This window comes from Saccoglossus kowalevskii, chromosome 1, assembly GCF_978046115.1.
Source record: "Saccoglossus kowalevskii chromosome 1, keSacKowa6.1, whole genome shotgun sequence".
Lineage (NCBI taxonomy): Eukaryota > Metazoa > Hemichordata > Enteropneusta > Harrimaniidae > Saccoglossus > Saccoglossus kowalevskii.
In genome coordinates, this window is record NC_140641.1 from 47,522,889 (window position 1) to 47,773,482 (window position 250,594).

Here is a 250,594-nt window from a genome sequence, read left to right on the forward strand (position 1 = left end):
ACCAACCAACCAATGGGACTCGTGCTTTTCGCAGAGTGACACTGCGATCCTGTCGCAGAGTGCAATAATCGACATTCGGCGAGTCGCACAATCGCGTCGCAGAGTTAGTTTTTTGACCCCCATACATACCTCCCTGTCAAACAGGTAAATAAAACTTGAGTGCCTAGCGCCCTCACTTGTTGGTAACTCTAATTTTCGACACAAGCACAAAATCCGCCATTATTCATTTTAGAAAAGTAGTCCGAAGGTTGAAATGAATCAATCAGTTGAGTGACATTCGATAAAATATATCAATATTTTAAAAACGTGTTTGTCTACCTATCACGTCTTGTTTAATGTTTTGCTCCCGAGACCATGACGTCATCAGTTCAGGGGCAGGACAACATGGCGGCTGAAATTCGACAGAAACCTGGTCCTCGGCGGCCAGTTTTAATTAATAAGCTGGAAGGTTGTAACGACGTAGTCAACGTGGCTGTCATTCTGCCAAAGGATGACGGAGTTATCAGTGTCTGTGATGATAGGTAAGTAAATCAACCTCGATCCAAGAAAATACAATGCACTTCCTGTTGGCTCTGGGATAGCAATACAGCTGTGGTCGATTTATTATTGGGGAGGGTGGACAATTTCGTTTGCTTTGGTCAAGCAATATACTGTGTGTGTGATCACGATAGATTGCAATGCTTTTCATTTGCTGCCACTTGTCTAACGAACCATTCATTAAATTATATTATATAATAACACGTCAAGGAATTATTGTATACAGTCCTTGGTACGTCCTATGGTGGAGTCTATGTTGCTTTGCTGTATTAAAGCGCTGCTCCGCAATCACAGGGATTGCACTAGTGCGTCATGGGAAATGTAATTTGCATGGTCCACCCAGTTGTTTACTTGGTACACAGCTGTTATCATTTCAACCGAAGGTGTAATATTTCCGTGAACTAACATTATGTATTACGCTATTTGAAATGATTTATTGAATAGCTTTGTTCAATGCTTAGGGTTCTCCTGATCTTTGAAAGCAGTTTTCTTACTTGCATCATGGAGCTCCGTATTTAGTTCTGTGCTTGCACGAAACAGCGCATCATCATAAATAATTGTGATTTATTTGAATGACCTACACATTGTAGTTATCGCACAGTACAACATTTATAATGTGTCTTGTCGGCTAGACAATAATGATTGGATGAAAAAAACACCAACAAATAAAAAAAAAAAAAAAGGCCCAATATACATGAATATATGTGCGACTCATAGGTTTCAAAAAGGTCTTGAACACTGACACGTGTACATTCTTTAACACAATGTTGTCAGTCACCAATCATTTCACTGTGGGGATATATTTCAGGGAACATAAAATTTTTTGCAGAATCTTTCAATTTATTTATTTCAAGTCACATTTGTAATTTTTAAATTGTCAAGAACATCATATATTAAATTTGAGTAGCATACTCTACATATTGTCATGGATGTATTTGTTGACGAGCCCAGCTATTATCATATTATCATGACCAACCAAGCCCGTCACTCACAGCTTGGTTCGTCTTTTCAATAAGGTGAAAACTATTTTTTTTCCTTCTTTTGAGCGACTGTTTGTTAAGTTAAGGTAGCGAGAAGGGAAATTTTCACTTTTTTCTTGATTTTTCAAAAATTTATAAAACGGTTTCTTGATACATCATCCCAGGTTTACAAAAGATCAAAATTGCGAAATAACGTTGCTTAAATTAGTGTTTTAACACACTAGTAGAAAAAACTACAACTGCCGTTTCGTGTATATTTGCATAGTGTTTATCTTTGGAAGGAATTAAATGATAACATCTTATCTGTATACTCTGTTGTTGACGATTCTGATATAACGGGTGATAAGTTTCCCGTCGCAAACAGTGCATGTTTATCTAACGTCCATTGTCAGCATTATGAGTCGAGACTTCGTCGGAGAAACATGATCATACAGTACTCATTTCACCCAACCTTCCCCTTTTTCATCGACCGCTTATTGCTTAATTTCCGACCATGCGGTCTTGTCCGACCGGAAACCGACCGCATTTTAATAGCATTTTTTTTTCGCTCGCTCGCTCATTGAAACACCGACTGCTCGCCCAAACACTGATCACTGGCACATGCCAGTGAGTGGTCAAAATGGTGGTTTTGATAGTAAAGTGTGAACACTTCAAATCTACTAGTTGTATGACACTTGTATCGTGAAAGCAACTGAACTGGAACCTCTTGTTACGTGTTTTGGGTGCTTATTCTAGATGTAATATTTTTTATTATTTTAAGGAGACAGTTACGTGAAAAAAGCATAGGTAACTCATTTTGACAGAGCAGAGAAACAAGGAAATGTTAATGATTAATTCCAAAAATAACGATACCAAATCCACGTCGGCCAGTCTGGTAAAATTTGACATTCAATTTTCAAAAATAAGTCACGATCATTGAATGAGTTCAGTCTATACCATAAAGTTTTCCCACAAAAAATGGTTTCGACTAGAAACGGCCACATGCCCTGAAAAAATCGAACAGAGCTTGACATGTATGAATAATTTATTGGACTTTAAAAAAACGTGTGAAATTTAGTTATAGCCATAAATATTTGGTGGCCAGTCGATGAACAATTCGAAACTCAGGATTCACACGGAAGTCCTTCAGGGCTGAAAATCATCGACCCTACTCTGGTTTACTTTATTTCCCAACTTGCAGAGAAAACTGATTCGCCGTGGACTCTAATGTATCTCAGCCTAGTATTTTCTTTTTGAACTGAGGTCAAATTCCACCCGTTTGTCAAAATATACCGATGTTTTTCATCAAATAATTTTGAAGCCTGTCACAGCACAAAAACACTATGTGAATCGACGCCGGAAATTGGATGGTACGACGACCCTTCAATTAGCGTCAAATATGCTTTGTTACAACATCATTGATTGGCTGAAAGTCACATGATCGGAGCACGACCTGGGTCACAGAACCATATTTGTCCGTATTATCAACAGGACCTCGCAAAAGAACCACACCCACATTTTCAATCTTTTTTAGCACGGAAGTTGCCAACAAATGTCAAAAAACTCGTGAATTTCATGGATTCAAATAAAATAAAGCAAGCGATTGATAAGAATGATTATAAATATTTTGCCCGATGCTCTTCGTCGAATTTTTTTTTTTTTTTATTTCAATGTAAGAAATGGCTAGTTGAAGTTGCATCGTCTTCAATGCGGCTATTTCACCGCGAACAACTCTAGCTCTGTTGTAGTTTTGCGATGTAAAATAAAATATATATTATAATAATAATAATAATAATAATAACTTTATTACACTACTAAAAAAACCTTCAGAGGGTTTTTGTATGGTAAGGAACATAAATACATACAATACATAAGAGATAAAAATAAAATGTTAGTAAAATAAAATAAAAAAATAAATTAATTACTTTCTGTGGTTTTAAAAATTGTGCTCTTTAAGTATTTTGCTAAAGCTATATTATTCTCCATAATCTTTTTAAATATGGAATTCACATCCATTGTGTAAATATTTATTGAACACTCATCAAACAGTTTTTTTCTTTGTTCTATATAGCCAGTACAAAATAGCAGGAAATGTTTTTCATCTCCTAATGCTTTAGTGTTACATTTATTACAGTGTCTATTTTCTAATTCTATTTTGGGCTTTGTTCTTCTACCTAATTCTATTTCTAAGTTGTGGTCACTCAGACGGAATTTTGAAAGCATTTTCCTGAGGCTGAAATTTGAAATGTTTTGCAAATAATTTTCCATATTATAGCTTACTTTGAATAGTTTGTATGTTCTCAGTTTTGTTCCCCTATTTTCATTGGTTTCACTGAAATTTAGTTTTTCTCTCCATCTTTGAATATAAAACTCAGATAGTCTGAGTTTTACTTTTTTTAGTATTTGATTCCAATTTTCCATATTGTGATCATTTTTTATTTTAATTAGATCATGTCCCAGTGTAGCATTAATAGTCCTTACCCAGTTTGAATTAATTTTTATCATTTCATCCAGGGCTAATTTTAAAATGTGATTATCTGGCAGACTATATAGTCTATGGCAGTATTTAATTTGAGCCAAATTAATTTTTAATTTTACTGGTAACCTACCAAGTTCTGCTTTCAAACCACTAATTGGCGTCATTTTACTCACTCCTAGGATAAACCTGTAAAAATGACTGCAAACTTGCTCTAAACTGTTACTGTCAGTTGTGATTTCATTGGCCCAGATTTCTGCACCATACATGAGTATAGGTGAAATTAATTGGTCGAAAATTTTCAAACTAAGTGCTGGTGAAATTATTTTGTGGTTTAAGACTGTTTGTCTGATGCTGAAAAGCGCCTTCATTGATTTATTTTTTAACATAGATAAGTTTGTTTTAAATTTCCCATTTGGAGTAAATATTGCCCCTAAATAGCAAAACTCGCTAACAGCTGTTATGTCTTGGTTGTTGATTTTAAAATTCATGTTTTTAATCAGTCTGTTGCTGCAATTAAATACCATGACTTTAGTTTTCTTTACGTTTACTTCTAAATTCCAATTTATACAATAGTCATTTAATTTGTTCAGACAGCTTTGTAGGCCGTCTTCCGTTTCTGAAATAAGTGCAAGGTCATCTGCATATTGGATGCAATTTATAGGTTTCTCGCCAATTAGAACTGGTTTATCAATTTGATCCCCAAATAATTCTGGCAGATCGTTCAGAAAAATGTTAAATAAAGTTGGTGATAAATTGCAGCCTTGCTTAACTCCACAGGTAGACTGAAATCCATCAGTTATACCCTCTGACAATTTAATTTTATATTTAATATCCTTATACATAGATTTTATTATTTCATAAAAGTTCCCCGTGATACCACTGTTTTGTAACTTGAGAAAGAGTGCATCCCTCCAGATGCTGTCGAAAGCCTTTCTAAAGTCAACAAAACATGTGTATAACCGTCTTCCAGAACTGCTGCTTTTATTTTTATTATAAATTGTTTTTTCAACTGCTGTTTTTAACAGGAAAATTGCGTCTGTCGTTCTCCTGTCTTTCCTAAAGCCAAACTGCATGTCGGTAAATAAATTATTTTCTTCCAAGTATGTGGTCAATCTTTGATTCATTATGCCAGTAAATAGTTTTGAGAGACAACTTGTTAATGCAATAGCTCTATAATTACCAAGATTTAATTTGTCGCCTGATTTGTGTAGTGGAACAAGAATCGTAGATTTCCAGGTTGCAGGAAATTTTCCACTATCTAGAATACAGTTGAAAAGTTTCTGTAAACATCTTATCATTAACTTATTTTTTGTTTTCAACATTTCATTGGCAATGCTGTCATCAGCAGCTGATTTATTGTTTTTTAGTTTGCTAACAGCGCTAAGAATTTCTTTGTATGTGATATTTGAGTTTAGATATTGGTTGGGAATTTGTCGCATTTCTTTTTCTATAAGATTATTTTGTAACTCATGATTTTTAATGTTTGTTTTATTATAGAGTTTTGAAAAATGATCAATCCAATTTTTTCCGGATATTGTTGTGTCTTGATTTTTGGTCTTTTGATTACGTAGGCTTTTCAGCACAGACCAGTACTCATTTTGGTTGGCACTGTCCATATGTTCAAGTTTGGACACCAACATGTTTTTATATTCTCTTTTTTTATATTTTATAAGTTTTGTATAATGCTTTTTAAGAGTATAATATTGGTGTTTGATATACGGGTTGGTTGGTTGTTTTGTTAGCAACTTAGAGGTACTAATTAATTCCCTTTTTAGTGTAGAACACGACTTATCAAACCATTGTTGTTGTTTTGGATGTTTATAGTTTTTATTATTTATTGTTCTTTTATTGGTTACTTTTTTAAGGCAATTATCTGCTGCATTAATTAATATTTTGTTGAATTGATCTGTTGGTTCATTGACATCACTGTCTTTGAAATCATTGGCAAGGTAGTTTTTGAACATTGTTTCAAAATTTGAATTTTGTAACATGATTTTGTACTTTTGCTTTGCCTCAACGTCCCAAATGAATTTTTTACAGTGCGGTTTCAATTTATTCAAATAATACTACTTGTTTAATTGTTTGGGGTTTCAGCTCACAAATTACTGACATGGTCCCCATGAATGATTAGGGTCAATGTTTGTCCTGTCTCGGCTGATTGTGTTGATCGACGCCCTTGCTAAATTCAGTATAGAGAAACCAACTGGGATCAACATTCCTAACAAATTATTGGAACACTCAGTGTGGCACTCTGAAACAGCGATTTTTTTTTTCAAACATCGGCCATTTTGTTTTACCATGAAAACCGTTTTATTAGATCTCCTATCATAGACACTTGAAGGATTAGCTTGTTTGTAAACTGTCAGCGTGTACAGTGGGACAGTAATGTTTGTCAGAGGATTATCCCTCGTTGTTCGTTTGCATAACAATGGAAACCCGAACGTTCCTGGAGTACGGACTCAAATGCCAGCAGTTTTCTTTATTTTTCACGCTCGAGCTTGAAATTATTCATTACCTGACACTCTTTATGAGTTCTATGATATCAGTGGTTAATATGTTTGGCCATTTTTAGTGTATATTTATAATAATGCAGCAAATCTACAGTGTTTTATTAACCAAAACTGTTTTTCACGTTTTTCTCGAGTTTAAGTTTTGACTGAGTACGACTCATTGGGACCGCCACCAAATCAAGTGCGTTTGGACTAGGACATTCAAACTCGCAGTTATCGATCAAAAGATAATGATGGTGCGAAATATGTCTGGGTTTTTGAAGAAAATGCTTTGTCACAGAATAATAGTCTGTTAAAGGTGCCAAGTATGAAATAATTTGGGGACAAAAAACAACCCTGCATAGAAATCGGAATAATAGGTATTTTGATTATCGGAGACGCATTTCAAAGGACTTGTTTACGGACAATGCATGACGTTAATTTCACCAGGAAATTCCGCAGTGTGCTCTCGCAATCGCGGACTTTTTTACAAGGTCGCCATTTTTGATGTCACGTGATAATTATGTAAACAATGACTGTCCAGTTTGTGCGAACTTGTACCTCTATACTTAGTCTTTTGAAATATATGACCTAAATTACTGTTCTGAACGAGACAACAGACATAGAATGTTTATTTCGAAAACGTTACAAAACCCTTCTTGCTACCTTAAGTGAGCATTCTATGGCTTACACAGACAGGTCACAGTTGAAGACTGTGACCACATGTAATCCCTGGTCAATCAAAATTTTCTGGTTGCCAGAGGATCTGCTCCCCAGGGTAAGGGGGCGCATGGCCATGGCATGAGGACGCTGCACCCTTGTTCTCTTGTTTAAAAAAATCTGTGCGTGTAAATCACAACAACGCTCCAAACTTGTAAATTAACAACAAAATTGTATTGCGGATATATTCATGTTTGTGTACAACATGACAATAACGCACCATAGCCATTAAGATTATCGAAAAGAGTGATTTTGAGGAGTACCCCGAAGTGATGTTTCACGCTTGAGTGTCATTTTCATACTGAAAACTGGCGACCATCTTTACTTTTATATACCCGGAACCATGGTTTAATGTAGTTTGCTACCATTGAAAAAAGAAATTCTTGAAATCCAGTGGGTTGGGTTACTGTTAAAAATTCTGAAATAAAAATATATGGTCACACAAAACAAAAAATGCGTTTTAACTTAGCGAACTAACCTAAAGTTACATTCTGAGGTCTTCACTAAAAGTGTTATCTGGGCCATAGGTCAAGTATTACTGCTGCCATCAGTAATTTGGAAAAGAGTCAAATCTGATGATTGTGCAAATAATTTTTATTATTATAGTTATTCTTTTAACAGTGCACCTTATTAGTGCACCTAGAAGTCATTGGATAACACTCATTGCCTATAAGTCTTTGCCATGTATCCACTAAGACGCTGTTATTGGTAAAGTTGTTTTTAACCGTTATTCACACATTTATCAATATTTTGTTTATGTGACTACATTGCAATAAAATTTATTAGTTAATAAAAAAAAAATGAAATGCATTTACATGTATATTTAAAGTTATTCACATTGATTCTAAAACTGAAATTTTGTGAGCAATGCATATTGGACATTTATGTAGCATTATATGCTAAAATATGATGAACATGCATATGATTTATTTGGTAGGACCATTCGTGTTTGGTTGAAGAGAGATAGTGGCCAGTATTGGCCAAGTATATGTCATACAATGCCTGGTAAGTGTATCTCTCTGTAATATAGCTGTCTGCTTATCATGTCCAATATTGTAAACAGTGTCCACACTAATTTTGTGATAAATGAGCCTAATATAATATATTGAAGATAATATTTGGTAATCGTAGTCCTAAATAACTATTAAAAATAGCTAGACGTTTCGAGCAATGGCTCTTTATCGATAGCATAGAAGCAAGTGTGATAACGTATAGGTAGAACATACCTTAGTAGAAATATCGAGAAATGGTAGTGTTATTTCTGATATCTCATGTGTGTATTGTATGGCGGGATTAGTTGTTAACAAAGTCAATGAACTGTAATAACTCATCCCGACTGCTAGACATGGCACCAAAGCCATCATCAATGTACCTGACGTAAAATTCAGGTTTAGTGCCTTGAAAGGACGAAAAAATTAACTCCTCTTGATATGACATGAATAAACATGCATAGCTCGGACCAAAACAACTGCCCATAGCCACACCTCGTTTCTGTATATAATGTTTACCATTAAAAGAAAAGCAATTCCCGTTCAAAACTAATTCCGCTAAGCGCACCAACACAAACGTAGGAGGATCCTTAACTGTCCTTTTATTCAGAAAATGCTTTAAAGCCAACAGTCCATCAGTGTGCGGGATAGATGTATAAAGGGATTTTACATCCATAGAAAACAAAAATCTGGGTTTATCCGGTGTGAAACGAAATAACTCTAGTTTCCTAAGTGCATCATTAGTATCCTGAACATACGTTGGCTGTGACGCAACAATTGGTCTCAACATTGAATCCAAGTATCGAGCTATGTGCTCAGTCGGACAATTACATGCTGAGACAATGGGTCTACCAGGGTTGTTTACCTTGTGAATCTTAGGTAATAGATAAAAGACTGATGTCCGTGGTCTGCGCACTATAAGATTTTTGGCCTCTTTCGGCAAATCACCTTTAGCAATATAGCCATTAACCACATCACCTATTTCCCGTTGTATTTCATTCGTGAGATCCACATCAAGTGCCCGGTAGGAGTCTGTATCCGATAACTGTCTCTTTGCCTCAACCAGATACAAATCTCTACGCCAAACCACCACTGCTCCACCCTTGTCAGCTGGCTTAATAACAATCTCATCACGTCGTGACTTAAGAGAATTAAGAGCGTCACGTTCCTGACGAGTTATATTGCTATTTTGCCATTTCTGATTATTAAACTTAATAGTATGTATTTCTCGTCTACACACACTTATATAATGATCCAGAGTATCATTATGCCCAGGTGGTGGTGTCCAATAAGACAGAGATGGTGGTGCTCCAAATAAACGAGCGTTGTGAATAGTATCCATGTCCTGGCTAGCTTCATCGCGATCGCGATCAGCGTCCTGCGCATGGTACTCCTTCAGTCTAAGTCGGCGAAAAAAACTGCCAGCGTCGCGTTTCACCTGAAATTCATTTACTCTAGATTTAACCGGAATGAAATTCAGTCCCCGACTCAATACGCTACGTTCGGATACACTAAGAGGGAGGTCCTCAGGGATAGTGACCACCCGGCGAACATTTTCGCGCTCAGCAACAGGCAACCTGTACTCACCCTTTTCTTCATACTTACCTGCACAGAGTCTGTTCAATTTCATTAATTTGCGTCTCCGCAAAGCATGGTATAAACGCATATTCAGAGAATGAACAGCCGTAAAAATTGCACTTATCTGGGTTGGTCGGCACAGGTTATATAATGAATCTAATGAATCAAGACGCTGTTTATGGTGAAGCTTACATTTAAAAACATTGTCCCGAATAGTAAAATTCATCAGGCTGCGCGAACACCTATTAATAAGGTAATACAGTGCTGACCTTGGGCAAGCGGAGTGTCACAGTGTTGACCTTGGGCAAGCGGAGTGACACGGTGCTGACCTTGGGCAAGCAGGATGTCGCCGTGCTGACCTTGGGAAAGCAGAGTGTCACAGTGCTGACCTTGGGCAAGCAGAGTGTCACAGTACTGACCTTGGGCAAGCAGGATGTCACCGTGCTGACCTTGCGTTAGCAGTGTCACCATGCTGACCTTAGGCAAGCAGAGTGTCTCATTTGTTGAGCTCACTACCTAAGGCGCGTTTTTTGTTCTATTGTGGAATTTTTTGTGATTCTAACTTATAGTTCATGTGCGTTCTTACGTTCCTATGTTTTACCTATACGTTATCACACTTGCTTCTATGCTATCGATAAAGAGCCATTGCTCGAAACGTCTAGCTATTTTTAATAGTTATTTAGAACTACGATTACCAAATATTATCTTCAATATATCATACTTATCAGTCCGAGCAGCGTTTATTTATTTATAACTACTATTTTAATATAATATAAATCTGTTTAATTAATATTCATTTGAAGAAAAGTGTTGTTTTCTCAAGAACGAATCGAAGAATTATCTTCTCATGTAATTAATGCATATTCTTTCAGAAGTATTTCTTAAAAGAAGTATTATACTTTTAGCACATATCATTATAGAATAATATAATTGTCAATTACACCAGACAATTTTCAGAAATTAATCTGGATGTTTTTCCACCTACAAAATGTATGTAAATGTGACAGGTGATAGAGCATTTCTAGAATACATTCTATCGCCCCTGACCCTACATAATATTGTGACAATAACTGATCAAATTACACCCTCACTTAGAATCAACTTTTATAAGTGACATGCCAATATAAAGCGGCTTTTCTTTAAGCAAATTTACAGTAAAGCTCCTAGTGGAACTTGCTGAAACTTAACTACCTTGTCTTAGAACGGTTATTTTAACAGCACGATCTGTGTGGCTACAATTAGATTGCTATTTATTTTGTGCCAAAGACAGCATTATTTATTTTACTATTGATATTAGTAAACCAAGCTACTACTGAACAGGAATGGCTTGATAACAGCTAACTTAAATCAATCATTTTATCTGAATGACAAAGCAATCAGCTGATCTTAATCAAGCAGAGTGCCACCATGCTGACCTTAGGCAAGCAGAGTGCCACCATGCTGACCCTGGGCAAGCAGAGTGTCACTGTGCTGACCCTGGGCAAGCAGAGTGTCACTGTTCTGACCTTGAGCAACCAGGATGTCATCGTGCTGATCCCTGGGCAAGCAGCATGTCACAATGCTGACCTTGAGCAAGCAGGATGTCATCGTGGGGATCCCTGGGTAAGCAGAGTGTCACAGTGCTGACCTTGGGCAAGCAGAGTGTCACAGTGCTGACCCTGGGTAAGCGGAGTGTCACAGTGCTGACCTTGGGCAAACAGGATGTCGCCGTGCTGACCTTGGGAAAGCAGAGTGCCACAGTGCTGACCTTGGGCAAGCAGAGTGTCACAGTGCTGACCTTGGGCAAGCAGGATGTCACCGTGCTGACCTTGCGTTAGCAGTGTCACCGTGCTGACCTTAGGCAAGCAGAGTGTCACTGTGCTAACATTGGGCAAGCAGAGTGTCACTGTTCTGACCTTGGGCAAGCATGATGTCACCGTACTGACCTTGGGCAGGCAAAGTGTCACTGTGCTGACCTTGGGCAAGCAGAGTGCCACCATGCTGACCCTGGGCAAGCAGAGTGTCACTGTGCTGACCCTGGGCAAGCAGAGTGTCACTGTTCTGACCTTGAGCAACCAGGATGTCATCGTGCTGATCCCTGGGCAAGCAGCATGTCACAATGCTGACCTTGAGCAAGCAGGATGTCATCGTGGGGATCCCTGGGTAAGCAGAGTGTCACAGTGCTGACCTTGGGCAAGCAGAGTGTCACAGTGCTGACCCTGGGTAAGCGGAGTGTCACAGTGCTGACCTTGGGCAAACAGGATGTCGCCGTGCTGACCTTGGGAAAGCAGAGTGCCACAGTGCTGACCTTGGGCAAGCAGAGTGTCACAGTGCTGACCTTGGGCAAGCAGGATGTCACCGTGCTGACCTTGCGTTAGCAGTGTCACCGTGCTGACCTTAGGCAAGCAGAGTGTCACTGTGCTAACATTGGGCAAGCAGAGTGTCACTGTTCTGACCTTGGGCAAGCATGATGTCACCGTACTGACCTTGGGCAGGCAAAGTGTCACTGTGCTGACCTTGGGCAAGCAGAATGTCGCAATGCTGACCTTGGGCAAGCAGAGTGTCGCGGTGCTTGCCTTGGGCAAGCAGAGGTTCACAGTGCTGACCTTGGGCAGGTGAAGTGTCACCGTGCTGACCTTGGGCAAGCAGAGTGTCGCCGTGCTGACCTTGAGCAAGCAGAGTGTCACTGTGCTGACCTTGGGCAAGCAGGGTGCCGCCGTGCTAACCTTGGGCAAGTAGGGTGTCACAGTGCTAACATTAGGCAAGCAGAGTGCCACCGTGCTGACCTTGGGCAAGCAGAGTGTCACAGTGCTGACCTTGGGCAAGCAGAGTGTCACTGTTCTGACCTTGCTAAGCAGAGTGCCACTGTTCTGACCTTGCGTATGCAGAGTGTCACCGTTCTGACCTTGAGTATGCAGGGTGTCACCGTTCTGACCTTGGGTAAGCAGAGTGCCACAGCGCTGGCCTTGGGCAGGCAAAGTACCACCGTTCTGACCTTGGAAAGCAGAGTGTTACCTTTCTGACCTTGGGCGAGCAGAGTGTCACCGGGCTGACCTTGCATAAGCAGAGTGTCACCGTACTGACCTTGCATAAGCAGAGTACTGTTCTGACCTTGGGCAAGCAGAGTGTCATCACGCTGGCCTTGGGCAAGCAGAGTGTCACCATGCTGGCCTTGGGCAAGCAGAGTGTCACCGTTCTGACCTTGGGCAAGCAGAGTGTCACCGTTCTGACCTTGGGCAAGCAGAGTTTCACAGTTCTGACCTTGGGCAAGCAGAGTTTCACCGTTCTTACCTTGGGCAAGCAGAGTTTCACCATTCTGACCTTGTGTGAGCAGAATGTAACCGTTCTGACCTTGGGCAAGGAGAGTGTCACCGTGCTAACCTTTGAGCAAGCAGAGCATGCCCATGTTGACCTTGAAGAAACAAAGTGTTACAGTGCTGTCCCCAGGGCAAGTAGACTGTCCCGCACTGACCTTGGGCAAGCAGAGTGCCCCCATACTGCGGTGTGGCTCACTTCTGACCTTGGGTGTTGGCTGTGTCTTGCAGTTCTGACCTTGGGTGTTGGCTGTGTCTCACAGTTCTGACCGTGGGTGTTGCTGTGTCTCACAGTTCTGACTGTGGGTGTTGGCTGTGTCTCACAGTTCTGACTGTGGGTGTTGGCTGTGTCTCACAGTTCTGACCTTTGGTGTTGGCTGTGTCTCACAGTTCTGACCTTTGGTGTTGGCTGTGTCTCACAGTTCTGACCATGGGTGTTGGCTGTGTCTCACAGTTATGACCTTGGGTGTTGGCTGTGTCTCACAGTTCTGACCTTGGGTATTGGCTGTGTCTCACAGTTCTGACCTTGGTTGTTGGCTGTGTCTCACAGTTCTGACTTGGGTATTGGCTGTGTCTCACAGCTCTGATTTTGGATGTTGGCTGTGTCTCACAGTTCTGACCTTGGGTGATGGCTGTTTCTCACAGTTCTGACTTGGGTATTGGCTGTGTCTCACAGTTCTGATTTTGGATGTCGGCTGTGTCTCACAGTTCTGACCTTGAGTGTTGGTCGTGTCTCACAGTTTTGACCTTGGGTATTGGCTGTGTCTCACAGTTCTGATTTTGGATGTTGGCTGTGTCTCACAGTTCTGACCTTGGGTGCTGGCTGTTTCTCACAGTTCTGACTTGGGTATTGGCTGTGTCTCACAGTTCTGATTTTGGATGTCGGCTGTGTCTCACAGTTCTGACCATGGGTGTTGGCTGTGTCTCACAGTTCTGACCTTGGGTGTTGGCTGTGTGTCACAGCTCTGACCTTGGGTGTTGGCTGTGTCTCACAGTTCTGACCTTGGGTGTTGGTTGTGTCTCACAGTTCTGACCTTGGGTGTTGGTTGTGTGTCACGGCTCTGACCTTGGGTGCTGGCTGTTTCTCACAGTTCTGACTTGGGTATTGGCTGTGTCTCACAGTTCTGATTTTGGGTGTCGGCTGTGTCTCACAGTTCTGACCTTGGGTGTTGGCTGTGTCTCACAGTTCTGACTTTGGGTATTTGCTGTGTCTCACAGTTCTGACCTTGGGTGTTGGTTGTGTCTCACAGTTCTGACCTTGGGTGTTGGTTGTGTGTCATGGCTCTGACCTTGGGTGCTGGCTGTTTCTCACAGTTCTGACTTGGGTATTGGCTGTGTCTCACAGTTCTGACCTTGGGTGTTGGTTGTGTGTCATGGCTCTGACCTTGGGTGCTGGCTGTTTCTCACAGTTCTGACTTGGGTATTGGCTGTGTCTCACAGTTCTGATTTTGGATGTCGGCTGTGTCTCACAGTTCTGACCTTGGGTATTGGCTGTGTCTCACAGATCTGATTTTGGATGTTGGCTGTGTCTCACAGTTCTGACCTTGGGTGCTGGCTGTTTCTCACAGTTCTGACTTGGGTATTGGCTGTGTCTCACAGTTCTGATTTTGGATGTCGGCTGTGTCTCACAGTTCTGACCTTGGGTATTGGCTGTGTCTCACAGATCTGATTTTGGATGTTGGCTGTGTCTCACAGTTATGACCTTGGGTGTTGGCTGTGTCTCACAGTTCTGACCTTGGGTATTGGCTGTGTCTCACAGTTCTGATTTTGGATGTTGGCTGTGTCTCACAGTTCTGAGCATGGGTGTTGGCTGTGTCTCACAGTTCTGACCATGGGTGTTGGCTGTGTCTGGCAGTTCTGATTTGGTGTTGGCTGTGTCTCACAGTTCTGATCTTGGGTGTTGGCTGTGTCTGGCAGTTCTGACCTTGGGTGTTGGCTGTGTCTCACAGTTCTGATTTTGGGTGTCGGCTATGGCCACACTTCTGATCTCGGGTGTTGGCTGTGTCTCGCAGCTCTGACCTTGGTGTTGGCTGTGTGTCACAGTTCTGACCTTGGGTGCAGGCCGTGTCTCACAGTTCTGACCTTGGGTGCAGGCCGTGTCTCACAGTTCTGACCTTGGGTGTTGGCTGTGTCTCACAGTTCTGACTTTGGGTATTTGCTGTGTCTCACAGTTCTGACCTTGGGTGTTGGTTGTGTCTCACAGTTCTGACCTTGGGTGTTGGTTGTGTGTCATGGCTCTGACCTTGGGTGCTGGCTGTTTCTCACAGTTCTGACTTGGGTATTGGCTGTGTCTCACAGTTCTGACCTTGGGTGTTGGTTGTGTGTCATGGCTCTGACCTTGGGTGCTGGCTGTTTCTCACAGTTCTGACTTGGGTATTGGCTGTGTCTCACAGTTCTGATTTTGGATGTCGGCTGTGTCTCACAGTTCTGACCTTGGGTATTGGCTGTGTCTCACAGATCTGATTTTGGATGTTGGCTGTGTCTCACAGTTCTGACCTTGGGTGCTGGCTGTTTCTCACAGTTCTGACTTGGGTATTGGCTGTGTCTCACAGTTCTGATTTTGGATGTCGGCTGTGTCTCACAGTTCTGACCTTGGGTATTGGCTGTGTCTCACAGATCTGATTTTGGATGTTGGCTGTGTCTCACAGTTATGACCTTGGGTGTTGGCTGTGTCTCACAGTTCTGACCTTGGGTATTGGCTGTGTCTCACAGTTCTGATTTTGGATGTTGGCTGTGTCTCACAGTTCTGAGCATGGGTGTTGGCTGTGTCTCACAGTTCTGACCATGGGTGTTGGCTGTGTCTGGCAGTTCTGATTTGGTGTTGGCTGTGTCTCACAGTTCTGATCTTGGGTGTTGGCTGTGTCTGGCAGTTCTGACCTTGGGTGTTGGCTGTGTCTCACAGTTCTGATTTTGGGTGTCGGCTATGGCCACACTTCTGATCTCGGGTGTTGGCTGTGTCTCGCAGCTCTGACCTTGGTGTTGGCTGTGTGTCACAGTTCTGACCTTGGGTGCAGGCCGTGTCTCACAGTTCTGACCTTGGGTGCAGGCCGTGTCTCACAGTTCTGACCTTGGGTGTTGGCTGTGCCGCGCAGTTCTGACCTTGAGTATTGGTTGTGTGTCACGGCTCTGACCTTAGGTGTTGGCTGTGTCTCACAGTTCTGACTTTTGGTGTTGGCTGTGTCTCACAGTTCTGACTTTGGGTGTTGGCTGAGTCTCACAATTCTGACCTTAGGTAGTCTGTTTAGTAATATTCATAACATTTCTTCATTTATGATAGGCGGGTGTTCTACGATGGATTATAATTCAGAAACCAGGCGATTATTTGTTGGTCTTGACAATGGAACAATTTCAGAATTTCTTTTATCAGATGATTTTAACAGGATGCAGACGAGAAGAGATTATCTTGGTAAGTATTTGAAAGACATGCATTTAAAGTTTAGAACAGCTCCCTCTAAAGTCAAACAGAGAAAGTGATCCATTAAGGCTATGCACAGTGTTTACTTTTATTATTAGTTCCCATTCGAACGCAGTTCGAAAACGGGAACTTATGTTTAGACCCTTGTGCGTGCGTGCGTGCGTCCGGACCTGTATCTTGGAAATGCCTGGACCAATCATAATCAAACTTCACACATACATCATACATGATATTATATCTGATTCAAGATGGCCGAATGGTGGCCATTTTTGTGCTAAAAAATCATCAAATATCAAGCATTTCTGGATGGATTTCATTCAAATTTGGTACATACATTAGACATTACAGGTTCCTGATGCACATCATTTTATTTTTCAGATCAAAAAGGCTGACTGGCGGCCATTTTGTTTTAATGAATGGGTTTCTTTGCTTGTAATGTGTCTGAAAATGTTATTACTCTAATATGCATATGTTGTTTGTATATATATATATACATTTTGAAGGATTTAGTGACCCTGGTTTGGTTTGGTTTAGTCATGGGCGACCATGGTTTGATTGAAAAATGTAGTTATAAGTGCACTTGATGTACCTTTGCTTGGCCATTTTTCGTCCACTATCGTCATTGGGAGAAGTCTACACACGGGTGTATGGTTGATTTACATTCTCATTCCAGTGTAGAATCACTAAATTAGTATGCATTATATACATACAAGGTTGGGGACGATACAGCAGTGCTGTAAACATTTGCTGCTCAGTATCATCAAGCAATGTATTTACGTAACTTCCAGAAATACTAGTATGTGACACGGTATGCTGAGCATCAAATGCATTTGGGTCGTATGGTTGATTATTAGCAACCAAAAATCGCAAACTTCTTTTAAGACTTTGCAGTTAGTAAACGTTTTCTCGACTCCCACAAGACGTAAATGTCGGCCTTTAAGTGTTTAATATTCTTAATTTGAATCTTATGCTGTGATCTGCCCCACCAATGTAATGATATCCCTATCTTATGCTATGATTTGCCTGCCCTTACTTATATAGGGCAAGCCATGTATAGTTTTACAATGTTTAAACTTGATAACTAAAGGGGGATATGTAATGCCATTCATTGTTGTATGTGTAATGAATTACTTCTGTATCACATTTTGTTAAGTAATAAATAAAATGTTTTGTTTTGTTTTTGGTAGCACATCAGAATCGAGTAACTGGTATATTTTTCACCCTTTTATCTGAGTGGGTTTTGAGTGTTGGGCGTGATAAATATTTCCAGTGGCATTGTAGTGAAACAGGACGGCGATTAGGAGGTTATCAATCATCATCTTGGTGTACATGCTTACAGTATCCTTTTATCCAAACACAATGACTGTTTTTTATGCTTCATTAAGATATATTTTATTTGTGTCAGCATCCTTTACTTTTTTTGTCATATTACCTCAAACCCTGCAAACAGAAACCCAGGTGGTGTCATTGAATCATGCCTATAAATTAGACAGACTGTTGGGGTCCATCCTTTCAACTTGTGTGTTGCTGCTACGATATTGTAAGACAAGTGATACAGGCTTCAACCATCATTATGTTAGACTTGTATGAACTGCTCTGTGATCTCCTGCTTCTGGCAGTGCCCTCTAGAATAACAGCGTTCCTCTGCAAGCGAGACTCCTGTATTTCTTTGTGTTGTGTTACAGAAGCCATTGACTGTCGTCCATTTCTACATCCTGAAACTGTGAGTTATCACCAATGCACACTTCCCTAAGCAATCCCCTATTTTAGTAACTTTATTCATTGTATTTTTCTGTGCTTTATTTCTTGTAATAATGTTGAGAAGTATTAAAACCAGGAGCTTTTACTCTATAATTCACTACGTTCAATTACTCACCATCGACTCCGGTCAGTCAAAATGACTATTTAGAACTGTAGGCATTAATCAGCGATTCTGCCGGTGACGGAGAGATAGAATTTAGGTCAGGGGAAGCCCATGACCCCAAGATTCTTTTACCCCTTATGTCATGAACCCACGTGACCGAGGCCACATGGCAGCACCAAAGGCGGCCGTACAATCACTCTTCTTTCATCTCCGCCTCGTCAGGAATGATTCTGAGCAGCTCTGCCTGGCTCTGTTGCTTTTTCCTGTCTGGGTTTCTAGCGTGGGTCATTGCCGCAGCCGCAGCATCCGGCGTTCTAGCTGGTAGGATAAGTTTTTCTTGTCTTTTTACCCTCGTGTCATTTTCCCCTTTGTGTGTTATGTTTTTCCACAACAAAGAAATTAAAACCTGGCGCCACCACGTAGCCACTTGTTGGTTTCATGGCGGCACCTTTGACAACTGTATTTCGTTTCCCTCATGCATGTCGCCTTTTATTAGTCCGAAAACGTGGACTTATTTTTTGACCTCCGTGTGTCCGTGCATGCGCCTGTGCATGTGTCCGGACCTGTATCTTAGAAATGCCGCATTCTAGACACGTCTCTTCAGGGGAACTCCCCGTTCCCAGCCGTGACCCCTCCGCTAACCACGTCTCTTCCTGGGAACCCCCCGTTCCCAGCCGTGACCCCTTCGCTAACTTGGGGGAGGCCGAGGCTCAGGCTAGTCACATCGGGTCTCCTCGGGGACCTCAGACACAGAACACCAACAGGGATGCTGGTAGCCAAGACTCTGTTCTCGGGGCAGGGCTGTCGGAGCAGGGCATACATTACACACACACACACACACACACACACACACACACACACACACACACACACACGATGTATATTCCCCCCATCCTCGATCCTAAAGCAACCACTCACAGCTGCTTCTACGCTGATGGGATCGCAAGCACCGGGATCCAGATCGACCCCACCTGCACGTCTCCCCTGGTCCAGTCGAGCGCTGAGCGTGGCGGACGGCGTGCAGACGGTGTTGAGGGGCGGTCGTTGGTCAGCTGCAGAGGAGGTAAGGCCAAAAGCCCCGGGATGGGGTAATCTTTTGCATAACCCCTTTCGCTGGACCAAACGCTACCCTATCAGGGCAATTTCGGATTCGGATCCCAATTCATGGGACGAAACCAGAAGTCCCCAACCGGACCCCAAGACTCCTTCCCCAGACTCCAGTACCACAAATTTTTGTTTTGCTAATCGGGTAAAGGGGGATGGCCGCGTTCCATGGTCATTTTCATCGACCCAGTCTGAGACTATCTAACACGCCCTGAGGGCAGAGTTGCCACCCATCAAAGAGCTTATGTTCGGCAAGGGATCAGGCTACGACTTAGTAACCCCAGTGATCCCCGGGGAAGCTCACCTCACGGAAGAAGGGAGACCCCCCTTATTGCAACCGTCGAACCCATGGCCACAGATCCCTGTCGCACGCAGATTGCACCATGCATTCTGGCTTTGAGGCAGCGGGTAACAGACCCTTAGACGCTCCAGGTGGTGACCCTTAATACAAATACCACTGACATCTCAACCGCTCCTGTCAGTACACCCCCCCCCCCCCGTTGGGGGCACTGCCAAGGGAGCCATGGCAAGGCGGAAACAATCAGACAGGAAGTAGACAGTTTGCTAAGGAAGGGTGGCATACACAGAATAGTTCAGTCGGCGGTAAGTTCGGGCTTCTACTCAAATGTATTCGTAGTACCCAAAGTTACAGGCGGCTGGCGTTCGGTTCTGGACCTAAGCAGACTAAATCAGTATGTGCTTCTCGATCGGTTCCGCATGGAGACACCATCCAGTGTCCTACTCTCCATCCACCGGTTCAACTGGCTAGCCTCTTCAGACTTATGCGATGCATACCTGCACATACCGATGCACCCAGCGAGTTGCCCGCTCCTTCTATTCGCCCACCTGGCCCAAGTATTCAAATTTTGGGTGCTCGCCTTCGGGTTAAGCACAGCGTCCTACGTGTTCACCAGAGTGATGAAACAGGTAGTACTGCTGCTCCACCAAATATTGTTACACAACCCAGACAACCCTCAAAAAGTCACATCCCGACCCGACTCAACGGTTGGTGTTTCTGGGCATGGAGTTTGACACAGAGGTAGGCCTGGTTCGCCCGTCTCAAGCGCGTTGCCTAGCACTAAGCAACCTAGCAGAACGCTTAGTCACTGTTCCCTCAGTGTCCCTCCGATAACTAATGCGGCTCATCGGAATGATGACCTCTGTTCGAAGGGTAGTTCCCCAGGCCATGCTACGCAGTCGCCCCGTCCAACGCTTGTTATTGGAACACCGGGCTCACCTATGGGAACTAGATAGGCGAGCATTGATCCCGGACCAGGCAATGGAAACCCTGTTCTGGTGGTCGTCAGTGACCAACCTCGGGCAGGGGGTCCCCTTGGACCCACTCGTCACAGCGTAACAGACGCCTCCCTCCAAGGGTGGAGAGTGCATCTATTGGACAAACATGCCCAAAGAATATGGCCCCCGCATTGGGTTTGGGACCACCATATCAACTGGCTCAAGCTGAAAGCAGTGCACCTAGCACTATTACGCTTTCTACCTGAAGTTCGGGACCACAGAGTCCTGCTCTGCACAGACAACACAGCGGTGGTCTCCTATATCAACAAGGTGGGGGGAACGCGTTCTCCATCGTTGTCGGTCCTAGCAGAGCAAATTCTTCTTTGGTGCCTGAAATACAATGGGCCATTCCAGTTTATATCTGCACCCCTCCTGTTGATGTGGTCGGATTTCCAGCACTGTATGATGGGGAAAATACCCCGGAATTCCAACTGTATATGGAGAAACAGAATCTGGAAATCCAGACGAGTATGGAAAAAAAAATTCCTGGAAATCCAGGCAGTTATGGCTACTAAATAAAATATGGCCTAGTTTATCTCGCCACATACCGGTTGATGAGGTTGGATTTCTATTAGTATGACTAAAAAAACTGACTCTATATGGTAACAAAATTGGGCCAGTATGAAATAGTTATTACTGAAATTAGATAAGGATGGTGGCACGAATGAGCTCATCAACACCGTGAATCAGGACTAGTTTGGATTTCCATTATCAAATATAAAATTTTGAACTTGATAAATTAGCATATGATGAGTTATATTTGGAAATCCTACTCTGTATCAACACCATAAGTAGGAACTTTAGTTTTGGATCTCCATTACTGTATGGTGAATGGTGATTTGGAAATAAAACTTTGTATGACTTATACACCCATGGAAATTATACCCTGTATGAAGTAAACACTCAAGCTCATCAACAGGGGGGGGGGGTGCAGATATAAACTGGAATGGCCCAATGTGGATCTAACCGAACACCACCTTCTAGGGGTGAGGAACGGTCTGGCAGACGCCCTTTCGAGGCGGCTCCGTCTCCAGAACATGGAGTGGCAGATACCCCAGTGGGTAGCCTCCAGGGTGTTTCGGCTGTTGGACGGTCCAAAGATAGACCTGTTTGCCGTACCCCGGAACACCAAGCTAACGACGTACATAACACTCCTGTCGACAGCAGGAGCCTAGGCCACGAACGCCTTATCGATCCCGTGGTCCCACATGGATGTGTACGCCTTTCCTCCCTTCCCGTTAATTCACCGGGTACTGGAGAAACTTCGACAGGAGCCCACCTGCATATTAACTCTGGTGGCGCCCAATTGGCCAACCAAGGCCTGGTTTCCACGCCTGCTGGAAATAATAGTTGAAACACCAGTAGTGCTTCCAGACTTATCGGACTTGCTGTCCCAACCGGACGCCACACTGCCAACAAGCCCAGCAATGTACCACTTACACGCATGGAGGCTCTCAGTAGACTCGCACAGACGAAAGGTCTATCTAAGCGGGCTGCCAACGTCCTGGCCAGGGTGAACAGGGATTCCACCAACGCTGCCTACGACTCGAAATGGCGAGCATACTCTAATTGGTGTAGTGGAAGAGAGATTGATCTATACCATCCTTCTATCGGCCAGGTAGCAGACTTCTTTGTCCACTTGTTTGACGTAGGAGGTTTGTCCTACGCAGCAATCTTTGGCTACAGGTCAGCCTTGTCCCCCCGCCATAAAGAACTCTTTGGGGTCAAGTCTAGCCGATTGTTCTATTATTAGGAGACTGTTTACTGCTTTTCATAATCAGAGACCAAGGACTCGTACAAGGAACCCGCCCAATTGGGATCTATCGGCTGTTTTAGCAGCCCTAGGCAAACCACCTTTTGAACCTCTCTTCAGCACCACTCAAGTTTTTGACGTGGAAAACAGTCTTCCTACTGGCCCTTGCCTCAGGTAGGCGCTGGTCAGAGCTAGGTGCACTGTCCTTCGCGGACGGTTGCGCTGCCTTTATGGACGATCAAGTTGTACTAAAGCTTTGAATCTGGTTTCTCGCCAAGAACCAAATCCCAGGACATGATTCTCAACCGACTTCCATCTCTAGGTAGATTACTGCGACTGTACTGGAGGTCTATAATACATTATCCTCCTCAACACAGACTTTGCAGAGGCACCAAGTACGAGCACATGAGGTCTGTGCGATTGCTAACACCCAATCTATTGAGCAGGGTCTCTTCAGGTTAGGCCCCGTCGTAGCGGGTCAGGCTACGGTTACCGACCCAGCCCGAATAGGCGGGTTTGGAGAACCCTTGCCTAATTTTGGTGTATGTGTATTTCATTTCCAGTACTATTGTCTTGTCTACCCCATACTAGCAGTGAAAGAACCCTCTGTCCAGTGTGAGTTCTGTGGGTGGCCTTCTCAATTGCAATAAGCAGGCCTTACACTGTGACAATTTGCATTATGTCAAGCATTACCTTTTTGAACAATCCTCTTAACACCACATCTTATTGTACTTTGACAAGGATCTACTAAACGTTGTATTGTACTTTGAGAAGTATCCTCATCTTATTAGTCCCCATTCGGACGCAGTCATGCTTGAACCAATCGCAATCAAACTTCACACATACGTTATACATAATGTTATACATATGCACATCAATTTGTTTCAAGGTCTGATTCAAAATGGTCGAATGGTGGCCATTTTTGTGCTAAAAAATCATCAAAATCAAGCATGGATTTTGTTCAAACTTGGTACATATGTTGGACATTATGGAACCTTGATGCTCATTAGTTTATTTTTTAGATCCAATTAAATATATCTCTGTCATGCTTTGACTGATTATGATCAAATTTGTATCTCCGCTGTTGACTTTGTCGAGTGGAGCTTATCATACGAGTGATTGTCTGTCGTTGTCCATGTCAACTTTTTACTTTTTCGACTTCTTCTTGAAAAACTACAAGCCTGAATGCTTTGATACTTGGTGTACATGTGCCTTTGGTAGACCTCTTTTAGATTTGTTCATTTCATGATGATATCTTCAATTTTCTAAATTTGGTGAATATTTTTGTCATTTTTGGTAAAAAGTGATATTTTCGACTTCTTGTTAAAAACCATAATTGTTAACATTATGTAAATTACTTCTTTGTTCTATGAAGTGGTGCTGATGCCACATTGTCGCCATAATGAGGCCACAATGAAGCGAAGCGATAACCGCATCAATTTGCATTGATGCAACACTGAAACCAAAGTAATGCCATAATGATGTGATGCTTAAGCCAAACTGATGCTGAAGTGAGGCCAAATGTTATGTGATAACTGTACTGTACTTTGAGGAGGATCCTCTCAACACCACCTCATGTTATATTTTGAGAACCGATCCTCTCAATACAACGTCTTGTTATAATTTCGGAAATGATCCTGTCTACACCACGTCTTGTTATACTTTGGGAAATGATCGTCTCAATACCACATCTTGTTATACTTTGGGAAAAGATCCTCTCAACACCACGTCTTGTTATACTTTTGGAAAAGATCCTCTCAACACCACGTCTTGTTATACTTTTGGAAAAGATCCTCTCAACACCACGTCTTGTTATACTTTGGGAAAAGATCCTCTCAACATCATGTCTTGTTATACTTTGGGAAAAGATCCTCTCAACACCATGTCTTGTTTTACAGATCTTCTCAACACCACATCTTGTTATACTTTGGGAAAAGATTCTCTCAACAGCACGTCTCGTTATACTTTGGGAAAAGATCCTCTCAACATCACGTCTTGTTATACTTTGGGAAAAGATCCTCTCAACACCATGTCTTGTTTTACAGATCTTCTCAACACCACATCTTGTTATACTTTGGGAAAAGATTCTCTCAACAGCACGTCTCGTTATACTTTGGGAAAAGATCCTCTCAACATCACATCTTGTTATACTTTGGGAAAAGATCCTCTCAACATCACGTCTTGTTTTATTTTGGGAAATGATCCTCTCAACATCACGTCTTGATATACTTTGGGAAATGATCCTCTCAACACTACGTCTCATTATACTTTGGGAAAAGTTCCTCTCAACACCACATCTTGTTATACTTTGGGAAAAGCTCCTCTCAACACCATTTCTTGTTATACTTTGGGAAAAGATCCTCTCAACACCACGTCTTGTTATACTTTGGGAAAAGCTCCTCTCAACACCATGTCTTGTTATACTTTGGGAAAAGATTCTCTCAACATCATGTCTTGTTATACTTTGGGAAAAGCTCCTCTCAACACCATGTCTTGTTATACTTTGGGAAAAGATCCTCTCAACACCACGTCTTGATATACTTTGGGAAAAGATCCTCTCAACATCACGTCTTGTTTTACTTTGGGAAATGATCCTCTCAACACTACGTCTCATACTTTGGGAAAAGTTCCTCTCAACACCACATCTTGTTATACTTTGGGAAAAGCTCCTCTCAACACCATGTGTTGTTTTACTTTGGGAAAAGATTCTCTCAACATCATGTCTTGTTATACTTTGGGAAAAGCTCCTCTCAACATCACATCTCATTATACTTTGGGAAAAGTTCCTCTCAACACCACATCTTGTTATACTTTGGGAAAAGATTCTCTCAACACCACGTCTTGTTATACTTTGGGAAATGATCCTCTCAACACCAAGTCTTGTTATACTTTGGGAAAAGATCCTTCAACATTACATATCGTTGTACTTTGGAAAAAGATCCTCCCAACACCATGTCTTGTTATACTTTGGGAAATGATCCTGTCCACACCACATCTTGTTATACTTTGAGGAGGATCCGCTCACAATGTCTTATTGTACTTTGTGAAGGATCCTCTCAATATCACACCTTGTTAAAGTATTAAATAATCTCAGTATACAAATCTCTCTTTGACTAAAATTCTTCAGATATGATGGTGAATCTAAACATGCTTTTGTAGGTGATTATTCCGGTAGTATCAGTGTTCTCAAAGTTGAAGATAACAATTGTACTCTTATTACATCATTAAAAGGTCATTCAGGTGAGTTCATAACGTCTTAAAAGGTGGATTTACAGGTTGAAAATGATGGATGGTAGGTCATTCAGGTAAGTTCATAACGTCTTAAAAGGTGGATTTACAGGTTGAAAATGATGGATGGTAGGTCATTCAGGTAAGTTCATAACGTCTTAAAAGGTGGATTTACAGGATGTGAATGATGGATGGTAGGTCATTCAGGTAAGTTCATAACGTCTTAAAAGGTGGATTTACAGGTTGGGAATGATGGATGGTAGGCCATTCAGGTAAGTTCATAACGTCTTAAGAGGTGGATTTACAGGATGTGAATGATCGATGGTAGGCCATTCAGGTAAGTTCATAACGTCTTAAAAGGTGGATTTACAGGTTGGGAATGATCGATGGTAGGCCATTCAAGTAAGTTCATAACGTCTTAAGAGGTGGATTTACAGGATGTGAATGATCGATGGTAGGCCAGTCAGGTAAGTTCATAACGTCTTAAAAGGTGGATTTACAGGTTGGGAATGATGGATGGTAGGCCATTCAGGTAAGTTCATAACGTCTTAAGAGGTGGATTTACAGGATATGAATGATCGATGGTAGGCCAGTCAGGTAAGTTCATAATGTCTTAAAAGGTGGATTTACAGGTTGGGAATGATGGATGGTAGGCCATTCAGGTAAGTTCATAACGTCTTAAGAGGTGGATTTACAGGATGTGAATGATCGATGGTAGGCCATTCAGGTAAGTTCATAACGTCTTAAAAAGTGGATTTACAGGTTGGGAATGATGGATGGTAGGCCATTCAGGTAAGTTCATAACGTCTTAAGAGGTGGATTTACAGGATGTGAATGATCGATGGTAGGCCATTCAGGTAAGTTCATAACGTCTTAAAAGGTGGATTTACAGGTTGGGAATGATGGATGGTAGGCCATTCAGGTAAGTTCATAACGTCTTAAGAGGTGGATTTACAGGATGTGAATGATCGATGGTAGGCCATTCAGGTAAGTTCATAACGTCTTAAAAAGTGGATTTACAGGTTGGGAATGATGGATGGTAGGCCATTTAGGTAAATTCATAACTTCTTAAAAGGTGGATTTACAGGTTGGGAATGATGGAAGGTAGGTCATTTAGGTAAGTTCATAACGTCTTAAAAGGTGGATTTACAGGATGGGAATGATGGATGGTAGGCCATTCAGGTAAGTTCATAACGTCTTAAGATGTGGATTTACAGGATGGGAATGATGGATGGTAGGCCATTCAGGTAAGTTCATAACGTCTTAAGAGGTGGATTTACAGGATGGGAATGATGGATGGTAGGCCATTTAGGTAAGTTCATAACATCTTAAAAAGTGGATTTACAGGATGGGAATGATGGATGGTAGGCCATTTAGGTAAATTCATAACGTCTTAAGAGCTGGATTTACAGGTTGGGAATGATGGAAGGTAGGCCATTTAGGTAAATTCATAACGTCTTAAGAGCTGGATTTACAGGTTGGGAATGATGGAAGGTAGGCCATTTAGGTAAATTCATAACGTCTTAAAAGGTGGATTTACAGGATGTGAATGATGGATGGTAGGTCATTCAGGTAAGTTCATAACGTCTTAAAAGGTGGATTTACAGGTTGGAAATGATGGATGGTAGGCCATTCAGGTAAGTTCATAACGTCTTAAGAGGTGGATTTACAGGATGTGAATGATCGATGGTAGGCCATTCAGGTAAGTTCATAACGTCTTAAAAGGTGGATTTACAGGTTGGGAATGATCGATGGTAGGCCATTCAAGTAAGTTCATAACGTCTTAAGAGGTGGATTTACAGGATGTGAATGATCGATGGTAGGCCAGTCAGGTAAGTTCATAACGTCTTAAAAGGTGGATTTACAGGTTGGGAATGATGGATGGTAGGCCATTCAGGTAAGTTCATAACGTCTTAAGAGGTGGATTTACAGGATATGAATGATCGATGGTAGGCCAGTCAGGTAAGTTCATAACGTCTTAAAAAGTGGATTTACAGGTTGGGAATGATGGATGGTAGGCCATTCAGGTAAGTTCATAACGTCTTAAGAGGTGGATTTACAGGATGTGAATGATCGATGGTAGGCCATTCAGGTAAGTTCATAACGTCTTAAAAGGTGGATTTACAGGTTGGGAATGATGGATGGTAGGCCATTCAGGTAAGTTCATAACGTCTTAAGAGGTGGATTTACAGGATGTGAATGATCGATGGTAGGCCATTCAGGTAAGTTCATAACGTCTTAAAAAGTGGATTTACAGGTTGGGAATGATGGATGGTAGGCCATTCAGGTAAGTTCATAACGTCTTAAAAAGTGGATTTACAGGATGTGAATGATCGATGGTAGGCCATTTAGGTAAATTCATAACTTCTTAAAAGGTGGATTTACAGGTTGGGAATGATGGATGGTAGGCCATTTAGGTAAGTTCATAACGTCTTAAAAGGTGGATTTACAGGATGGGAATGATGGATGGTAGGCCATTCAGGTAAGTTCATAACGTCTTAAGATGTGGATTTACAGGATGGGAATGATGGATGGTAGGCCATTCAGGTAAGTTCATAACGTCTTAAGAGGTGGATTTACAGGATGGGAATGATGGATGGTAGGCCATTTAGGTAAGTTCATAACGTCTTAAAAAGTGGATTTACAGGATGGGAATGATGGATGGTAGGCCATTTAGGTAAATTCATAACGTCTTAAGAGCTGGATTTACAGGTTGGGAATGATGGAAGGTAGGCCATTTAGGTAAATTCATAACGTCTTAAGAGCTGGATTTACAGGTTGGGAATGATGGAAGGTAGGCCATTTAGGTAAATTCATAACGTCTTAAGAGCTGGATTTACAGGTTGGGAATGATGGATGGTAGGCCATTTAGGTAAACTCATAACCTCTTAAGAGCTGGATTTACAGGTTGGGAATGATGGAAGGTAGGCCATTTAGGTAAACTCATAACCTCTTAAGAGCTGGATTTACAGGTTGGGAATGATGGAAGGTAGGCCATTCAGATGAGTTTATAATGTCTTAAAAGATGGATTTACAGGTTGGGAATGATGGAAGGTAGGCCATTCAGATGAGTTTATAATGTCTTAAAAGATGGATTTACAGGTTGGGAATGATGGAAGGTAGGCCATTCAGATGAGTTTATAATGTCTTAAAAGATGGATTTACAGGTTGGGAATGATGGATGGTAGGCCATTCAGATGAGTTTATAATGTCTTAAAAGGTGGATTTACAGGTTGGGAATGATGGAAGGTAGGCCATTCAGGTAAGTTTATAATGTCTTAAGAGGTGGATTTACAGGTTGGGAATGATGCGCCCTGTGTAATCATTATGCTATTCAGCTGTTGTAAATTTGTTGGGGTTGAAGTACGTCACAAAAATGATCTTGTAGCTTTTAAGATTGTTTCAAATATATTGTAATAATGGGGGTCAGTAAATTGACTTGTACCCTCTCTGTGTGAAGTTCTAGGAAATACAATACTTTATCAAACTACAATCTAATATAGTAGACAATTCAATAGTTGAAACTGATTTTATTGTTTTACTCAACAGGTAGTATACGTAGTCTTGCATGGGATGTTGAAAAAAGACTGTTGTTTTCTGCTAGTTTTGATCAATCCATTATTGTATGGGACATTGGTGGACAGCAAGGAACAGCATATGAGTTGCAAGGTCACACGTAAGTCTTTCGCATAGTTTGTTTACATGTATATTGTATATAACCTAATTTTTTACTGTTAGTCGTGGTGGCCACTACTAAGCAGCTACTTAATTGTTTAACCGTTTGACAAACACAGACTATAACATTTTTCAGGTTCATGTAGCAAATTAAAATCTGCTACTATAATGTAACATAGATATACCTAATGTTGTACCCCAACTAAAAAGTGGGAAATTTTTGCATGAACTAATAAAATTGTTTAAATTGATAACATTGAATCAAAAATGCTTAATAAACTTTTGTGTTGCAATATGATTTATGAAGGAGGTTGGTTTGTAGGTGAAGATAGAGTAGGCTTATAAAAGATGACATACTGGTAGCGCATTTCATAGCTTTGGAGCTGCAGCTTCAAATGCCTGCATTCCATATTGCTCCAGTTTATAACAAGGTTCAACTAAATCAATTGTAGACAAAAACAAGTTTCTCTAACAGTTAGTACATGTATGTGAATATTAAGGAGGTAAGAAAAATAGACTGGCACTTTGTCATACAAGATCTTATATTTGAACATTAAAACAATGCAGATTTTAAAAAGCTTATGATACGTGTTCATGCTTACAAGTTAGTGCTGCATAAATTTGTATCAGATATTTTGGAAGATTATACAAGACTATTCTGATCAACCCAATCTTGATGATGCTTTTCAAATGTTCTGAATTTGATCAGAGGGTTAGTGGAAGCCCCAGCATTGGCGACTGGCAAAGAGTTAGTGGGAGCCCATGCGTTGGCGACTGACAAAGAGTTAGTGAAAGCCCCACCATTTGCGACTGACAAAGAGTTAGTGAAAGCCCATGCGTTGGCGACTGGCAAAGAGTTAGTGAAAGCCCCAGCATTGGCGACTAGCAAAGAGTTAGTGGAAGCCCCAGCATTGGCGACTGACAAAGCGTTAGTGAAAGCCCCAGCATTGGCGACTGGCAAAGAGTTAGTGGAAGCCCCAGCATTGGCGACTGGCAAAGAGTTAGTGAAAGCCCCAGCATTGGCGACTGGCAAAGAGTTAGTGAAAGCCCCAGCATTGGCGACTAGCAAAGAGTTAGTGGAAGCCCCAGCATTGGTGACTGACAAAAAGTTACTGAAAGCCCCAGCATTGGCGACTGGCAAAGAATTAGTGGAAGCCCCAGCATTGGCGACTGGCAAAGAGTTAGTGGAAGCCCATGCATTGGCGACTGACAAAGAGTTACTGAAAGCCCCAGCATTGGCGACGAGAAAAGAGCTAGTGAAAGCCCCAGCATTGGCAACTGGCAAAGTGTTAGTGAAAGCCCCAGCATTGGCAACTGGCAAAGAGTTAGTGGAAGCCCATGCATTGGCGACTGACAAAGAGTTAGTGAAAGCCCCAGCATTGGCGACTAACAAAGAGTTAGTGAAAGCCCCAGCATTGGTGACTGACAAAAAGTTACTGAAAGCGCCAGCATTGGCGACTGACAAAGAGTTACTGAAAGCCCCAGCATTGGCGACTAGCAAAGAGTTAGTGAAAGCCCATGCATTGGCGACTAGCAAAGAGTTAGTGAAAGCCCTAGCATTTTCGACTAGCAAAGAGTTAGTGAAAGCCCCAGCATTGGCGACTGACAAAGAGTTACTGAAAGCCCCAGCATTGGCGACTAGCAAAGAGTTAGTGAAAGCCCTAGCATTTTCGACTAGCAAAGAGTTAGTGAAAGCCCCAGCATTGGCGACTGACAAAGAGTTAGTGAAAGCCCCAGCATTGGCGACTGGCAAAGAATTAGTGGAAGCCCCAGCATTGGCAACTGGCAAAGGGTTAGTGGATGTCCCACCATTTGCGACTGACAAAGAGTTAGTGGAAGCCCCACCATTATGGACTGACAAAGAGTTAGTGGAAGCCCATGCATTGGCGACTGCCAAAGAGTTACTGAAAGCCCCAGCATTGGGGACGAGAAAAGAGCTAGTGAAAGCCCCAGCATTGGCAACTGGCAAAGTGTTAGTGAAAGCCCCAGCATTGGCAACTGGCAAAGAGTTAGTGAAAGCCCCAGCATTGGTGACTGACAAAAAGTTACTGAAAGCGCCAGCATTGGCGACTAGCAAAGAGCTAGTGAAAGCCCCAGCATTGGCAACTGGCAAAGTGTTAGTGAAAGCCCCAGCATTGGCAACTGGCAAAGAGTTACTGAAAGCCCCAGCATTGGCGACTAGCAAAGAGTTAGTGAAAACCCCAGCATTGGTGACTGTCAAAGAGTTAGTGGAAGCCCATGCATTGGCGACTGGCAAAGAGTTACTGAAAGCCCCAGCATTGGCGACTAGCAAAGAGTTAGTGAAAACCCCAGCATTGGTGACTGACAAAAAGTTACTGAAAGCGCCAGCATTGGCGACTAGCAAAGAGTTAGTGAAAGCCCCAGCATTGGCGACTGGCAAAGAGTTAGTGGAAGCCCATGCATTGGTGACTGACAAAAAGTTACTGAAAGCGCCAGCATTGGCGACTGGCAAAGAGTTAGTGGAAGCCCATGCATTGGTGACTGACAAAAAGTTACTGAAAGCGCCAGCATTGGCGACTGGCAAAGAGTTACTGAAAACCCCAGCATTGGTGACTGACAAAAAGTTACTGAAAGCGCCAGCATTGGCGACTGGCAAAGAGTTAGTGAAAACCCCAGCATTGGTGACTGACAAAAAGTTACTGAAAGCGCCAGCATTGGTGACTGACAAAAAGTTACTGAAAGCGCCAGCATTGGTGACTGACAAAAAGTTACTGAAAGCGCCAGCATTGGCGACTGACAAAAAGTTACTGAAAGCGCCAGCATTGGTGACTGACAAAGAGTTACTGAAAGCGCCAGCATTGGCGACTGGCAAAGAGTTACTGAAAGCGCCAGCATTGGTGACTGACAAAGAGTTAGTGAAAGCCCCAGCATTGGCGACTGACAAAGAGTTACTGAAAGCGCCAGCATTGGCGACTGACAAAGAGTTACTGAAAGCCCCATGCGTTGGCGACTATCAGAGCTTTAGTGGAAGCCCAACGATTGGTGATTTGGGAAAGATTATAAAATGTTAACCATATAATAGAATTGTATTTTTTCAGGGAAAAGGTTCAAGCATTAGCATATTCTTCACAATCTCACCAGTTATTATCGGGAGGAGCTGATAACAGGATTGTAGTATGGAACATGCATATCAAAAGAAATGAGGTAAATTCTTAGTTATATCATTACATGACCATGCTATGATTGTGGTACAGCATTGAACCTGTGTTTGAATTGTATGGAGGGGAAAACTGTACAGTTTTGATTCTTGTCCATATCACATAATTCAAAGTGTTTTCATATCACCTAACTTGGAATGAGTCTAAACTCAGGGGTATCTATATCACATAACTAGGAGTGTATCAGTATCACATAACTAGGAGTGTATCAGTATCACATAACTAGGAGTGTATCAGTATCACACAACTAGGAGTGTATCAGTATCACATAACTAGGAGTGTATTCATATCACATAACTAGGAGTGTATCAGTATCACATAACTAGGAGTGTATCCGTATCACATAACTGGGAGTGTATTCATATCACATAACTAGGAGTGTATCTATATCACATAACTAGGAGTGTATTCATATCACATAACTAGGAGTGTATCAGTATCACATAACTAGGAGTGTATCCATATCACATAACTAGGAGTGTATTCATATCACATAACTAAGAGTGTATCAGTATCACATAACTAGGAGTGTATTCATATCACATAACTAAGAGTGTATCAGTATCACATAACTAAGAGTGTATTCATATCACATAACTGGGAGTGTATTCATATCACATAACTAGGAGTGTATCAATATCACATAACTAGGAGTGTATTCATATCACATAACTAGGAGTGTATCAGTATCACATAACTAGGAGTGTATCTATATCACATAATTAGGAGTGTATTCATATCACATAACTAGGAGTGTATCCGTATCACATAACTAGGAGTGTATTCATATCACATAACTAGGAGTGTATCAGTATCACATAACTAGGAGTGTATTCATATCACATAACTAGAAGTGTATTCATATCACATAACTAAGAGTGTATCAGTATCACATAACTAAGAGTGTATTCATATCACATAACTAGGAGTGTGTCCGTATCACATAACTAGGAGTGTATTCATATCACATAACTAGGAGTGTATCAGTATCACATAACTAGGAGTGTATTCATATCACATAACTGAGAGTGTATCAGTATCACATAACTAGGAGTGTATTCATATCACATAACTGGGAGTGTATTCATATCACATAACTAGGAGTGTATTCATATCACATAACTAGGAGTGTATCAGTATCACATAACTAGGAGTGTATTCATATCACATAACTAGGAGTGTATCTATATCACATAACTAGGAGTGTATTCATATCACATAACTAGGAGTGTATTCGTATCACATAACTAAGAGTGTATCTATATCACATAACTAAGAGTGTATCAGTATCACATAACTAGGAGTGTATTCATATCACATAACTAGGAGTGTATCTATATCACATAACTAAGAGTGTATCAGTATCACATAACTAGGAGTGTATTCATATCACATAACTGGGAGTGTATTCATATCACATAACTAGGAGTGTATCTATATCACATAACTAGGAGTGTATTCATGTCACATAACTAGGAGTGTATCAGTATCACATAACTAGGAGTGTATCTATATCACATAACTAGGAGTGTATTCATATCACATAACTAGGAGTGTATCCGTATCACATAACTAGGAGTGTATTCATATCACATAACTAGGAGTGTATCAGTATCACATAACTAGGAGTGCATTCATATCACATAACTAGGAGTGTATTCATATCACATAACTAAGAGTGTATCAGTATCACATAACTAAGAGTGTATTCATATCACATAACTAGGAGTGTGTCCGTATCACATAACTAGGAGTGTATTCATATCACATAACTAGGAGTGTATCAGTATCACATAACTAGGAGTGTATTCATATCACATAACTGAGAGTGTATCAGTATCACATAACTAGGAGTGTATCAGTATCACATAACTAGGAGTGTATCTATATCACATAACTAGAAGTGTATTCATATCACATAACTAGGAGTGTATCTGTATCACATAACTAAGAGTGTATCCGTATCACATAACTAGGAGTGTATCCGTATCACATAACTAGGAGTGTATCTATATCACATAACTAGGAGTGTATTCATATCACATAACTAGGAGTGTATCCGTATCACATAACTAAGAGTGTATCCGTATCACATAACTAGGAGTGTATCCGTATCACATAACTAGGAGTGTATCAGTATCACATAACTAGGAGTGTATTCATATCACATAACTAGGAGTGTATTCATATCACATAACTAAGAGTGTATCCGTATCACATAACTAGGAGTGTATCCGTATCACATAACTAGGAGTGTATCAGTATCACATAACTAGGAGTGTATTCATATCACATAACTAGGAGTGTATTCATGTCACATAACTAAGAGTGTATCCATATCACATAACTAGGAATGTATCCGTATCACATAACTAGGAGTGTATCCGTATCACATAACTAGGAGTGTATTCATGTCACATAACTAAGAGTGTATCCGTATCACATAACTAAGAGTGTATCCGTATCACATAACTAGGAGTGTATCCGTATCACATAACTAGGAGTGTATGCATATCACATAACTAAGAGTGTATCCGTATCACATAACTAAAAGTGTATCTATATCACATAATTAGGAGTGTATTCATATCACATAACTAAGAGTGTATCCATATCACATAACTAGGAGTGTATCCGTATCACATAACTAGGAGTGTATCCGTATCACATAACTAGGAGTGTATTCATATCACATAACTAGGAGTGTATTCATGTCACATAACTAAGAGTGTATCAGTATCACACAACTAGGAGTGTATCAGTATCACATAACTAGGAGTGTATTCATATCACATAACTAGGAGTGTATTCATATCACATAACTAGGAGTGTATCCGTATCACATAACTAAGAGTGTATTCATATCACATAACTAAGAGTGTATCCGTATCACATAACTAAGAGTGTATCCGTATCACATAACTAGGAGTGTATCTATATCACATAACTAGGAGTGTATTCATATCACATAACTAGGAGTGTATCAGTATCACATAACTAGGAGTGTATCTATATCACATAATTAGGAGTGTATTCATATCACATAACTAGGAGTGTATCCGTATCACATAACTAGGAGTGTATTCATATCACATAACTAGGAGTGTATCAGTATCACATAACTAGGAGTGTATTCATATCACATAACTAGAAGTGTATTCATATCACATAACTAAGAGTGTATCAGTATCACATAACTAAGAGTGTATTCATATCACATAACTAGGAGTGTATGAGTATCACATAACTAGGAGTGTATTCATATCACATAACTGGGAGTGTATTCATATCACATAACTAGGAGTGTATTCATATCACATAACTAGGAGTGTATCAGTATCACATAACTAGGAGTGTATTCATATCACATAACTAGGAGTTTATCTATATCACATAACTAGGAGTGTATTCATATCACATAACTAGGAGTGTATTCGTATCACATAACTAAGAGTGTATCTATATCACATAACTAAGAGTGTATCAGTATCACATAACTAGGAGTGTATTCATATCACATAACTGGGAGTGTATTCATATCACATAACTAGGAGTGTATCTATATCACATAACTAGGAGTGTATTCATGTCACATAACTAGGAGTGTATCAGTATCACATAACTAGGAGTGTATCTATATCACATAACTAGGAGTGTATTCATATCACATAACTAGGAGTGTATCCGTATCACATAACTAGGAGTGTATTCATATCACATAACTAGGAGTGTATCAGTATCACATAACTAGGAGTGTATTCATATCACATAACTGAGAGTGTATCAGTATCACATAACTAGGAGTGTATTCATATCATAACTGGGAGTGTATTCATATCACATAACTAAAAGTGTATTCATATCACATAACTAGGAGTGTATCAGTATCACATAACTAGGAGTGTATCTATATCACATAACTAGGAGTGTATTCATATCACATAACTAGGAGTGTATCCGTATCACATAACTAAGAGTGTATCCGTATCACATAACTAGGAGTGTATCCGTATCACATAACTAGGAGTGTATTCATATCACATAACTAAGAGTGTATCCGTATCACATAACTAAGAGTGTATCTATATCACATAACTAGGAGTGTATTCATATCACATAACTAGGAGTGTATCAGTATCACATAACTAGGAGTGTATCAGTATCACATAACTAGGAGTGTATTCATATCACATAACTAGGAGTGTATTCATATCACATAACTAGGAGTGTATCTATATCACATAACTAGGAGTGTATTCATGTCACATAACTAGGAGTGTATCAGTATCACATAACTAGGAGTGTATCTATATCACATAACTAGGAGTGTATTCATATCACATAACTAGGAGTGTATCCGTATCACATAACTAGGAGTGTATTCATATCACATAACTAGGAGTGTATCAGTATCACATAACTAGGAGTGCATTCATATCACATAACTAGGAGTGTATTCATATCACATAACTAAGAGTGTATCAGTATCACATAACTTAGAGTGTATTCATATCACATAACTAGGAGTGTGTCCGTATCACATAACTAGGAGTGTATTCATATCACATAACTAGGAGTGTATCAGTATCACATAACTAGGAGTGTATTCATATCACATAACTAAGAGTGTATCCGTATCACATAACTAGGAGTGTATTCATATCACATAACTAGGAGTGTATTCATATCACATAACTAGGAGTGTATCTATATCACATAACTAGGAGTGTATTCATGTCACATAACTAGGAGTGTATCAGTATCACATAACTAGGAGTGTATCTATATCACATAACTAGGAGTGTATTCATATCACATAACTAAGAGTGTATCCGTATCACATAACTAGGAGTGTATCCGTATCACATAACTAGGAGTGTATCAGTATCACATAACTAGGAGTGTATTCATATCACATAACTAGGAGTGTATTCATGTCACATAACTAAGAGTGTATCCATATCACATAACTAGGAGTGTATCCGTATCACATAACTAGGAGTGTATCCGTATCACATAACTAGGAGTGTATTCATGTCACATAACTAAGAGTGTATCCGTATCACATAACTAAGAGTGTATCCGTATCACATAACTAGGAGTGTATCCGTATCACATAACTAGGAGTGTATTCATATCACATAACTAAGAGTGTATCCGTATCACATAACTAAGAGTGTATCTATATCACATAACTAGGAGTGTATTCATATCACATAACTAGGAGTGTATTCATGTCACATAACTAAGAGTGTATCCATATCACATAACTAGGAGTGTATCCGTATCACATAACTAGGAGTGTATCCGTATCACATAACTAGGAGTGTATTCATATCACATAACTAGGAGTGTATTCATGTCACATAACTAGGAGTGTACCAGTATCACATAACTAAGAGTGTATCAGTATCACACAACTAGGAGTGTATCAGTATCACATAACTAGGAGTGTATTCATATCACATAACTAGGAGTGTACCAGTATCACATAACTAAGAGTGTATCAGTATCACACAACTAGGAGTGTATCAGTATCACATAACTAGGAGTGTATTCATATCACATAACTAGGAGTGTATTCATATCACATAACTAGGAGTGTATCCGTATCACATAACTAAGAGTGTATTCATATCACATAACTAAGAGTGTATCCGTATCACATAACTAAGAGTGTATCCGTATCACATAACTAGGAGTGTATCTATATCACATAACTAGGAGTGTATTCATATCACATAACTAGAAGTGTATCAGTATCCCATAACTAGGAGTGTATCAATATCACATAACTAGGAGTGTATCAGTATCACATAACTAGGAGTGTATTCATATCATAACTGGGAGTGTATTCATATCACATAACTGGGAGTGTATTCATATCACATAACTAGGAGTGTATCAGTATCACATAACTAGGAGTGTATCTATATCACATAACTAGGAGTGTATTCATATCACATAACTAGGATTGTATCCGTATCACATAACTAAGAGTGTATCCGTATCACATAACTAGGAGTGTATCCGTATCACATAACTAGGAGTGTATTCATATCACATAACTAAGAGTGTATCCGTATCACATAACTAAGAGTGTATCTATATCACATAACTAGGAGTGTATTCATATCACATAACTAGGAGTGTATCAGTATCACATAACTAGGAGTGTATCAGTATCACATAACTAGGAGTGTATTCATATCACATAACTAGGAGTGTATTCATATCACATAACTAGGAGTGTATCTATATCACATAACTAGGAGTGTATTCATGTCACATAACTAGGAGTGTATCAGTATCACATAACTAGGAGTGTATCTATATCACATAACTAGGAGTGTATTCATATCACATAACTAAGAGTGTATCAGTATCACATAACTTAGAGTGTATTCATATCACATAACTAGGAGTGTGTCCGTATCACATAACTAGGAGTGTATTCATATCACATAACTAGGAGTGTATCAGTATCACATAACTAGGAGTGTATTCATATCACATAACTGAGAGTGTATCAGTATCACATAACTAGGAGTGTATTCATATCATAACTGGGAGTGTATTCATATCACATAACTAGGAGTGTATTCATATCACATAACTAGGAGTGTATCAGTATCACATAACTAGGAGTGTATCTATATCACATAACTAGGAGTGTATTCATATCACATAACTAGGAGTGTATCCGTATCACATAACTAAGAGTGTATCCGTATCACATCACTAGGAGTGTATTCGTATCACATAACTAGGAGTGTATTCATATCACATAACTAAGAGTGTATCAGTATCACATAACTAGGAGTGTATCTATATCACATAACTAGGAGTGTATCAGTATCACATAACTAGGAGTTTATCTATATCACATAACTAGGAGTGTATTCATATCACATAACTAGGAGTGTATTCGTATCACATAACTAAGAGTGTATCTATATCACATAACTAAGAGTGTATCAGTATCACATAACTAGGAGTGTATTCATATCACATAACTGGGAGTGTATTCATATCACATAACTAGGAGTGTATCTATATCACATAACTAGGAGTGTATTCATGTCACATAACTAGGAGTGTATCAGTATCACATAACTAGGAGTGTATCTATATCACATAACTAGGAGTGTATTCATATCACATAACTAGGAGTGTATCCGTATCACATAACTAGGAGTGTATTCATATCACATAACTAGGAGTGTATCAGTATCACATAACTAGGAGTGTATTCATATCACATAACTGAGAGTGTATCAGTATCACATAACTAGGAGTGTATTCATATCATAACTGGGAGTGTATTCATATCACATAACTAAAAGTGTATTCATATCACATAACTAGGAGTGTATCAGTATCACATAACTAGGAGTGTATCTATATCACATAACTAGGAGTGTATTCATATCACATAACTAGGAGTGTATCCGTATCACATAACTAAGAGTGTATCCGTATCACATAACTAGGAGTGTATCCGTATCACATAACTAGGAGTGTATTCATATCACATAACTAAGAGTGTATCCGTATCACATAACTAAGAGTGTATCTATATCACATAACTAGGAGTGTATTCATATCACATAACTAGGAGTGTATCAGTATCACATAACTAGGAGTGTATCAGTATCACATAACTAGGAGTGTATTCATATCACATAACTAGGAGTGTATTCATATCACATAACTAGGAGTGTATCTATATCACATAACTAGGAGTGTATTCATGTCACATAACTAGGAGTGTATCAGTATCACATAACTAGGAGTGTATCTATATCACATAACTAGGAGTGTATTCATATCACATAACTAGGAGTGTATCCGTATCACATAACTAGGAGTGTATTCATATCACATAACTAGGAGTGTATCAGTATCACATAACTAGGAGTGCATTCATATCACATAACTAGGAGTGTATTCATATCACATAACTAAGAGTGTATCAGTATCACATAACTTAGAGTGTATTCATATCACATAACTAGGAGTGTGTCCGTATCACATAACTAGGAGTGTATTCATATCACATAACTAGGAGTGTATCAGTATCACATAACTAGGAGTGTATTCATATCACATAACTAAGAGTGTATCCGTATCACATAACTAGGAGTGTATTCATATCACATAACTAGGAGTGTATTCATATCACATAACTAGGAGTGTATCTATATCACATAACTAGGAGTGTATTCATGTCACATAACTAGGAGTGTATCAGTATCACATAACTAGGAGTGTATCTATATCACATAACTAGGAGTGTATTCATATCACATAACTAAGAGTGTATCCGTATCACATAACTAGGAGTGTATCCGTATCACATAACTAGGAGTGTATCAGTATCACATAACTAGGAGTGTATTCATATCACATAACTAGGAGTGTATTCATGTCACATAACTAAGAGTGTATCCATATCACATAACTAGGAGTGTATCCGTATCACATAACTAGGAGTGTATCCGTATCACATAACTAGGAGTGTATTCATGTCACATAACTAAGAGTGTATCCGTATCACATAACTAAGAGTGTATCCGTATCACATAACTAGGAGTGTATCCGTATCACATAACTAGGAGTGTATTCATATCACATAACTAAGAGTGTATCCGTATCACATAACTAAGAGTGTATCTATATCACATAACTAGGAGTGTATTCATATCACATAACTAGGAGTGTATTCATGTCACATAACTAAGAGTGTATCCATATCACATAACTAGGAGTGTATCCGTATCACATAACTAGGAGTGTATCCGTATCACATAACTAGGAGTGTATTCATATCACATAACTAGGAGTGTATTCATGTCACATAACTAGGAGTGTACCAGTATCACATAACTAAGAGTGTATCAGTATCACACAACTAGGAGTGTATCAGTATCACATAACTAGGAGTGTATTCATATCACATAACTAGGAGTGTACCAGTATCACATAACTAAGAGTGTATCAGTATCACACAACTAGGAGTGTATCAGTATCACATAACTAGGAGTGTATTCATATCACATAACTAGGAGTGTATTCATATCACATAACTAGGAGTGTATCCGTATCACATAACTAAGAGTGTATTCATATCACATAACTAAGAGTGTATCCGTATCACATAACTAAGAGTGTATCCGTATCACATAACTAGGAGTGTATCTATATCACATAACTAGGAGTGTATTCATATCACATAACTAGAAGTGTATCAGTATCCCATAACTAGGAGTGTATCAATATCACATAACTAGGAGTGTATCAGTATCACATAACTAGGAGTGTATTCATATCATAACTGGGAGTGTATTCATATCACATAACTGGGAGTGTATTCATATCACATAACTAGGAGTGTATCAGTATCACATAACTAGGAGTGTATCTATATCACATAACTAGGAGTGTATTCATATCACATAACTAGGATTGTATCCGTATCACATAACTAAGAGTGTATCCGTATCACATAACTAGGAGTGTATCCGTATCACATAACTAGGAGTGTATTCATATCACATAACTAAGAGTGTATCCGTATCACATAACTAAGAGTGTATCTATATCACATAACTAGGAGTGTATTCATATCACATAACTAGGAGTGTATCAGTATCACATAACTAGGAGTGTATCAGTATCACATAACTAGGAGTGTATTCATATCACATAACTAGGAGTGTATTCATATCACATAACTAGGAGTGTATCTATATCACATAACTAGGAGTGTATTCATGTCACATAACTAGGAGTGTATCAGTATCACATAACTAGGAGTGTATCTATATCACATAACTAGGAGTGTATTCATATCACATAACTAAGAGTGTATCAGTATCACATAACTTAGAGTGTATTCATATCACATAACTAGGAGTGTGTCCGTATCACATAACTAGGAGTGTATTCATATCACATAACTAGGAGTGTATCAGTATCACATAACTAGGAGTGTATTCATATCACATAACTGAGAGTGTATCAGTATCACATAACTAGGAGTGTATTCATATCATAACTGGGAGTGTATTCATATCACATAACTAGGAGTGTATTCATATCACATAACTAGGAGTGTATCAGTATCACATAACTAGGAGTGTATCTATATCACATAACTAGGAGTGTATTCATATCACATAACTAGGAGTGTATCCGTATCACATAACTAAGAGTGTATCCGTATCACATCACTAGGAGTGTATTCGTATCACATAACTAGGAGTGTATTCATATCACATAACTAAGAGTGTATCAGTATCACATAACTAGGAGTGTATCTATATCACATAACTAGGAGTGTATTCATATCACATAACTAGGAGTGTATTCATATCACATAACTATGAGTGTATCAGTATCACATAACTAAGAGTGTATTCATATCACATAACTAGGAGTGTATCAGTATCACATAACTAAGAGTGTATTCATATCACATAACTATGAGTGTATCAGTATCACATAACTAAGAGTGTATTCATATCACATAACTAGGAGTGTATCCGTATCACATAACTATGAGTGTATCCGTATTACATAACTAGGAGTGTATCCGTATCACATAACTAGGAGTGTATTCGTATCACATAACTAGGAGTGTATTCATATCACATAACTAGGAGTGTATTCATATCACATAACTATGAGTGTATCAGTATCACATAACTAAGAGTGTATTCATATCACATAACTAGGAGTGTATCCGTGTCACATAACTAAGAGTGTATCCGTGTCACATAACTAGGAGTCTATCCGTGTCACATAACTAGGAGTGTATCCGTATCACATAACTAGGAGTGTATTCATATCTCATAACTAAGAGTGTATCCATATCACATAACTAGGAGTGTATCCGTGTCACATAACTAGGAGTGTATCCGTGTCACATAACTAGGAGTGTATCCGTATCACATAACTAGGAGTGTATTCATATCACATAACTAGGAGTGTATTCATGTCACATAACTAGGAGTGTATCCGTATCACATAACTAAGAGTGTATTCGTATCACATAACTAAGAGTGTATCCGTATCACATAACTAGGAGTGTATCCGTATCACATAACTAGGAGTGTATTCATATCACATAACTAAGAGTGTATCCGTATCACATAACTAAGAGTGTATCTATATCACATAACTAGGAGTGTATTCATATCACATAACTAGGAGTGTATCAGTATCACATAACTAGGAGTGTATCAGTATCACATAACTAGGAGTGTATTCATATCACATAACTAGGAGTGTATTCATATCACATAACTAGGAGTGTATCTATATCACATAACTAGGAGTGTATTCATGTCACATAACTAGGAGTGTATCAGTATCACATAACTAGGAGTGTATCTATATCACATAACTAGGAGTGTATTCATATCACATAACTAAGAGTGTATCAGTATCACATAACTTAGAGTGTATTCATATCACATAACTAGGAGTGTGTCCGTATCACATAACTAGGAGTGTATTCATATCACATAACTAGGAGTGTATCAGTATCACATAACTAGGAGTGTATTCATATCACATAACTGAGAGTGTATCAGTATCACATAACTAGGAGTGTATTCATATCATAACTGGGAGTGTATTCATATCACATAACTAGGAGTGTATTCATATCACATAACTAGGAGTGTATCAGTATCACATAACTAGGAGTGTATCTATATCACATAACTAGGAGTGTATTCATATCACATAACTAGGAGTGTATCCGTATCACATAACTAAGAGTGTATCCGTATCACATCACTAGGAGTGTATTCGTATCACATAACTAGGAGTGTATTCATATCACATAACTAAGAGTGTATCAGTATCACATAACTAGGAGTGTATCTATATCACATAACTAGGAGTGTATTCATATCACATAACTAGGAGTGTATTCATATCACATAACTATGAGTGTATCAGTATCACATAACTAAGAGTGTATTCATATCACATAACTATGAGTGTATCAGTATCACATAACTAAGAGTGTATTCATATCACATAACTATGAGTGTATCAGTATCACATAACTAAGAGTGTATTCATATCACATAACTAGTAGTGTATCCGTATCACATAACTATGAGTGTATCCGTATTACATAACTAGGAGTGTATCCGTATCACATAACTAGGAGTGTATTCGTATCACATAACTAGGAGTGTATTCATATCACATAACTAGGAGTGTATTCATATCACATAACTATGAGTGTATCAGTATCACATAACTAAGAGTGTATTCATATCACATAACTAGGAGTGTATCCGTGTCACATAACTAAGAGTGTATCCGTGTCACATAACTAGGAGTCTATCCGTGTCACATAACTAGGAGTGTATCCGTATCACATAACTAGGAGTGTATTCATATCTCATAACTAAGAGTGTATCCATATCACATAACTAGGAGTGTATCCGTGTCACATAACTAGGAGTGTATCCGTGTCACATAACTAGGAGTGTATCCGTATCACATAACTAGGAGTGTATTCATATCACATAACTAGGAGTGTATTCATGTCACATAACTAGGAGTGTATCCGTATCACATAACTAAGAGTGTATTCGTATCACATAACTCGGAGTGTATCCATATTACATAACTAAGAGTGTATCCATATCACATAACTAGGAGTGTATTCATATCACATAACTAGGAGTGTATCCGTATTACATAACTAGGAGTGTATCAGTATCACATAACTAAGAGTGTATCCATATCACATAACTAGGAGTTTATTCATATCACATAACTAGGAGTGTATCCGTATCACATAACTACGAGTGTATTCATATCACATAACTAGGAGTGTATCTGTATCACATAACTACGAGTGTATCCGTATCACATAACTAGGAGTGTATTCATATCACATAACTAGGAGTGTATCCGTATCACATAACTAAGAGTGTATTCATATCACATAACTAAGAGTGTATCCGTATCACATAACTAAGAGTGTATCCGTATCACATAACTAGGAGTGTATTCATATCACATAACTAAGAGTGTATTCATATCACATAACTAAGAGTGTATCCGTATCACATATCTAGGAGTGTATTCATATCACATAACTAGGAGTGTATTCATATCACATAACTAGGAGTGTATCCGTATCACATAACTAGGAATGTATTCATATCACATAACTAAGAGTGTATTCATATCACATAACTAGGAGTGTATCCGTATCACATAACTAGGAGTGTATTCGTATCACATAACTAGGAGTGTATCTATATCACGTACAGTTTTGTAACTAGGAGTGTATCTATATCACATAACTCAGAATGTGTTCGTATCATCCCTTATGACATGGACCTAACAGAATTGTTTCAACACAATACCAATAATGACTCGGGTACCAAAACATGCCATATTTCAGTACTAAATCTAAGCAAGTATGCATGGTGGAAAATTAACAAATACAGACCATATCATTAACGCAATTACCTTTCACAATTATAGACTCCTGAATGGGCTGAAAGTGATACATGCCAGAAATGTAATGCTCCATTCTTTTGGAACTTGAAGAAGATGTGGACTGAGAAAACATTGGGGATTAGACAGGTATGTCTTGATGTGAATTGAGAAAACATTGGGGATAAGACAGGTATGTCTTGATGTGAACTGAGAAAACATTGGGGATTAGACAGGTATGTCTTGATGTGAACTGAGAAAACAATGGGGATAAGACAGGTATGTCTTGATGTGAACTGAGAAAACATTGGGGATTAGACAGGTGTGTCTTGATGTGAACTGAGAAAACATTGGGGATTAGACAGGTATGTCTTGATGTGAACTGAGAAAACATTGGGGATTAGACAGGTATGTCTTGATGTGAACTGAGAAAACATTGGGGATTAGACAGGTGTGTCTTGATGTGAACTGAGAAAACATTGGGGATAAGACAGGTATGTCTTGATGTGAATTGAGAAAACATTGGGGATTAGACAGGTATGTCTTGATGTGAACTGAGAAAACATTGGGGATAAGACAGGTATGTCTTGATGTGAACTGAGAAAACATTGGGGATTAGACAGGTGTGTCTTGATGTGTACTGAGAAAACATTGGGGATAAGACAGGTATGTCTTGATGTGAATTGAGAAAACATTGGGGATTAGACAGGTATGTCTTGATGTGTACTGAGAAAACATTGGGGATTAGACAGGTATGTCTTGATGTGAACTGAGAAAACATTGGGGATTAGACAGGTATGTCTTGATGTGTACTGAGAAAACATTGGGGATAAGACAGGTATGTCTTGATGTGAACTGAGAAAACATTGGGGATTAGACAGGTATGTCTTGATGTGAACTGAGAAAACATTGGGGATTAGACAGGTATGTCTTGATGTGAACTGAGAAAACATTGGGGATTAGACAGGTATGTCTTGATGTGTACTGAGAAAACATTGGGGATTAGACAGGTATGTTTTGATGTGAACTGAGAAAACATTGGGGATTAGACAGGTATGTCTTGATGTGTACTGAGAAAACATTGGGGATAAGACAGGTGTGTCTTGATGTGAACTGAGAAAACATTGGGGATAAGACAGGTATGTCTTGATGTGTACTGAGAAAACATTGGGGATTAGACAGGTATGTCTTGATGTGAACTGAGAAAACATTGGGGATTAGACAGGTGTGTCTTGATGTGTACTGAGAAAACATTGGGGATTAGACAGGTATGTTTTGATGTGAACTGAGAAAACATTGGGGATTAGACAGGTGTGTCTTGATGTGTACTGAGAAAACATTGGGGATAAGACAGGTATGTCTTGATGTGAATTGAGAAAACATTGGGGATTAGACAGGTATGTCTTGATGTGAACTGAGAAAACATTGGGGATTAGACAGGTATGTCTTGATGTGAACTGAGAAAACATTGGGGATTAGACAGGTATGTCTTGATGTGAACTGAGAAAACATTGGGGATTAGACAGGTATGTCTTGATGTGTACTGAGAAAACATTGGGGATTAGACAGGTGTGTCTTGATGTGTACTGAGAAAACATTGGGGATAAGACAGGTATGTCTTGATGTGAATTGAGAAAACATTGGGGATTAGACAGGTATGTCTTGATGTGTACTGAGAAAACATTGGGGATTAGACAGGTATGTCTTGATGTGAACTGAGAAAACATTGGGGATTAGACAGGTATGTCTTGATGTGAACTGAGAAAACATTGGGGATTAGACAGGTGTGTCTTGATGTGAACTGAGAAAACATTGGGGATTAGACAGGTATGTCTTGATGTGAACTGAGAAAACATTGGGGATTAGACAGGTATGTCTTGATGTGAACTGAGAAAACATTGGGGATTAGACAGGTATGTCTTGATGTGAACTGAGAAAACATTGGGGATTAGACAGGTATGTCTTGATGTGAACTGAGAAAACATTGGGGATTAGACAGGTATGTCTTGATGTGAACTGAGAAAACATTGGGGATTAGACAGGTATGTCTTGATGTGAACTGAGAAAACATTGGGGATTAGACAGGTATGTCTTGATGTGAACTGAGAAAACATTGGGGATTAGACAGGTATGTCTTGACAGGAGCTGAGAAAACATTGGGGATTAGACATGTATGTCTTGGTGTGAACTGAGAAAACATTGGGGATAAGACAGGTATATCTTGATGTGAACTGAGAAAACATTGGGGATAAGACAGGTGTGTCTTGACAGGAGCTGAGAAAACATTGGGGATTAGACAGGTATGTCTTGATGTGAACTGAGAAAACATTGGGGATAAGACAGGTATGTCTTGATGTGAACTGAGAAAACATTGGGGATAAGACAGGTATGTCTTGATGTGTACTGAGAAAACATTGGGGATTAGACAGGTGTGTCTTGATGTGTACTGAGAAAACATTGGGGATAAGACAGGTATGTCTTGATGTGAATTGAGAAAACATTGGGGATTAGACAGGTATGTCTTGATGTGTACTGAGAAAACATTGGGGATTAGACAGGTATGTCTTGATGTGAACTGAGAAAACATTGGGGATTAGACAGGTATGTCTTGATGTGAACTGAGAAAACATTGGGGATTAGACAGGTATGTCTTGATGTGAACTGAGAAAACATTGGGGATTAGACAGGTATGTCTTGATGTGAACTGAGAAAACATTGGGGATTAGACAGGTATGTCTTGATGTGAACTGAGAAAACATTGGGGATTAGACATGTATGTCTTGACAGGAGCTGAGAAAACATTGGGGATTAGACAGGTATGTCTTGATGTGAACTGAGAAAACATTGGGGATTAGACAGGTATGTCTTGACAGGAGCTGAGAAAACATTGGGGATTAGACAGGTATGTCTTGATGTGAACTGAGAAAACATTGGGGATTAGACAGGTATGTCTTGACAGGAGCTGAGAAAACATTGGGGATTAGACAGGTATGTCTTGATGTGAACTGAGAAAACAATGGGGATAAGACAGGTATATCTTGATGTGAACTGAGAAAACATTGGGGATTAGACAGGTATGTCTTGATGTGAACTGAGAAAACATTGGGGATTAGACAGGTATGTCTTGATGTGAACTGAGAAAACATTGGGGATTAGACAGGTATGTCTTGATGTGAACTGAGAAAACAATGGGGATAAGACAGGTATATCTTGATGTGAACTGAGAAAACATTGGGGATTAGACAGGTATGTCTTGATGTGAACTGAGAAAACATTGGGGATTAGACATGTATGTCTTGGTGTGAACTGAGAAAACAATGGGGATAAGACAGGTATATCTTGATGTGAACTGAGAAAACATTGGGGATTAGACAGGTATGTCTTGACAGGAGCTGAGAAAACATTGGGGATTAGACATGTATGTCTTGGTGTGAACTGAGAAAACATTGGGGATTAGACAGGTATGTCTTGACAGGAGCTGAGAAAACATTGGGGATTAGACAGGTATGTCTTGATGTGAACTGAGAAAACATTGGGGATTAGACAGGTATGTCTTGACAGGAGCTGAGAAAACATTGGGGATTAGACATGTATGTCTTGATGTGTACTGAGAAAACATTGGGGATTAGACAGGTATGTCTTGATGTGAATTGAGAAAACATTGGGGATTAGACAGGTATGTCTTGATGTGAACTGAGAAAACATTGGGGATAAGACAGGTGTGTCTTCTTGTGAATTGAGAAAACATTGAGGATTAGACAGGTATGTCTTGACAGGAGCTGAGAAAACATTGGGGATTAGACAGGTATGTCTTGACAGGAGCTGAGAAAACATTGGGGATTAGACAGGTATGTCTTGATGTGAACTGAGAAAACATTGGGGATTAGACAGGTATGTCTTGATGTGAACTGAGAAAACATTGGGGATTAGACAGGTATGTCTTGATGTGAACTGAGAAAACATTGGGGATAAGACAGGTATGTCTTGATGTGAATTGAGAAAACATTGGGGATTAGACAGGTATGTCTTGATGTGAACTGAGAAAACATTGGGGATAAGACAGGTGTGTCTTCTTGTGAATTGAGAAAACATTGAGGATTAGACAGGTATGTCTTGATGTGAATTGAGAAAACATTGGGGATTAGACAGGTATGTCTTGATGTGAATTGAGAAAACATTGGGGATTAGACATGTATGTCTTGGTGTGAACTGAGAAAACATTGGGGATAAGACAGGTGTGTCTTCTTGTGAATTGAGAAAACATTGAGGATTAGACAGGTATGTCTTGATGTGTACTGAGAAAACATTGGGGATTAGACAGGTATGTCTTGACAGGAGCTGAGAAAACATTGGGGATTAGACAGGTATGTCTTGATGTGAACTGAGAAAACATTGGGGATAAGACAGGTATGTCTTGATGTGAACTGAGAAAACATTGGGGATAAGACAGGTATGTCTTGATGTGTACTGAGAAAACATTGGGGATTAGACAGGTATGTCTTGATGTGAATTGAGAAAACATTGGGGATTAGACAGGTATGTCTTGATGTGAACTGAGAAAACATTGGGGATTAGACAGGTATGTCTTGATGTGTACTGAGAAAACATTGGGGATTAGACAGGTATGTCTTGATGTGAACTGAGAAAACATTGGGGATTAGACATGTATGTCTTGGTGTGAACTGAGAAAACATTGGGGATAAGACAGGTATGTCTTGATGTGAACTGAGAAAACATTGGGGATTAGACAGGTATGTCTTGATGTGTACTGAGAAAACATTGGGGATAAGACAGGTATGTCTTCTTGTGAATTGAGAAAACATTGGGGATTAGACATGTATGTATTGATGTGAACTGAGAAAACATTGAGGATTAGACAGGTATGTCTTGACAGGAGCTGAGAAAACATTGGGGATTAGACAGGTATGTCTTGATGTGAACTGAGAAAACATTGGGGATTAGACAGGTATGTCTTGATGTGAACTGAGAAAACATTGGGGATAAGACAGGTATGTCTTGATGTGAACTGAGAAAACATTGGGGATAAGACATGTATGTATTGATGTGTACTGAGAAGACAATGTGGATTAGACAGGTATGTCTTGATGTGAACTGAGAAAACATTGGGGATTAGACAGGTGTGTCTTGATGTGAATTGAGAAAACATTGGGGATTAGACAGGTATGTCTTGATGTGTACTGAGAAAACATTGGGGATTAGACATGTATGTCTTGATGTGGACTGAGAAAACATTGGGGATAAGACAGGTATGTCTTGATGTGAACTGAGAAAACATTGGGGATTAGACAGGTGTGTCTTGATGTGAACTGAGAAAACATTGGGGATTAGACAGGTATGTCTTGATGTGAACTGAGAAAACATTGGGGATAAGACAGGTATGTCTTGATGTGAACTGAGAAAACATTGGGGATAAGACAGGTATGTCTTGATGTGAACTGAGAAAACATTGGGGATAAGACAGGTATGTCTTGATGTGAACTGAGAAAACATTGGGGATAAGACAGGTATGTCTTGATGTGAACTGAGAAAACATTGGGGATAAGACAGGTATGTCTTGATGTGAACTGAGAAAACATTGGGGATAAGACAGGTATGTCTTGATGTGTACTGAGAAAACATTGGGGATTAGACAGGTATGTCTTGATGTGAACTGAGAAAACATTGGGGATTAGACAGGTGTGTCTTGATGTGAACTGAGAAAACATTGGGGATTAGACAGGTATGTATTGATGTGTACTGAGAAAACATTGGGGATTAGACAGGTATGTCTTGATGTGAACTGAGAAAACATTGGGGATTAGACAGGTATGTCTTGATGTGAACTGAGAAAACATTGGGGATTAGACAGGTATGTCTTGATGTGTACTGAGAAAACATTGGGGATTAGACAGGTGTGTCTTGATGTGAACTGAGAAAACATTGGGGATTAGACAGGTATGTCTTGATGTGAACTGAGAAAACATTGGGGATTAGACAGGTATGTCTTGACAGGAGCTGAGAAAACATTGGGGATTAGACAGGTATGTCTTGATGTGAACTGAGAAAACATTGGGGATTAGACAGGTATGTCTTGACAGGAGCTGAGAAAACATTGGGGATTAGACAGGTATGTCTTGATGTGAACTGAGAAAACATTGGGGATTAGACAGGTATGTCTTGATGTGAACTGAGAAAACATTGGGGATTAGACAGGTATGTCTTGATGTGAACTGAGAAAACATTGGGGATTAGACAGGTATGTCTTGATGTGAACTGAGAAAACATTGGGGATTAGACAGGTGTGTCTTGATGTGTACTGAGAAAACATTGGGGATTAGACAGGTATGTCTTGATGTGAATTGAGAAAACATTGGGGATTAGACAGGTATGTCTTGATGTGAACTGAGAAAACATTGGGGATTAGACAGGTGTGTCTTGATGTGAATTGAGAAAACATTGGGGATTAGACAGGTATGTCTTGATGTGAACTGAGAAAACATTGGGGATTAGACAGGTATGTCTTGATGTGAACTGAGAAAACATTGGGGATTAGACAGGTATGTCTTGATGTGTACTGAGAAAACATTGGGGATTAGACAGGTATGTCTTGATGTGTACTGAGAAAACATTGGGGATTAGACAGGTATGTCTTGATGTGTACTGAGAAAACATTGGGGATAAGACAGGTATGTCTTGATGTGAACTGAGAAAACATTGGGGATAAGACAGGTATGTCTTGATGTGTACTGAGAAGACAATGTGGATTAGACAGGTATGTCTTGATGTGTACTGAGAAGACAATGTGGATTAGACAGGTATGTCTTGATGTGAACTGAGAAAACATTGGGGATAAGACAGGTATGTCTTGATGTGAACTGAGAAAACATTGGGGATTAGACAGGTGTGTCTTGATGTGAATTGAGAAAACATTGGGGATTAGACAGGTATGTCTTGATGTGTACTGAGAAAACATTGGGGATAAGACAGGTATGTCTTGATGTGAATTGAGAAAACATTGAGGATAAGACAGGTATATCTTGATGTGAATTGAGAAAACATTGAGGATAAGACAGGTATGTCTTGATGTGAACTGAGAAAACATTGGGGATAAGACAGGTATGTCTTGATGTGAATTGAGAAAACATTGGGGATAAGACAGGTATGTCTTGATGTGAACTGAGAAAACATTGAGGATTAGACATGTATGTATTGATGTGTACTGAGAAGACAATGGGGATTAGACAGGTATGTCTTGATGTGTACTGAGTAAACATTAGGATTAGACAGATATGTCTTGATGTGAACTGAGAAAACATTGGGGATAAGACAGGTATGTCTTGATGTGAACTGAGAAAACATTGGGGATAAGACAGGTATGTCTTGATGTGTACTGAGAAAACATTGGGATTAGACATGTATGTCTTGATGTGTACTGAGAAGACAATGGGGATTAGACAGGTATGTCTTGATGTGAATTGAGAAAACATTGGGGATTAGACAGGTATGTCTTGATGTGAACTGAGAAAACATTGGGGATTAGACAGGTATGTCTTGATGTGAATTGAGAAAACATTGGGGATTAGACAGGTATGTCTTGATGTGAACTGAGAAAACATTGGGGATTAGACAGGTATGTCTTGATGTGAACTGAGAAAACATTGGGGATTAGACAGGTATGTCTTGATGTGAACTGAGAAAACATTGGGGATTAGACAGGTATGTCTTGATGTGAATTGAGAAAACATTGGGGATTAGACAGGTATGTCTTGATGTGTACTGAGAAAACATTGGGGATTAGACAGGTATGTCTTGATGTGAACTGAGAAAACATTGGGGATAAGACATGTATGTCTTGATGTGTACTGAGAAAACATTGGGGATTAGACAGGTATGTCTTGATGTGAACTGAGAAAACATTGAGGATTAGACAGGTATGTCTTGATGTGTACTGAGAAAACATTGGGGATAAGACAGGTATGTCTTGATGTGTACTGAGAAAACATTGGGGATAAGACAGGTATGTCTTGATGTGAATTGAGAAAACATTGAGGATTAGACAGGTATGTCTTGATGTGAACTGAGAAAACATTGAGGATTAGACAGGTATGTCTTGATGTGAATTGAGAAAACATTGAGGATTAGACAGGTATGTCTTGGTGTGTACTGAGAAGACAATGGGGATTAGACAGGTATGTCTTGATGTGAATTGAGAAAACATTGAGGATTAGACAGGTATGTCTTGGTGTGTACTGAGAAGACAATGGGGATTAGACAGGTATGTCTTGATGTGAATTGAGAAACCATTGAGGATTAGACAGGTGTGTCTTGATGTGAACTGAGAAAACATTGGGGATTAGACAGGTATGTATTGATGTGTACTGAGAAGACAATGGGGATTAGACAGGTATGTCTTGATGTGTACTGAGAAAACATTGGGGATAAGACAGGTATGTCTTGATGTGTACTGAGAAAACATTGGGGATAAGACAGGTGTGTCTTGATGTGAACTGAGAAAACATTGGGGATTAGACATGTATGTCTTGATGTGTACTGAGAAAACATTGGGGATAAGACAGGTATGTCTTGATGTGAACTGAGAAAACATTGAGGATTAGACAGGTATGTCTTGATGTGAACTGAGAAAACATTGGGGATTAGACAGGTATGTCTTGATGTGAACTGAGAAAACATTGGGGATTAGACAGGTATGTCTTGATGTGAACTGAGAAAACATTAGGATTAGACAGGTATGTCTTGATGTGAACTGAGAAAACATTGGGGATAATACAGGTATGTCTTGATGTGTACTGAGAAAACTTTGAGGATTAGACATGTATGTATTGATGTGTACTGAGAAGACAATGTGGATTAGACAGGTATGTCTTGATGTGTACTGAGTAAACATTAGGATTAGACAGGTATGTCTTGATGTGAACTGAGAAAACATTGGGGATAATACAGGTATGTCTTGATGTGTACTGAGAAAACTTTGAGGATTAGACATGTATGTATTGATGTGTACTGAGAAGACAATGGGGATTAGACAGGTATGTCTTGATGTGTACTGAGTAAACATTAGGATTAGACAGGTATATCTTGATGTGAACTGAGAAAACATTGGGGATAAGACAGGTATGTCTTGATGTGAACTGAGAAAACATTGGGGATAAGACAGGTATGTATTGATGTGAACTGAGAAAACATTGGGGATAAGACAGGTATGTCTTGATGTGAACTGAGAAAACAATGGGGATAAGACAGGTATATCTTGATGTGAACTGAGAAAACATTGGGGATAAGACAGGTATGTCTTGATGTGAACTGAGAAAACATTGGGGATAAGACAGGTATGTATTGATGTGAACTGAGAAAACATTGGGGATAAGACAGGTATGTCTTGATGTGAACTGAGAAAACAATGGGGATAAGACAGGTATGTCTTGATGTGAATTGAGAAAACATTGGGGATAAGACAGGTATGTCTTGATGTGAACTGAGAAAACAATGGGGATAAGACAGGTATGTCTTGATGTGAACTGAGAAAACATTGGGGATAAGACAGGTATGTATTGATGTGAACTGAGAAAACATTGGGGATAAGACAGGTATGTCTTGATGTGAACTGAGAAAACATTGGGGATTAGACAGGTGTGTGGTTGATGTGTACTGAGTAAACATTAGGATTAGACAGGTATGTCTTGATGTGAACTGAGAAAACATTTGGGATAAGACAGGTATGTCTTGATGTGAACTGAGAAAACATTGGGGATAAGACAGGTATGTATTGATGTGTACTGAGAAAACAATGGTGATTAGACAGGTATGTCTTGATGTGAACTGAGAAAACATTGGGGATTAGACAGGTATGTCTTGATGTGAACTGAGAAAACATTGGGGATTAGACAGGTATGTCTTGATGTGAACTGAGAAAACATTGGGGATTAGACAGGTATGTCTTGATGTGAACTGAGAAAACATTGGGGATTAGACAGGTATGTCTTGATGTGTACTGAGAAAACATTGGGGATTAGACAGGTATGTCTTGATGTGAACTGAGAAAACATTGGGGATTAGACAGGTATGTCTTGATGTGAACTGAGAAAACATTGGGGATTAGACAGGTATGTCTTGATGTGAACTGAGAAAACATTGGGGATTAGACAGGTGTGTCTTGATGTGAACTGAGAAAACATTGGGGATTAGACAGGTATGTCTTGATGTGAACTGAGAAAACATTGGGGATTAGACAGGTATGTCTTGATGTGAATTGAGAAAACATTGGGGATTAGACAGGTATGTCTTGATGTGAACTGAGAAAACATTGGGGATTAGACAGGTATGTCTTGATGTGAACTGAGAAAACATTGGGGATTAGACAGGTATGTCTTGATGTGAACTGAGAAAACATTGGGGATTAGACAGGTATGTCTTGATGTGAACTGAGAAAACATTGGGGATTAGACAGGTATGTCTTGATGTGAACTGAGAAAACATTGGGGATTAGACAGGTATGTCTTGATGTGTACTGAGAAAACATTGTGGATTAGACAGGTATGTCTTGATGTGTACTGAGAAAACATTGGGGATTAGACAGGTATGTCTTGGTGTGAACTGAGAAAACATTGGGGATAAGACAGGTATGTCTTGATGTGAACTGAGAAAACATTGGGGATTAGACAGGTATGTCTTGATGTGAACTGAGAAAACATTGGGGATTAGACAGGTATGTCTTGATGTGAACTGAGAAAACATTGGGGATTAGACAGGTATGTCTTGATGTGTACTGAGAAAACATTGGGGATAAGACAGGTATGTCTTGATGTGAACTGAGAAAACATTGGGGATAAGACAGGTATGTCTTGATGTGAACTGAGAAAACATTGGGGATTAGACAGGTATGTCTTGATGTGAACTGAGAAAACATTGGGGATAAGACAGGTATGTCTTGATGTGAACTGAGAAAACATTGGGGATTAGACAGGTATGTCTTGATGTGAACTGAGAAAACATTGGGGATAAGACAGGTATGTCTTGATGTGAACTGAGAAAACATTGGGGATTAGACAGGTATATCTTGATGTGAACTGAGAAAACATTGGGGATTAGACAGGTATGTCTTGATGTGAACTGAGAAAACATTGGGGATAAGACAGGTATGTCTTGATGTGAACTGAGAAAACATTGGGGATTAGACAGGTATGTCTTGATGTGAACTGAGAAAACATTGGGGATAAGACAGGTATGTCTTGATGTGAACTGAGAAAACATTGGGGATTAGACAGGTATGTCTTGATGTGTACTGAGAAAACATTGGGGATTAGACAGGTATGTCTTGATGTGAATTGAGAAAACATTGGGGATTAGACAGGTATGTCTTGATGTGAACTGAGAAAACATTGGGGATAAGACAGGTATGTCTTGATGTGAACTGAGAAAACATTGGGGATAAGACAGGTATGTCTTGATGTGAACTGAGAAAACATTGGGGATAAGACAGGTGTGTCTTCTTGTGAATTGAGAAAACATTGGGGATTAGACAGGTGTGTCTTGATGTGTACTGAGAAAACATTGGGGATAAGACAGGTATGTCTTGATGTGAACTGAGAAAACATTGGGGATAAGACAGGTATGTCTTGATGTGAACTGAGAAAACATTGGGGATAAGACAGGTGTGTCTTCTTGTGAATTGAGAAAACAATGGGGATTAGACAGGTATGTCTTGATGTGTACTGAGAAAACATTGGGGATAAGACAGGTATGTCTTGATGTGTACTGAGAAAACATTGGGGATAAGACAGGTATGTCTTGATGTGAACTGAGAAAACATTGGGGATAAGACAGGTATGTCTTGATGTGAACTGAGAAAACATTGGGGATAAGACAGGTATGTCTTGATGTGAACTGAGAAAACATTGGGGATTAGACAGGTATGTCTTGATGTGTACTGAGAAAACATTGGGGATAAGACAGGTATGTCTTGATGTGAATTGAGAAAACATTGGGGATAAGACAGGTATGTCTTGATGTGAACTGAGAAAACATTGGGGATTAGACAGGTATGTCTTGATGTGAACTGAGAAAACATTGGGGATTAGACAGGTATGTCTTGATGTGAACTGAGAAAACATTGGGGATTAGACAGGTATGTCTTGATGTGAACTGAGAAAACATTGGGGATTAGACAGGTATGTCTTGATGTGAACTGAGAAAACATTGGGGATTAGACAGGTATGTCTTGATGTGAATTGAGAAAACATTGGGGATTAGACAGGTGTGTCTTGATGTGTACTGAGAAAACATTGGGGATTAGACAGGTGTGTCTTGATGTGTACTGAGAAAACATTGGGGATTAGACAGGTATGTCTTGATGTGAACTGAGAAAACATTGGGGATTAGACAGGTATGTCTTGATGTGAACTGAGAAAACATTGGGGATTAGACAGGTGTGTCTTGATGTGTACTGAGAAAACATTGGGGATTAGACAGGTATGTCTTGATGTGAACTGAGAAAACATTGGGGATTAGACAGGTATGTCTTGATGTGTACTGAGAAAACATTGGGGATTAGACAGGTGTGTCTTGATGTGAACTGAGAAAACATTGGGGATTAGACAGGTGTGTCTTGATGTGTACTGAGAAAACATTGGGGATTAGACAGGTATGTCTTGATGTGAACTGAGAAAACATTGGGGATTAGACAGGTATGTCTTGATGTGTACTGAGAAAACATTGGGGATTAGACAGGTATGTCTTGATGTGAATTGAGAAAACATTGGGGATTAGACAGGTGTGTCTTGATGTGAACTGAGAAAACATTGGGGATAAGACAGGTATGTCTTGATGTGAACTGAGAAAACATTGGGGATAAGACAGGTATGTCTTGATGTGAATTGAGAAAACATTGGGGATTAGACAGGTATGTCTTGATGTGAACTGAGAAAACATTGGGGATTAGACAGGTATGTCTTGATGTGAACTGAGAAAACATTGGGGATTAGACAGGTATGTCTTGATGTGTACTGAGAAAACATTGGGGATTAGACAGGTATGTCTTGATGTGAACTGAGAAAACATTGGGGATTAGACAGGTGTGTCTTGATGTGTACTGAGAAAACATTGGGGATTAGACAGGTATGTCTTGATGTGAACTGAGAAAACATTGGGGATTAGACAGGTATGTCTTGATGTGAACTGAGAAAACATTGGGGATTAGACAGGTATGTCTTGATGTGAACTGAGAAAACATTGAGGATTAGACAGGTATGTCTTGATGTGAACTGAGAAAACATTGGGGATTAGACAGGTATGTCTTGATGTGAACTGAGAAAACATTGGGGATTAGACAGGTATGTCTTGATGTGTACTGAGAAAACATTGGGGATTAGACAGGTATGTCTTGATGTGAACTGAGAAAACAATGGGGATAAGACAGGTATGTCTTGATGTGAATTGAGAAAACATTGGGGATAAGACAGGTATGTCTTGATGTGAACTGAGAAAACATTGGGGATTAGACAGGTATGTCTTGATGTGAACTGAGAAAACATTGGGGATTAGACAGGTATGTCTTGATGTGTACTGAGAAAACATTGGGGATTAGACAGGTATGTCTTGATGTGAACTGAGAAAACAATGGGGATAAGACAGGTATGTCTTGATGTGAATTGAGAAAACATTGGGGATAAGACAGGTATGTCTTGATGTGAACTGAGAAAACATTGGGGTTAAGACAGGTGACAGTTTATGTTGTATTTTTTCTTGCATTTAGCATCATTGTAGGAAATGTGGTAAAGCTGTTTGTAATGAATGCAGTGCTAAAAAGTCTACTATTCCAGCCATGGGATTTGAGTTTGATGTCCGTGTTTGTGATGAATGCCATGAAGAAATAACTGATGAAGAGTAAGTCAATGGCTCTAGTATCAAAGCAAGCATGTATCTCTGAGAATAAAACAGACAATAAATACATATAAATAAATGATAAATGTGTTGGTGTATCTAATTTCCTATTATGTGTACTTTTCTTTTCATTAGTCGTGCCCCCATGGCAACATTTCATGACAGCAAACATGGTATTGTACACATGTTTTTAGATGAGGTCAAGGGTCAACTTTTAACATGTGGTTCAGACAGAATAATGAAAGTAAGTATCTATTATTGCAAGGAATGGAAGTTGAACAAATACGTCTTTGTCTTTATTATCTCCATTGTCATCGTAAAGATGACTGAGTAAATTGGTTCATATATCAATTGTTATCGTCCATCTGTAATCCAACCCACAACAATTACATTTTTGACATCATGGAAAATATCACCCCAATTGCTTAAATTGGTACTTGATTTGTAGATTCTTTTGGTGAATGTTGGTAGTTTCAATTTAATGTGTTTTTAGTTCAATAATGATAGTTTTGATTTTTTGATAACTACTGACTTGATTGTTTTGATACCTATTGTAGACCTATATCAGATTTCACCAGAAGGATTATATTTTTAGTCCCCGTTCGGACATAGTCCGAAAACGGGGACTTATGGTTTGCCCTGTGTGCGTTCGTGCGTCAGTGATCACCTGTATCTCGAACATGCATGGACCGATTAAGTTCAAACTTAACTCATACATCACACATTATATGGGACATATGCACATGCATTTTCTTCATGATCCAATTAACGATAGCCGAATAGCGGCCATTTTAAGGCCGAAAATGCATTGAAATCGCACATTTTCACCATTCTGGACCCGGATCTCAGTTATGCATGGACGGATTTTGTTCAAATTTGGTACATACATTGAACATAATAGGACCTTCATGCACACCAATTTTTCTTCGGATCAAGTTCAAAATGGCCGACTGGCGTCAATTTTGTTTTAAAGAATTTAGTTTTCAATCAATATCTTGGACATGCCTGGACAGATCAAGTTCAAACTTCATGTTGGTTTTTGTCACCATTGCATACACAGTGTGGCCATCTATGTGTTCTCATTAACACATTGGTGTTTGTCACCATTGCATACACAGTGTGGCTATCTATGTGTTCTCATTAACACATTGGTATTTGTCACCATTGCATACACAGTGTGGTCGGCCATCTATGTATCATTAACACATTGGTGTTTGTCACCATTGCATACACAGTGTGGCCATCTATGTGTTCTCATTAACACATTGGTGTTTGTAACCATTGCATACACAGTGTGGCCATTTATGTATCCTCATTAACACATTGGTGTTGTCACCATTGCATACACAGTGTGGCCATTTATGTGTTCTCATTAACACATTGGTGTTTGTCACAATTGCATACACAGTGTGACCATCTATGTGTTCTCATTAACATATTGGTGTTTGTCACAATTGCATACACAGTGTGGCCATCTATGTGTTCTCATTAACACATTGGTGTTTGTAACCATTGCATACACAGTGTGGCCATTTATGTATCCTCATTAACACATTGGTGTTTGTCACCATTGCATACACAGTGTGGCCATTTATGTGTTCTCATTAACACATTGGTGTTTGTCACCATTGCATACACAGTGTGGCTATCTATGTGTTCTCATTAACACATTGGTGTTTGTCACCATTGCATACACAGTGTGGCCATCTGTGTGTTCTCATTAACACATTGGTGTTTGTCACAATTGCATATACAGTGTGGCCATCTATGTGTTCTCATTAACACATTGGTGTTTGTCACCATTGCATACACAGTGTGACCATCTATGTGTTCTCATTAACATATTGGTGTTTGTCACCATTGCATACACAGTGTGGCCATCTATGTGTCCTCATTAACACATTGGTGTTTGTCACCATTGAATACACAGTGTGGCTATCTATGTGTTCTCATTAACACATTGGTATTTGTCACCATTGCATACACAGTGTGGTCGGCCATCTATGTATCATTAACACATTGGTGTTGGTCACCATTGCATACACAGTGTGGCGATTTATGTGTTCTAATTAACACATTTGGTAGATACATTGAACATAATAGGACCTTCATGCACGCCAATTTTTCTTCGGATCAAGTTCAAAATGGCCGACTGGCGGCAATTTTGTTTTAAAGAATTTAGTTTTCGATCAATATCTTGAACATGCCTGGACAGATCAAGTTCAAACTTCATGTTGGTTTTTGTCACCATTGCATACACAGTGTGGCCATCTATGTGTCCTCATTAACACATTGGTGTTTGTCACAATTGCATACACAGTGTGGCCATCTATGTGTTCTCATTAACACATTGGTGTTTGTCACAATTGCATACACAGTGTGGCCATCTATGTGTTCTCATTAACACATTGGTGTTTGTAACCATTGCATACACAGTGTGGCCATATATGTGTTCTCATTAACACATTGGTGTTTGTCACAATTGCATACACAGTGTGGCCATCTATGTGTTCTCATTAACACATTGGTGTTTGTAACCATTGCATACACAGTGTGGCCATCTATGTGTTTTCATTAACACATTGGTGTTTGTCACAATTGCATACACAGTGTGGCCATCTATGTATCCTCATTAACACATTGGTGTTTGTCACCATTGCATACACAGTGTGACCATCTATGTGTTCTCATTAACACATTGGTGTTTGTAACCATTGCATACACAGTGTGGCCATCTGTGTGTTCTCATTAACACATTGGTGTTTGTCACAATTGCATACACAGTGTGGCCATCTATGTATCCTCATTAACACATTGGTGTTTGTCACAATTGCATACACAGTGTGACCATCTATGTGTTTTCATTAACACATTGGTGTTTGTCACAATTGCATACACAGTGTGGCCATCTATGTATCCTCATTAACACATTGGTGTTTGTCACAATTGCATACACAGTGTGGCCATCTATGTGTTTTCATTAACACATTGGTGTTTGTCACAATTGCATACACAGTGTGGCCATCTATGTATCCTCATTAACACATTGGTGTTTGTCACAATTGCATACACAGTGTGACCATCTATGTGTTCTCATTAACACATTGGTGTTTGTCACAATTGCATACACAGTGTGGCCATTTATGTATCCTCATTAACACATTGGTGTTTGTCACCATTGCATACACAGTGTGGCCATTTATGTGTTCTCATTAACACATTGGTGTTTGTAACCATTGCATACACAGTGTGGCCATTTATGTATCCTCATTAACACATTGGTGTTTGTCACCATTGCATACACAGTGTGGCCATTTATGTGTTCTCATTAACACATTGGTGTTTGTCACCATTGCATACACAGTGTGGCCATTTATGTGTTCTCATTAACACATTGGTGTTTGTCACAATTGCATACACAGTGTGACCATCTATGTGTTCTCATTAACACATTGGTGTTTGTCACAATTGCATACACAGTGTGGCCATTTATGTGTTCTCATTAACACATTGGTGTTTGTAACCATTGCATACACAGTGTGGCCATTTATGTATCCTCATTAACACATTGGTGTTTGTCACAATTGCATACACAGTGTGGCCATTTATGTATCCTCATTAACACATTGGTGTTTGTCACCATTGCATACACAGTGTGGCCATTTATGTGTTCTCATTAACACATTGGTGTTTGTAACCATTGCATACACAGTGTGGCCATTTATGTATCCTCATTAACATATTGGTGTTTGTCACCATTGCATACACAGTGTGGCCATCTATGTGTTCTCATTAACACATTGGTGTTTGTAACCATTGCATACACAGTGTGGCCATTTATGTATCCTCATTAACACATTGGTGTTTGTCACCATTGCATACACAGTGTGGCCATTTATGTGTTCTCATTAACACATTGGTGTTTGTCACAATTGCATACACAGTGTGACCATCTATGTGTTCTCATTAACATATTGGTGTTTGTCACCATTGCATACACAGTGTGGCCATTTATGTGTTCTCATTAACACATTGGTGTTTGTCACCATTGCATACACAGTGTGGCCATTTATGTATCCTCATTAACACATTGGTGTTTGTCACCATTGCATACACAGTGTGGCCATCTGTGTGTTTTCATTAACACATTGGTGTTTGTCACAATTGCATACATAGTGTGACCATCTATGTGTTCTCATTAACATATTGGTGTTTGTCACCATTGCATACACAGTGTGGCCATCTATGTGTCCTCATTAACACATTGGTGTTTGTCACAATTGCATACACAGTGTGACCATCTATGTGTTCTCATTAACATATTGGTGTTTGTCACCATTGCATACACAGTGTGGCCATCTATGTGTCCTCATTAACACATTGGTGTTTGTCACAATTGCATACACAGTGTGACCATCTATGTGTTCTCATTAACACATTGGTGTTTGTCACCATTGCATACACAGTGTGGCCATTTATGTATCCTCATTAACACATTGGTGTTTGTCACAATTGCATACACAGTGTGACCATCTATGTGTTCTCATTAACATATTGGTGTTTGTCACCATTGCATACACAGTGTGGCCATCTATGTGTCCTCATTAACACATTGGTGTTTGTCACAATTGCATACACAGTGTGACCATCTATGTGTTCTCATTAACATATTGGTGTTTGTCACCATTGCATACACAGTGTGGCCATCTATGTATTCTCATTAACACATTGGTGTTTGTCACCATTGCATACACAGTGTGACCATCTGTGTGTTCTCATTAACACATTGGTGTTTGTAACCATTGCATACACAGTGTGGCCATCTATGTATTCTCATTAACACATTGGTGTTTGTCACCATTGCATACACAGTGTGGCCATCTATGTATTCTCATTAACACATTGGTGTTTGTCACCATTGCATACACAGTGTGGCCATCTATGTATTCTCATTAACACATTGGTGTTTGTAACCATTGCATACACAGTGTGGCCATCTATGTGTTCTCATTAACACATTGGTGTTTGTAACCATTGCATACACAGTGTGGCTATCTATGTGTTCTCATTAACACATTGGTGTTTGTCACCATTGCATACACAGTGTGGCTATCTATGTGTTCTCATTAACACATTGGTGTTTGTCACAATTGCGTACACAGTGTGACCATCTATGTGTTCTCATTAACATATTGGTGTTTGTAACCATTGCATACACAGTGTGGCCATCTATATGTTCTCATTAACACATTGGTGTTTGTCACCATTGCATACACAGTGTGACCATCTATGTGTTCTCATTAACAGATTGGTGTTTGTAACCATTGCATACACAGTGTGGCCATCTATGTGTTCTCATTAACACATTGGTGTTTGTCACAATTGCATACACAGTGTGGCCATCTATATGTTCTCATTAACACATTGGTGTTTGTCACCATTGCATATACAGTGTGGCCATTTATGTGTTCTCATTAACACATTGGTGTTTGTCACCATTGCATACACAGTGTGACCATCTATGTGTTCTCATTAACAGATTGGTGTTTGTAACCATTGCATACACAGTGTGGCCATCTATGTGTTCTCATTAACACATTGGTGTTTGTCACCATTGCATACACAGTGTGGCCATCTATGTGTTCTCATTAACACATTGATGTTTGTCACCATTACATTTACAGTGTGGCCATCTATGTGTTCTCATTAACACATTGGTGTTTGTAACCATTGCATACACAGTGTGGCCATCTGTGTGTTCTCATTAACACATTGGTGTTTGTCACAATTGCGTACACAGTGTGACCATCTATGTGTTCTCATTAACATATTGGTGTTTGTCACCATTGCATACACAGTGTGGCTATCTATGTGTTCTCATTAACACATTGGTATTTGTCACCATTGCATACACAGTGTGGCTATCTATGTGTTCTCATTAACACATTGGTGTTTGTCACCATTGCATACACAGTGTGGCCATCTATGTGTTCTCATTAACACATTGGTGTTTGTCACCATTACATTTACAGTGTGGCCATCTATGTGTTCTCATTAACACATTGGTGTTTGTCACCATTGCATACACAGTGTGGCCATCTATGTGTTCTCATTAACACATTGGTGTTTGTCACCATTGCATACACAGTGTGGCTATCTATGTGTTCTCATTAACACATTGGTATTTGTCACCATTGCATACACAGTGTGGCCATCTGTGTGTTCTCATTAACACATTGGTGTTTGTCACAATTGCATATACAGTGTGGCCATCTATGTGTTCTCATTAACACATTGGTGTTTGTCACCATTGCATACACAGTGTGACCATCTATGTGTTCTCATTAACATATTGGTGTTTGTCACCATTGCATACACAGTGTGGCCATCTATGTGTCCTCATTAACACATTGGTGTTTGTCACCATTGAATACACAGTGTGGCTATCTATGTGTTCTCATTAACACATTGGTATTTGTCACCATTGCATACACAGTGTGGTCGGCCATCTATGTATCATTAACACATTGGTGTTGGTCACCATTGCATACACAGTGTGGCGATTTATGTGTTCTAATTAACACATTTGGTAGATACATTGAACATAATAGGACCTTCATGCACGCCAATTTTTCTTCGGATCAAGTTCAAAATGGCCGACTGGCGGCAATTTTGTTTTAAAGAATTTAGTTTTCGATCAATATCTTGAACATGCCTGGACAGATCAAGTTCAAACTTCATGTTGGTTTTTGTCACCATTGCATACACAGTGTGGCCATCTATGTGTCCTCATTAACACATTGGTGTTTGTCACAATTGCATACACAGTGTGGCCATCTATGTGTTCTCATTAACACATTGGTGTTTGTCACAATTGCATACACAGTGTGGCCATCTATGTGTTCTCATTAACACATTGGTGTTTGTAACCATTGCATACACAGTGTGGCCATATATGTGTTCTCATTAACACATTGGTGTTTGTCACAATTGCATACACAGTGTGGCCATCTATGTGTTCTCATTAACACATTGGTGTTTGTAACCATTGCATACACAGTGTGGCCATCTATGTGTTTTCATTAACACATTGGTGTTTGTCACAATTGCATACACAGTGTGGCCATCTATGTATCCTCATTAACACATTGGTGTTTGTCACCATTGCATACACAGTGTGACCATCTATGTGTTCTCATTAACACATTGGTGTTTGTAACCATTGCATACACAGTGTGGCCATCTGTGTGTTCTCATTAACACATTGGTGTTTGTCACAATTGCATACACAGTGTGGCCATCTATGTATCCTCATTAACATATTGGTGTTTGTCACCATTGCATACACAGTGTGGCCATCTATGTGTCCTCATTAACACATTGGTGTTTGTCACAATTGCATACACAGTGTGACCATCTATGTGTTCTCATTAACATATTGGTGTTTGTCACCATTGCATACACAGTGTGGCCATCTATGTATTCTCATTAACACATTGGTGTTTGTCACAATTGCATACACAGTGTGGCCATCTATGTATCCTCATTAACACATTGGTGTTTGTCACAATTGCATACACAGTGTGACCATCTATGTGTTCTCATTAACACATTGGTGTTTGTCACAATTGCATACACAGTGTGGCCATTTATGTATCCTCATTAACACATTGGTGTTTGTCACCATTGCATACACAGTGTGGCCATTTATGTGTTCTCATTAACACATTGGTGTTTGTAACCATTGCATACACAGTGTGGCCATTTATGTATCCTCATTAACACATTGGTGTTTGTCACCATTGCATACACAGTGTGGCCATTTATGTGTTCTCATTAACACATTGGTGTTTGTCACCATTGCATACACAGTGTGGCCATTTATGTGTTCTCATTAACACATTGGTGTTTGTCACAATTGCATACACAGTGTGACCATCTATGTGCTCTCATTAACACATTGGTGTTTGTCACAATTGCATACACAGTGTGGCCATTTATGTGTTCTCATTAACACATTGGTGTTTGTAACCATTGCATACACAGTGTGGCCATTTATGTATCCTCATTAACACATTGGTGTTTGTCACAATTGCATACACAGTGTGGCCATTTATGTATCCTCATTAACACATTGGTGTTTGTCACCATTGCATACACAGTGTGGCCATTTATGTGTTCTCATTAACACATTGGTGTTTGTAACCATTGCATACACAGTGTGGCCATTTATGTATCCTCATTAACATATTGGTGTTTGTCACCATTGCATACACAGTGTGGCCATCTATGTGTTCTCATTAACACATTGGTGTTTGTAACCATTGCATACACAGTGTGGCCATTTATGTATCCTCATTAACACATTGGTGTTTGTCACCATTGCATACACAGTGTGGCCATTTATGTGTTCTCATTAACACATTGGTGTTTGTCACAATTGCATACACAGTGTGACCATCTATGTGTTCTCATTAACATATTGGTGTTTGTCACCATTGCATACACAGTGTGGCCATTTATGTGTTCTCATTAACACATTGGTGTTTGTCACCATTGCATACACAGTGTGGCCATTTATGTATCCTCATTAACACATTGGTGTTTGTCACCATTGCATACACAGTGTGGCCATCTGTGTGTTTTCATTAACACATTGGTGTTTGTCACAATTGCATACATAGTGTGACCATCTATGTGTTCTCATTAACATATTGGTGTTTGTCACCATTGCATACACAGTGTGGCCATCTATGTGTCCTCATTAACACATTGGTGTTTGTCACAATTGCATACACAGTGTGACCATCTATGTGTTCTCATTAACATATTGGTGTTTGTCACCATTGCATACACAGTGTGGCCATCTATGTGTCCTCATTAACACATTGGTGTTTGTCACAATTGCATACACAGTGTGACCATCTATGTGTTCTCATTAACACATTGGTGTTTGTCACCATTGCATACACAGTGTGGCCATTTATGTATCCTCATTAACACATTGGTGTTTGTCACAATTGCATACACAGTGTGACCATCTATGTGTTCTCATTAACATATTGGTGTTTGTCACCATTGCATACACAGTGTGGCCATCTATGTGTCCTCATTAACACATTGGTGTTTGTCACAATTGCATACACAGTGTGACCATCTATGTGTTCTCATTAACATATTGGTGTTTGTCACCATTGCATACACAGTGTGGCCATCTATGTATTCTCATTAACACATTGGTGTTTGTCACCATTGCATACACAGTGTGACCATCTGTGTGTTCTCATTAACACATTGGTGTTTGTAACCATTGCATACACAGTGTGGCCATCTATGTATTCTCATTAACACATTGGTGTTTGTCACCATTGCATACACAGTGTGGCCATCTATGTATTCTCATTAACACATTGGTGTTTGTCACCATTGCATACACAGTGTGGCCATCTATGTATTCTCATTAACACATTGGTGTTTGTAACCATTGCATACACAGTGTGGCCATCTATGTGTTCTCATTAACACATTGGTGTTTGTAACCATTGCATACACAGTGTGGCTATCTATGTGTTCTCATTAACACATTGGTGTTTGTCACCATTGCATACACAGTGTGGCCATCTATGTATTCTCATTAACACATTGGTGTTTGTAACCATTGCATACACAGTGTGGCCATCTATGTGTTCTCATTAACACATTGGTGTTTGTAACCATTGCATACACAGTGTGGCTATCTATGTGTTCTCATTAACACATTGGTGTTTGTCACCATTGCATACACAGTGTGGCTATCTATGTGTTCTCATTAACACATTGGTGTTTGTCACAATTGCGTACACAGTGTGACCATCTATGTGTTCTCATTAACATATTGGTGTTTGTAACCATTGCATACACAGTGTGGCCATCTATATGTTCTCATTAACACATTGGTGTTTGTCACCATTGCATACACAGTGTGACCATCTATGTGTTCTCATTAACAGATTGGTGTTTGTAACCATTGCATACACAGTGTGGCCATCTATGTGTTCTCATTAACACATTGGTGTTTGTCACAATTGCATACACAGTGTGGCCATCTATATGTTCTCATTAACACATTGGTGTTTGTCACCATTGCATATACAGTGTGGCCATTTATGTGTTCTCATTAACACATTGGTGTTTGTCACCATTGCATACACAGTGTGACCATCTATGTGTTCTCATTAACAGATTGGTGTTTGTAACCATTGCATACACAGTGTGGCCATCTATGTGTTCTCATTAACACATTGGTGTTTGTCACCATTGCATACACAGTGTGGCCATCTATGTGTTCTCATTAACACATTGATGTTTGTCACCATTACATTTACAGTGTGGCCATCTATGTGTTCTCATTAACACATTGGTGTTTGTAACCATTGCATACACAGTGTGGCCATCTGTGTGTTCTCATTAACACATTGGTGTTTGTCACAATTTCGTACACAGTGTGACCATCTATGTGTTCTCATTAACATATTGGTGTTTGTCACCATTGCATACACAGTGTGGCTATCTATGTGTTCTCATTAACACATTGGTATTTGTCACCATTGCATACACAGTGTGGCTATCTATGTGTTCTCATTAACACATTGGTGTTTGTCACCATTGCATACACAGTGTGGCCATCTATGTGTTCTCATTAACACATTGGTGTTTGTCACCATTACATTTACAGTGTGGCCATCTATGTGTTCTCATTAACACATTGGTGTTTGTCACCATTGCATACACAGTGTGGCCATCTATGTGTTCTCATTAACACATTGGTGTTTGTCACCATTGCATACACAGTGTGGCTATCTATGTGTTCTCATTAACACATTGGTATTTGTCACCATTGCATACACAGTGTGGCTATCTATGTGTTCTCATTAACACATTGGTGTTTGTCACCATTGCATACACAGTGTGGCCATCTATGTGTTCTCATTAACACATTGGTGTTTGTCACCATTACATTTACAGTGTGGCCATCTATGTGTTCTCATTAACACATTGGTGTTTGTCACCATTGCATACACAGTGTGGCCATTTATGTGTTCTCATTAACATATTGGTGTTTGTCACCATTGCATACACAGTGTGGCCATCTATATGTTCTTATTAACACATTGGTGTTTGTCACCATTGCATACACAGTGTGGTCGGCCATCTATGTATCATTAACACATTGGTGTTTGTCACCATTGCATACACAGTGTGGCCATCTATGTGTTCTCATTAACACATTGATGTTTGTCACGATTACATTTACAGTGTGGCCATTTATGTGTTCTCATTAACACATTGGTGTTTGTCACCATTGCATTTACAGTGTGGCTATCTATGTGTTCTCATTAACACATTGGTGTTTGTAACCATTGCATACACAGTGTGGCCATCTATGTGTTCTCATTAACACATTGGTGTTTGTCACAATTGCATACACAGTGTGGCCATCTATATGTTCTCATTAACACATTGGTGTTTGTCACCATTGCATATACAGTGTGGCCATTTATGTGTTCTCATTAACACATTGGTGTTTGTCACCATTGCATACACAGTGTGACCATCTATGTGTTCTCATTAACAGATTGGTGTTTGTAACCATTGCATACACAGTGTGGCCATCTATGTGTTCTCATTAACACATTGGTGTTTGTCACCATTGCATACACAGTGTGGCCATCTATGTGTTCTCATTAACACATTGATGTTTGTCACCATTACATTTACAGTGTGGCCATCTATGTGTTCTCATTAACACATTGGTGTTTGTAACCATTGCATACACAGTGTGGCCATCTGTGTGTTCTCATTAACACATTGGTGTTTGTCACAATTGCGTACACAGTGTGACCATCTATGTGTTCTCATTAACATATTGGTGTTTGTCACCATTGCATACACAGTGTGGCTATCTATGTGTTCTCATTAACACATTGGTATTTGTCACCATTGCATACACAGTGTGGCTATCTATGTGTTCTCATTAACACATTGGTGTTTGTCACCATTGCATACACAGTGTGGCCATCTATGTGTTCTCATTAACACATTGGTGTTTGTCACCATTACATTTACAGTGTGGCCATCTATGTGTTCTCATTAACACATTGGTGTTTGTCACCATTGCATACACAGTGTGGCCATCTATGTGTTCTCATTAACACATTGGTGTTTGTCACCATTGCATACACAGTGTGGCTATCTATGTGTTCTCATTAACACATTGGTATTTGTCACCATTGCATACACAGTGTGGCCATCTGTGTGTTCTCATTAACACATTGGTGTTTGTCACAATTGCATATACAGTGTGGCCATCTATGTGTTCTCATTAACACATTGGTGTTTGTCACCATTGCATACACAGTGTGACCATCTATGTGTTCTCATTAACATATTGGTGTTTGTCACCATTGCATACACAGTGTGGCCATCTATGTGTCCTCATTAACACATTGGTGTTTGTCACCATTGAATACACAGTGTGGCTATCTATGTGTTCTCATTAACACATTGGTATTTGTCACCATTGCATACACAGTGTGGTCGGCCATCTATGTATCATTAACACATTGGTGTTGGTCACCATTGCATACACAGTGTGGCGATTTATGTGTTCTAATTAACACATTTGGTAGATACATTGAACATAATAGGACCTTCATGCACGCCAATTTTTCTTCGGATCAAGTTCAAAATGGCCGACTGGCGGCAATTTTGTTTTAAAGAATTTAGTTTTCGATCAATATCTTGAACATGCCTGGACAGATCAAGTTCAAACTTCATGTTGGTGTTTGTCACCATTGCATACACAGTGTGGCCATCTATGTGTCCTCATTAACACATTGGTGTTTGTCACAATTGCATACACAGTGTGGCCATCTATGTGTTCTCATTAACACATTGGTGTTTGTCACAATTGCATACACAGTGTGGCCATCTATGTGTTCTCATTAACACATTGGTGTTTGTAACCATTGCATACACAGTGTGGCCATATATGTGTTCTCATTAACACATTGGTGTTTGTCACAATTGCATACACAGTGTGGCCATCTATGTGTTCTCATTAACACATTGGTGTTTGTAACCATTGCATACACAGTGTGGCCATCTATGTGTTTTCATTAACACATTGGTGTTTGTCACAATTGCATACACAGTGTGGCCATCTATGTATCCTCATTAACACATTGGTGTTTGTCACCATTGCATACACAGTGTGACCATCTATGTGTTCTCATTAACACATTGGTGTTTGTAACCATTGCATACACAGTGTGGCCATCTGTGTGTTCTCATTAACACATTGGTGTTTGTCACAATTGCATACACAGTGTGGCCATCTATGTATCCTCATTAACACATTGGTGTTTGTCACAATTGCATACACAGTGTGACCATCTATGTGTTTTCATTAACACATTGGTGTTTGTCACAATTGCATACACAGTGTGGCCATCTATGTATCCTCATTAACACATTGGTGTTTGTCACAATTGCATACACAGTGTGGCCATCTATGTGTTTTCATTAACACATTGGTGTTTGTCACAATTGCATACACAGTGTGGCCATCTATGTATCCTCATTAACACATTGGTGTTTGTCACAATTGCATACACAGTGTGACCATCTATGTGTTCTCATTAACACATTGGTGTTTGTCACAATTGCATACACAGTGTGGCCATTTATGTATCCTCATTAACACATTGGTGTTTGTCACCATTGCATACACAGTGTGGCCATTTATGTGTTCTCATTAACACATTGGTGTTTGTAACCATTGCATACACAGTGTGGCCATTTATGTATCCTCATTAACACATTGGTGTTTGTCACCATTGCATACACAGTGTGGCCATTTATGTGTTCTCATTAACACATTGGTGTTTGTCACCATTGCATACACAGTGTGGCCATTTATGTGTTCTCATTAACACATTGGTGTTTGTCACAATTGCATACACAGTGTGACCATCTATGTGTTCTCATTAACACATTGGTGTTTGTCACAATTGCATACACAGTGTGGCCATTTATGTGTTCTCATTAACACATTGGTGTTTGTAACCATTGCATACACAGTGTGGCCATTTATGTATCCTCATTAACACATTGGTGTTTGTCACAATTGCATACACAGTGTGGCCATTTATGTATCCTCATTAACACATTGGTGTTTGTCACCATTGCATACACAGTGTGGCCATTTATGTGTTCTCATTAACACATTGGTGTTTGTAACCATTGCATACACAGTGTGGCCATTTATGTATCCTCATTAACATATTGGTGTTTGTCACCATTGCATACACAGTGTGGCCATCTATGTGTTCTCATTAACACATTGGTGTTTGTAACCATTGCATACACAGTGTGGCCATTTATGTATCCTCATTAACACATTGGTGTTTGTCACCATTGCATACACAGTGTGGCCATTTATGTGTTCTCATTAACACATTGGTGTTTGTCACAATTGCATACACAGTGTGACCATCTATGTGTTCTCATTAACATATTGGTGTTTGTCACCATTGCATACACAGTGTGGCCATTTATGTGTTCTCATTAACACATTGGTGTTTGTCACCATTGCATACACAGTGTGGCCATTTATGTATCCTCATTAACACATTGGTGTTTGTCACCATTGCATACACAGTGTGGCCATCTGTGTGTTTTCATTAACACATTGGTGTTTGTCACAATTGCATACATAGTGTGACCATCTATGTGTTCTCATTAACATATTGGTGTTTGTCACCATTGCATACACAGTGTGGCCATCTATGTGTCCTCATTAACACATTGGTGTTTGTCACAATTGCATACACAGTGTGACCATCTATGTGTTCTCATTAACATATTGGTGTTTGTCACCATTGCATACACAGTGTGGCCATCTATGTGTCCTCATTAACACATTGGTGTTTGTCACAATTGCATACACAGTGTGACCATCTATGTGTTCTCATTAACACATTGGTGTTTGTCACCATTGCATACACAGTGTGGCCATTTATGTATCCTCATTAACACATTGGTGTTTGTCACAATTGCATACACAGTGTGACCATCTATGTGTTCTCATTAACATATTGGTGTTTGTCACCATTGCATACACAGTGTGGCCATCTATGTGTCCTCATTAACACATTGGTGTTTGTCACAATTGCATACACAGTGTGACCATCTATGTGTTCTCATTAACATATTGGTGTTTGTCACCATTGCATACACAGTGTGGCCATCTATGTATTCTCATTAACACATTGGTGTTTGTCACCATTGCATACACAGTGTGACCATCTGTGTGTTCTCATTAACACATTGGTGTTTGTAACCATTGCATACACAGTGTGGCCATCTATGTATTCTCATTAACACATTGGTGTTTGTCACCATTGCATACACAGTGTGGCCATCTATGTATTCTCATTAACACATTGGTGTTTGTCACCATTGCATACACAGTGTGGCCATCTATGTATTCTCATTAACACATTGGTGTTTGTAACCATTGCATACACAGTGTGGCCATCTATGTGTTCTCATTAACACATTGGTGTTTGTAACCATTGCATACACAGTGTGGCTATCTATGTGTTCTCATTAACACATTGGTGTTTGTCACCATTGCATACACAGTGTGGCTATCTATGTGTTCTCATTAACACATTGGTGTTTGTCACAATTGCGTACACAGTGTGACCATCTATGTGTTCTCATAACATATTGGTGTTTGTAACCATTGCATACACAGTGTGGCCATCTATATGTTCTCATTAACACATTGGTGTTTGTCACCATTGCATACACAGTGTGACCATCTATGTGTTCTCATTAACAGATTGGTGTTTGTAACCATTGCATACACAGTGTGGCCATCTATGTGTTCTCATTAACACATTGGTGTTTGTCACAATTGCATACACAGTGTGGCCATCTATATGTTCTCATTAACACATTGGTGTTTGTCACCATTGCATATACAGTGTGGCCATTTATGTGTTCTCATTAACACATTGGTGTTTGTCACCATTGCATACACAGTGTGACCATCTATGTGTTCTCATTAACAGATTGGTGTTTGTAACCATTGCATACACAGTGTGGCCATCTATGTGTTCTCATTAACACATTGGTGTTTGTCACCATTGCATACACAGTGTGGCCATCTATGTGTTCTCATTAACACATTGATGTTTGTCACCATTACATTTACAGTGTGGCCATCTATGTGTTCTCATTAACACATTGGTGTTTGTAACCATTGCATACACAGTGTGGCCATCTGTGTGTTCTCATTAACACATTGGTGTTTGTCACAATTGCGTACACACTGTGACCATCTATGTGTTCTCATTAACATATTGGTGTTTGTCACCATTGCATACACAGTGTGGCTATCTATGTGTTCTCATTAACACATTGGTATTTGTCACCATTGCATACACAGTGTGGCTATCTATGTGTTCTCATTAACACATTGGTGTTTGTCACCATTGCATACACAGTGTGGCCATCTATGTGTTCTCATTAACACATTGGTGTTTGTCACCATTACATTTACAGTGTGGCCATCTATGTGTTCTCATTAACACATTGGTGTTTGTCACCATTGCATACACAGTGTGGCCATCTATGTGTTCTCATTAACACATTGGTGTTTGTCACCATTGCATACACAGTGTGGCTATCTATGTGTTCTCATTAACACATTGGTATTTGTCACCATTGCATACACAGTGTGGCTATCTATGTGTTCTCATTAACACATTGGTGTTTGTCACCATTGCATACACAGTGTGGCCATCTATGTGTTCTCATTAACACATTGGTGTTTGTCACCATTACATTTACAGTGTGGCCATCTATGTGTTCTCATTAACACATTGGTGTTTGTCACCATTGCATACACAGTGTGGCCATTTATGTGTTCTCATTAACATATTGGTGTTTGTCACCATTGCATACACAGTGTGGCCATCTATATGTTCTTATTAACACATTGGTGTTTGTCACCATTGCATACACAGTGTGGTCGGCCATCTATGTATCATTAACACATTGGTGTTTGTCACCATTGCATACACAGTGTGGCCATCTATGTGTTCTCATTAACACATTGATGTTTGTCACGATTACATTTACAGTGTGGCCATTTATGTGTTCTCATTAACACATTGGTGTTTGTCACCATTGCATTTACAGTGTGGCTATCTATGTGTTCTCATTAACACATTGGTGTTTGTCACCATTGCATACACAGTGTGGCCATCTATGTGTTCTCATTAACACATTGGTGTTTGTCACCATTGCATTTACAGTGTGGCTATCTATGTGTTCTCATTAACACATTGGTATTTGTCACCATTGCATATACAGTGTGGCCATCTATGTGTTCTCATTAATACATTGGTGTTTGTCACCATTGTATACACAGTGTGGCCATCTATGTGTTCTCATTAACACATTGGTATTTGTCACCATTGCGTATACAGTGTGGCTATCTATGTGTTCACATTAACACATTGGTGTTTGTCACCATTGCATATACAGTGTGACCATCTATATGTTCTTATTAACACATTGGTGTTTGTCACCATTGCATACACAGTGTGGTCGGCCATCTATGTATCATTAACACATTGGTGTTTGTCACCATTGCATACACAGTGTGGCGATATTTGTGTTCTAATTAACACATTCTTGTTTGTCACCATTGCATACACAGTGTGGCCATCTATGTATCCTCATTAACACATTGGTGTTTGTCACAATTGCATACACAGTGTGGCCATCTATGTGTTCTCATTAACACATTGGTGTTTGTCACCATTGCATACACAGTGTGGCCATTTATGTATCCTCATTAACATATTGGTGTTTGTCACCATTGCATACACAGTGTGGCCATCTGTGTGTTTTCATTAACACATTGGTGTTTGTCACAATTGCATACACAGTGTGACCATCTATGTGTTCTCATTAACACATTGGTGTTTGTCACCATTGCATACAGTGTGGCCATCTATGTATTCACATTAACACATTGATGTTTGTTACCATTGCATACACAGTGTGACCATCTATGTGTTCTCATTAACACATTGGTGTTTGTCACCATTGCATACACAGTGTGGCCATCTGTGTGTTCTCATTAACACATTGGTGTTTGTAACCATTGCATACACAGTGTGGCCATCTGTGTGTTCTCATTAACACATTGGTGTTTGTCACAATTGCATACACAGTGTGACCATCTATGTGTTCTCATTAACACATTGGTGTTTGTCACCATTGCATACATAGTGTGGCCATCTGTGTGTTCTCATTAACATATTGGTGTTTGTCACCATTGCATACACAGTGTGGACATTTATGTGTTCTCATTAACACATTGGTGTTTGTCACAATTGCATACATAGTGTGGCCATCTGTGTGTTCTCATTAACACATTGATGTTTGTTACCATTGCATACACAGTGTGACCATCTATGTGTTCTCATTAACACATTGGTGTTTGTCACCATTGCATACATAGTGTGGCTATCTATGTGTTCTCATTAACACATTGGTGTTTGTCACAATTGCATACATAGTGTGGCCATCTGTGTGTTCTCATTAACACATTGATGTTTGTTACCATTGCATACACAGTGTGACCATCTATGTGTTCTCATTAACACATTGGTGTTTGTCACCATTGCATACATAGTGTGGTTATCTATGTGTTCTCATTAACACATTGGTGTTTGTCACCATTGCATACAGTGTGGCTATCTATGTGTTCTCATTAACACATTGGTGTTTGTCACCATTGCATACACAGTGTGACCATCTGTGTGTTCTCATTAACAGATTGGTGTTTGTAACCATTGCATACACAGTGTGGCCATCTATGTGTTCTCATTAACACATTGGTGTTTGTCACCATTGCATACACAGTGTGGCCATCTATGTGTTCTCATTAACACATTGGTGTTTGTCACCATTGCATACACAGTGTGGCCATTTATGTGTTCTCATTAACATATTGGTGTTTGTCACCATTGCATACACAGTGTGGCCAAATATGTGTTCTCATTAACACATTGGTGTTTGTCACAATTGCATACATAGTGTGGCCATCTGTGTGTTCTCATTAACACATTGATGTTTGTTACCATTGCATACACAGTGTGACCATCTATGTGTTCTCATTAACACATTGGTATTTGTCACCATTGCATACACAGTGTGGCTATCTATGTGTTCTCATTAACACATTGGTGTTTGTCACCATTGCATACACAGTGTGGCCATTTATGTGTTCTCATTAACATATTGGTGTTTGTCACCATTGCATACACAGTGTGGCCAAATATGTGTTCTCATTAACACATTGATGTTTGTCACCATTACATTTACAGTGTGGCCATTTATGTGTTCTCATTAACACATTGGTGTTTGTCACCATTGCATTTACAGTGTGGCTATCTATGTGTTCTCATTAACACATTGGTATTTGTCACCATTGCGTATACAGTGTGGCTATCTATGTGTTCACATTAACACATTGGTGTTTGTCACCATTGCATATACAGTGTGACCATCTATATGTTCTTATTAACTCATTGGTGTTTGTCACCATTGCATACACAGTGTGGTCGGCCATCTATGTATCATTAACACATTGGTGTTTGTCACCATTGCATACACAGTGTGGCGATATTTGTGTTCTAATTAACACATTCTTGTTTGTCACCATTGCATACACAGTGTGGCCATCTATGTATCCTCATTAACACATTGGTGTTTGTCACCATTGCATACACAGTGTGGCTATCTATGTGTTCTCATTAACACATTGGTGTTTGTCACCATTGCATACACAGTGTAGACATCTATGTGTTCTCATTAACACATTGGTGTTTGTAACCATTGCATACACAGTGTGGACATCTATGTGTTCTCATTAACACATTGGTGTTTGTAACCATTGCATACACAGTGTGGCCATCTATGTGTTCTCATTAACACATTGATGTTTGTCACCATTACATTTACAGTGTGGCCATCTATGTGTTCTCATTAACACATTGGTGTTTGTAACCATTGCATACACAGTGTGGACATCTATGTGTTCTCATTAACACATTGGTGTTTGTAACCATTGCATACACAGTGTGGCCATCTATGTGTTCTCATTAACACATTGATGTTTGTAACCATTGCATACACAGTGTGGCCATCTATGTGTTCTCATTAACACATTGATGTTTGTCACCATTACATTTACAGTGTGGCCATCTATGTGTTCTCATTAACACATTGGTGTTTGTAACCATTGCATACACAGTGTGGCCATCTGTGTGTTCTCATTAACACATTGGTGTTTGTCACAATTGCGTACACAGTGTGGCTATCTATGTGTTCTCATTAACACATTGGTATTTGTCACCATTGCATACACAGTGTGGCTATCTATGTGTTCTCATTAACACATTGGTGTTTGTCACCATTGCATACACAGTGTGGCCATCTATGTGTTCTCATTAACACATTGGTGTTTGTCACCATTGCATACACAGTGTGGCTATCTATGTGTTCTCATTAACACATTGGTGTTTGTCACCATTGCATACACAGTGTGGCTATCTATGTGTTCTCATTAACACATTGGTGTTTGTCACAATTGCATACACAGTGTGGCCATTTATGTGTTCTCATTAACATATTGGTGTTTGTCACCATTGCATACACAGTGTGGCCAAATATGTGTTCTCATTAACACATTGATGTTTGTCACCATTACATTTACAGTGTGGCCATTTATGTGTTCTCATTAACACATTGGTGTTTGTCACCATTGCATTTACAGTGTGGCTATCTATGTGTTCTCATTAACACATTGGTATTTGTCACCATTGCGTATACAGTGTGGCTATCTATGTGTTCACATTAACACATTGGTGTTTGTCACCATTGCATACACAGTGTGACCATCTATATGTTCTTATTAACACATTGGTGTTTGTCACCATTGCATACACAGTGTGGTCGGCCATCTATGTATCATTAACACATTGGTGTTTGTCACCATTGCATACACAGTGTGGCGATATTTGTGTTCTAATTAACACATTCTTGTTTGTCACCATTGCATACACAGTGTGGCCATCTATGTATCCTCATTAACACATTGGTGTTTGTCACCATTGCATACACAGTGTAGACATCTATGTGTTCTCATTAACACATTGGTGTTTGTAACCATTGCATACACAGTGTGGACATCTATGTGTTCTCATTAACACATTGGTGTTTGTAACCATTGCATACACAGTGTGGCCATCTATGTGTTCTCATTAACACATTGGTGTTTGTAACCATTGCATACACAGTGTGGCCATCTATGTGTTCTCATTAACACATTGATGTTTGTAACCATTGCATACACAGTGTGGCCATCTATGTGTTCTCATTAACACATTGATGTTTGTCACCATTACATTTACAGTGTGGCCATCTATGTGTTCTCATTAACACATTGGTGTTTGTAACCATTGCATACACAGTGTGGCCATCTGTGTGTTCTCATTAACACATTGGTGTTTGTCACAATTGCGTACACAGTGTGGCTATCTATGTGTTCTCATTAACACATTGGTATTTGTCACCATTGCATACACAGTGTGGCTATCTATGTGTTCTCATTAACACATTGGTGTTTGTCACCATTGCATACACAGTGTGGCCATCTATGTGTTCTCATTAACACATTGGTGTTTGTCACCATTGCATACACAGTGTGGCTATCTATGTGTTCTCATTAACACATTGGTGTTTGTCACCATTGCATACACAGTGTGGCTATCTATGTGTTCTCATTAACACATTGGTGTTTGTCACAATTGCATACACAGTGTGGCCATTTATGTGTTCTCATTAACATATTGGTGTTTGTCACCATTGCATACACAGTGTGGCCAAATATGTGTTCTCATTAACACATTGATGTTTGTCACCATTACATTTACAGTGTGGCCATTTATGTGTTCTCATTAACACATTGGTGTTTGTCACCATTGCGTATACAGTGTGGCTATCTATGTGTTCACATTAACACATTGGTGTTTGTCACCATTGCATACACAGTGTGGCCATCTATGTGTTCTCATTAACACATTGGTGTTTGTCACCATTGCATACACAGTGTGGCCATCTATGTGTTCACATTAACACATTGGTGTTTGTCACCATTGCATACACAGTGTGGCCATCTATATGTTCTTATTAACACATTGGTGTTTGTCACCATTGCATACACAGTGTGGTCGGCCATCTATGTATCATTAACACATTGGTGTTTGTCACCATTGCATACACAGTGTGGCGATATTTGTGTTCTAATTAACACATTCTTGTTTGTCACCATTGCATACACAGTGTGGCCATCTATGTATCCTCATTAACACATTGGTGTTTGTCACCATTGCATACACAGTGTGGCGATATTTGTGTTCTAATTAACACATTCTTGTTTGTCACCATTGCATACACAGTGTGGCCATCTATGTATTCTCATTAACACATTGGTGTTTGTAACCATTGCATACACAGTGTGGCCATCTATGTATCCTCATTAACACATTGGTGTTTGTCACAATTGCATACACAGTGTGGCCATCTATGTGTTCTCATTAACACATTGGTGTTTGTAACCATTGCATACACAGTGTGGCCATTTATGTATCCTCATTAACACATTGGTGTTTGTCACAATTGCATACACAGTGTGGCCATCTATGTGTTCTCATTAATACATTGGTGTTTGTCACCATTGCATACACAGTGTGGCCATCTATGTATTCTCATTAACACATTGGTGTTTGTCACCATTGCATACACAGTGTGACCATCTATGTGTTCTCATTAACATATTGGTGTTTGTCACCATTGCATACACAGTGTGGCCATCTATGTATTCTCATTAACACATTGGTGTTTGTCACCATTGCATACACAGTGTGACCATCTATGTGTTCTCATTAACATATTGGTGTTTGTCACCATTGCATACACAGTGTGGCCATCTATGTATTCTCATTAACACATTGGTGTTTGTCACAATTGCATACATAGTGTGACCATCTATGTGTTCTCATTAACATATTGGTGTTTGTCACCATTGCATACACAGTGTGACCATCTATGTGTTCTCATTAACATATTGGTGTTTGTCACCATTGCATACACAGTGTGGCCATCTATGTATTCTCATTAACACATTGGTGTTTGTCACCATTGCATACACAGTGTGACCATCTATGTGTTCTCATTAACATATTGGTGTTTGTCACCATTGCATACACAGTGTGGCCATCTATGTATTCTCATTAACACATTGGTGTTTGTCACCATTGCATACACAGTGTGACCATCTATGTGTTCTCATTAACATATTGGTGTTTGTCACCATTGCATACACAGTGTGGCCATCTATGTATTCTCATTAACACATTGGTGTTTGTCACAATTGCATACATAGTGTGGCCATCTGTGTGTTCTCATTAACACATTGATGTTTGTTACCATTGCATACACAGTGTGGCCATTTATGTATCCTCATTAACACATTGGTGTTTGTCACCATTGCATACACAGTGTGGCTATCTATGTGTTCTCATTAACACATTGGTGTTTGTCACCATTGCATACACAGTGTGGCTATCTATGTGTTCTCATTAACACATTGGTGTTTGTAACCATTGCATACACAGTGTGACCATCTATGTGTTCTCATTAATACATTGGTGTTTGTCACCATTGCATACACAGTGTGGCCATCTGTGTGTTTTCATTAACACATTGGTGTTTGTCACAATTGCATACACAGTGTGACCATCTATGTGTTCTCATTAACATATTGGTGTTTGTCACCATTGCATACACAGTGTGGCCATCTATGTATTCTCATTAACACATTGGTGTTTGTCACCATTGCATACACAGTGTGACCATCTATGTGTTCTCATTAACACATTGGTGTTTGTCACCATTGCATATACAGTGTGACCATCTATGTGTTCTCATTAACATATTGGTGTTTGTCACCATTGCATACACAGTGTGGCCATCTATGTGTTCTCATTAACAGATTGGTGTTTGTCACCATTGCGTATACAGTGTGGCTATCTATGTGTTCTCATTAACATATTGGTGTTTGTCACCATTGCATACAGTGTGGCTATCTATGTGTTCTCATTAACACATTGGTGTTTGTCACCATTGCATACACAGTGTAACCATCTGTGTGTTCTCATTAACAGATTGGTGTTTGTAACCATTGCATACACAGTGTGGCCATCTATGTGTTCTCATTAACACATTGGTGTTTGTCACCATTGCATACACAGTGTGGCCATCTATGTGTTCTCATTAACACATTGATGTTTGTCACCATTACATTTACAGTGTGGCCATCTATGTGTTCTCATTAACACATTGGTGTTTGTAACCATTGCATACACAGTGTGGCCATCTGTGTGTTCTCATTAACACATTGGTGTTTGTCACAATTGCGTACACAGTGTGACCATCTATGTGTTCTCATTAACATATTGGTGTTTGTCACCATTGCATACACAGTGTGGCTATCTATGTGTTCTCATTAACACATTGGTATTTGTCACCATTGCATACACAGTGTGGCTATCTATGTGTTCTCATTAACACATTGGTGTTTGTCACCATTGCATACACAGTGTGGCCATCTATGTGTTCTCATTAACACATTGGTGTTTGTCACCATTACATTTACAGTGTGGCCATCTATGTGTTCTCATTAACACATTGGTGTTTGTCACCATTGCATACACAGTGTGGCCATTTATGTGTTCTCATTAACATATTGGTGTTTGTCACCATTGCATACACAGTGTGGCCATCTATATGTTCTTATTAACACATTGGTGTTTGTCACCATTGCATACACAGTGTGGTCGGCCATCTATGTATCATTAACACATTGGTGTTTGTCACCATTGCATACACAGTGTGGCCATCTATGTGTTCTCATTAACACATTGATGTTTGTCACGATTACATTTACAGTGTGGCCATTTATGTGTTCTCATTAACACATTGGTGTTTGTCACCATTGCATTTACAGTGTGGCTATCTATGTGTTCTCATTAACACATTGGTATTTGTCACCATTGCGTATACAGTGTGGCTATCTATGTGTTCACATTAACACATTGGTGTTTGTCACCATTGCATATACAGTGTGACCATCTATATGTTCTTATTAACACATTGGTGTTTGTCACCATTGCATACATAGTGTGGTCGGCTATCTATGTATCATTAACACATTGGTGTTTGTCACCATTGCATACACAGTGTGGCGATATTTGTGTTCTAATTAACACATTCTTGTTTGTCACCATTGCATACACAGTGTGGCCATCTATGTATCCTCATTAACACATTGGTGTTTGTCACAATTGCATACACAGTGTGGCCATCTATGTGTTCTCATTAACACATTGGTGTTTGTCACCATTGCATACACAGTGTGGCCATTTATGTATCCTCATTAACATATTGGTGTTTGTCACCATTGCATACACAGTGTGGCCATCTATATGTTCTCATTAACACATTGGTGTTTGTCACAATTGCATACACAGTGTGACCATCTATGTGTTCTCATTAACACATTGGTGTTTATCACCATTGCATACAGTGTGGCCATCTATGTATTCTCATTAACACATTGATGTTTGTTACCATTGCATACACAGTGTGACCATCTATGTGTTCTCATTAACACATTGGTGTTTGTCACCATTGCATACACAGTGTGGCCATCTGTGTGTTCTCATTAACACATTGGTGTTTGTAACCATTGCATACACAGTGTGACCATTTATGTGTTCTCATTAACACATTGGTGTTTGTCACCATTGCATACACAGTGTGGCCATCTGTGTGTTCTCATTAACACATTGGTGTTTGTCACAATTGCATACACAGTGTGACCATCTATGTGTTCTCATTAACACATTGGTGTTTGTCACCATTGCATACATAGTGTGGCCATCTGTGTGTTCTCATTAACATATTGGTGTTTGTCACCATTGCATACACAGTGTGGCCATCTATGTATTCTCATTAACGCATTGGTGTTTGTCACAATTGCATACATAGTGTGGCCATCTGTGTGTTCTCATTAACACATTGATGTTTGTTACCATTGCATACACAGTGTGACCATCTATGTGTTCTCATTAACACATTGGTGTTTGTCACCATTGCATACATAGTGTGGCTATCTATGTGTTCTCATTAACACATTGGTGTTTGTCACCATTGCATACACAGTGTGGCCATTTATGTGTTCTCATTAACATATTGGTGTTTGTCACCATTGCATACACAGTGTGGCCAAATATGTGTTCTCATTAACACATTGGTGTTTGTCACCATTGCATACATAGTGTGGCCATCTGTGTGTTCTCATTAACACATTGATGTTTGTTACCATTGCATACACAGTGTGACCATCTATGTGTTCTCATTAACACATTGGTATTTGTCACCATTGCATACACAGTGTGGCTATCTATGTGTTCTCATTAACACATTGGTGTTTGTCACCATTGCATACACAGTGTGGCCATTTATGTGTTCTCATTATCATATTGGTGTTTGTCACCATTGCATACACAGTGTGGCCATTTATGTGTTCTCATTATCATATTGGTGTTTGTCACCATTGCATACACAGTGTGGCCAAATATGTGTTCTCATTAACACATTGACGTTTGTCACCATTACATTTACAGTGTGGCCATTTATGTGTTCTCATTAACACATTGGTGTTTGTCACCATTGCATTTACAGTGTGGCTATCTATGTGTTCTCATTAACACATTGGTATTTGTCACCATTGCGTATACAGTGTGGCTATCTATGTGTTCACATTAACACATTGGTGTTTGTCACCATTGCATATACAGTGTGACCATCTATATGTTCTTATTAACTCATTGGTGTTTGTCACCATTGCATACACAGTGTGGTCGGCCATCTATGTATCATTAACACATTGGTGTTTGTCACCATTGCATACACAGTGTGGCGATATTTGTGTTCTAATTAACACATTCTTGTTTGTCACCATTGCATACACAGTGTGGCCATCTATGTATCCTCATTAACACATTGGTGTTTGTCACCATTGCATACACAGTGTGGCTATCTATGTGTTCTCATTAACACATTGGTGTTTGTCACCATTGCATACACAGTGTGGCTATCTATGTGTTCTCATTAACACATTGGTGTTTGTCACCATTGCATACACAGTGTGGCCATCTATGTGTTCTCATTAACACATTGGTGTTTGTCACCATTGCATACACAGTGTAGACATCTATGTGTTCTCATGAACACATTGGTGTTTGTAACCATTGCATACACAGTGTGGACATCTATGTGTTCTCATTAACACATTGGTGTTTGTAACCATTGCATACACAGTGTGGCCATCTATGTGTTCTCATTAACACATTGATGTTTGTCACCATTACATTTACAGTGTGGCCATCTATGTGTTCTCATTAACACATTGGTGTTTGTAACCATTGCATACACAGTGTGGACATCTATGTGTTCTCATTAACACATTGGTGTTTGTAACCATTGCATACACAGTGTGGCCATCTATGTGTTCTCATTAACACATTGATGTTTGTAACCATTGCATACACAGTGTGGCCATCTATGTGTTCTCATTAACACATTGATGTTTGTCACCATTACATTTACAGTGTGGCCATCTATGTGTTCTCATTAACACATTGGTGTTTGTAACCATTGCATACACAGTGTGGCCATCTGTGTGTTCTCATTAACACATTGGTGTTTGTCACAATTGCGTACACAGTGTGGCTATCTATGTGTTCTCATTAACACATTGGTATTTGTCACCATTGCATACACAGTGTGGCTATCTATGTGTTCTCATTAACACATTGGTGTTTGTCACCATTGCATACACAGTGTGGCCATCTATGTGTTCTCATTAACACATTGGTGTTTGTCACCATTGCATACACAGTGTGGCTATCTATGTGTTCTCATTAACACATTGGTGTTTGTCACCATTGCATACACAGTGTGGCTATCTATGTGTTCTCATTAACACATTGGTGTTTGTCACAATTGCATACACAGTGTGGCCATTTATGTGTTCTCATTAACATATTGGTGTTTGTCACCATTGCATACACAGTGTGGCCAAATATGTGTTCTCATTAACACATTGATGTTTGTCACCATTACATTTACAGTGTGGCCATTTATGTGTTCTCATTAACACATTGGTGTTTGTCACCATTGCATTTACAGTGTGGCTATCTATGTGTTCTCATTAACACATTGGTATTTGTCACCATTGCGTATACAGTGTGGCTATCTATGTGTTCACATTAACACATTGGTGTTTGTCACCATTGCATACACAGTGTGACCATCTATATGTTCTTATTAACACATTGGTGTTTGTCACCATTGCATACACAGTGTGGTCGGCCATCTATGTATCATTAACACATTGGTGTTTGTCACCATTGCATACACAGTGTGGCGATATTTGTGTTCTAATTAACACATTCTTGTTTGTCACCATTGCATACACAGTGTGGCCATCTATGTATCCTCATTAACACATTGGTGTTTGTCACCATTGCATACACAGTGTGGCTATCTATGTATTCTCATTAACACATTGGTGTTTGTCACCATTGCATACACAGTGTGACCATCTATGTGTTCTCATTAACACATTGGTGTTTGTCACCATTGCATACACAGTGTAGACATCTATGTGTTCTCATTAACACATTGGTGTTTGTAACCATTGCATACACAGTGTGGACATCTATGTGTTCTCATTAACACATTGGTGTTTGTAACCATTGCATACACAGTGTGGCCATCTATGTGTTCTCATTAACACATTGATGTTTGTCACCATTACATTTACAGTGTGGCCATCTATGTGTTCTCATTAACACATTGGTGTTTGTAACCATTGCATACACAGTGTGGACATCTATGTGTTCTCATTAACACATTGGTGTTTGTAACCATTGCATACACAGTGTGGCCATCTATGTGTTCTCATTAACACATTGATGTTTGTAACCATTGCATACACAGTGTGGCCATCTATGTGTTCTCATTAACACATTGATGTTTGTCACCATTACATTTACAGTGTGGCCATCTATGTGTTCTCATTAACACATTGGTGTTTGTAACCATTGCATACACAGTGTGGCCATCTGTGTGTTCTCATTAACACATTGGTGTTTGTCACAATTGCGTACACAGTGTGGCTATCTATGTGTTCTCATTAACACATTGGTATTTGTCACCATTGCATACACAGTGTGGCTATCTATGTGTTCTCATTAACACATTGGTGTTTGTCACCATTGCATACACAGTGTGGCCATCTATGTGTTCTCATTAACACATTGGTGTTTGTCACCATTGCATACACAGTGTGGCTATCTATGTGTTCTCATTAACACATTGGTGTTTGTCACCATTGCATACACAGTGTGGCTATCTATGTGTTCTCATTAACACATTGGTGTTTGTCACAATTGCATACACAGTGTGGCCATTTATGTGTTCTCATTAACATATTGGTGTTTGTCACCATTGCATACACAGTGTGGCCAAATATGTGTTCTCATTAACACATTGATGTTTGTCACCATTACATTTACAGTGTGGCCATTTATGTGTTCTCATTAACACATTGGTGTTTGTCACCATTGCGTATACAGTGTGGCTATCTATGTGTTCACATTAACACATTGGTGTTTGTCACCATTGCATACACAGTGTGGCCATTTATGTGTTCTTATTAACACATTGGTGTTTTTCACCATTGCGTATACAGTGTGACCATCTATATGTTCTCATTAACATATTGGTGTTTGTCACCATTGCATACACAGTGTGGCCATCTATGTGTTCACATTAACACATTGGTGTTTGTCACCATTGCATACACAGTGTGGCCATCTATATGTTCTTATTAACACATTGGTGTTTGTCACCATTGCATACACAGTGTGGTCGGCCATCTATGTATCATTAACACATTGGTGTTTGTCACCATTGCATACACAGTGTGGCGATATTTGTGTTCTAATTAACACATTCTTGTTTGTCACCATTGCATACACAGTGTGGCCATCTATGTATCCTCATTAACACATTGGTGTTTGTCACCATTGCATACACAGTGTGGCGATATTTGTGTTCTAATTAACACATTCTTGTTTGTCACCATTGCATACACAGTGTGGCCATCTATGTATCCTCATTAACACATTGGTGTTTGTCACAATTGCATACACAGTGTGGCCATCTATGTGTTCTCATTAACACATTGGTGTTTGTAACCATTGCATACACAGTGTGGCCATTTATGTATCCTCATTAACACATTGATGTTTGTCACCATTGCATACACAGTGTGGCCATCTATGTGTTCTCATTAATACATTGGTGTTTGTCACCATTGCATACACAGTGTGGCCATCTGTGTGTTTTCATTAACACATTGGTGTTTGTCACAATTGCATACACAGTGTGACCATCTATGTGTTCTCATTAACATATTGGTGTTTGTCACCATTGCATACACAGTGTGGCCATCTATGTATTCTCATTAACACATTGGTGTTTGTCACCATTGCATACACAGTGTGACCATCTATGTGTTCTCATTAACATATTGGTGTTTGTCACCATTGCATACACAGTGTGGCCATCTATGTGTTCTCATTAACAGATTGGTGTTTGTCACAATTGCATACACAGTGTGGCCATCTATGTGTTCTCATTAACACATTGGTGTTTGTCACCATTGCATACACAGTGTGGCCATCTATGTATTCTCATTAACACATTGGTGTTTGTCACCATTACATACACAGTGTGGCTATCTATGTGTTCTCATTAACACATTGGTGTTTGTCACCATTGCATACACAGTGTGGCCATTTATGTGTTCTCATTAACACATTGGTGTTTGTCACCATTACATACACAGTGTGGCTATCTATGTGTTCTCATTAACACATTGGTGTTTGTCACCATTGCATATACAGTGTGACCATCTATGTATTCTCATTAACACATTGGTGTTTGTCACAATTGCATACATAGTGTGGCCATCTGTGTGTTCTCATTAACACATTGATGTTTGTTACCATTGCATACACAGTGTGGCCATTTATGTATCCTCATTAACACATTGGTGTTTGTCACCATTGCATACACAGTGTGGCTATCTATGTGTTCTCATTAACACATTGGTGTTTGTCACCATTGCATACACAGTGTGGCTATCTATGTGTTCTCATTAACACATTGGTGTTTGTAACCATTGCATACACAGTGTGACCATCTATGTGTTCTCATTAATACATTGGTGTTTGTCACCATTGCATACACAGTGTGGCCATCTGTGTGTTTTCATTAACACATTGGTGTTTGTCACAATTGCATACACAGTGTGACCATCTATGTGTTCTCATTAACATATTGGTGTTTGTCACCATTGCATACACAGTGTGGCCATCTATGTATTCTCATTAACACATTGGTGTTTGTCACCATTGCATACACAGTGTGACCATCTATGTGTTCTCATTAACACATTGGTGTTTGTCACCATTGCATATACAGTGTGACCATCTATGTGTTCTCATTAACATATTGGTGTTTGTCACCATTGCATACACAGTGTGGCCATCTATGTATTCTCATTAACACATTGGTGTTTGTCACAATTGCATACATAGTGTGGCCATCTGTGTGTTCTCATTAACACATTGGTGTTTGTCACAATTGCATATACAGTGTGGCCATCTATGTATTCTCATTAACACATTGGTGTTTGTCACAATTGCATACATAGTGTGGCCATCTGTGTGTTCTCATTAACACATTGGTGTTTGTCACCATTGCATACATAGTGTGGCCATCTGTGTGTTCTCATTAACACATTGGTGTTTGTCACAATTGCATATACAGTGTGGCCATCTGTGTGTTCTCATTAACACATTGGTGTTTGTCACAATTGCATACATAGTGTGGCCATCTGTGTGTTCTCATTAACACATTGGTGTTTGTCACAATTGCATACATAGTGTGGCCAGCTATGTATTCTCATTAACACATTGGTGTTTGTCACCATTGCATACACAGTGTGACCATCTATGTGTTCTCATTAACACATTGGTGTTTGTCACCATTGCATATACAGTGTGACCATCTATGTGTTCTCATTAACATATTGGTGTTTGTCACCATTGCATATACAGTGTGACCATCTGTGTGTTCTCATTAACATATTGGTGTTTGTCACCATTGCATACACAGTGTGGCCATCTATGTATTCTCATTAACACATTGGTGTTTGTCACAATTGCATACATAGTGTGGCCATCTGTGTGTTCTCATTAACACATTGGTGTTTGTCACAATTGCATACATAGTGTGGCCATCTGTGTGTTCTCATTAACACATTGATGTTTGTTACCATTGCATACACAGTGTGGCCATTTATGTATCCTCATTAACACATTGGTGTTTGTCACCATTGCATACACAGTGTGGCTATCTATGTGTTCTCATTAACACATTGGTGTTTGTCACCATTGCATACACAGTGTGACCATCTGTGTGTTCTCATTAACACATTGGTGTTTGTCACCATTGCATACACAGTGTGGCTATCTATGTGTTCTCATTAACACATTGGTGTTTGTCACCATTGCATACATAGTGTGGCCATCTGTGTGTTCTCATTAACACATTGGTGTTTGTCACAATTGCGTACACAGTGTGACCATCTATGTGTTCTCATTAACATATTGATGTTTGTTACCATTGCATACACAGTGTGACCATCTATGTGTTCTCATTAACACATTGGTGTTTGTCACCATTGCATACACAGTGTGGCCATTTATGTGTTCTCATTAACATATTGGTGTTTGTCACCATTGCATACACAGTGTGGCCAAATATGTGTTCTCATTAACACATTGATGTTTGTCACCATTACATTTACAGTGTGGCCATTTATGTGTTCTCATTAACACATTGGTGTTTGTCACCATTGCATTTACAGTGTGGCTATCTATGTGTTCTCATTAACACATTGGTATTTGTCACCATTGCGTATACAGTGTGGCTATCTATGTGTTCACATTAACACATTGGTGTTTGTCACCATTGCATATACAGTGTGACCATCTATATGTTCTTATTAACTCATTGGTGTTTGTCACCATTGCATACACAGTGTGGCTATCTATGTGTTCTAATTAACACATTCTTGTTTGTCACCATTGCATACACAGTGTGGCCATCTATGTATCCTCATTAACACATTGGTGTTTGTCACCATTGCATACACAGTGTGGCTATCTATGTGTTCTCATTAACACATTGGTGTTTGTCACCATTGCATACACAGTGTGGCTATCTATGTGTTCTCATTAACACATTGGTGTTTGTCACCATTGCATACACAGTGTGGCCATTTATGTGTTCTCATTAACATATTGGTGTTTGTCACCATTGCATACACAGTGTGGCCATCTATGTGTTCTCATTAACACATTGGTATTTGTCACCATTGCATACACAGTGTGGCCATCTGTGTGTTCTCATTAACACATTGGTGTTTGTCACAATTGCATACACAGTGTGACCATCTATGTGTTCTCATTAACACATTGGTGTTTGTCACAATTGCATACACAGTGTGGCCATCTGTGTGTTCTAATTAACACATTGGTGTTTGTCACAATTGCATACACAGTGTGACCATCTATGTGTTCTCATTAACACATTGGTGTTTGTCACAATTGCATACACAGTGTGGCCATCTATGTGTTCTCATTAACACATTGGTGTTTGTCACAATTGCATACACAGTGTGACCATCTATGTGTTCTCATTAACACATTGGTGTTTGTCACCATTGCACACACACAGTGTGGCCATCTATGTGTTCTCATTAACACATTGGTATTTGTCACCATTGCGTATACAGTGTGGCCATCTATGTGTTCTAATTAACACATTGGTGTTTGTCACCATTGCATATACAGTGTGACCATCTATATGTTCTTATTAACACATTGGTGTTTGTCACCATTGCATACACAGTGTGGCTATCTATGTGTTCTAATTAACACATTGGTGTTTGTCACCATTGCATACACAGTGTGGCCATCTATGTGTTCTCATTAACACATTGGTGTTTGTCACCATTGCATACACAGTGTGGCTATCTATGTGTTCTCATTAACACATTGGTGTTTGTCACCATTGCATACACAGTGTGGCTATCTATGTGTTCTCATTAACACATTGGTGTTTGTCACCATTGCATACACAGTGTGGCTATCTATGTGTTCTCATTAACACATTGGTGTTTGTCACCATTGCATACACAGTGTGGCCATCTATGTGTTCTCATTAACACATTGGTGTTTGTCACCATTGCATACACAGTGTGGCCATCTATGTGTTCTCATTAACACATTGGTGTTTGTCACCATTGCATACACAGTGTGGACATCTATGTGTTCTCATTAACACATTGGTGTTTGTCACCATTGCATACAGTGCAGACAATTATGTATCCTCATTAACACATTGGTGTTTGTCACCATTGCATACACAGTGTGACCATCTATGTGTTCTCATTAACATATTGGTGTTTGTCACCATTGCATACACAGTGTGGCTATCTATGTGTTCTCATTAACACATTGGTGTTTGTCACCATTGCATACAGTGCGGACATTTATGTATCCTCATTAACACATTGGTGTTTGTCACCATTGCATACACAGTGTGGCTATCTATGTGTTCTCATTAACACATTGGTGTTTGTCACCATTGCATACAGTGTGGCCATCTATGTAACCTCATTAACACATTGGTGTTTGTCACCATTGCATACACAGTGTGGCTATCTATGTGTTCTCATTAACACATTGGTGTTTGTCACCATTGCATACACAGTGTAGACATATATGTGTTCTCATTAATACATTGGTGTTTGTCACCATTGCATACACAGTGTGGCCATCTATGTGTTCTCATTAACACATTGGTGTTTGTCACCATTGCATACACAGTGTGGCCATTTATGTGTTCTCATTAACACATTGGTATTTGTCACCATTACATACACAGTGTGGACATCAATGTGTTCTCATTAATACATTGGTGTTTGTCACCATTGTATACACAGTGTGGCCATTTATGTGTTCTCATTAACACATTGGTATTTGTCACAATTGCATACACAGTGTGGCCATCTATGTGTTCTCATTAACATATTGGTGTTTGTCACCATTGCATACACAGTGTGACCATCTATGTATTCTCATTAACACATTGGTGTTTGTCACAATTGCATACATAGTGTGGCCATCTGTGTGTTCTCATTAACACATTGGTGTTTGTCACCATTGCATACACAGTGTGGCCATTTATGTGTTCTCATTAACATATTGGTGTTTGTCACCATTGCATACACAGTGTGGCTATCTATGTGTTCTCATTAACACATTGGTGTTTGTCACCATTGCATACACAGTGTGGCCATTTATGTGTTCTCATTAACATATTGGTGTTTGTCACCATTGCATACACAGTGTGGCCATCTATGTGTTCTCATTAACACATTGGTATTTGTCACCATTGCATACACAGTGTGGCCATCTGTGTGTTCTCATTAACACATTGGTGTTTGTCACAATTGCATACACAGTGTGACCATCTATGTGTTCTCATTAACACATTGGTGTTTGTCACAATTGCATACACAGTGTGGCCATCTGTGTGTTCTAATTAACACATTGGTGTTTGTCACAATTGCATACACAGTGTGACCATCTATGTGTTCTCATTAACACATTGGTGTTTGTCACAATTGCATACACAGTGTGGCCATCTATGTGTTCTCATTAACACATTGGTGTTTGTCACAATTGCATACACAGTGTGACCATCTATGTGTTCTCATTAACACATTGGTGTTTGTCACCATTGCACACACACAGTGTGGCCATCTATGTGTTCTCATTAACACATTGGTATTTGTCACCATTGCGTATACAGTGTGGCCATCTATGTGTTCTAATTAACACATTGGTGTTTGTCACCATTGCATATACAGTGTGACCATCTATATGTTCTTATTAACACATTGGTGTTTGTCACCATTGCATTTACAGTGTGGCCATCTATTTGTTCTTATTAACACATTGGTGTTTGTCACCATTGCATTTACAGTGTGACCATCTATATGTTCTTATTAACACATTGGTGTTTGTCACCATTGCGTATACAGTGTGGCCATCTATGTGTTCTCATTAACACATTGGTGTTTGTCACCATTGCATATACAGTGTGACCATCTATAAGTTCTTATTAACACACTGGTGTTTGTCACCATTGCATACACAGTGTGGCCATCTATGTGTTCTCATTAACACATTGGTGTTTGTCACCATTGCATATACAGTGTGACCATCTATATGTTCTTATTAACACATTGGTGTTTGTCACCATTGCATACACAGTGTGGCGATATTTGTGTTCTAATTAACACATTCTTGTTTGTCACCATTGCATACACAGTGTGGCCATCTATGTATCCTCATTAACACATTGATGTTTGTCACCATTGCATACACAGTGTGGCTATCTATGTGTTCTCATTAACACATTGGTGTTTTTCACAATAGCATACACAGTGTGACCATCTATGTGTTCTCATTAACATATTGGTATTTGTCACCATTGCATACACAGTGTGGCTATCTATGTGTTCTCATTAACACATTGGTATTTGTCACCATTGCATACACAGTGTGGACATCTATGTGTTCTCATTAACACATTGGTATTTGTCACCATTGCATACACAGTGTGGCTATCTATGTGTTCTCATTAACACATTGGTATTTGTCACCATTGCTTACAGTGCTGACATTGATGTGTTCTAATTAACACATTGGTGTTTGTCACCATTGCATACACAGTGTGGCTATCTATGTGTTCTCATTAACACATTGGTATTTGTCACCATTGCATACACAGTGTGGCTATCTATGTGTTCTCATTAACACATTGGTATTTGTCACCATTGCTTACAGTGCTGACATTGATGTGTTCTCATTAACACATTGGTGTTTGTCACCATTGCATATACAGTGTAGACATATATGTGTTCTCATTAATACATTGGTGTTTGTCACCATTGCATACACAGTGTGGCTATCTATGTATTCTCATTAACACATTAGTGTTTGTCACCATTGCATACACAGTGTAGACATATATGTGTTCTCATTAATACATTGGTGTTTGTCACCATTGCATACACAGTGTGGCCAAATATGTGTTCTCATTAACACATTGATGTTTGTCGCCATTACATTTACAGTGTGGCCATTTATGTTTTCTCATTAACACATTGGTGTTTGTCACCATTGCATTTACAGTGTGGCTATCTATGTGTTCTCATTAACACATTGGTATTTGTCACCATTGCGTATACAGTGTGGCCATCTATGTGTTCTAATTAACACATTGGTGTTTGTCACCATTGCATATACAGTGTGGCCATCTATGTGTCCTCATTAACACATTGGTGTTTGTCACCATTGCATATACAGTGTGACCATCTATAAGTTCTTATTAACACACTGGTGTTTGTCACCATTGCATTTACAGTGTGGCCATCTATGTGTTCTCATTAACACATTGGTGTTTGTCACCATTGCATATACAGTGTGACCATCTATATGTTCTTATTAACACATTGGTGTTTGTCACCATTGCATACACAATGTGGTCGGCCATCTATGTGTTCTCATTAACACATTGGTGTTTGTCACCATTGCATATACAGTGTGACCATCTATAAGTTCTTATTAACACACTGGTGTTTGTCACCATTGCATTTACAGTGTGACCATCTATATGTTCTTATTAACACACTGGTGTTTGTCACCATTGCATTTACAGTGTGGACATCTATATGTTCTTATTAACACATTGGTGTTTGTCACCATTGCATTTACAGTGTGACCATCTATATGTTCTTATTAACACATTGGTGTTTGTCACCATTGCGTATACAGTGTGGCCATCTATGTGTTCTCATTAACACATTGGTGTTTGTCACCATTGCATATACAGTGTGACCATCTATATGTTCTTATTAACACATTGGTGTTTGTCACCATTGCATACACAATGTGGTCGGCCATCTATGTGTTCTCATTAACACATTGGTGTTTGTCACCATTGCATATACAGTGTGACCATCTATATGTTCTTATCAACACATTGGTGTTTGTCACCATTGCATACACAATGTGGCCGGCCATCTATGTATCATTAACACATTGGTGTTTTTCACAATAGCATACACAGTGTGACCATTTATGTGTTCTCATTAACACATTGGTATTTGTCACCATTGCATACACAGTGTGGACATCTATGTGTTCTCATTAACACATTGGTGTTTGTCACCATTGCATACACAGTGTGGCCATTTATGTGTTCTCATTAACATATTGGTGTTTGTCACCATTGCATACACAGTGTGGCCATCTATATGTTCTCATTAACACATTGGTGTTTGTCACCATTGCATACACAGTGTGGCCATCTATGTGTTCTCATTAACACATTGGTGTTTGTCACCATTGCATATACAGTGTGACCATCTATATGTTCTTATTAACACATTCTTGTTTGTCACCATTGCATACACAGTGTGGCCATCTATGTGTTCTCATTAACACATTGGTGTTTGTCACCATTGCATACACAGTGTGACCATTTATGTGTTCTCATTAACACATTGGTATTTGTCACCATTGCATACACAGTGTGGACATCTATGTGTTCTCATTAACACATTGGTGTTTGTCACCATTGCATACACAGTGTGGCTATCTATGTGTTCTCATTAACACATTGGTATTTGTCACCATTGCATACACAGTGTGGACATCTATGTGTTCTCATTAACATATTGGTATTTGTCACCATTGCATACACAGTGTGGCTATCTATGTGTTCTCATTAACACATTGGTATTTGTCACCATTGCATACACAGTGTGGCTATCTATGTGTTCTCATTAACACATTGGTATTTGTCACCATTGCTTACAGTGTGGACATTTATGTGTTCTCATTAACACATTGGTATTTGTCACCATTGCATACAGTGTTGCCGTTTATGTGTTCTCATTAACACATTGGTGTTTGTCACCATTGCATATACAGTGTGGCCATCTATGTGTTCTCATTAACACATTGGTGTTTGTCACCATTGCATACACAATGTGGTCGGCCATCTATGTATCATTAACACATTGGTGTTTGTCACCATTGCATACACAGTGTGGCCATCTATGTATCCTCATTAACACATTGGTGTTTGTCACCATTGCATACAGTGTTGCCATTTATGTGTTCTCATTAACACATTGGTATTTGTCACCATTACATGCACAGTGTGGATATCTATGTGTTCTCATTAATACATTGGTGTTTGTCACCATTGCATACAGTGTTGCCATTTATGTGTTCTCATTAACACATTGGTATTTGTCACCATTACATACACAGTGTGGACATCTATGTGTTCTCATTAATACATTGGTGTTTGTCACCATTGCATACACAGTGTGGCCATCTATGTGTTCTCATTAACACATTGGTGTTTGTCACCATTGCATATACAGTGTGGCCATCTATGTGTTCTCATTAACACATTGGTGTTTGTCACCATTGCATACACAGTGTGGCCATTTATGTGTTCTCATTAACACATTGGTGTTTGTCACCATTACATACACAGTGTGGCCATCTATGTGTTCTCATTAACACATTGGTGTTTGTCACCATTGCATATACAGTGTGGCCATCTATGTGTTCTCATTAACACATTGGCGTTTGTCACCATTGCATACAGTGTGGACATTTATGTGTTCTCATTAACACATTGGTGTTTGTCACCATTGCATATACAGTGTGCCCATCTATATGTTCTTATTAACACATTCTTGTTTGTCACCATTGCATACACAGTGTGGCCATCTATGTGTTCTCATTAACACATTGGTGTTTGTCACCATTGCATACACAGTGTGACCATTTATGTGTTCTCATTAACACATTGGTATTTGTCACCATTGCATACACAGTGTGGACATCTATGTGTTCTCATTAACACATTGGTGTTTGTCACCATTGCATACACAGTGTGGCTATCTATGTGTTCTCATTAACACATTGGTATTTGTCACCATTGCATACACAGTGTGGACATCTATGTGTTCTCATTAACATATTGGTATTTGTCACCATTGCATACACAGTGTGGCTATCTATGTGTTCTCATTAACACATTGGTATTTGTCACCATTGCATACACAGTGTGGCTATCTATGTGTTCTCATTAACACATTGGTATTTGTCACCATTGCTTACAGTGTGGACATTTATGTGTTCTCATTAACACATTGGTATTTGTCACCATTGCATACAGTGTTGCTGTTTATGTGTTCTCATTAACACATTGGTGTTTGTCACCATTGCATATACAGTGTGGCCATCTATGTGTTCTCATTAACACATTGGTGTTTGTCACCATTGCATACACAATGTGGTCGGCCATCTATGTATCATTAACACATTGGTGTTTGTCACCATTGCATACACAGTGTGGCCATCTATGTATCCTCATTAACACATTGGTGTTTGTCACCATTGCATACAGTGTTGCCATTTATGTGTTCTCATTAACACATTGGTATTTGTCACCATTACATGCACAGTGTGGATATCTATGTGTTCTCATTAATACATTGGTGTTTGTCACCATTGCATACAGTGTTGCCATTTATGTGTTCTCATTAACACATTGGTATTTGTCACCATTACATACACAGTGTGGACATCTATGTGTTCTCATTAATACATTGGTGTTTGTCACCATTGCATACACAGTGTGGCCATCTATGTGTTCTCATTAACACATTGGTGTTTGTCACCATTGCATATACAGTGTGGCCATCTATGTGTTCTCATTAACACATTGGTGTTTGTCACCATTGCATACACAGTGTGGCCATTTATGTGTTCTCATTAACACATTGGTGTTTGTCACCATTACATACACAGTGTGGCCATCTATGTGTTCTCATTAACACATTGGTGTTTGTCACCATTGCATATACAGTGTGGCCATCTATGTGTTCTCATTAACACATTGGCGTTTGTCACCATTGCATACAGTGTGGACATTTATGTGTTCTCATTAACACATTGGTGTTTGTCACCATTTCATACACAGTGTGGCCATCTATGTGTTCTCATTAACACATTGGTGTTTGTCACCATTGCATATACAGTGTGGCCATCTATGTGTTCTCATTAACACATTGGTGTTTGTCACCATTACATACACAGTGTGGCCATCTATGTGTTCTCATTAACACATTGGTGTTTGTCACCATTGCATATACAGTGTGGCCATCTATGTGTTCTCATTAACACATTGGCGTTTGTCACCATTGCATACAGTGTGGACATTTATGTGTTCTCATTAACACATTGGTGTTTGTCACCATTTCATACACAGTGTGGCCATCTATGTGTTCTCATTAACACATTGGTGTTTGTCACCATTGCATATACAGTGTGGCCATCTATGTGTTCTCATTAACACATTGGCGTTTGTCACCATTGCATACAGTGTGGACATTTATGTGTTCTCATTAACACATTGGTGTTTGTCACCATTGCATATACAGTGTGGCCATCTATGTGTTCTCATTAACACATTGGTGTTTGTCACCATTGCATTTACAGTGTGGCTATCTATGTGTTCTCATTAACACATTGGTGTTTGTCACAATTGCATATACAGTGTGGCCATCTATGTGTTCTCATTAACACATTGGTGTTTGTCACCATTGCATATACAGTGTGGCCATCTATGTGTTCTCATTAACACATTGGTGTTTGTCACCATTTCATACACAGTGTGGCCATCTATGTGTTCTCATTAACACATTGGTGTTTGTCACCATTGCATATACAGTGTGGCCATCTATGTGTTCTCATTAACACATTGGTGTTTGTCACCATTTCATACACAGTGTGGCCATTTATGTGTTCTCATTAACACATTGGTGTTTGTCACCATTGCATACACAGTGTGGCCATCTATGTGTTCTCATTAACACATTGGTGTTTGTCACCATTGCATACACAGTGTGGCTATCTATGTGTTCTCATTAACACATTGGTGTTTGTCACCATTGCATACACAGTGTGGCTATCTATGTGTTCTCATTAACACATTGGTGTTTGTCACCATTGCATACAGTGCAGACAATTATGTATCCTCATTAACACATTGGTGTTTGTCACCATTGCATACACAGTGTGACCATCTATGTGTTCTCATTAACATATTGGTGTTTGTCACCATTGCATACACAGTGTGGCTATCTATGTGTTCTCATTAACACATTGGTGTTTGTCACCATTGCATACAGTGCGGACATTTATGTATCCTCATTAACACATTGGTGTTTGTCACCATTGCATACACAGTGTGGCTATCTATGTGTTCTCATTAACACATTGGTGTTTGTCACCATTGCATACAGTGTGGCCATCTATGTATCCTCATTAACACATTGGTGTTTGTCACCATTGCATACACAGTGTGGCTATCTATGTGTTCTCATTAACACATTGGTGTTTGTCACCATTGCATACACAGTGTAGACATATATGTGTTCTCATTAATACATTGGTGTTTGTCACCATTGCATACACAGTGTGGCCATCTATGTGTTCTCATTAACACATTGGTGTTTGTCACCATTGCATACACAGTGTGGCCATTTATGTGTTCTCATTAACACATTGGTATTTGTCACCATTACATACACAGTGTGGACATCAATGTGTTCTCATTAATACATTGGTGTTTGTCACCATTGTATACACAGTGTGGCCATTTATGTGTTCTCATTAACACATTGGTATTTGTCACAATTGCATACACAGTGTGGCCATCTATGTGTTCTCATTAACACATTGGTGTTTGTCACCATTGTATACACAGTGTGGCCATTTATGTGTTCTCATTAACACATTGGTGTTTGTCACCATTGCATATACAGTGTGGCCATCTATGTGTTCTCATTAACATATTGGTGTTTGTCACCATTGCATACACAGTGTGGCCATCTATGTATTCTCATTAACACATTGGTGTTTGTCACAATTGCATACATAGTGTGGCCATCTGTGTGTTCTCATTAACACATTGGTGTTTGTCACCATTGCATACAGTGTGGACATTTATGTGTTCTCATTAACACATTGGTATTTGTCACCATTGCATGCACAGTGTGGACATCTATGTGTTCTCATTAACACATTGGTGTTTCTCACCATTTCATACACATTGTGGCCATTTATGTGTTCTCATTAACACATTGGTGTTTGTCACAATTGCATACACAGTGTGACCATCTATGTGTTCTCATTAACATATTGGTGTTTGTCACCATTGCATACACAGTGTGGCCATCTATGTATTCTCATTAACACATTGGTGTTTGTCACCATTGCATACACAGTGTGGCCATTTATGTGTTCTCATTAACATATTGGTGTTTGTCACCATTGCATACACAGTGTGGCTATCTATGTGTTCTCATTAACACATTGGTGTTTGTCACCATTGCATACACAGTGTGGCCATTTATGTGTTCTCATTAACATATTGGTGTTTGTCACCATTGCATACACAGTGTGGCTATCTATGTGTTCTCATTAACACATTGGTGTTTGTCACCATTGCATACACAGTGTGGCCATCTATGTGTTCTCATTAACACATTGGTGTTTGTCACCATTGCATACACAGTGTGGCCATTTATGTGTTCTCATTAACATATTGGTGTTTGTCACCATTGCATACACAGTGTGGCCATCTATGTGTTCTCATTAACACATTGGTATTTGTCACCATTGCATACACAGTGTGGCCATCTGTGTGTTCTCATTAACACATTGGTGTTTGTCACAATTGCATACACAGTGTGACCATCTATGTGTTCTCATTAACACATTGGTGTTTGTCACAATTGCATACACAGTGTGGCCATCTGTGTGTTCTAATTAACACATTGGTATTTGTCACCATTGCATACACAGTGTGGCCATCTGTGTGTTCTCATTAACACATTGGTGTTTGTCACAATTGCATACACAGTGTGGCTATCTATGTGTTCTCATTAACACATTGGTGTTTGTCACAATTGCATACACAGTGTGACCATCTATGTGTTCTCATTAACACATTGGTGTTTGTCACAATTGCATACACAGTGTGGCCATCTATGTGTTCTCATTAACACATTGGTGTTTGTCACAATTGCATACACAGTGTGACCATCTATGTGTTCTCATTAACACATTGGTGTTTGTCACCATTGCACACACACAGTGTGGCCATTTATGTGTTCTCATTAACATATTGGTGTTTGTCACCATTGCATACACAGTGTGGACATCTATGTGTTCTAATTAACACATTGGTGTTTGTCACCATTGCATACACAGTGTGGCCAAATATGTGTTCTCATTAACACATTGATGTTTGTCACCATTACATTTACAGTGTGGCCATTTATGTGTTCTTATTAACACATTGGTGTTTGTCACCATTGCATTTACAGTGTGGCTATCTATGTGTTCTCATTAACACATTGGTATTTGTCACCATTGCGTATACAGTGTGGCCATCTATGTGTTCTAATTAACACATTGGTGTTTGTCACCATTGCATATACAGTGTGACTATCTATATGTTCTTATTAACACATTGGTGTTTGTCACCATTGCATTTACAGTGTGGCCATCTATTTGTTCTTATTAACACATTGGTGTTTGTCACCATTGCATTTACAGTGTGACCATCTATATGTTCTTATTAACACATTGGTGTTTGTCACCATTGCGTATACAGTGTGGCCATCTATGTGTTCTCATTAACACATTGGTGTTTGTCACCAATGCATATACAGTGTGACCATCTATAAGTTCTTATTAACACACTGGTGTTTGTCACCATTGCATACACAGTGTGGCCATCTATGTGTTCTCATTAACACATTGGTGTTTGTCACCATTGCATATACAGTGTGACCATCTATATGTTCTTATTAACACATTGGTGTTTGTCACCATTGCATACACAGTGTGGCGATATTTGTGTTCTAATTAACACATTCTTGTTTGTCACCATTGCATACACAGTGTGGCCATCTATGTATCCTCATTAACACATTGGTGTTTTTCACAATATCATACACAGTGTGACCATTCATGTGTTCTCATTAACACATTGGTATTTGTCACCATTGCATACACAGTGTGGACATCTATGTGTTCTCATTAACACATTGGTATTTGTCACCATTGCATACACAGTGTGGCTATCTATGTGTTCTCATTAACACATTGGTATTTGTCACCATTGCATACACAGTGTGGCTATCTATGTGTTCTCATTAACACATTGGTATTTGTCACCATTGCTTACAGTGCTGACATTGATGTGTTCTAATTAACACATTGGTGTTTGTCACCATTGCATATACAGTGTGGCTATCTATGTGTTCTCATTAACACATTGGTATTTGTCACCATTGCATACACAGTGTGGCTATCTATGTGTTCTCATTAACACATTGGTATTTGTCACCATTGCATACACAGTGTGGCCATCTGTGTGTTCTCATTAACACATTGGTGTTTGTCACCATTGCATATACAGTGTAGACATATATGTGTTCTCATTAATACATTGGTGTTTGTCACCATTGCATACACAGTGTGGCTATCTATGTGTTCTCATTAACACATTGGTGTTTGTCACCATTGCATATACAGTGTAGACATATATGTGTTCTCATTAATACATTGGTGTTTGTCACCATTGCATACACAGTGTGGCTATCTATGTATTCTCATTAACACATTGGTGTTTGTCACCATTGCATACACAGTGTAGACATATATGTGTTCTCATTAATACATTGGTGTTTGTCACCATTGCATACACAGTGTGGCCAAATATGTGTTCTCATTAACACATTGATGTTTGTCGCCATTACATTTACAGTGTGGCCATTTATGTTTTCTCATTAACACATTGGTGTTTGTCACCATTGCATTTACAGTGTGGCTATCTATGTGTTCTCATTAACACATTGGTATTTGTCACCATTGCGTATACAGTGTGGCCATCTATGTGTTCTAATTAACACATTGGTGTTTGTCACCATTGCATATACAGTGTGGCCATCTATGTGTCCTCATTAACACATTGGTGTTTGTCACCATTGCATATACAGTGTGACCATCTATAAGTTCTTATTAACACACTGGTGTTTGTCACCATTGCATTTACAGTGTGGCCATCTATGTGTTCTCATTAACACATTGGTGTTTGTCACCATTGCATACACAGTGTGACCATCTATATGTTCTTATTAACACATTGGTGTTTGTCACCATTGCATACACAATGTGGTCGGCCATCTATGTGTTCTCATTAACACATTGGTGTTTGTCACCATTGCATATACAGTGTGACCATCTATAAGTTCTTATTAACACACTGGTGTTTGTCACCATTGCATTTACAGTGTGACCATCTATATGTTCTTATTAACACACTGGTGTTTGTCACCATTGCATTTACAGTGTGGACATCTATATGTTCTTATTAACACATTGGTGTTTGTCACCATTGCATTTACAGTGTGACCATCTATATGTTCTTATTAACACACTGGTGTTTGTCACCATTGCATTTACAGTGTGACCATCTATATGTTCTTATTAACACACTGGTGTTTGTCACCATTGCATTTACAGTGTGACCATCTATGTGTTCTCATTAACACATTGGTGTTTGTCACCATTGCATATACAGTGTGACCATCTATAAGTTCTTATTAACACACTGGTGTTTGTCACCATTGCATACACAGTGTGGCCATCTATGTGTTCTCATTAACACATTGGTGTTTGTCACCATTGCATATACAGTGTGACCATCTATATGTTCTTATTAACACATTGGTGTTTGTCACCATTGCATACACAATGTGGTCGGCCATCTATGTGTTCTCATTAACACATTGGTGTTTGTCACCATTGCATATACAGTGTGACCATCTATAAGTTCTTATTAACACACTGGTGTTTGTCACCATTGCATACACAGTGTGGCCATCTATGTGTTCTCATTAACACATTGGTGTTTGTCACCATTGCATATACAGTGTGACCATCTATATGTTCTTATTAACACATTGGTGTTTGTCACCATTGCATACACAATGTGGCCGGCCATCTATGTATCATTAACACATTGGTGTTTTTCACAATAGCATACACAGTGTGACCATTTATGTGTTCTCATTAACACATTGGTATTTGTCACCATTGCATACACAGTGTGGACATCTATGTGTTCTCATTAACACATTGGTGTTTGTCACCATTGCATACACAGTGTGGCCATCTATATGTTCTCATTAACACATTGGTGTTTGTCACCATTGCATACACAGTGTGGCCATCTATGTGTTCTCATTAACACATTGGTGTTTGTCACCATTGCATATACAGTGTGACCATCTATATGTTCTTATTAACACATTCTTGTTTGTCACCATTGCATACACAGTGTGGCCATCTATGTGTTCTCATTAACACATTGGTGTTTGTCACCATTGCATACACAGTGTGACCATTTATGTGTTCTCATTAACACATTGGTATTTGTCACCATTGCATACACAGTGTGGACATCTATGTGTTCTCATTAACACATTGGTGTTTGTCACCATTGCATACACAGTGTGGCTATCTATGTGTTCTCATTAACACATTGGTATTTGTCACCATTGCATACACAGTGTGGACATCTATGTGTTCTCATTAACATATTGGTATTTGTCACCATTGCATACACAGTGTGGCTATCTATGTGTTCTCATTAACACATTGGTATTTGTCACCATTGCATACACAGTGTGGCTATCTATGTGTTCTCATTAACACATTGGTATTTGTCACCATTGCTTACAGTGTGGACATTTATGTGTTCTCATTAACACATTGGTATTTGTCACCATTGCATACAGTGTTGCCATCTATGTGTTCTCATTAACACATTGGTGTTTGTCACCATTGCATATACAGTGTGGCCATCTATGTGTTCTCATTAACACATTGGTGTTTGTCACCATTGCATACACAATGTGGTCGGCCATCTATGTATCATTAACACATTGGTGTTTGTCACCATTGCATACACAGTGTGGCCATCTATGTATCCTCATTAACACATTGGTGTTTGTCACCATTGCATACAGTGTTGCCATTTATGTGTTCTCATTAACACATTGGTATTTGTCACCATTACATGCACAGTGTGGATATCTATGTGTTCTCATTAATACATTGGTGTTTGTCACCATTGCATACAGTGTTGCCATTTATGTGTTCTCATTAACACATTGGTATTTGTCACCATTACATACACAGTGTGGACATCTATGTGTTCTCATTAATACATTGGTGTTTGTCACCATTGCATACACAGTGTGGCCATCTATGTGTTCTCATTAACACATTGGTGTTTGTCACCATTGCATATACAGTGTGGCCATCTATGTGTTCTCATTAACACATTGGTGTTTGTCACCATTGCATACACAGTGTGGCCATTTATGTGTTCTCATTAACACATTGGTGTTTGTCACCATTACATACACAGTGTGGCCATCTATGTGTTCTCATTAACACATTGGTGTTTGTCACCATTGCATATACAGTGTGGCCATCTATGTGTTCTCATTAACACATTGGCGTTTGTCACCATTGCATACAGTGTGGACATTTATGTGTTCTCATTAACACATTGGTGTTTGTCACCATTTCATACACAGTGTGGCCATTTATGTGTTCTCATTAACACATTGGTATTTGTCACCATTACATGCACAGTGTGGACATTGTGTTAATGAGGTACAACATGTTCAATGACCTGGTTCAGGTACATCATGTTCAATGACCTATTTCAGGTACAACATGTGCAATGACCTATTTCAGGTACAACATGTTCAATGATCTGGTTCAGGTACATCATGTTCAATGACCTGGTTCAGGTGCAACATGTTCAATGACCTGGTTCTGGTGCAACATGTTCAATGACCTGGTTCAGGTACAACATGTTCAATGACCTGGTTCAGGTACAACATGTTCAATGACCTAGTTCAGGTACAACATGTCAAATGACCTAGTTCAGGTACAACATGTTCAATAACCTGGTTCAGGTACATCATGTTCAATGACCTAGTTCAGGTACAACATGTTCAATGACCTAGTTTAGGTACAACATGTCAAATGACCTAGTTCAGGTACAACATGTTCAATAACCTGGTTCAGGTACATCATGTTCAATGACCTAGTTCAGGTACAACATGTTCAATGACCTGGTTCAGGTGCAACATGTTCAATGACCTGGTTCGGGTGCAACATGTTCAATGACCTGGTTCAGGTACAACATGTTCAATGACCTGGTTCAAGTACAACATGTTCAATGACCTAGTTCAGGTACAACGTGTCCAATGACATAGTTCAGGTACAACATGTTCAATGACCTAGTTCAGGTACAACATGTTCAATGACCTGGTTCAGGTACAACATGTTCAATAACCTGGTTCAGGTACATCATGTTCAATGACCTAGTTCAGGTACAACATGTTCAATGACCTGGTTCAGGTAAATCATGTTCAATGACCTAGTTCAGGTACAACATGTTCAATGACCTGGTTCAGGTGCAACGTGTTCAATGACCTAGTTCAGGTACAACATGTCCAATGACCTAGTTCACGTGCAACATGTTCAATGACCTGGTTCAGGTACAACATGTTCAATAACCTGGTTCAGGTGCAACATGTTCAATGACCTGGTTCAGGTACAACATGTTCAATGACCTGGTTCAGCTACAACATGTTCAATGACCTGGTTCAGGTACAACATGTCAAATGACCTAGTTCAGGTACAACATGTTCAATAACCTGGTTCAGGTACATCATGTTCAATGACCTAGTTCAGGTACAACATGTTCAATGACCTGGTTCAGGTGCAACATGTTCAATGACCTGGTTCGGGTGCAACATGTTCAATGACCTGGTTCAGGTACAACATGTTCAATGACCTGGTTCAAGTACAACATGTTCAATGACCTAGTTCAGGTACAACGTGTCCAATGACATAGTTCAGGTACAACATGTTCAATGACCTAGTTCAGGTACAACATGTTCAATGACCTGGTTCAGGTACAACATGTTCAATAACCTGGTTCAGGTACATCATGTTCAATGACCTAGTTCAGGTACAACATGTTCAATGACCTGGTTCAGGTAAATCATGTTCAATGACCTAGTTCAGGTACAACATGTTCAATGACCTGGTTCAGGTGCAACGTGTTCAATGACCTAGTTCAGGTACAACATGTCCAATGACCTAGTTCAGGTACAACATGTTCAATGACCTAGTTAAGGTACAACATGTTCAATGACCTAGTTCAGGTACAACATGTTCAATGACCTGGTTCAGGTACAACATGTTCAATGACCTAGTTCAGGTACAACATGTTCAATGACCTAGTTCAGGTACAACATGTTCAATGACCTAGTTCAGGTACAACATGCTCAATGACCTGGTTCAGGTATAACATGTTCAATGACTTTGTGCAGGTACAACATGTTCAATGACTTTGCGCAGGTACAACATGTTCAATGACCTAGTTCAGGTACAACATGTTCAATGACCTGGTTCAGGTACAACATGTTCAATGACCTAGTTCAGGTACAACATGTTCAATGACCTGGTTCAGGTACAACATGTTCAATAACCTGGTTCACGTACATCATGTTCAATGACCTAGTTCAGGTACAACATGTTCAATGACCTGGTTCAGGTGCAACATGTTCAATGACCTGGTTCGGGTGCAACATGTTCAATGACCTGGTTCAGGTACATCATGTTCAATGACCTGGTTCAGGTACATCATGTTCAATGACCTAGTTTAGGTACAACATGTCCAATGACCTAGTTCAGGTACAACATGTTCAATGACCTAGTTCAGGTACAACATGTTCAATGACCTAGTTCAGGTACAACATGTTCAGTGACCTAGTTCAGGTACAACATGTTCAATGACCTAGTTCAGGTACAAGATGTTCAGTGACCTAGTTCAGGTACAAGATGTTCAATGACCTAGTTTCAGGTACAACATGTTCAATGACCTGGTTCAGGTACAACATGTTCAATAACCTGGCTCAGGTACATCATGTTCAATGACCTGGTTCAGGTACATCATGTTCAATGACCTGGTTCAGGTACAACATGTTCAATGACCTGGTTCAGGTACAACATGTTCAATGACCTGGTTCAGGTACATCATGTTCAATGACCTAGTTCAGGTACAACATGTTCAATGACCTAGTTCAGATACAACATGTTCAATGACCTGGTTCAGGTACAACATGTTCAATGACCTGGTTCAGGTACAACATGTTAAATGACCTAGTTCAGGTACAACATGTTCAATAACCTGATTCAGGTACATAATGTTCAATGACCTAGTTCAGGTACAACATGTTCAATGACCTGGTTCAGGTACAACATGTTCAATGACCTGGTTCAGGTACATCATGTTCAATGACCTAGTTCAGGTACAACATGTTCAATGACTTTGTGCAGGTACAACATGTTCAATGACCTAGTTCAGGTACAACATGTTCAATGACCTGGTTCAGGTACAACATGTTCAATGACCTGGTTCAGGTACAACATGTTCAATGACCTGGTTTAGGTACAACCTGTTCAATGACCTAGTTCAGGTACAACATGTTCAATGACCTAGTTCAGGTACAACATGTTCAATGACCTAGTTCAGGTACATGTGCAATGGCCTAGTTCAGGTACAACATGTTCAATGACCTAGTTCAGGTACAACATGTTCAGTGACCTAGTTCAAGTACAACATGTTCAGTGACCTAGTTCAAGTACAACATGTTCAATGACCTTGTTCAGGTACAACATGTTCAATGACCTGGTCCAGGTACAACATGTTCAATGACCTAGTTCAGGTACAACATGTTCAATGACCTAGTTCAGGTACAACATTCTCAATGACCTGGTTCAGATACAACATGTTCAATGACCTTGTTCAGGCACAACATGTTCAATGACCTAGTTCAGGTACAACATGTTCAATGACCTGGTTCAGGTACAACATGTTCAATGACCTGGTTCAGGTACAACATGTCAAATGACCTAGTTCAGGTACAACATGTTCAATAACCTGGTTCAGGTACATCATGTTCAATGACCTAGTTCAGGTACAACATGTTCAATGACCTGGTTCAGGTGCAACATGTTCAATGACCTGGTTCGGGTGCAACATGTTCAATGACCTGGTTCAGGTACAACATGTTCAATGACCTGGTTCAAGTACAACATGTTCAATGACCTAGTTCAGGTACAACGTGTCCAATGACATAGTTCAGGTACAACATGTTCAATGACCTAGTTCAGGTACAACATGTTCAATGACCTGGTTCAGGTACAACATGTTCAATAACCTGGTTCAGGTACATCATGTTCAATGACCTAGTTCAGGTACAACATGTTCAATGACCTGGTTCAGGTAAATCATGTTCAATGACCTAGTTCAGGTACAACATGTTCAATGACCTGGTTCAGGTGCAACGTGTTCAATGACCTAGTTCAGGTACAACATGTCCAATGACCTAGTTCAGGTACAACATGTTCAATGACCTAGTTAAGGTACAACATGTTCAATGACCTAGTTCAGGTACAACATGTTCAATGACCTGGTTCAGGTACAACATGTTCAATGACCTAGTTCAGGTACAACATGTTCAATGACCTAGTTCAGGTACAACATGTTCAATGACCTAGTTCAGGTACAACATGCTCAATGACCTGGTTCAGGTATAACATGTTCAATGACTTTGTGCAGGTACAACATGTTCAATGACTTTGCGCAGGTACAACATGTTCAATGACCTAGTTCAGGTACAACATGTTCAATGACCTGGTTCAGGTACAACATGTTCAATGACCTAGTTCAGGTACAACATGTTCAATGACCTGGTTCAGGTACAACATGTTCAATAACCTGGTTCACGTACATCATGTTCAATGACCTAGTTCAGGTACAACATGTTCAATGACCTGGTTCAGGTGCAACATGTTCAATGACCTGGTTCGGGTGCAACATGTTCAATGACCTGGTTCAGGTACATCATGTTCAATGACCTGGTTCAGGTACATCATGTTCAATGACCTAGTTTAGGTACAACATGTCCAATGACCTAGTTCAGGTACAACATGTTCAATGACCTAGTTCAGGTACAACATGTTCAATGACCTAGTTCAGGTACAACATGTTCAGTGACCTAGTTCAGGTACAACATGTTCAATGACCTAGTTCAGGTACAAGATGTTCAGTGACCTAGTTCAGGTACAAGATGTTCAATGACCTAGTTCAGGTACAACATGTTCAATGACCTGGTTCAGGTACAACATGTTCAATAACCTGGCTCAGGTACATCATGTTCAATGACCTGGTTCAGGTACATCATGTTCAATGACCTGGTTCAGGTACAACATGTTCAATGACCTGGTTCAGGTACAACATGTTCAATGACCTGGTTCAGGTACATCATGTTCAATGACCTAGTTCAGGTACAACATGTTCAATGACCTAGTTCAGATACAACATGTTCAATGACCTGGTTCAGGTACAACATGTTCAATGACCTGGTTCAGGTACAACATGTTAAATGACCTAGTTCAGGTACAACATGTTCAATAACCTGGTTCAGGTACATAATGTTCAATGACCTAGTTCAGGTACAACATGTTCAATGACCTGGTTCAGGTACAACATGTTCAATGACCTGGTTCAGGTACATCATGTTCAATGACCTAGTTCAGGTACAACATGTTCAATGACTTTGTGCAGGTACAACATGTTCAATGACCTAGTTCAGGTACAACATGTTCAATGACCTGGTTCAGGTACAACATGTTCAATGACCTGGTTCAGGTACAACATGTTCAATGACCTGGTTTAGGTACAACCTGTTCAATGACCTAGTTCAGGTACAACATGTTCAATGACCTAGTTCAGGTACAACATGTTCAATGACCTAGTTCAGGTACATGTGCAATGGCCTAGTTCAGGTACAACATGTTCAATGACCTAGTTCAGGTACAACATGTTCAGTGACCTAGTTCAAGTACAACATGTTCAGTGACCTAGTTCAAGTACAACATGTTCAATGACCTTGTTCAGGTACAACATGTTCAATGACCTGGTCCAGGTACAACATGTTCAATGACCTAGTTCAGGTACAACATGTTCAATGACCTAGTTCAGGTACAACATTCTCAATGACCTGGTTCAGATACAACATGTTCAATGACCTTGTTCAGGCACAACATGTTCAATGACCTAGTTCAGGTACAACATGTTCAATGACCTGGTTCAGGTACAACATGTTCAATGACCTAGGTCAGGTACAACATGTTCAATGACCTGGTTCAGGTACATGTTCATTGACCTAGTTCACCAGCACTATGATGGTGATATACCAAACTTGGATCATTTAAATCCTGTGGATGACTTTGTATTCATAGAAAATAAAGTTTAAGTAAATGATGTGATGGCACTATTTCACAATGAAGTGCATATTGATTAGTTTATGAAACTTCCTTGTTAACTTTCTTGAATTATTCTTAATTTTTATTCTCAACCCATTCTCAACACCAGCGCAATGAGAGTGTTCGTGATTGAGATAAACTGATGATGTGTTAATCAATGATTCTTAGCAAATTGTTATAGATTAGGTGGGCACGTCTTTATAAAAAAAAACTACCAAACAAATTTCCTGTGTGTGTGCTGTGTCTTGCATTTTATTAGTTAATTGTTGAGTCAGTAGTCCATTGCACATTACTTTTCATCATCATTGTTGTAGTTTTCTTGGTCTCAATAGCTCACTGTGTTACTTCTGTTGATATTACATGCTGTGCTGTCTGCTTACCTCTTCAATGTATGCTGCCTTCTACACCTTCTATGTATGCTGCCTACTACTCCTTCAATTTATGCTGCCTACTACTCCTTCAATGTATGCTGCCCACTGCCTATTCAATGTGTACTGCCTACTACTCCTTTAGTGTATGCTGCCTACCACTCCTCCTTCAATGTATGCTGCCTACTACTCCTTCAATGTATACTGCCTACTACTTCTTCAATGTATGCTGCCTACTACTCCTTCAATGTTTACTGTCTCCTTAGTCCTTCAAAATATGCTGTCTCCTTACTCCTTCAATATATGCTGCCTACTACTCATTCAATGTATGCTGTCTACTACTCCTTCAATGTATGCTACCTACTACTCCTTCAATGTATGCTGCCTACTACTCCTTCAATGTATGCTACCTACTACTGCTTCTATGTATACTGCCTACTACTCCTTCAATGTATGCTACCCACTACTCCTTCAATGTATACTGCCTAGTACTCCTTCAATGTAAGCTACCAGCTACTGCTTCAATGTATACTGCCTAGTACTCTTTCAATGTATGCTACCTGCTACTGCTTCAATGTATGCTGCCTACTACCCCTTCAATGTATGCTGCCTACTACCCCTTCAATGTATACTGCCTACTACTCATTCAATGTATACTGCCTACTACTGCTTCAATGTATACTGCCTACTACCCCTTCAATGTATGCTGCCTACTACTACTGCTACAATGTGTACTGTCTACTTACTCCTTCAATGTATGCTGCCTACTAATCCTTCAATATATGCTGTCTACTACTCCTTCAATGTATGCTGCCTACTACTCCTTAAATGTATACTGCCCACTACTCCCTCAATGTATGCTGCCTACTACTCCTTCAATTTATGCTGCCCACTACTCCTTCAATGTATGCTGCCTACTACTCCTTCAATATATGCTGCATACTACTCCTTCAATGTGACTGTCTACTACTCCTTCAATGTATACTGCCTACTTCTCCTTCAATGTATGCTACCTACTACTCCTTCAATGTATGCTGCCTACTACTCCTTCAATATATGCTGCCTACTACTCCTTCTATGTATGCTGCCTACTACTCCTTCAATGTATACTACCCACTACTCTTTCAATTTATGCTGTCTAATACTCCTTCAATGTATGCTGCCTACTACTCATTCAATGTATACTGCCTACTACTGCTTCAATGTATACTACCTACTACTGCTTCAATGTATACTGCCTACTACTCCTTCAATGTATTCTACCTACTACTGCTTCAATATATGCTGCATACTACTCCTTCAATGTGACTGTCTACTACTCCTTCAATGTATACTGCCTACTACTCCTTCAATGTATGCTACCTACTACTCCTTCAATGTGTGCTGCCTACTACTCATTCAATGTATGCTGCCTACTACTCCTTCAATGTATGCTGCCTACTACCCCTTCAATGTATACTGCCTACTACTACTTCAATATATGCTGCCTGCTACCCCTTCAATGTATACTACCTACTACTCATTCAATGTATACTACCTACTACTCATTCAATGTATACTGCCTACTACTCATTCAATGTATACTGCCTACTACTCCTTCAATATATGCTGCCTACTACTGCTTTAATGTATACTGCCTACTACCCTTCAATGTATACTGCCTACTACCCCTTCAATGTATGCTGCCTACTACTCATTCAATGTATACTGCCTACTACTCCTTCAATGTATACTGCCTACTACTCCTTCAATGTATGCTGCCTACTACTACTTCAATGTATGCTGCCTACTACCCCTTCAATGTATGCTGCCTACTACCCCTTCAATGTATACTGCCTACTACTCATTCAATGTATACTGCCTACTACTGCTTCAATGTATACTGCCTACTACTACTTCAATGTATACTGCCTATCAATGTATGCTGCCTATCAATGTATGCTAACACAGACTTTTTTTTCATTACAGTTATGGGATGTATCGTCAATAGTAATGTAGCCATGGCAACAGAATAGTATTTATTCTTGTTTCAAGCATGAAATAATGGATATGCACGTTTTATAGAAAATCATGTGACTATGTAAAATACTATCATGTGACTATGTAAAATACTATCATGTGACTATGTAAAATACTATCATGTGACTATGTAAAATACTATCATGTGACTATGTAAAATACTATCATGTGACTATGTAAAATACTATCACTGGTGTTGTGTCTTGTTCTACTCTGAATGAGCAAAATAACTGTTAAAGTAAATTATGAAATTCCTTGTATGTTTTTGTTATCATTTGATTTCATTTTTGACTCCTTCAATTTAAGCATTTGTTAAGCAATGCAGAGCTCCTGCCACAGGTGTACACATATATACTGGCAAAGTACTTAATTCAAGTTTCCTAGAGGTTTTGTCCTTTAAAATAGCGTAGTTTAGTTTTCAGTTCATGGGGTCTTGGCAGTCAATACCAAAAATCATAACAAATTGTTTTCAAAGTGGCTGGAATCAGACATTAGGCTTGGAATCGGTTTATGTTTTGATACGCATAATGCCAAAAATGTTGGCCAGAGATGCATATTCGTGGTAGTTTATACAATCAAACAGTGGCTCTTACACTCATTATAATTTAAATGACTGAAATAGTGGAACATAGTTAGTGTATGTAGTGTCACTTTAAACTTACTTAAGGTGACGACAAACGTACCATGTTACGACCCTCACAATTTTCATAATTTATATTATTTAATGTTTACATAGATTAGGGTTAGTAAAGGTTTGGTACAATTTTATTAATATAAATCGTGCCATACCTTCCCACTTTACTTAACCTAAGTTCGCAAACATTTCTTTAAGTCACAGGATATTTAACATTCATTTAATAAAACGTGAATTAAAATGCAATTCCATGTTCAGTTTAATTATACTCCAATTAAAACACAACCCTATATAGAGTTGCTTTTTAATCTAAACATAATGCAACTATATTAAAAGTTAATTCAACTATATTAAAAGTTAATTAACTATATTAAAAGTTAATCCAATGTGTGTTGTTACAATAAGACATTAAGATGTGTATGTGCTCACTTGTGTGTGAATGTGCATATTTTTTCTGTTTTGACAAGAAATGTAAAACCATTTAGAGCACCTATACATTTCTAAGAATATTACAAATCAATTATGATGTTACAGTAGTAATATTTAGATAAATGTTATCATTCAAAGAACCGTTGAATTAGCTGTAAATTTATTTTAACTAGTTTGATCATGACTTCTAGGGTCTATGGTTTGAAGGTTTTTTATACTGTTTATTTCTCGCAGTGGGTTCACTAATATTTTCAAATAGAGGTGTATATCAGGACACTAATAGTAGTGTACATGTGTTTCTGGATTAATTTTATGATTAGCCTTGTTTAAAATTGATGTTGTGCTTATTACCATAAATGTTTTCCCAGTATTATGATTTATTAATATCTCTTATTGTTGTGTTGTTGGTTAATTATTATAACTCGGTGTACAACTTGAACTGGCATTTTGATGTAAATAATTTTCAGAAAAGGAAAAGAAACATTACATTATAATTTAATTTAATTTACTTATTCTTTGATTCTCAAAAAGAGACAAGACACATTTTGGTTCAGTACTGTTTTTTTTTTTTTTTGCAGTTATGTGATATATATCAGAGATGACATGTATTTTTTTAGTAATACTTTTTGTGATGCATTATGTATGCTGTCACTATGGCAACTACCTTTGTGCAAATATTGATCTGATTGTGTAAAATATGGAATATCTATTGAGGGGTTGTTTAGCAAATTGTGATGAAAATTATTTACACAAAGTAAATAAACAATAGCTTGTAAGTTATTATATTTCAATGTTTGTGATCATAACTTTTAAAGAGTACTTTTCTGCCTCTTAGTTTTATCCAAAATACAGCATTAAGAAAAAATATTTAAATTTTATGACATCTTTTCATTGTGAAACAAATTTGCTGAATTTTGTATTTATCTGTCGTCTTTGATCCACCCTTGATTTTTAACAGATAAGATAAAAAATTATAATACATGATACGATACAATTCAATCTATCAAACCTGTATGGATGTTTTTGAATATGTTATGGACATTCAAATGTATTATGGACTGTTTAGTATGTTTAATGGACGTGTTTGAATATGTTTTGAATGTGTTTTATGTGTTATGGACATGTTCAAATGCGTTAAGGATGTTTTTGAATGTTATAGATGTATTTGACTGTATTATTGGAAGTAGTCGATTGTGTTTGAACATATTCAAATATTTTATGGGTGTGTTAGAATGTGTTTTGGAAGTGTTTGAATGTGTTATAGACATGATTGAATAAGTCATGTATGTGTTATGGATGTATTTGAATGCATTTTGGACTTCTTCAAATGTGTTATGAACATAATATAAACATGTTTTAATGTATCATGGATCTGTTCGAATGTCTTATGAACATGTTATAGACATATATAAATGTATTATGGATGTATTTGTATGTGTTATGGATGTATTTGAATGTATTATGGATGTATTTGTATGTGTTATAGATGTATTTGAATGTATTATGGATGTCTTTGAATGTGTTATGGATGTATTTGAATGTATTATGGATGTATTTGTATGTGTTATGGACGTATTTGAATGTATTATGGATGTATTTGAATGTGTTATGGATGTATTTGTATGTGTTATGGACGTATTTGTATGTGTTATGGACGTATTTGAATGTGTTATGGATATCTTTGAATGGGTTATGGGTGTATTTGAATGTGTTATGGATGTATTTGAATGTATTATGGATGTATTTGAATGTGTTCTTGACGTATTTGTATATATTATTGATGTATTTGAGGGTGTTATGAATTGGTTTTGAATGTGTTAATTGAAGTTTGTGTTATCGATGCATTTGATATGTGTTTGATATGTTCAAATGTGTTTTGGAAATTTTGAATGTGTTATGGAGGTTTTTGAATGTGGTATTGGTGTGTTTTGAACGTTATGGACATGTTAGAATGTTGTATTGGTGTGTTTTGAATGCGTTATGGAGGTTTTTGAATGTGGTATTGGTGTGTTTTGAATGTTTTATGGACATGTTAGAATGTGGTATTGGCATGTTTTGAATGTGTTATGGACATATTAGAATGTTATAGATGTGTTTTTATTTGTTAATAAATCATTTTTATCATACATGGCTTTACTGATTTGGTTATAATACCATAGTAACAAGTAAATTGCATATTTCGTGATTAATAAACCCTTTTTATCATACATGGCTACACTGATTTGGTTATAATACCATGGTAACAAGTAAATCGCATATTTTGTGATTATCAAACCCATTTTATCATACATGGCTTCACTGATTTGGCTATAATGCCATGGTAACAAGTAAATCACATTTTTTTGATTATCAAACCATTTTTATCACACATGGCTTTACCGATTTGGTTATAATACCATGGTAACAAGTAAATTGCATATTTCGTGATTAATAAACCCTTTTTATCATACATGGCTACACTGATTTGGTTATAATACCATGGTAACAAGTAAATCGCATATTTCGTGATTAATAAACATTTTTTATCACATACATGGCTTCACTGATTTGGTTAAGATACATGGTAACAAGTAAATCGCATATTTTGTGAATAATAAACCCTTTTTATCATACATGGCTTTACTAATTTGGTTAAGATACCATGGTAACAAGTAAATCGCATATTTCGTGATTAATAAACCTTTTGATCATACATGGCTTCACTGATTTGGTTATGATACCACAGTAAAAAGTAATTGAAACATTTCAACACATAATTGATTGTTTAAGAGAACAAGTTTGGCTCAACAAATTCAGGATATGTTACTAATTCTTTTAAATGCTGTTCTATTTGTGATTGGGTAAAATATTCTGTTTAAACTTGAAGACACATTATTTAGTTATAAGTTTCAATATAAAACTATCATAATATCAAACTTACAGGCCCATAATTTTCAAAATCATTGATATTGGAATAAAATGGAGCATGATATTGGTGAAATCAGTGACTGGACTAATGGTGTTTTGACACTGAGGCATGATTTGGGTGAAATCAGTGACTGGACTAATGGTGTGTTGACACAGGCATGATTTGGGTGAAATCAGTGACTGGACTAATGGTGTGTTGACACTGAGGCATGATTTGGATGAAATCAGTGACTGGACTAAAGGTGTGTTGACACTGAGGCATGATTTGGGTGAAATCAGTACTGGACTAATGGTGTGTTGACACTGAGGCATGATTTGGATGAAATCAGTGACTGGACTAATGGTGTGTTGACACTGAGGCATGATTTGGGTGAAATCAGTGACTGGACTAATGGTGTGTTGACACTGAGGCATGATTTGGATGAAATCAGTGACTGGACTAAAGGTGTGTTGACACTGAGGCATGATTTGGGTGAAATCAGTGACTGGACTAATGGTGTGTTGACACTGAGGCATGATTTGGATGAAATCAGTGACTGGACTAATGGTGTGTTGACACTGAGGCATGATTTGGATGAAATCAGTGACTGGACTAATGGTGTGTTGACACTGAGGCATGATTTTGGTGAAATCAGTGACTGGAATAACGGTGTGTTGACACTGATTCAAGATTTTGATGAAATCAGTGACTGGACTAATGATGTGTCGACACTGAGGCATGATTTTGGTGAAATCAGTGACTGGACTAATGGTGTGTCGACACTGAGGCATGATTTGAATGAAATCAGTGACTGAACTAATGGTGTGTTGACACTGAGACATGATTTGGATGAAATTAGTGACTGGAATAACTGTGTGTTGACACTGAGGCATGATTTTGATGAAATCAGTGACTGGACTAATGGTGTGTTGACACTGAGGCATGATTTGGGTGAAATCAGTGACTGGACTAATGGTGTGTTGACACTGAGGCATGATTTGGGTGAAATACGTGACTGGACTAATGGTGTGTTTACACTGAGAAATGATTTTGGTGAAATCAGTGACTGCACTAATGGTGTTTTGACACTGAGGCATGATTTTGGTGAAATCAGTGACTGGACTAATGGTGTGTTGACACTGAGGCATGATTTTTGTGAAATCCGTGACTGGAATAATGGTGTGTCGACACTGAGGCATGATTTTGGTGAAATCAGTGACTAGAATAATGGTGTGTCGACACTGAGGCACGATTTTGGTGAAATCGGTGACTGGACTAATGGTGTGTTGACACTGAGGCATGATTTGGGTGAAATCAGTGACTGGACTAATGGTGTGTTGACACTGAGGCATGATTTGGGTGAAATCAGTGACTGGACTAATGGTGTGTTGACACTGAGGCATGATTTTGTGAAATTAGTGACTTGAATAATGGTGTGTCGACACTGAGGCATGATTTGGGTGAAATCAGTGACTGGACTAATGGTGTGTTGACACTGAGGCATGATTTGGGTGAAATCAGTGACTGGACTAATGGTGTGTTGACACTGAGGCATGATTTTGGTGAAATTAGTGACTGGACTAATGGTGTGTTGACACTAAGGCATGATTTTGGTTAAATCAGTGACTGGACTATTAGTGTGTTGACACTGAGGCATGATTTTGGTGAAATCAGTGACTGGACTAATGATGTTTTGACACTGAGGCATGATTTGGGTGAAATCAGTGACTGGACTAATGGTGTGTTGACACTGAAGCACGATTTTTGTGAAATCCGTGACTGGAATAATGGTGTGTCGACATTGAGGCATGATTTTGGTGAAATCAGTTACTGGACTAATGGTGTGTTGACACTGAGACATGATTTTGGTGAAATCAGTGACTGAACTATAATTATGTACTAACACTGAGGTATGTTTTGGATGAAATCAGTGCCTAGACTAATGGTGTGTTGGCACTAAGGCATAATTTTGGTGAAATCAGTGACTGGACTAATGGTGTGTTGACACTGAGGCATGATTTTGGTGGAATCAGTGACTGGACTAATGGTCTGTTTACACTGAAACATAATTTTTGTGAAATCGGTTACCAAACTAATGGTGTGTTGATACTGAGGCATGTTTTTGGTGAAATCAGTTACTGGACTAATGGTGTGATGACACTGAGACATGATTTTGGTGAAATCGGTGACTTGTCTATAATGATGTACTAACACTGAGGCATGTTTTGGATGAAATCAGTGCCTAGACTAATGGTGTGTTGGCACTAAGGCATGATTTTGGTGAAATCAGTGACTGGACTAATGGTGTGTTTACACTGAGACATGATTTTGGTGAAATCAGTGACTGGACTAATGGTGTTTTGACACTGAGGCATGATTTGGGTGAAATCAGTGACTGGACTAATGGTGTGTTGACACTGAGGCATGATTTTGGTGAAATCAGTGACTAGAATAATGGTGTGTCGAAACTGAGGCATGATTTTGGTGAAATCAGTGACTGGACTAATGGTGTGTTTACACTGAAACATAATTTTGGTGAAATCAGTTACTGAACTAATGGTGTGTTTATATTGAGACATGATTTTGGTGAAATCAGTGACTGGACTAATGGCGTGTTGGCACTAAGGCATGATTTTGTTGAAATCAGTGACTGGACTAATGGTGTGTTGACACTGAGGCATGATTTGGGTGAAATCAGTGACTGGACTAATGGTGTGTTGACACTGAGGCATGATTTGGTGAAATCAGTGACTGGACTAATGGTGTGTTGACACTGAGGCATGATTTTGTGAAATCAGTGACTGGACTAATGGTGTGTTTACACTGAGACATGATTTTGGTGAAATTAGTGACTGGACTAATGGTGTGTTGACACTAAGGCATGATTTTGGTGAAATCAGTGACTGTACTAATGGTGTGTTTACACTGAGGCACGATTTGGACGAAATCAATGACTGGACTATAATAATGTGCTAACACTGAGGCACGATTTGGTCGAAATCAGTGACTGGACTATAATGATGTACTAACACTGAGGCATGTTTTGGATGAAATCAGAGACTAGATTAATGGGGTGTGACACTGAGACATGATTTTGGTTAAATCAGTGACTGGACTATTAGTGTGTTGATACTGAGGCATGATTTTGGTGAAATCAGTGACTGGACTATAATGACGTACTAACACTGAGGCATGATTTGGGTGAAATCAGTGACTGGACTAATGGTGTGTTGACACTGAGGCATGATTTGGGTGAAATTAGTGACTGGACTAATGGTGTGTTGACACTAAGGCATGATTTTGGTTAAATCAGTGACTGGACTATTAGTGTGTTGACACTGAGGCATGATTTTGGTGAAATCAGTGACTGGACTAATGGTGTTTTGACACTGAGGCATGATTTGGGTGAAATCAGTGACTGGACTAATGGTGTGTTGACACTGAAGCACGATTTTTGTGAAATCCGTGACTGGAATAATGGTGTGTCGACATTGAGGCATGATTTTGGTGAAATCAGTTACTGGACTAATGGTGTGTTGACACTGAGACATGATTTTGGTGAAATCAGTGACTGAACTATAATTATGTACTAACACTGAGGCATGTTTTGGATGAAATCAGTGCCTAGACTAATGGTGTGTTGGCACTAAGGCATGATTTTGGTGAAATCAGTGACTGGACTAATGGTGTGTTTACACTGAGACATGATTTTGGTGAAATCAGTGACTGGACTAATGGTGTTTTGACACTGAGGCATGATTTGGGTGAAATCAGTGACTGGACTAATGGCGTGTTGACACTGAGGCATGATTTTTGTGAAATCCGTGACTGGAATAATGGTGTGTCGACACTGAGGCATGATTTTGGTGAAATCAGTGACTAGAATAATGGTGTGTCGACACTGAGGCATGATTTTGGTGAAATAAGTGACTGGACTAATGGTGTGTTTACACTGAAACATAATTTTGGTGAAATCAGTTACTGAACTAATTGTGTGTTTACACTGAGACATGATTTTGGTGAAATCAGTGATTGGACTAAAGGCGTGTTGGCACTAAGGCATGATTTTGTTGAAATCAGTGACTGGACTAATGGTGTGTTGACACTGAGGCATAATTTGGGTGAAATCAGTGACTGGACTAATGGTGTATTGACACTGAGGCGTGATTTGGTGAAATCAGTGACTGGACTAATGGTGTGTTGACACTGAGGCATGATTTTGTGAAATCAGTGACTGGACTGATGGTGTGTTGGCAGTAAGGCATGATTTTTGGTGAAATCAGTGACTGGACTAATGGTGTTTTGACACTAAGGCATGATTTTGGTGAAATCAGTGACTGGCCTAATGGTGTGTTTTCACTGAGGCACGATTTGGACGAAATCAATGACTGGACTATAATAATGTGCTAACACTGAGGCACGATTTGGTCGAAATCAGTGACTGGACTATAATGATGTACTAACACTGAGACATGTTTTGTATGAAATCAGAGACTAGATTAATGGAGTGTTGACACTGAGACATGATTTTGGTGAAATCAATGACTGGACTAATGGTGTGTTTACACTGAGGCACGATTTGGACGAAATCAATGACTGGACTATAATAATGTGCTAACACTGAGACACGATTTGGTCGAAATCAGTGTCTGGACTGTAATGATGTACTAACACTGAGGCATGTTTTGGATGAAATCAGTGACTAGATTAATGGTGTGTTGACACTGAGACATGATTTTGGTGAAATCAGTGACTGGACTAATGGCGTGTTGGCACTAAGGCATGATTTTGTTGAAATCAGTGACTGGACTAATGGTGAGTTGACACTGAGGCATGATTTGGGTGAAATCAGTGACTGACTAATAGTGTGTTGACACTGGGGCATGATTTGGGTGAAATCAGTGACTGGACTTATGCTGTGTTGACACTGAGGCATGAGTTTGTGAAATCAGTGACTGGAATAATGGTGTGTCGACACTGAGGCATGATTTGGGTGAAATCAGTGACTAGACTAATGGTGTGTTGACACTGAGGCATGATTTTGCTTAAATCAGTGACTGGACTATTAGTGTGTTGACACTGAGGCATGATTTTGGTGAAATCAGTGACTGGACTAATGGTGTGTTGACACTGAGGCATGATTTGGGTGAAATCAGTGACTGGACTAATGGTGTGTTGACACTGAGGCATGATTTTTGTGAAATCCGTGACTGGAATAATGGTGTGTCGACACTGAGGCATGATTTTGGTGAAATCAGTGATTAGAATAATGGTGTGTCGACACTGAGGCATGATTTTGGTGAAATCCGTCACTGGAATAATGGTGTGTCGACACTGAGGCATGATTTTGGTGAAATCAGTGACTAGAATAATGGTGTGTCGACACTGAGGCATAATTTTGGTGAAATCAGTGACTGGACTAATGGTGTGTTTACACTGAAACATAATTTTGGTGAAATCAGTTACTGAACTAATGGTGTGTTGACACTGAGGCATGATTTTGGTGAAATCAGTCACTGGACTAATGGTGTGTTGACACTGAGACATGATTTTGGTGAAATCAGTGACTGGACTATAATGATGTACTAACACTGAGGCATGTTTTGGATGAAATCAGTGACTGGACTAATGGTGTGTTGACACTGAGACATGATTTTGGTGAAATCACTGACTGGACTAATGGTATGTTTACACTCAGAGATGATTTTGGTGAAATCAGTGACTGGACTAATGGCGTGTTGGCACTATGGCATGATTTTGTTGAAATAAGTGACTGGACTAATGGTGTGTTGACACTGAGGCATGATTTGGGTGAAATCAGTGACTGGACTAATGGTGTGTTGACACTGAGGCATGATTTTGTGAAACCAGTGACTGGAATAATGGAGTGTCGACTCTGAGGCATGATTTGGGTGAAATAAGTGACTGGACTAATGGTGTGTTGACACTGAGGCATGATTTGGGTGAAATCAGTGACTGAACTAATGGTGTGTCGACACTGAGGCATGATTTTGGTGAAATCAGTGACTAGAATAATGGTGTGTCGACACTGAGGCATGATTTTGGTGAAATCAGTGACTGGACTAATGGTCTGTTTACACTGAAACATACTTTTGGTGAAATCAGTTACTGAACTAATGGTGTGTTGACATTGAGGCATGATTTTGGTGAAATCAGTTACTGGACTAATGGTGTGTTGACACTGAGACATGATTTTGGTGAAATCAGTGACTGAACTATAATTATGTACTAACACTGAGGCATGTTTTGGATGAAATCAGTGCCTAGACTAATGGTGTGTTGGCACTCAGGCATAATTTTGGTGAAATCAGTGACTGAACTAATGGTGTGTTGACACTGAGGCATGATTTTGGTGAAATCAGTGACTGGACTAATGGTGTGTTTACACTGAGACATGATTTTGGTGAAATCAGTGACTGGACTAATGGTGTGTTGACACTAAGGCATGATTTTGGTAAAAACAGTGACTGGACTAATGGTGTGTTTACACTGAGACATGATTTGGGTGAAATCAGTGACTGGACTATAATGATGTGCTAACACTGAGGCACGATTTGGATTAAATCACTGACTGGACTATAATGATGTGTTGACACTGAGACTTGATTTTGGTGAAATCAGTGACTAGACTAATGGTGTGTTCACACTCAGACATGATTTTGGTGAAATCAGTGACTGGATTAATTGTGTGTTGACATTAACTCATGATTTTGGTGAAATCAGTGACTGGACTAAAGGTGTTCTGACACTAAGTCATGATTTTGGTGAAATCAGTGACTGGACGAATGGTGTGTTGACACTAAGAGATGATTTTGGTAAAATCAGTGACTGGACTAATGGTGTGTTGACACTAAATCATAATTTGGGTGAAATCAGTGACTGGACTAATTGTGTTTTGACACTAAGGCATGATTTTGTTGAAATCAGTGACTAGTATAATAGTGTGTCGACAAGGAGACATGATTTTGGTGAAATTAGTGACTGGACTAATGGTGTGTTTACACTGAAACATGATTTTGGTGAAATTTGTGACTGGACTAATTGTGTGTCTACACTGAGAGATGATTTTGGTGAAATCTGTGACTGGACTAATGGTGTGTTGGCACTAAGGCATGATTTTGGTGAAATCAGTGACTGGACTAATGGTGTGTTTACACTGAGACATGATTTTGGTGAAATAAGTGACTGGACTAATGGTGTGTTGACACTAAGGCATGATTTTGGTGAAATCAGTGACTGGACTAATGGTGTTTTGACACTAAGGCATGATTTTGGTGAAATCAGTGAGTGGACTAATGGTGTGTTGACACTGAGGCATGATTTTGGTGAAATCAGTGACTAGAATAATGGTGTGTCGACACTGAGGCATGATTTTGGTGAAATCAGTGACTGGACTAATGGTGTGTTTACACTGAAACATAATTTTGGTGAAATCAGTTACTGAACTAATGGTGTGTTTATATTGAGACATGATTTTGGTGAAATCAGTGACTGGACTAATGGTGTGTTGACACTGAGGCATGATTTGGTGAAATCAGTGACTGGACTAATGGTGTGTTTACACTGAGACATGATTTTGGTGAAATTAGTGACTGGACTAATGGTGTGTTGACACTAAGGCATGATTTTGGTGAAATCAGTGACTGTACTAATGGTGTGTTTACACTGAGGCACGATTTGGACGAAATCAATGACTGGACTATAATAATGTGCTAACACTGAGGCACGATTTGGTCGAAATCAGTGACTGGACTATAATGATGTACTAACACTGAGGCATGTTTTGGATGAAATCAGAGACTAGATTAATGGAGTGTTGACACTGAGACATGATTTTGGTTAAATCAGTGACTGGACTATTAGTGTGTTGACACTGGGGCATGATTTTGGTGAAATCAGTGACTGGACTATAATGACGTACTAACACTGAGGCATGATTTGGGTGAAATCAGTGACTGGACTAATGGTGTGTTGACACTGAGGTATGATTTGGGTGAAATTAGTGACTGGACTAATGGTGTGTTGACACTAAGGCATGATTTTGGTTAAATCAGTGACTGGACTATTAGTGTGTTGACACTGAGGCATGATTTTGGTGAAATCAGTGACTGGACTAATGGTGTTTTGACACTGAGGCATGATTTGGGTGAAATCAGTGACTGGACTAATGGTGTGTTGACACTGAAGCACGATTTTTGTGAAATCCGTGACTGGAATAATGGTGTGTCGACATTGAGGCATGATTTTGGTGAAATCAGTTACTGGACTAATGGTGTGTTGACACTGAGACATGATTTTGGTGAAATCAGTGACTGAACTATAATTATGTACTAACACTGAGGCATGTTTTGGATGAAATCAGTGCCTAGACTAATGGTGTGTTGGCACTAAGGCATGATTTTGGTGAAATCAGTAACTGGACTAATGGTGTGTTTACACTGAGACATGATTTTGGTGAAATCAGTGACTGGACTAATGGTGTTTTGACACTGAGGCATGATTTGGGTGAAATCAGTGACTGGACTAATGGTGTGTTGACACTGAGGCATGATTTTTGTGAAATCCGTGACTGGAATAATGGTGTGTCGACACTGAGGCATGATTTTGGTGAAATCAGTGACTAGAATAATGGTGTGTCGACACTGAGGCATGATTTTGGTGAAATAAGTGACTGGACTAATGGTGTGTTTACACTGAAACATAATTTTGGTGAAATCAGTTAGTGAACTAATGGTGTGTTTACACTGAGACATGATTTTGGTGAAATCACTGACTGGACTAATGGTATGTTTACACTCAGAGATGATTTTGGTGAAATCAGTGACTGGACTTATGCTGTGTTGACACTGAGGCATGAGTTTGTGAAATCAGTGACTGGAATAATGGTGTGTCGACACTGAGGCATGATTTGGGTGAAATCAGTGACTAGACTAATGGTGTGTTGACACTGAGGCATGATTTTGCTTAAATCAGTGACTGGACTATTAGTGTGTTGACACTGAGGCATGATTTTGGTGAAATCAGTGACTGGACTAATGGTGTGTTGACACTGAGGCATGATTTGGGTGAAATCAGTGACTGGACTAATGGTGTGTTGACACTGAGGCATGATTTTTGTGAAATCCGTGACTGGAATAATGGTGTGTCGACACTGAGGCATGATTTTGGTGAAATCAGTGATTAGAATAATGGTGTGTCGACACTGAGGCATGATTTTGGTGAAATCCGTCACTGGAATAATGGTGTGTCGACACTGAGGCATGATTTTGGTGAAATCAGTGACTAGAATAATGGTGTGTCGACACTGAGGCATAATTTTGGTGAAATCAGTGACTGGACTAATGGTGTGTTTACACTGAAACATAATTTTGGTGAAATCAGTTACTGAACTAATGGTGTGTTGACACTGAGGCATGATTTTGGTGAAATCAGTCACTGGACTAATGGTGTGTTGACACTGAGACATGATTTTGGTGAAATCAGTGACTGGACTATAATGATGTACTAACACTGAGGCATGTTTTGGATGAAATCAGTGACTGGACTAATGGTGTGTTGACACTGAGACATGATTTTGGTGAAATCACTGACTGGACTAATGGTATGTTTACACTCAGAGATGATTTTGGTGAAATCAGTGACTGGACTAATGGCGTGTTGGCACTATGGCATGATTTTGTTGAAATAAGTGACTGGACTAATGGTGTGTTGACACTGAGGCATGATTTGGGTGAAATCAGTGACTGGACTAATGGTGTGTTGACACTGAGGCATGATTTTGTGAAACCAGTGACTGGAATAATGGAGTGTCGACTCTGAGGCATGATTTGGGTGAAATAAGTGACTGGACTAATGGTGTGTTGACACTGAGGCATGATTTGGGTGAAATCAGTGACTGAACTAATGGTGTGTCGACACTGAGGCATGATTTTGGTGAAATCAGTGACTAGAATAATGGTGTGTCGACACTGAGGCATGATTTTGGTGAAATCAGTGACTGGACTAATGGTCTGTTTACACTGAAACATACTTTTGGTGAAATCAGTTACTGAACTAATGGTGTGTTGACATTGAGGCATGATTTTGGTGAAATCAGTTACTGGACTAATGGTGTGTTGACACTGAGACATGATTTTGGTGAAATCAGTGACTGAACTATAATTATGTACTAACACTGAGGCATGTTTTGGATGAAATCAGTGCCTAGACTAATGGTGTGTTGGCACTCAGGCATAATTTTGGTGAAATCAGTGACTGAACTAATGGTGTGTTGACACTGAGGCATGATTTTGGTGAAATCAGTGACTGGACTAATGGTGTGTTTACACTGAGACATGATTTTGGTGAAATCAGTGACTGGACTAATGGTGTGTTGACACTAAGGCGTGATTTTGGTAAAAACAGTGACTGGACTAATGGTGTGTTTACACTGAGACATGATTTGGGTGAAATCAGTGACTGGACTATAATGATGTGCTAACACTGAGGCACGATTTGGATTAAATCACTGACTGGACTATAATGATGTGTTGACACTGAGACATGATTTTGGTGAAATCAGTGACTAGACTAATGGTGTGTTCACACTCAGACATGATTTTGGTGAAATCAGTGACTGGATTAATTGTGTGTTGACATTAACTCATGATTTTGGTGAAATCAGTGACTGGACGAATGGTGTGTTGACACTAAGAGATGATTTTGGTAAAATCAGTGACTGGACTAATGGTGTGTTGACACTAAATCATAATTTGGGTGAAATCAGTGACTGGACTAATTGTGTTTTGACACTAAGGCATGATTTTGTTGAAATCAGTGACTAGTATAATAGTGTGTCGACAAGGAGACATGATTTTGGTGAAATTAGTGACTGGACTAATGGTGTGTTTACACTGAAACATGATTTTGGTGAAATTTGTGACTGGACTAATTGTGTGTCTACACTGAGAGATGATTTTGGTGAAATCTGTGACTGGACTAATGGTGTGTTGGCACTAAGGCATGATTTTGGTGAAATCAGTGACTGGACTAATGGTGTGTTTACACTGAGACATGATTTTGGTGAAATAAGTGACTGGACTAATGGTGTGTTGACACTAAGGCATGATTTTGGTGAAATCAGTGACTGGACTAATGGTGTTTTGACACTAAGGCATGATTTTGGTGAAATCAGTGAGTGGACTAATGGTGTGTTGACACTGAGGCATGATTTTGGTGAAATCAGTGACTAGAATAATGGTGTGTCGACACTGAGGCATGATTTTGGTGAAATCAGTGACTGGACTAATGGTGTGTTTACACTGAAACATAATTTTGGTGAAATCAGTTACTGAACTAATGGTGTGTTTATATTGAGACATGATTTTGGTGAAATCAGTGACTGGACTAATGGTGTGTTGACACTGAGGCATGATTTGGTGAAATCAGTGACTGGACTAATGGTGTGTTGACACTGAGGCATGATTTTGTGAAATCAGTGACTGGACTAATGGTGTGTTGACACTGAGACATGATTTTGGTGAAATTAGTGACTGGACTAATGGTGTGTTGACACTAAGGCATGATTTTGGTGAAATCAGTGACTGTACTAATGGTGTGTTTACACTGAGGCACGATTTGGACGAAATCAATGACTGGACTATAATAATGTGCTAACACTGAGGCACGATTTGGTCGAAATCAGTGACTGGACTATAATGATGTACTAACACTGAGGCATGTGTTGGATGAAATCAGAGACTAGATTAATGGAGTGTTGACACTGAGACATGATTTTGGTTAAATCAGTGACTGGACTATTAGTGTGTTGACACTGGGGCATGATTTTGGTGAAATCAGTGACTGGACTATAATGACGTACTAACACTGAGGCATGATTTGGGTGAAATCAGTGACTGGACTAATGGTGTGTTGACACTGAGGTATGATTTGGGTGAAATTAGTGACTGGACTAATGGTGTGTTGACACTAAGGCATGATTTTGGTTAAATCAGTGACTGGACTATTAGTGTGTTGACACTGAGGCATGATTTTGGTGAAATCAGTGACTGGACTAATGGTGTTTTGACACTGAGGCATGATTTGGGTGAAATCAGTGACTGGACTAATGGTGTGTTGACACTGAAGCACGATTTTTGTGAAATCCGTGACTGGAATAATGGCTTGTCGACATTGAGGCATGATTTTGGTGAAATCAGTTACTGGACTAATGGTGTGTTGACACTGAGACATGATTTTGGTGAAATCAGTGACTGAACTATAATTATGTACTAACACTGAGGCATGTTTTGGATGAAATCAGTGCCTAGACTAATGGTGTGTTGGCACTAAGGCATGATTTTGGTGAAATCAGTAACTGGACTAATGGTGTGTTTACACTGAGACATGATTTTGGTGAAATCAGTGACTGGACTAATGGTGTTTTGACACTGAGGCATGATTTGGGTGAAATCAGTGACTGGACTAATGGTGTGTTGACACTGAGGCATGATTTTTGTGAAATCCGTGACTGGAATAATGGTGTGTCGACACTGAGGCATGATTTTGGTGAAATCAGTGACTAGAATAATGGTGTGTCGACACTGAGGCATGATTTTGGTGAAATAAGTGACTGGACTAATGGTGTGTTTACACTGAAACATAATTTTGGTGAAATCAGTTAGTGAACTAATGGTGTGTTTACACTGAGACATGATTTTGGTGAAATCACTGACTGGACTAATGGTATGTTTACACTCAGAGATGATTTTGGTGAAATCAGTGACTGGACTAATGGCGTGTTGGCACTAAGGCATGATTTTGTTGAAATAAGTGACTGGACTAATGGTGTGTTGACACTGAGGCATGATTTGGGTGAAATCAGTGACTGGACTAATGGTGTGTTGACACTGAGGCATGATTTTGTGAAACCAGTGACTGGAATAATGGAGTGTCGACACTGAGGCATGATTTGGGTGAAATAAGTGACTGGACTAATGGTGTGTTGACACTGAGGCATGATTTGGGTGAAATCAGTGACTGAACTAATGGTGTGTCGACACTGAGGCATGATTTTGGTGAAATCAGTGACTAGAATAATGGTGTGTCGACACTGAGGCATGATTTTGGTGAAATCAGTGACTGGACTAATGGTCTGTTTACACTGAAACATACTTTTGGTGAAATCAGTTACTGAACTAATGGTGTGTTGACATTGAGGCATGATTTTGGTGAAATCAGTTACTGGACTAATGGTGTGTTGACACTGAGACATGATTTTGGTGAAATCAGTGACTGAACTATAATTATGTACTAACACTGAGGCATGTTTTGGATGAAATCAGTGCCTAGACTAATGGTGTGTTGGCACTCAGGCATAATTTTGGTGAAATCAGTGACTGAACTAATGGTGTGTTGACACTGAGGCATGATTTTGGTGAAATCAGTGACTGGACTAATGGTGTGTTTACACTGAGACATGATTTTGGTGAAATCAGTGACTGGACTAATGGTGTGTTGACACTAAGGCATGATTTTGGTAAAAACAGTGACTGGACTAATGGTGTGTTTACACTGAGACATGATTTGGATGAAATCAGTGACTGGACTATAATGATGTGCTAACACTGAGGCACGATTTGGATTAAATCACTGACTGGACTATAATGATGTGTTGACACTGAGACATGATTTTGGTGAAATCAGTGACTGGACTAATGGTGTGTTCACACTCAGACATGATTTTGGTGAAATCAGTGACTGGATTAATGGTGTGTTGACATTAACTCATGATTTTGGTGAAATCAGTGACTGGACTAAAGGTGTTCTGACACTAAGTCATGATTTTGGTGAAATCAGTGACTGGACGAATGGTGTGTTGACACTAAGAGATGATTTTGGTAAAATCAGTGACTGGACTAATGGTGTGTTGACACTAAATCATGATTTGGGTGAAATCAGTGACTGGACTAATTGTGTTTTGACACTAAGGCATGATTTTGTTGAAATCAGTGACTAGTATAATAGTGTGTCGACAATGAGACATGATTTTGGTGAAATTAGTGACTGGACTAATGGTGTGTTTACACTGAAACATGATTTTGGTGAAATTTGTGACTGGACTAATTGTGTGTCTACACTGAGAGATGATTTTGGTGAAATCTGTGACTGGACTAATGGTGTGTTGGCACTAAGGCATGATTTTGGTGAAATCAGTGACTGGACTAATGGTGTGTTTACACTGAGACATGATTTTAGTGAAATAAGTGACTGGACTAATGGTGTGTTGACACTAAGGCATGATTGTGGTGAAATCAGTGACTGGACTAATGGTGTTTTGACACTAAGGCATGATTTTGGTGAAATCAGTGAGTGGACTAATGGTGTGTTGACACTGAGGCATGATTTTGGTGAAATCAGTGACTAGAATAATGGTGTGTCGACACTGAGGCATGATTTTGGTGAAATCAGTGACTGGACTAATGGTGTGTTTACACTGAAACATAATTTTGGTGAAATCAGTTACTGAACTAATGGTGTGTTTATATTGAGACATGATTTTGGTGAAATCAGTGACTGGACTAATGGTGTGTTGACACTGAGGCATGATTTGGTGAAATCAGTGACTGGACTAATGGTGTGTTGACACTGAGGCATGATTTTGTGAAATCAGTGACTGGACTAATGGTGTGTTTACACTGAGACATGATTTTGGTGAAATTAGTGACTGGACTAATGGTGTGTTGACACTAAGGCATGATTTTGGTGAAATCAGTGACTGTACTAATGGTGTGTTTACACTGAGGCACGATTTGGACGAAATCAATGACTGGACTATAATAATGTGCTAACACTGAGGCACGATTTGGTCGAAATCAGTGACTGGACTATAATGATGTACTAACACTGAGGCATGTTTTGGATGAAATCAGAGACTAGATTAATGGAGTGTTGACACTGAGACATGATTTTGGTTAAATCAGTGACTGGACTATTAGTGTGTTGACACTGAGGCATGATTTTGGTGAAATCAGTGACTGGACTATAATGACGTACTAACACTGAGGCATGATTTGGGTGAAATCAGTGACTGGACTAATGGTGTGTTGACACTGAGGCATGATTTGGGTGAAATTAGTGACTGGACTAATGGTGTGTTGACACTAAGGCATGATTTTGGTTAAATCAGTGACTGGACTATTAGTGTGTTGACACTGAGGCATGATTTTGGTGAAATCAGTGACTGGACTAATGGTGTTTTGACACTGAGGCATGATTTTTGTGAAATCCGTGACTGGAATAATGGTGTGTCGACATTGAGGCATGATTTGGGTGAAATCAGTTACTGGACTAATGGTGTGTTGACACTGAGACATGATTTTGGTGAAATCAGTGACTGAACTATAATTATGTACTAACACTGAGGCATGTTTTGGATGAAATCAGTGCCTAGACTAATGGTGTGTTGGCACTAAGGCATGATTTTGGTGAAATCAGTAACTGGATTAATGGTGTGTTTACACTGAGACATGATTTTGGTGAAATCAGTGACTGGACTAATGGTGTTTTGACACTGAGGCATGATTTGGGTGAAATCAGTGACTGGACTAATGGTGTGTTGACACTGAGGCATGATTTTTGTGAAATCCGTGACTGGAATAATGGTGTGTCGACACTGAGGCATGATTTTGGTGAAATCAGTGACTAGAATAATGGTGTGTCGACACTGAGGCATGATTTTGGTGAAATAAGTGACTGGACTAATGGTGTGTTTACACTGAAACATAATTTTGGTGAAATCAGTTACTGAACTAATGGTGTGTTTACACTGAGACATGATTTTGGTGAAATCAGTGACTGGACTAATGGCGTGTTGGCACTAAGGCATGATTTTGTTGAAATCAGTGACTGGACTAATGGTGTGTTGACACTGAGGCATAATTTGTGTGAAATCAGTGACTGGACTAATGGTGTGTTGACACTGAGGCGTGATTTGGTGAAATCAGTGACTGGACTAATGGTGTGTTGACACTGAGGCATGATTTTGTGAAATCAGTGACTGGACTGATTGTGTGTTGGCAGTAAGGCATGATTTTTGGTGAAATCAGTGACTGGACTAATGGTGTTTTGACACTAAGGCATGATTTTGGTGAAATCAGTGACTGGCCTAATGGTGTGTTTTCACTGAGGCACGATTTGGACGAAATCAATGACTGGACTATAATAATGTGCCAACACTGAGGCACGATTTGGTCGAAATCAGTGACTGGACTATAATGATGTACTAACACTGAGGCATGTTTTGTATGAAATCAGAGACTAGATTAATGGAGTGTTGACACTGAGACATGATTTTGGTGAAATCAATGACTGGACTAATGGTGTGTTTACACTGAGGCACGATTTGGACGAAATCAATGACTGGACTATAATAATGTGCTAACACTGAGACACGATTTGGTCGAAATCAGTGACTGGACTGTAATGATGTACTAACACTGAGGCATGTTTTAGATGAAATCAGTGACTAGATTAATGGTGTGTTGACACTGAGACATGATTTTGGTGAAATCAGTGACTGGACTAATGGCGTGTTGGCACTAAGGCATGATTTTGTTGAAATCAGTGACTGGACTAATGGTGAGTTGACACTGAGGCATGATTTGGGTGAAATCAGTGACTGGACTAATAGTGTGTTGACACTGGGGCATGATTTGGGTGAAATCAGTGACTGGACTTATGCTGTGTTGACACTGAGGCATGATTTGGGTGAAATCAGTGACTGGACTAATGGTGTGTTGACACTGAGGCATGATTTTTGTGAAATCTGTGACTGGAATAATGGTGTGTCGACACTGAGGCATGATTTTGGTGAAATCAGTGATTAGAATAATGGTGTGTCGACACTGAGGCATGATTTTGGTGAAATCCGTCACTGGAATAATGGTGTGTCGACACTGAGGCATGATTTTGGATGAAATCAGTGACTAGAATAATGGTGTGTCGACACTGAGGCATAATTTTGGTGAAATCAGTGACTGCACTAATGGTGTGTTTACACTGAAACATAATTTTGGTGAAATCAGTTACTGAACTAATGGTGTGTTGACACTGAGGCATGATTTTGGTGAAATCAGTTACTGGACTAATGGTGTGTTGACACTGAGACATGATTTTGGTGAAATCAGTGACTGGACTATAATGATGTACTAACACTGAGGCATGTTTTGGATGAAATCAGTGACTGGACTAATGGTGTGTTGACACTAAGACATGATTTTGGTGAAATCACTGACTGGACTAATGGTATGTTTACACTCAGAGATGATTTTGGTGAAATCAGTGACTGGACTAATGGCGTGTTGGCACTAAGGCAAGGTTTTGTTGAAATAAGTGACTGGACTAATGGTGTGTTGACACTGAGGCATGATTTGGGTGAAATCAGTGACTGGACTAATGGTGTGTTGACACTGAGTCATGATTTTGTGAAATCAGTGACTGGACTAATGGTGTGTTGACACTGAGGCATGATTTGGGTGAAATCAGTGACTGAACTAATGGTGTGTCGACACTGAGGCATGATTCTGGTGAAATCAGTGACTAGAATAATGGTGTGTCGACACTGAGGCATGATTTTGGTGAAATCAGTGACTGGACTAATGGTCTGTTTACACTGAAACATACTTTTGGTGAAATCAGTTACTGAACTAATGGTGTGTTGACATTGAGGCATGATTTTGGTGAAATCAGTTACTGGACTAATGGTGTGTTGACACTGAGACATGATTTTGGTGACATCAGTGACTGAACTATAATTATGTACTAACACTGAGGCATGTTTTGGATGAAATCAGAGCCTAGACTAATGGTGTGTTGGCACTAAGGCATGATTTTGGTGAAATCAGTGACTGAACTAATGGTGTGTTGACACTGAGGCATGATTTTGGTGAAATCAGTGACTGGACTAATGGTGTGTATACACTGAGACAAGATTTTGGTGAAATCAGTGACTGGACTAATGGTGTGTTGACACTAAGGCATGATTTTGGTAAAAACTGTGACTGGACTAATGGTGTGTTTACACTGAGACATGATTTGGGTGAAATCAGTGACTGGACTATAATGATGTGCTAACACTGAGGCACGATTTGGATTAAATCACTGACTGGACTATAATGATGTGTTGACACTGAAACATGATTTTGGTGAAATCAGTGACTGGACTAATGGTGTGTTCACACTCAGACATGATTTTGGTGAAATCAGTGGCTGGACTAATGGTGTGTTGACATTAACTCATGATTTTGGTGAAATCAGTGACTGGACTAAAGGTGTTTTGACACTAAGTCATGATTTTGGTGAAATCAGTGACTGGACGAATGGTGTGTTGACACTAAGACATGATTTTGGTAAAATCAGTGACTGGACTAATGGTGTGTTGACACTAAATCATGATTTTGGTGAAATCAGTGACTGGACTAATGGTGTTTTGACACTAAGGCATGATTTTGTTGAAATCAGTGACTAGTATAATAGTGTGTCGACAATGAGACATGATTTTGGTGAAATTAGTGACTGGACTAATGGTGTGTTGACACTAAGGCTTGATTTTGGTGAAATCAGTGACTGGACTAATGGTGTGTTTGCACTGAGACATGATTTTGGTGAAATAAGTGACTGGACTAATGGTGTGTCGACACTGAGGCATGATTTTGGTGAAATCAGTGACTAGAATAATGGTGTGTCGACACTGAGGCATGATTTTGGTGAAATCAGTGACTGGACTAATGGTGTGTTTACACTGAAACATGATTTTGGTGAAATTTGTGACTGGACTAATTGTGTGTCTACACTGAGAGATGATTTTGGTGAAATCTGTGACTGGACTAATGGTGTGTTGGCACTAAGGCATGATTTTGGTGAAATCAGTTACTGGACTAATGGTGTGTTTACACTGAGACATGATTTTGGTGAAATAAGTGACTGGACTAATGGTGTGTTGACACTAAGGCATGATTTTGGTGAAATCAGTGACTGGACTAATGGTGTTTTGACACTAAGGCATGATTTTGGTGAAATCAGTGAGTGGACTAATGGTGTGTTGACACTGAGGCATGATTTTGGTGAAATCAGTGATTGGACTAATGGTGTGTTTACACTGAGACATGATTTTGGTGAAATCAGTGACTAGACTATAATGATGTTCTAACACTGAGGCATGTTTTGGATGAAATCAGTGGCTCGACTAATGGTGTGTTGACACTGAGACATGATTTGGTGAAATCAGTGACTGGACTAATGGTGTGTTCACACTGAGACATGATTTTGGTGAAATCAGTGACTGGACTAATGGTGTGTTGGCACTAAGGCATGATTTTGGTGAAATCAGTGACTGGACTAATGGTGTGTTTACACTGAAACATGATTTTGGTGAAATCAGTGACTAGACTAATGGTGTGTTGACACTCAGGCATGATTTTTGTGAAATCCGTGACTGGAATAATGGTGTGTCGACACTGAGACATGATTTTGGTGAAATCAGTGACTAGAATAATGGTGTGTCGACACTGAGGCATGATTTTGGATGAAATCAGTGACTAGACTAATGGTGTGTTGACACTGAGACATGATTTTGGTGAAATCAGTGACTGGACTATAATGATGTACTAACACTGAGGCATGTTTTGGATGAAATCAGTGCCTAGACTAATGGTGTGTTGGCACTAAGGCATGATTTTGCTGAAATCAGTGACTGGACTAATGGTGTGTTTACACTGAGACATGATTTTGGTGAAATCACTGACTGGACTAATGGTGTGTTTACACTCAGAGATGATTTTGGTGAAATCAGTGACTGGACTAATGGCGTGTTGGCACTAAGGCGTGATTTTGTTGAAATCAGTGACTGGACTAATGGTGTGTTTACACTGAGACATGATTTTGGTGAAATCAGTGACTGGACAAATGGTGTGTTGACACTAAGGCATGATTTTGGTAAAATCAGTGACTGGACTAATGGTGTGTTAACACTGAGACATGATTTTGGTGAAATCAGTGACTGGACTATAATTATGTGCTAACACTGAGGCACGATTTGGATTAAATCACTGACTGGACTATAATGATTTGTTGACACTGAGACATGATTTTGGTGAAATCAGTGACTGGACAAATGGTGTGTTGACACTAAGGCATGATTTTGGTAAAATCAGTGACTGGACTAATGGTGTGTTTACACTGAGGCACGATTTGGACGAAATCAATGACTGGACTATAACAATGTGCTAACACTGAGGCACTATTTGGATGAAATCAATGCCTAGACTAATGGTGTGTTGACACTAAGACATGATTTTGGTGAAATCAGTGACTGGACTAATGGTGTGTTGACACTAAGGCATGATTTTGGTGAAATCAGTGACTAGAATAATGGTGTGTCGACACTGAGGCATGATTTTGGATGAAATTAGTGACTAGACTTATGGTGTGTTGACACTGAGACATGATTTTGGTGAAATCAGTGACTGGACTAATGGTGTGTTGACACAAAGGCATGATTTTAGTGAAATCAGTGACTAGACTAATGGTGTGTTGACACTGAGACATGATTTTGGTGAAATCAGTGACTGGACTAATGGTGCGTTGACACTGAGGCATGATTTTGGTGAAATCAGTGACTGGACTAATGGTGTGTTTACACTGAGACATGATTTTGGTGAAATCAATGACTAGACTATAATTATGTTCTAACACTGAGGCATGTTTTGGATGAAATCAGTGACTAGACTAATGGTGTGTTGACACTCAGGCATGATTTTTGTGAATTCCGTGACTGGAATAATGGTGTGTCGACACTGAGGCATGACTTTGGTGAAATCAGTGACTAGAATAATGGTGTGTCGACACTGAGGCATGATTTTGGTGAAATCAGTGACTGGACTAATGGTCTGTTTACACTGAAACATAATTTTGGTGAAATCAGCTACTGGACTAATGGTATGTTGACACTAAGGCATGATTTTTGTGAAATCAGTGACTGGACTAATGGTGTGTTTACACTGAAACATGATTTTGGTTAAATTTGTGACAGGACTAATTGTGTGTCTACACTGAGAGATGATTTTGGTGAAATCTGTGACTGGACTATAATGATGTACTAACACTGAGGCATGTTTTGGATGAAATCAGTGCCTAGACTAATGGTGTGTTGGCACTAAGGCATGATTTTGCTGAAATCAGTGACTGGACTAATGGTGTGTTTACACTGAGACATGATTTTGGTGAAATCACTGACTGGACTAATGGTGTGTTTACACTCAGAGATGATTTTGGTGAAATCAGTGACTGGACTAATGGCGTGTTGGCACTAAGGCGTGATTTTGTTGAAATCAGTGACTGGACTAATGGTGTGTTTACACTGAGACATGATTTTGGTGAAATCAGTGACTGGACAAATGGTGTGTTGACACTAAGGCATGATTTTGGTAAAATCAGTGACTGGACTAATGGTGTGTTAACACTGAGACATGATTTTGGTGAAATCAGTGACTGGACTATAATTATGTGCTAACACTGAGGCACGATTTGGATTAAATCACTGACTGGACTATAATGATGTGTTGACACTGAGACATGATTTTGGTGAAATCAGTGACTGGTCTAATGGTGTGTTCACACTCAGACATGATTTTGGTGAAATCAGTGACTGGACTAATGGTGTGTTGACATTAAGGCATGATTTTGGTGAAATCAGTGACTGGACTAATGGTGTGTTTACACTGAGACATGATTTTGGTGAAATCAGTGACTGGACTAATGGTGTGTTTACACTGAGGCACGATTTGGACGAAATCAATGACTGGACTATAACAATGTGCTAACACTGAGGCACTATTTGGATGAAATCAATGCCTAGACTAATGGTGTGTTGACACTAAGACATGATTTTGGTGAAATCAGTGACTGGACTAATGGTGTGTTGACACTAAGGCATGATTTTCGTGAAATCAGTGACTAGAATAATGGTGTGTCGACACTGAGGCATGATTTTGGATGAAATTAGTGACTAGACTTATGGTGTGTTGACACTGAGAGATGATTTTGATGAAATCAGTGACTGGACTAATGGTGTGTTGACACAAAGGCATGATTTTAGTGAAATCAGTGACTAGACTAATGGTGTGTTGACACTGAGACATGATTTTGGTGAAATCAGTGACTGGACTAATGGTGCGTTGACACTGAGGCATGATTTTGGTGAAATCAGTGACTGGACTAATGGTGTGTTTACACTGAGACATGATTTTGGTGAAATCAATGACTAGACTATAATTATGTTCTAACACTGAGGCATGTTTTGGATGAAATCAGTGACTAGACTAATGGTGTGTTGACACTCAGGCATGATTTTTGTGAATTCCGTGACTGGAATAATGGTGTGTCGACACTGAGGCATGACTTTGGTGAAATCAGTGACTAGAATAATGGTGTGTCGACACTGAGGCATGATTTTGGTGAAATCAGTGACTGGACTAATGGTCTGTTTACACTGAAACATAATTTTGGTGAAATCAGCTACTGGACTAATGGTATGTTGACACTAAGGCATGATTTTTGTGAAATCAGTGACTGGACTAATGGTGTGTTTACACTGAAACATGATTTTGGTTAAATTTGTGACAGGACTAATTGTGTGTCTACACTGAGAGATGATTTTGGTGAAATCTGTGACTGGACTAATGGTGTGTTGGCACTAAGGCATGATTTTGGTGAAATCAGTGACTGGACTAATGGTGTGTTTACACTGAGATATGATTTTGGTGAAATCAGTGACTGGACTAATGGTGTGTTGACACTAAGGCATGATTTTGGTGAAATCAGTGACTGGACTAATGGTGTTTTGACACTAAGGCATGATTTTGGTGAAATCAGTGAGTGGACTAATGGTGTGTTGACACTGAGGCATGATTTTGGTGAAATCAGTAACTGGACTAATGGTGTGTTTACACTGAGACATGATTTTGGTGAAATCAGTGACTAGACTATAATGATGTTCTAACACTGAGGCATGTTTTGGATGAAATCAGTGGCTAGACTAATGGTGTGTTGACACTGAGACATGATTTTGGTGAAATCAGTGACTGGACTAATGGTGTGTTCACACTGAGACATGATTTTGGTGAAATCAGTGACTGGACTAATGATGTGTTGACACTAAGGCATGATTTTGGTGAAATCAGTGACTGGACTAATGGTGTGTTGACAATAAGGCATGATTTTGGTGAAATCAGTGACTAGACTAATGGTGTGTTTACACTGAGACATGATTTTGGTGAAATCAGTGACTGGACTAATGGTGCGTTGACACTGAGGCATGATTTTGGTGAAATCAGTGACTGGACTAATGGTGTGTTTACACTGAGACATGATTTTGGTGAAATCAGTGACTAGACTATAATTATGTTCTAACACTGAGGCATGTTTTGGATGAAATCAGTGACTAGACTAATGGTGTGTTGACACTCAGGCATGATTTTTGTGAAATCCGTGACTGGAATAATGGTGTGTCGACACTGAGGCATGATTTTGTTGAAATCAGTGACTGGACTAATGGTGTGTTTACACTGAAACATGATTTTGGTGAAATTTGTGACTGGACTGATTGTGTGTCTACACTGAGAGATGATTTTGGTGAAATCTGTGACTGGACTAATGGTGTGTTGACACAAAGGCATGATTTTGGTGAAATCAGTGACTAGACTAATGGTGTGTTGACACTGAGACATGATTTTGGTGAAATCAGTGACTGGACTAATGGTGCGTTGACACTGAGGCATGATTTTGGTTTAGTCAGTGACTGGACTAATGGTGTGTTTACACTGAGACATGATTTTGGTGAAATCAATGACTAGACTATAATTATGTTCTAACACTGAGGCATGTTTTGGATGAAATCAGTGACTAGACTAATGGTGTGTTGACACTCAGGCATGATTTTTGTGAATTCCGTGACTGGAATAATGGTGTGTCGACACTGAGGCATGATTTTGGTGAAATCAGTGACTAGAATAATGGTGTGTCGACACTGAGGCATGATTTTGGTGAAATCAGTGACTGGACTAATGGTCTGTTTACACTGAAACATAATTTTGGTGAAATCAGCTACTGGACTAATGGTATGTTGACACTAAGGCATGATTTTTGTGAAATCAGTGACTGGACTAATGGTGTGTTTACACTGAAACATGATTTTGGTGAAATTTGTGACAGGACTAATTGTGTGTCTACACTGAGAGATGATTTTGGTGAAATCTGTGACTGGACTAATGGTGTGTTGGCACTAAGGCATGATTTTGGTGAAATCAGTGACTGGACTAATGGTGTGTTTACACTGAGATATGATTTTGGTGAAATCAGTGACTGGACTAATGGTGTGTTGACACTAAGGCATGATTTTGGTGAAATCAGTGACTGGACTAATGGTGTTTTGACACTAAGGCATGATTTTGGTGAAATCAGTGAGTGGACTAATGGTGTGTTGACACTGAGGCATGATTTTGGTGAAATCAGTGACTGGACTAATGGTGTGTTTACACTGAGACATGATTTTGGTGAAATCAGTGACTAGACTATAATGATGTTCTAACACTGAGGCATGTTTTGGATGAAATCAGTGGCTAGTCTAATGGTGTGTTGACACTGAGACATGATTTTGGTGAAATCAGTGACTGGACTAATGGTGTGTTCACACTGAGACATGATTTTGGTGAAATCAGTGACTGGACTAATGATGTGTTGACACTAAGGCATGATTTTGGTGAAATCAGTGACTGGACTAATGGTGTGTTGACACTAAGGCATGATTTTGGTGAAATCAGTGACTAGACTAATGGTGTGTTGACACTGAGACATGATTTTGGTGAAATCATTGACTGGACTAATGGTGCGTTGACACTGAGGCATGATTTTGGTGAAATCAGTGACTGGACTAATGGTGTGTTTACACTGAGACATGATTTTGGTGAAATCAGTGACTAGACAATAATTATGTTCTAACACTGAGGCATGTTTTGGATGAAATCAGTGACTAGACTAATGGTGTGTTGACACTCAGGCATGATTTTTGTGAAATCCGTGACTGGAATAATGGTGTGTCGACACTGAGGCATGATTTTGGTGAAATCAGTGACTAGAATAATGGTGTGTCGACACTGAGGCATGATTTTGGTGAAATCAGTGACTGGACTAATGGTCTGTTTACACTGAAACATAATTTTGGTGAAATCAGCTACTGGACTAATGGTATGTTGACACTAAGGCATGATTTTGGTGAAATCAGTGACTAGAATAATGGTGTGTCGACACTGAGGCATGATTTTGGATGAAATCAGTGACTAGACTAATGGTGTGTTGACACTGAGACATGATTTTGGTGAAATCAGTGACTAGACTAATGGTGTGTTGACACTGAGGCATGATTTTGGTGAAATCAGTGACTGGACTATAATTATGTTCTAACACTGAGGCATGTTTTGGATGAAATCAGTGACTAGACTAATGGTGTGTTGACACTCAGGCATGATTTTTGTGAAATCCGTGACTGGAATAATGGTGTGTCTACACTGAGGCATGATTTTGGTGAAATCAGTGACTAGAATAATGGTGTGTCGACACTGAGGCATGATTTTGGTGAAATCAGTGACTGGACTAATGGTCTGTTTACAATGAAACATAATTTTGGTGAAATCAGCTACTGGACTAATGGTGTGTTGACACTAAGGCATGATTTTGGTGAAATCAGTGACTGGACTAATGGTGTTTTGACACTAAGGCATGATTTTGGTGAAATCAGTGAGTGGACTAATGGTGTGTTGACACTGAGGCATGATTTTGGTGAAATCAGTGACTGGACTAATGGTGTGTTTACACTGAGACATGATTTTGGTGAAATCAGTGACTGGACTATAATGATGTTCTAACACTGAGGCATGTTTTGGATGAAATCAGTGGCTAGACTAATGGTGTGTTGACACTGAGACATGATTTTGGTGAAATCAGTGACTGGACTAATGGTGTGTTGACACTAAGGCATGATTTTGGTGAAATCAGTGACTAGAATAATGGTGTGTCGACACTGAGGCATGATTTTGGATGAAATCAGTGACTAGACTAATGGTGTGTTGACACTGAGACATGATTTTGGTGAAATCAGTGACTAGACTAATGGTGTGTTGACACTGAGGCATGATTTTGGTGAAATCAGTGACTAGACTAATGGTGTGTTGACACTGAGACATGATTTTGGTGAAATCAGTGACTGGACTATAATGATGTACTAACACTGAGGCATGTTTTGGATGAAATCAGTGCCTAGACTAATGGTGTGTTGGCACTAAGGCATGATTTTGCTGAAATCAGTGACTGGACTAATGGTGTGTTTACACTGAGACATGATTTTGGTGAAATCAGTGACTGGACTATAATGATGTACTAACACTGAGGCATGTTTTGGATGAAATCAGTGCCTAGACTAATGGTGTGTTGGCACTAAGGCATGATTTTGCTGAAATCAGTGACTGGACTAATGGCGTGTTTACACTGAGACATGATTTTGGTGAAATCACTGACTGGACTAATGGTGTGTTTACACTCAGAGATGATTTTGGTGAAATCAGTGACTGGACTAATGGCGTGTTGGCACTAAGGCGTGATTTTGTTGAAATCAGTGACTGGACTAATGGTGTGTTGACACTGAGACATGATTTTGGTGAAATCAGTGACTGGACTAATGGTGTGTTCACACTCAGACATGATTTTGGTGAAATCAGTGACTGGACTAATGGTGTGTTGACATTAAGGCATGATTTTGGTGAAAACAGTGACTGGACTAAAGGTGTTTTGACACTAAGTCATGATTTTGGTGAAATCAGTGACTGGACTAATGGTGTGTTTACACTGAGACATGATTTTGGTGAAATCAGTGACTGGACTAATGGTGTGTTTACACTGAGGCACGATTTGGACGAAATCAATGACTGGACTATAACAATGTGCTAACACTGAGGCACGATTTGGATGAAATCAGTGCCTAGACTAATGGTGTGTTGACACTGAGACATGATTTTGGTGAATTCAGTGACTGGACTAATGGTGTGTTGACACTAAGGCATGATTTTGGTGAAATCAGTGACTAGAATAATGGTGTGTCGACACTGAGGCATGATTTTGGATGAAATCAGTGACTAGACTAATGGTGTGTTGACACTGAGACATGATTTTGGTGAAATCAGTGACTAGACTAATGGTGTGTTGACACTGAGGCATGATATTGGTGAAATCAGTGACTGGACTAATGGTGTGTTTACACTGAGACATGATTTTGGTGAAATCAGTGACTAGACTATAATTATGTTCTAACACTGAGGCATGTTTTGGATAAAATCAGTGACTAGACTAATGGTGTGTTGACACTCAGGCATGATTTTTGTGAAATCCGTGACTGGAATAATGGTGTGTCTACACTGAGGCATGATTTTGGTGAAATCAGTGACTAGAATAATGGTGTGTCGACACTGAGGCATGATTTTGGTGAAATCAGTGACTGGACTAATGGTCTGTTTACACTGAAACATAATTTTGGTGAAATCAGCTACTGGACTAATGGTGTGTTGACACTAAGGCATGATTTTGGTGAAATCAGTGACTGGACTAATGGTGTGTTTACACTGAAACATGATTTTGGTGAAATTTGTGACTGGACTAATTGTGTGTCTACACTGAGAGATGATTTTGGTGAAATCTGTGACTGGACTAATGGTGTGTTGACACTAAGGCATGATTTTGGTGAAATCAGTGACTAGACTAATGGTGTGTTGACACTGAGACATGATTTTGGTGAAATCAGTGACTGGACTAATGGTGCGTTGACACTGAGGCATGATTTTGGTGAAATCAGTGACTGGACTAATGGTGTGTTTACACTGAGACATGATTTTGGTGAAATCAGTGACTAGACAATAATTATGTTCTAACACTGAGGCATGTTTTGGATGAAATCAGTGACTAGACTAATGGTGTGTTGACACTCAGGCATGATTTTTGTGAAATCCGTGACTGGAATGATGGTGTGTCGACACTGAGGCATGATTTTGGTGAAATCAGTGACTAGAATAATGGTGTGTCGACACTGAGGCATGATTTTGGTGAAATCAGTGACTGGACTAATGGTCTGTTTACACTGAAACATAATTTTGGTGAAATCAGCTACTGGACTAATGGTATGTTGACACTAAGGCATGATTTTGGTGAAATCAGTGACTAGAATAATGGTGTGTCGACACTGAGGCATGATTTTGGATGAAATCAGTGACTAGACTAATGGTGTGTTGACACTGAGACATGATTTTGGTGAAATCAGTGACTAGACTAATGGTGTGTTGACACTGAGGCATGATTTTGGTGAAATCAGTGACTGGACTATAATTATGTTCTAACACTGAGGCATGTTTTGGATGAAATCAGTGACTAGACTAATGGTGTGTTGACACTCAGGCATGATTTTTGTGAAATCCGTGACTGGAATAATGGTGTGTCTACACTGAGGCATGATTTTGGTGAAATCAGTGACTAGAATAATGGTGTGTCGACACTGAGGCATGATTTTGGTGAAATCAGTGACTGGACTAATGGTCTGTTTACAATGAAACATAATTTTGGTGAAATCAGCTACTGGACTAATGGTGTGTTGACACTAAGGCATGATTTTGGTGAAATCAGTGACTGGACTAATGGTGTTTTGACACTAAGGCATGATTTTGGTGAAATCAGTGAGTGGACTAATGGTGTGTTGACACTGAGGCATGATTTTGGTGAAATCAGTGACTGGACAAATGGTGTGTTTACACTGAGACATGATTTTGGTGAAATCAGTGACTGGACTATAATGATGTTCTAACACTGAGGCATGTTTTGGATGAAATCAGTGGCTAGACTAATGGTGTGTTGACACTGAGACATGATTTTGGTGAAATCAGTGACTGGACTAATGGTGTGTTGACACTAAGGCATGATTTTGGTGAAATCAGTGACTAGAATAATGGTGTGTCGACACTGAGGCATGATTTTGGATGAAATCAGTGACTAGACTAATGGTGTGTTGACACTGAGACATGATTTTGGTGAAATCAGTGACTAGACTAATGGTGTGTTGACACTGAGGCATGATTTTGGTGAAATCAGTGACTAGACTAATGGTGTGTTGACACTGAGACATGATTTTGGTGAAATCAGTGACTGGACTATAATGATGTACTAACACTGAGGCATGTTTTGGATGAAATCAGTGCCTAGACTAATGGTGTGTTGGCACTAAGGCATGATTTTGCTGAAATCAGTGACTGGACTAATGGTGTGTTTACACTGAGACATGATTTTGGTGAAATCACTGACTGGACTATAATGATGTACTAACACTGAGGCATGTTTTGGATGAAATCAGTGCCTAGACTAATGGTGTGTTGGCACTAAGGCATGATTTTGCTGAAATCAGTGACTGGACTAATGGCGTGTTTACACTGAGACATGATTTTGGTGAAATCACTGACTGGACTAATGGTGTGTTTACACTCAGAGATGATTTTGGTGAAATCAGTGACTGGACTAATGGCGTGTTGGCACTAAGGCGTGATTTTGTTGAAATCAGTGACTGGACTAATGGTGTGTTGACACTGAGACATGATTTTGGTGAAATCAGTGACTGGACTAATGGTGTGTTCACACTCAGACATGATTTTGGTGAAATCAGTGACTGGACTAATGGTGTGTTGACATTAAGGCATGATTTTGGTGAAAACAGTGACTGGACTAAAGGTGTTTTGACACTAAGTCATGATTTTGGTGAAATCAGTGACTGGACTAATGGTGTGTTTACACTGAGACATGATTTTGGTGAAATCAGTGACTGGACTAATGGTGTGTTTACACTGAGGCACGATTTGGACGAAATCAATGACTGGACTATAACAATGTGCTAACACTGAGGCACGATTTGGATGAAATCAGTGCCTAGACTAATGGTGTGTTGACACTGAGTCATGATTTTGGTGAAATCAGTGACTGGACTAATGGTGTGTTGACACTAAGGCATGATTTTGGTGAAATCAGTGACTAGAATAATGGTGTGTCGACACTGAGGCATGATTTTGGATGAAATCAGTGACTAGACTAATGGTGAGTTGACACTGAGACATGATTTTGGTGAAATCAGTGACTAGACTAATGGTGTGTTGACACTGAGGCATGATATTGGTGAAATCAGTGACTGGACTAATGGTGTGTTTACACTGAGACATGATTTTGGTGAAATCAGTGACTAGACTATAATTATGTTCTAACACTGAGGCATGTTTTGGATAAAATCAGTGACTAGACTAATGGTGTGTTGACACTCAGGCATGATTTTTGTGAAATCCGTGACTGGAATAATGGTGTGTCTACACTGAGGCATGATTTTGGTGAAATCAGTGACTAGAATAATGGTGTGTCGACACTGAGGCATGATTTTGGTGAAATCAGTGACTGGACTAATGGTCTGTTTACACTGAAACATAATTTTGGTGAAATCAGCTACTGGACTAATGGTGTGTTGACACTAAGGCATGATTTTGGTGAAATCAGTGACTGGACTAATGGTGTGTTTACACTGAAACATGATTTTGGTGAAATTTGTGACTGGACTAATTGTGTGTCTACACTGAGAGATGATTTTGGTGAAATCTGTGACTGGACTAATGGTGTGTTGGCACTAAGGCATGATTTTGGTGAAATCAGTGACTGGACTAATGGTGTGTTTACACTGAGACATGATTTTGGTGAAATCAGTGACTGGACTAATGGTGCGTTGACACTGAGGCATGATTTTGGTGAAATCAGTGACTGGACTAATGGTGTGTTTACACTGAGACATGATTTTGGTGAAATCAGTGACTAGACTATAATTATGTTCTAACACTGAGGCATGTTTTGGATGAAATCAGTGACTAGACTAATGGTGTGTTGACACTCAGGCATGATTTTTGTGAAATCCGTGACTGGAATAATGGTGTGTCGACACTGAGGCATGATTTTGGTGAAATCAGTGACTAGAATAATGGTGTGTCGACACTGAGGCATGATTTTGGTGAAATCAGTGACTGGCCTAATGGTCTTTTTACACTGAAACATAATTTTGGTGAAATCAGCTACTGGACTAATGGTATGTTGACACTAAGGCATGATTTTGGTGAAATCAGTGACTGGACTAATGGTGTGTTTACACTGAAACATGATTTTGGTGAAATTTGTGACTGGACTAATTGTGTGTCTACACAGAGAGATGATTTTGGTGAAATCTGTGACTGGACTAATGGTGTGTTGGCACTAAGGCATGATTTTGGTGAAATCAGTGACTGGACTAATGGTGTGTTTACACTGAGACATGATTTTGGTGAAATCAGTGACTGGACTAATGGTGTGTTGACACTAAGGCATGATTTTGGTGAAATCAGTGACTGGACTAATGGTGTTTTGACACTAAGGCATGATTTTGGTGAAATCAGTGAGTGGACTAATGGTGTGTTGACACTGAGGCATGATTTTGGTGAAATCAGTGACTGGACTAATGGTGTGTTTACATTGAGACATGATTTTGGTGAAATCAGTGACTGGACTATAATGATGTTCTAACACTGAGGCATGTTTTGGATGAAATCAGTGGCTAGACTAATGGTGTGTTGACACTGAGACATGATTTTGGTGAAATCAGTGACTGGACTAATGGTGTGTTGACACTAAGGCATGATTTTGGTGAAATCAGTGACTAGAATAATGGTGTGTCGACACTGAGGCATGATTTTGGATGAAATCAGTGACTAGACTAATGGTGTGTTGACACTGAGACATGATTTTGGTGAAATCAGTGACTAGACTAATGGTGTGTTGACACTGAGGCATGATTTTGGTGAAATCAGTGACTGGACTATAATTATGTTCTAACACTGAGGCATGTTTTGGATGAAATCAGTGACTAGACTAATGGTGTGTTGACACTCAGGCATGATTTTTGTGAAATCCGTGACTGGAATAATGGTGTGTCTACACTGAGGCATGATTTTGGTGAAATCAGTGACTAGAATAATGGTGTGTCGACACTGAGGCATGATTTTGGTGAAATCAGTGACTGGACTAATGGTCTGTTTACAATGAAACATAATTTTGGTGAAATCAGCTACTGGACTAATGGTGTGTTGACACTAAGGCATGATTTTGGTGAAATCAGTGACTGGACTAATGGTGTGTTGACACTCAGGCATGATTTTGGTGAAATCAGTGAGTGGACTAATGGTGTGTTGACACTGAGGCATGATTTTGGTGAAATCAGTGACTGGACTAATGGTGTGTTTACACTGAGACATGATTTTGGTGAAATCAGTGACTGGACTATAATGATGTTCTAACACTGAGGCATGTTTTGGATGAAATCAGTGGCTAGACTAATGGTGTGTTGACACTGAGACATGATTTTGGTGAAATCAGTGACTGGACTAATGGTGTGTTGACACTAAGGCATGATTTTGGTGAAATCAGTGACTAGAATAATGGTGTGTCGACACTGAGGCATGATTTTGGATGAAATCAGTGACTAGACTAATGGTGTGTTGACACTGAGACATGATTTTGGTGAAATCAGTGACTAGACTAATGGTGTGTTGACACTGAGGCATGATTTTGGTGAAATCAGTGACTAGACTAATGGTGTGTTGACACTGAGACATGATTTTGGTGAAATCAGTGACTGGACTATAATGATGTACTAACACTGAGGCATGTTTTGGATGAAATCAGTGCCTAGACTAATGGTGTGTTGGCACTAAGGCATGATTTTGCTGAAATCAGTGACTGGACTAATGGTGTGTTTACACTGAGACATGATTTTGGTGAAATCACTGACTGGACTATAATGATGTACTAACACTGAGGCATGTTTTGGATGAAATCAGTGCCTAGACTAATGGTGTGTTGGCACTAAGGCATGATTTTGCTGAAATCAGTGACTGGACTAATGGCGTGTTTACACTGAGACATGATTTTGGTGAAATCACTGACTGGACTAATGGTGTGTTTACACTCAGAGATGATTTTGGTGAAATCAGTGACTGGACTAATGGCGTGTTGGCACTAAGGCGTGATTTTGTTGAAATCAGTGACTGGACTAATGGTGTGTTGACACTGAGACATGATTTTGGTGAAATCTGTGACTGGACTAATGGTGTGTTGGCACTAAGGCATGATTTTGGTGAAATCAGTGACTGGACTAATGGTGTGTTTACACTGAGACATGATTTTGGTGAAATCAGTGACTGGACTAATGGTGCGTTGACACTGAGGCATGATTTTGGTGAAATCAGTGACTGGACTAATGGTGTGTTTACACTGAGACATGATTTTGGTGAAATCAGTGACTAGACTATAATTATGTTCTAACACTGAGGCATGTTTTGGATGAAATCAGTGACTAGACTAATGGTGTGTTGACACTCAGGCATGATTTTTGTGAAATCCGTGACTGGAATAATGGTGTGTCGACACTGAGGCATGATTTTGGTGAAATCAGTGACTAGAATAATGGTGTGTCGACACTGAGGCATGATTTTGGTGAAATCAGTGACTGGCCTAATGGTCTGTTTACACTGAAACATAATTTTGGTGAAATCAGCTACTGGACTAATGGTATGTTGACACTAAGGCATGATTTTGGTGAAATCAGTGACTGGACTAATGGTGTGTTTACACTGAAACATGATTTTGGTGAAATTTGTGACTGGACTAATTGTGTGTCTACACAGAGAGATGATTTTGGTGAAATCTGTGACTGGACTAATGGTGTGTTGGCACTAAGGCATGATTTTGGTGAAATCAGTGACTGGACTAATGGTGTGTTTACACTGAGACATGATTTTGGTGAAATCAGTGACTGGACTAATGGTGTGTTGACACTAAGGCATGATTTTGGTGAAATCAGTGACTGGACTAATGGTGTTTTGACACTAAGGCATGATTTTGGTGAAATCAGTGAGTGGACTAATGGTGTGTTGACACTGAGGCATGATTTTGGTGAAATCAGTGACTGGACTAATGGTGTGTTTACATTGAGACATGATTTTGGTGAAATCAGTGACTGGACTATAATGATGTTCTAACACTGAGGCATGTTTTGGATGAAATCAGTGGCTAGACTAATGGTGTGTTGACACTGAGACATGATTTTGGTGAAATCAGTGACTGGACTAATGGTGTGTTGACACTAAGGCATGATTTTGGTGAAATCAGTGACTAGAATAATGGTGTGTCGACACTGAGGCATGATTTTGGATGAAATCAGTGACTAGACTAATGGTGTGTTGACACTGAGACATGATTTTGGTGAAATCAGTGACTAGACTAATGGTGTGTTGACACTGAGGCATGATTTTGGTGAAATCAGTGACTGGACTATAATTATGTTCTAACACTGAGGCATGTTTTGGATGAAATCAGTGACTAGACTAATGGTGTGTTGACACTCAGGCATGATTTTTGTGAAATCCGTGACTGGAATAATGGTGTGTCTACACTGAGGCATGATTTTGGTGAAATCAGTGACTAGAATAATGGTGTGTCGACACTGAGGCATGATTTTGGTGAAATCAGTGACTGGACTAATGGTCTGTTTACAATGAAACATAATTTTGGTGAAATCAGCTACTGGACTAATGGTGTGTTGACACTAAGGCATGATTTTGGTGAAATCAGTGACTGGACTAATGGTGTTTTGACACTAAGGCATGATTTTGGTGAAATCAGTGAGTGGACTAATGGTGTGTTGACACTGAGGCATGATTTTGGTGAAATCAGTGACTGGACTAATGGTGTGTTTACACTGAGACATGATTTTGGTGAAATCAGTGACTGGACTATAATGATGTTCTAACACTGAGGCATGTTTTGGATGAAATCAGTGGCTAGACTAATGGTGTGTTGACACTGAGACATGATTTTGGTGAAATCAGTGACTGGACTAATGGTGTGTTGACACTAAGGCATGATTTTGGTGAAATCAGTGACTAGAATAATGGTGTGTCGACACTGAGGCATGATTTTGGATGAAATCAGTGACTAGACTAATGGTGTGTTGACACTGAGACATGATTTTGGTGAAATCAGTGACTAGACTAATGGTGTGTTGACACTGAGGCATGATTTTGGTGAAATCAGTGACTAGACTAATGGTGTGTTGACACTGAGACATGATTTTGGTGAAATCAGTGACTGGACTATAATGATGTACTAACACTGAGGCATGTTTTGGATGAAATCAGTGCCTAGACTAATGGTGTGTTGGCACTAAGGCATGATTTTGCTGAAATCAGTGACTGGACTAATGGTGTGTTTACACTGAGACATGATTTTGGTGAAATCACTGACTGGACTATAATGATGTACTAACACTGAGGCATGTTTTGGATGAAATCAGTGCCTAGACTAATGGTGTGTTGGCACTAAGGCATGATTTTGCTGAAATCAGTGACTGGACTAATGGCGTGTTTACACTGAGACATGATTTTGGTGAAATCACTGACTGGACTAATGGTGTGTTTACACTCAGAGATGATTTTGGTGAAATCAGTGACTGGACTAATGGCGTGTTGGCACTAAGGCGTGATTTTGTTGAAATCAGTGACTGGACTAATGGTGTGTTGACACTGAGACATGATTTTGGTGAAATCAGTGACTGGACTAATGGTGTGTTCACACTCAGACATGATTTTGGTGAAATCAGTGACTGGACTAATGGTGTGTTGACATTAAGGCATGATTTTGGTGAAAACAGTGACTGGACTAAAGGTGTTTTGACACTAAGTCATGATTTTGGTGAAATCAGTGACTGGACTAATGGTGTGTTTACACTGAGACATGATTTTGGTGAAATCAGTGACTGGACTAATGGTGTGTTTACACTGAGGCACGATTTGGACGAAATCAATGACTGGACTATAACAATGTGCTAACACTGAGGCACGATTTGGATGAAATCAGTGCCTAGACTAATGGTGTGTTGACACTGAGTCATGATTTTGGTGAAATCAGTGACTGGACTAATGGTGTGTTGACACTAAGGCATGATTTTGGTGAAATCAGTGACTAGAATAATGGTGTGTCGACACTGAGGCATGATTTTGGATGAAATCAGTGACTAGACTAATGGTGTGTTGACACTGAGACATGATTTTGGTGAAATCAGTGACTAGACTAATGGTGTGTTGACACTGAGGCATGATATTGGTGAAATCAGTGACTGGACTAATGGTGTGTTTACACTGAGACATGATTTTGGTGAAATCAGTGACTGGACTAATGGTGTGTTGACACTAAGGCATGATTTTGGTGAAATCAGTGACTAGAATAATGGTGTGTCGACACTGAGGCATGATTTTGGATGAAATCAGTGACTAGACTAATGGTGTGTTGACACTGAGACATGATTTTGGTGAAATCAGTGACTAGACTAATGGTGTGTTGACACTGAGGCATGATATTGGTGAAATCAGTGACTGGACTAATGGTGTGTTTACACTGAGACATGATTTTGGTGAAATCAGTGACTAGACTATAATTATGTTCTAACACTGAGGCATGTTTTGGATAAAATCAGTGACTAGACTAATGGTGTGTTGACACTCAGGCATGATTTTTGTGAAATCCGTGACTGGAATAATGGTGTGTCTACACTGAGGCATGATTTTGGTGAAATCAGTGACTAGAATAATGGTGTGTCGACACTGAGGCATGATTTTGGTGAAATCAGTGACTGGACTAATGGTCTGTTTACACTGAAACATAATTTTGGTGAAATCAGCTACTGGACTAATGGTGTGTTGACACTAAGGCATGATTTTGGTGAAATCAGTGACTGGACTAATGGTGTGTTTACACTGAAACATGATTTTGGTGAAATTTGTGACTGGACTAATTGTGTGTCTACACTGAGAGATGATTTTGGTGAAATCTGTGACTGGACTAATGGTGTGTTGGCACTAAGGCATGATTTTGGTGAAATCAGTGACTGGACTAATGGTGTGTTTACACTGAGACATGATTTTGGTGAAATCAGTGACTGGACTAATGGTGCGTTGACACTGAGGCATGATTTTGGTGAAATCAGTGACTGGACTAATGGTGTGTTTACACTGAGACATGATTTTGGTGAAATCAGTGACTAGACTATAATTATGTTCTAACACTGAGGCATGTTTTGGATGAAATCAGTGACTAGACTAATGGTGTGTTGACACTCAGGCATGATTTTTGTGAAATCCGTGACTGGAATAATGGTGTGTCGACACTGAGGCATGATTTTGGTGAAATCAGTGACTAGAATAATGGTGTGTCGACACTGAGGCATGATTTTGGTGAAATCAGTGACTGGCCTAATGGTCTGTTTACACTGAAACATAATTTTGGTGAAATCAGCTACTGGACTAATGGTATGTTGACACTAAGGCATGATTTTGGTGAAATCAGTGACTGGACTAATGGTGTGTTTACACTGAAACATGATTTTGGTGAAATTTGTGACTGGACTAATTGTGTGTCTACACAGAGAGATGATTTTGGTGAAATCTGTGACTGGACTAATGGTGTGTTGGCACTAAGGCATGATTTTGGTGAAATCAGTGACTGGACTAATGGTGTGTTTACACTGAGACATGATTTTGGTGAAATCAGTGACTGGACTAATGGTGTGTTGACACTAAGGCATGATTTTGGTGAAATCAGGGACTGGACTAATGGTGTTTTGACACTAAGGCATGATTTTGGTGAAATCAGTGAGTGGACTAATGGTGTGTTGACACTGAGGCATGATTTTGGTGAAATCAGTGACTGGACTAATGGTGTGTTTACATTGAGACATGATTTTGGTGAAATCAGTGACTGGACTATAATGATGTTCTAACACTGAGGCATGTTTTGGATGAAATCAGTGGCTAGACTAATGGTGTGTTGACACTGAGACATGATTTTGGTGAAATCAGTGACTGGACTAATGGTGTGTTGACACTAAGGCATGATTTTGGTGAAATCAGTGACTAGAATAATGGTGTGTCGACACTGAGGCATGATTTTGGATGAAATCAGTGACTAGACTAATGGTGTGTTGACACTGAGACATGATTTTGGTGAAATCAGTGACTAGACTAATGGTGTGTTGACACTGAGGCATGATTTTGGTGAAATCAGTGACTGGACTATAATTATGTTCTAACACTGAGGCATGTTTTGGATGAAATCAGTGACTAGACTAATGGTGTGTTGACACTCAGGCATGATTTTTGTGAAATCCGTGACTGGAATAATGGTGTGTCTACACTGAGGCATGATTTTGGTGAAATCAGTGACTAGAATAATGGTGTGTCGACACTGAGGCATGATTTTGGTGAAATCAGTGACTGGACTAATGGTCTGTTTACAATGAAACATAATTTTGGTGAAATCAGCTACTGGACTAATGGTGTGTTGACACTAAGGCATGATTTTGGTGAAATCAGTGACTGGACTAATGGTGTTTTGACACTAAGGCATGATTTTGGTGAAATCAGTGAGTGGACTAATGGTGTGTTGACACTGAGGCATGATTTTGGTGAAATCAGTGACTGGACTAATGGTGTGTTTACACTGAGACATGATTTTGGTGAAATCAGTGACTGGACTATAATGATGTTCTAACACTGAGGCATGTTTTGGATGAAATCAGTGGCTAGACTAATGGTGTGTTGACACTGAGACATGATTTTGGTGAAATCAGTGACTGGACTAATGGTGTGTTGACACTAAGGCATGATTTTGGTGAAATCAGTGACTAGAATAATGGTGTGTCGACACTGAGGCATGATTTTGGATGAAATCAGTGACTAGACTAATGGTGTGTTGACACTGAGACATGATTTTGGTGAAATCAGTGACTAGACTAATGGTGTGTTGACACTGAGGCATGATTTTGGTGAAATCAGTGACTGGACTATAATTATGTTCTAACACTGAGGCATGTTTTGGATGAAATCAGTGACTAGACTAATGGTGTGTTGACACTGAGACATGATTTTGGTGAAATCAGTGACTAGACTAATGGTGTGTTGACACTGAGGCATGATATTGGTGAAATCAGTGACTGGACTAATGGTGTGTTTACACTGAGACATGATTTTGGTGAAATCAGTGACTAGACTATAATTATGTTCTAACACTGAGGCATGTTTTGGATAAAATCAGTGACTAGACTAATGGTGTGTTGACACTCAGGCATGATTTTTGTGAAATCCGTGACTGGAATAATGGTGTGTCTACACTGAGGCATGATTTTGGTGAAATCAGTGACTAGAATAATGGTGTGTCGACACTGAGGCATGATTTTGGTGAAATCAGTGACTGGACTAATGGTCTGTTTACACTGAAACATAATTTTGGTGAAATCAGCTACTGGACTAATGGTGTGTTGACACTAAGGCATGATTTTGGTGAAATCAGTGACTGGACTAATGGTGTGTTTACACTGAAACATGATTTTGGTGAAATTTGTGACTGGACTAATTGTGTGTCTACACTGAGAGATGATTTTGGTGAAATCTGTGACTGGACTAATGGTGTGTTGGCACTAAGGCATGATTTTGGTGAAATCAGTGACTGGACTAATGGTGTGTTTACACTGAGACATGATTTTGGTGAAATCAGTGACTGGACTAATGGTGCGTTGACACTGAGGCATGATTTTGGTGAAATCAGTGACTGGACTAATGGTGTGTTTACACTGAGACATGATTTTGGTGAAATCAGTGACTAGACTATAATTATGTTCTAACACTGAGGCATGTTTTGGATGAAATCAGTGAATAGACTAATGGTGTGTTGACACTCAGGCATGATTTTTGTGAAATCCGTGACTGGAATAATGGTGTGTCGACACTGAGGCATGATTTTGGTGAAATCAGTGACTAGAATAATGGTGTGTCGACACTGAGGCATGATTTTGGTGAAATCAGTGACTGGACTAATGGTCTGTTTACACTGAAACATAATTTTGGTGAAATCAGCTACTGGACTAATGGTATGTTGTCACTAAGGCATGATTTTGGTGAAATCAGTGACTGGACTAATGGTGTGTTTACACTGAAACATGATTTTGGTGAAATCAGTGACTGGACTAATGGTGTGTTCACACTCAGACATGATTTTGGTGAAATCAGTGACTGGACTAATGGTGTGTTGACATTAAGGCATGATTTTGGTGAAAACAGTGACTGGACTAAAGGTGTTTTGACACTAAGTCATGATTTTGGTGAAATCAGTGACTGGACTAATGGTGTGTTTACACTGAGACATGATTTTGGTGAAATCAGTGACTGGACTAATGGTGTGTTTACACTGAGGCACGATTTGGACGAAATCAATGACTGGACTATAACAATGTGCTAACACTGAGGCACGATTTGGATGAAATCAGTGCCTAGACTAATGGTGTGTTGACACTGAGACATGATTTTGGTGAAATCAGTGACTGGACTAATGGTGTGTTGACACTAAGGCATGATTTTGGTGAAATCAGTGACTAGAATAATGGTGTGTCGACACTGAGGCATGATTTTGGATGAAATCAGTGACTAGACTAATGGTGTGTTGACACTGAGACATGATTTTGGTGAAATCAGTGACTAGACTAATGGTGTGTTGACACTGAGGCATGATTTTGGTGAAATCAGTGACTGGACTAATGGTGTGTTTACACTGAGACATGATTTTGGTGAAATCAGTGACTAGACTATAATTATGTTCTAACACTGAGGCATGTTTTGGATGAAATCAGTGACTAGACTAATGGTGTGTTGACACTCAGGCATGATTTTTGTGAAATCCGTGACTGGAATAATGGTGTGTCTACACTGAGGCATGATTTTGGTGAAATCAGTGACTAGAATAATGGTGTGTCGACACTGAGGCATGATTTTGGTGAAATCAGTGACTGGACTAATGGTCTGTTTACAATGAAACATAATTTTGGTGAAATCAGCTACTGGACTAATGGTGTGTTGACACTAAGGCATGATTTTGGTGAAATCAGTGACTGGACTAATGGTGTGTTTACACTGAAACATGATTTTGGTGAAATTTGTGACTGGACTAATTGTGTGTCTACACTGAGAGATGATTTTGGTGAAATCTGTGACTGGACTAATGGTGTGTTGGCACTAAGGCATGATTTTGGTGAAATCAGTGACTGGACTAATGGTGTGTTTACACTGAGACATGATTTTGGTGAAATCAGTGACTGGACTAATGGTGCGTTGACACTGAGGCATGATTTTGGTGAAATCAGTGACTGGACTAATGGTGTGTTTACACTGAGACATGATTTTGGTGAAATCAGTGACTAGACTATAATTATGTTCTAACACTGAGGCATGTTTTGGATGAAATCAGTGACTAGACTAATGGTGTGTTGACACTCAGGCATGATTTTTGTGAAATCCGTGACTGGAATAATGGTGTGTCGACACTGAGGCATGATTTTGGTGAAATCAGTGACTAGAATAATGGTGTGTCGACACTGAGGCATGATTTTGGTGAAATCAGTGACTGGCCTAATGGTCTGTTTACACTGAAACATAATTTTGGTGAAATCAGCTACTGGACTAATGGTATGTTGACACTAAGGCATGATTTTGGTGAAATCAGTGACTGGACTAATGGTGTGTTTACACTGAAACATGATTTTGGTGAAATTTGTGACTGGACTAATTGTGTGTCTACACAGAGAGATGATTTTGGTGAAATCTGTGACTGGACTAATGGTGTGTTGGCACTAAGGCATGATTTTGGTGAAATCAGTGACTGGACTAATGGTGTGTTTACACTGAGACATGATTTTGGTGAAATCAGTGACTGGACTAATGGTGTGTTGACACTAAGGCATGATTTTGGTGAAATCAGTGACTGGACTAATGGTGTTTTGACACTAAGGCATGATTTTGGTGAAATCAGTGAGTGGACTAATGGTGTGTTGACACTGAGGCATGATTTTGGTGAAATCAGTGACTGGACTAATGGTGTGTTTACACTGAGACATGATTTTGGTGAAATCAGTGACTGGACTATAATGATGTTCTAACACTGAGGCATGTTTTGGATGAAATCAGTGGCTAGACTAATGGTGTGTTGACACTGAGACATGATTTTGGTGAAATCAGTGACTGGACTAATGGTGTGTTGACACTAAGGCATGATTTTGGTGAAATCAGTGACTAGAATAATGGTGTGTCGACACTGAGGCATGATTTTGGATGAAATCAGTGACTAGACTAATGGTGTGTTGACACTGAGACATGATTTTGGTGAAATCAGTGACTAGACTAATGGTGTGTTGACACTGAGGCATGATTTTGGTGAAATCAGTGACTGGACTATAATTATGTTCTAACACTGAGGCATGTTTTGGATGAAATCAGTGACTAGACTAATGGTGTGTTGACACTCAGGCATGATTTTTGTGAAATCCGTGACTGGAATAATGGTGTGTCTACACTGAGGCATGATTTTGGTGAAATCAGTGACTAGAATAATGGTGTGTCGACACTGAGGCATGATTTTGGTGAAATCAGTGACTGGACTAATGGTCTGTTTACAATGAAACATAATTTTGGTGAAATCAGCTACTGGACTAATGGTGTGTTGACACTAAGGCATGATTTTGGTGAAATCAGTGACTGGACTAATGGTGTGTTTACACTGAGACATGATTTTGGTGAAATCAGTGACTGGACTATAATGATGTTCTAACACTGAGGCATGTTTTGGATGAAATCAGTGGCTAGACTAATGGTGTGTTGACACTGAGACATGATTTTGGTGAAATCAGTGACTGGACTAATGGTGTGTTGACACTAAGGCATGATTTTGGTGAAATCAGTGACTAGAATAATGGTGTGTCGACACTGAGGCATGATTTTGGATGAAATCAGTGACTAGACTAATGGTGTGTTGACACTGAGACATGATTTTGGTGAAATCAGTGACTAGACTAATGGTGTGTTGACACTGAGGCATGATTTTGGTGAAATCAGTGACTGGACTATAATTATGTTCTAACACTGAGGCATGTTTTGGATGAAATCAGTGACTAGACTAATGGTGTGTTGACACTCAGGCATGATTTTTGTGAAATCCGTGACTGGAATAATGGTGTGTCTACACTGAGGCATGATTTTGGTGAAATCAGTGACTAGAATAATGGTGTGTCGACACTGAGGCATGATTTTGGTGAAATCAGTGACTGGACTAATGGTCTGTTTACAATGAAACATAATTTTGGTGAAATCAGCTACTGGACTAATGGTGTGTTGACACTAAGGCATGATTTTGGTGAAATCAGTGACTGGACTAATGGTGTGTTTACACTGAAACATGATTTTGGTGAAATTTGTGACTGGACTAATTGTGTGTCTACACTGAGAGATGATTTTGGTGAAATCTGTGACTGGACTAATGGTGTGTTGGCACTAAGGCATGATTTTGGTGAAATCAGTGACTGGACTAATGGTGTGTTTACACTGAGACATGATTTTGGTGAAATCAGTGACTAGACTATAATTATGTTCTAACACTGAGGCATGTTTTGGATGAAATCAGTGACTAGACTAATGGTGTGTTGACACTCAGGCATGATTTTTGTGAAATCCGTGACTGGAATAATGGTGTGTCGACACTGAGGCATGATTTTGGTGAAATCAGTGACTAGAATAATGGTGTGTCGACACTGAGGCATGATTTTGGTGAAATCAGTGACTGGACTAATGGTCTGTTTACACTGAAACATAATTTTGGTGAAATCAGCTACTGGACTAATGGTATGTTGACACGAAGGCATGATTTTGGTGAAATCAGTGACTGGACTAATGGTGTGTTTACACTGAAACATGATTTTGGTGAAATTTGTGACTGGACTAATTGTGTGTCTACACTGAGAGATGATTTTGGTGAAATCTGTGACTGGACTAATGGTGTGTTGGCACTAAGGCATGATTTTGGTGAAATCAGTGACTGGACTAATGGTGTGTTTACACTGAGACATGATTTTGGTGAAATCAGTGACTGGACTAATGGTGTGTTGACACTAAGGCATGATTTTGGTGAAATCAGTGACTGGACTAATGGTGTTTTGACTCTAAGGCATGATTTTGGTGAAATCAGTGAGTGGACTAATGGTGTGTTGACACTGAGGCATGATTTTGGTGAAATCAGTGACTGGACAAATGGTGTGTTTACACTGAGACATGATTTTGGTGAAATCAGTGACTAGACTATAATGATGTTCTAACACTGAGGCATGTTTTGGATGAAATCAGTGGCTAGACTAATGGTGTGTTGACACTGAGACATGATTTTGGTGAAATCAGTGACTGGACTAATGGTGTGTTCACACTGAGACATGATTTTGGTGAAATCAGTGACTGGACTAATGATGTGTTGACACTAAGGCATGATTTTGGTGAAATCAGTGACTGGACTAATGGTGTGTTTACACTGAAACATGATTTTGGTGAAATCAGTGACTAGACTAATGGTGTGTTGACACTCAGGCATGATTTTTGTGAAATCCCTGACTGGAATAATAGTGTGTCGACACTGAGGCATGATTTTGGTGAAATCAGTGACTAGAATAATGGTGTGTCGACACTGAGGCATGATTTTGGATGAAATCAGTGACTAGACTAATGGTGTGTTGACACTGAGACATGATTTTGGTGAAATCAGTGACTGGACTATAATGATGTACTAACACTGAGGCATGTTTTGGATGAAATCAGTGCCTAGACTAATGGTGTGTTGGCACTAAGGCATGATTTTGCTGAAATCAGTGACTGGACTAATGGTGTGTTTACACTGAGACATGATTTTGGTGAAATCACTGACTGGACTATAATGATGTACTAACACTGAGGCATGTTTTGGATGAAATCAGTGCCTAGACTAATGGTGTGTTGGCACTAAGGCATGATTTTGCTGAAATCAGTGACTGGACTAATGGCGTGTTTACACTGAGACATGATTTTGGTGAAATCACTGACTGGACTAATGGTGTGTTTACACTCAGAGATGATTTTGGTGAAATCAGTGACTGGACTAATGGCGTGTTGGCACTAAGGCGTGATTTTGTTGAAATCAGTGACTGGACTAATGGTGTGTTGACACTGAGACATGATTTTGGTGAAATCAGTGACTGGACTATAATGATGTACTAACACTGAGGCATGTTTTGGATGAAATCAGTGCCTAGACTAATGGTGTGTTGGCACTAAGGCATGATTTTGCTGAAATCAGTGACTGGACTAATGGTGTGTTTACACTGAGACATGATTTTGGTGAAATCACTGACTGGACTATAATGATGTACTAACACTGAGGCATGTTTTGGATGAAATCAGTGCCTAGACTAATGGTGTGTTGGCACTAAGGCATGATTTTGCTGAAATCAGTGACTGGACTAATGGCGTGTTTACACTGAGACATGATTTTGGTGAAATCACTGACTGGACTAATGGTGTGTTTACACTCAGAGATGATTTTGGTGAAATCAGTGACTGGACTAATGGCGTGTTGGCACTAAGGCGTGATTTTGTTGAAATCAGTGACTGGACTAATGGTGTGTTGACACTGAGACATGATTTTGGTGAAATCAGTGACTGGACTAATGGTGTGTTCACACTCAGACATGATTTTGGTGAAATCAGTGACTGGACTAATGGTGTGTTGACATTAAGGCATGATTTTGGTGAAAACAGTGACTGGACTAAAGGTGTTTTGACACTAAGTCATGATATTGGTGAAATCAGTGACTGGACTAATGGTGTGTTTACACTGAGACATGATTTTGGTGAAATCAGTGACTGGACTAATGGTGTGTTGACACTAAGGCATGATTTTGGTGAAATCAGTGACTAGAATAATGGTGTGTCGACACTGAGGCATGATTTTGGATGAAATCAGTGACTAGACTAATGGTGTGTTGACACTGAGGCATGATTTTGGTGAAATCAGTGACTAGAATAATGGTGTGTCGACACTGAGGCATGATTTTGGTGAAATCAGTGACTGGACTAATGGTCTGTTTACACTGAAACATAATTTTGGTGAAATCAGCTACTGGACTAATGGTATGTTGACACTAAGGCATGATTTTGGTGAAATCAGTGACTGGACTAATGGTGTGTTTACACTGAAACATGATTTTGGTGAAATTTGTGACTGGACTAATTGTGTGTCTACACTGAGAGATGATTTTGGTGAAATCTGTGACTGGACTAATGGTGTGTTGGCACTAAGGCATGATTTTGGTGAAATCAGTGACTGGACTAATGGTGTGTTTACACTGAGACATGATTTTGGTGAAATCAGTGACTGGACTAATGGTGTGTTGACACTAAGGCATGATTTTGGTGAAATCAGTGACTGGACTAATGGTGTTTTGACTCTAAGGCATGATTTTGGTGAAATCAGTGAGTGGACTAATGGTGTGTTGACACTGAGGCATGATTTTGGTGAAATCAGTGACTGGACTAATGGTGTGTTTACACTGAGACATGATTTTGGTGAAATCAGTGACTAGACTATAATGATGTTCTAACTCTGAGGCATGTTTTGGATGAAATCAGTGGCTAGACTAATGGTGTGTTGACACTGAGACATGATTTTGGTGAAATCAGTGACTGGACTAATGGTGTGTTCACACTGAGACATGATTTTGGTGAAATCAGTGACTGGACTAATGATGTGTTGACACTAAGGCATGATTTTGGTGAAATCAGTGACTGGACTAATGGTGTGTTTACACTGAAACATGATTTTGGTGAAATCAGTGACTAGACTAATGGTGTGTTGACATTCAGGCATGATTTTTGTGAAATCCCTGACTGGAATAATGGTGTGTCGACACTGAGGCATGATTTTGGTGAAATCAGTGACTAGAATAATGGTGTGTCGACACTGAGGCATGATTTTGGATGAAATCAGTGACTAGACTAATGGTGTGTTGACACTGAGACATGATTTTGGTGAAATCAGTGACTGGACTATAATGATGTACTAACACTGAGGCATGTTTTGGATGAAATCAGTGCCTAGACTAATGGTGTGTTGGCACTAAGGCATGATTTTGCTGAAATCAGTGACTGGACTAATGGTGTGTTTACACTGAGACATGATTTTGGTGAAATCACTGACTGGACTATAATGATGTACTAACACTGAGGCATGTTTTGGATGAAATCAGTGCCTAGACTAATGGTGTGTTGGCACTAAGGCATGATTTTGCTGAAATCACTGACTGGACTAATGGTGTGTTTACACTCAGAGATGATTTTGGTGAAATCAGTGACTGGACTAATGGCGTGTTGGCACTAAGGCGTGATTTTGTTGAAATCAGTGACTGGACTAATGGTGTGTTGACACTGAGACATGATTTTGGTGAAATCAGTGACTGGACTATAATGATGTACTAACACTGAGGCATGTTTTGGATGAAATCAGTGCCTAGACTAATGGTGTGTTGGCACTAAGGCATGATTTTGCTGAAATCAGTGACTGGACTAATGGTGTGTTTACACTGAGACATGATTTTGGTGAAATCACTGACTGGACTATAATGATGTACTAACACTGAGGCATGTTTTGGATGAAATCAGTGCCTAGACTAATGGTGTGTTGGCACTAAGGCATGATTTTGCTGAAATCAGTGACTGGACTAATGGCGTGTTTACACTGAGACATGATTTTGGTGAAATCACTGACTGGACTAATGGTGTGTTTACACTCAGAGATGATTTTGGTGAAATCAGTGACTGGACTAATGGCGTGTTGGCACTAAGGCGTGATTTTGTTGAAATCAGTGATTGGACTAATGGTGTGTTGACACTGAGACATGATTTTGGTGAAATCAGTGACTGGACTAATGGTGTGTTCACACTCAGACATGATTTTGGTGAAATCAGTGACTGGACTAATGATGTGTTGACATTAAGGCATGATTTTGGTGAAAACAGTGACTGGACTAAAGGTGTTTTGACACTAAGTCATGATTTTGGTGAAATCAGTGACTGGACTAATGGTGTGTTTACACTGAGACATGATTTTGGTGAAATCAGTGACTGGACTAATGGTGTGTTGACACTAAGGCATGATTTTGGTGAAATCAGTGACTAGAATAATGGTGTGTCGACACTGAGGCATGATCTTGGATGAAATCAGTGACTAGACTAATGGTGTGTTGACACTGAGACATGATTTTGGTGAAATCAGTGACTAGACTAATGGTGTGTTGACACTGAGACATGATTTTGGTGAAATCAGTGACTGGACTAATGGTGCGTTGACACTGAGGCATGATTTTGGTGAAATCAGTGACTGGACTAATGGTGTGTTTACACTGAGACATGATTTTGGTGAAATCAGTGACTAGACTATAATTATGTTCTAACACTGAGGCATGTTTTGGATGAAATCAGTGACTAGACTAATGGTGTGTTGACACTCAGGCATGATTTTTGTGAAATCCGTGACTGGAATAATGGTGTGTCGACACTGAGGCATGATTTTGGTGAAATCAGTGACTAGAATAATGGTGTGTCGACACTGAGGCATGATTTTGGTGAAATCAGTGACTGGACTAATGGTCTGTTTACACTGAAACATAATTTTGGTGAAATCAGCTACTGGACTAATGGTGTGTTGACACTGAAACATGATTTTGGTGAAATTTGTGACTGGACTAATTGTGTGTCTACACTGAGAGATGATTTTGGTGAAATCTGTGACTGGACTAATGGTGTGTTGGCACTAAGGCATGATTTTGGTGAAATCAGTGACTGGCCTAATGGTGTGTTTACACTGAGACATGATTTTGGTGAAATCAGTGACTGGACTAATGGTGCGTTGACACTGAGGCATGATTTTGGTGAAATCAGTGACTGGACTAATGGTGTGTTTACACTGAGACATGATTTTGGTGAAATCAGTGACTAGACTATAATTAGGTTCTAACACTGAGGCATGTTTTGGATGAAATCAGTGACTAGACTAATGGTGTGTTGACACTCAGGCATGATTTTTGTGAAATCCGTGACTGGAATAATGGTGTGTCGACACTGAGGCATGATTTTGGTGAAATCAGTGACTAGAATAATGGTGTGTCGACACTGAGGCATGATTTTGGTGAAATCAGTGACTGGACTAATGGTGTGTTTACACTGAGACATGATTTTGGTGAAATCACTGACTGGACTATAATGATGTACTAACACTGAGGCATGTTTTGGATGAAATCAGTGCCTAGACTAATGGTGTGTTGGCACTAAGGCATGATTTTGCTGAAATCAGTGACTGGACTAATGGCGTGTTTACACTGAGACATGATTTTGGTGAAATCACTGACTGGACTAATGGTGTGTTTACACTCAGAGATGATTTTGGTGAAATCAGTGACTGGACTAATGGCGTGTTGGCACTAAGGCGTGATTTTGTTGAAATCAGTGACTGGACTAACGGTGTGTTGACACTGAGACATGATTTTGGTGAAATCAGTGACTGGACTAATGGTGTGTTCACACTCAGACATGATTTTGGTGAAATCAGTGACTGGACTAATGGTGTGTTGACATTAAGGCATAATTTTGGTGAAAACAGTGACTAGACTAAAGGTGTTTTGACACTAAGTCATGATTTTGGTGAAATCAGTGACTGGACTATAATGATGTACTAACACTGAGGCATGTTTTGGATGAAATCAGTGCCTAGACTAATGGTGTGTTGGCACTAAGGCATGATTTTGCTGAAATCAGTGACTGGACTAATGGCGTGTTTACACTGAGACATGATTTTGGTGAAATCACTGACTGGACTAATGGTGTGTTGACACTCAGGCATGATTTTTGTGAAATCCGTGACTGGAATAATGGTGTGTCGACACTGAGGCATGATTTTGGTGAAATCAGTGACTAGAATAATGGTGTGTCGACACTGAGGCATGATTTTGGTGAAATCAGTGACTGGACTAATGGTCTGTTTACACTGAAACATAATTTTGGTGAAATCAGCTACTGGACTAATGGTATGTTGACACGAAGGCATGATTTTGGTGAAATCAGTGACTGGACTAATGGTGTGTTTACACTGAAACATGATTTTGGTGAAATTTGTGACTGGACTAATTGTGTGTCTACACTGAGAGATGATTTTGGTGAAATCTGTGACTGGACTAATGGTGTGTTGGCACTAAGGCATGATTTTGGTGAAATCAGTGACTGGACTAATGGTGTGTTTACACTGAGACATGATTTTGGTGAAATCAGTGACTGGACTAATGGTGTGTTGACACTAAGGCATGATTTTGGTGAAATCAGTGACTGGACTAATGGTGTTTTGACTCTAAGGCATGATTTTGGTGAAATCAGTGAGTGGACTAATGGTGTGTTGACACTGAGGCATGATTTTGGTGAAATCAGTGACTGGACTAATGGTGTGTTTACACTGAGACATGATTTTGGTGAAATCAGTGACTAGACTATAATGATGTTCTAACACTGAGGCATGTTTTGGATGAAATCAGTGGCTAGACTAATGGTGTGTTGACACTGAGACATGATTTTGGTGAAATCAGTGACTGGACTAATGGTGTGTTCACACTGAGACATGATTTTGGTGAAATCAGTGACTGGACTAATGATGTGTTGACACTAAGGCATGATTTTGGTGAAATCAGTGACTGGACTAATGGTGTGTTTACACTGAAACATGATTTTGGTGAAATCAGTGACTAGACTAATGGTGTGTTGACACTCAGGCATGATTTTTGTGAAATCCCTGACTGGAATAATAGTGTGTCGACACTGAGGCATGATTTTGGTGAAATCAGTGACTAGAATAATGGTGTGTCGACACTGAGGCATGATTTTGGATGAAATCAGTGACTAGACTAATGGTGTGTTGACACTGAGACATGATTTTGGTGAAATCAGTGACTGGACTATAATGATGTACTAACACTGAGGCATGTTTTGGATGAAATCAGTGCCTAGACTAATGGTGTGTTGGCACTAAGGCATGATTTTGCTGAAATCAGTGACTGGACTAATGGTGTGTTTACACTGAGACATGATTTTGGTGAAATCACTGACTGGACTATAATGATGTACTAACACTGAGGCATGTTTTGGATGAAATCAGTGCCTAGACTAATGGTGTGTTGGCACTAAGGCATGATTTTGCTGAAATCAGTGACTGGACTAATGGCGTGTTTACACTGAGACATGATTTTGGTGAAATCACTGACTGGACTAATGGTGTGTTTACACTCAAAGATGATTTTGGTGAAATCAGTGACTGGACTAATGGCGTGTTGGCACTAAGGCGTGATTTTGTTGAAATCAGTGACTGGACTAATGGTGTGTTGACACTGAGACATGATTTTGGTGAAATCAGTGACTGGACTATAATGATGTACTAACACTGAGGCATGTTTTGGATGAAATCAGTGCCTAGACTAATGGTGTGTTGGCACTAAGGCATGATTTTGCTGAAATCAGTGACTGGACTAATGGTGTGTTTACACTGAGACATGATTTTGGTGAAATCACTGACTGGACTATAATGATGTACTAACACTGAGGCATGTTTTGGATGAAATCAGTGCCTAGACTAATGGTGTGTTGGCACTAAGGCATGATTTTGCTGAAATCAGTGACTGGACTAATGGCGTGTTTACACTGAGACATGATTTTGGTGAAATCACTGACTGGACTAATGGTGTGTTTACACTCAGAGATGATTTGGTGAAATCAGTGACTGGACTAATGGCGTGTTGGCACTAAGGCGTGATTTTGTTGAAATCAGTGACTGGACTAATGGTGTGTTGACACTGAGACATGATTTTGGTGAAATCAGTGACTGGACTAATGGTGTGTTCACACTCAGACATGATTTTGGTGAAATCAGTGACTGGACTAATGGTGTGTTGACATTAAGGCATGATTTTGGTTGAAAACAGTGACTGGACTAAAGGTGTTTTGACACTAAGTCATGATATTGGTGAAATCAGTGACTGGACTAATGGTGTGTTTACACTGAGACATGATTTTGGTGAAATCAGTGACTGGACTAATGGTTGTGTTGACACTAAGGCATGATTTTGGTGAAATCAGTGACTAGAATAATGGTGTGTCGACACTGAGGCATGATTTTGGATGAAATCAGTGACTAGACTAATGGTGTGTTGACACTGAGGCATGATTTTGGTGAAATCAGTGACTAGAATAATGGTGTGTCGACACTGAGGCATGATTTTGGTGAAATCAGTGACTGGACTAATGGTCTGTTTACACTGAAACATAATTTTGGTGAAATCAGCTACTGGACTAATGGTATGTTGACACTAAGGCATGATTTTGGTGAAATCAGTGACTGGACTAATGGTGTGTTTACACTGAAACATGATTTTGGTGAAATTTGTGACTGGACTAATTGTGTGTCTACACTGAGAGATGATTTTGGTGAAATCTGTGACTGGACTAATGGTGTGTTGGCACTAAGGCATGATTTTGGTGAAATCAGTGACTGGACTAATGGTGTGTTTACACTGAGACATGATTTTGGTGAAATCAGTGACTGGACTAATGGTGTGTTGACACTAAGGCATGATTTTGGTGAAATCAGTGACTGGACTAATGGTGTTTTGACTCTAAGGCATGATTTTGGTGAAATCAGTGAGTGGACTAATGGTGTGTTGACACTGAGGCATGATTTTGGTGAAATCAGTGACTGGACTAATGGTGTGTTTACACTGAGACATGATTTTGGTGAAATCAGTGACTAGACTATAATGATGTTCTAACTCTGAGGCATGTTTTGGATGAAATCAGTGGCTAGACTAATGGTGTGTTGACACTGAGACATGATTTTGGTGAAATCAGTGACTGGACTAATGGTGTGTTCACACTGAGACATGATTTTGGTGAAATCAGTGACTGGACTAATGATGTGTTGACACTAAGGCATGATTTTGGTGAAATCAGTGACTGGACTAATGGTGTGTTTACACTGAAACATGATTTTGGTGAAATCAGTGACTAGACTAATGGTGTGTTGACATTCAGGCATGATTTTTGTGAAATCCCTGACTGGAATAATGGTGTGTCGACACTGAGGCATGATTTTGGTGAAATCAGTGACTAGAATAATGGTGTGTCGACACTGAGGCATGATTTTGGATGAAATCAGTGACTAGACTAATGGTGTGTTGACACTGAGACATGATTTTGGTGAAATCAGTGACTGGACTATAATGATGTACTAACACTGAGGCATGTTTTGGATGAAATCAGTGCCTAGACTAATGGTGTGTTGGCACTAAGGCATGATTTTGCTGAAATCAGTGACTGGACTAATGGTGTGTTTACACTGAGACATGATTTTGGTGAAATCACTGACTGGACTATAATGATGTACTAACACTGAGGCATGTTTTGGATGAAATCAGTGCCTAGACTAATGGTGTGTTGGCACTAAGGCATGATTTTGCTGAAATCACTGACTGGACTAATGGTGTGTTTACACTCAGAGATGATTTTGGTGAAATCAGTGACTGGACTAATGGCGTGTTGGCACTAAGGCGTGATTTTGTTGAAATCAGTGACTGGACTAATGGTGTGTTGACACTGAGACATGATTTTGGTGAAATCAGTGACTGGACTATAATGATGTACTAACACTGAGGCATGTTTTGGATGAAATCAGTGCCTAGACTAATGGTGTGTTGGCACTAAGGCATGATTTTGCTGAAATCAGTGACTGGACTAATGGTGTGTTTACACTGAGACATGATTTTGGTGAAATCACTGACTGGACTAATGGTGTGTTTACACTCAGAGATGATTTTGGTGAAATCAGTGACTGGACTAATGGCGTGTTGGCACTAAGGCGTGATTTTGTTGAAATCAGTGATTGGACTAATGGTGTGTTGACACTGAGACATGATTTTGGTGAAATCAGTGACTGGACTAATGGTGTGTTCACACTCAGACATGATTTTGGTGAAATCAGTGACTGGACTAATGATGTGTTGACATTAAGGCATGATTTTGGTGAAAACAGTGACTGGACTAAAGGTGTTTTGACACTAAGTCATGATTTTGGTGAAATCAGTGACTGGACTAATGGTGTGTTTACACTGAGACATGATTTTGGTGAAATCAGTGACTGGACTAATGGTGTGTTGACACTAAGGCATGATTTTGGTGAAATCAGTGACTAGAATAATGGTGTGTCGACACTGAGGCATGATCTTGGATGAAATCAGTGACTAGACTAATGGTGTGTTGACACTGAGACATGATTTTGGTGAAATCAGTGACTAGACTAATGGTGTGTTGACACTGAGACATGATTTTGGTGAAATCAGTGACTGGACTAATGGTGCGTTGACACTGAGGCATGATTTTGGTGAAATCAGTGACTGGACTAATGGTGTGTTTACACTGAGACATGATTTTGGTGAAATCAGTGACTAGACTATAATTATGTTCTAACACTGAGGCATGTTTTGGATGAAATCAGTGACTAGACTAATGGTGTGTTGACACTCAGGCATGATTTTTGTGAAATCCGTGACTGGAATAATGGTGTGTCGACACTGAGGCATGATTTTGGTGAAATCAGTGACTAGAATAATGGTGTGTCGACACTGAGGCATGATTTTGGTGAAATCAGTGACTGGACTAATGGTCTGTTTACACTGAAACATAATTTTGGTGAAATCAGCTACTGGACTAATGGTGTGTTGACACTGAAACATGATTTTGGTGAAATTTGTGACTGGACTAATTGTGTGTCTACACTGAGAGATGATTTTGGTGAAATCTGTGACTGGACTAATGGTGTGTTGGCACTAAGGCATGATTTTGGTGAAATCAGTGACTGGCCTAATGGTGTGTTTACACTGAGACATGATTTTGGTGAAATCAGTGACTGGACTAATGGTGCGTTGACACTGAGGCATGATTTTGGTGAAATCAGTGACTGGACTAATGGTGTGTTTACACTGAGACATGATTTTGGTGAAATCAGTGACTAGACTATAATTAGGTTCTAACACTGAGGCATGTTTTGGATGAAATCAGTGACTAGACTAATGGTGTGTTGACACTCAGGCATGATTTTTGTGAAATCCGTGACTGGAATAATGGTGTGTCGACACTGAGGCATGATTTTGGTGAAATCAGTGACTAGAATAATGGTGTGTCGACACTGAGGCATGATTTTGGTGAAATCAGTGACTGGACTAATGGTGTGTTTACACTGAGACATGATTTTGGTGAAATCACTGACTGGACTATAATGATGTACTAACACTGAGGCATGTTTTGGATGAAATCAGTGCCTAGACTAATGGTGTGTTGGCACTAAGGCATGATTTTGCTGAAATCAGTGACTGGACTAATGGCGTGTTTACACTGAGACATGATTTTGGTGAAATCACTGACTGGACTAATGGTGTGTTTACACTCAGAGATGATTTTGGTGAAATCAGTGACTGGACTAATGGCGTGTTGGCACTAAGGCGTGATTTTGTTGAAATCAGTGACTGGACTAACGGTGTGTTGACACTGAGACATGATTTTGGTGAAATCAGTGACTGGACTAATGGTGTGTTCACACTCAGACATGATTTTGGTGAAATCAGTGACTGGACTAATGGTGTGTTGACATTAAGGCATAATTTTGGTGAAAACAGTGACTAGACTAAAGGTGTTTTGACACTAAGTCATGATTTTGGTGAAATCAGTGACTGGACTAATGGTGTGTTTACACTGAGACATGATTTTGGTGAAATCAGTGACTGGACTAATGGTGTGTTGACACTAAGGCATGATTTTGGTGAAATCAGTGACTAGAATAATGGTGTGTCGACACTGAGGCATGATTTTGGATGAAATCAGTGACTAGACTAATGGTGTGTTGACACTGAGACATGATTTTGGTGAAATCAGTGACTAGACTAATGGTGTGTTGACACTGAGACATGATTTTGGTGAAATCAGTGACTGGACTAATGGTGCGTTGACACTGAGGCATGATTTTGGTGAAATCAGTGACTGGACTAATGGTGTGTTTACACTGAGACATGATTTTGGTGAAATCAGTGACTAGACTATAATTACGTTCTAACACTGAGGCATGTTTTGGATGAAATCAGTGACTAGACTAATGGTGTGTTGACACTCAGGCATGATTTTTGTGAAATCCGTGACTGGAATAATGGTGTGTCGACACTGAGGCATGATTTTGGTGAAATCAGTGACTGGACTAATGGTCTGTTTACACTGAAACATAATTTTGTTGAAATCAGCTACTGGACTAATGGTTTGTTGACACTAAGGCATGATTTTGGTGAAATCAGTGACTGGACTAATGGTGTGTTTACACTGAAAAATGATTTTGGTGAAATTTGTGACTGGACTAATTGTGTGTCTACACTGAGAGATGATTTTGGTGAAATCTGTGACTGGACTAATGGTGTGTTGGCACTAAGGCATGATTTTGGTGAAATCAGTGACTGGCCTAATGGTGTGTTTACACTGAGACATGATTTTGGTGAAATCAGTGACTGGACTAATGGTGCGTTGACACTGAGGCATGATTTTGGTGAAATCAGTGACTGGACTAATGGTGTGTTGACACTGAGACATGATTTTGGTGAAATCAGTGACTAGACTATAATTAGGTTCTAACACTGAGGCATGTTTTGGATGAAATCAGTGACTAGACTAATGGTGTGTTGACACTCAGGCATGATTTTTGTGAAATCCGTGACTGGAATAATGGTGTGTCGACACTGAGGCATGATTTTGGTGAAATCAGTGACTAGAATAATGGTGTGTCGACACTGAGGCATGATTTTGGTGAAATCAGTGACTGGACTAATGGTCTGTTTACACTGAAACATAAGTTTGGTGAAATCAGCTACTGGACTAATGGTATGTTGACACTAAGGCATGATTTTGGTGAAATCAGTGACTGGACTAATGGTGTGTTTACACTGAAACATGATTTTGGTGAAATTTGTGACTGGACTAATTGTGTGTCTACACTGAGAGATGATTTTGGTGAAATCTGTGACTGGACTAATGGTGTGTTGGCACTAAGGCATGATTTTGGTGAAATCAGTGACTGGCCTAATGGTGTGTTTACACTGAGACATGATTTTGGTGAAATCAGTGACTGGACTAATGGTGCGTTGACACTGAGGCATGATTTTGGTGAAATCAGTGACTGGACTAATGGTGTGTTTACACTGAGACATGATTTTGGTGAAATCAGTGACTATACTATAATTAGGTTCTAACACTGAGGCATGTTTTGGATGAAATCAGTGACTAGACTAATGGTGTGTTGACACTCAGGCATGATTTTTGTGAAATCCGTGACTGGAATAATGGTGTGTCGACACTGAGGCATGATTTTGGTGAAATCAGTGACTAGAATAATGGTGTGTCGACACTGAGGCATGATTTTGGTGAAATCAGTGACTGGACTAATGGTCTGTTTACACTGAAACATAATTTTGGTGAAATCAGCTACTGGACTAATGGTATGTTGACACTAAGGCATGATTTTGGTGAAATCAGTGACTGGACTAATGGTGTGTTTACACTGAAACATGATTTTGGTGAAATTTGTGACTGGACTAATTGTGTGTCTACACTGAGAGATGATTTTGGTGAAATCTGTGACTGGACTAATGGTGTGTTGGCACTAAGGCATGATTTTGGTGAAATCAGTGACTGGACTAATGGTGTGTTTACACTGAGACATGATTTTGGTGAAATCAGTGACTGGACTAATGGTGTGTTGACACTAAGGCATGATTTTGGTGAAATCAGTGACTGGACTAATGGTGTTTTGACACTAAGGCATGATTTTGGTGAAATCAGTGAGTGGACTAATGGTGTGTTGACACTGAGGCAGGATTTTGGTGAAATCAGTGACTGGACTAATGGTGTGTTTACACTGAGACATGATTTTGGTGAAATCAGTGACTAGACTATAATGATGTTCTAACACTGAGGCATGTTTTGGATGAAATCAGTGGCTAGACTAATGGTGTGTTGACACTGAGACATGATTTTGGTGAAATCAGTGACTGGACTAATGGTGTGTTCACACTGAGACATGATTTTGGTGAAATCAGTGACTGGACTAATGATGTGTTGACACTAAGGCATGATTTGGGTGAAATCAGTGACTGGACTAATGGTGTGTTTACACTGAAACATGATTTTGGTGAAATCAGTGACTAGACTAATGGTGTGTTGACACTCAGGCATGATTTTTGTGAAATCCGTGACTGGAATAATGGTGTGTCGACACTGAGGCATGATTTTGGTGAAATCAGTGACTAGAATAATGGTGTGTCGACACTGAGGCATGATTTTGGATGAAATCAGTGACTAGACTAATGGTGTGTTGACACTGAGACATGATTTTGGTGAAATCAGTGACTGGACTATAATGATGTACTAACACTGAGGCATGTTTTGGATGAAATCAGTGCCTAGACTAATGGTGTGTTGGCACTAAGGCATGATTTTGCTGAAATCAGTGACTAGACTAATGGTGTGTTGACACTCAGGCATGATTTTTGTGAAATCCGTGACTGGAATAATGGTGTGTCGACACTGAGGCATGACTTTGGTGAAATCAGTGACTAGAATAATGGTGTGTCGACACTGAGGCATGATTTTGGTGAAATCAGTGACTGGACTAATGGTCTGTTTACACTGAAACATAAGTTTGGTGAAATCAGCTACTGGACTAATGGTATGTTGACACTAAGGCATGATTTTGGTGAAATCAGTGACTGGACTAATGGTGTGTTTACACTGAAACATGATTTTGGTGAAATTTGTGACTGGACTAATTGTGTGTCTACACTGAGAGATGATTTTGGTGAAATCTGTGACTGGACTAATGGTGTGTTGGCACTAAGGCATGATTTTGGTGAAATCAGTGACTGGACTAATGGTGTGTTTACACTGAGACATGATTTTGGTGAAATCAGTGACTGGACTAATGGTGTGTTGACACTAAGGCATGATTTTGGTGAAATCAGTGACTGGACTAATGGTGTTTTGACACTAAGGCATGATTTTGGTGAAATCAGTGAGTGGACTAATGGTGTGTTGACACTGAGGCAGGATTTTGGTGAAATCAGTGACTGGACTAATGGTGTGTTTACACTGAGACATGATTTTGGTGAAATCAGTGACTAGACTATAATGATGTTCTAACACTGAGGCATGTTTTGGATGAAATCAGTGGCTAGACTAATGGTGTGTTGACACTGAGACATGATTTTGGTGAAATCAGTGACTGGACTAATGGTGTGTTCACACTGAGACATGATTTTGGTGAAATCAGTGACTGGACTAATGATGTGTTGACACTAAGGCATGATTTTGGTGAAATCAGTGACTGGACTAATGGTGTGTTTACACTGAAACATGATTTTGGTGAAATCAGTGACTAGACTAATGGTGTGTTGACACTCAGGCATGATTTTTGTGAAATCCGTGACTGGAATAATGGTGTGTCGACACTGAGGCATGATTTTGGTGAAATCAGTGACTAGAATAATGGTGTGTCGACACTGAGGCATGATTTTGGATGAAATCAGTGACTAGACTAATGGTGTGTTGACACTGAGACATGATTTTGTTGAAATCAGTGACTGGACTATAATGATGTACTAACACTGAGGCATGTTTTGGATGAAATCAGTGCCTAGACTAATGGTGTGTTGGCACTAAGGCATGATTTTGCTGAAATCAGTGACTGGAATAATGGTGTGTTTACACTGAGACATGATTTTGGTGAAATCACTGACTGGACTATAATGATGTACTAACACTGAGGCATGTTTTGGATGAAATCAGTGCCTAGACTAATGGTGTGTTGGCACTAAGGCATGATTTTGCTGAAATCAGTGACTGGACTAATGGCGTGTTTACACTGAGACATGATTTTGGTGAAATCACTGACTGGACTAATGGTGTGTTTACACTCAGAGATGATTTTGGTGAAATCAGTGACTGGACTAATGGCGTGTTGGCACTAAGGCGTGATTTTGTTGAAATCAGTGACTGGACTAATGGTGTGTTGACACTGAGACATGATTTTGGTGAAATCAGTGACTGGACTAATGGTGTGTTCACACTCAGACATGATTTTGGTGAAATCAGTGACTGGACTAATGGTGTGTTGACATTAAGGCATGATTTTGGTGAAAACAGTGACTGGACTAAAGGTGTTTTGACACTAAGTCATGATTTTGGTGAAATCAGTGACTGGACTAATGGTGTGTTTACACTGAGACATGATTTTGGTGAAATCAGTGACTGGACTAATGGTGTGTTTACACTGAGGCAGGATTTGGACGAAATCAATGACTGGACTATAACAATGTGCTAACACTGAGGCACGACTTGGATGAAATCAGTGCCTAGACTAATGGTGTGTTGACACTGAGACATGATTTTGGTGAAATCAGTGACTGGACTAATGGTGTGTTGACACTAAGGCATGATTTTGGTGAAATCAGTGACTAGAATAATGGTGTGTCGACACTGAGGCATGATTTTGGATGAAATCAGTGACTAGACTAATGGTGTATTGACACTGAGACATGATTTTGGTGAAATCAGTGACTAGACTAATGGTGTGTTGACACTGAGACATGATTTTGGTGAAATCAGTGACTGGACTAATGGTGCGTTGACACTGAGGCATGATTTTGGTGAAATCAGTGACTGGACTAATGGTGTGTTTACACTCAGGCATGATTTTTGTGAAATCCGTGACTGGAATAATGGTGTGTCGACACTGAGGCATGATTTCGGTGAAATCAGTTACTAGAATAATGGTGTGTCGACACTGAGGCATGATTTTGGTGAAATCAGTGACTGGACTAATGGTCTGTTTACACTGAAACATAATTTTGGTGAAATCAGCTACTGGACTAATGGTATGTTGACACTGAAACATGATTTTGGTGAAATCAGTGACTGGACTAATGGTGTGTTCACACTCAGACATGATTTTGGTGAAATCAGTGACTGGACTAATGGTGTGTTGACATTAAGGCATGATTTTGGTGAAATCAGTGACTGGACTAATGGTGTGTTTACACTGAAACATGATTTTGGTGAAATTTGTGACTGGACTAATTGTGTGTCTACACTGAGAGATGATTTTGGTGAAATCTGTGACTGGACTAATGGTGTGTTGGCACTAAGGCATGATTTTGGTGAAATCAGTGACTGGACTAATGGTGTTTTGACACTAAGGCATGATTTTGGTGAAATCAGTGAGTGGACTAATGGTGTGTTGACACTGAGGCAGGATTTTGGTGAAATCAGTGACTGGACTAATGGTGTGTTTACACTGAGACATGATTTTGGTGAAATCAGTGACTAGACTATAATGATGTTCTAACACTGAGGCATGTTTTGGATGAAATCAGTGGCTAGACTAATGGTGTGTTGACACTGAGACATGATTTTGGTGAAATCAGTGACTGGACTAATGGTGTGTTCACACTGAGACATGATTTTGGTGAAATCAGTGACTGGACTAATGATGTGTTGACACTAAGGCATGATTTTGGTGAAATCAGTGACTGGACTAATGGTGTGTTTACACTGAAACATGATTTTGGTGAAATCAGTGACTAGACTAATGGTGTGTTGACACTCAGGCATGATTTTTGTGAAATCCGTGACTGGAATAATGGTGTGTCGACACTGAGGCATGATTTTGGTGAAATCAGTGACTAGAATAATGGTGTGTCGACACTGAGGCATGATTTTGGATGAAATCAGTGACTAGACTAATGGTGTGTTGACACTGAGACATGATTTTGGTGAAATCAGTGACTGGACTATAATGATGTACTAACACTGAGGCATGTTTTGGATGAAATCAGTGCCTAGACTAATGGTGTGTTGGCACTAAGGCATGATTTTGCTGAAATCAGTGACTGGACTAATGGTGTGTTTACACTGAGACATGATTTTGGTGAAATCACTGACTGGACTATAATGATGTACTAACACTGAGGCATGTTTTGGATGAAATCAGTGCCTAGACTAATGGTGTGTTGGCACTAAGGCATGATTTTGCTGAAATCAGTGACTGGACTAATGGCGTGTTTACACTGAGACATGATTTTGGTGAAATCAGTGACTGGACTAATGGTGTGTTGACACTAAGGCATGATTTTGGTGAAATCAGTGACTAGAATAATGGTGTGTCGACACTGAGGCATGATTTTGGATGAAATCAGTGACTAGACTAATGGTGTATTGACACTGAGACATGATTTTGGTGAAATCAGTGACTAGACTAATGGTGTGTTGACACTGAGACATGATTTTGGTGAAATCAGTGACTGGACTAATGGTGCGTTGACACTGAGGCATGATTTTGGTGAAATCAGTGACTGGACTAATGGTGTTTTGACACTGAGGCATGATTTTGGTGAAATCAGTGGGTGGACTAATGGTGTGTTGACACTGAGGCATGATTTTGGTGAAATCAGTGACTGGACTAATGGTGTGTTTACACTGAGACATGATTTTGGTGAAATCACTGACTGGACTATAATGATGTACTAACACTGAGGCATGTTTTGGATGAAATCAGTGCCTAGACTAATGGTGTGTTGGCACTAAGGCATGATTTTGCTGAAATCAGTGACTGGACTAATGGCGTGTTTACACTGAGACATGATTTTGGTGAAATCAGTGACTGGACTAATGGTGTGTTGACACTAAGGCATGATTTTGGTGAAATCAGTGACTAGAATAATGGTGTGTCGACACTGAGGCATGATTTTGGATGAAATCAGTGACTAGACTAATGGTGTATTGACACTGAGACATGATTTTGGTGAAATCAGTGACTAGACTAATGGTGTGTTGACACTGAGACATGATTTTGGTGAAATCAGTGACTGGACTAATGGTGCGTTGACACTGAGGCATGATTTTGGTGAAATCAGTGACTGGACTAATGGTGTGTTTACACTCAGGCATGATTTTTGTGAAATCCGTGACTGGAATAATGGTGTGTCGACACTGAGGCATGATTTCGGTGAAATCAGTTACTAGAATAATGGTGTGTCGACACTGAGGCATGATTTTGGTGAAATCAGTGACTGGACTAATGGTCTGTTTACACTGAAACATAATTTTGGTGAAATCAGCTACTGGACTAATGGTATGTTGACACTAAGGCATGATTTTGGTGAAATCAGTGACTGGACTAATGGTGTGTTTACACTGAAACATGATTTTGGTGAAATCAGTGACTGGACTAATGGTGTGTTCACACTCTGACATGATTTTGGTGAAATCAGTGACTGGACTAATGGTGTGTTGACATTAAGGCATGATTTTGGTGAAATCAGTGACTGGATTAATGGTGTGTTTACACTGAAACATGATTTTGGTGAAATTTGTGACTGGACTAATTGTGTGTCTACACTGAGAGATGATTTTGGTGAAATCTGTGACTGGACTAATGGTGTGTTGGCACTAAGGCATGATTTTGGTGAAATCAGTGACTGGACTAATGGTGTGTTTACACTGAGACATGATTTTGGTGAAATCAGTGACTGGACTAATGGTGTGTTGACACTAAGGCATGATTTTGGTGAAATCAGTGACTGGACTAATGGTGTTTTGACACTAAGGCATGATTTTGGTGAAATCAGTGAGTGGACTAATGGTGTGTTGACACTGAGGCAGGATTTTGGTGAAATCAGTGACTGGACTAATGGTGTGTTTACACTGAGACATGATTTTGGTGAAATCAGTGACTAGACTATAATGATGTTCTAACACTGAGGCATGTTTTGGATGAAATCAGTGGCTAGACTAATGGTGTGTTGACACTGAGACATGATTTTGGTGAAATCAGTGACTGGACTAATGGTGTGTTCACACTGAGACATGATTTTGGTGAAATCAGTGACTGGACTAATGATGTGTTGACACTAAGGCATGATTTTGGTGAAATCAGTGACTGGACTAATGGTGTGTTTACACTGAAACATGATTTTGGTGAAATCAGTGACTAGACTAATGGTGTGTTGACACTCAGGCATGATTTTTGTGAAATCCGTGACTGGAATAATGGTGTGTCGACACTGAGGCATGATTTTGGTGAAATCAGTGACTAGAATAATGGTGTGTCGACACTGAGGCATGATTTTGGATGAAATCAGTGACTAGACTAATGGTGTGTTGACACTGAGACATGATTTTGGTGAAATCAGTGACTGGACTATAATGATGTACTAACACTGAGGCATGTTTTGGATGAAATCAGTGCCTAGACTAATGGTGTGTTGGCACTAAGGCATGATTTTGCTGAAATCAGTGACTGGACTAATGGTGTGTTTACACTGAGACATGATTTTGGTGAAATCACTGACTGGACTATAATGATGTACTAACACTGAGGCATGTTTTGGATGAAATCAGTGCCTAGACTAATGGTGTGTTGGCACTAAGGCATGATTTTGCTGAAATCAGTGACTGGACTAATGGCGTGTTTACACTGAGACATGATTTTGGTGAAATCACTGACTGGACTAATGGTGTGTTTACACTCAGAGATGATTTTGGTGAAATCAGTGACTGGACTAATGGCGTGTTGGCACTAAGGCGTGATTTTGTTGAAATCAGTGACTGGACTAATGGTGTGTTGACACTGAGACATGATTTTGGTGAAATCAGTGACTGGACTAATGGTGTGTTCACACTCAGACATGATTTTGGTGAAATCAGTAACTGGACTAATGGTGTGTTGACATTAAGGCATGATTTTGGTGAAAACAGTGACTGGGCTAAAGGTGTTTTGACACTAAGTCATGATTTTGGTGAAATCAGTGACTGGACTAATGGTGTGTTTACACTGAGACATGATTTTGGTGAAATCAGTGACTGGACTAATGGTGTGTTTACACTGAGGCACGATTTGGACGAAATCAATGACTGGACTATAACAATGTGCTAACACTGAGGCACGACTTGGATGAAATCAGTGCCTAGACTAATGGTGTGTTGACACTGAGACATGATTTTGGTGAAATCAGTGACTGGACTAATGGTGTGTTGACACTAAGGCATGATTTTGGTGAAATCAGTGATTAGAATAATGGTGTGTCGACACTGAGGCATGATTTTGGATGAAATCAGTGACTAGACTAATGGTGTGTTGACACTGAGACATGATTTTGGTGAAATCAGTGACTAGACTAATGGTGTGTTGACACTGAGACATGATTTTGGTGAAATCAGTGACTGGACTAATGGTGCGTTGACACTGAGGCATGATTTTGGTGAAATCAGTGACTGGACTAATGGTGTGTTTACACTGAGACATGATTTTGGTGAAATCAGTGACTAGACTATAATTATGTTCTAACACTGAGGCATGTTTTGGATGAAATCAGTGACTAGACTAATGGTGTGTTGACACTCAGGCATGATTTTTGTGAAATCCGTGACTGGAATAATGGTGTGTCGACACTGAGGCATGATTTCGGTGAAATCAGTTACTAGAATAATGGTGTGTCGACACTGAGGCATGATTTTGGTGAAATCAGTGACTGGACTAATGGTCTGTTTACACTGAAACATAATTTTGGTGAAATCAGCTACTGGACTAATGGTATGTTGACACTAAGGCATGATTTTGGTGAAATCAGTGACTGGACTAATGGTGTGTTTACACTGAAACATGATTTTGGTGAAATCAGTGACTGGACTAATGGTGTGTTCACACTCAGACATGATTTTGGTGAAATCAGTGACTGGACTAATGGTGTGTTGACATTAAGGCATGATTTTGGTGAAAACAGTGACTGGACTAAAGGTGTTTTGACACTAAGTCATGATTTTGGTGAAATCAGTGACTAGAATAATGGTGTGTCGACACTGAGGCATGATTTTGGTGAAATCAGTGACTGGACTAATGGTCTGTTTACACTGAAACATAATTTTGGTGAAATTTGTGACTGGACTAATTGTGTGTCTACACTGAGAGATGATTTTGGTGAAATCTGTGACTGGACTAATGGTGTGTTGGCACTAAGGCATGATTTTGGTGAAATCAGTGACTGGACTAATGGTGTGTTTACACTGAGACATGATTTTGGTGAAATCAGTTACTGGACTAATGGTGTGTTGACACTAAAGCATGATTTAGGTGAAATCAGTGACTGGACTAATGGTGTTTTGACACTAAGGCATGATTTTGGTGAAATCAGTGGGTGGACTAATGGTGTGTTGACACTGATGCATGATTTTGGTGAAATCAGTGATTAGAATAATGGTGTGTCGACACTGAGGCATGATTTTGGATGAAATCAGTGACTAGACTAATGGTGTGTTGACACTGAGACATGATTTTGGTGAAATCAGTGACTAGACTAATGGTGTGTTGACACTGAGACATGATTTTGGTGAAATCAGTGACTGGACTAATGGTGCGTTGACACTGAGGCATGATTTTGGTGAAATCAGTGACTGGACTAATGGTGTGTTTACACTGAGACATGATTTTGGTGAAATCAGTGACTGGACTAACGGTGTGTTCACACTGAGACATGATTTTGGTGAAATCCGTGACTGGAATAATGGTGTGTCGACACTGAGGCATGATTTTGGTGAAATCAGTGACTAGAATAATGGTGTGTCGACACTGAGGCATGATTTTGGATGAAATCAGTGACTAGACTAATGGTGTGTTGACACTGAGACATGATTTTGGTGAAATCAGTGACTGGACTAATGGTCTGTTTTCACTGAAACATAATTTTGGTGAAATCAGCTACTGGACTAATGGTGTGTTGACACTAAGGCATGATTTTGGTGAAATCAGTGACTGGACTAATGGTGTGTTTACACTGAAACATGATTTTGGTGAAATTTGTGACTGGACTAATTGTGTGTCTACACTGAGAGATGATTTTGGTGAAATCTGTGACTGGACTAATGGTGTGTTGGCACTAAGGCATGATTTTGGTGAAATCAGTGACTGGACTAATGGTGTGTTGACACTAAAGCATGATTTTGGTGAAATCAGTGACTGGACTAATGGTGTTTTGACACTAAGGCATGATTTTGGTGAAATCAGTGGGTGGACTAATGGTGTGTTGACACTGAGGCATGATTTTGGTGAAATCAGTGACTGGACTAATGGTGTGTTTACACTGAGACATGATTTTGGTGAAATCAGTGACTAGACTATAATTATGTTCTAACACTGAGGCATGTTTTGGATGAAATCAGTGACTAGACTAATGGTGTGTTGACACTCAGGTATGATTTTTGTGAAATCCGTGACTGGAATAATGGTGTGTCGACACTGAGGCATGATTTTGATGAAATCAGTGACTAGAATAATGGTGTGTCGACACTGAGGCATGATTTTGGTGAAATCAGTGACTGGACTAATGGTCTGTTTACACTGAAACATAATTTTGGTGAAATCAGCTACTGGACTAATGGTGTGTTGACACTAAGGCATGATTTTGGTGAAATCAGTGACTGGACTAATGGTGTGTTTACACTGAAACATGATTTTGGTGAAATTTGTGACTGGACTAATTGTGTGTCTACACTGAGAGATGATTTTGGTGAAATCTGTGACTGGACTAATGGTGTGTTGGCACTAAGGCATGATTTTGGTGAAATCAGTGACTGGACTAATGGTGGGTTGACACTAAAGCATGATTTTGGTGAAATCAGTGACTGGACTAATGGTGTTTTGACACTAAGGCATGATTTTGGTGAAATCAGTGGGTGGACTAATGGTGTGTTGACACTGAGGCATGAATTTGGTGAAATCAGTGACTGGACTAATGGTGTGTTTACACTGAGACATGATTTTGGTGAAATCAGTGACTAGACTATAATGATGTTCTAACACTGAGGCATGTTTTGGATGAAATCAGTGGCTAGACTAATGGTGTGTTGACACTGAGACATGATTTTGGTGAAATCAGTGACTGGACTAACGGTGTGTTCACACTGAGACATGATTTTGGTGAAATCAGTGACTGGTCTAATGGTGTGTTGACACTAAGGCATGATTTTGGTGAAATCAGTGACTGGACTAATGGTGTGTTTACACTGAAACATGATTTTGGTGAAATCAGTGACTAGACTAATGGTGTGTTGACACTCAGGCATGATTTTTGTGAAATCCGTGACTGGAATAATGGTGTGTCGACACTGAGGCATGATTTTGGTGAAATCAGTGACTAGAATAATGGTGTGTCGACACTGAGGCATGATTTTGGATGAAATCAGTGACTAGACTAATGGTGTGTTGACACTGAGACATGATTTTGGTGAAATCAGTGACTGGACTATAATGATGTACTAACACTGAGGCATGTTTTGGATGAAATCAGTGCCTAGACTAATGGTGTGTTGGCACTAAGGCATGATTTTGCTGCAATCAGTGACTGGACTAATGGTGTGTTTACACTGAGATATGATTTTGGTGAAATCAGTGACTGGACTAATGGTGTGTTTACACTCAGAGATGATTTTGGTGAAATCAGTGACTGGACTAATAGCGTGTTGGCACTAAGGCGTGATTTTGTTAAAATCAGTGACTGGACTAATGGTGTGTTGACACTGAGGCATGATTTTGGTGAAATCAGTGACTGGACTAATGGTGTGTTTACACTGAGACACGATTTTGGTGAAATCAGTGACTGGACTAATGGTGTGTTGAAACTAAGGCATGATTTTGGTAAAATCAGTGACTGGACTAATGGTGTGTTTACACTGAGACATGATTTGGGTGAAATCAGTGACTGGACTATAATGATGTTCTAACACTGAGGCACGATTTGGATTAAATCACTGACTGGACTATAATGATGTGTTGACACTGAGACATGATTTTGGTGAAATCAGTGACTCGACTAATGGTGTGTTTACACTGAGGCACGATTTGGACGAAATCAATGACTGGACTATAACAATGTGCTAACACTGAGGCACGATTTGGATGAAATCAGTGCCTAGACTAATGGTGTCTTGACACTGAGACATGATTTTGGTGAAATCAGTGACTGGACTAATGGTGTGTTGACACTAAGGCATGATTTTGGTGAAATCAGTGACTAGAATAATGGTGTGGCGACACTGAGGCATGATTTTGGATGAAATCAGTGACTAGACTAATGGTGTGTTGACACTGAGACATGATTTTGGTGAAATCAGTGACTGGACTAATGGTGCGTTGACACTAAGGCATGATTTTGGTGAAATCAGTGACTAGACTAATGGTGTGTTGACACTGAGACATGATTTTGGTGAAATCAGTGACTGGACTAATGGTGCGTTGACACTGAGGCATGATTTTGGTGAAATCAGTGACTGGACTAATGGTGTGTTTACACTGAGACATGATTTTGGTGAAATCAGTGACTAGACTATAATGATGTTCTAACACTGAGGCATGTTTTGGATGAAATCAGTGGCTAGACTAATGGTGTGTTGACACTGAGACATGATTTTGGTGAAATCAGTGACTGGACTAATGGTGTGTTCACACTGAGACATGATTTTGGTGAAATCAGTGACTGGACTAATGGTGCGTTGACACTGAGGCATGATTTTGGTCAAATCAGTGACTGGACTAATGGTGTGTTTACACTGAGACATGATTTTGGTGAAATCAGTGACTAGACTATAATAATGTTCTAACACTGAGGCATGTTTTGGATGAAATCAGTGACTAGACTAATGGTGTGTTGACACTCAGGCATGATTTTTGTGAAATCCGTGACTGGAATAATGGTGTGTCGACACTGAGGCATGTTTTTGGTGAAATCAGTGACTAGAATAATGGTGTGTCGACACTGAGGCATAATTTTGGTGAAATCAGTGACTGGACTAATGGTCTGTTTACACTGAAACATAATTTTGGTGAAATCAGCTACTGGACTAATGGTGTGTTGACACTAAGGCATGATTTTGGTGAAATCAGTGACTGGACTAATGGTGTGTTTACACTGAAACATGATTTTGGTGAAATCAGTGACTGGACTAATGTTGTGTTGACACTAAGGCATGATTTTGTTGAAATCAGTGACTGGACTAATGGTGTTTTTACACTAAGGCATGATTTTGGTGAAATCAGTGAGTGGACTAATGGTGTGTTGACACTGAGGCATGATTTTGGTGAAATCAGTGACTGGACTAATGGTGTGTTTACACTGAGACATGATTTTGGTGAAATCAGTGACTAGACTATAATGATGTTCTAACACTGAGGCATGTTTTGGATGAAATCAGTGGCTAGACCAATGGTGTGTTGACACTGAGACATGATTTTGGTGAAATCAGTGACTGGACTAATGGTGTGTTCACACTGAGACATGATTTTGGTGAAATCAGTGACTGGACTAATGGTGTGTTGACACTAAGGCATGATTTTGGTGAAATCAGTGACTGGACTAATGGTGTGTTTACACTGAAACATGATTTTGGTGAAATCAGTGACTAGACTAATGGTGTGTTGACACTCAGGCATGATTTTTGTGAAATCCGTGACTGGAATAATGGTGTGTCGACACTGAGGCATGATTTTGGTGAAATCAGTGACTAGAATAATGGTGTGTCGACACTGAGGAATGATTTTGGATGAAATCAGTGACTAGACTAATGGTGTGTTGACACTGAGACATGATTTTGGTGAAATCAGTGACTGGACTATAATGATGTACTAACACTGAGGCATGTTTTGGATGAAATCAGTGCCTAGACTAATGGTGTGTTGGCACTAAGGCATGATTTTGCTGAAATCAGTGACTGGACTAATGGTGTGTTTACACTGAGACATGATTTTGGTGAAATCACTGACTGGACTAATGGTGTGTTTACACTCAGAGATGATTTTGGTGAAATCAGTGTCTGGACTAATGGCGTGTTGGCACTAAGGCGTGATTTTGTTAAAATCAGTGACTGAACTAATGGTGTGTTGACACTGAGGCATGATTTTGGTGAAATCAGTGACTGGACTAATGGTGTGTTTACACTGAGACACGATTTTGGTGAAATCAGTGACTGGACTAATGGTGTGTTGACACTAAGGCATGATTTTGGTAAAATCAGTGACTGGACTAATGGTGTGTTTACACTGAGACATGATTTGGGTGAAATCAGTGACTGGACTATAATGATGTGCTAACACTGAGGCACGATTTGGATTAAATCACTGACTGGACTATAATGATGTGTTGACACTGAGACATGATTTTGGTGAAATCAGTGACTGGACTAATGGTGTGTTTACACTGAGGCACGATTTGGACGAAATCAATGACTGGACTATAACAATGTGCTAACACTGAGGCACGATTTGGATGAAATCAGTGCCTAGACTAATGGTGTGTTGACACTGAGACATGATTTTGGTGAAATCAGTGACTGGACTAATGGTGTGTTGACACTAATGCATGATTTTGGTGAAATCAGTGACTAGAATAATGGTGTGTCGACACTGAGGCATGATTTTGGATGAAATCAGTGACTAGACTAATGGTGTGTAGACACTGACACATGATTTTGGTGAAATCAGTGACTGGACTAATGGTGTGTTGACACTAAGGCATGATTTTGGTGAAATCAGTGAGTGGACTAATGGTGTGTTGACACTGAGGCATGATTTTGGTGAAATCAATGACTGGACTAATGGTGTGTTTACACTGAGACATGATTTTGGTGAAATCAGTGACTAGACTATAATGATGTTCTAACACTGAGGCATGTTTTGGATGAAATCAGTGGCTAGACTAATGGTGTGTTGACACTGAGACATGATTTTGGTGAAATCAGTGACTGGACTAATGGTGTGTTCACACTGAGACATGATTTTGGTGAAATCAGTGACTGGACTAATGGTGCGTTGACACTGAGGCATGATTTTGGTCAAATCAGTGACTGGACTAATGGTGTGTTTACACTGAGACATGATTTTGGTCAAATCAGTGACTGGACTAATGGTCTGTTTACACTGAAACATAATTTTGGTGAAATCAGCTACTGGACTAATGGTGTGTTGACACTAAGGCATGATTTTGGTGAAATCAGTGACTGGACTAATGGTGTGTTTACACTGAAACATGATTTTGGTGAAATCAGTGACTGGACTAATGTTGTGTTGACACTAAGGCATGATTTTGTTGAAATCAGTGACTGGACTAATGGTGTTTTTACACTAAGGCATGATTTTGGTGAAATCAGTGAGTGGACTAATGGTGTGTTGACACTGAGGCATGATTTTGGTGAAATCAGTGACTGGACTAATGGTGTGTTTACACTGAGACATGATTTTGGTGAAATCAGTGACTAGACTATAATGATGTTCTAACACTGAGGCATGTTTTGGATGAAATCAGTGGCTAGACCAATGGTGTGTTGACACTGAGACATGATTTTGGTGAAATCAGTGACTGGACTAATGGTGTGTTCACACTGAGACATGATTTTGGTGAAATCAGTGACTGGACTAATGGTGTGTTGACACTAAGGCATGATTTTGGTGAAATCAGTGACTGGACTAATGGTGTGTTTACACTGAAACATGATTTTGGTGAAATCAGTGACTAGACTAATGGTGTGTTGACACTCAGGCATGATTTTTGTGAAATCCGTGACTGGAATAATGGTGTGTCGACACTGAGGCATGATTTTGGTGAAATCAGTGACTAGAATAATGGTGTGTCGACACTGAGGAATGATTTTGGATGAAATCAGTGACTAGACTAATGGTGTGTTGACACTGAGACATGATTTTGGTGAAATCAGTGACTGGACTATAATGATGTACTAACACTGAGGCATGTTTTGGATGAAATCAGTGCCTAGACTAATGGTGTGTTGGCACTAAGGCATGATTTTGCTGAAATCAGTGACTGGACTAATGGTGTGTTTACACTGAGACATGATTTTGGTGAAATCATTGACTGGACTAATGGTGTGTTTACACTCAGAGATGATTTTGGTGAAATCAGTGACTGGACTAATGGCGTGTTGGCACTAAGGCGTGATTTTGTTGAAATCAGTGACTGGACTAATGGTGTGTTGACACTGAGGCATGATTTTGGTGAAATCAGTGATTGGACTAATGGTGTGTTGACATTAAGGCATGATTTTGGTGAAAACAGTGACTGGACTAAAGGTGTTTTGACACTAAGTCATGATTTTGGTGAAATCAGTGACTGGACTAATGGTGTGTTTACACTGAGACATGATTTTGGTGAAATCAGTGACTGGACTAATGGTGTGTTTACACTGAGGCACGATTTGGACGAAATCAATGACTGGACTATAACAATGTGCAAACACTGAGGCACGACTTGGATGAAATCAGTGCCTAGACTAATGGTGTGTTGACACTGAGACATTATTTTGGTGAAATCAGTGACTGGACTAATGGTGTGTTGACACTAAGGCATGATTTTGGTGAAATCAGTGACTAGAATAATGGTGTGTCGACACTGAGGCATGATTTTGGATGCAATCAGTGACTAGACTAATGGTGTGTTGACACTGAGACATGATTTTGGTGAAATCAGTGACTAGACTAACGGTGTGTTGACACTGAGACATGATTTTGGTGAAATCAGTGACTGGACTAATGGTGCGTTGACACTGAGGCATGATTTTGGTGAAATCAGTGACTGGACTAATGGTGTGTTTACACTGAGACATGATTTTGGTGAAATCAGTGACTAGACTATAATTATGTTCTAACACTGAGGCATGTTTTGGATGAAATCAGTGACTAGACTAATGGTGTGTTGACACTCAGGCATGATTTTTGTGAAATCCGTGACTGGAATAATGGTGTGTCGACACCGAGGCATGATTTTGGTGAAATCAGTGACTAGAATAATGGTGTGTCGACACTGAGGCATGATTTTGGTGAAATCAGTGACTGGACTAATGGTCTGTTTACACTGAAACATAATTTTGGTGAAATCAGCTACTGGACTAATGGTGTGTTGACACTAAGGCATGATTTTGGTGAAATCAGTGACTGGACTAATGGTGTGTTTACACTGAAACATGATTTTGGTGAAATTTGTGACTGGACTAATTGTGTGTCTACACTGAGAGATGATTTTGGTGAAATCTGTGACTGGACTAATGGTGTGTTGGCACTAAGGCATGATTTTGGTGAAATCAGTGACTGGACTAATGGTGTGTTTACACTGAGACATGATTTTGGTGAAATCAGTGACTGGACTAATGGTGTGTTGACACTAAAGCATGATTTTGGTGAAATCAGTGACTGGACTAATGGTGTTTTGACACTAAGGCATGATTTTGGTGAAATCAGTGGGTGGACTAATGGTGTGTTGACACTGATGCATGATTTTGGTGAAATCAGTGACTGGACTAATGGTGTGTTTACACTGAGACATGATTTTGGTGAAATCAGTGACTAGACTATAATGATGTTCTAACACTGAGGCATGTTTTGGATGAAATCAGTGGCTAGACTAATGGTGTGTTGACACTGAGACATGATTTTGGTGAAATCAGTGACTGGACTAACGGTGTGTTCACACTGAGACATGATTTTGGTGAAATCCGTGACTGGAATAATGGTGTGTCGACACTGAGGCATGATTTTGGTGAAATCAGTGACTAGAATAATGGTGTGTCGACACTGAGGCATGATTTTGGATGAAATCAGTGACTAGACTAATGGTGTGTTGACACTGAGACATGATTTTGGTGAAATCAGTGACTGGACTAATGGTCTGTTTTCACTGAAACATAATTTTGGTGAAATCAGCTACTGGACTAATGGTGTGTTGACACTAAGGCATGATTTTGGTGAAATCAGTGACTGGACTAATGGTGTGTTTACACTGAAACATGATTTTGGTGAAATTTGTGACTGGACTAATTGTGTGTCTACACTGAGAGATGATTTTGGTGAAATCTGTGACTGGACTAATGGTGTGTTGGCAATAAGGCATGATTTTGGTGAAATCAGTGACTGGACTAATGGTGTGTTGACACTAAAGCATGATTTTGGTGAAATCAGTGACTGGACTAATGGTGTTTTGACACTAAGGCATGATTTTGGTGAAATCAGTGGGTGGACTAATGGTGTGTTGACACTGAGGCATGATTTTGGTGAAATCAGTGACTGGGCTAATGGTGTGTTTACACTGAGACATGATTTTGGTGAAATCAGTGACTAGACTATAATTATGTTCTAACACTGAGGCATGTTTTGGATGAAATCAGTGACTAGACTAATGGTGTGTTGACACTCAGGCAAGATTTTTGTGAAATCCGTGACTGGAATAATGGTGTGTCGACACTGAGGCATGATTTTGGTGAAATCAGTGACTAGAATAATGGTGTGTCGACACTGAGGCATGATTTTGGTGAAATCAGTGACTGGACTAATGGTCTGTTTACACTGAAACATAATTTTGGTGAAATCAGCTACTGGACTAATGGTGTGTTGACACTAAGGCATGATTTTGGTGAAATCAGTGACTGGACTAATGGTGTGTTTACACTGAGACATTATTTTGGTGAAATCAGTGACTGGACTAATGGTGTGTTGACACTAAGGCATGATTTTGGTGAAATCAGTGACTGGACTAATGGTGTGTTTACACTGAAACATGATTTTGGTGAAATTTGTGACTGGACTAATTGTGTGTCTACACTGAGAGATGATTTTGGTGAAATCTGTGACTGGACTAATGGTGTGTTGGCACTAAGGCATGATTTTGGTGAAATCAGTGACTGGACTAATGGTGTGTTTACACTGAGACATGATTTTGGTGAAATCAGTGACTGGACTAATGGTGTGTTGACACTAAAGCATGATTTTGGTGAAATCAGTGACTGGACTAATGGTGTGTTTACACTGAGACATGATTTTGGTGAAATCAGTGACTAGACTATAATGATGTTCTAACACTGAGGCATGTTTTGGATGAAATCAGTGGCTAGACCAATGGTGTGTTGACACTGAGACATGATTTTGGTGAAATCAGTGACTGGACTAATGGTGTGTTCACACTGAGACATGATTTTGGTGAAATCAGTGACTGGACTAATGGTGTGTTGACACTAAGGCATGATTTTGGTGAAATCAGTGACTGGACTAATGGTGTGTTTACACTGAAACATGATTTTGGTGAAATCAGTGACTAGACTAATGGTGTGTTGACACTCAGGCATGATTTTTGTGAAATCCGTGACTGGAATAATGGTGTGTCGACACTGAGGCATGATTTTGGTGAAATCAGTGACTAGAATAATGGTGTGTCGACACTGAGGAATGATTTTGGATGAAATCAGTGACTAGACTAATGGTGTGTTGACACTGAGACATGATTTTGGTGAAATCAGTGACTGGACTATAATGATGTACTAACACTGAGGCATGTTTTGGATGAAATCAGTGCCTAGACTAATGGTGTGTTGGCACTAAGGCATGATTTTGCTGAAATCAGTGACTGGACTAATGGTGTGTTTACACTGAGACATGATTTTGGTGAAATCACTGACTGGACTAATGGTGTGTTTACACTCAGAGATGATTTTGGTGAAATCAGTGTCTGGACTAATGGCGTGTTGGCACTAAGGCGTGATTTTGTTAAAATCAGTGACTGGACTAATGGTGTGTTGACACTGAGGCATGATTTTGGTGAAATCAGTGACTGGACTAATGGTGTGTTTACACTGAGACACGATTTTGGTGAAATCAGTGACTGGACTAATGGTGTGTTGACACTAAGGCATGATTTTGGTAAAATCAGTGACTGGACTAATGGTGTGTTTACACTGAGACATGATTTGGGTGAAATCAGTGACTGGACTATAATGATGTGCTAACACTGAGGCACGATTTGGATTAAATCACTGACTGGACTATAATGATGTGTTGACACTGAGACATGATTTTGGTGAAATCAGTGACTGGACTAATGGTGTGTTTACACTGAGGCACGATTTGGACGAAATCAATGACTGGACTATAACAATGTGCTAACACTGAGGCACGATTTGGATGAAATCAGTGCCTAGACTAATGGTGTGTTGACACTGAGACATGATTTTGGTGAAATCAGTGACTGGACTAATGGTGTGTTGACACTAATGCATGATTTTGGTGAAATCAGTGACTAGAATAATGGTGTGTCGACACTGAGGCATGATTTTGGATGAAATCAGTGACTAGACTAATGGTGTGTAGACACTGACACATGATTTTGGTGAAATCAGTGACTGGACTAATGGTGTGTTGACACTAAGGCATGATTTTGGTGAAATCAGTGAGTGGACTAATGGTGTGTTGACACTGAGGCATGATTTTGGTGAAATCAATGACTGGACTAATGGTGTGTTTACACTGAGACATGATTTTGGTGAAATCAGTGACTAGACTATAATGATGTTCTAACACTGAGGCATGTTTTGGATGAAATCAGTGGCTAGACTAATGGTGTGTTGACACTGAGACATGATTTTGGTGAAATCAGTGACTGGACTAATGGTGTGTTCACACTGAGACATGATTTTGGTGAAATCAGTGACTGGACTAATGGTGCGTTGACACTGAGGCATGATTTTGGTCAAATCAGTGACTGGACTAATGGTGTGTTTACACTGAGACATGATTTTGGTGAAATCAGTGACTAGACTATAATAATGTTCTAACACTGAGGCATGTTTTGGATGAAATCAGTGACTAGACTAATGGTGTGTTGACACTCAGGCATGATTTTTGTGAAATCCGTGACTGGAATAATGGTGTGTCGACACTGAGGCATGATTTTGGTGAAATCAGTGACTAGAATAATGGTGTGTCGACACTGAGGCATGATTTTGGTGAAATCAGTGACAGGACTAATGGTCTGTTTACACTGAAACATAATTTTGGTGAAATCAGCTACTGGACTAATGGTGTGTTGACACTAAGGCATGATTTTGGTGAAATCAGTGACTGGACTAATGGTGTGTTTACACTGAAACATGATTTTGGTGAAATCAGTGACTGGACTAATGTTGTGTTGACACTAAGGCATGATTTTGTTGAAATCAGTGACTGGACTAATGGTGTTTTTACACTAAGGCATGATTTTGGTGAAATCAGTGAGTGGACTAATGGTGTGTTGACACTGAGGCATGATTTTGGTGAAATCAATGACTGGACTAATGGTGTGTTTACACTGAGACATGATTTTGGTGAAATCAGTGACTAGACTATAATGATGTTCTAACACTGAGGCATGTTTTGGATGAAATCAGTGGCTAGACCAATGGTGTGTTGACACTGAGACATGATTTTGGTGAAATCAGTGACTGGACTAATGGTGTGTTCACACTGAGACATGATTTTGGTGAAATCAGTGACTGGACTAATGGTGTGTTGACACTAAGGCATGATTTTGGTGAAATCAGTGACTGGACTAATGGTGTGTTTACACTGAAACATGATTTTGGTGAAATCAGTGACTAGACTAATGGTGTGTTGACACTCAGGCATGATTTTTGTGAAATCCGTGACTGGAATAATGGTGTGTCGACACTGAGGCATGATTTTGGTGAAATCAGTGACTAGAATAATGGTGTGTCGACACTGAGGAATGATTTTGGATGAAATCAGTGACTAGACTAATGGTGTGTTGACACTGAGACATGATTTTGGTGAAATCAGTGACTGGACTATAATGATGTACTAACACTGAGGCATGTTTTGGATGAAATCAGTGCCTAGACTAATGGTGTGTTGGCACTAAGGCATGATTTTGCTGAAATCAGTGACTGGACTAATGGTGTGTTTACACTGAGACATGATTTTGGTGAAATCATTGACTGGACTAATGGTGTGTTTACACTCAGAGATGATTTTGGTGAAATCAGTGACTGGACTAATGGCGTGTTGGCACTAAGGCGTGATTTTGTTGAAATCAGTGACTGGACTAATGGTGTGTTGACACTGAGGCATGATTTTGGTGAAATCAGTGATTGGACTAATGGTGTGTTGACATTAAGGCATGATTTTGGTGAAAACAGTGACTGGACTAAAGGTGTTTTGACACTAAGTCATGATTTTGGTGAAATCAGTGACTGGACTAATGGTGTGTTTACACTGAGACATGATTTTGGTGAAATCAGTGACTGGACTAATGGTGTGTTTACACTGAGGCACGATTTGGACGAAATCAATGACTGGACTATAACAATGTGCAAACACTGAGGCACGACTTGGATGAAATCAGTGCCTAGACTAATGGTGTGTTGACACTGAGACATTATTTTGGTGAAATCAGTGACTGGACTAATGGTGTGTTGACACTAAGGCATGATTTTGGTGAAATCAGTGACTAGAATAATGGTGTGTCGACACTGAGGCATGATTTTGGATGCAATCAGTGACTAGACTAATGGTGTGTTGACACTGAGACATGATTTTGGTGAAATCAGTGACTAGACTAACGGTGTGTTGACACTGAGACATGATTTTGGTGAAATCAGTGACTGGACTAATGGTGCGTTGACACTGAGGCATGATTTTGGTGAAATCAGTGACTGGACTAATGGTGTGTTTACACTGAGACATGATTTTGGTGAAATCAGTGACTAGACTATAATTATGTTCTAACACTGAGGCATGTTTTGGATGAAATCAGTGACTAGACTAATGGTGTGTTGACACTCAGGCATGATTTTTGTGAAATCCGTGACTGGAATAATGGTGTGTCGACACTGAGGCATGATTTTGGTGAAATCAGTGACTAGAATAATGGTGTGTCGACACTGAGGCATGATTTTGGTGAAATCAGTGACTGGACTAATGGTCTGTTTACACTGAAACATAATTTTGGTGAAATCAGCTACTGGACTAATGGTGTGTTGACACTAAGGCATGATTTTGGTGAAATCAGTGACTGGACTAATGGTGTGTTTACACTGAAACATGATTTTGGTGAAATTTGTGACTGGACTAATTGTGTGTCTACACTGAGAGATGATTTTGGTGAAATCTGTGACTGGACTAATGGTGTGTTGGCACTAAGGCATGATTTTGGTGAAATCAGTGACTGGACTAATGGTGTGTTTACACTGAGACATGATTTTGGTGAAATCAGTGACTGGACTAATGGTGTGTTGACACTAAAGCATGATTTTGGTGAAATCAGTGACTGGACTAATGGTGTTTTGACACTAAGGCATGATTTTGGTGAAATCAGTGGGTGGACTAATGGTGTGTTGACACTGATGCATGATTTTGGTGAAATCAGTGACTGGACTAATGGTGTGTTTACACTGAGACATGATTTTGGTGAAATCAGTGACTAGACTATAATGATGTTCTAACACTGAGGCATGTTTTGGATGAAATCAGTGGCTAGACTAATGGTGTGTTGACACTGAGACATGATTTTGGTGAAATCAGTGACTGGACTAACGGTGTGTTCACACTGAGACATGATTTTGGTGAAATCCGTGACTGGAATAATGGTGTGTCGACACTGAGGCATGATTTTGGTGAAATCAGTGACTAGAATAATGGTGTGTCGACACTGAGGCATGATTTTGGATGAAATCAGTGACTAGACTAATGGTGTGTTGACACTGAGACATGATTTTGGTGAAATCAGTGACTGGACTAATGGTCTGTTTTCACTGAAACATAATTTTGGTGAAATCAGCTACTGGACTAATGGTGTGTTGACACTAAGGCATGATTTTGGTGAAATCAGTGACTGGACTAATGGTGTGTTTACACTGAAACATGATTTTGGTGAAATTTGTGACTGGACTAATTGTGTGTCTACACTGAGAGATGATTTTGGTGAAATCTGTGACTGGACTAATGGTGTGTTGGCAATAAGGCATGATTTTGGTGAAATCAGTGACTGGACTAATGGTGTGTTGACACTAAAGCATGATTTTGGTGAAATCAGTGACTGGACTAATGGTGTTTTGACACTAAGGCATGATTTTGGTGAAATCAGTGGGTGGACTAATGGTGTGTTGACACTGAGGCATGATTTTGGTGAAATCAGTGACTGGACTAATGGTGTGTTTACACTGAGACATGATTTTGGTGAAATCAGTGACTAGACTATAATTATGTTCTAACACTGAGGCATGTTTTGGATGAAATCAGTGACTAGACTAATGGTGTGTTGACACTCAGGCAAGATTTTTGTGAAATCCGTGACTGGAATAATGGTGTGTCGACACTGAGGCATGATTTTGGTGAAATCAGTGACTAGAATAATGGTGTGTCGACACTGAGGCATGATTTTGGTGAAATCAGTGACTGGACTAATGGTCTGTTTACACTGAAACATAATTTTGGTGAAATCAGCTACTGGACTAATGGTGTGTTGACACTAAGGCATGATTTTGGTGAAATCAGTGACTGGACTAATGGTGTGTTTACACTGAAACATGATTTTGGTGAAATTTGTGACTGGACTAATTGTGTGTCTACACTGAGAGATGATTTTGGTGAAATCTGTGACTGGACTAATGGTGTGTTGGCACTAAGGCATGATTTTGGTGAAATCAGTGACTGGACTAATGGTGGGTTGACACTAAAGCATGATTTTGGTGAAATCAGTGACTGGACTAATGGTGTTTGGCACTAAGGCATGATTTTGGTGAAATCAGTGGGTGGACTAATGGTGTGTTGACACTGAGGCATGAATTTGGTGAAATCAATGACTGGACTAATGGTGTGTTTACACTGAGACATGATTTTGGTGAAATCAGTGACTAGACTATAATGATGTTCTAACACTGAGGCATGTTTTGGATGAAATCAGTGGCTAGACTAATGGTGTGTTGACACTGAGACATGATTTTGGTGAAATCAGTGACTGGACTAACGGTGTGTTCACACTGAGACATGATTTTGGTGAAATCAGTGACTGGACTAATGGTGTGTTGACACTAAGGCATGATTTTGGTGAAATCAGTGACTGGACTAATGGTGTGTTTATACTGAAACATGATTTTGGTGAAATCAGTGACTAGACTAATGGTGTGTTGACACTCAGGCATGATTTTTGTGAAATCCGTGACTGGAATAATGGTGTGTCGACACTGAGGCATGATTTTGGTGAAATCAGTGACTAGAATAATGGTGTGTCGACAATGAGGCATGATTTTGGATGAAATCAGTGACTAGACTAATGGTGTGTTGACACTGAGACATGATTTTGGTGAAATCAGTGACTGGACTATAATGATGTACTAACACTGAGGCATGTTTTGGATGAAATCAGTGCCTAGACTAATGGTGTGTTGGCACGAAGGCATGATTTTGCTGAAATCAGTGACTGGACTAATGGTGTGTTTACACTGAGACATGATTTTGGTGAAATCACTGACTGGACTAATGGTGTGTTTACACTCAGAGATGATTTTGGTGAAATCAGTGACTGGACTAATGGCGTGTTGGCACTAAGGCGTGATTTTGTTAAAATCAGTGACTGGACTAATGGTGTGTTGACACTGAGGCATGATTTTGGTGAAATCAGTGACTGGACTAATGGTGTGTTTACACTGAGACACGATTTTGGTGAAATCAGTGACTGGACTAATGGTGTGTTGACACTAAGGCATGATTTTGGTAAAATCAGTGACTGGACTAATGGTGTGTTTTCACTGAGACATGATTTGGGTGAAATCAGTGACTGGACTATAATGATGTTCTAACACTGAGGCACGATTTGGATTAAATCACTGACTGGACTATAATGATGTGTTGACACTGAGACATGATTTTGGTGAAATCAGTGACTCGACTAATGGTGTGTTTACACTGAGGCACGATTTGGACGAAATCAATGACTGGACTATAACAATGTGCTAACACTGAGGCACGATTTGGATGAAATCAGTGCCTAGACTAATGGTGTCTTGACACTGAGACATGATTTTGGTGAAATCAGTGACTGGACTAATGGTGTGTTGACACTAAGGCATGATTTTGGTGAAATCAGTGACTAGAATAATGGTGTGTCGACACTGAGGCATGATTTTGGATGAAATCAGTGACTAGACTAATGGTGTGTTGACACTGAGACATGATTTTGGTGAAATCAGTGACTGGACTAATGGTGTGTTGACACTAAGGCATGATTTTGGTGAAATCAGTGACTAGACTAATGGTGTGTTGACACTGAGACATGATTTTGGTGAAATCAGTGACTAGACTATAATTATGTTCTAACACTGAGGCATGTTTTGGATGAAATCAGTGACTAGACTAATGGTGTGTTGACACTCAGGCATGATTTTTGTGAAATCCGTGACTGGAATAATGGTGTGTCGACACTGAGGCATGATTTTGGTGAAATCAGTGACTAGAATAATGGTGTGTCGACACTGAGGCATGATTTTGGTGAAATCAGTGACTGGACTAATGGTCTGTTTACACTGAAACATAATTTTGGTGAAATCAGCTACTGGACTAATGGTGTGTTGACACTAAGGCATGATTTTGGTGAAATCAGTGACTGGACTAATGGTGTGTTTACACTGAAACATGATTTTGGTGAAATTTGTGACTGGACTAATTGTGTGTCTACACTGAGAGATGATTTTGGTGAAATCTGTGACTGGACTAATGGTGTGTTGGCACTAAGGCATGATTTTGGTGAAATCAGTGACTGGACTAATGGTGTGTTTACACTGAGACATGATTTTGGTGAAATCAGTGACTGGACTAATGGTGTGTTGACACTAAAGCATGATTTTGGTGAAATCAGTGACTGGACTAATGGTGTTTTGACACTAAGGCATGATTTTGGTGAAATCAGTGGGTGGACTAATGGTGTGTTGACACTGATGCATGATTTTGGTGAAATCAGTGACTGGACTAATGGTGTGTTTACACTGAGACATGATTTTGGTGAAATCAGTGACTAGACTATAATGATGTTCTAACACTGAGGCATGTTTTGGATGAAATCAGTGGCTAGACTAATGGTGTGTTGACACTGAGACATGATTTTGGTGAAATCAGTGACTGGACTAACGGTGTGTTCACACTGAGACATGATTTTGGTGAAATCCGTGACTGGAATAATGGTGTGTCGACACTGAGGCATGATTTTGGTGAAATCAGTGACTAGAATAATGGTGTGTCGACACTGAGGCATGATTTTGGATGAAATCAGTGACTAGACTAATGGTGTGTTGACACTGAGACATGATTTTGGTGAAATCAGTGACTGGACTAATGGTCTGTTTTCACTGAAACATAATTTTGGTGAAATCAGCTACTGGACTAATGGTGTGTTGACACTAAGGCATGATTTTGGTGAAATCAGTGACTGGACTAATGGTGTGTTTACACTGAAACATGATTTTGGTGAAATTTGTGACTGGACTAATTGTGTGTCTACACTGAGAGATGATTTTGGTGAAATCTGTGACTGGACTAATGGTGTGTTGGCAATAAGGCATGATTTTGGTGAAATCAGTGACTGGACTAATGGTGTGTTGACACTAAAGCATGATTTTGGTGAAATCAGTGACTGGACTAATGGTGTTTTGACACTAAGGCATGATTTTGGTGAAATCAGTGGGTGGACTAATGGTGTGTTGACACTGAGGCATGATTTTGGTGAAATCAGTGACTGGACTAATGGTGTGTTTACACTGAGACATGATTTTGGTGAAATCAGTGACTAGACTATAATTATGTTCTAACACTGAGGCATGTTTTGGATGAAATCAGTGACTAGACTAATGGTGTGTTGACACTCAGGCAAGATTTTTGTGAAATCCGTGACTGGAATAATGGTGTGTCGACACTGAGGCATGATTTTGGTGAAATCAGTGACTAGAATAATGGTGTGTCGACACTGAGGCATGATTTTGGTGAAATCAGTGACTGGACTAATGGTCTGTTTACACTGAAACATAATTTTGGTGAAATCAGCTACTGGACTAATGGTGTGTTGACACTAAGGCATGATTTTGGTGAAATCAGTGACTGGACTAATGGTGTGTTTACACTGAAACATGATTTTGGTGAAATTTGTGACTGGACTAATTGTGTGTCTACACTGAGAGATGATTTTGGTGAAATCTGTGACTGGACTAATGGTGTGTTGGCACTAAGGCATGATTTTGGTGAAATCAGTGACTGGACTAATGGTGGGTTGACACTAAAGCATGATTTTGGTGAAATCAGTGACTGGACTAATGGTGTTTGGCACTAAGGCATGATTTTGGTGAAATCAGTGGGTGGACTAATGGTGTGTTGACACTGAGGCATGAATTTGGTGAAATCAATGACTGGACTAATGGTGTGTTTACACTGAGACATGATTTTGGTGAAATCAGTGACTAGACTATAATGATGTTCTAACACTGAGGCATGTTTTGGATGAAATCAGTGGCTAGACTAATGGTGTGTTGACACTGAGACATGATTTTGGTGAAATCAGTGACTGGACTAACGGTGTGTTCACACTGAGACATGATTTTGGTGAAATCAGTGACTGGACTAATGGTGTGTTGACACTAAGGCATGATTTTGGTGAAATCAGTGACTGGACTAATGGTGTGTTTATACTGAAACATGATTTTGGTGAAATCAGTGACTAGACTAATGGTGTGTTGACACTCAGGCATGATTTTTGTGAAATCCGTGACTGGAATAATGGTGTGTCGACACTGAGGCATGATTTTGGTGAAATCAGTGACTAGAATAATGGTGTGTCGACAATGAGGCATGATTTTGGATGAAATCAGTGACTAGACTAATGGTGTGTTGACACTGAGACATGATTTTGGTGAAATCAGTGACTGGACTATAATGATGTACTAACACTGAGGCATGTTTTGGATGAAATCAGTGCCTAGACTAATGGTGTGTTGGCACGAAGGCATGATTTTGCTGAAATCAGTGACTGGACTAATGGTGTGTTTACACTGAGACATGATTTTGGTGAAATCACTGACTGGACTAATGGTGTGTTTACACTCAGAGATGATTTTGGTGAAATCAGTGACTGGACTAATGGCGTGTTGGCACTAAGGCGTGATTTTGTTAAAATCAGTGACTGGACTAATGGTGTGTTGACACTGAGGCATGATTTTGGTGAAATCAGTGACTGGACTAATGGTGTGTTTACACTGAGACACGATTTTGGTGAAATCAGTGACTGGACTAATGGTGTGTTGACACTAAGGCATGATTTTGGTAAAATCAGTGACTGGACTAATGGTGTGTTTTCACTGAGACATGATTTGGGTGAAATCAGTGACTGGACTATAATGATGTTCTAACACTGAGGCACGATTTGGATTAAATCACTGACTGGACTATAATGATGTGTTGACACTGAGACATGATTTTGGTGAAATCAGTGACTCGACTAATGGTGTGTTTACACTGAGGCACGATTTGGACGAAATCAATGACTGGACTATAACAATGTGCTAACACTGAGGCACGATTTGGATGAAATCAGTGCCTAGACTAATGGTGTCTTGACACTGAGACATGATTTTGGTGAAATCAGTGACTGGACTAATGGTGTGTTGACACTAAGGCATGATTTTGGTGAAATCAGTGACTAGAATAATGGTGTGTCGACACTGAGGCATGATTTTGGATGAAATCAGTGACTAGACTAATGGTGTGTTGACACTGAGACATGATTTTGGTGAAATCAGTGACTGGACTAATGGTGTGTTGACACTAAGGCATGATTTTGGTGAAATCAGTGACTAGACTAATGGTGTGTTGACACTGAGACATGATTTTGGTGAAATCAGTGACTGGACTAATGGTGCGTTGACACTGAGGCATGATTTTGGTGAAATCAGTGACTGGACTAATGGTGTGTTTACACTGAGACATGATTTTGGTGAAATCAGTGACTAGACTATAATGATGTTCTAACACTGAGGCATGTTTTGGATGAAATCAGTGGCTAGACTAATGGTGTGTTGACACTGAGACATGATTTTGGTGAAATCAGTGACTGGACTAACGGTGTGTTCACACTGAGACATGATTTTGGTGAAATCAGTGACTGGACTAATGGTGTGTTGACACTAAGGCATCTTTTTGGTGAAATCAGTGACTGGACTAATGGTGTGTTTACACTGAAACATGATTTTGATGAAATCAGTGACTAGACTAATGGTGTGTTGACACTCAGGCATGATTTTTGTGAAATCCGTGACTGGAATAATGGTGTGTCGACACTGAGGCATGATTTTGGTGAAATCAGTGACTAGAATAATGGTGTGTCGACACTGAGGCATGATTTTGGATTAAATCAGTGACTAGACTAATGGTGTGTTGACACTGAGACATGATTTTGGTGAAATCAGTGACTGGACTATAATGATGTACTAACACTGAGGCATGTTTTGGATGAAATCAGTGCCTAGACTAATGGTGTGTTGGCACTAAGGCATGATTTTGCTGAAATCAGTGACTGGACTAATGGAGTGTTTACACTGAGACATGATTTTGGTGAAATCACTGACTGGACTAATGGTGTGTTTACACTCAGAGATGATTTTGGTGAAATCAGTGTCTGGATTAATGGTGTGTTGGCACTAAGGCGTGATTTTGTTAAAATCAGTGACTGGACTAATGGTGTGTTGACACTGAGGCATGATTTTGGTGAAATCAGTGACTGGACTAATGGTGTGTTTACACTGAGACACGATTTTGGTGAAATCAGTGACTGGACTAATGGTGTGTTGACACTTAGGCATGATTTTGGTAAAATCAGTGACTGGACTAATGGTGTGTTTACACTGAGACATGATTTGGGTGAAATCAGTGACTGGACTATAATGATGTGCTAACACTGAGGCACGATTTGGATTAAATCACTGACTGGACTATAATGATGTGTTGACACTGAGACATGATTTTGGTGAAATCAGTGACTGGACTAATGGTGTGTTTACACTGAGGCACGATTTGGACGAAATCAATGACTGGACTATAACAATGTGCTAACACTGAGGCACGATTTGGATGAAATCAGTGCCTAGACTAATGGTGTGTTGACACTGAGACATGATTTTGGTGAAATCAGTGACTGGACTAATGGTGTGTTGACACTAATGCATGATTTTGGTGAAATCAGTGACTAGAATAATGGTGTGTCGACACTGAGGCATGATTTTGGATGAAATCAGTGACTAGACTAATGGTGTGTAGACACTGAGACATGATTTTGGTGAAATCAGTGACTGGACTAATGGTGTGTTGACACTAAGGCATGATTTTGGTGAAATCAGTGAGTGGACTAATGGTGTGTTGACACTGAGGCATGATTTTGGTGAAATCAGTGACTGGACTAATGGTGTGTTTACACTGAGACATGATTTTGGTGAAATCAGTGACTAGACTATAATGATGTTCTAACACTGAGGCATGTTTTGGATGAAATCAGTGGCTAGACTAATGGTGTGTTGACACTGAGACATGATTTTGGTGAAATCAGTGACTGGACTAATTGTGTGTTCACACTGAGACATGATTTTGGTGAAATCAGTGACTGGACTAATGGTGCGTTGACACTGAGGCATGATTTTGGTCAAATCAGTGACTGGACTAATGGTGTGTTTACACTGAGACATGATTTTGGTGAAATCAGTGACTAGACTATAATTATGTTCTAACACTGAGGCATGTTTTGGATGAAATCAGTGACTAGACTAATGGTGTGTTGACACTCAGGCATGATTTTTGTGAAATCCGTGACTGGAATAATGGTGTGTCGACACTGAGGCATGATTTTGGTGAAATCAGTGACTAGAATAATGGTGTGTCGACACTGAGGCATGATTTTGGTGAAATCAGTGACTGGACTAATGGTCTGTTTACACTGAAACATAATTTTGGTGAAATCAGCTACTGGACTAATGGTGTGTTGACACTGAGGCATGATTTTGGTGAAATCAGTGACTGGACTAATGGTGTGTTTACACTGAAACATGATTTTGGTGAAATCAGTGACTGGACTAATGTTGTGTTGACACTAAGGCATGATTTTGTTGAAATCAGTGACTGGACTAATGGTGTTTTTACACTAAGGCATGATTTTGGTGAAATCAGTGAGTGGACTAATGGTGTGTTGACACTGAGGCATGATTTTGGTGAAATCAGTGACTGGACTAATGGTCTGTTTACACTGAAACATAATTTTGGTGAAATCAGCTACTGGACTAATGGTGTGTTGACACTGAGGCATGATTTTGGTGAAATCAGTGACTAGAATAATGGTGTGTCGACACTGAGGCATGATTTTGGTGAAATCAGTGACTGGACTAATGGTCTGTTTACACTGAAACATAATTTTGGTGAAATCAGCTACTGGACTAATGGTGTGTTGACACTGAGGCATGATTTTGGTGAAATCAGTGACTGGACTAATGGTGTGTTTACACTGAAACATGATTTTGGTGAAATCAGTGACTGGACTAATGTTGTTTTGACACTAAGTCATGATTTTTGTGAAATCCGTGACTGGAATAATGGTGTGTCGACACTGAGGCATGATTTTGGTGAAATCAGTGACTAGAATAATGGTGTGTCGACACTGAGGCATGATTTTGGTGAAATCAGTGACTGGACTAATGGTCTGTTTACACTGAAACATAATTTTGGTGAAATCAGCTACTGGACTAATGGTGTGTTGACACTAAGGCATGATTTTGGTGAAATCAGTGACTGGACTAATGGTGTGTTTACACTGAAACATGATTTTGGTGAAATTTGTGACTGGACTAATTGTGTGTCTACACTGAGAGATGATTTTGGTGAAATCTGTGACTGGACTAATGGTGTGTTGGCACTAAGGCATGATTTTGGTGAAATCAGTGACTGGACTAATGGTGTGTTTACACTGAGACATGATTTTGGTGAAATCAGTGACTGGACTAATGGTGTGTTGACACTAAGGCATGATTTTGGTGAAATCAGTGACCGGACTAATGGTGTTTTGACACTAAGGCATGATTTTGGTGAAATCAGTGAGTGGACTAATGGTGTGTTGACACTGAGGCATGATTTTGGTGAAATCAGTGACTGGACTAATGGTGTGTTTACACTGAGACATGATTTTGGTGAAATCAGTGACTAGACTATAATGATGTTCTAACACTGAGGCATGTTTTGGATGAAATCAGTGGCTAGACTAATGGTGTGTTGACACTGAGACATGATTTTGGTGAAATCAGTGACTGGACTAATGGTGTGTTCACACTGAGACATGATTTTGGTGAAATCAGTGACTGGACTAATGGTGTGTTGACACTAAGGCATGATTTTGGTGAAATCAGTAACTGGACTAATGGTGTGTTTACACTGAAACATGATTTTGGTGAAATCAGTGACTAGACTAATGGTGTGTTGACACTCAGGCATGATTTTTGTGAAATACGTGACTGGAATAATGGTGTGTCGACACTGAGGCATGATTTTGGATGAAATCAGTGACTGGACTAATGGTGTATTGACAATGAGACATGATTTTGGTGAAATCAGTGACTGGACTATAATGATGTACTAACACTGAGGCATGTTTTGGATGAAATCAGTGCCTAGACTAATGGTGTGTTGGCACTAAGGCATGATTTTTGTGAAATACGTGACTGGAATAATGGTGTGTCGACACTGAGGCATGATTTTGGATGAAATCAGTGACTGGACTAATGGTGTTTTTACACTGAGACATGATTTTGGTGAAATCAGTGACTGGACTAATGGTGTGTTGACATTAAGGCATGATTTTGGTGAAATCAGTGACTGGACTAAAGGTGTTTTGACACTAAGTCATGATTTTTGTGAAATCCGTGACTGGAATAATGGTGTGTCGACACTGAGGCATGATTTTGGTGAAATCAGTGACTAGAATAATGGTGTGTCGACACTGAGGCATGATTTTGGTGAAATCAGTGACTGGACTAATGGTCTGTTTACACTGAAACATAATTTTGGTGAAATCAGCTACTGGACTAATGGTGTGTTGACACTAAGGCATGATTTTGGTGAAATCAGTGACTGGACTAATGGTGTGTTTACACTGAAACATGATTTTGGTGAAATTTGTGACTGGACTAATTGTGTGTCTACACTGAGAGATGATTTTGGTGAAATCTGTGACTGGACTAATGGTGTGTTGGCACTAAGGCATGATTTTGGTGAAATCAGTGACTGGACTAATGGTGTGTTTACACTGAGACATGATTTTGGTGAAATCAGTGACTGGACTAATGGTGTGTTGACACTAAGGCTTGATTTTGGTGAAATCAGTGACCGGACTAATGGTGTTTTGACACTAAGGCATGATTTTGGTGAAATCAGTGAGTGGACTAATGGTGTGTTGACACTGAGGCATGATTTTGGTGAAATCAGTGACTGGACTAATGGTGTGTTTTCACTGAGACATGATTTTGGTGAAATCAGTGACTAGACTATAATGATGTTCTAACACTGAGGCATGTTTTGGATGAAATCAGTGGCTAGACTAATGGTGTGTTGACACTGAGACATGATTTTGGTGAAATCAGTGACTGGACTAATGGTGTGTTCACACTGAGACATGATTTTGGTGAAATCAGTGACTGGACTAATGGTGTGTTGACACTAAGGCATGATTTTGGTGAAATCAGTAACTGGACTAATGGTGTGTTTACACTGAAACATGATTTTGGTGAAATCTGTGACTAGACTAATGGTGTGTTGACACTCAGGCATGATTTTTGTGAAATACGTGACTGGAATAATGGTGTGTCGACACTGAGGCATGATTTTGGATGAAATCAGTGACTAGACTAATGGTGTATTGACACTGAGACATGATTTTGGTGAAATCAGTGACTGGACTATAATGATGTAATAACACTGAGGCATGTTTTGGATGAAATCAGTGCCTAGACTAATGGTGTGTTGGCACTAAGGCATGATTTTGCTGAAATCAGTGACTGGACTAATGGTGTGTTCACACTGAGACATGATTTTGGTGAAATCACGGACTGGACTAATGGTGTGTTTACACTCAGAGATGATTTTGGTGAAGTCAGTGACTGGACTAATGGCGTGTTGGCACTAAGGCATGATTTTGTTGAAATCAGTGACTGGACTAATGGTGTGTTGACACTGAGGCATGATTTTGGTGAAATCAGTGACTGGACTAATGGTGTGTTTACACTGAGACATGATTTTGGTGAAATCAGTGACTGGACTAATGGTGTGTTGACACTAAGGCATGATTTTGGTGAAATCAGTGACTGGACTAATGGTGTGTTTACACTGAAACATGATTTTGGTGAAATTTGTGACTGGACTAATTGTGTGTCTACACTGCGAGATGATTTTGGTGAAATCTGTGACTGGACTAATGGTGTGTTGGCACTAAGGCATGATTTTGGTGAAATCGGTGATTGGACTAATGGTGTGTTTACACTGAGACATGATTTTGGTGAAATCAGTGACTGGACTAATGGTGTGTTGACATTAAGGCATGATTTTGGTGAAATCAGTGACAGGACTAAAGGTGTTTTGACACTAAGTCATGATTTTGGTGAAATCAGTGACTGGACTAATGGTGTGTTTACACTGAGACATGATTTTGGTGAAATCAATGACTGGACTAATGGTGTGTTTACACTGATGCACGATTTGGACGAAATCAATGACTGGACTATAACAATGTGCTAACACTGAGGCACGATTTGGATGAAATCAGTGCCTAGACTAATGGTGTGTTGACACTGAGACATGATTTTGGTGAAATCAGTGACTGGACTAATGGTGTGTTGACACTAAGGCATGATTTTGGTGAAATCAGTGACTAGAATAATGGTGTGTCGACACTGAGGCATGATTTTGGATGAAATCAGTGACTAGACTAATGGTGTGTTGACACTGAGACATGATTTGGGTGAAATCAGTGACTGGACTATAATGATGTGCTAACACTGAGGCACGATGTGGATTAAATCACTGACTGGACTATAATGATGTGTTGACACTGAGACATGATTTTGGTGAAATCAGTGACTGGACTAATGGTGTGTTCACACTCAGACATGATTTTGGTGAAATCAGTGACTGGACTAATGGTGTGTTGACATTAAGGCATGATTTTGGTGAAATCAGTGACTGGACTAAAGGTGTTTTGACACTAAGTCATGATTTTGGTGAAATCAGTGACTGGACTAATGGTGTGTTTACACTGAGACATGATTTTGGTGAAATCAGTGACTGGACTAATGGTGTGTTTACACTGAGGCACGATTTGGACGAAATCAATGACTGGACTATAACAATGTGCTAACACTGAGGCACGATTTGGATGAAATCAGTGCCTAGACTAATGGTGTGTTGACACTGAGACATGATTTTGGTGAAATCAGTGACTGGACTAATGGTGTGTTGACACTAAGGCATGATTTTGGTGAAATCAGTGACTAGAAAAATGGTGTGTCGACACTGAGGCATGATTTTGGATGAAATCAGTGACTAGACTAATGGTGTGTTGACACTGAAACATGATTTTGGTTAAATTTGTGACTGGACTAATTGTGTGTCTACACTGAGAGATGATTTTGGTGAAATCTGTGACTGGACTAAGTGTGTGTTGGCACTAAGGCATGATTTTGGTGAAATCAGTGACTGGACTAATGGTGTGTTTACACTGAGACATGATTTTGGTGAAATCAGTGACTGGACTAATGGTGTGTTGACATGAAGGCATGATTTTGGTGAAATAAGTGACTGGACTAAAGGTGCTTTGACACTAAGTCATGATTTTTATGAAATCCGTGACTGGAATAATTGTGTGTCGACACTGAGGCATGAATTTGGTGAAATCAGTGACTAGAATAATGGTGTGTCGACACTGAGGCATGATTTTGGTGAAATCAGTGACTGGACTAATGGTCTGTTTACACTGAAACATAATTTTGGTGAAATCAGCTACTGGACTAATGGTGTGTTGACACTAAGGCATGATTTTGGTGAAATCAGTGACTGGACTAATGGTGTGTTGGCACTAAGGCATGATTTTGGTGAAATCAGTGAGTGGACTAATGGTGTGTTGACACTGAGGCATGATTTTGGTGAAATCAGTGACTGGACTAATGGTGTGTTTACACTGAGACATGATTTTGGTGAAATCAGTGACTAGACTATAATGATGTTCTAACACTGAGGCATGTTTTGGATGAAATCAGTGGCTAGACTAATGGTGTGTTGACACTGAGACATGATTTTGGTGAAATCAGTGACTGGACTAATGGTGTGTTCACACTGAGACATGATTTTGGTGAAATCAGTGACTGGACTAATGGTGTGTTGACACTAAGGCATGATTTTGGTGAAATCAGTAACTGGACTAATGGTGTGTTTACACTGAAACATGATTTTGGTGAAATCAGTGACTAGACTAATGGCGTGTTGACACTCAGGCATGATTTTTGTGAAATACGTGACTGGAATAATGGTGTGTCGACACTGAGGCATGATTTTGGATGAAATCAGTGACTAGACTAATGGTGTATTGACACTGAGACATGATTTTGGTGAAATCAGTGACTGGACTATAATGATGTACTAACACTGAGGCATGTTTTGGATGAAATCAGTGCCTAGACTAATGGTGTGTTGGCACTAAGGCATGATTTTTGTGAAATACGTGACTGGAATAATGGTGTGTCGACACTGAGGCATGATTTTGGATGAAATCAGTCACTGGACTAATGGTGTGTTTACACTGATACATGATTTTGGTGAAATCAGTGACTGGACTAATGGTGTGTTAACATTAAGGCATGATTTTGGTGAAATCAGTGACTGGACTAAAGGTGTTTTGACACTAAGTCATGATTTTTGTGAAATCCGTGACTGGAATAATGGTGTGTCGACACTGAGGCATGATTTTGGTGAAATCAGTGACTAAAATAATGGTGTGTCGACACTGAGGCATGATTTTGGTGAAATCAGTGACTGGACTAATGGTCTGTTTACACTGAAACATAATTTTGGTGAAATCAGCTACGGGACTAATGGTGTGTTGGCACTGAGGCATGATTTTGGTGAAATCAGTGACTGGACTAATGGTGTGTTTACACTGAAACATGATTTTGGTGAAATTTGTGACTGGACTAATTGTGTGTCTACACTGAGAGATGATTTTGGTGAAATCTGTGACTGGACTAATGGTGTGTTTACACTGAGACATGATTTTGGTGAAATCAGTGACTGGACTAATGGTGTGTTGACACTAAGGCATGATTTTGGTGAAATCAGTGAGTGGACTAATGGTGTGTTGACACTGAGGCATGATTTTGGTGAAATCAGTGACTGGACTAATGGTGTGTTTTCACTGAGACATGATTTTGGTGAAATCAGTGACTAGACTATAATGATGTTCTAACACTGAGGCATGTTTTGGATGAAATCAGTGGCTAGACTAATGGTGTGTTGACACTGAGACATGATTTTGGTGAAATCAGTGACTGGACTAATGGTGTGTTCACACTGAGACATGATTTTGGTGAAATCAGTGACTGGACTAATGGTGTGTTGACACTAAGGCATGATTTTGGTGAAATCAGTAACTGGACTAATGGTGTGTTTACACTGAAACATGATTTTGGTGAAATCAGTGACTGGACTAATGGTGTGTTCACACTGAGACATGATTTTGGTGAAATCAGTGACTGGACTAATGGTGTGTTGACACTAAGGCATGATTTTGGTGAAATCAGTAACTGGACTAATGGTGTGTTTACACTGAAACATGATTTTGGTGAAATCTGTGACTAGACTAATGGTGTGTTGACACTCAGGCATGATTTTTGTGAAATCAGTGACCGGACTAATGGTGTTTTGACACTAAGGCATGATTTTGGTGAAATCAGTGAGTGGACTAATGGTGTGTTGACACTGAGGCATGATTTTGGTGAAATCAGTGACTGGACTAATGGTGTGTTTTCACTGAGACATGATTTTGGTGAAATCAGTGACTAGACTATAATGATGTTCTAACACTGAGGCATGTTTTGGATGAAATCAGTGGCTAGACTAATGGTGTGTTGACACTGAGACATGATTTTGGTGAAATCAGTGACTGGACTAATGGTGTGTTCACACTGAGACATGATTTTGGTGAAATCAGTGACTGGACTAATGGTGTGTTGACACTAAGGCATGATTTTGGTGAAATCAGTAACTGGACTAATGGTGTGTTTACACTGAAACATGATTTTGGTGAAATCTGTGACTAGACTAATGGTGTGTTGACACTCAGGCATGATTTTTGTGAAATACGTGACTGGAATAATGGTGTGTCGACACTGAGGCATGATTTTGGATGAAATCAGTGACTAGACTAATGGTGTATTGACACTGAGACATGATTTTGGTGAAATCAGTGACTGGACTATAATCATGTACTAACACTGAGGCATGTTTTGGATGAAATCAGTGCCTAGACTAATGGTGTGTTGGCACTAAGGCATGATTTTGCTGAAATCAGTGACTGGACTAATGGTGTGTTCACACTGAGACATGATTTTGGTGAAATCACGGACTGGACTAATGGTGTGTTTACACTCAGAGATGATTTTGGTGAAGTCAGTGACTGGACTAATGGCGTGTTGGCACTAAGGCATGATTTTGTTGAAATCAGTGACTGGTTTAATGGTGTGTTGACACTGAGGCATGATTTTGGTGAAATCAGTGACTGGACTAATGGTGTGTTTACACTGAGACATGATTTTGGTGAAATCAGTGACTGGACTAATGGTGTGTTGACACTAAGGCATGATTTTGGTAAAATCAGTGACTGGACTAATGGTCTGTTTATACTGAAACATAATTTTGGTGAAATCAGCTACTGGACTAATGGTGTGTTGACACTAAGGCATGATTTTGGTGAAATCAGTGACTGGACTAATGGTGTGTTTACACTGAAACATGATTTTGGTGAAATTTGTGACTGGACTAATTGTGTGTCTACACTGCGAGATGATTTTGGTGAAATTTGTGACTGGACTAATGGTGTGTTGGCACTAAGGCATGATTTTGGTGAAATCGGTGACTGGACTAATGGTGTGTTTACACTGAGACATGATTTTGGTGAAATCAGTGACTGGACTAATGGTGTGTTGACATTAAGGCATGATTTTGGTGAAATCAGTGACTGGACTAAAGGTGTTTTGACACTAAGTCATGATTTTGGTGAAATCAGTGACTGGACTAATGGTGTGTTTACACTGAGACATGATTTTGGTGAAATCAATGACTGGACTAATGGTGTGTTTACACTGATGCACGATTTGGACGAAATCAATGACTGGACTATAACAATGTGCTAACACTGAGGCACGATTTGGATGAAATCAGTGCCTAGACTAATGGTGTGTTGACACTGAGACATGATTTTGGTGAAATCAGTGACTGGACTAATGGTGTGTTGACACTAAGGCATGATTTTGGTGAAATCAGTGACTAGAATAATGGTGTGTCGACACTGAGGCATGATTTTGGATGAAATCAGTGACTAGACTAATGGTGTGTTGACACTGAGACATGATTTTGGTGAAATCAGTGACTGGACTAATGGTGTGTTGACACTGAGGCATGATTTTGGTGAAATCAGTGACTGGACTAATTTTGTGTTTACACTGAGACATGATTTTAGTGAAATCAGTGACTAGACTATAATTATGTTCTAACACTGAGGCATGTTTTGGATGAAATCAGTGACTAGACTAATGGTGTGTTGACACTCAGGCATGATTTTTGTGAAATCCGTGACTGGAATAATGGTGTGTCGACACTGAGGCATGATTTTGGTGAAATCAGTGACTAGACTAATGGTGTGTCGACACTGAGGCATGATTTTGGATGAAATCAGTGACTAGACTAATGGTGTGTTGACACTGAGACATGATTTTGGTGAAATCAGTGACTGGACTAATGGTGTGTTGACACTGAGGCATGATTTTGGTGAAATCAGTGACTGGACTAATGGTGTGTTTACACTGAGACATGATTTTGCTGAAATCAGTGACGAGACTATAATTATGTTCTAACACTGAGGCATGTTTTGGATGAAATCAGTGACTAGACTAAAGGTGTGTTGACACTCAGGCATGATTTTTGTGAAATCCGTGACTGGAATAATGGTGTGTCGACACTGAGGCATGAATTTGGTGAAATCAGTGACTAGAATAATGGTGTGTTGACACTGAGGCATGATTTTGGTGAAATCAGTGACTGGACTAATGGTGTGTTTACACTGAGACATGATTTTGGTGAAATCAGTGACTAGACTATAATGATGTTCTAACACTGAGGCATGTTTTGGATGAAATCAGTGACTGGACTAATGGTGTGTTTACACTGAAACATGATTTTGGTGAAATTTGTGACTGGACTAATTGTGTGTCTACACTGAGAGATGATTTTGGTGAAATCTGTGACTGGACTAATGGTGTGTTGGCACTAAGGCATGATTTTGGTGAAATCAGTGACTGGACTAATGGTGTGTTTACACTGCGACATGATTTTGGTGAAATCAGTGACTGGACTAATGGTGTGTTGACATTAAGGCATGATTTTGGTGAAATCAGTGACTGGACTAAAGGTGTTTTGACACTAAGTCATGATTTTTGTGAAATCCGTGACTGGACTAATGGTGTGTCGACACTGAGGCATGATTTTGGTGAAATCAGTGACTAGAATAATGGTGTGTCGACACTGAGGCATGATTTTGTTGAAATCAGTGACTGGACTAATGGTCTGTTTACACTGAAACATAATTTTGGTGAAATCAGCTACTGGACTAATGGTGTGTTGACACTAAGGCATGATTTTGGTGAAATCAGTGACTGGACTAATGGTGTGTTTACACTGAAACATGATTTTGGTGAAATTTGTGACTGGACTAATTGTGTGTCTACACTGAGAGATGATTTTGGTGAAATCTGTGACTGGACTAATGGTGTGTTGGCACTAAGGCATGATTTTGGTGAAATCAGTGACTGGACTAATGGTGTGTTTACACTGAGACATGATTTTGGTGAAATCAGTGACTGGACTAATGGTGTGTTGACACTAAGGCATGATTTTGGTGAAATCAGTGACCGGACTAATGGTGTTTTGACACTAAGGCATGATTTTGGTGAAATCAGTGAGTGGACTAATGGTGTGTTGACACTGAGGCATGATTTTGGTGAAATCAGTGACTAGACTATAATGATGTTCTAACACTGAGGCATGTTTTGGATGAAATCAGTGGCTAGACTAATGGTGTGTTGACACTGAGACATGATTTTGGTGAAATCAGTGACTGGACTAATGGTGTGTTCACACTGAGACATGATTTTGGTGAAATCAGTGACTGGACTAATGGTGTGTTGACACTAAGGCATGATTTTGGTGAAATCAGTAACTGGACTAATGGTGTGTTTATACTGAAACATGATTTTGGTGAAATCAGTGACTAGACTAATGGCGTGTTGACACTCAGGCATGATTTTTGTGAAATACGTGACTGGAATAATGGTGTGTCGACACTGAGGCATGATTTTGGATGAAATCAGTGACTAGACTAATGGTGTATTGACACTGAGACATGATTTTGGTGAAATCAGGGACTGGACTATAATGATGTACTAACACTGAGGCATGTTTTGGATGAAATCAGTGCCTAGACTAATGGTGTGTTGGCACTAAGGCATGATTTTTGTGAAATACGTGACTGGAATAATGGTGTGTCGACACTGAGGCATGATTTTGGATGAAATCAGTCACTGGACTAATGGTGTGTTTACACTGAGACATGATTTTGGTGAAATCAGTGACTGGACTAATGGTGTGTTAACATTAAGGCATGATTTTGGTGAAATCAGTGACTGGACTAAAGGTGTTTTGACACTAAGTCATGATTTTTGTGAAATCCGTGACTGGAATAATGGTGTGTCGACACTGAGGCATGATTTTGGTGAAATCAGTGACTAGAATAATGGTGTGTCGACACTGAGGCATGATTTTGGTGAAATCAGTGACTGGACTAATGGTCTGTTTACACTGAAACATAATTTTGGTGAAATCAGCTACGGGACTAATGGTGTGTTGACACTAAGGCATGATTTTGGTGAAATCAGTGACTGGACTAATGGTGTGTTTACACTGAAACATGATTTTGGTGAAATTTGTGACTGGACTAATTGTGTGTCTACACTGAGAGATGATTTTGGTGAAATCTGTGACTGGACTAATGGTGTGTTTACACTGAGACATGATTTTGGTGAAATCAGTGACTGGACTAATGGTGTGTTGACACTAAGGCATGATTTTGGTGAAATCAGTGACCGGACTAATGGTGTTTTGACACTAAGGCATGATTTTGGTGAAATCAGTGAGTGGACTAATGGTGTGTTGACACTGAGGCATGATTTTGGTGAAATCAGTGACTGGACTAATGGTGTGTTTTCACTGAGACATGATTTTGGTGAAATCAGTGACTAGACTATAATGATGTTCTAACACTGAGGCATGTTTTGGATGAAATCAGTGGCTAGACTAATGGTGTGTTGACACTGAGACATGATTTTGGTGAAATCAGTGACTGGACTAATGGTGTGTTCACACTGAGACATGATTTTGGTGAAATCAGTGACTGGACTAATGGTGTGTTGACACTAAGGCATGATTTTGGTGAAATCAGTAACTGGACTAATGGTGTGTTTACACTGAAACATGATTTTGGTGAAATCTGTGACTAGACTAATGGTGTGTTGACACTCAGGCATGATTTTTGTGAAATACGTGACTGGAATAATGGTGTGTCGACACTGAGGCATGATTTTGGTGAAATCAGTAACTGGACTAATGGTGTGTTTACACTGAAACATGATTTTGGTGAAATCTGTGACTAGACTAATGGTGTGTTGACACTCAGGCATGATTTTTGTGAAATACGTGACTGGAATAATGGTGTGTCGACACTGAGGCATGATTTTGGATGAAATCAGTGACTAGACTAATGGTGTATTGACACTGAGACATAATTTTGGTGAAATCAGTGACTGGACTATAATGATGTACTAACACTGAGGCATGTTTTGGATGAAATCAGTGCCTAGACTAATGGTGTGTTGGCACTAAGGCATGATTTTGCTGAAATCAGTGACTGGACTAATGGTGTGTTCACACTGAGACATGATTTTGGTGAAATCACGGACTGGACTAATGGTGTGTTTACACTCAGAGATGATTTTGGTGAAGTCAGTGACTGGACTAATGGCGTGTTGGCACTAAGGCATGATTTTGTTGATATCAGTGACTGGTTTAATGGTGTGTTGACACTGAGGCATGATTTTGGTGAAATCAGTGACTGGACTAATGGTGTGTTTACACTGAGACATGATTTTGGTGAAATCAGTGACTGGACTAATGGTGTGTTGACACTAAGGCATGATTTTGGTAAAATCAGTGACTGGACTAATGGTCTGTTTATACTGAAACATAATTTTGGTGAAATCAGCTACTGGACTAATGGTGTGTTGACACTAAGGCATGATTTTGGTGAAATCAGTGACTGGACTAATGGTGTGTTTACACTGAAACATGATTTTGGTGAAATTTGTGACTGGACTAATTGTGTGTCTACACTGCGAGATGATTTTGGTGAAATCTGTGACTGGACTAATGGTGTGTTGGCACTAAGGCATGATTTTGGTGAAATCGGTGACTGGACTAATGGTGTGTTTTCACTGAGACATGATTTTGGTGAAATCAGTGACTGGACTAATGGTGTGTTGACATTAAGGCATGATTTTGGTGAAATCAGTGACTGGACTAAAGGTGTTTTGACACTAAGTCATGATTTTGGTGAAATCAGTGACTGGACTAATGGTGTGTTTACACTGAGACATGATTTTGGTGAAATCAATGACTGGACTAATGGTGTGTTTACACTGAGGCACGATTTGGACGAAATCAATGACTGGACTATAACAATGTGCTAACACTGAGGCACGATTTGGATGAAATCAGTGCCTAGACTAATGGTGTGTTGACACTGAGACATGATTTTGGTGAAATCAGTGTCTGGACTAATGGTGTGTTGACACTAAGGCATGATTTTGGTGAAATCAGTGACTAGAATAATGGTGTGTCGACACTGAGGCATGATTTTGGATGAAATCAGTGACTAGACTAATGGTGTGTTGACACTGAGACATGATTTTGGTGAAATCAGTGACTGGACTAATGGTGTGTTGACACTGAGGCATGATTTTGGTGAAATCAGTGACTGGACTAATTTTGTGTTTACACTGAGACATGATTTTAGTGAAATCAGTGACTAGACTATAATTATGTTCTAACACTGAGGCATGTTTTGGATGAAATCAGTGACTAGACTAATGGTGTGTTGACACTCAGGCATGATTTTTGTGAAATCCGTGACTGGAATAATGGTGTGTCGACACTGAGGCATGATTTTGGTGAAATCAGTGACTAGAATAATGGTGTGTCGACACTGAGGCATGATTTTGGATGAAATCAGTGACTAGACTAATGGTGTGTTGACACTGAGACATGATTTTGGTGAAATCAGTGACTGGACTAATGGTGTGTTGACACTGAGGCATGATTTTGGTGAAATCAGTGACTGGACTAATGGTGTGTTTACACTGAGACATGATTTTGGTGAAATCAGTGACTAGACTATAATTATGTTCTAACACTGAGGCATGTTTTGGATGAAATCAGTGACTAGACTAATGGTGTGTTGACACTCAGGCATGATTTTTGTGAAATCCGTGACTGGAATAATGGTGTGTCGACACTGAGGCATGATTTTGGTGAAATCAGTGACTAGAATAATGGTGTGTTGACACTGAGGCATGATTTTGGTGAAATCAGTGACTGGACTAATGGTGTGTTTACACTGAGACACGATTTTAGTGAAATCAGTGACTAGACTATGATGATGTTCTAACACTGAGGCATGTTTTGGATGAAATCAGTGACTGGACTAATGATGTGTTTACACTGAAACATGATTTTGGTGAAATTTGTGACTGGACTAATTGTGTGTCTACACTGAGAGATGATTTTGGTGAAATCTGTGACTGGACTAATGGTGTGTTGGCACTAAGGCATGATTTTGGTGAAATCAGTGACTGGACTAATGGTGTGTTTACACTGCGACATGATTTTGGTGAAATCAGTGACTGGACTAATGGTGTGTTGACATTAAGGCATGATTTTGGTGAAATCAGTGACTGGACTAAAGGTGTATTGACACTAAGTCATGATTTTTGTGAAATCCGTGACTGGACTAATGGTGTGTCGACACTGAGGCATGATTTTGGTGAAATCAGTGACTAGAATAATGGTGTGTCGACACTGAGGCATGATTTTGGTGAAATCAGTGACTGGACTAATGGTCTGTTTACACTGAAACATGATTTTGGTGAAATTTGTGACTGGACTAATTGTGTGTCTACACTGAGAGATGATTTTGGTGAAATCTGTGACTGGACTAATAATGTGTTGGCACTAAGGCATGATTTTGGTGAAATCAGTGACTGGACTAATGGTGTATTTACACTGAGACATGATTTTGGTGAAATCAGTGACTGGACTAATGGTGTGTTGACACTAAGGCATGATTTTGGTGAAATCAGTGACTGGACTAATGGTGTTTTGACACTAAGGCATGATTTTGGTGAAATCAGTGAGTGGACTAATGGTGTGTTGACACTGAGGCATGATTTTGGTGAAATCAGTGACTGGACTAATGGTGTGTTTACACTGAGACATGATTTTGGTGAAATCTGTGACTAGACTATAATGATGTTCTAACACTGAGGCATGTTTTGGATTAAATCAGTGACTGGACTAATGGTGTGTTCACACTGAGACATGATTTTGGTGAAATCAGTGACTGGACTAATGGTGTGTTGACACTAAGGCATGATTTTGGTGAAATCAGTGACTGGACTAATGGTGTGTTAACACTGAAACATGATTTTGGTGAAATCAGTGACTAGACTAATGGTGTGTTGACACTCTGGCATGATTTTTGTGAAATACGTGACTGGAATAATTGTGTGTCGACACTGAGGCATGATTTTGGTGAAATCAGTGACTAGAATAATGGTGTGTCGACACTGAGGCATGATTTTGGATGAAATCAGTGCCTAGACTAATGGCGTGTTGGCACTAAGGCATGATTTTGTTGAAATCAGTGACTGGACTAATGGTGTGTTGACACTGAGGCATGATTTGGTGAAATCAGTGACTGGACTAATGGTGTGTTTACACTGAGACATGATTTTGGTGAAATCAGTGACTGGACTAATGGTGTGTTGACACTAAGGCATGATTTTGGTAAAATCAGTGACTGGACTAATGGTCTGTTTATACTGAAACATAATTTTGGTGAAATCAGCTACTGGACTAATGGTGTGTTAACACTAAGGCATGATTTTGGTGAAATCAGTGACTGGACTAATGATGTGTTTACACTGAAACATGATTTTGGTGAAATTTGTGACTGGACTAATAGTGTGTCTACACTGAGAGATGATTTTGGTGAAATCTGTGACTGGACTAATGGTGTGTTGGCACTAAGGCATGATTTTGGTGAAATCAGTGACTGAACTAATGGGGTGTTTACACTGAGACATGATTTTGGTGAAATCAGTGACTTGACTAATGGTGTGTTGACATTATGGCATGATTTTGGTGAAATCAGTGACTGGACTAAAGGTGTTTTGACACTAAGTCATGATTTTTGTGAAATCCGTGACTGGAATAATGGTGTGTCGACACTGAGGCATGATTTTGGTGAAATCAGTGACTAGAATAATGGTGTGTCGACACTGAGGCATGATTTTGGTGAAATCAGTGACTGGACTAATGGTCTGTTTACACTGAAACATAATTTTGGTGAAATCAGCTACGGGACTAATGGTGTGTTGACACTAAGGCATGATTTTGGTGAAATCAGTGACTGGACTAATGGTGTGTTTACACTGAAACATGATTTTGGTGAAATTTGTGACTGGACTAATTGTGTGTCTACACTGAGAGATGATTTTGGTGAAATCTGTGACTGGACTAATGGTGTGTTTACACTGAGACATGATTTTGGTGAAATCAGTGACTGGACTAATGGTGTGTTGACATTAAGGCATGATTTTGGTGAAATCAGTGACTGGACTAAAGGTGTATTGACACTAAGTCATGATTTTTGTGAAATCCGTGACTGGACTAATGGTGTGTCGACACTGAGGCATGATTTTGGTGAAATCAGTGACTAGAATAATGGTGTGTCGACACTGAGGCATGATTTTGGTGAAATCAGTGACTGGACTAATGGTCTGTTTACACTGAAACATGATTTTGGTGAAATTTGTGACTGGACTAATTGTGTGTCTACACTGAGAGATGATTTTGGTGAAATCTGTGACTGGACTAATAATGTGTTGGCACTAAGGCATGATTTTGGTGAAATCAGTGACTGGACTAATGGTGTATTTACACTGAGACATGATTTTGGTGAAATCAGTGACTGGACTAATGGTGTGTTGACACTAAGGCATGATTTTGGTGAAATCAGTGACTGGACTAATGGTGTTTTGACACTAAGGCATGATTTTGGTGAAATCAGTGAGTGGACTAATGGTGTGTTGACACTGAGGCATGATTTTGGTGAAATCAGTGACTGGACTAATGGTGTGTTTACACTGAGACATGATTTTGGTGAAATCTGTGACTAGACTATAATGATGTTCTAACACTGAGGCATGTTTTGGATTAAATCAGTGACTGGACTAATGGTGTGTTCACACTGAGACATGATTTTGGTGAAATCAGTGACTGGACTAATGGTGTGTTGACACTAAGGCATGATTTTGGTGAAATCAGTGACTGGACTAATGGTGTGTTAACACTGAAACATGATTTTGGTGAAATCAGTGACTAGACTAATGGTGTGTTGACACTCTGGCATGATTTTTGTGAAATACGTGACTGGAATAATTGTGTGTCGACACTGAGGCATGATTTTGGTGAAATCAGTGACTAGAATAATGGTGTGTCGACACTGAGGCATGATTTTGGATGAAATCAGTGCCTAGACTAATGGCGTGTTGGCACTAAGGCATGATTTTGTTGAAATCAGTGACTGGACTAATGGTGTGTTGACACTGAGGCATGATTTGGTGAAATCAGTGACTGGACTAATGGTGTGTTTACACTGAGACATGATTTTGGTGAAATCAGTGACTGGACTAATGGTGTGTTGACACTAAGGCATGATTTTGGTAAAATCAGTGACTGGACTAATGGTCTGTTTATACTGAAACATAATTTTGGTGAAATCAGCTACTGGACTAATGGTGTGTTAACACTAAGGCATGATTTTGGTGAAATCAGTGACTGGACTAATGATGTGTTTACACTGAAACATGATTTTGGTGAAATTTGTGACTGGACTAATAGTGTGTCTACACTGAGAGATGATTTTGGTGAAATCTGTGACTGGACTAATGGTGTGTTGGCACTAAGGCATGATTTTGGTGAAATCAGTGACTGAACTAATGGGGTGTTTACACTGAGACATGATTTTGGTGAAATCAGTGACTTGACTAATGGTGTGTTGACATTATGGCATGATTTTGGTGAAATCAGTGACTGGACTAAAGGTGTTTTGACACTAAGTCATGATTTTTGTGAAATCCGTGACTGGAATAATGGTGTGTCGACACTGAGGCATGATTTTGGTGAAATCAGTGACTAGAATAATGGTGTGTCGACACTGAGGCATGATTTTGGTGAAATCAGTGACTGGACTAATGGTCTGTTTACACTGAAACATAATTTTGGTGAAATCAGCTACGGGACTAATGGTGTGTTGACACTAAGGCATGATTTTGGTGAAATCAGTGACTGGACTAATGGTGTGTTTACACTGAAACATGATTTTGGTGAAATTTGTGACTGGACTAATTGTGTGTCTACACTGAGAGATGATTTTGGTGAAATCTGTGACTGGACTAATGGTGTGTTTACACTGAGACATGATTTTGGTGAAATCAGTGACTGGACTAATGGTGTGTTGACACTAAGGCATGATTTTGGTGAAATCAGTGACCGGACTAATGGTGTTTTGACACTAAGGCATGATTTTGGTGAAATCAGTGAGTGGACTAATGGTGTGTTGACACTGAGGCATGATTTTGGTGAAATCAGTGACTGGACTAATGGTGTGTTTTCACTGAGACATGATTTTGGTGAAATCAGTGACTAGACTAATGGTGTGTTGACACTGAGACATGATTTTGGTGAAATCAGTGACTGGACTAATGGTGTGTTCACACTGAGACATGATTTTGGTGAAATCAGTGACTGGACTAATGGTGTGTTGACACTAAGGCATGATTTTGGTGAAATCAGTAACTGGACTAATGGTGTGTTTACACTGAAACATGATTTTGGTGAAATCTGTGACTAGACTAATGGTGTGTTGACACTCAGGCATGATTTTTGTGAAATACGTGACTGGAATAATGGTGTGTCGACACTGAGGCATGATTTTGCATGAAATCAGTGACTAGACTAATGGTGTATTGACACTGAGACATGATTTTGGTGAAATCAGTGACTGGACTATAATGATGTACTAACACTGAGGCATGTTTTGGATGAAATCAGTGCCTAGACTAATGGTGTGTTGGCACTAAGGCATGATTTTGCTGAAATCAGTGACTGGACTAATGGTGTGTTCACACTGAGACATGATTTTGGTGAAATCACGGACTGGACTAATGGCGTGTTGGCACTAAGGCATGATTTTGTTGATATCAGTGACTGGTTTAATGGTGTGTTGACACTGAGGCATGATTTTGGTGAAATCAGTGACTGGACTAATGGTGTGTTTACACTGAGACATGATTTTGGTGAAATCAGTGACTGGACTAATGGTGTGTTGACACTAAGGCATGATTTTGGTAAAATCAGTGACTGGACTAATGGTCTGTTTATACTGAAACATAATTTTGGTGAAATCAGCTACTGGACTAATGGTGTGTTGACACTAAGGCATGATTTTGGTGAAATCAGTGACTGGACTAATGGTGTGTTTACACTGAAACATGATTTTGGTGAAATTTGTGACTGGACTAATTGTGTGTCTACACTGCGAGATGATTTTGGTGAAATCTGTGACTGGACTAATGGTGTGTTGGCACTAAGGCATGATTTTGGTGAAATCGGTGACTGGACTAATGGTGTGTTTACACTGAGACATGATTTTGGTGAAATCAGTGACTGGACTAATGGTGTGTTGACATTAAGGCATGATTTTGGTGAAATCAGTGACTGGACTAAAGGTGTTTTGACACTAAGTCATGATTTTGGTGAAATCAGTGACTGGACTAATGGTGTGTTTACACTGAGACATGATTTTGGTGAAATCAATGACTGGACTAATGGTGTGTTTACACTGATGCACGATTTGGACGAAATCAATGACTGGACTATAACAATGTGCTAACACTGAGGCACGATTTGGATGAAATCAGTGCCTAGACTAATGGTGTGTTGACACTGTGACATGATTTTGGTGAAATCAGTGACTGGACTAATGGTGTGTTGACACTAAGGCATGATTTTGGTGAAATCAGTGACTAGAATAATGGTGTGTCGACACTGAGGCATGATTTTGGATGAAATCAGTGACTAGACTAATGGTGTGTTGACACTGAGACATGATTTTGGTGAAATCAGTGACTGGACTAATGGTGTGTTGACACTGAGGCATGATTTTGGTGAAATCAGTGACTGGACTAATTTTGTGTTTACACTGAGACATGATTTTAGTGAAATCAGTGACTAGACTATAATTATGTTCTAACACTGAGGCATGTTTTGGATGAAATCAGTGACTAGACTAATGGTGTGTTGACACTCAGGCATGATTTTTGTGAAATCCGTGACTGGAATAATGGTGTGTCGACACTGAGGCATGATTTTGGTGAAATCAGTGACTAGAATAATGGTGTGTCGACACTGAGGCATGATTTTGGATGAAATCAGTGACTAGACTAATGGTGTGTTGACACTGAGACATGATTTTGGTGAAATCAGTGACTGGACTAATGGTGTGTTGACACTGAGGCATGATTTTGGTGAAATCAGTGACTGGACTAATGGTGTGTTTACACTGAGACATGATTTTGGTGAAATCAGTGACTAGACTATAATTATGTTCTAACACTGAGGCATGTTTTGGATGAAATCAGTGACTAGACTAATGGTGTGTTGACACTCAGGCATGATTTTTGTGAAATCCGTGACTGGAATAATGGTGTGTCGACACTGAGGCATGATTTTGGTGAAATCAGTGACTAGAATAATGGTGTGTTGACACTGAGGCATGATTTTGGTGAAATCAGTGACTGGACTAATGGTGTGTTTACACTGAGACACGATTTTGGTGAAATCAGTGACTAGACTATAATGATGTTCTAACACTGAGGCATGTTTTGGATGAAATCAGTGACTGGACTAATGGTGTGTTTACACTGAAACATGATTTTGGTGAAATTTGTGACTGGACTAATTGTGTGTCTACACTGAGAGATGATTTTGGTGAAATCTGTGACTGGACTAATGGTGTGTTGGCACTAAGGCATGATTTTGGTGAAATCAGTGACTGGACTAATGGTGTGTTTACACTGCGACATGATTTTGGTGAAATCAGTGACTGGACTAATGGTGTGTTGACATTAAGGCATGATTTTGGTGAAATCCGTGACTGGACTAATGGTGTGTCGACACTGAGGCATGATTTTGGTGAAATCAGTGACTAGAATAATGGTGTGTCGACACTGAGGCATGATTTTGGTGAAATCAGTGACTGGACTAATGGTCTGTTTACACTGAAACATGATTTTGGTGAAATTTGTGACTGGACTAATTGTGTGTCTACACTGAGAGATGATTTTGGTGGAATCTGTGACTGGACTAATAATGTGTTGGCACTAAGGCATGATTTTGGTGAAATCAGTGACTGGACTAATGGTGTATTTACACTGAGACATGATTTTGGTGAAATCAGTGACTGGACTAATGGTGTGTTGACACTAAGGCATGATTTTGGTGAAATCAGTGACTGGACTAATGGTGTTTTGACACTAAGGCATGATTTTGGTGAAATCAGTGAGTGGACTAATGGTGTGTTGACACTGAGGCATGATTTTGGTGAAATCAGTGACTGGACTAATGGTGTGTTTACACTGAGACATGATTTTGGTGAAATCTGTGACTAGACTATAATGATGTTCTAACACTGAGGCATGTTTTGGATTAAATCAGTGACTGGACTAATGGTGTGTTCACACTGAGACATGATTTTGGTGAAATCAGTGACTGGACTAATGGTGTGTTGACACTAAGGCATGATTTTGGTGAAATCAGTGACTGGACTAATGGTGTGTTTACACTGAAACATGATTTTGGTGAAATCAGTGACTAGACTAATGGTGTGTTGACACTCTGGCATGATTTTTGTGAAATACGTGACTGGAATAATTGTGTGTCGACACTGAGGCATGATTTTGGTGAAATCAGTGACTAGAATAATGGTGTGTCGACACTGAGGCATGATTTTGGATGAAATCAGTGCCTAGACTAATGGTGTGTTGGCACTAAGGCATGATTTTGCTGAAATCAGTGACTGGACTAATGGTGTGTTTACACTGAGACATGATTTTGGTGTAATCACTGACTGGACTAATGGTGTGTTTACACTCAGAGATGATTTTGGTGAAATCAGTGATTGGACTAATGGCGTGTTGGCACTAAGGCATGATTTTGTTGAAATCAGTGACTGGACTAATGGTGTGTTGACACTGAGGCATGATTTGGTGAAATCAGTGACTGGACTAATGGTGTGTTTACACTGAGACATGATTTTGGTGAAATCAGTGACTGGACTAATGGTGTGTTGACACTAAGGCATGATTTTGGTAAAATCAGTGACTGGACTAATGGTCTGTTTATACTGAAACATAATTTTGGTGAAATCAGCTACTGGACTAATGGTGTGTTAACACTAAGGCATGATTTTGGTGAAATCAGTGACTGGACTAATGATGTGTTTACACTGAAACATGATTTTGGTGAAATTTGTGACTGGACTAATTGTGTGTCTACACTGAGAGATGATTTTGGTGAAATCTGTGACTGGACTAATGGTGTGTTGGCACTAAGGCATGATTTTGGTGAAATCAGTGATTGAACTAATGGGGTGTTTACACTGAGACATGATTTTGGTGAAATCAGTGACTTGACTAATGGTGTGTTGACATTATGGCATGATTTTGGTGAAATCAGTGACTGGACTAAAGGTGTTTTGACACAAAGTCATGATTTTGGTGAAATCAGTGACTGGACTAATGGTGTGTTTACACTGAGACATGATTTTGGTGAAATCAGTGACTGGACTAATGGTGTGTTTACACTGAGGCACGATTTGGACGAAATCAATGATTGGACAATAACAATGTGCTAACACTGAGGCATGTTTTGGATGAAATCAGTGCCTAGACTAATGGTGTGTTGGCACTAAGGCACGATTTGGATGAAATCAGTGCCTAGACTAATGGTGTGTTGACACTGAGACATGATTTTGGTGAAATCAGTGACTGGACTAATGGTGTGTTGACACTAAGGCATGATTTTGGTGAAATCAGTGACTAGAATAATGGTGTGTCGACTGAGGCATGATTTTGGATGAAATCAGTAACTAGACTAATGGTGTGTTGACACTGAGACATGATTTTGGTGAAATCAGAGACTGGACTAATGGTGTGTTGACACTGAGGCATGATTTTGGTGAAATCAGTGACTGGACTAATTTTGTGTTTACACTGAGACATGATTTTGGTGAAATCAGTGACTAGACTATAATTACGTTCTAACACTGAGGCATGTTTTGGATGAAATCAGTGACTAGACTAATGGTGTGTTGACACTCGGGCATGATTTTTGTGAAATCCGTGACTGGAATAATGGTGTGTCGACACTGAGGCATGATTTTGGTGAAATCAGTGACTAGAATAATGGTGTGTCGACACTGAGGCATGATTTTGGTGAAATCAGTGACTGGACTAATGGTCTGTTTACACTGAAACATAATTTTGGTGAAATCAGCTACTGGACTAATGGTGTGTTGACACTAAGGCATGATTTTGGTGAAATCAGTGACTGGACTAATGGTGTGTTTACACTGAAACATGATTTTGCTGAAATCAGTGACTAGACCAATGGTGTGTTGACACTCAGGCATGATTTTTGTGAAATACGTGACTGGAATAATGGTGTGTCGACACTGAGGCATGATTTTGGTGAAATCAGTGACTAGAATAATGGTGTGTCGACACTGAGGCATGATTTTGGATGAAATCAGTGACTAGACTAATGGTGTGTTGACACTGAGACATGATTTTGGTGAAATCAGTGACTGGACTATAATGATGTACTAACACTGAGGCATGTTTTGGATGAAATCAGTGCCTAGACTAATGGTGTGTTGGCACTAAGGCATGATTTTGCTGAAATCAGTGACTGGACTAATTGTGTGTTTACAATGAGACATGATTTTGGTGAAATCACTGACTGAACTAATGGTGTGTTTACACGCAGAGATGATTTTGGTGAAATCAATGACTGGTCTAATGGCGTGTTGGCACTAAGGCATGATTTTGTTGAAATCAGTGACTGGACTAATGGTGTGTTGACACTGAGGCATGATTTTGGTGAAATCAGTGACTGGACTAATGGTGTGTTGACACTGAGGCATGATTTTGGTGAAATCAGTGACTGGACTAATTTTGTGTTTACACTGAGACATGATTTTGGTGAAATCAGTGACTAGACTATAATTATGTTCTAACACTGAGGCATGATTTGGATGAAATCAGTGACTAGACTAATGGTGTGTTGACACTCAGGCATGATTTTTGTGAAATCCGTGACTGGAATAATGGTGTGTCGACACTGAGGCATGATTTTGGTGAAATCAGTGACTAGAATAATGGTGTGTCGACACTGAGGCATGATTTTGGTGAAATCAGTGACTGGACTAATGGTCTGTTTACACTGAAACATAATTTTGGTAAAATCAGCTACTGGACTAATGGTGTGTTGACACTAAGGCATGATTTTGGTGAAATCAGTGACTGGACTAATGGTGTGTTTACACTGAAACATGATTTTGGTGAAATTTGTGACTGGACTAATTGTGTGTCTACACTGAGAGATGATTTTGGTGAAATCTGTGACTGGACTAATGGTGTGTTGGCACTAAGGCATGATTTTGGTGAAATCAGTGACTGGACTAATGGTGTGTTGACACTAAGGCATGATTTTGGTGAAATCAGTGAGTGGACTAATGGTGTTTTGACACTAAGGCATGATTTTGGTGAAATCAGTGAGTGGACTAATGGTGTGTTGACACTGAGGCATGATTTTGGTGAAATCAGTGACTGGACTAATGGTGTGTTTACACTGAGACATGATTTTGGTGAAATCAGTGACTAGACTATAATGATGTTCTAACACTGAGGCATGTTTTGGATGAAATCAGTGGCTAGACTAATGGTGTGTTGACACTGAGACATGATTTTGGTGAAATCAGTGACTGGACTAATGGTGTGTTGACACTGAGACATGATTTTGGTGAAATCAGTGACTGGACTAATGGTGTGTTGACACTAAGGCATGATTTTGGTGAAATCAGTGACTGGACTAATGGTGTGTTGACACTGAAACATGATTTTGGTGAAATCAGCTACTGGACTAATGGTGTGTTGACACTAAGGCATGATTTTGGTGAAATCAGTGACTGGACTAATGGTGTGTTTACACTGAAACATGATTTTGGTGAAATTTGTGACTGGACTAATTGTGTGTTTACACTGAGACATGATTTTGGTGAAATCTGTGACTGGACTAATGGTGTGTTGGCACTAAGGCATGATTTTGGTGAAATCAGTGACTGGACTAATTGTGTGTCTACACTGAGAGATGATTTTGGTGAAATCTGTGACTGGACTAATGGTGTGTTGGCACTAAGGCATGATTTTGGTGAAATCAGTGACTGGACTAATGGTGTGTTTACACTGAGACATGATTTTGGTGAAATAAGTGACTGGACTAATGGTGTGTTGACACTAAGGCATGATTTTGGTGAAATCAGTGACTGGACTAATGGTGTGTTGACTCTAAGGCATGATTTTGGTGAAATCAGTGACTGGAATAATGGTGTTTTGACACTAAGTCATGATTTTGGTGAAATCAGTGAGTGGACTAATGGTGTGTTGACACTGAGGCATGATTTTGGTGAAATCAGTGACTGGACTAATGGTGTGTTTACACTGAGACATGATTTTGTTGAAATCAGTGACTAGACTATAATGATGTTCTAACACTGAGACATGATTTTGGATGAAATCAGTGGCTAGACTAATGGTGTGTTGACACTGAGACATGATTTTGGTGAAATCAGTGACTGGACTAATGGTGTGTTGACACTGAGACATGATTTTGGTGATATCAGTGACTGGACTAATGGTGTGTTGACACTAAGGCATGATTTTGGTGAAATCAGTGACTGGACTAATGGTGTGTTTACACTGAAACATGATTTTGGTGAAATTTGTGACTGGACTAATTGTGTGTCTACCATGAGAGATGATTTTGGTGAAATCTGTGACTGGACTAATGGTGTGTTGGCACTGAGGCATGATTTTGGTGACATCAGTGACTGGACTAATGGTCTGTTTACACTGAAACGTAATTTTGGTGAAATCAGCTACTGGACTAATGGTGTGTTGAAACTAAGGCAAGATTTTGGTGAAATCAGTGACTGGACTAATGGTGTGTTTACACTGAAACATGATTTTGGTGAAATTTGTGACTGGACTAATTGTGTGTCTACACTGAGAGATGATTTTGGTGAAATCTGTGACTGGACTAATGGTGTGTTGGCACTAAGGTATGAATTTGGTGAAATCAGTGACTGGACTAATGGTGTGTTTACACTGAGACATGATTTTGGTGAAATCAGTGACTGGAATAATGGTGTTTTGACACTAAGGCATGATTTTGGTGAAATCAGTGAGTGGACTAATGGTGTGTTGACACTGAGGCATGATTTTGGTGAAATCAGTGACTGGACTAATGGTGTATTTACACTGAGACATGATTTTGGTGAAATCAGTGACTAGACTATAATGATGTTCTAACACTGAGGCATGTTTTGGATGAAATCAGTGGCTAGACTAATGGTGTGTTGACACTGAGACATGATTTTGGTGAAATCAGTGACTGGACTAATGGTGTGTTGACACTGAGACATGATTTTGGTGAAATCAGTCACTGGACTAATGGTGTGTTGACACTAAGGCATGATTTTGGTGAAATCAGTGACTGGACTAATGGTGTGTTTACACTGAAACATGATTTTGGTGAAATCAGTGACTAGACTAATGGTGTGTTGACACTCAGGCATGATTTTTGTGAAATACGTGACTGGAATAATGGTGTGTCGACACTGAGGCATGATTTTGGTGAAATCAATGACTGGACTAATGGTGTTTTGACACTAAGGCATGATTTTGGTGAATTCAGTGAGTGGACTAATGGTGTGTTGACACTGAGGCATGATTTTGGTGAAATCAGTGACTGGACTAATGGTGTGTTTACACTGAGACATGATTTTGGTGAAATCAGTGACTAGACTATAATGATGTTCTAACACTGAGGCATGTTTTGGAAGAAATCAGTGGCTAGACTAATGGTGTGTTGACACTGAGACATGATTTTGGTGAAATCAGTGACTGGACTAATGGTGTGTTCACACTGAGACATGATTTTGGTGAAATCAGTGACTGGACTAATGGTGTGTTGACACTAAGGCATGATTTTGGTGAAATCAGTGACTGGACTAATGGTGTGTTTACACTGAAACATGATTTTGGTGAAATCAGTGGCTAGACTAATGGTGTGTTGACACTGAGACATGATTTTGGTGAAATCAGTGACTGGACTAATGGTGTGTTCACACTGAGACATGATTTTGGTGAAATCAGTGACTGGACTAATGGTGTGTTGACACTCAGGCATGATTTTTGTGAAATACGTGACTGGAATAATGGTGTGTCGACACTGAGGCATGATTTTGGTGAAATCAGTGACTAGAATAATGGTGTGTCGACACTGAGGCATGATTTTGGATGAAATCAGTGACTAGACTAATGGTGTGTTGACACTGAGACATGATTTTGGTGAAATCAGTGACTGGACTATAATGATGTACTAACACTGAGGCATGTTTTGGATGAAATCAGTGCCTAGACTAATGGTGTGTTGGCACTAAGGCATGATTTTGCTGAAATCAGTGACTGGACTAATGGTGTGTTTACACTGAGACATGATTTTGATGAAATCACTGACTGGACTAATGGTGTGTTTACACTCAGAGATGATTTTGGTGAAATCAGTGACTGGACTAATGGCGAGTTGGCACTAAGGCATGATTTTGTTGAAATCAGTGACTGGACTAATGGTGTGTTGACACTGAGGCATGATTTTGGTGAAATCAGTGACTGGACTAATGGCGAGTTGGCACTAAGGCATGATTTTGTTGAAATCAGTGACTGGACTAATGGTGTGTTGACACTAAGGCATGATTTTGGTAAAATCACAGACTGGACGAATGGTGTGTTTACACTGAGACATGATTTGGGTGAAATCAGTGACTGGACTATAATGATGTGCTTACACTGAGGCACGATTTGGATTAAATCACTGACTGGACTATAATGATGTGTTGACACTGAGACATGATTTTGGTGAAATCAGTGACTGGACTAATGGTGTGTTCACACTCAGACATGATTTTGGTGAAATCAGTGACTGGACTAATGGTGTGTTGACATTAAGGCATGATTTTGTTGAAATCAGTGACTGGACTAAAGGTGTTTTGACACTAAGTCATGATTTTGGTGAAATCAGTGACTGGACTAATGGTGTGTTGGCACTAAGACATGATTTTGGTAAAATCAGTGACTGGACTAATGGTGTGTTGACACTAAATCATGATTTTGGTGAAATCAGTGACTGGACTAATGGTGTTTTGACACTAAGGCATGATTTTGTTGAAATCAGTGACTAGTATAATAGTGTGTCGACAATGAGACATGATTTTGGTGAAATTAGTGACTGGACTAATGGTGTGTTGACACTAAGGCATGATTTTGGTGAAATCAGTGACTGGACTAATGGTGTGTTTACACTGAGGCACGATTTGGACGAAATCAATGACTGGACTGTAACAATGTGCTAACACTGAGGCACGATTTGGATGAAATCAGTGCCTAGACTAATGGTGTGTTGACACTGAGACATGATTTCGGTGAAATCAGTGACTGGACTAATGGTGTGTTCACACTGAGACATGATTTTGGTGAAATCAGTGACTGGACTAATGGTTTGTTGACACTAAGGCATGATTTGGGTGGAATCAGTGACTAGAATAATGGTGTGTCGACACTGAGGCATGATTTTGGATGAAATCAGTGACTAGACTAATGGTGTGTTGACACTGAGACATGATTTTGGTGAAATCAGTGACTGGACTAATGGTGTGTTGACACTGAGGCATGATTTTGGTGAAATCAGTGACTGGACTAATGGTGTGTTGACATTAAGGCATGATTTTGTTGAAATCAGTGACTGGACTAAAGGTGTTTTGACACTAAGTCATGATTTTGGTGAAATCAGTGACTGGACTAATGGTGTGTTGGCACTAAGACATGATTTTGGTAAAATCAGTGACTGGACTAATGGTGTGTTGACACTAAATCATGATTTTGGAGAAATCAGTGACTGGACTAATGGTGTTTTGACACTAAGGCATGATTTTGTTGAAATCAGTGACTAGTATAATAGTGTGTCGACAATGAGACATGATTTTGGTGAAATTAGTGACTGGACTAATGGTGTGTTGACACTAAGGCATGATTTTGGTGAAATCAGTGACTGGACTAATGGTGTGTTTACACTGAGGCACGATTTGGACGAAATCAATGACTGGACTATAACAATGTGCTAACACTGAGGCACGATTTGGATGAAATCAGTGCCTAGACTAATGGTGTGTTGACACTGAGACATGATTTTGGTGAAATAAGTGACTGGACTAATGGTGTGTTCACACTGAGACATGATTTTGGTGAAATTAGTGACTGGACTAATGGTTTGTTGACACTAAGGCATGATTTGGGTGAAATCAGTGACTAGAATAATGGTGTGTCGACACTAAGGCATGATTTTGGTGAAATCAATGACTGGACTAATGGTGTTTTGACACTAAGGCATGATTTTGGTGAAATCAGTGAGTGGACTAATGGTGTGTTGACACTGAGGCATGATTTTGGTGAAATCAGTGACTGGACTAATGGTGTGTTTACACTGAGACATGATTTTGGTGAAATCAGTGACTAGACTATAATGATGTTCTAACACTGAGGCATGTTTTGGAAGAAATCAGTGGCTAGACTAATGGTGTGTTGACACTGAGACATGATTTTGGTGAAATCAGTGACTGGACTAATGGTGTGTTCACACTGAGACATGATTTTGGTGAAATAAGTGACTGGACTAATGGTGTGTTCACACTGAGACATGATTTTGGTGAAATCAGTGACTGGACTAATGGTGTGTTGACACTAAGGCATGATTTTGGTGAAATCAGTGACTGGACTAATGGTGTGTTCACACTGAGACATGATTTTGTTGAAATCAGTGACTAGACTATAATGATGTTCTAACACTGAGACATGATTTTGGATGAAATCAGTGGCTAGACTAATGGTGTGTTGACACTGAGACATGATTTTGGTGAAATCAGTGACTGGACTAATGGTGTGTTGACACTGAGACATGATTTTGGTGATATCAGTGACTGGACTAATGGTGTGTTGACACTAAGGCATGATTTTGGTGAAATCAGTGACTGGACTAATGGTGTGTTTACACTGAAACATGATTTTGGTGAAATTTGTGACTGGACTAATTGTGTGTCTACCATGAGAGATGATTTTGGTGAAATCTGTGACTGGACTAATGGTGTGTTGGCACTGAGGCATGATTTTGGTGACATCAGTGACTGGACTAATGGTCTGTTTACACTGAAACGTAATTTTGGTGAAATCAGCTACTGGACTAATGGTGTGTTGAAACTAAGGCAAGATTTTGGTGAAATCAGTGACTGGACTAATGGTGTGTTTACACTGAAACATGATTTTGGTGAAATTTGTGACTGGACTAATTGTGTGTCTACACTGAGAGATGATTTTGGTGAAATCTGTGACTGGACTAATGGTGTGTTGGCACTAAGGTATGAATTTGGTGAAATCAGTGACTGGACTAATGGTGTGTTTACACTGAGACATGATTTTGGTGAAATCAGTGACTGGAATAATGGTGTTTTGACACTAAGGCATGATTTTGGTGAAATCAGTGAGTGGACTAATGGTGTGTTGACACTGAGGCATGATTTTGGTGAAATCAGTGACTGGACTAATGGTGTATTTACACTGAGACATGATTTTGGTGAAATCAGTGACTAGACTATAATGATGTTCTAACACTGAGGCATGTTTTGGATGAAATCAGTGGCTAGACTAATGGTGTGTTGACACTGAGACATGATTTTGGTGAAATCAGTGACTGGACTAATGGTGTGTTGACACTGAGACATGATTTTGGTGAAATCAGTCACTGGACTAATGGTGTGTTGACACTAAGGCATGATTTTGGTGAAATCAGTGACTGGACTAATGGTGTGTTTACACTGAAACATGATTTTGGTGAAATCAGTGACTAGACTAATGGTGTGTTGACACTCAGGCATGATTTTTGTGAAATACGTGACTGGAATAATGGTGTGTCGACACTGAGGCATGATTTTGGTGAAATCAATGACTGGACTAATGGTGTTTTGACACTAAGGCATGATTTTGGTGAATTCAGTGAGTGGACTAATGGTGTGTTGACACTGAGGCATGATTTTGGTGAAATCAGTGACTGGACTAATGGTGTGTTTACACTGAGACATGATTTTGGTGAAATCAGTGACTAGACTATAATGATGTTCTAACACTGAGGCATGTTTTGGAAGAAATCAGTGGCTAGACTAATGGTGTGTTGACACTGAGACATGATTTTGGTGAAATCAGTGACTGGACTAATGGTGTGTTCACACTGAGACATGATTTTGGTGAAATCAGTGACTGGACTAATGGTGTGTTGACACTAAGGCATGATTTTGGTGAAATCAGTGACTGGACTAATGGTGTGTTTACACTGAAACATGATTTTGGTGAAATCAGTGGCTAGACTAATGGTGTGTTGACACTGAGACATGATTTTGGTGAAATCAGTGACTGGACTAATGGTGTGTTCACACTGAGACATGATTTTGGTGAAATCAGTGACTGGACTAATGGTGTGTTGACACTCAGGCATGATTTTTGTGAAATACGTGACTGGAATAATGGTGTGTCGACACTGAGGCATGATTTTGGTGAAATCAGTGACTAGAATAATGGTGTGTCGACACTGAGGCATGATTTTGGATGAAATCAGTGACTAGACTAATGGTGTGTTGACACTGAGACATGATTTTGGTGAAATCAGTGACTGGACTATAATGATGTACTAACACTGAGGCATGTTTTGGATGAAATCAGTGCCTAGACTAATGGTGTGTTGGCACTAAGGCATGATTTTGCTGAAATCAGTGACTGGACTAATGGTGTGTTTACACTGAGACATGATTTTGATGAAATCACTGACTGGACTAATGGTGTGTTTACACTCAGAGATGATTTTGGTGAAATCAGTGACTGGACTAATGGCGAGTTGGCACTAAGGCATGATTTTGTTGAAATCAGTGACTGGACTAATGGTGTGTTGACACTGAGGCATGATTTTGGTGAAATCAGTGACTGGACTAATGGCGAGTTGGCACTAAGGCATGATTTTGTTGAAATCAGTGACTGGACTAATGGTGTGTTGACACTAAGGCATGATTTTGGTAAAATCACAGACTGGACGAATGGTGTGTTTACACTGAGACATGATTTGGGTGAAATCAGTGACTGGACTATAATGATGTGCTTACACTGAGGCACGATTTGGATTAAATCACTGACTGGACTATAATGATGTGTTGACACTGAGACATGATTTTGGTGAAATCAGTGACTGGACTAATGGTGTGTTCACACTCAGACATGATTTTGGTGAAATCAGTGACTGGACTAATGGTGTGTTGACATTAAGGCATGATTTTGTTGAAATCAGTGACTGGACTAAAGGTGTTTTGACACTAAGTCATGATTTTGGTGAAATCAGTGACTGGACTAATGGTGTGTTGGCACTAAGACATGATTTTGGTAAAATCAGTGACTGGACTAATGGTGTGTTGACACTAAATCATGATTTTGGTGAAATCAGTGACTGGACTAATGGTGTTTTGACACTAAGGCATGATTTTGTTGAAATCAGTGACTAGTATAATAGTGTGTCGACAATGAGACATGATTTTGGTGAAATTAGTGACTGGACTAATGGTGTGTTGACACTAAGGCATGATTTTGGTGAAATCAGTGACTGGACTAATGGTGTGTTTACACTGAGGCACGATTTGGACGAAATCAATGACTGGACTGTAACAATGTGCTAACACTGAGGCACGATTTGGATGAAATCAGTGCCTAGACTAATGGTGTGTTGACACTGAGACATGATTTCGGTGAAATCAGTGACTGGACTAATGGTGTGTTCACACTGAGACATGATTTTGGTGAAATCAGTGACTGGACTAATGGTTTGTTGACACTAAGGCATGATTTGGGTGGAATCAGTGACTAGAATAATGGTGTGTCGACACTGAGGCATGATTTTGGATGAAATCAGTGACTAGACTAATGGTGTGTTGACACTGAGACATGATTTTGGTGAAATCAGTGACTGGACTAATGGTGTGTTGACACTGAGGCATGATTTTGGTGAAATCAGTGACTGGACTAATGGTGTGTTGACATTAAGGCATGATTTTGTTGAAATCAGTGACTGGACTAAAGGTGTTTTGACACTAAGTCATGATTTTGGTGAAATCAGTGACTGGACTAATGGTGTGTTGGCACTAAGACATGATTTTGGTAAAATCAGTGACTGGACTAATGGTGTGTTGACACTAAATCATGATTTTGGAGAAATCAGTGACTGGACTAATGGTGTTTTGACACTAAGGCATGATTTTGTTGAAATCAGTGACTAGTATAATAGTGTGTCGACAATGAGACATGATTTTGGTGAAATTAGTGACTGGACTAATGGTGTGTTGACACTAAGGCATGATTTTGGTGAAATCAGTGACTGGACTAATGGTGTGTTTACACTGAGGCACGATTTGGACGAAATCAATGACTGGACTATAACAATGTGCTAACACTGAGGCACGATTTGGATGAAATCAGTGCCTAGACTAATGGTGTGTTGACACTGAGACATGATTTTGGTGAAATAAGTGACTGGACTAATGGTGTGTTCACACTGAGACATGATTTTGGTGAAATTAGTGACTGGACTAATGGTTTGTTGACACTAAGGCATGATTTGGGTGAAATCAGTGACTAGAATAATGGTGTGTCGACACTAAGGCATGATTTTGGTGAAATCAATGACTGGACTAATGGTGTTTTGACACTAAGGCATGATTTTGGTGAAATCAGTGAGTGGACTAATGGTGTGTTGACACTGAGGCATGATTTTGGTGAAATCAGTGACTGGACTAATGGTGTGTTTACACTGAGACATGATTTTGGTGAAATCAGTGACTAGACTATAATGATGTTCTAACACTGAGGCATGTTTTGGAAGAAATCAGTGGCTAGACTAATGGTGTGTTGACACTGAGACATGATTTTGGTGAAATCAGTGACTGGACTAATGGTGTGTTCACACTGAGACATGATTTTGGTGAAATAAGTGACTGGACTAATGGTGTGTTCACACTGAGACATGATTTTGGTGAAATTAGTGACTGGACTAATGGTTTGTTGACACTAAGGCATGATTTGGGTGAAATCAGTGACTAGAATAATGGTGTGTCGACACTAAGGCATGATTTTGGTGAAATCAATGACTGGACTAATGGTGTTTTGACACTAAGGCATGATTTTGGTGAAATCAGTGAGTGGACTAATGGTGTGTTGACACTGAGGCATGATTTTGGTGAAATCAGTGACTGGACTAATGGTGTGTTTACACTGAGACATGATTTTGGTGAAATCAGTGACTAGACTATAATGATGTTCTAACACTGAGGCATGTTTTGGAAGAAATCAGTGGCTAGACTAATGGTGTGTTGACACTGAGACATGGTTTTGGTGAAATCAGTGACTGGACTAATGGTGTGTTCACACTGAGACATGATTTTGGTGAAATCAGTGACTGGACTAATGGTGTGTTGACACTAAGGCATGATTTTGGTGAAATCAGTGACTGGACTAATGGTGTGTTTACACTGAAACATGATTTTGGTGAAATCAGAGGCTAGACTAATGGTGTGTTGACACTGAGACATGATTTTGGTGAAATCAGTGACTGGACTAATGGTGTGTTCACACTGAGACATGATTTTGGTGAAATAAGTGACTGGACTAATGGTGTGTTCACACTGAGACATGATTTTGGTGAAATTAGTGACTGGACTAATGGTTTGTTGACACTAAGGCATGATTTGGGTGAAATCAGTGACTAGAATAATGGTGTGTCGACACTAAGGCATGATTTTGGTGAAATCAATGACTGGACTAATGGTGTTTTGACACTAAGGCATGATTTTGGTGAAATCAGTGAGTGGACTAATGGTGTGTTGACACTGAGGCATGATTTTGGTGAAATCAGTGACTGGACTAATGGTGTGTTTACACTGAGACATGATTTTGGTGAAATCAGTGACTAGACTATAATGATGTTCTAACACTGAGGCATGTTTTGGAAGAAATCAGTGGCTAGACTAATGGTGTGTTGACACTGAGACATGATTTTGGTGAAATCAGTGACTGGACTAATGGTGTGTTCACACTGAGACATGATTTTGGTGAAATCAGTGACTGGACTAATGGTGTGTTGACACTAAGGCATGATTTTGGTGAAATCAGTGACTGGACTAATGGTGTGTTTACACTGAAACATGATTTTGGTGAAATCAGAGGCTAGACTAATGGTGTGTTGACACTGAGACATGATTTTGGTGAAATCAGTGACTGGACTAATGGTGTGTTCACACTGAGACATGATTTTGGTGAAATCAGTGACTGGACTAATGGTGTGTTGACACTAAGGCATGATTTTGGTGAAATCAGTGACTGGACTAATGGTGTGTTTACAATGAAACATGATTTTGGTGAAATCAGTGACTGGACTAATGGTGTGTTTACACTGAGACATGATTTGGGTGAAATCAGTGACTAGACTATAATGATGTGCTTACACTGAGGCACGATTTGGATTAAATCACTGACTGGACTATAATGATGTGTTGACACTGAGACATGATTTTGGTGAAATCAGTGACTGGACTAATGGTGTGTTCACACTCAGACATGATTTTGGTGAAATCAGTGACTGGACTAATGGTGTGTTGACATTAAGGCATGATTTTGTTGAAATCAGTGACTGGACTAAAGGTGTTTTGACACTAAGTCATGATTTTGGTGAAATCAGTGACTGGGCTAATGGTGTGTTGGCACTAAGACATGATTTTGGTAAAATCAGTGACTGGACTAATGGTGTGTTGACACTAAATCATGATTTTGGTGAAATCAGTCACTGGACTAATGGTGTTTTGACACTAAGGCATGATTTTGTTGAAATCAGTGACTAGTATAATAGTGTGTCGACAATGAGACATGATTTTGGTGAAATTAGTGACTGGACTAATGGTGTGTTGACACTAAGGCATGATTTTGGTGAAATCAGTGACTGGAATAATGGTGTTTTGACACTAAGTCATGATTTTGGTGAAATCAGTGAGTGAACTAATGGTGTGTTGACACTGAGGCATGATTTTGGTGAAATCAGTGACTGGACTAATGGTGTGTTTACACTGAGACATGATTTTGGTGAAATCAGTGACTAGACTATAATGATGTTCTAACACTGAGGCATGTTTTGGATGAAATCAGTGGCTAGACTAATGGTGTGTTGACACTGAGACATGATTTTGGTGAAATCAGTGACTGGACTAATGGTGTGTTGACACTGAGACATGATTTTGGTGAAATCAGTGACTGGACTAATGGTGTGTTGACACTAAGGCATGATTTTGGTGAAATCAGTGACTGGACTAATGGTGTGTTTACACTGAAACATGATTTTGGTGAAATTTGTGACTGGACTAATTGTGTGTCTACACTGAGAGATGATTTTGGTGAAATCTGTGACTGGACTAATGGTGTGTTGGCACTAAGGCATGATTTTGGTGAAATCAGTGACTGGACTATAATGATGTACTAACACTGAGGCATGTTTTGGATGAAATCAGTGCCTAGACTAATGGTGTGTTGGCACTAAGGCATGATTTTGCTGAAATCAGTGACTGGACTAATGGTGTGTTTACACTGAGACATGATTTTGATGAAATCACTGACTGGACTAATGGTGTGTTTACACTCAGAGATGATTTGGTGAAATCAGTGACTGGACTAATGGCGAGTTGGCACTAAGGCATGATTTTGTTGAAATCAGTGACTGGACTAATGGTGTGTTGACACTGAGGCATGATTTTGGTGAAATCAGTGACTGGACTAATGGCGAGTTGGCACTAAGGCATGATTTTGTTGAAATCAGTGACTGGACTAATGGTGTGTTGACACTAAGGCATGATTTTGGTAAAATCACAGACTGGACGAATGGTGTGTTTACACTGAGACATGATTTGGGTGAAATCAGTGACTGGACTATAATGATGTGCTTACACTGAGGCACGATTTGGATTAAATCACTGACTGGACTATAATGATGTGTTGACACTGAGACATGATTTTGGTGAAATCAGTGACTGGACTAATGGTGTGTTCACACTCAGACATGATTTTGGTGAAATCAGTGACTGGACTAATGGTGTGTTGACATTAAGGCATGATTTTGTTGAAATCAGTGACTGGACTAAAGGTGTTTTGACACTAAGTCATGATTTTGGTGAAATCAGTGACTGGACTAATGGTGTGTTGGCACTAAGACATGATTTTGGTAAAATCAGTGACTGGACTAATGGTGTGTTGACACTAAATCATGATTTTGGTGAAATCAGTGACTGGACTAATGGTGTTTTGACACTAAGGCATGATTTTGTTGAAATCAGTGACTAGTATAATAGTGTGTCGACAATGAGACATGATTTTGGTGAAATTAGTGACTGGACTAATGGTGTGTTGACACTAAGGCATGATTTTGGTGAAATCAGTGACTGGACTAATGGTGTGTTTACACTGAGGCACGATTTGGACGAAATCAATGACTGGACTGTAACAATGTGCTAACACTGAGGCACGATTTGGATGAAATCAGTGCCTAGACTAATGGTGTGTTGACACTGAGACATGATTTCGGTGAAATCAGTGACTGGACTAATGGTGTGTTCACACTGAGACATGATTTTGGTGAAATCAGTGACTGGACTAATGGTTTGTTGACACTAAGGCATGATTTGGGTGGAATCAGTGACTAGAATAATGGTGTGTCGACACTGAGGCATGATTTTGGATGAAATCAGTGACTAGACTAATGGTGTGTTGACACTGAGACATGATTTTGGTGAAATCAGTGACTGGACTAATGGTGTGTTGACACTGAGGCATGATTTTGGTGAAATCAGTGACTGGACTAATGGTGTGTTGACATTAAGGCATGATTTTGTTGAAATCAGTGACTGGACTAAAGGTGTTTTGACACTAAGTCATGATTTTGGTGAAATCAGTGACTGGACTAATGGTGTGTTGGCACTAAGACATGATTTTGGTAAAATCAGTGACTGGACTAATGGTGTGTTGACACTAAATCATGATTTTGGAGAAATCAGTGACTGGACTAATGGTGTTTTGACACTAAGGCATGATTTTGTTGAAATCAGTGACTAGTATAATAGTGTGTCGACAATGAGACATGATTTTGGTGAAATTAGTGACTGGACTAATGGTGTGTTGACACTAAGGCATGATTTTGGTGAAATCAGTGACTGGACTAATGGTGTGTTTACACTGAGGCACGATTTGGACGAAATCAATGACTGGACTATAACAATGTGCTAACACTGAGGCACGATTTGGATGAAATCAGTGCCTAGACTAATGGTGTGTTGACACTGAGACATGATTTTGGTGAAATAAGTGACTGGACTAATGGTGTGTTCACACTGAGACATGATTTTGGTGAAATTAGTGACTGGACTAATGGTTTGTTGACACTAAGGCATGATTTGGGTGAAATCAGTGACTAGAATAATGGTGTGTCGACACTAAGGCATGATTTTGGTGAAATCAATGACTGGACTAATGGTGTTTTGACACTAAGGCATGATTTTGGTGAAATCAGTGAGTGGACTAATGGTGTGTTGACACTGAGGCATGATTTTGGTGAAATCAGTGACTGGACTAATGGTGTGTTTACACTGAGACATGATTGGTGAAATCAGTGACTAGACTATAATGATGTTCTAACACTGAGGCATGTTTTGGAAGAAATCAGTGGCTAGACTAATGGTGTGTTGACACTGAGACATGATTTTGGTGAAATCAGTGACTGGACTAATGGTGTGTTCACACTGAGACAGATTTTGGTGAAATAAGTGACTGGACTAATGGTGTGTTCACACTGAGACATGATTTTGGTGAAATTAGTGACTGGACTAATGGTTTGTTGACACTAAGGCATGATTTGGGTGAAATCAGTGACTAGAATAATGGTGTGTCGACACTAAGGCATGATTTTGGTGAAATCAATGACTGGACTAATGGTGTTTTGACACTAAGGCATGATTTTGGTGAAATCAGTGAGTGGACTAATGGTGTGTTGACACTGAGGCATGATTTTGGTGAAATCAGTGACTGGACTAATGGTGTGTTTACACTGAGACATGATTTTGGTGAAATCAGTGACTAGACTATAATGATGTTCTAACACTGAGGCATGTTTTGGAAGAAATCAGTGGCTAGACTAATGGTGTGTTGACACTGAGACATGGTTTTGGTGAAATCAGTGACTGGACTAATGGTGTGTTCACACTGAGACATGATTTTGGTGAAATCAGTGACTGGACTAATGGTGTGTTGACACTAAGGCATGATTTTGGTGAAATCAGTGACTGGACTAATGGTGTGTTTACACTGAAACATGATTTTGGTGAAATCAGAGGCTAGACTAATGGTGTGTTGACACTGAGACATGATTTTGGTGAAATCAGTGACTGGACTAATGGTGTGTTCACACTGAGACATGATTTTGGTGAAATAAGTGACTGGACTAATGGTGTGTTCACACTGAGACATGATTTTGGTGAAATTAGTGACTGGACTAATGGTTTGTTGACACTAAGGCATGATTTGGGTGAAATCAGTGACTAGAATAATGGTGTGTCGACACTAAGGCATGATTTTGGTGAAATCAATGACTGGACTAATGGTGTTTTGACAGCTAAGGCATGATTTTGGTGAAATCAGTGAGTGGACTAATGGTGTGTTGACACTGAGGCATGATTTTGGTGAAATCAGTGACTGGACTAATGGTGTGTTTACACTGAGACATGATTTTGGTGAAATCAGTGACTAGAC

At 39.5% G+C, this 250,594-nt stretch overlaps 1 protein-coding gene across 2 annotated transcripts; it reads left to right on the plus strand.

Moving 5' to 3' along the window:
* Positions 1-262: 262 nt before the first annotated feature.
* Positions 263-120,570, plus strand: LOC102807394 (WD repeat and FYVE domain-containing protein 2-like). 2 transcript variants are annotated; one of them, XM_085502691.1, is made up of 11 exons: positions 263-521; positions 8,122-8,189; positions 16,322-16,450; positions 17,647-17,797; positions 25,604-25,716; positions 29,254-29,380; positions 32,439-32,544; positions 46,086-46,187; positions 59,806-59,936; positions 60,069-60,177; positions 117,331-120,570. In XM_085502691.1, the coding sequence occupies exons 1-11, from the start codon at positions 355-357 to the stop codon at positions 117,358-117,360; spliced, it is 1,233 nt and encodes a 410-aa protein (XP_085358817.1). In that variant the 5' UTR covers positions 263-354; the 3' UTR covers positions 117,361-120,570. The 2 variants fall into 2 exon arrangements, with proteins under 2 accessions (XP_085358817.1, XP_085358821.1); XM_085502695.1 differs by lacking the exon at positions 8,122-8,189 and having other exon boundaries at positions 264-521.
* Positions 120,571-250,594: the final 130,024 nt, after the last annotated feature.

What these genes read in the sequence shown, in the direction of transcription:
- LOC102807394 (XM_085502691.1), top strand. Translation starts at nt 355, where the DNA reads ATGACGTCATCAGTTCAGGGGCAGGACAACATGGCGGCTGAAATTCGA. An exon ending in TCTTGGTGTACATGCTTACA is followed by an intron (nt 17,798 to 25,603) that starts GTATCCTTTTAT and finishes AAAATTCTTCAG; the next exon opens with ATATGATGGTGAATCTAAAC. An exon ending in GTTCAGACAGAATAATGAAA is followed by an intron (nt 60,178 to 117,330) that starts GTAAGTATCTAT and finishes TTTTCATTACAG; the next exon opens with TTATGGGATGTATCGTCAAT.